Genomic DNA, 206,561 nt, shown 5'->3' on the forward strand with positions numbered 1-206,561 from the left:
GAACGAATTACTTTTTTTTTTTTTTTTTTTTTTTTTTTACTTTTTTGGCGCAGACGCGGCAGCGCCGTAGGCGATCTGCGGAATACGTACTCCCGTGCACAACACGGCTGAAAGCGGGCAGCCAGACGTGAGAAAGAGAAAGCTGCTGGTGCGTTCCCTTCCAATTCCATGCTCCATGCAAGTCTCTGCTCTCTCTCGAAGGGGAGGGGAAGACGGGATGGGAAGAAGGCCGGGGAGGTAGGTACTTGCCTGGGGCATACATACATACATATCTGAGCTATGTAGGTGCGGTTCCCACTCGAAGAACGGCTTGCTGTGTGAGCTACTGCAAGTATGTATGGAGTCTAGCGGCACTCTTGGCTGCCCAAGGGTTACCTCCTCACCTAACGTAGCCCTCGTCTCCCCTCCTGCCCCTCAGCCAGGCTCCTTCTTCGATGAGACCATCCTCATGTCTGTCATGTCATCGACTACACAGATCAAGTTGTAGTCTTCTGTGGAGCGGCCAGCTGCCCGGGTGCTGATCGTGGACGCATGCACACACACACATACATACACAGTCTCCCGGTTTTCGGTCCAGAACATGCCCTTGTCGTGGCGCAGCCACGAGATCGTTCTGTCCACGTGAATGCACCAAAAAGATCCAAGACAACGATCGTCGAGCTGGTGGCTTGGGGTCACACTACTTGTGTAGTTACCGGCTGCTCAATTCTCCGAAACGCCACAGATGGAGGTGAGAGGACGAAGATGACGGCGATTGCTCGGTTGCGAGGACAGGCACTTCAACGCTTCGCATGATCCCGCTTCTGTTCCCTGGCGCCCCCATCAGCATCTGCATCAGAGGGGTGCAGTAATGGCTTCCTAACTACACACAGAGGAGCGGGTGGTGGATGTATGTATGTATGTACTGTATATACATAGTACATGCGGGAAGTAGCCAAGCTTCGCCTCTGCAAAACATGCCCTTTTGTCTCAGACAGCTCGCGAAATTGAGTCTGCCATTCCCCCCCTCCCCACCATCCTGTGGACCCAGTAGATGCAGGTCCGGTCGGATGGGGTAAGGCGCGGCTCGTTGCGGATGGGAAGTAAAAACTAAGTCGGTGCCTCATGTGTGTAATCCGGTAAAAGTAAATAGTGGTGTACTATAGTGAGTTTGTGGCAGTCGATGCTACGGGGAGGGGGGCCGTGAGTGTGCGGGGGAAGCCGTTTCGGCGGTGGTACATACTGTCTAGAATCACGCCCCGGGGTTCGCGAAGGGCTCGGGAAATCCTCACAGGGATCGGCCGGCTCATCGTACTAACTACTCCGTATTGGGCGTGGTCTTTCAAGTGTCCACCGAAGTGTCTGCGCCTCGACGCAGTACACTAGTGCACTAGGGTAGTGTACGCTAGTGTACGGAGTAGATCGATGCAGCTTGACGATTTGGTCGATGGCGCTTGCCTATTATGGATCTAGTGCATCGCACGCCACGTCGAGGTGGATGTCTTCGGCGAGACTGTATGTACATACATGCTCGTGTTGGGGAACTCAAGTGCGGACGGGGATCGGGACCACCTGGCCTCGGGCGACGGCTAGTTGGAGACCACAAGAGCCTCTAGTTGCACGGCACGTCCACTGTGCTAACGCGGTCGATTATCTGCATGATCATCTTTGGCAAGATCGCGTGCCGCCCGTGAATACCATGTGTCGGCGAGGGAGGCTTCCGTGGTCGAGGTGTGAAATAGAGTAGTTCTTCCAACCCGCAAAAGTGTCGTCACGAGGTCACTAACAAGATGCTGAGGGCGACGTCGAGTTGCCGAGATTAGCCGGCAGCTAAGTGAACAGCTCTTCCATCTGCTTCCATCTGGTGAACACCGATAGATGGTTCGCGTCCTCTGCTGTCGTATCGTGCTCGAGGGATGGATGTCGATTCATGTGTGCTGTTCGAAGTATCTTGCAGCTAGTGCCGAGTCCCTCCGCAACTTCGTGATTCCGTGTGCGACAACGGTGGCAACGGCGTTGATGGAGGGCCGACTAATGCAGGTTTCGTCTCTTCTGCGGCTGGGAAGCGTTCTCGAAAAGCAGACATTCGGTACAGCAAAGCCGGCGTACACAATGCGCTTCTGATTACTCTGTGTTGTTGCGTGTAGGGGTGACAACAGAAACTGCGCAAAGCGGGTTGAGTAGGAGGGGTCTCGGCCGCAAATGGAACTTGAAGCCTAGGCTGCCTTGGCTGCCTTGTGTGCTCGAGAAGGATACTGGAACCTGGAAGCAAATGCAGGGGAGCTGCGATTCGACCCAAGCGCCGCCACCCCACCCACGGCGATTCCAGTGACTGCCTCTTTCCAGTACTACTCGTAGTCCTAGTACCACGTAGTATAATAGCCTCAGGTACCTGGCTCGAGGACCTACGTGCTAGTGGAAGGTGCTAGTCAGGCAGAGAGTATGTAGATAGGCACTTTAGGTAAGGTACCTACATCATGTGCTCTTTTACCTGCACTTGGATTGCCTGGCCGTCCCTGATCGCTCTTCTGCGGGGGGTAGCCAATCGCGTTGGCAAGCTGCGAGATCGCTCATGCGAGGTGCCTGTCAGGTAAGTCCATGACCGGCGCATCTGCAAGTGATGAACACGGATGGAACGTGGGGGAAGGGTCCCGTATCCAGGTTCGTCATTCCCGATCAGGTACGCCTTGACCAGGCCACGGCTTGTTTCGAGCCCCCCCAGTAAAGTTCTGCCATAGGTTACGTCTCTCGTGGAGAGTTGCCGCCTCGTCTGTCAGGAAGACTGTAGGGATGCCTGAGCTACCATCAGGTCTGGATAGCTAAGGCACCTAGCCTCCTCCCTAGGTAGTTACCTGGTAAGTCAGGTACGCTTGAAGATTTGGTGATGTGTAATCCGTATACCACATTCCAAAGTACCTTCCAGCATCTACACACTGTATGTACCTAATATGTGGATCCTGAACTGAACTGACCTCCCGGTCACCTAACGGCAGGGATCCAACATCGGAACTCTCATCCGTCTGATGTTCATGGCACACGCGGTAGGAGTAGGTACCTTAGGTATGCTTAGCCTATCTCGCCACTCGCAGTTAGTTACCTTTACTTATACCGTATCCATCTCATCACACCCGGTCATGGTGAGATCCAAGCTCCCCACACTCGGGAACCGGATGGGAACGCCACTCTGCGGCAAAGGCGCCGTCGTGTCGGCGGACCCCGACCTGCACAGTACATTCACTACTACGGTGTACGACGCTAGCGTTGTGTACGTAGTGTCCCCGGGACGATGCTGTGCCACCTGGGCCCGCTCTGGTGGTCCTCACAAAGGCTGTCCCACGCCCAACGGCAAACGCACGATGGCGTGCATTGGTCTGATTCGCGCTACCTGGCCACAGCAAGGATCAGCTGATGATATCCTAATCGGGACGGCAACCCATTTCTGATTGGCCAAATGGTTCAGGAGTCTCTCTGTGAACCAGGAACCTTGTCGGCGGGATCCATGATCGTCCAGTTCGCAGCGTCCACGTCACGGGACACGAAGCATTCGCCGTTTCGGTAGCTTTACTCGCATTCTATATACTAGTATCTCTTACTTTCTCGAAACGGTGTAAATGTGTAGCGATTACTAGTAGTCGCGTCGGTCTAGTCTACTCTCTAGTGCGACACGTTTCCTGATCTCGTCTCGTCTTTTCTCCCCAGGACTGATTTCCCACGCCGGAATCACTTTGACTTCGCCGCGCCCTTTTTTTTTAATTACCATCCCAACCCAAGAGAGGAGGAAAATAGGACAGAAAAATAGATGGAACGAACAAGAAGAGACCAGGAGAGAAAGAGAAAGAATGGAAGAAAAGAAAAAAAGATATCCAGTGCGTTCTAGGCACCGTAGGGGCCGAATATCCCTGCTCCTCGTGTTCAATCCTCCCATTGCCCTTTACCAATATCATTATGATTTTGGGTCATCGGCTTCCCGTTCCGCATGGCAGCCGGTTCCCTTTTTTCGAGGAGGAAATGTGGAGGAAAGAGAAATTAGGAAATCCCAAAGGCGTAAACTTTTTGTGTTTCCACCCCCGACGAAGCCCCGATTCCTGTTTATATCACGGTGCCTTGAAAATGAAGATGCGCCCCGAAATGGGTGGCCTAGATGCCTAGAAACATTCCATGACCCAGTCGAGTCCTGTTCAACCTCGACCCTGTATCCGTGGTGCCAATGGGAGAACCAAACGAAATCCGGTGTTCATTCAGCCATGAGTCGTTATCATTCATCGAGCCAGGTGGGTGAGACGCGCCTCCCTGTTGGAGACAGTCTACGGCCCTTTAGTAAGTCAGCAGAAGCCGCTTCCGGTTGGTGGTGCTACCTCAGTGCACTGGAACTTTGGCGGTTTGCTGGTAGGGAGCTTCCGCCGGAGACATGCAACCAATAGGCTTCCGCTTTTCTGAGTACGCAGCCACGCGGCGGGGTTGCGACAATCTCGGGTATTTGATCGCCTTTGGCAAGTCTGGTCCATAAGGCGGCGTCGCCATGCTCTGACTGGGACGAGGCTTCTCCTGCAAGCGGAAAGTGTTGTGTTCATCACCATCCTCTCGGCTACCCCAGGATGTCTGTGTTTCCGTTAGAAGGGAGTTGTGTGGAAAAGAGGAGGAGGAGAGCACCCATTATTTACCTTCTTGAGCGTGAAGAGTGCCCACAACTTGATCAGGCCGTGGAAGTAGCCGAACACAATGGACACCGGAAGAAAGACGATGTCTCTCGGATTCTTTCGAAATAGACCAACCAGCTTCACTACCTTCGTAAAACCAAACATGAATGCGATTTCCGCCCAGAGCAGAATGTATCGGTTCTTAGGCTCCCAATTCTCTGTGCCCCACCAGCAAGAGAAGAGCAAGAGAGGGTCGACCACGAAAGCCAGAGAGGTGAAGGTCGTAAGATGTAGCGCGTAGGTGCACCACGGCTGCTGGCTATGGAAGAGGTCAGTTCAGCCGTCCAGGAGCCAAAAATGAAAATTATTATTATTATTATTTTTTTTAAAAAAAAAGGGTTTTTCCCAAAACAAAAAGGGGGGGGGGGCTCGGTGGGGCGGGGGATGACCTACGTCCACACGTATCTCTCGCGCACCAGACTGGTCCAGTTGCTCCTCCAGTTGCTCCTTGCCCAGCGGGAGCACTGGTAGAGGAACTTGGTGCTGTTTTCGAGCGTCGTCTCGATCTCACACTCAGAATTATACTGGATCCAAGTCTCCCACTGGTGAGCGACCAGCCACCGAGTCACAAAGTTGTCGTCGTCGGCGTTGAGGATGTACCTTCCCCACTTTTCATTCTTGAAGTTGTCCAAGAAACTGTAGCTTTTTAAGATCTCGGTCCGGTAAGCACCCGTGCGCCCGGACATGCACGACGTCCCGCCGTCGATGTTGTGCGTCGCTGAGATCTCGAAATTGCGTCGCTCGATGTAGGCCGCCCCCAGCCAGTTGAAGATGCGCGTCATGACATCTCCATCGACGACGCGCTTCACTCGTTGGCAAGTTCCCACCCCGCCCATCCGGTCGTCCTCGAACGGTGCGAGGAGCCAGGGCATCAGGGTCGACGGCCACTCCACGTCGTCATCGGCCATGACAGTGATTGACGTCCTGACGTGGTCATCTTCCAGCGCTTTGCAGACCTGTAGGCGCTTGTTCGCCTTATCGACATGTAGCACTTCGATCTCGACCGGAGAAGCAGGATCCGGCATGCGCAGGGTCGCCGCCACCCGGCTCAGCGCCTCGTGCTTGTTCCACGTCGTTACGAGAACCAATTTCGCCGGCTTACAGGCCAGGATGCTCTCGAGCGAGGGGCGCAGCTCTTCGGGGCGGTTATGGATGGTAGGGATGACCACCGTGACATCCTGAGATGTGTACCTCGGCTTTTCCCAGTTTGGCTCCTTCGACTTGTAAGTCCAATGGCTGATGCAGTGAACAATCAGTCGAACGTAGCGCCAAAGCCTGCAGCATCGTTTTAGCCTCTTGAACGAGTGGCGTGGAGGGAGGGCTTGTGCTAGGCTAGGGAAAGCCATCATACCAGAGTACCGTATGAAAAATGGCCCAAAATCTCGTAGACCAGAGAAAATCTAGGCGGGGAAACACGAGGTCCATTAATGTAGCCATGATGGCCGAACGAACAAGCGTAGAAAATAAAAAAAAAGGCGAGTCTGTGGTCGTTCTTGCAATGCAATATCGAGCTGTCCAGGGTTTATCTCCCTTTTCGCCTCGTGGGCATGAGCGAGCACCTCACGCCGGGCTGCGAGTCGGCAAGGAAAAACAGACGGTGTGATCCAGGTTCCGGAGACGGTCTCAAAGGTAGCAAGTTAGACCAAGCCGGGTCGGGCATGAGCGAGAGCAGCTGGTCTGACGAGGTAGAGACGGCACCGCCGTTTCATGGACAGAATCAAGGCCGAACCTGGGCCGTGGGTCGTTGGGATGGCGGGACTGCTATGAAGGCTCTCCCGCATCGGGTACCTCTCAGGGCAAGGCAGGAGCGTTCGTGTGGCGTTCACAAAAGCGGCCGCATCCGGGGCTCAAGCTACGGCAGGAGACAGACAAAACGACCGACGTAGGTTACTCCTGCCGAAACGGTGGCGGATGCCGAGAATGATGGACAAGCAAAAAAGGACGAGATGGCGGGGGCTTAAAGGAGCAAGGCCATTGCAGAGGCCGGGTGGTCGCTATTATGTCCGAGGACGAAAAGAACACAACGAGAGGAAAGAAAAAAGGGTGAGGTGTCCTTGAACTCCGGGAGGTCTAGACTCGGGAAGGAACGACGGGATATATAGGCAGGTGCAAGTGGAAGGCAAGCGAAAGCAGGAGGTAGGACAGGCATTGAGACTGTTACTTAACAGGTCCCGGAAACCAATGTATCTGTAGGTGGGAACAAGTATGAGGGAGGGGGGGTTTGAAGAGGCGAGAACTCTTGAAGAAGATGGTACCTTGAAAGTACACCACTGCGCCGCGGCTCGGCAGGCGTTCTCTGCATGTAACGATTGTGCTCCGAACACGCCCACCAGGGTGCGATGCAATCTCAAGGGTGCAGCACGTAACCCCCGTACCGTCACCCGTCGGCCTGCACTGGGTTTTTAACGAGGATGTACCTCTGCTGCGCGGCGTTCGGCACAGTGGAAATCGAGAGATAGTCCGACCTGGTGAGATGCAGGTAAAAAAAAAAAAAAAATCCGTGTGCAGGGCAGCCTGTCCGCAGCATGTACACTACATAGTACATACAGCCCCATGTCCCACGTCTGACCGTGCATTACCATACCCTACTCCTCCGTACATTGCGCGCAGATTGGCTGAGGAACCGCACATCCTTACGGAGTAGCAGGCGAAGCGAGTTCGAATCGGAATCAGGGAAAAGGGGGGGGGGGGGGGGGGTGTCCCTACACGAGCCCATGTTCCCTTCGGGGTGTTAGCATGCAGTTCAAGGAGGGGGCGTGCGACAAAGCCAGGGAGGGCACCCCACGTCCCTTTGAGTGAATGATTCCCCGATGTGTTGCAATTCTTCTTTCCTCTTCGATTTCACCCACCCTTACCATACGAGCGAACGAAGCATTCTAATGCTCCAATATCTGCTGCGTTGCTGACTGTTATCTGCATTCTTTTTCTGTCACCTTTTTTTGAGGGTATTGTGGCGTGCGTGATTCCCTAGCAGAGATGGCGTTGCACGCTGCAAACTGGGCTAGACCCCGAGATTTTTAGAGTGTTGGTGCGGAGTCAGCGGTCCTCGATCCACCAGCCAGTCCTGGAGGAGATAATCTTGAGAAAAAAAACCAAGTATTCGTCCCAATGTACGTCCGTACATACTGCTAAAGTATCCACGTGAGGGTCTGCCTTTACCACCACTTTGGAATAGCTAGTTCTCTTGTCCTTCAAAGCCAGGCGTTCGTCAGCCTCGGCGACTCCAAGACTGGTTGACTGATGGTCGCTGGAGGACAATGAGCTTCTCGGTTGTTTCCCTTACCAATACCAGGCTACGCTAGTGGCGGTTGCTGCTGAACAGTAGTTATCGCATGGCGGGGGATTTTTGGGGACCGTCATTAGCTAAGGAATGGTCAATCAGCGCCGGACTTCACGGTCCACAGAGGTCAAGGATGAATCGATAACAGCTTGCCAAATCGATCGATCTCCGTTCCACCCGACTTCTCCATGGTTGACGAACAGTGACGAGTCAACGGTATTTGCAAAAGGCGCGCGGCTCATTGTGCTGAGATGTTTTCCCGCCGCAAATCGACATGGGTTCGTAGTGTAAGGGGGACTGGAGTGCTTGGTGGAGTTGCGGGCTAGTCCCTCTTGGCGACGCTGAGGCCAACTCACAATCCAACTGGCTTCTCCCAGTTGCTTCTCGACTTCGCCTCGAAGTTCTCGCTGAGAGACTGTTCTCGTGCTTGAACTTGCTCAGCGTGCCGACTGGCTCCCGCTCTCAATCCTGATATGCACTGTGGACTTATTATTGTCGGCTCCTATTTTCTTGCCTCATTCCCGCGATTAACCTGCTGGACATCACAGTGGGTGGGAGATTACCCAGGGCTTGTTGGGGCTGGGCGGCATTAGGTGGGTTTGAAGGACAGAACCTCCAGGATGGACCCTGCGCTAAATGCAACTCCAGGTTTCTCCAAATTGCACCCGCACCGGCGCCCCCTCTCTCCTAGCCGTTAGTGGGTTGCCCAAAAATGGTAGGCCCCGCGATCCAAGGAAATCGCAATCGGGCAAGGACAACCGAATGTACTGCGCCAGCGCTGGGGCGGAATCAGGGTCGGCCGAAACAGGCCGTGTGAAGCTCCGCTAATGACGGCGCTGTGTGTTTCTGTCCCGGAGCCGACTGTGCCTGGTGTGTAGGGTAGATTCGTGACGGGCCGGTTAAGTGCGTCTGTCTCATTCCCTCCAACCGATCAACGACGGCGGGCCAAACGTCGCGCTGGCCACCGGCCGGTCGGAGCCGGCGCCGGTCGTCCTCACGTTCAGGTGCGGAACAGAAAACCCCCCAAGTCCCGTCTCAAACAGCTCGCTAAGTGTACGACTCTGTATGCATGTACTGTACGTACGTGCGAGTACATACATACATACATTACATACACAGTCCAGGTACGGATGGGTACGCAGTACGAGAGGACGGTTACATGATCCGTGCGCCCAAACATTCCACTGGACGGTCCGCAGGTGATTAGAGATGCGCACGACGCCGGTGCCGCCAGAGAGATATCGAATCATTCGGCCGTGTCGACTTGGATTTGATGAGTCGACGCTGTCAAAACTCCTGTCTGCCTCTGGTCCAATGGCAACCCCTGGAAACCCTGGAAAGAAGGAACCCAGTGCATGCCTCGGTGAGTGCCAAACACAACTCAGACCATGGACGTGCCAGGGTCCGGCGCGGGCTGGCCTTGCCCGCGGATCTGAAAGGGTCCAATGCCCCACTCGCCTGCCCGCAACGAAACCCTCAACCAACCGAAGAGATAGCGGCGAGTTCGGAAGGTTTGCCCTTCTGCCCCTGTTGAATATCTGCACGGACAGGGTTGCAAAACAATCGACTTCTGCCTGCTGGAGTGTATGGAATGGGCCGAGAGCCAAACACTGGCAAACCAGAACCTGTTGACCCCAGATGCTCTCGACGGCACGTCCAAGGGTCTTTCGTCGTGCCAACATAACACACTTGGTCTCTTATTAAGGCAAGCGGAATAGCACCTTAGCTTCGTCTCAGCAGCCGTTCCTGTCGTTGATCGACGCCATTCGGGATCCCGGGTCCCCAACCCTCGGTTGACAGTGACCCGTCCCACATGCTCTACGGTATTTGTGCAATAACTAGTGGACGTTGTAATCCGTACTCTGTGCTGCTGTTGACTGCATTGACCCGGGTGATGAGAAGATAGCTTAGGAAACGCTCGGGTGCTGAAACCGAAGATCCTCCCGCGGGAAGGAGCGAGAAAGAACCAGCGCGGCGATATGTTCCGCCAACCCTATCGTGCTCAGCAATTTGAGATACGCTAGCACTTACTAGCAACGGACATATCTGAAGCTGATAGAGAGAAAGCCGATTCTCCCGAAAAACTTCGGCTGGTGGCGCGCGAAGAGTGTGGGAGCAAGACAAAGATCGTTGTTGATGCCTTTTTGTTCGAGGTAAATTTAGAGCTCGATAGCGCGCAGACCCCTCCCGGTCGGCCTCGGGAGCGACCGCTTGCCAAGGCGAGATTCATCCCCACCTTACGGGCAGGATCGAACCCCATTCTACCTGGGGCCTCGAGTTTGTGACAGTCAAGCAAATCCATTGTTCCAAAGGCAAACGAGTAAGAAGACGTAGCACGAGAAATTAAGCCCGTCTCATTTCTCTTGTCTAGGCCTCAGCATGGGGACCTTATGTGCGCCTTAGACGTACCGCGCAGCGTATCTTCCACTGGCAGGTTGGGTGCAGTCAAGCTTTGAAAGTGTTACTCTTACCTGTAGTGGCCCCAGAAGGCATCACGGTCTTTCCACGCCAATTCCAAGTTGGGCTGTGACTACCAAACTAACCCGCGTCGTTCTTTCCGCCAGTGGCTACCTTACGTCGGGCGGGCCCGGAACACTCCCGCATCAATGGTATGTGCTCTCCTCAGACAATCATAGTATTCCAAAGCGTTGTTGCTCCTGCCCTGATTACCTGAGCCGACAGCCTTGCGGACGGTTTTTAGCGCGTTGAAATTGTTCGTTCGCGGTTCCATGGATCAGGTGTTTCCGGGTCTGTGTTTGTCTTTGATTCCAGCCCCGGTCATTGCGCAACCTGGTGGCTTACAGTACCTCTAACGGACCGGCGTTCCTGACACGTTCTCTGGATTTTCTGAGCGTCCTTTCGATCAACAATGGGACTGCAGCAGCGTTGCACCAGCATATCTAGATATTCACTCCTTTTGTCATATTCTGATTTACCTTCTTCTTTTCCTTTCCTCTCTTTTTTCCTTTTCCTTTTCTTTCACTTTTCTTTCTTTCACCTTCAATTTAACCGCCGCGCAAATGTCCCTGAGCTGGACTTTAGGCGCAACACTTGGCTTCCATACGACAAGGGAAGCAAGGTTGCCTCCGCCGAATACTACGCATGCATACCGTGCCGGTCACGCCTTATGCATCCCGCGAGGCACTCCACAACGGACGTTAGGGCTTCTTCTCACCCCCTTTCCGAGCCGAGTTGTCTCGGGGCCCACTGGCGTTGGAATGGATTGCCGGGCCCCAGCGCGGGTTGAGCGGGAGGACATAGCTCGCGGAAGCAGGAAGGCTGTTCCGCGAGATGTGGACGATGTGGGATAATGCCCACGCTACCTTTGCTATTCGTACCCGTGGCTCTCTTCATGCCACTAAACGTGGCATGTTCTGCGGATTAAGATCCCTTCGAGAGGCTTTGCAAGATTCGACTGAAATGACGACGGTAGAGGTATTGGTTTGCCAGCATGGTTGGCGAGCAAGGGTGATCAAATTTTTCCATTCACGTTCTCCATGGCGCCTCTTTGTCTTGCATATACCCCAGAGTCTCGGTTGCATACTGTTCCCACCCCATGCGTTGTCCGGCTTCGCTGACGCAGGTGAACAGGTTTAAACCAGCGAATCCCATCGAACTACGCGGCAGGATCGTAGCGTTTCGGCCCCAAGCAGCTTTCGAAACCCAGGGAATTATCTCCCCTGTTCTACAGAGGCCAATGTACCGCCAGCGTTCGGCCCGGCTGGTTGGCTGGCTTGGCGCGGATTGAATGGGCTACGTAGGCGGCACAAGCGACCCTGAAAGAGGTAGAATGAGGACCGGCACCGACCCGTAGGCCAAACCGATACCGCCCCGCTCGCGAGGTACGAGAAGCGGACCGCCTTGATTCGTCTGCAACAGCATCGTTGTAACTTTCCCCGGTGAAAGGGGAATGTTTTCAGCACTCTCGGACATGGCTGGTCTGTGCCGCATCATGGACGCAGTCGACCACCGACGACGAAATCGTGCTCTGGTGGTTCTGGCCCTGCGAAGGGCCTACTCCAAACAAGGGAGGAACGGCAGGAAGCGCTGACAAACTTCTCTTCGGTTTTCTGACGTCTTCTCCCGTGTTGTGGCAAGCAGGTGTCTGTGACGACCTGTCCGCCGCGTGGCTGTATCTTGTTGTCCTTCCACAACAACAGTTCGACCGCAATGACGGAAACGAGAGGACGGTCCCCGATTCTGTGGCAAAGCCCGTAACATTCGGGTGCATTGCATGCCCAGATGCCGCGGAGATTGATCTCTGCCTGAGTCGGGTCTGCATTCGTCCTGCTAAAGAGATCTTCGTGACACACAGTTCAGCCCACAAAGGGCCAGAAGCTTGACGAAGCTGAGGGGAACGATGCTATATGATTTCTGGTTTGCGGAGACACAGCTATTCTGAGATTGAAGCCAACTTTGTCGGCCCGTTGTCGACAGCGTCCGACACAGCCGGACCCGCATATCCTGCCACACCTGCGTACTACAGTAGGTCACTTGCCTTCAAAGCCCCGCGAAATAATAAGCGTCGCCACCTCAGCCCCCAAGTCAGCTCTACTTCGTCGAAACAAGGTACACCACCTCCTGTGAGTCCCAGGCCTGCCGCTGGTGGCCACGACACGAGAGAGTCGACGTCTCGTTATGCTTATCGATGTAATTCTAGAGGTGTACGGAGATACAAAGGCTACGTAATAACCACCAGGATGTTCGAGAATTCGAACTAAGATCCAAAGTTAAAGCGCCCCTCCAAACCTACAGGCCGTTTCCTTCTTGCTTTGGTACTCTTCGTACCGGGTAGTACTGCCGTGTTTGGGCTCGCCTCACGGAAATGGTCGTACAGATGTCACTCCTACTACCGTCGACGTACAAAAGATCTGTTGCCGACACTAGACAAACGAGGCGGGCTGCTGAGGAGAAGACTGCCTGGAGAGGAAGTGGTCTCTCACGATGATGTTGACCTCCTCTCGGACTTCCTATTGGCGATAACGGGTACTTCTACCAACGCCACTCAAAATTGATGATCTCGAAAACGAAGTCTGATGAGACTGATCAGCTGGGATGCCTTCCACCTGGGCAGAGGGGTGAGCATAGCTGACTTCTCCCGGGGAAGGGCGGTGGGGTTGGTGGCGTTGCCCTCAGCGTTCTCCGTTGTGACGAGGTAAAGAATGGAAGGACAAGGCAAAGCAAGCTGCCGCCTGTCCAAGCCAATTACTGTAGGCTCTTCTGGGCGCTCTCGTGGACGGGAGGGCATGTACCTCCATCACGGGACCGCTCCGGACGGCGAACCGGGTCCGCGCACCGAAGAGGGAAGATTTCTCGATTTCTGTCGCACGAGTTCTCCGCAGATCATGGCGTAGAATACGGATGATCAATCCGAAACGGAGCGGTTTTCCCCTCCCTTCCCCAATATAGGTGGTTGACTTGGGCGGTTAGCGGGCACGCCGAACATCTAGCCTGGACCACTCAACTTTTTGTCTGCAGACGCTTTTCCTTGCTGCGACACGACCCCGTGGCTCTTGGAGACCTCACAAATTCCGAGGACATTCCCATGCTAGGCCGCCGTTACTGAGCTGAATTGGGGCAACTGATTCCCTCTCCGGGCTTTGGCTTGAGACTGGTGGAATACATGGCCAACCCAGGGCCGTCAACGACGTAGTATACCAGTCGGCAGTGGCCATGACTGGCACATCGAGAACCGCCCGCTGTGGTGAGGAGGCAGGTGGGAGGGCTAGGCTCCCCTAAATGTAGCCTTCCTCAAATACGTTGCCCCCGAATTTAGATATCAAGACGGGATTAATCGAGCCTCATCCCCCCAAGCTATCCTGGGTCATGCTTTTTGGCCAAGGGGAAGGCTTGAGACGCATCCAGGGCCATCTCGCCGGCTAAGTGTGCTGTGTGCTTCGTCACGGCGGAAATATTACCAGGCCCTTATGTTGTTTCAAAGAGCTGGCCGGGAGGAAGCCGGACAGGGGGAAGGGTAACCTCGAAAGGCAATCTCGGTGTGACGGGAACCGGACATCGACGACGTCGCCCAGAAAGGCGCTAAATATCTGTCTAGGTCGAGTTATATCAAGAGCAGTCCGCTAAAGGTTGTATGCTCACCTCTGCAAATACACCAGTAGTATTCATGCCTAAAGTACCACCTCTACGGTAGTTGACTTGTTTACTTATGCTGTGTTTGACCGTAACACGACTGAAACCTTATCATTCCATCTGATCATACGTATATTATGCCCGAATTGCTTCTTTCCTTGTTTTTGCTCTGTCATGTACGCTCGTCGTTTCTCTCTCTTCTCTCCTTCCATTCGCTATTCTCTCACTTTATCTCATCCTTCTTTCCAGATACCCTTTTCCTTGCCCCCTGTCCTCTTATCTTATTCCTCTCATCCGTACACCCTCCCTTCTACCTGACCCTTCTACTCTCCTCTACGTACTCTACTCATTCTCTCCTCTCCCTTAACACGCTCTCTCTTTATATCGTGACCTCTGGTCTCCTCGATTATCTGTGCTTCCTGTCCTATTCTTCTCCATTTCATTCTCTAACCTAAAGGCGGACTATAGAGGACATGGACACACTGCCATGGGCAGTTTTCAGAACAATGTGATGATGCTAATTTCGAGATCCTGGTCGTCGGTGATGGTAAGTAAATAGGGATCACCCTGTGTAGGCGACCATCGAATGTCAAAGACGGATGAAACTAGACCTTTGATCATGTACTTGATTTTGATCGAGTTACAGAGGAACAGGAATACAGAATGTGGAAGAACAGTAACAAAGGAACAAAAGAACAAAGAAGAATAAGAAGAAGAAGAAAAAGAAGATAGAGCGAACTATGACAGGGTTCTTCGAAGTTGACGGACAGGTCTCGTCTCCACGTAGAGATCTCGAAGGCCTGTCGGTCGTCTTGCCGAGGTAAGAAAAGAGGGGGAAACTGCGGCCGCCGGATGGTCCACTTCACCCATCGACAAGACAAGCGGCTTCGTGTTTTATGATGGCCTGATCACCGTCGAGAAATGCTCAGAAATTCTTTTGAATTACTGCGTAGGGAAGGAGGGATTTGCGGCAGTTGCCGTGGTCACCGCGCAGCATCACGCCAACGGCGGGACGTCCTTGCCCACCGCCTCTCAACCCCACACTTCTCACCGCCCTCCCGAGGCTCCACCCGGGGAGCTCGGCAAGACCGTGCCGTTGTAAGCATGCCCGAGATCAACAGGGACTGAATTTTCCATGAGCATGGGGCGAACAGAAGCGTTCTGAAACAAACCCGATCTGGACTATAATGTGTCCGCCAATGTCTTGTCCGCGGAAAATTCTCTCGTGGGAGTTGCGAGACAGGCTAACGTGGTGGATTATCTTATCGTTTTACTATTATTACTATTGTTTTTTTTTTTTTTTTTTTCAATTTTTTATTGCCGCGTCAAAGGAGGGGCCAAGGACAAAGACGAGGGGTTGACAAAGGGGAGTCCACTGCCCCTGGGCAGACCCTGTAAAGCAGAACACAAACACCAGCAAATTGGGTAAGGAAAGCGCCTCGGGCGAGAAGAACCCGGATGAGCCAAAAAAGAGGCACTTGAGCCGGACATTGCAACGTTAACGGTGACGGCGAGACAAGTGTTGGACACAATTGTGTTGGCATTGTGGAGGGCCGCTCCGGCGGCGAGAACGGTCCAGGTCCTTCCCCTGCCACGGCAACGGGGCGGACTTGGGTTGCTCCAGCGTCCTCTTTCTTACCCTCCTCGTCTTCTACCCCCCACTCGCATTGGTATCGCGATAGGGTGCGATATTGCTTCGCACCCCGCATCCGCCGAGATTCGATGTTTATTCTTGCGTGTTGTGTGTGGTGAAGTCTACACTAGTGTATGGTGAGCTCGCTCGTGTGAAGCTCGCTAGTGAAGAGCGCGCAAGTCAAACAACAGACCAACAGTCGAGCACATCGCGCTCTTCCCCTGCTTTCAATGGGGTGGAACGGCTCGCGTCCGCGTTGGTGCTGATGAGGGGCGCTCCGGCGGGATGGGATCGAACGGCCGGGTGCGGTGGCCACCACCAGATCAGGATCGCCTGCATCCGGATTGCGCTATCAACCTTTGGTCTCATACACTATATGGGGCCCTCACGATCCAGGGTTGTCTTGACCGCCGTTAGCTAGACAAGCCGCGAGTTCCGTGTCGAGCCAGTCTCGTCACCACCATAACAACAACAAAAGCAAACTTCGTAGCAAAAAAAACCGCAATCGGCAGCCGACACATTCAGACGCATTCTTGTTGGATGTGTTGGTTGTGTCGAGAGCGTTGATGATGTCTCTGACTGGGCCGTGTTCGAACGGACACCTTCGCGGGCGAAAGGCCCGTTCTCTTGGCCGTGGCCAATCGAAGAGGAGCCAGCCATCCAGCTGCCCGGATTCAGGCCGTCCGGCCAATTGCTGCGACGCGCAACGGGAAGAGCGTGTGGCTGACGATGCGCGACGGCTGACCGCTCATTGGATCGGTTTCAGTGCCCCGCAACGCATCCCAGGCCCCGGGCGAGGCACCCTTGCAAACCCCTCCTCTTCCCCACATTCCACTCTGGCCTTCATGTGCGACTGAGGCTGAAATCGGTGTGCTCCGCCGATCAGGGCGCTGGTGATGGTTCTCCGTCGGTCTCGTCGCCAAAAACAAGAACAACCTCTTATTTTCCCCTCCCCTCCCCTAAACCCACGCCTTTAGCTTCGCTCTCTCTTCCCAGCGGTCGGGTCCCGATAACTCTCCACTGATGCTTTTGGTCCTTTTTTTATCTTAGTGACTGGGCCATAACTGTCTCAATCATCGCTCCCGCTGCTTCGGCTCGTCCGGAGAGCCTCAGGACTGCGACAGAATCGTCCGCGGATTGCCTGCCTTGCTACGACGGACCTCGGAACATTGGATTACGTGTCACCTTAGACGATTTGGCCCCGGCCGTCACCGGGCACTCCGAAGGAGATTGCCCGGTTCTTTTCTTCCTCCCCCCCTCCCCCAACAAGTGCTGTGTCATTTTAAATGCCTGTCGAAAGGACCCCGGTGGCCGTCTCGATCTCCCGCTCGTCGTGTCGTGCCTGACACGGCGGCAGTGCCGCAACGCGTTGCGGGCCCTTTTCTTCGACCGCCCTTGTCCACTCTGCATCTCTTTATATCCCCGTGGTGCTTCATATCTCTCGGACGATAACAGGATCCTTTCGGGCTTCGGTCGCGTCTTGCGCACGGCTGAATCGCCAAGATGACCTCGTTTAGCGCGGGCCAGTTGGGGGTGTCGGCCAACAAGATTACCAAGGCGAGGGGAAAGATGGTCAAGCCGATATTGAAGAAGCTGGCGCAGTCGGATAAGAAGAACTCGCTGGATCTGGACCGGGGGTGGGACGAGCAGCAGGTCGAGCAGCTTGATGCGGGCCCGTGGGATGGAGGGTCGGGCTATGCGGGGCAGGGGAGAGATGCGGTGGGCTTTGGTTTTGCAAGCGGCCCCGGGCTCGCGGCAGGAGCAGACGGGGTGGCAGGAATCGGCGGGGGAAGCGCCGCCATCAGGGCGAATTTCAAGTACCAGCACGGCCGCTCGGGATCGCAGACCTCGGCTGGAAGCGGCCCCCGCGCGACCTTTGTGCATCCCTTCGCGCAGACTCCGCGCACCTCGACGCCGCCGCTGTCGTATGCGAACTCGCTCGCGTCTTTCGACAATGGGAGGGATTGCTCCCCGACCATTACCGAGAACGAGGACGACGACGGGTTCGAAACGGGCATCGCCGCGCATCCGCTCGCCCACGCAGCACACGCGCATGCCTCGCAGCCCTCGCCGGCAGCTGCCAGCACCTCGCAATCCAACCTCGGGCGGCCGTCATTCGGCAGCCAGCGGACCGCTTCTTTCCCGGAAACTCCGGCCTCGAATCCGCCCTCGCTTCGCATCCACACCGGCGGCCGTTCATTTTCGGGCACCACCGCAACCTCTTCGCGCCTGGCGCACGGCAGTTTCCCATCGCCCAGCCACTCGGACGCGCAGATCGATTCGCACACTCTGAGCGTCAGCTTTAGCGGAACCCTCGATTCGCCCACGGGAAGTCTCGGCGCCGGGAGCGCCATCAATTCGCCCCAGCAGTCATCACAGTTATCGCCTCTTCGCACCTCCCTCGACATGGCCGGATTTCCCCGCCTCCGCAGCCACTCCGAGATCGACACGGCCACCCGAATCGAGAACATTCGGGCCGCCCGCCGCAAGTTCGAGGAGCGCGAGCGCGAGAAGGAGGAGAAGTACGACCGCGAGATGATCCGCAAGCGCGAGCGCCGCGACAACAAGGAGGCCAGCCGCATCGAAAAGGGCGAGGCGCCCAGCCGGCCGTCGATGCATCGCAGGAAGACGCCGACCGGTCTCTCGACCCTCTCGGAGCCGGCCGGAAGATCCTCGGGCGTGTTCGACCGCTCCCTCACCTTCTTGGGCCCCTCCGGCAGCAGCGGCGGCACCGTCCTCGGAATCGGCAGGCGGAGGCATACCGACATCCCCACGTCTTCCGCGGCAGAGAGCGAGAAGCAGATGGACTTCGCCGCCCGCCGGTACGAGAGCACCTCGCTCGTGCCGCAGACGCCGCCCTCGTTCGGCGTGACCGTCGACGACGTCCACTTCGAGCCGGCGCCCCCGCGGAGGAGCAGCGGCGCCAAGCGGAAGACCCAGGGATACTGGCAGGGCTTCCTCCTTTGGCTCAGGACGAAGCTGCTCCGCATGAGCACGCGGTAAGACGGGGTCGCCCGAGAACGAGCAGTCCGCCTGCTCTGTCGCTCACCACCCAAACCGCGCGGGGGACTTGCTTGGGTTTAACAACAGGACCAAGCAGGCGAGGAGGACAACAGAATCCTCAACATCTCTCAGAGATTTCAAGCAAAAAAAAGAAAAAAAAAAGGCCAGAACGACCACGCACCGACCATGCATACCTCTCTACCCCGCATATACCTGACAATTACTACCATAAACATCGCCGCCGCTAGACCGGGCTTGATCGACCCGGCTGGAACCCGTTACATCCTTGGAGCTGTTCGTCAGCTCCTTTACTCGATTCATCCCTCCTCGCCTCTCTCTCGACGACAAACAGTACGCGCGAAGGAAGCAACGGGGCAGTGCAGCCGTGGCATCTGGAATTGCTTTTTTACTGGATTTTTTTTTCCTTCCGGGCGTTTAAGGGCTGGGATTCCAACCTCCTCTCCCGGAGGTTGCGGAATCGGAGGCTGGTCTTGATTGTTCGTCTTGGTCCGCACATTTTTGCGAGGGCGTTTTATCGGGGCAGGGAGGGACTCCCTTGTTTGCTTCGCTCGCATCTTTGTCTTGCAGCGTCTTTTTTTTCCCCGCCTCGCTTCTTCATTACGGTCGTTTTGGTTTTGGCTCTGGCTTTGTCTCTCTCTCTCCCTCCCTCCCTCTCTCTCTCTTTCTCTCCCTCCGCGTCCCCTCCCGCACGACGGGGCGCACTAGATCTGGTCCGATCGGTACCTGGGTATCGATACATCTCTGGATCGGTCTACATTGGGAGAGAAAAGAAACAGGGGAAACTGGTTGGCATGACTTCTCCCATTGAGTGGGAGGAAGTCCCCGGAGCATATCTTGGCACGTTTCACGGCAGACCATGATTTCTGGGCTCGCGTTTGGGATTTTTACAAGGGGAAGCCTGGGAAACTCGGTGCCTTTTTTTCTGGTGGCTCTTGTTGTTGTACCCTCAAGTGCGTCTCGGGCAGGACTGGGCGAGGTCTTGAGGAACAACTTCGGGTTAAGCCTGGTCTTGTCTGTTTGCCTTCTATTTCTCGGGCGTTTTGCTTCCTTTTCTCTTCGCGCTCTCGTTGAATGATCGTCACGGTGGGCACGGCATGGCATGGCATGGTTCTTGGTCGTGGGTCGGCTGGACTGGAACAACTGGGCATGGATTGTTTTAGCTGGAGCTCCCGATTGTTGGTTGAGCCCTGTGTTTTTTGGCCAGAGAGGTCGCTTCGCATTAGGTAGCCGGGGACTACTCGCCCGGATTCAATCTATCTGATGTCTGTCGTCTCCTTGATCATTATTTGCTTTCTTGACTAGTTCGTGTTGTGAAATGTGTTCGTGACACTGGGTTGCCCTTGTTTGTAGCTCACAGGCTCTAGCGGCGGATTACTTCGCCTCTCTTCCCTCTACTCAATAGGAGAACAGGCGCTAGGATTATATATCACAGTTGGCCCTCGATCTATTCTTTTGTTTTTTCATATATATTTATATTTTCTGAACTTCTCTATCCTTTCTCGTTTTCGTTTGTTTTCTGCCTCTCCTAGCTAGTATATACTTGCTCTTCTCTCTTATTTTCTTTCCTCCACTTCCTCTTTGTTATACATCTCCATCACCTCTCCTTCAACATTTTGTCCTTTTTTATTTATTATTGAAAAATCGACTAAAGGAACATGACACGCCTCATAAAGATCGGTTTAATGGAGTGACTGGGTGCTCTGCTGTGGTCGAGGCTCTTGGAGTGGGGCAGGATCGCAGCGTGGGCGGTGGTGGCACTGTGGTAAGCCATTTGAGCCAACTGCGCAAAAACTTGGGGGTGCCACAAGGCAAATCCTCGCAACAACCATCGGCCCCCGCGCAACAACCATGGGGTACAGCTGGGAACAACACCGGCAGACATGCTATCGTCTGTACGTCGAGGAAAATCGGCCACTGGATGAAGTGGTGCAGTACATGCGCGAGCACCATGACTTCACTCCTAGGTATGTTTTGTGGTTTGCGAGGTTTTTTTTCGTCGGGTCACATTCTTGTGTAGAGAGACGTTAACTATCACTGCAACGGCATCGGGCATCATGGCCGCCACTCTATGTCCACGCCCTTCAGAAAGCAACTTGGAGCAGATCTCTTCATCGCTGTGCAGCATGCATATACATATTTATATATACACATCCCGTCACAGTTCCAAACTCCAACACCGGCAGACTAACATCGCGTTTTTTTCCCTTCGGCCCATGGCTAACCATGACTGTACCACAGCCGGCGCGCCTTCCAGGGCGCTTTCGCGCGCTGGGGATTCCCCAACAAGCTAAATCCCGCCTACAAGAACGAGCGGCTTGTCGCGCGGGTAAAGGAACTGTGGGAGCGGAACATGTCCCAGAAGGAAATGCTCTCACGGCTCGCCGAAGAGGGCTACAAGGTCGGCGAGCGCGAGGTGGCGAGGATCCGGGCCAGGAACGGGTGGCTGATGAGGGGTAGATCCGGGCTCACCGCTCTAGGCACCCTGGGACGGCAGCGGACCGAGAGTTCCGAGGGCGGCGCTGACGTGCAGGACGGCGGCGGCGGCGGCGGGGTTCCCGGCGGGGCGAGCACTGGGGGCAACCAAGACCAAACCAATTACTGGGATTACGGGGCGAGTGGGCTCGGGCCGGCAGACGCCCAGGTGCAGGAAGATACCCTCAATGCCATGCGCGAGGCCCGGAGGGAGTACCGGAAGCGGGTGCTCGAAGCCGAGGCCCACGAGAGGTGGGTGACCAAGAAGCGACGGCGACACACCAGGCCGTACGGCGGTCTGCCGGCCGACCCTCCCGGACCGCCCCGCTTCCCCTCCGAGACGACCCTGTCCGAAGCCAAGGAGATCCTGCAAATGGACCGGAGCGCCTACCTGGCGACGCGAGAGAAGTTCTACAACCTCTGCCAGACTGCAGGGGTCTACAAGAAGACGCTCGTCGGGCCCGAGCGGTGGGAGGCGCTCAAGGACCAGCTCGTGCGCGAGAGCATGCACCTCCGCGCCGTCATGTGGGACCGGGCAGACATGGAGAAGAAGAAGCTGGCCATCGAGATCATCTGCTGCGACGTGACCAAGAGGATCCGGACCGAGGCCAGCGCCGTAAAAGTGGCAGACGCAAAGGTCATGCTTGGGCTGAACCCGGAGGAGGGCAGGTCGGTCCGCAAACAGCTCTACAACATACTGGCTTCGGAGAAGTTCACGTCGATGCTTGAGGAGGGCCTGGAGTACTTTGAGGAGCTGAAGCAGCGGTGGATTGCCGAGTCGCCCGAGCTGAGCAGGTCGACCGCGGCAGGGACAGCCGATCCGGACTACCAGCGCAAAATCAAAGCCATCAACGTCCTCTGCCGGGACGCCGTGAGGAGATACCGGTCCGACGTGTGTCGCTTGGGCACGACGCCCTCGCCCCTTCCGCCACCCCCGGAGAAGCCGGCCGCGCCGGCCGCACCGGAGCCCACGAAGCAGGTGACACCGAAGCCGTCAGTGAAGGCTGCGGGCAAGAAGCCAGTCCATCACTCCACGACGCCTGTGTCTCCGGAATCCGCAGCCAACGGACCGCCGGCACCATCCCCTCAGCCCCGCCGCCGCAGTGGCCGTCTCCCCGAAGACCGGACTAAGGAGCAATCATCGCGACAGGTCCCGGCAGAACCCGCGGCCGGAGCGGACCGTCAGGTGGCGGATGGTCCACTCGGATCCAGCACCTCGGCGGCTGCGGAGACCCAGAACCCGCTCCTAGCTATGCAATCCCGTGGAAACGCCACGGCTCAGCGAGGACAGACATCGCAACAAGGGCCGCAGCCTCCGCCGCCGCCGCCGCAACAGCAGCAGCAGCAGCAGCAGGAGGCAGGGCAGCAACGACAGGGAACACCACCGCAGGCATCCTCCAGTGGAATCGCCGCCTTCTTCCGGCTAAGCCCGGCCGCCCAGCTAATGTTCCCGGGCGTGCATGCGCAGTGGATCGCCCCGCTCAGCGAGCGCACCATGGCGGAGCTGCGGCGCGCGGCGCTGCAGAAGACGCCCGGCGGGCTGTGCTACAAGATCGAGGGCGTGGTCAAGGACGGCAAGGGCGGCGAGCTGCCACTGCCGGTGAGCGACGAGGTCGAGCTGGAGACGTACCTGCAGCACGTGCAGAGCGAGGGCCACGGGGCGCCCACTTTTCACGTCCATGTCGTGCCGGGGGGATGGTGATGCGACGTGGCCCGTGAGGAGGCGTTGGGGGGTACGGAGTAGGCGAGAGAGGCTTGTTCGGGAACACATTACACAACCACCAACGACGAGGAGAAGTATACATACATGTGTAACGGACTCTTTGTATGGAGGGCCTCTAATGATGATACCATCCGAGTTAGTTATACCTCCGTACCCGTGTCGGGTCATGGCCGAACCGGCTGTTTCGGAGGTTCGACGATTTACGTTTGGCCCAGGGCGTTGTTGTTGCAAGTGGGGGGGTTGTTGTCCGGAATTATTACCACTTGGTAAAGTGCGGAGCGATGGGATGGAATATGCTTCACAGGTCGGGATGCGAAGAGAATTGGTTCTTTCTCGGCGCTGGCGTGCTTGACCTCCGAAATGCCGTCTTCGGGTCATCCGCCGGGGGGGGGGGGGGGTTTTGGGGGCCCCCCCCGGGTTCCCCGGCCCCCAATGGGGGGGGGGGGGGGGCCCCACCACGCCGTAACTAACGTTAAGCCTCGACCCTTTTTTTTTTACACCCTTTCACCCGCGCAGCCCGTTTGCAAGCTTCGGTTCTGGTCGTTGGATCGGCTGCGCTACGACAAGTCCACGACGCGGCATGCGCCCCACAGAACTCTCGAGCTCCCAAAGCTGAGGACCGATTGATCCCAGATAACACACACTATCCACCCACGGATCATGTCGCGGCTCGCGGGCAGAATGCCCAAAGGCCTGGGGCAGCCCCAGAGTTTGGCGGCTCGCAGCGCCGTTGCCGCTGCTGCTGCTGCCGCCGCCGCCGCCGGCCGCCCCGCATGCCTCGCCCTCCGCACCGTGCCCGTGCGGCTCTCCTCGACCGAGCACAGCAAGCAGCCCAGGCCGAGCGGGGCCTCGTTCCAGGGCCAGATCTCGAACAGCATCATGCAGCGTCTGCAGCGCGAGAGGGCCGAACTCGAGCGCGTTGCTAGGGCGCGGCCCGAGTCCAGCATGACGAGGAACTTCAGTCTCACCTTTGGTAGGGCCGCTGTGCATCATCATGCCCTCCTCCCCCGCGGACGTTGGCCCGGCTTCTTGTTGCTGACGCTTCTTGTTTCGTCTCTTGACAAAAAGTAATCTTCTTCGTCGGCTCCGTCTGCTGGGTGCTCGGCTACCAGTACCCGCGCGATGCCGATCCCAGCTCGACTCTTCCGCTCAACGCGACACGACCGCCGACCTACAACCTCAACCCGGCCCACCTGGAGGCCGCGTGGGCCGACTTTGTCGAGATCGTGGGACGGGAGAACGTCAGCACGCTCGAGGACGACATCAAGCAGCACGCCACGTCCGAGTGGTCGTCGCACCGGTCCGACCCCGCGCACAAGCCCTTCTGCGTCGTCTATCCGGCCACCACCGAGCAGGTGGCCGCCATCATGAAGGTCTGCCACACCCGCCGGATCCCCGTGGTCGGCTACAGCGGCGGCACCAGCCTCGAGGGCCACTACACGCCGACGCGCGGCGGCATCTGCGTCGACTTTAGCCGCATGGACAAGATCGTCGCCCTGCACAAGGACGACCTGGACGTGGTGGTGCAGCCCGGCATCGGCTGGGAGGACCTCAACGAGCAGCTGGCCGAGCACAACCTCTTCTTCCCGCCGGACCCGGGCCCGGGCGCCCGCATCGGCGGCATGATCGGCACCGGCTGCAGCGGCACCAACGCCTACCGCTACGGCACCATGCGCGACTGGGTCCTCTCCCTGACCGTCGTCCTGGCCGACGGCACCGTCATCAAGACGCGCCAGCGCCCCCGCAAGAGCAGCGCCGGCTACGACCTCACCCGCCTCTTCATCGGCTCCGAGGGCACCCTGGGCCTGGTGACCGAGGCGACGCTCAAGCTGTGCGTCAAGCCCGCCGCCGCCTCCGTCGCCGTCGCCAGCTTCCCCTCGATCCGCCACGCCGCCGACTGCGTCGCCCGCGTCGTCCGCGACGGCGTCGGCGTCGCCGCCGTCGAGATCCTCGACGACGACCAGATGCGCTTCATCAACGCGGCCGGCTCCACCACGCGCAAGTGGGCCGAGGCCCCGACCCTCTTCTTCAAGTTCGCCGGGACCCCGGCCGGCGTCAAGGAGCAGGTCGACCTGGTCCGCCTCATGGCCAAGCGCGCCGGCGGCCAGTCGTTCGACTTTGCCCGCGACGAGTCCGAGCAGGCCGAGCTGTGGTCCGCCCGCAAGGACGCCCTCTTCGGCACCATGGCCCAGCGCCGCCCCGGCGACCACGTCTGGACCGGCGACGTCGCCGTGCCCGTGAGCAGGCTGCCGGACATCATCGAGGAGACCAAGAGGGATCTCAAGGCGTCCGGGCTGACGAGCTCCATCGTCGGGCACGTCGGCGACGGCAACTTTCACAGTATGTCCTTTTTTTCCCCTCTTCCATCCAAGTCTGCTATGGGTGTTGTTGTTGGTGGTGGTGGTGATGATGATGATGATGCTCCGGGACAAAAATCTCTTTTTCGACTAACGGGTTCTTAAGTCATTCTCCTCTACAATGATGCCGAGCGGAAGCTGGCCGAGGATTGCGTCCACCGTATGGTGAAGCGGGCGGTGGAGATGGAGGGTACCGTGACGGTAAGCCCAGAGCCCGGTCCTTTCTAACTGTTCACCTTCAAAGCTTTGTTCTTTTTTTTTTTTTCCAACTGACCGTTCGCTTCAGGGTGAGCATGGGGTCGGCCTCGTCAAGCGCGATTACTTGCCTCATGAACTGGGTGAGACTACGGTGGATGCCATGAGAAAGGTGAACAGCACACTCTGCCCCAACCCCCCTCCCTTCCTTCCCTTCTTTTCCCCCTTTTCACCTCGCTCTATCCCTGGTTTGCGAAGCGCGCAAGTCTACTAACAACAATCTCCCCGTTACAGATCAAGGCAGCCTTCGATCCTCTCTGCCTCCTCAACTGCGACAAGGTTGTCCGTGTGCAGAAGCCGGCCCGTGGAGAGGTGGCCGAGTGGTGATGGACGCCCTTTATATTGTACCTACCTTATTTTCGACTCGCCAGACTCCGCGCGTCGAGATGTATACCCCAATTCCTGTTCCGTGCACCATACCACCGTGGTCGTAGTTGTTGTGCTGCTGCAGCGTTCATCGGCGAGACCAAAACCAGACTGTTCCGAGTGTCTTGAACATGGGCCCCCAATTGAACCCGGCTAGCGCTCATTCATGTGAGCGGCGCTGTCACGATGTCACCTCTTGCGCTTGCTGGACGGTTGCTTCGTCCCGGTACCCGATGATCTAACACTAGTTTATTCCGGCGCCCGGTTCCTTCAGATTTCGCCATCGAATAGATAGGAGGTGGCGAATGCACCCCTCTCGGCATGACGCATACTGATGGTAGCATTACAATCTATAGCTTGCTCGGCTGAAGGACTTTATACAGATTACCTGACGCAAGAGTCAAAGCCACCAGAGAATAAGGGAAGTCCCAGAGAAATTTCAGCGAAAAAAAAAAAAAAAAAAGGTCGGTCGTAGGAAGACGTAGAGCGGTAGCACGGGTCCTTTGAACCGAACGAGGCAATAGGGCCATACCTAGGTGATTTAGCTGCTAAAGAGCAGCGGGAGGGGTACCGCGTGCAAGACCCAAACTGCCCAAAAAGAGAGTGCGCTATCGATGGTAGGTAGGTGAATGGCTGCCTTTTTCTGGCATGTTACCAAGTCTCTCTCGAGATTCACGAAACACGGACCGAGCGACCATTGACTGTACAGTACCTAATCCGCAATCCGTACTTTGCAACTCCGTCCATACGCACCCCACGAATTCCGTCGACACGAAGCCCTCCAAGCAGCTGGCCTGGACGACGCTCAGCTTGCTTCTAATGAGCACGCAGCACCAAACCGAGCTTTGTGCGTCCTTACACCACCTCTCTATCTCCCGTACCGAAATCCCAACATTGCTCCCACAGGCGCTGGGCGCTGACCTCGCACCGGTTGACCACGACTAAATGAGGGAAAAGAAGATGGAAGGTTGCACAAGGATCTTAAAACGGCAGGGTCTGAGGGTCCTGATGCGAAGATCCTTTCGTCAGACCTCACTGTGTAATAGTAGTGAGCTACGGAGCACATATAGGTAGGTAGGAAGGTACAACCTGGAAGTCGCAGCAACATTTCTCACCACCTTTGAACATCGCCCCTTCCACTTCAAGCGCTTACCTTACGTACACAGTAGTAGCACCCGAGGTAAGGCGAAGGCAAAGAAACAAGCCCGCGGGTGACTCGCACAGCACAGTTTGCCAGCGAAAAGTGTACGGATTACAGTACATACCTCCTCCTCCACTTGCTCCGCCACGCGGAACGCTAGCAATGACTTACTGGTAGTTATTGTACGGACGAGGAAAAAACCAACGATAAACAAGAATATCCATTTTGCTTTCGGGTGGCCCGGTGTTACGACGCGGCAGCCAATCGCAGATGCGGCCCCGTTCTCCTGCGCCTCGCCCGGAGCAGGCTCTCCAGGCGGACACAACGTCGCGGCACGAGTAGACCTAATAGGACTCGGTAGGTAGGTACTTGTATAAGTATGTATGTACGCAGGGCGGTAATGCAACCCACCCCGCAAGGGCCCAGACCCTCCGCCTAGGGAATTGCCGAGTGACCAGCAGTGGCAGGGTCCCGGGAAGGAAAGGCCGGTTTTTGGACTTTCCCATGCTCAACGATCAAAAATCCCATCCCCCCCCCCCAGATTTCTGCAGCCCCGCCCCCACCACATCCTGCTATGATCGTCGTTCTTGGTCGATAACTTGCTGGACCAGCTGAGCGCGCCCCCTTCAGAGTGTACGCCTGACATCTCTTCTGTCTGCTTCGGAAGCCTTCCCCGTCTCTCCGTCGCACACTCTTGCTTTTCTCGGACATCTCTTTTGCTTTTTGCTTCCTCCCCCCTTCTCAAGCGCCCTTCAGGCCGGGGTTGAGTTTTGTTTCCAACACCTTCGCCACCAGCAATCCAATCATCTATCTTCCCTTCCATCATATCGCCAGTACGGCTCGACAGATAACCTCACATTCTTGTACCAATTCTTGCAATACATTGTTGTTATTAGTTCTTGGGTCTGGACCGCTTAGCTAGGTCCATTGGCATTAGCTACCATTGGCAATACCATCGGAATCACCATTAGCATCACTCTTGGCAATACCATTAGCACCACCGTTGGCGCCATTTAGCTGGCCCGTCCATTCCTTGCCTCGCCTCTCTCCCCCTCGCCTTCAGCCTTACACCCGGCGCCCCCCGGGCACGCCCGGCCCCGTCATGTCCCTCCGTCGCTCCCTGTCCTCCGGCCATATTGGCTACGGGATGCCCATGGGCATGGGATCCGAGACGTCCACGCTGCAGGTCCGCCTATTCGATTCTTTGCGGAGCATCTGACCCAACTGACGCGCTGGTCGCTTTGATCGTGTAGATGAACCCGGACCAATCCGATCCCCTCTTCCCCCTGGACACCTCGTTCCTCTATCCCTTTGATGGCACCACGTCCATGAGTCTGGATCCCGGCGGGCCGCTACCGGCCTCGTTCGACACGGGCCCGGATCCTGACTCGTCCGATGCCCTTGTGGCAGCCACCGGCCGGGCTCCCTACTCGCCCGACGACGCGGCGGCCGGTACCAACGCGCCCCGGGAGCCCCTGGGGCCCGGTAACCAGGGCAACCAGAGCAACCAGAACGTGCTGACCGAGTTCACCAAGCGGCGCAACTGGCCCGCCAGGGTCGTCGAGGAGCTCCAGGACCTGCTCCACATCCTCGACGCCAACGGCAGGATCAAGCACGTCTCCCCCAGCGCCGAGCGCCTGACCGGGTACAAGCCGTTCGAGCTCGGCGACTTGTTCATGCGGGACCTGCTGCACCCGGACGACGTGGGCGTCTTCACGTCGGAATTCAACACGTCCATCGCGTCGGGCGCCCCGCTGCGCGTCTTCTACAGGATGCGAAAGAAGGACGGGTCCTACGGCGTCTTCGAAGCCGTCGGCCATGCCCACATCGCCGCCGCCAAGTTTGCGCCCAACCCCAACAACCAGACCCCCTTTTGCCAGGCCGTCTTCATGATGTCCAGGCCGTACCCCACCAAGAACGCCGCCCTTCTCGACTCGTTCCTCGAACACAAGATGGAGAATGAGCGCCTTAAGCGCAAGATTGCCGAGCTGCAGAAGGAGGAGCAAGAGGAGGCGGAAGAGGCCGGGAGGCCATGGAAGCAGAGCCAGGAGACGGTGTCCCCCGAGGGCAGCTTGCGCTTCGGGCCGACGTCCTTCTCCCTAGGCGACGTATCTACGACGTCCCGCGAGCGGCGCACGTCCATGGATAGCGAGGCCGCAGAGAACCTCCCGGGCACGCGGCGGGCCTCGATAGGCACGACCCACGCCGACACCATCGAGATGCTCACCGGTCTCCGGTACCAGGAAGGCGAGAGGAGTCGGGGCATCACAACGGGCCACCCCAGCGCGGCCCTCATCGCGGGAGACGTCGGCATCGCCATACCGATGGACAGGGACCAGCGCTCAGGGGACAAGAAGAAGAAGTTGAAGATGGCGGAGGAATACGTGTGCACGGATTGCGGTAAATCTTCTCAGGCGTCTCAAAGCTCGATTGATTCCCGGCCCTAACCCCTCACAGGAACGCTCGAGTCTCCGGAATGGCGCAAAGGCCCTGGCGGGCCCAAGACACTCTGCAATGCCTGTGGTCTTCGATGGGCCAAACGGGAGAAGAAAAAGAGCGCCGGCCATGGCGGCGCGGGCGCCTCGGAACATCAGCCACATATGGCCGAGGCCTCTGCTTAAGAAGTCAATCCGTTCGTCATCTCTTCCAAGTGGGCACAGGCAATACACACATATGCGTACACGACTTTGCGGTAACCCGGCATCCTCTTCACTCGGAGGTTGACGGCGCTGACCGGAACTCCAGGGGACGCGAGAAGTCTCCAGGATCGCGGAAAGGACCTCGAGGCTCCAGATCGCTCTTCAACGCCTGCAGATTTTAGTGGGCGAGAAAGTAAGACGAGGAAAGGTGTGGGGGGCGCGCGTGCTCTGCCTTGGTCGTCTGGCGCGCATGGCCTCCTCCTAACTATCCGCCGGGGGCCACTGCCTGACTCGTAGATCACGGTCGAAGGACAATGCCCGGAGAGGTGCGGAGTCTCTCTACTGAGGGTAGTAGATAGGCGGGTTATGAGATGTTTACGGATTGCCAAAAAAGGACGATTTGTGGTTTGTGGGACGGGAGCGCATGAGCGGGTTTTGGTTGCCGTTTCAAAAAGCAAGACAAGGCAATCAATGCGAGAAAAAGTTCCCCGCCCTGTTCGGTTCGCAGACGGCGCGCGAAATGTGTGCCTCAACCGAAAGCAAGACGCCATTGGACTCCCTCAGCTCGAGGGTCGCCTGAATGAGGGGATGGAGCCCCTGTCTCTCAGCTGCCTTGGTCACTTTTACCCCGCTATTGCTGCACTTGCAGCTGAGATTGGTGTTGCCCCTCTCTCCCTTCCCCAACTTAGCGTGTATACATAACGAGGCAATAACCTGGAACCAAAAACAAAACCCCGTGCAACGGGCAGTTGAAAGTAAACTGTCGCTTGCCCCCCATAACGGTGCCCACGCATGTCTCATCACTAACCACCGTACTTCAAGTCCCCCTTCGGTCTTCCCAAATCCAACATGGACAAGCTTCTCGGGAAAGTTGTCGACAAGGTGGTCGGCGACGACGACGACGAGCGTCCCCACGGTGAGCAAACGCCCCATTGATGACCGTCCCAGCAAGCAGACATGACATGCCATGCCATAGCAGTCGCTGACATAGCTACCCTCGACCAGGCCTGCACCAGGGCGGTGGCAATCGTAGGGCGACCATTCCCCCCCTCCCGCCTCTCCCTTCGCGCTCTCGCACCCCCTTGATCTAACAAACCGCGCTCCCCATTTTTTCCTCTTGTAGTCACGCACGGCGGTTCCTACCCGGCGGGCGGTGGCTACGCCCATCCGGGCGACGACGACCTGCGCGGTGCGGCCTCGGTTGCCGCCAAGGAAGCGCCGGAGGACCATGACTTTTTCGCCAACGCCATCGCCAAGTTGCTGGACAACAAGAAGCACGAGTCTGACGACGATATCGATGAGCAGGGTACGCTTCTTTGCTGCTGCCGAAGTTGCCGCTGCTTTCATATTTCCCCCGCCCCCCCTCTTCCCCTCGTCCTCCTCCTCCTCCTTCCCCTTTCACCTCGTTCCGCCTTCTCCCAACCAATGACTATTCGCGTACATACATCCACGCACATCTTATCTCACACTCCCCTCTGCAAATTACGTTACAGGCGCCGTCGAATCCCACCGTCGGTTCTTCGGCTTTGGCGACTCCTCGTCGTCGTCGTCGTCCTCCTCCTCCCACAACCAGCCCGCCTCGACCTCGTCCCTCGGCAGCGCCGCCGCCGTGCAGGCCCTCAAGCTCTTCACCTCCTCCTCCTCCTCCTCGTCGGCGTCGGCGCCGCAGCATGGGCAGAGCCAGAACGCCTTCGTCGGCCTGGCCATGGCGCAGGCCGCCAAGCTGTTCGACGCCCAGGCGGCCCAGGGCAAGGTCGAGCCCGGCGCGGACAAGCAGAGCGTCGTCATGAAGGCCGGCGAGCTGGCGCTCAAGATGTACCTCAAGAGCCACGGGGGCGCTCAGCAGCAGGAGGGCGGCAGCGGTGCTGCTGCTTCAGGGCTGTTGAACCTGGCGGGCAAGTTCCTGAAATGATGGTGAGGAGCTAGGGTAGTATATTATTCAAGTCTGGTTACATGATTACCTTGATTGTGCCTGTTGATCCTTGGCGTTACCACACATACGCTCACAAGCGCACACACACACACACACACACACATTGCCGCTCCGTTGGCACTGGACGGTCAATATCTGGGGGCTGAGCTGGCATCACGTCCCGGGACGAGCAACAACTCCGTGATCTTGGAGTGACTGTAATGATGGTGGTGATCATGCCTGGTGCTTCTATTTCGTGGCGCTTCTCGAAGGTCGCTCTACGGGCTTCGTTAAAAAGCCCGATTGTATCAACTCTAAGTCGTTCGTTCGACACCAGTTGCAATCCTAATCCAGTCAAGCCGTGTGGCATCCTGGCTACTTTCGTTCTCTTTGAGAGACAGTTAGCCCAGCCAGCAGACGCGCGATCCAGCCACGGGGGGCAACTACCTACCGTCAAACTGTGCTGGCAAGATGCCGACGTGTCTTTCCATTCACCCCCGTCGAGGACACATCGGCTGATGCACGCACCACATTCATGCTGCTCCGTCACGGGCAAAGGCATTCCCAAAACTATCTTCCGGCCCGCCTGGATGGGGGCGACGGAATCCTCAGCCTAACTTTTCTTTTCTTTTTTTTTTTTTTTTTTTTTTTTTTTTTTTTTGCCCAGTGCCCCTCCAGCAGCGCTAGCCCGCCCCGGGTCCGCCCTCTTAATCTTTCCCTCGGCCCTTCACGGAGAGGAGAGCAGCATCAATCATCCCTCCCCGCGCCGGGACTGCGGCTCCGGCTCCTCCCGCTGCGCGCCCCGCGGTTCGATCCCCGCGCGGCACCGCCGCCGCCGCCGCCGCCGCCTGGCCGCGCATTGTTGGTCGCCTTGCCCGGCGGCGGCCGCACAAAGGCAAAGTCGACCTTGACCGTCTGGCCCAGCAGGTCCGTGTTGTTGGCGCCGTCGATGGCCGCGCGCGCCTCCTCCAGCGTGGTGTACTCGATCAACGCGTAGCCCTGGAGGCGAGGGAAAGAAAAAAAAAAAAAAAAAGAAGAAGGTCGTCAGCCAACAAAATCGAGACAAACAAACAACAAGCGTCTCCTCTCTCGGTACGAAGTGAAAACAACAACAAGAAGTGAAAGCTGGGAAACCTCCCTCCCTCCCCCTCCCCTTCTCTCCCTGCTCGCACATGGCAACTCACCTTCACGTAACCGGTCCTGCGGTCCAGGTTGAGGTGCACGTTGCGGATCTCGCCAAACTCGCCAAACTTGTCGTGGATGGCCTCCTCGTCGGCCTCCTCGTGCACGTTGGTCACCATGACGATCCAGCCCTCGATCGACCGCACCGCCGTCGCCTTGGTCGCCGTCTGCATGGCGGCCAGCTTGGCCGAGCTCACGTCGTTGCTGCTGCTATTGTTGTTGTTGTTGTTGTTGTTGTTGTTGTTGGACGCCGAGCCGTCGCCGCGTCCTTGCCGGACCGGCTCGTCGAGGTCCATGGCTTCAGAGGCCATTTTGGTATCGTATATAGGTATGTGAAATCGTACTTGTGTTTTTTCTTTCTTTCTTCCCTGGATACGCGGCGATTATCACGGGCGGCGGCACGACAAACAACCGAGTGTTTATATTCTCGGAAAGCGGGGGGAAATCGCGAGATGAATGGCGTAGTTTTCTTGTTTTGCGAAATCCAAGGCCGGTCGTCGGTGGGTTTGGTGGTTGGGTTCGCGATGTGCTTGTCCGTGGCGGGGTGTTGAGGAACCGTGCTGCATGCGACTAGGACCTGTGCTTGATTGAGCGTTTCACTCGAGCAATTCAAACCCCTAACCCTGGAAACCCACGGGCGAGATCGTCTCGCCCAGGATGAAGTGACCCCTGATATCGGCTAAAGTAGATCTATAACTAGCGTTTACAATTGCCGAAAATATCATAAACCCGTAACCGTGATGCTTGTGTATTGCACATGACCCCTGAATGCAATGCCATAGTTACTCCGACGCTCATACACCAGTTAACGTCCCGAGCATTCCCCCCCCAAATCAAAACGCCGCTATCCCTATCCCTCGAGTCTAGAAACCACCCACAAGGCCCTGAGGACGGCCAGTCCGCCGCCCTGCGTTTCCACCGTCCTCCCTCGCCCGCGAAGATTGGGATCATAAGCACCGCTCTCCTCCAAAGCCTCCGCCCTCCTCTCCGATCCGGCTCCCTTAACTTCCCCCGAACCCGAACCACCAACAGCAACACCACCCTGACCGAGCGGCGCCTGACCGGTCCTTTTCGCATCCGGCACCGGCACTGCCGGCGACCACCGATCCCCGGCCGCACGAGTCCACTTAGGATCCAGCGGCACTCCCGTGTTCCGGTAATCCACCACCTCCCCCCCGTCCCCCCCCGGCGGGAGCGGGTGCAGGTCCCCGGCCGCCTCGATGGCCTCGCCGCTCGTGAGCGTCAGCAGCCCGGCAGTCCACCACATGCCGAACAGGCCGTTTTCGTCCCTCGTGCCCGTCGCGGCGCGCACGTTGTGGCGCAGCCACGGGATATACCTCCTACATTCGCGCTCGTGCCGCGCCCGGATAGTCCCGGCCCCTGCCCCTGCCCCTGCCCCCGCGTGAGGCTGAGGCGGTTGAGAGCCGAGAGAGTCCGAGCCTGTGAACCGCAGCGCGGCCGGCGCGCAGAATGCGGCAAAGTGATGCATCCAGATGCCCTTGAAAGTCTGCGCGTCCTGGGAGCACGTCCCCGACGCGTCGCATGCCTCCTCTAGGACGCCCACGCGGCCGAGGCCGCGCCAGGGAGGGACACGATCCGGGTGGATCGGGTCGACGGGCTGGTCCTGCTCGAGATCGTACCCGGTGGCGGAGATGACGTTCCGAATCAGGGCGTGGCCCTCGCTGAGGTAGCGTTCTTGACCGGTGGCCCGGTACAGGCCCATCAGTCCCGACAGGAGGACGCCCTGGTTGTAAGTGTAGACCATCTCGTCGCGGTCGTCACAGCGCGTGTTGTTGCTGCCGGAGCTCTGGCCCGAGACGTGGAAGCCGTCCGCGTAGAGGCCTTGCGCGTTGGTCATGTTGGACGAAGCAAGCCAGTCGTGGGCATCCTGGGCCGCCTTGCCGTAGACGGGGTCGTGGGCCGGCCAGTCGGCGGTACTACCGACACCGCCGGCGAGGGCCGAACCGACGCCGGCGGCGAAAGGAGATGAGTTCGTGTCGCCGGGAAAGTGGAGATACATGCTGATGGAGGCCGATATGAAGAGTTGGTTCGTGATGGCGTTCTTGTACGGCATCAGGCGCGGATTCCAAATCATGCCGCCTCCGCAGAGCTTCGTGTCCCATCCCTTGGCCGCCAGCTCCCAGAATATCCTCGCGCGGTGGGCGAAGGCGGGTATCCAGCGACTGCCATACCACGTTTCGGCACCGGGCCGGGCTCCCGACTCTGTGGAGCACGACCCGGGGGCAGCAACAACCCTGCTGTGCTCGTCGATGAAGCGGATGGACTCCAGCCAAGCCAAAACGACCCAGAGCATGTCGTCGTAGGCCTGATTTCGGATGGCAAAGGTGTCCTCGGCAAAGTAGTAGGCGATCACGTCGGCGAAATACCCGCCGACAACGTCTTCCTTCCTGGTGACGCACCCGGCGTCCTGGTCGGGCTCGCCGAGCCGCAGCTCGTCCGAGATGGTCCGCAGTGTAGCGGCAACATGCGTGCCCATTACGGCGCGGGTCCAGTCGATTCCGTCAGGCCAGGTCCCGAGCCAGCGCTCAAAGTATGTCTCCTGCAAATCGCTGAGCGCCATCCACATGTCTCGGAAGACAATGTCATCAGGAATCGAAGGGCGCCCGGCTCTCTTGCTGAGCCCATCTCTTAGCAGCAATGGAGGGTATGACCGAGGCGACATAGCGCAGACGGCCGTGGCCAGAGCTACGACCACGGTCCAGGTGAGCAGCATATTGACTTGGCTTGCAAGCGGGCGAGTTTTGTCTTAGTCGAAGATGCTCTCTCAGCGTTTAGGCCGTGTTAGTAGCAGTGGCCTAGGAGTAATGGGGGATCGGTAAGTCCTGGAATATCCCAGTGGCCGCGGACGGCAAAAACCTACTATGACACCGGCTGTTAATATCTAAAGCCGGAGCCGGCTATCCGCCGTATTTTTTTTTTTTTTTTTTTTTTTTTTTTTTTTTTTTTTTTTTTTTTTTTTGGGGGGTGGGGGGGGGGGGGGGGGGGGGTTCTACGCAGGTTTACGCGTGACAAGATCGACAATGCGAATGAATGACCGACACGGGACCGCCAGTATATTGCGCGGATGGTCACGGCAAACATAGCCTGGGCCGGTCATGCGAAGAGACTCTCCAGGCTTCAAGCTGTTCAAGCAACGGCCAGTTCATGGTGCTATCATCGTGGGAGGGACCCGGGGGGGACGAGCATCTGAAACACGCCTTGACGGTTGGGAGTTGTAGTGACGGGCCGTTCAGAGCACTGGGACGCGAAAAGAAAGCGACCGAGACTAGAAAAGAGAGAAAAAAAAATAAGATTAAACTAAAACAAAAAGAGAGTCCAGATCAGGTACAGAAAGTCAGTGGTTCAAGACATTCTGCAACTGCGGCTTCCGAAGAGGGGAACTGGATGGGAAGTGGGTTACGTTGGAGGGAGATTGTGGTTGGTAGGTGTTACGGTGAGCTGATTGGCCTGACTCCTCCCGATCTCGAGGGCTCTTTGAGTCAGCCTACCCCACCAAAAGGAAGCGCTTGCAGTGCCATGTGCCTCAGGTTTCGGGAGGTCGAGAGGATTTGGCGACTTAGCTCATGTAGTGGCACCCCGCAGTACGGAGGATGCGGACACTGGGGTATTGGGCCTTTGGGCCCGCCTTTGCAGTTCCAAGATCTAGGTCCGATCTGCTAAGGGGCCAGTGCCCTCGCGAGCAACTCCTGTTTAAAACTTGTCCTATATGTAGGTACTCCGTACATACCGTAAGTAAGTACCTGATATACCAGGTACAGCCCTACCTTAGGTACGTAACGTACCTAATAAATACGGTACATGTGCATACGACTCGATTCTCGAGCTGGGACGAACGCGCAACCAACAATTCGACTCCGAGAAAGACAGGCGTACACAAAATATGGCAGGTAGTGCTCGGCACCTGGTGATAAGAAACAAGGCAAACGCGTCAAAACCGAAACATCCGACTTGTAATACAAGCTCTAAGCGAGTAGCAAGATGGCCGAGAGGACCTCTCCGACTGTATCCAAAACCCAGAGACGAGACCACGCTCTGTTTCCAAAACGCCAGACGCCCTTCCGTTGTAGCAGCATCCCAATTACCGAATCTTCGCCGTTGAGGGGAAGCACATACAACACGCCGCTCGAGAAAAAATAAAAAAAAAATAAAAAAAAATAAAGACAAGATTTTGCGACGTAGCACATGACGCTCGCCGCCGTCGGGGCCAATCAGACCTCGACGAACCGGCGCTCAAACTCGCGGAACAGCTTGGGCGTGATCTCATCGCTGCTCGTGCCTTCGACCTCCCACAGCACCCCCTTGCGGGCGTAATGCTCCAGCAGCGGCTCGCTCGTCTCCTGGAACTTCTTCCACCGCGCGCGGTAGACCTCCTCGCTGTCGTCGGCCCGGCGCACGAGCGGCTCGCCCGTGACGTCGTCGCGCCCGGGAACCTTGGGCGCGTTGAAGGTCGTGTTGTACACCCGCCCGGACGGCTCGTGCACCCACCGCCCGCTTATCCTCTCCATGATGACCTCGAACGGCGTCTTGATGGACACGGCCAGGTTGATGGGCACGATCTCGTCGAGTCGGTCGGCCTGCGCCGCCGTGCGCGGGAAGCCGTCGAGGAGGAACGAGGCGGACGGGTCTTCGTTGACGCGCGGCCGGCCGTAGCCGCGGGCGTGTGCCGGGGAGGAGACGAACGCGGCCATCTCGGCGTCGTCGCCGAACGGCTGGTTCGGCTCGGCGGCGGCGGCGGCGGCGGAGTCGACGGCCGACGAAGACAGCGTCATGACGTTGCCCGACGGGTGGCCCCAGTGGATCCACCCGCGCTGGTTGAGCTCGTTACTGATGAGTCGGAGGATGATGTCGTCCGGAACCAGGCCGCCGGCCTTCATTGTGCTCTCCACCTTGATTCCTGCAATCTGTTCGTTAGCCCTTTTTGCGCCCCGTTCATAATTATTGACATGGGGCAATGTTGGCGAACTCGTGCACACGCACCTAGCGGTGTCCGCTGCTTGACATTGTGTCTCAGGAGATCCCCGGAGCTGATGGACGAGAGTTGCGGGAACCTGCGCAGCAGCCGCTCGGATTGCGTTCCCTTCCCGACTCCCGGCGCCCCAAAAAGAATAACTCGGGCGGCTCTTCGAAGGCGCATGGTCAGGCGGCGATGGAGCACTTGCCTTGCGTTACGGGGGCTTGGAGGGAATGAAGGACAACAGACGAGGGCCCGACCAAAGATCGGCCGATGGACGTGCTAACCCCGAAGTCTTAAAAGAGTACTCCGTAGTCGTGGCACAATCAAATGGACTTTAGAGTAGTTAATCCGAGAGATTGGAGTGCGGGGCAACAACGCGATCGGACAAAACGCAACCGAGGACCGAAAAAAAAGGCTACTAACAAGATTCTTGTGCTTGTGAAAGCCAAGGAGTTAAACCAAGGCCGAAGGAAGTTGCATGATTTGGCTGGTACGATTTGGAATTATCTTATCCTTGAAGATGGCGTCGCGATCGAGCGCGGGTCTCTTTGGCATTGTTCCATCTTCAGACCGCGCTCGCCTTGGGGAAAAAGATTGGCGGTGCCGCCTCACCAAAATGAGGCTTGCGTTTTTGTTGAGACGCTGCGGTGTTCAGGGACACCGATGTCGCTCACTATCGATAACCAGAAATGATCCGGGGATCGATATGCTCTAGTGTACCGACGTATTCACTACCGTTCTGACTGTCCTTTTATCTTACCGCCCTGAAAATAGACCAGGGGATGGAACTGGAGAAAGCACGTTTCGGCGCTTGAAACCGGCTGCGAAGGAAGCTTATTTCTCCAGCGCGGCTCATCGGGTGTAATCCGTAAACGCGGGGGGGTGAGCTACTCCTTAAAGCGAGACCCAATTGGTTGGACGCATGTACTGGTAGTCGTTCTCGTCCGGAGGCCTCGGGTGCTGAGCTGACGAGAACATGGCAAACGGACTCGGCTGATGCAGTGATTCATCATTCCTCTTCGTAGACCTGCAACCCCCCGACAGAACCCAGGCCCTGCAGTGTCCGTTTTCGTTGACAGGATGGGGAAGTTCTGGGGTTGTGTCACGTGACCAGTCTGACTCGCCGGAACCCTCCCCCTGGTCGGGGAGTCCGCGGGGACTTGAGGATGGCAATCCATCCTGGAAACGCAGCGAAACGCCGAGTCGGACTTTGAAGGCCACTGCGCCCCCTTTGGTAACGCTGTTGGCCAACACTTTTAACTTTATCTTGAGCAACTGAATACCGAACTCTTCTTTTTGAGGTCTCAATATCTCCCGATTGGTTCCCCTTCGGCTCTGGTTTTTAACTGTGGGCGGCCTCGCGAGCCAAAGCATTTGTGCCACGCAACGTTCTTCCGTTTCCGAAATTGCCGGAGCATCCACTGGGCTGGGCTTGCGTCTGCGTTCTGGCTGCGTTGTAGCTACCGCTGGAGCGTATGTTTGATTCTCAACGCAGCATCATACTCTGTACCAGTGCCATCAACCACTCTAGCGCGGTCTTTCCGATAGCATATCGAACTCGATCGTCCGATAAGAGAACCGTCACTACCATTTGACGGCCTACTTCTAACACCTTTTTTTTACCCTTTTAATCCCCAGCAACCGTGATGAGCGCCTCTACAAGAGTTGCGCGCAGGGCGCTGGTCGTCAATCCGTTCTCAGGCGCCGGTGGGTCCCGTTGCGCTTTTTGAGGACACTGGGGAACGCTCGTCGCTAACGCTGGTTGCCAGGCCGCGCTCTACCGAGGTCTGCACTGCCTGCTGCATCAATCTACCTGGCCCGCAATGCTCAGAATCTGGGGCCGGCCTCTGCCCTGCTCATTCCGATTCGGACCTTGACGACCTCGAGTACAACGACTCATGGCCCTCCTGGTGTCCCGCCGCCGGGCTTCAATCCGGAGGAGGCTAAGAAGCCCCTTCCCAGGGACCCCGCCAGCGCCACGAAGCCGACGGCGAAGGTCCCTGAGAAGCCCAAGACGGAGGTGAAGACCGAGGAAGCCAAGCAAGCATCCGCGGATTCGGACGCCTCGCTCACACCGTTGGCGGCCGAGAAGGAGGACGCGGTGGACAAGTCGGAGAGCAAGAAAGAGGAGAAGAAGCTGACGCTCGGGCAAAAGATCAAGAAGGAGGCTCAGCATTACTGGGACGGCACCAAACTGCTGGCAGCCGAAGTCAAGATCAGCTCGCGCCTCGCGCTCAAGATGGCCGCGGGATACGAGCTTACCCGGAGGGAGAACCGTCAGCTCAAGCGCACCGTTCAAGACCTCGCCCGGCTGGTACCTTTCTCCGTCTTTGTCATCGTTCCGTTTGCCGAGCTCCTGCTTCCCGTTGCCCTCAAGATGTTCCCCAACATGCTTCCCAGCACCTACGAAGGCCAAAAGTCAAAGGACAAGAAGGCCTCGACGCTGCGGGCGACGCGCAAGGAGGTTAGCGACTTCCTCCGTCAGACCCTCAAGGAAACCGGCCTTCCCTTGACCCAGGCGACGGCGCAGAAGGAGGAGTTTACCAACTTCTTCCGCAAGGTCCGCTCCACGGGCGAGAAGCCCACGGCCGAGGACGTCATCAAGGTGTGCAAGGTCTTCAAGGACGACGTCACGCTCGACAACCTTTCGCGGCCACAGCTCGTGTCCATGTGCCGCTATCTCAACCTCAACACGTTCGGTACCGATATGATGCTCCGGTACCAGATCCGCCACCGCATGCGGCAGATCAAGCGGGACGACCGCGCCATCAGCTATGAAGGCGTCGACAGCCTCTCGGTTGCCGAGTTGCAGGTGGCCTGCGCCAGCCGCGGCATCAAGAGCTACGGGGTGTCGCCTGCCAGGCTCCGTGAGGACCTGCAGACTTGGCTCGACCTGCGGCTGCGCGACGGGGTCCCGTCGACCCTGCTGGTGCTGAGCAATGCCTACATGTACGGCCAGACGCAGACCGAGGAGGGCATGTCTAGCCAGATCGAAGCACTGACGGGTGTGCTGTCATCCATCCCCGAGGAGCTCTTCCACGAGATTGAGCTCGAGGTGCACAATGCCGAGGGGGCTGCGACCAACAAGCAACGCCTTGAAGTGCTCAAGGAGCAGCAGGAGCTCATCGACGAGGAGCTCGAGCAGAATCAGGAGAACCAGGCGACCGGCTTCGCCACGCCGCGGGACACCGAGAACATTGATGACAAAGAGGAGCGGCACGCACACGCCGAGGCCGACCCCACCATCGAGAAGGCGCAGGTCGGCGAGGCGGTGGGTGCCGAGAAGGACATGCTCGACGCTGCCAGGATAGAGCAGCAGCAGCAGCAGCGTGAGGCGGCCCAACCCAAGTCCGGCGACAAATGAAAAAGCCCCCCGTGTACCATAGATTCTTGCCCAAGGGCGCCTGCCGTCGTTGTTTTATTTTCCCTTTGTATGTCATGTTTTAAGTAGGCACATGGCAGCGGCGAGAGCATCTTGTACACGATAGACACACAGCAACCAAGCTGCCAAGGCTAGGGCTGGAGTTGGGGTCTTGTTTTTTTTCTTTTTCTTTTCTTCTTTGATGGGTTGTCTCATTTGTTAAAAGGGCGGGAGAATAGACCTCTTCTCATCTAGATACCGTGGATAACACCAACTCTATCTCAACATGTAAATGACCGAGTCCAACCCTCCGATGCTGACATCTGACATGCTGACATGGTGACGAATGTTTGCGGCATTATGAAAACCAATTCAGCTGGAATGATGCCCCAGCGGTTGATTTCAGATTTAGAGCTTGTTGCTGACGAGGACAGCAGATGGCAGGAGGGGACGATGGGTGAATTCCGTACATACCAAGTGAAATTGTCTGACAGTTTTGGGATCCAGGTCATTCATTCCCTAAAACCGATAACCCGAGGGCCCCTCTACATACAAACCCGGATTTGTACACAAGGAGGCGCTTTCTGGCGTCGTTAAGATGACGTGTTCCCCAATGCGATTTTTGCCTCTGCAGGTACTCTGGGCACTAACTGAGAGTGCTGTACCACAATCGCCAGTGCCTTATCGCCAACCAGCCAGCCAAGAGCTCCCCACCATCATACGTCAATCCGCCAAGCAACCCACCTAGGCTTGCCGCGCATCATCACGGCAACCTCCTCTCGTGTAACCAGTTAGATCCCGGATTCTCAAGGCATCCGGTCACCTGATAGAGAAGTTCTCCAATTTTCCGTTGATACCGTGCCGGCCGAACCCATCGGGACCATCGATTCCACAACGTATCCGACTACACACACGCGCGCGCGCACGCCCACACAAACACACACACATACACACACAAACCAATCGACCGGCGGGTACCATTGTCGGTAACCGCAAGTCGACAACAACATGGCGGTCCTCGAGCAGGACAACTTCTCCAACATATCATGGCATAGCGAGCAGAATCCCGACGCAGCAGGGCCGAGCACGTCCGCATCATCCCACGACCGATCTCATGAAGCCAGGACAGGCGACGGGAGGCATGTCGGCCACGGCCACGGCCACGGCCACGGCCACGGTCACTTGGGCCACGAGATTCTCGAGTGCGTCGTCTCTGACCCGCACAAGGAGAATGACGGGACCAAGGACGCTTATGTTTCGTACCTAATCACCACAAATGTAGGCTCTTGCCCTAGTTATAGGTGTTGGTTGTTTGAGGCCGTGAGGCTGACCCTATCCTCCAGACCACCTTCCCGACCTTCCAGCGACCGACTACCACCGTCCGCCGCCGATTCACCGACTTTGTTTTTCTCTACAAGGTCCTCACCCGCGAGTACCAGGGATGCGCGGTTCCTCCACTCCCGGACAAGCAGCGCATGGAATATGTCCGCGGCGACCGGTTCGGGCCCGACTTCACCGCACGACGTGCCTACTCCCTCCAACGTTTCCTCTCCCGTCTGGCCCTGCACCCAACCCTCCGCCGCGCAAGCATCCTACACACATTCCTCGAGAGCCCCGACTGGAACGCGACCATGCGCAGCAGAGCGGGACGCCGGGGGTCAGCCGGGGCGGGCGGAGACCCTGGCCAGGGCCAGTCCGGCAGCGGCAGCGGCAGCGGCAGCGGCAGCGGCGGGGTCTTCGACTCCTTCGCCGACAGCTTCATGAACGCCTTTACCAAGGTGCATAAACCGGACCGGCGATTCGTCGAAGTCAAGGAGAAGGCCGACAAGCTCGACGAGGACCTGATCCACGTGGAAAAGGTGGTCGCCCGGGTCGCCCGCCGGGAAGCAGATCTCGAGACGGACCTCAGAGACCTGGCCGAGCAGTTCCAGAAGCTCATCACCCTCGAACCCGGCGTCGAGGCCGCCGTCCACGCCTTTGCCGCGTCCGTCGAGGACACGTCGTCGGGCCTCAAGAAGCTCAAGGAGCACACCGACCAAGACTACCTCTCCTCGCTCCGCGACATGGTCGCCTACAGCGGCGCCCTCAAGAACCTCCTCAAGGCCCGCGAGCAGAAGCAGCTCGACTACGAGCAGCTCACCGAGTACCTCAACCGGTCGACCGCCGACCGCGACATGCTCGCCTCCGGACACGGCTACGCCTCGGGCCCCTTCGGGTCGGGCGCGCTCGGCGGCGCGGGCGGCTTCATCCGGTCCAAGATCGAGGACGTGCGCGGCGTGGACCACGAGCAGGCCCGCCGCGACCGCCAGCGCAAGCTGGAGCTGCGCATCGACGAGCTCACCCGCGAGGTGGAGAACGCGCGCCTGGAGGCGGACCAGTTCGCCGACCAGGTCGTGCGCGAGGTAGAGAGCTTCGAGTGGATCAAGAAGGTCGAGTTCAAGCGGCAGTTTGGCGGCCTCGTGGACGCCCACATCGAGTTCTACGACGGCGTCATCAACGTGTGGGAGCAGTACGTGCGGGAGATGGAGAGGGAGGGCGTCGTGCTGCCGGCTTAGCGGGCTGATCCTCGCGAGACGAGGGACGGGTGGATGGTGATTGGGGGCGGCGACGGTGCTTCTGACGAGATCGAGGCCGAGACCGAGACCGAGACCGAGACCGAGAGAGACGGCCAAGTTTCGGACGCGGGGAGCGCCAGTTCCGGCCCTTCTGGTGGTGTTGGTAGCGTGATGGGAACTTACCCCTGGTTAGCCGCCATTGACGATCCGTCCGAGGTCTGGAGGTCAGCGCAGTAGTCAAAGCGGGGGGAGGAAAGCCTCTCCGGGGATGGCTCAGGTCCAGGCAGCGAAGAAAAGCATTCATGTGATGTGGTAGCTTGCTCAGCGGAAGACAACCTCCCCTTCCCCCCAACCCGTCACCCTGCTGTATTCTTATCTATCCGGACGTTGGGGGCTTAGGCGTTTTTTTTTTTTTTGACATTAGTTACTGAACAATAGCTTGGACAGATTCTAAAGGCGGAGGAGGCAATGGTTGCCGTTTGAAATAACAAAACGGTTTACATCAGAGCTTAGCAAAGCTGGTTTCGCACGTGGATGATTATCAGAGGACCGTGCCTGTCTAAACAAACTCTAGGAGAATGGTTCAAGAGATATATATATATACATCTCGTAGTGCTGGTATCAACTCACCTAGCCATGAAGGGCATGATGGATATAAGGAAAGCACGTAGGTGAGGTGCAAAAAAAAAAGGAGAAAAGAGAAAAGATATTTATATGGAGATTCATACGCTGCTAAGGCTTCAACTGTAATATATATATATATACGATCCATACTTTATTTATAGAGCAATGATCATGAACTGCCGAACCGGACCCGACAAACATACTCACACTGCGAGGAAAAAAAATATCCCAGACTCAAAATGAGGAAAACGAGAAAAAAGAAAACAACACTACTACTGAGCCCTGCCCTGCAACGGCCGGGCCTGATCGTTCCCAGCCCCGTCGTCGTCGTCATCATCATCCCCGACGACATGATGCTCCTCCTCACCGTCCGAGCTATCCCTCCTCCCGGGCAGCTTCTCGCTTATCCCGATCGGGGACCCGCTCCCGTCCGACGACCGGGACCGGGAGTCGCTGCGATCGCGGTACCCGCCCCCGCCACCGCCACCGCCGCCCGCGAAATCGTTGTCGTCGCTGTCCTCGTCGCTCTCCCCAGCAAAGGCGTCGTACAGCTCGCCGCCCCTCGTCCTCCTGCCCCGCTTTCCGCCGCCCCCGCTGCCAACGACGCCCTTCTCCCCACCGCCGCCGCCGCCGCCGCCGCGTGTCAGCGCCGCCGCCTCTTCGTCGTCGTCGTCGTCGTCGTCGAGCAGCTCAAACTCGTAGTCGGTGCGCGTTTTGTTGCGCAGGCGCTTGCGGCGGGCCAGGTACAGGTAGATGCCCAGGCCGGCGCAGAAGAGCACGATGAGCACGAGCGAGCCGTAGATCCAGGCCTGGGTCGCCGCGGAGACGCCAAAGGTCGGTAGGAAGGAGGGCAGCCAGGTGTTGGTCTTGTCGGTCTCGGCCGAGGAGGAGGAGGAGGTCTCGGCGGGAGAGGCCCCGGCCGAAGACGTGCCCGTGGGCTTGGAGTTGACGGGGCGGTTGGGCTGGTCGGTCGCGTCGGCCGGGACGGAGCCGGTCGCCTCGGGCTTCGAAATGGTCGTCGTTGCCGCGGTGGCGGTGGTGGTCGCGATCACATCGTGGTCGTCGTCGTCTTCCTCGGTGGGCATGGGGAGAAGCTGGGCCTTGCTGGCGTCGCGAGTCTCGCCCCAGAGCTTGAGGTGCCAGTCGATGAACTTGCCCGTGTATTGGTTGATTTCGGTGTCTTTGACGACGATGGTCCAGGTGCCAACGCCGGATTCGCCCCTGTAAAGGTCAGTAAGGGAGTTGGGACGCGAAGAAGGGAGTAAGAAGAAAAAAAAAAAAAGAGAGAGAGAGAAGGGGGGGGGTTGGCTGCTTACCAGTGAGCCACGCTCATGAAGGTCCAGTCGTCGTAGCCCTTGTCGGAATCGTCGTTTTTCCGGGTGACGGACAGGTGGCTGACGATCTTGTTGGGACTGATGAGGTCGACGCTGAGATCACCACGGCGGCCATGCTCCACGTTCATGGTGACGGTGACATGCTCGAGACGCTCGAGGTTGGCTTCCTCGAGCATCTCCTTGGTTACCTCGAACTCGACAACGACGCCCTTGTCGCCCTGAGGGATGGGCTGGTTGACGTGGATCCAGGGCGAGTAGAACCAAGCCTGCGGCTTCACCTTCTTCCACTTCTTGGCGGCCTCGACAATAGCGTAGCTGTCCAGCTTGCCGTAGCCGTAGGTGTGGCTGAACTTCTTGCCAATCGTGGTGTCCTGGTAGTCGCCCGTGTCCACGTTGACGGGCACGGCGGTGTCCATGGCGAGGTACTGCATGTCTCTCCAGGAGAGGTCCGGGCGCACCTGGAGGACGAGGGCAAAGATGCCGGCGGCCAGCGGGGCGGCGGCAGAGGTTCCCCCATGGCTGTTGGTACAAGTGTTCTGGCCGACGTCGGTGGTGTGGATTGCGTCGCCGCTGCCGCTCGAGTAGGTGACGACGAGGCCGGCGGAGCAACTTTCCGAGTAGTAGGGATGCTGACCCTTCCGGTCGAGGGCGCCAACCGTGATGCTGTAGATGCTGTTGGTGTAACCGTCAAAGTTGCAGTTGTCCTCGTTGTGGGCACCGTTGCCGCTGGCGAAGACGTAGATGGAGCCCAGCCCCCCGCGGCCATTCTGCACGGCGTTCAACATGGCGCGGCGGATGAGGATGCCGGGGGCGTCCATGCTCTTTCCGTCATCGGGCGGGCCCCACGAGCAGGAATAGATCTGGTTATGCTGGAAGTCGTAGTTCAGAGCTACGGCCTCGTCGGCGTCCGAGATCAGCTTGGACAAGATGCGCAGGCCGGCGATGTTGGAGTCGTATGCCACGCCCACGCCGCAGGCATTGTTCCTGCCGGCCGCGACCTCGCCGGCGCAGCGGGTCCCGTGGTTGTCGTTTGCCAGGCGGGGCCGCGGCTCGTCGGCCTTGTCGTTGAAGTCGTACGAGCCCAAGGCGTAGTAGTTGTCCCGGAGATCGTCGCTGTACATGTCCAGGCCGTCGTCGACGATGGCAACGGTGGCGTTCTTGCCCGTGACGCCCTGCAGCCATACGTCCGTGACATTCACGTCGTGGCCGGCCTGGACCGTGTTGAAGAGATGCCATTGTTCGTGGAAGATGGGGTCCTTGATGTCGAGCTTCCGGGCGACTTCGGTCTGTCTTTGGACGAGCGATTCCACTGGCTCGTCCACCGACCTCCAGGGCAGAGGACCGAACAGTCTGGGAACGACGCGCTTCTCCCACGGCTTCCGCAGCCGCTGTTTCTGGGAGAAGAGGACGCCGTCCAGGACGTCTCTCCCACCCAGACCCAGTGACCGCTTTTTCCGTCGCCGGGCCAGCTCCCGCTTGACGACGTCGTGCTCGGCCCGCCTCGCGACAAAGACGTGATGGTCTCGGAGTTCGCCCAGAGGACCCTCATGCGACAGGCCCAGGCTCCTGGCTACCTCGTGAGGCGACGTGTCTGCATCGAGATGGAGGACGTAGTAGTCGTTTGCCTCCCAGTCCCGCGGGAGGATGTGTGAGGCCGTCGCGAGGGCGGCGAGGCCCAGCAACGCCGCACCTGACCAGATTTTCATTGTATTTGGCGGACTACGGGAGCCCCGTGGTCGAGCCCGGCACGGGTGTTGTTAAAGTCGGCGGTTCCGGATCGGATTGATGGGCATGAAGAGAGACGAATCGATGGGCGTCGAGTCGAATTCAAATTCGCACTCGTTGGATGTTGTTTGTCGAGTTGGCGGGCGCACACCCGAAGAGCGGCGTGGGGGGGGGGGGAGAGGAGGTTCGAGGTCGGATCTGAGGCCGCGTTGTCGCAGGTGGAAAGCGGGCGATTGAAGCAAAATCCCGGTGCAAAACACCCCGGGTACTAACGTTATGTTTCAGAATTTCTAGTTCGCCTTTTGACGTTCGCATTCGACGGCCCAGGCCGAGGAACGAAAAAGAAGCGGCGCTCTTTCCAAAAGGTGTGCTCTTTCCAAAAGGTGGCAGCCGGTTTAACTAGTTTGGCCAGTTTAACCAGTTTTTGTGACTACCCCGAGTGGTAGAATGGCTGCCAAGCGCTGAACGGGAGTGCGGCGTCGTACTAGGGAGTAACTAGGGGGGCGGCAGTTTCCCGAAGCGGGCCCCAAAAGATGTCTGTACGGAGTATGATCCGCAAATAACTAGCCACGAACACTGCACGACCTGCCCCATGCGCGAGCCAATAAAGAAATGTTCCGCTCGGAACGGCTGTGGCTTAGAAGTTGTGCCGATACCCATATCCACGCTGCACTGCAGACTCGATCTGGAGGACATACTCGCATCAACTACCATTTTGGAGTGGTGGTTCTAGTTTTGTTCAGAGCCCGAACAATACTTGGTACGCTCGGCGAACTCGTCTTTTAACAACAGAATGGCGCTTTATTAAGTTCAGGAGATCTAATTGGCAATTGTTTGTGCCCACCTTTATCTAGGTACAGATTATAGAGGCATTTAAGTGATATAAAAGGCCGCAGCACGCTGGCGTTACAATCGCAAAGTCTTAACAGCAAGCCAGCGTTTCCGGCACCTGTGTCCGCTCGACCCAACGGCGGCAATCCAATGGTCCGGAATGATCTGCTCAGTTTCTAAGGACGGAGCAGGCGTAGCTAAGGTTTCTACGGCACGCGACGAGATGGCGGGCTTGGGCAACAATGGGAAGCATTGGCTCCCATGTCGGCGACAGTCAAGTTGCTCGTCATGTCATGTTTCGACTGGCTGCCAGTTGGCATTGGGACAATAACGTCAACCCGGAAGCTGCGAAGTGCTTGGTCACAGGGCCAAAACATTCCACCTGCAGGTTGGGTATTGGAAGGATTGGCAAACAATTGCTGGGAAGGTATGTCAAAGTCGGGGTGTCCGGGCGCAGACAGAATACAGATTGTTATATCTACGAGCTTGCTTACTGTATCCCTGATGGACGTGCATCTGTATGTACTGTAACGTTAACATACAGACAGCGCGAAGTTATTTATACTTATTCCGTACACTCGTTATACATCCTTTGCAACTTTGTAGCATGTACTGCACCACCTTGCGAGCCATTCGCCGGGCGTTGTCCAATATTCCATGGGTCTGGCGGTTCATCCCGTCCCCATGTACAGTACCATGTGGGAGCCATGTGCGTTCAACAGAATGTATGGGGTACGGAGGCATGTATGTTATTATTATGTATTGTACAAGACGGGTTATGTGCGAATGGTGCAGCGCTTCCAACGGCTTGCCCAACAGCCAGCAATGGGCCACCTCCCCTCTCGAATGCAAATTCTTTCATCCCCCGTCGTTCTGTTCGTGATCCTCGGCCGCCACGCGCAATTCGACAGCCAGCCACCAGCATTTTGGCGAGGGGTATATAGATGGCTGAGCGGATTAGGTTGTCGCTGTGGACCGGCGGACGATTGTTTGGGGAAGATGCGAGCAGTGGGGTCCCGCTCTTTTGACGTAGCTCTGGGCTTCCCGCCCTCTGATTTTTCTTTTTGGGAGAACCCTTGCCCCGCCGGCGCCAGTAGGAATTAACTACCGAATCCCGCCAGGAACTGGCAGGCGCTACACTACGCTTACAACCCTCCAGCCCAACCACGCCAAGCCAGATCTTTCCGCCCAAGCTCCCCCACTAAGCCAGGTTCCAGAGGTGCGTGACGCCAGGCGACCCCGGCCACCTCAATTCGCGGTATAACTGGCAGCCAGCCCCGACATGCGTTGGTCAGGGCAGCTCGAGCCCGAAGGTGCATGTGTCTTGCGAATATTGGCTGCCACGGCCGCCCGCAGCGCGTGGACGAATGGCATCGTGCGACCAGCAAGCTTTTTGCGCACAGCGGCATTGAGTCCCCAGGCGGCGGTCCCGTCAATTCCACCAGGGCACCTGCTGCGGTGCACAGCAGCCCACAGCAGCCCACGGCAGCCCACGGCAGAGCACAGCAGAGCACACACCTCACCCTACGGATTCCAGGTCCAGCAACGGATTCCACTCCATCATCCCCCCGACCCCAAGTTCCCCCGGCCATCCGAGACATCTCTCGCCTCGCCTGGTGCCGACGGTCCGAGTCCAGTCCTCTCCTGCGCCCACGCTAGCTCGCACGTCCTCCACGCCTTCCACGACTCGCACGCCCCGCGCCAGCCCAACCGTTCGACATGTCGGCTCCCTACTGGGGCCAGCTCCCACCCCCCGCTGCGGGCCAAACCAGAGCCCGCCGCCTGTCCGACGACCAGGCCCAAGACCCGCTGCCAGGTCGCCGCCAGTCATTGGACGCCCCGGCCCAGGGTTCCTCGAGGTTGAACCGCATCTCAGTCCAGACTACAAAATCCGACGCGCCGACTGATTCAACCCGCAGTCCCCTTACGTCGCCAACTGCCTCGAGCTTCCACGGCCATGGTCTCACTCCCCGCCCGCCTTCCCTGCCCTACGGAGCCGACCAGTACCCCCCCGAACTGATCGAGAATCGTCGCCGACGCAGGAGCCGTGCCCAAGAACAGGACGCCGAGTATGCGTCCCTGACCGGCCCCCCGCCCCCCGCCGCCCCCGACGCACCGCGCGCTCCCCCTCCGAGCTCTCAGTACCCGTACGCCAGCGGCGCACAGCCCTCCTGCCCCCCGCAGGAACCACTCCTCGCCCGAGGAATTGGGCGCCAGGACAGCCAGAAGGAGAACGAGGGGCGCAGACACCAGAAGAACCAGCCCTCAGACCGCGCCCGCGACATGCACGAGGAATCCATCAAGTTGGCCCCCCAGAGGGTCGCCACCGATCCCGCGCCCGGCAGGATGTCTCCTCTGCCCAACGGCCGGCAGCGGAGGGTGTCTGCTGCCGAGCAGTCGCTGCAGAGGAGCGCCAGGAGGACTTCGACCACCAGCAGCTCCGCCGGCCGGCCCAAAACGTTCGCAGACGTCCGCTCACCGCTGCAGAGGCTAGAGCTGACGCTCGACAGCATCTCCAAGGGGGACAAGCGGGCGCGTGTCGAGGCGGCCGAGAGGGCTGCCCGAGAGCGGGCCGCCGCTAAGGAGGCCGCGGCCCAGCACCACCCCGACGGGAATCATCAGCAGCAGGTGCGGGCCCGCGACCGACTACCCTCGGTAGCAGCGGGAGATGCGCCCACCACACCGATCGCCCCAACGAGGCCCGCGCATCACCCCGCCGCGAAGGACGGGCCTCTCTCGCAGAACCCTCCCGACCCCACCACGGGCGGTAGCACGGCCGGGCCGGCCCCCAAGGCATCACCGCCCGACTCGCGGATTCCCGTCCCGGTCCAGTCGTCCGGCCTCCCCCAGCGCAATCTCAGCTTCCGCGACCGCGCGGCCAGAAATGACATGAAGTTACCGAACGGCCTCGAGTCCCTCCCATCGGAAGAGGCTGCTGCCCCTCCGGCGGGCCCCAACGGCCGCACCCCGCCGAGAAGTGGTAGCAACAAGTTGAAGAAGAACCCTCCGGCGGACGCATGGCCGAACCGCATCTCGGAATCGGACGAGATCTACAAGACGTGGGAGACGGCCGCCCGTAGCCCACAAGCGGCGGGCGGTCCTGCCAAAGCCGTCCCCCCTCGAGCCGCCAACCCCCCCGGGCATTACCCATCCGACCGTGCCCGAAACGCACCGACCGCGGATTCGAACTCTCTCGATGACGACTTCGCCGAGGAGTTCATGCTGTATTCGTCTGCCGGCAAATTGACCACGGCGCCGGGCCAGAGGAAGGCCGACCAGGTCCTCGGGCGTGCTCCGACGCAGACGGCCGCAACAAGCGGCGATGCGCCGACCGCCGTGTCCTTCAGGGCGATGTCCCCCCCGCCTGCTTCCTCCGACCCGGCGGCTTATCCTCGGGCAGCGCCCCCCGCAGACAACCTCGGCCCCGGGGCTCCCGCCGAATCGGGCGGCCAAGACGATGCCAATGGGACCAGGCACCACCACCACCATCACATGTCCGACATGGTTTACCACGCCCGCGATAAGTTCCAGCCCGGCCAGGGCGTGTTCAAGCCGACGACCTTCCTGGACGAATGGAAGAAGGGGACCGTCGGGGTCCTGTCGGGTAACCTCCTCGACCTCGACGAAGTGCAGCCGCCCGCAGTAGAGAAGAACACGGCATGGTGGGAGGCGCAGCAGACCCGACGGCGGAGCGACAGCCTGTCGTCGCGGCCAAAGAAGGCAGAGGCGTTCGAGGGAGAATATGACGAGAAGAGCAACGGTACGCGTACCCCTAACCAGCAGGCAGTCTACCCTAGTATCAGAGAGGTGCAGAGCGGTGACCATCTATTATTGTCCACCAGTGACTTTGGTGGTGGTCTCTCGTTCGAGCCCCAACACCTTGCTCCGCGCCGAGCAAAGGCCCGAGCCAAGCGCTGGGACGGGCTGCGTCCCTTCAGCCCGAGCCCTTCCGCGAACGACTCTCAAGACAGTCTGGGCTGCTTTTCGTTGTCAAGCAACGATGCTGCCTTTTCCCGAATCGCACTGCCATACTCTTGTACAAAGAACCCTGCTTTTTTTCAGTTTTCTCTCTTTTTTTTTTTTTTCCTCATCTTTGAAACAACTCCCCTCCAAAGACGGACGAGCTAACCTTGCTTCTTGCGTCTAGCCCCGACGAGGTTCAAGCCCCCTCTCTATCTCAAGTGCGGCCCGCTGTTGAGATTCTGTGGCATCCGGCACGAGCGGGTGCCCGCCCGGTCTGCCCGGGCCGGCGCTGTCATCGACCGTGAGATCTGGAGGGGCTCGATCATGATCGTGACGACGGATGCCGACTCGTCCTACGACATCGCCCCGATCCTGAGGTTGTTTGTCCAGCCGATCGAGCTGCTCCCGCCGCCGCCGAGGGAGGTCCAGGGCGACCTGGCGCCCGAGTACATCGACCCGATCGCCGGGCATCCCAAGCTAGGCCGTAAGGGCGAGACCCTGTACGTCCGGCCGGTCGACCACCTGGAGGAGGCCAAGGACCTCTCGAGGGACGAGACGGACGACGGGCTGTTCGAGAAGTCGAGGAGCCCGCCCGATGTCCCCCTGCCCGAAGGCGTGCTTGACCCCCCGGGCTCGTTCGCCGCCCGGAGGAAGCGGGCCGAGATAGACGGGGAGAAGGTTGGCAAGTACAAGGACATTCGCGGCTTCAGGCTGCACGCCGAGCGCGGCTACACCTTCTGGCGGTTCAACATCGAGATCGAGCTGCGCGAGAAGCAGCAGCGCATCGCCTACCGCATCAACCGGGGGCCCTCGACCGGCTTCTGGGTGCCCGCCAAGGGCCAGAGCATGAACATCATGTTCTACAGCTGCAACGGCTTCAGCCTGAGTGCGGACCCCAACCAGTTCAGCGGGCCGGACCCCATGTGGCGCGACGTGCTCAACGCGCACCAGAGTCAGCCCTTCCACCTCATGATCGGGGGCGGCGACCAGATCTACAACGACCGCTGCATGCAGGACACCACCGTCTTCAAGGAGTGGCTGATGATCAAGAACCCGCTGCACAAGCACAACGCCCCCTTCACGCCCGAGATGCAGGACGAGCTCGAGCGCTTCTACCTCGAGCGCTACGCCATGTGGTTCTCGCAGGGCCTATTCGGCATGGCCAACGCCCAGATCCCCATGGTCAACATGTGGGACGACCACGACATCATCGACGGCTACGGCTCGTACCCGCACCACTTCATGAACTCTCCCGTCTTCTCGGGTCTCGGCAACGTCGCCTTCAAGTACTACATGTTGTTCCAGCACCAGAGCGTCGTCACCGAGACGGAGAAGACGGAGCCCAGCTGGCTGCTCGGCGTGCGCCCGGGGCCTTACATCAACGAGCTCAGCCGCAACCTGTTCATGTTCCTGGGCGGCAAGGTCGCCCTGCTGGCCGTCGATGCCCGGACCGAGCGGACGCGCGAGGAGGTCGTGCGCCGGGACACGTGGAAGAAGATCATGGATCGTTGCTATGCCGAGATCGACAAGGGCGAAATCGACCACTTGCTGGTCCTGCTCGGCGTGCCCATCGCGTACCCGCGGTTGGTGTGGCTCGAGAACATGTGAGCAGGTCCTGTCGCGCTAAAGTTGTTGTGTGAAACATCTTGACTGACTTTGATGATTTTTTTTTTTTTTTCAAAAGTTTGACCTCGCGGGTGATGGACCCCGTCAAGGCGCTCGCTAAGCTCGGCATGTTCGGCGGTCTGCTGAACCGGTTCGACGGCGGCGTTGAAGTTCTCGACGATCTGGATGACCACTGGACCGCCAAGAGCCACAAGCAGGAGCGCAGCATCGTGATCGAGGACCTGCAGGATCTCGCGGCGGACAAGTCGGTCCGCGTTACCATTCTGAGGTACGCTTCCCCCGGGGGGTTCGATACTCTCTCTCTCTCTCTCTCTCTCTCTCGTGTGTGTGTGGCCCTGTGTGACCCTGGTGCTGACCCCTTTTTTTCCCTTATTAGTGGCGATGTCCATCTCGCGGCCGTCGGGCAGTTCTACTCGAATCCCAAGCTCGAGTTGGCCAAGCATAAGGACTTCCGTTACATCCCCAATGTCATCTCGTCGGCCATCGTCAACACGCCGCCTCCTGACCTCCTTGCCGATGTGCTGAACAAGCGCAACAAGGTGCATCACTTCGACAAGGAAACCGACGAGGACATGATCCCCCTCTTTGCCCACGGCGTCGACGGTAAGCCGCGCAACAACAAGCACCTCCTCCCGCATCGCAACTGGTGTGCCATCCGCGAGTACGTCCCCGGCCACACGCCACCATCCAGCCCTGGCCAGTCCACCTACGACGTTGCCTCGTTAGGCTCGGTCCCGGGCACGCCCGGCGGGGAGGTCCGCCGGAGTAGCAGCATCTTTCGGCGGCTGACCCGGTCCAAAACCGTCGGCCCGGACGGCAGACCGAAAGACCGGTCCCGGCCGCCCGTGTCTGGCGGCTTGCTGCGCTCCCTCTCGCGCCGTGCGGGAGCGGCCAGCGCGGATGAAGTCGGCAGGCCCGGACCGCCCAAGCAAGGCTTGCTCACCCGGACGTTGTCGTCCACCTCCGTTTCTGGCCGCTTCGGCGGGCTCTTCCGGCGCCGCAGCACCAGCGGGAGAGCGCGCGATGATGGCGGCATCAACGGTACCTGGGGTCCGGATACGGACGATGAGGACCCGCGGTTCCAGCGGCAGCAGGAGCAGCAGCAGCAGCATCAGTCTGAGCAGTACGGCCGCCCTGGCGGCAGTGCTGGTCCTGGTGCGGTTAATCTGCGGGGCGGCCTGGCGAGCCATCCCGGGGGCTACAACAACGAGTACGACCAGGCCGACGAGAGCCACTCCTCGGTCAGAGCCCCGTACCCGCACCCCGGCGATGACGACTACGACGACGACGACTACCGTCCGCCGGTGCCGCCCAAACCCATCATGACGGGCGGGGCGGGTGCGGGCCCAGCCGCGCAGCCTGCCTCACGGCAACCGCAGGCGCAAGAACAAGACGGCGACTTTGTCCCCAAACCCTTCCACCGCGCCCCGACGACGCTCTCGGTAAACCAGCGCAAGGCGCTCGGCGGCCGGCTGCCGGAAGACCACTTCGCCGTCAACCTGGAGGGCGCCCTGGAGGTGACGCTCAACGTGGAGATTAGCCCGCGCGACCCGGGCGGCAGCACGGTCCCGTACCGGCTGGTGGTGCCGCGGCTGTGGTACGAGTACGAGGCGGAAGAGGGCGAGGACGGACTCCACGCCGAGGGTGCAGAGCGGGAAGGAGGCGAGGCCGCGGGGGAGAAGAAGGCGGGGATCAAGAGGTTGTTAAGTCTGAAAAAGGGAGGCTGAAAAAAAAAAAAAAAAAAGAAAAGAAAAGAAAAAGAAAAGCAAGGGGAGAGGGGAGAGGTTAGGTGAGTGAGTGAGTGCGTGAGTGAGTGAGTGCGTGAGTGAGTGAGTGAGTGAGTGAGTGAGTGAGTGAGTGAGTGAGTGAGTAAGTGAGTGGGAGAGTCTGGACATGTTCAGGCTTCGGGGGAGGTCGTGTGGGTATATATCTCGATGAGTTATGAGTGATGACTTGTTGGATATGATGAGTTATGAGGCATGTATGTGCGGATGACGGATCATGACTCGGTTTCGTATGATGTTTGTCTTGTTTTGTTCAGCGTCTGTTGATCTTAATGGGGTTCAAATCTGTTCATATTGGTTTATTTGTTGTATTTTATAGAAGAAAAAAAAAGATCATTTCTGTGCAGAAACATCGAGGACGATGTGTGAGCTAAGAGCAAACAAACAAAACATTGCCTCTCTTTTCCTCTTGTGCTCTTTTACTATATAGCTTATCTCTTGCTCTTGTAACTATGGTGCACTAATTGTACAGTATATACTTGTATATAACTAGTAGTATATATCTCGAATCAGTGCTTCTTCCCAGGCAACATGGATTATGCTGACAACCTTGATACGTCAGTGTTTCTCGCTTGCTGTTTCGCTCTCTCTCCCCGCTTTGTTCTTGCCCGATTCCATGTGCATGTTCTACAACGTTACGAAAAATCCCTGACGCACTACATACACTACAGGGAGACGTCAGCCACTTCAGTGCTTGCTTCTCACTGCCGGCAGACACGGAAGCGTAAAGAGGGATCTATCCTAAGTACTCTAGTGTAGTGTAATTGATTAGAAGCCGTTGATGAGGCGCAGCCACTCTCCTTCCTTGGCTTTATCAGCTTTGTGGCTGTTCATGATTTGAGGCCACACATGACGTCATCTAATGCCCAAGCGCCCCACATCCAGCGCTCGCTTTCGCGATGCAGCCAGTTCCCTAGTGTGCCTCGAGACATATAACAGTACAGGTACCTTTCATCAGAGCAAAATATCTCGATTCAGGTGCTATTAAGAAACAAGCGAACCAAGTTGGAAGCCGTATCAGCATGTGCTCTACTTGTAAAGAATCAGCGTTGTAGATACGCGTTCGTTGTTCATAGTAGACAGAGAGCAGTAGTAGTAGGTGATAAACTGACGCCAGCCTCCACGTCAGCCCGAAACTTATCTCTGTCCCATCATAGGCACCCTAGTTCGGCCCCATGTGGAGGAGACATAATAACGAAATGATTTGCTGAAGAGCAAACATGGATTTCCCTGCTCTTGTCTTTGCTCGTCATTAGGTCAAGGTGCCTAAGGACATATTTGTATCTGAAACCGGAAAGCAAATCCGATGTTCCGTTCTTGTATCTAAATGAGTTTGATTTTTATCATCTACTCCGTACTTCCTTGAGTTGCGTTGTCCCGACTTGCAGTAAGGCGAAGCGCAGAGAACGCGTCACGCAAATTAGGTATGTACGCACGTGCCTAATACTGGACGAAGTAGAGCTGGCATTTGGCCTTCAGGTTGTTGTCATTTAGTTAGTTACGACTGCACTCTTAACTAATAACTAACCTAGGTACCTCCCTTGGTTGCGTAGACTCTAGTGCATGTTCGGTACATATGTACGGATATAATTTGTACAAATCCTCCGATGGCGATTTGCAAGTGTGGAAACCCGCCCCTGAAGGCGCCTAACACTTGCCCTTTCTGGCCGCTGCATGCTGTGGTGGAGATGTCATCCGGGGCAGCGCCCAATGCGGAATGAACGCTCTTGCCTTCGATTGCGACGCTGCAGGGATGGCACGTCTGGCGGCTTCCCTGTTGCCGCAGCGGCCCGTGTCACCCATAACTTATTTACCAGGCACTGAATCATCCGCCACAACTTGACAATTTCCAATTTCCTATTCCTCTTCTTCCCATCCAGGGATCCCGTCTGTCTGGCTGCCATCTGCTCACGACCACCGCGTCGACATCCGCCCCCAACAACACCCTATTCGATGAAGGAAGCTTCCAGTCCGCAGCCCAAATCGCATGGCCCCACTCATCGCTCGTCGAGACGACCGGATTCCAACCCGTTCCCCGTAAGCGGCCACTCGTCCGGCCCTCAACCTACCAAAACCAGCAATGGCAACCCAGCTGCTGCATCGCTCAACGGGGCGCCCGGCGACGTCGGCCTCGGGCTCGCCTCTGCCCAGTCGGCACCGGCCACGGGCACCGACGGTCGCAGCAGTGGCCGCCCCGTCAGTACACCGCCGGTTGCACGATCGGGGTCTGTCATAGGGGTGGACGCGGAAAAGCAGAGTAAAGATCAGAACGAAAAGAAACCCATCCTGGAGCGCTTCTGGGTCACGGTCAAGTCCGTCTTGGTCTCGTCCAAGATCAATGTCCTGCTTGTCTTCGTGCCCGTCGGCATCGCCGTCGCCCAGTTTCACAACTTGTCGCCCGCCATCATCTTCGCCATGAACGCGGTCGCCATTGTCCCGCTGGCCGGTTTGCTGAGCTTCGCCACCGAATCGGTGGCCCATCGTCTCGGAGACTCGCTCGGTGCGCTCCTCAACGTCACGTTTGGCAACGCCGTAGAGTTGATCATCTTGTAAGCTGGATGTCCGGCCGACGTATTGCATTCCGCGCGCTAACACTAGACAAGCATGTACGTCGTTGCTGCAACCAAACGCTTCAGCCCTCGACTCCCGCTCCCATGGTGCATCTGGCACTTAAGTCGTACAACCGCTAACTAGTCTGTAGCATTGCCCTTGTCAAGAACGAAATCCGCATCGTCCAGGCCTCGCTCCTCGGCTCCATCCTGGCCAACCTGTTGCTCATCCTGGGCATGTCCTTCTTCCTCGGTGGCTTGCGGTTCCGTGAACAGGTCAGTTGTTCGGTTCCTTTCTCTGGCCCAACTGCATGACTGACCCAGAAAAATCAGATCTACAACAGCACCGTGACCCAAATGAGCGCCTGTCTGCTGAGTTTGAGCGTCATCAGTCTTGTCCTGCCGGTACGCTTGAACATTCAGAAGGTCTTCATTTGCGCAGATTGTCCACTGACATCACGACTCAGACCGCGTTTCACGCATCGTTTCGCAACAACGACCTTGCCGATAAGGAGTCCCTCAAGGTCAGCCGTGGCACGAGCGTGGTGAGTAGATAGGGTCCCCTTCTGGGCTGTTGGCACACGAGGGCTAACGTTGTCAGATTCTTCTGCTGGTGTATATCCTCTACCTGCTTTTCCAGCTGATTTCACACTCGTACCTCTACGAGTCGACGCCCCAGCACATCATTGATGAGGAAGCAACGCCCGGCCCGGCGGCCAACTGGCTCGACTCGTCCAGCTCCAATAGCAGCTCATCGGGCGACTCGGACTCGTCAGACTCGGACCACTCCCGGAACACCATGTCGAAACGGATGCGGCGGGTAATGCATCGCCGACGCCGGTCGAGCGCCGTCTCGTCCGAGACTGGCGAGCTTAGCCACGCCTCTCCCACCACACCTTCAGTGGATGATCCCAACGCGGAGGATGCTTCCTCTCACCCTCGTGTACTTCACCAGCAGTCGAGCAGCGGCGCCAGCGAGGAGACTGAGGACCGGAGGGGCCATGGGAAGCGTCATCGCCGTCGGTTGCCGAGACGGAAGCATCGCAAGCACAGGCACAGGCACATATCCGAAAGCCCCGAGGCTGTGGTCGAGGAGAACAATAATGCTGCGGCCTCGGCTCATGAACCCCGCCGGGTCGACTTTGCGCCGGATACTACCATTCAGCAGCAGACCACACCCGGAGAGCCGCGGACCCGAAGCCCTTTCCAAGGCCTGCGCAGCATGTCTTTTCGGCCTGTCGTTAGCAGCCTCGCGCCGTCCGTCTTCACGCAGCCGCCGGAGACCAGCATGCCAGCCATCCCTGCCGGACCGGTCCCTCGCGTACGCTACGGCATCCGCAGGACCAATTCTCTCCCCGACCGGCTGAACCAGTATTATCGCCCTCCCGGCGCCATGATGCCCTCGCAGATCCCGCTGGCGCATCGTCCCATGGTGACCATCACGGAGGAGGAGCATGCGAACCACATGTCGCGTACGGCGGCCGTGATCTTGCTCCTCGCCTCCACCGCCCTGGTCGCCGTGTGCGCCGAGTTCATGGTCGACTCGATCAATGGGCTGGTCGAGACGAGCAACGTCAACGAGGTTTTTATCGGTCTCATTATCTTGCCCATTGTCGGCAACGCGGCCGAGCACGTCACAGCCATCACGGTGGCCATGAAGAACAAGATGGATCTCTCGATTGGCGTCGCCGTCGGCAGCTCGATTCAGATTGCCCTCTTTATCACGCCGTTGGTGGTCATCATCGGCTGGGCCATGAACCGCGATATGTCGCTCTACTTCACCCTGTTTGAGACGGTCTGCCTGTTTGTGTCGACGTTTATCACCAACTTTTTGGTGCTCGACGGCAGGAGTAACTACCTGGAGGGCGCTCTCCTGATGTCGACGTACGTCATCATAGCCGTGGCCTCCTTCTTCTATCCGGAGGTGAAAGATGCCAGCGCTTGGGGCGCTTAGTCACAGACCGATACGTTGCGATAGGGCTTCAGAGGGGCAGAGTCCGCCAGTGCTAGGTACCTTATTTAGCTATTTTCGTCCAGCTGGACGTGAATAATAGATATTCTTGTTTGCTGGCGTCGATCCAAATACAATTTCTCTCTGGAGCAAAGTGGCCCAGTCTCGCAGGATGTGATTACGTTAGACGTTGCACCCTGAGGGTTTCAAACAACCAAGCGCGGCTACCACGTCGCCTTCGAGAAGATGCAAGAGAAGCCTGCACTGCAGCGGTGGCGCCAACATTTGCGTATCATATCTAAACCAATGGTTTTTGCATAGTATACAAAATAGTGAGCCCATTTGGCGTAGTTGTTACTCGATGAGCAAGCAAACGGAAGCCTAGGAGTTCTGGACTAGTCGCACCTGGATCAAGTAGGTATAGTACAGTTTACGGATAGATGGACGTCAATTTGGGGAGGAGCGCCTCCGGGCAGTGCTTTGCGGGGTAAGAGGCCGCCAATCGCGGGGGCATCAGCACAGCGGATGGGGGAGCCCCATCTGGAAGGCAAGGTGCAGTGCAAGCAATCCGTAGTGGTTGTAGTTAGAAGTTATTGGGGTTGCTAGCACCTTCTTGGCGGAGTGACACAGCCTTCTTGGGCGGGTCACATCATTCATTGCAAAGATCCATCAGCATCATAACACCCATCAGAGGATCCCATAGTCCCGAGTCACCCCAATTCACCCCAATTCACCACGAGCACCACACACTCTGTGTTGCCTGGATGGAAGCGGTCTGGGAAGAGCTACCGAGATTTTCTTGGGACTAACTCAGGGTTTATGTGGCTTGCTTACGCCGCCCTAACCACAAACTCGCTCCATTCTTCTCATTCGGCATTTGAACTCGATTCTCAAAATAAACGACCATCAACGTTGATTACTACCACAACAAGAAGAACACTTATAATATAGTATTGTAACGAAAGGGGTTCTCGCTTTCCCTCGGCCACCGAATTCTCCATTAGTCCGACATAATACAACAGTCCAGTCGAAGGAGACATGTGTTTCGGCAGCAAGAAAGACGTCGGCGATGGCGAGGCGCCGCGGCCTGTACAGAACCAGCAGCAGCAGGATGCGCCAGAGCACAAGATAGCGAGTGTGCCGCCACAGTACCACCGGCAACAGCAGCAATCGCAGTTTCAGCAGCCCGCGGGCCCTCCGCCGTCGCACCGGCCACCGGCGAGCTCGGGCGGTGAGGATTATGCTCCCCCTCCTGGTCCTCCTCCGGGCCAACGACACGGCGATGACTATGCCCCTCCCCCCGGCCCGCCTCCCGGCCGGAGACCCGCGGAGGCTCCCCCGGTTCCCTCGAACGGGCCTGGCGACGATTTCGCGCCGCCTCCCGGCCCGCCCCCGTCCCACCGATCTCAGCACGGCAGCGATGACTTTGCTCCTCCCCCGGGGCCGCCTCCGGGACATGGCGCCTCCGGTGCGGAGGACTATGCCCCCCCGCCGGGCGCTCCCCCGTCTCATCAAAACAGCCTGAGCTACGTAGCACCACCACCCGGCCCGCCGCCCGCTGACAACAAACCCCAGCATGACTGGTGAGCCTCCCCTCTTCATCTGAGCCCACTTCGCTAACACGGCACAGGGAGGCTGTCGTGCCAGATACGTCCCTCTTCCCGCCTCCGCCCAGCTTCTTCTCCGGCTTTGACCGCTCGCCGGCCAACAATGCCACCGAGGCCGAGGCCGAGGCCGGCGAGCAGTGGTGCGCCCAACACCCGCTGATCGCTCCCATAACCCTGGACGGCCACGCCGTCGCCGCGCTCAACGCCCATAATCCGCGCCTCATGCAGCCCGACGTGTATCGCGGCACCCTCACCTGCACCGCCCCGGGAGTCTGGGAGGGACGCACCAACTCGCAGGCGACCGACTCCACGTAAGCGCCCTCCCCCCCAAAAAAAACCCAAACCCCTTTGCTGGAGTATTGTTCCAAATTTGCCGTTAGAGTCACTCATAACTGACCTCCCCTCCCCACCCCCCCGTTTCCAGCATAATCGCCTATCCGCCGCTCTACAGCGTCATGCTGCACTCTCCCCTGGCGCCGAGCAACCCGGCGCGCCGCAAGACGATCTACTACGAGGTCCAGCTGACGCAGGCGAACCCGCGGCGGGACATCTGCCTGGCGATGGGGTTCACGGCGCTCCCGTACCCGTCCTTCCGCATGCCGGGCTGGCACCGCGGCTCGCTGGCGGTGCACGGCGACGACGGGCACAAGTTCATCAACGACCGCTGGGGGGGCAAGTCCTTCACCACGCCCTTCGCGCGCGGCGAGCGCCTCGGCATCGGCATGACCTTCTGGGACGCCGGCGGCGGCCGCGTCGAGGCCGACGTCTTCTTCACCCGCCAAGGCCGCGAGGTCGGCCGCTGGAACCTGCACGAGGAGACGGACGCCGAGCAGGACCTGCCCGTCACGGGGCTCGAGGGCTACCACGACCTGAGCTGCGCCATCGGCACCTGCGGCGAGACCGGGTTCCAGGTCATCTTTGACCCGGCTAGGTGGCTGCACCGGCCGGCGGGTTACTGACGAGATTGTAGGATTAGGGGAGAGGATTTTTTTTTTTTTTTTTTTGGCCCCCCCCCCCCCCCCGGGGGGGGGGGGGGGGTGTTGTTGGGGTCGGGCAGCAAAACAAACCGGGTTCGGAACTTTGGAAGGTTTGGCAAGTTCGTCGATCGTAGCGTATTGGAATGGAATGGTAGCGGTGTGTAGTAATAGTGGTTCCGCAAAGTGCTCGTTGGTGTAATGATTCGACTATACCTCGTCTCTTTTTCCTCTCCTTCATCTCCTCCTCCTCCTTCTCTTTCTCTTTTCTTGTTCGTCTTCTTATACAATACGTGGGTATCTCAAGTTCAATCATCCAGCCCTCCCCACTCGTCCTCTTCCTCGTTCCGGTCGGAAGACTTATCTCCCTTCCCTCCATCTCCACCTCCACCTCCACCTCCGCCTCCGCCACCGCGTTTTCCCTCTTCTCTCCGTTGCCTCTTGCGCCGCTTGCTCGCCTCGATCGCCTGCGCCCGCTTATGCTCCCTCCGGCGCTCCCACGAGCTCTTGGTCGTGATGGAGGCCTTGCCGCCGGTCCGGCGCGACTCGACGCCGCGCACCTTGAGCTTGCGCCTATCCTCCTTGGCCACGTCGGGCAGGGCGTCCAGGAGCCACTTTTGCACGGCGGCGGCGTCGGTGGCGGCCTTGCCGGCCTGCTTCTCGCTCGCGGCGATCACGTTGGCGACGCTCTTGACGAAGGGGATGTCGTCCTTGGTGTAGAAGGTGACGGCGACGCCGCCCTCGCGGCCGGCGCGGCCGGTGCGGCCGGCGCGGTGGACGTAGGCGGCGGCCGAGGTGGGCACGTCGTAGTTGACGACGCCGTTGACGCCGGCAAAGTCGACGCCGCGGGCCAGCACGTCGGTCGTGATGAGCACCCAGACCTCGCCGGCGCGGAAGCGCGCCATGATGCGGGAGCGCGCCGCGTCCGTCATGGACGAGTGCAGCACCGCCACGCGCGCCGAGCCGCCCGCCTCGATCGGGATGTCGTACTTGAGCTCGTCGTGCAGCGCCTGGGCACGCTCGATGGTCTGCGTGAAGACGAGGAACGGCGGCCGCAAGGGCGGGCCCGAGTCGGCCGACGAGGCCGGGTGCAGCAGCTGGCGCAGGGCCAGCAGCTTGCCCTGCTCGGTGGCCGTGTAGGTGAGCTTGTGCGTGATGTTGGGCACCGCCGTGTCCTTGAGCCCGACGACGAGTCGGATCAGGGGCCGCGGGGCGCCGCTGCCGCCCTGCCGGGAGGCCCGCCTCGAGAGCTGCTTGATGACGAGGGCCTCGATGCTGGAGGCCATGGTGGCGGACCAGCAGGTCAGGCTGACGTCTCGGTGGGTGCAGGCGCGCCAGATGGCCATGGTCTGCTTGCGGAAGATGGGGTCGAGGAGGACGTCGGCCTCGTCGAGGATGAGGGACCTGACCGTCGGCAGGACCTTGCGGGCGCCGGACTTGTCCAACTTGCCGGTCAGGAAGTTGAGAAGGATCTTGGGCGTCGTCACGAGTATGTCGACCCTCGCGGGCGGCTTGACCCGGTCGTTCGCTCTTCTGTGCTCCCGATCCGACCCTTCGCTCTCCTCATCCTCGCTCTCGCTCTCGTTCTCACTCTCACTCTCACTCTCGCTCTCGCTCTCGCTATCCTCCTCTCTCTCGCTCTCTTTTTCCTCGTCCTTGTTGTTCTTTGGCCCCTCCGCCGCCGCCGCCGCATCCTCCGCCGCCAGCCGCAGGTTCCGCTTCATCAGCACCACCCTCACGCCCGTGCCGATCGCAAGCTTCCTCCCCTCGCTCACGATCTGGGTCGCCAGCTCCCTTGTCGGCGCGACCACTACTGCCTCGAGCACGTGCTCGTCGTTCGACCGCTGCTGCTCCGCGCGACGCCTCAGGACGCCGTCGATGGCCGGGATGAGGAAGGTGATGGTCTTGCCGCTACCGGTAGGGGCGACGGCGAGGAAGTCGACCCCGTCGGCCACATCGGGGAGGCCAGCACTCGTGGATTTCTTGAGCGCCGTGGCTGGCCGGAGCAGAAGCGGCAGGCTGCCCATCTGAACCTCGGTCGGCACGCGGAAGCCCTGGGCGGAGATGTTCGCTGCTACTTGCTGCGAGACATCGTAGACATGCCGCAGCTCGCCAAAGGAGGTCAGAGGTTGTGGGAAGATCTGCTTCTTGTGGTCCTCCTTCTTTTCCTCGCCCTTCTTGTCCTCGGCCTCCTTCTTTTGCTTCTTGCTCATCTTCTCCTCCTCCTTCTTCTTTTTCTTCTTCTTGTTATCCGTCGACTCACCCACCTCTGCCTCTACCTCCGCCCCAGTCTCCGCTTTTGCCTCGGCCTGCCTCCCTCCGGTGAGTACAGTAAACTTGAGACGGTGCGAGCGCAGGATCTGGCGGCACTCGTCCTCGTCCAGCAGCTTGACCTTGCGCTTCTTGGGCGCGTCTTGCTCGGCATCGGCCGGGGCGGCTTCCGTGGCGGGCTTCTTGGGGGCAAAGTAGTCGACATCGCTCAAATCCTCCTCTCCGTCGTCGTTCCCTGCCTGTTCATCCAGGGTGTCCCTTCTCCTCTTCCTCTTCTTGCCCCGGGCGCTGACCGGGTCGTGGAACAACTGCGGATGCGGGAGGGCGCCAGCCGAGGGGAGTTGTTGGACCGCAGCTCCAGGAACCTGAGCTTTGTTTTTCTGGCTGGGCTTGATGCCACGAGACAGGACCTTAAGAATGTCCATGGCGGAGCGTGTGAAAAAAAAAAAAAGAAAAAAAAAAAAAAGGATGCACGCTTTGCTGGAAAGCCTGCGTTTTCTCGATGGGCTCGGCCAATGTGAATTGTAATTCTCGGTAATTTTTTGGGAATCCTCAAGAGTTCGATAAGAAAACTTCTGCCCCACACAGATGGTGCTCTGGTCTGGCCCTTTCGATAGTTACTTAACTGATCGGTGGGGCTACCGCATGTAATAGTACAGTACTTGTAATTACCGTACGGAGAGGTACGTACTGTTGAATCAGCCCCTTCTTCTCCCCTTGACGACGACAACAAGACATACAAGTATATCGGTGCGGTGATACAGAAACAAGCTAACCGGTTCCTGATCCTATAATCCTATATTTTGGTAACTGGCACTTTGATCTTACATCTCTATAGTATACGTTACGGAACACACACACACAATACACACACGCGCGCCTACTGTATAGATTGGCCTACGACCTCCTCGCACCGCCCGCACAGCTCGTCCTCGCTGGGCGCCACGTACCTCCAGCAGCGGGGGCACTTGGCCTGCCGTGGCGGGAGCACCCAGGCCTTGCACTGCTGCCCGTCCAGCTCGAACCGCTGGCAGTACTTCCACCCCTCCTCCTCCTCCTCCTCCTCCTCTTCCCCCCCGACGGCGCCGTTGAGCTCCACCGAGGACACGACGAACATGGCGGGCAGCTCCGCCTCGTGGGCGCGCAGGATGCGCAGCGCCCGCCCCTCCTCGGGCACCTCCAGCACGACGTGGCACTGCAGGGACGAGCCGAGCACCTTGTCGGCACGGGCCGGCTCCGACGCCGCCTTGATGGCCGCGTGCGCGGCCATGAGCACCGGCACCGCCTCCCTCAGCTCGGCCGGGTCGCGGGTGAGCCGGGCCGGGTCGATCAGGGGCGCGCGGTAGAGCTGCCGCAGCGGGTGGAGCGCGTCCGGGTCGTCGTCCTTGAGCCACTGCGGCCGGTGCTCCCAGGCCTCCTCGACCAGCAGCGGGGCGACGGGGGCGAGCATGCGCAGGAAGCCGACGAAGATGGGCTCGAGCACGCCGCCGCCGTCGGCGCAGTAGAGGCGGTCCTTGAGCGCCTCGAGGTAGAAGGCCGACAGGTCGTTGGCGAGCCAGCGGTTGAGCGCGCCAAACGCCTTGTTGAACTCGTGCGCGTCGTAGTGCCGTCCCACCTCGTCCATGACGTCGCTCAGCTGTAGCAGCGCGATCTCGTCGACCGCCGTCAGGGGCGCCGTCCGGGCCGACCGGTGCATCGACCCCGTCAGCATCTTGATGGTCGTGCGGTACTTGAGCAGCGCCTGGTGGATCGTCTTGAGCACCGGCTCGCCCAGCACAATGTCGCGCGTGTAGTCGCTGCTGGCCACCCAGAGGCGGAGCGCGTCCGGGCCCAGCGCGTCCTTGACCGGGGCCGCGTTGCCCGACTTCTTCTTCTTGGGCTTGAGGGGCGGCAGGAGCGAGCCGTCCATGACCTGGTCGGCCGAGATGATGTTGCCCAGCGACTTGGACATCTTCTTGCCGTCCTTATCCAGCGTGAAGCCGTGTGTGACGAGTGTCTTGAAGGGCGATAGGCCGAGCGTGTCGGTCGTTGTCGACCCCGTGGTCCGCCCGCCGTCGTGGTCCGCGTCGGCGGCAGCAGCGGCTACTCTGGTGAGCAGGCTAGACTGGAACCAACCGCGGTGCTGGTCGGAGCCCTCCAGATACAGGTCGGCCTGCTTGTCGCCCATCATGGTCCAGCTGGTGCCGCTGTCGAACCAGACGTCCATCGTGTCTCGCCCGCGCGAGTACTGGCCCCTGCCGCGGAGCGCCTCGGGGATCCAGGCCGGGTCGTCGGGGGCGTCGGTCCACCACGCGTCCGTCCCCCGCTCCCGGATGACCGAGATGATGTGGTCGATGACCTTGTCGGTCATGACCGCGTTGCCGTCGGGCTCGTACAGGGCGGGTATCGGCACGCCCCAGGCCCGCTGCCTCGAGATGCACCACTCGCTGCGGCTCTTGACGAAGGCCTCGAGCCTGTTCTTCGCGTTCTCGGGAACGAAGCGCACCTTGCCGATGGCTGCCAGCGCGGCGTCCTTGATGGTACCCACGTCGGCGAACCACTGCGCCGTGGCCCGGATGATGATGGGCTGCTTGGTCCGCCAGTCGTAGGGGTACTTGTGACGATAGTCGTGGACGTCCAAGACGTCGTCCCCAAGGATCTCGAGCACGGCGCTGCTGCCACCGTCGAGAACCGAGATGCCCCGCAAGCGGTCCGGCCGGTCGGGGAACGCCTCGTCCGTGAACCGGCCGTCGCTGTCCACGGGGGCCGACACGGGGATGCCCCGAGGCAAGCAGGCCAGGTAGTCGTCGAAGCCATGCCCCGGCGCGCAGTGGACCAGCCCGCTTCCCGAGCCGTCCGTCACGAAATCGCCGTGCATGAACGGCTGCGGCTCTGCCGACCGGCCGCGGAGCACGTTGACGTACCGCAGCCGGGTGAGCTCACTGCCCTTAACCGTGGCGAGGACCTCGGGCGCCCCCGGCAGCACCCTGGCGACGCGCTCCAGGCAGGTCTCGGCGACCAGAAAAGCGTCCTGTCCGGCCCTCACGACGTGATAAGTCAGCTCGTCGTGTACCGCGATCGCGCGGTTCGCCGGCAGGGTCCAGGGCGTGGTGGTCCAGATGACGGCATACAGGCGCCCTTCCAACCGGTCCAGCCCCGGCAGCCCCTCGTGCCCGCCGACGACGGGGAAGCGCACGTAGGCGGCCTTGGACACGTGAGCCTCGTTGTACTCGAGCTCGGCCTCGGCCAGGGCGGTGCCGGACGAAGGCGACCAGTAGACGGGCTTGTAGCGGCGGTAGACGAGCCCGCGGCGGACCATCCTCTGGAACAGCCTCAGCTGGCGGACCTCGTAGGCCATGTCCATGGTGGTCCAGCGGGCATCCCAGTCGGCCATGACGCCGTACGTGCGAAAGGCCTTCATCTGTTCCGTCACCGTCTTAGCGGCGAGCTTGCGCGCGGCCTTGCGGATGGCGCCGGGGGACATGCTCTTTCCGGCGGCGACGTCGACGGCTTTGAGCTCGATGGGCAGTCCGTGGCAGTCCCAGCCGGGGACGTACGAGACGCGGCGGCCTAGAACACATATGGACACGGACGCGAATTAGCGAACGGAACGTCAATGGACTGGCCTATTCCCTTGTCGGTTTTCCTTCTCCATTTTCCCCTTCCTTCCTTTCTTTTCTCCTTTTCCCCCTTCCTAGGCTTCTGAGGCCGAGGGGCGGGGAGAGACGCACCCTGCTGGATCTTGACGCGCAGGATCATGTCCTTGAGGATCTTGTTCAGGGCATGCCCGGCGTGCAGACTGCCGTTGGCGTAGGGCGGGCCATCGTGCAGCACGAATTCGTCGTCGGCCGGGCGGTTTGCCGCCTGCCACTTGTACAATTCATCGGCGCATCGACGGATGTACTGGTCGCGGTTCTGCGGCAGCGGGCGCGGTCTGATTGGAACGGTGAGCAAGTCTGCGCGGTCCGAGTGGTCAAAGAATCGGGAGAGGTCCGGGAAACGGGGGAACGGGAAAACGGGGAAACATACGGGAACGTCGACTTGGGCAGTCGTAGCGTCGATGCCCAGCTCTTGGACATTGTCTCGGTCACGTCGCCGTCATAGCGGGCGCGTGTCGCGCAAAAAGTTCAAGGTCGGTTGCTCCGAGCACCGAGTCGCTGTCTGGGCAAAATCTGAAGCTCGGCGTTCGGTGGAGAGAGCTGCCGATGCAGTGATTTGACGGAGTGATGCCCGCAGCACAGCACTACCTTGCGGGCCCGCCTTGGCAGGGGCGGCTCCAATGAGCCCCGCGACCTTCAGTGCATTGTATGTATGTACGTATGTATGTACAGTACGGATACAGTACTCTCTACATAGTACACACTACCTATAGAGTTCGCTGCCAGGCAGAGCTGCAGAGAGCACGAACGCGGGCAAACTTGGTGACTTGTTGATATCTTTTCTTTGTTTTCTCATGCTTTCCGTACTCTTCAACCGGCTTATTATCTATTTAAACAGCACTTTCAGGATCAATGCTATAAACCCATGGTGCGGGTTGACCGTCGCGGTGCCGTACTATGTAAAAGTAAACAATAGCCTTGCGTCTACCCAGAACCCCGTCGTAGCCATACATGTATATAGTATATCCCGGAAGAGCCAAAAGTAGAAGCACTCTGGGTGGTCACGCCAAACGCCCATCAGTGATGCTCGGCTGCCTAGTCAAGACCGTACAATGCCCCCGAGAACATGGCACCGGCCGCCCCGAAGCTGCTCAGGCTCACCACCGGCTTCCGCCAGACCTGAACGGCTTCGCCAAACGGCGGCAGGCCGCGGTAGAAGAAGACGCCCGCGCCGACGGCGGTCAGACCCAGCCCGGCCCCGAGAAGCAGCAGCAGGTCGTTGCTCGGCGCCGGCTTCGCCCCCTTGCTCGCCAGGACCTCCCGCTTCTTCCTCGCCGTCCACCACCGGCTCCACCACTCCCCGACCAGCGGCACCTCCGCCATCACCGCCCTCACAAACCTCAGCGCAACAGCCGATGCCGATGCCGACGCCGACGCCGACGCCTGCGCCCCGCCATCCGCCCACGGCAGCAGCTTCCCCCCCTGCGGGGACACCCGAGCCCTGAAGTCCCGCACGAAGGTGCAGAGCCCCGGGTACCTCCCCTCCATGATCTCCCTCAACCACGGCCTCGGCACGTCCGGCAGCAGCATCAGCGCCAGATATCCAAAGGCAAGACACCGCACCTCGGCGGCCGCCTGGCGGCCGCCACCGCCGGCGGCCCAGTCCACCTCGGCCAAGACGTCCAGCACCTCGCGCGCCGCCTCCTCGAGGCGGATGCGCGACTTCTGCTCGGGCGTCAACACGGCCGCGACCCCCCCTCCTTTTCCACCACCACCTCCTCCTCCGGCCGCGCGGCCTGCCGTCGCGTGGGGGGGGACGACGACCCAGCCGTCGGCGGCGGCGCGGCGCTCCTCGGCGCGGGCGCGCTGGGCCGCCGCGTCGGCGTCCAGGCTCGACAGGCCGAGATGCGCCGCCCGCCGCGCCATGGCGGCCCGCACCGCCGGCGGCTCCGTCCAGGGCAGCGGCAGCGGCAGCACCGCGCTGTAGGCCGGCCGCGTCGCCGCCCCGTAGTTGGCCGACGACACGTACAGCGACAGGGCCAGCAGCGGCGCGGCGTGGGCGCTCAGGAAGGCCGCGTAGGCCGTGCCGTCGGCGGTCGCGCTAGCGGAGGTAGTAGTAGTGGTGGTGGTGGTGGTGGTGCTGCTGCTGCTGCTGTCTGTGGGCTGTGGTGCGGACTGGAAGGTCGGTGGGGGGTGTGCGTGAAGGTGTGCTGTTATGGACGAGAAGCCGCCGATCCAGGTAGAGGTTCGCAAGTCGTAGAGGGTGGGTAGGTGTTCTGTGGTCAAGCCAGGTCAGCTTTGCAAGGGTCCAAATCATGTATGTGCAGAACGGAGGGTTAGTTAATTTAAAAAAAGGGGGGGGGGTGGGGTGGTGGTGAAGGTGGTGGTACGCACGGGTTGGTACGGCCGACGGGCTGCTCTGGATAAGCTGGTAGTCGGCGGAGCCGAGGGACTGCGCAAGGTATGCGATGGCCGCGAGACATTCGGCATCGATGGACGGGAGCCCGAATGCCGGACCCCAGACGTGCAGTTGCACCGCCATAGCGCTCAATGGCCTGTCTGGTTCCTGCCCAGTGAGCCGTCGTCCGCTCGCAACGGGACGCAGAACAGGGCTTTGGCTCTTCTTCGTGGTTGCCTTCGTCGGAGCAGAGTGTCCCGGATTTGCACTTTGGCCGCGTCGATCGGTCGGTCGGACTCCGTGGACGTGTTTCCGGAAGACAGGCCTTAACACGTCTTCACGTGGCGATAAGATTGATGAGAGAAAGCAAATAACCAATGGAACTCCACTAACCGGGTCCCCTCGCTCAGGAAATTTTCCAGAAAGCTGCCGACAAAAACACTGCGCAGTGCCAAAATGAGATCGGTGGAGCCATCGCCAGAAGCTCTCCCGCTCGTCTTCCTTAGCCGCCATTGTGCACGCTCCCCCACTGCTGCTCCACTGACCCGTATTCCGTACTTAAAATTGTGTGTTATAGGCAGACATGCACCGTACAAAAAAAAACCATAATTCGAATTATATATTCTGACGAAAGAGACTTGGCCTCATCTCGGATCTTCGCATGATACTAGGAGTCTTGCTTCATTGATTAAATCCACCTGACACAGTTTTCCACAACCAGCAGAAGTGACATAGTAGGTAGTTAACCCTAGGGGTCCAAACCGGATGGAGATGCGGCCACTGAGCACCTTATTGCTCGTCCAAAAGGAGGCAGTCGTTCCTTGCAAGCCCCTGACGGGCCGCTTCGCATACACTTGTCGCTCCTAGACCTCCTCCGTACATTCCGAAGTGCGAACGGAGCGCGCGGTAAGGAACTGGACACTGCCAGGCCTGTATAGTGTGCCAAGGAAGGTAGGAATTTGGTGGGCCCTGTACATACATAGTTACTTACTCTGTAATCCGTACACTGGTGCAACTGCAAGCACCCACGCGGCTCGCTCTCTTCTCCCTCTCTCTCCCTCCCTCTCTCTCCCTCCCTCTCTCTCTCTCTCTTGCCGAGGGTTGAAGAGAAGGCGGCAAAGGCGGCAAACCGATCGCCTCTGCGCCGCGTTGGTCGATCGGACGGAGCGCCCGATTCTCCGTTTCACCTGGGTGGGACCACGTAGGCCAACCTTGCGCGGCCGCGGCCAGCGCTCAAATCACCTACACCTACACCTACACTACACTACCGCACCAGGTACCTCCATACCTAGGTGCTGTCGTATTAGCCACATCTAAGTAATCTACTATATTATTAGGGCTCCTAGGACATCACTAGCTATACCGTTTAACTAATAAACCCCCCTCCTCTCCCTTTCCCCGTTCGCTTGGGTAATGCGGCAAGCCAGGCATGTCCACCTCCGACACGAAATTCCTAACGACCGCCGATGATGTAACCGTGACGATGCCGAGGGCGCCTCGAGAGCGTTGCAGCGGGGCGGCCCCTCCTCGCTGCAACTTTCTCGCAATCCAAACCCGCCCCTCTAGTGCCCCCTCCCACGACATGACGTGCATGCCATCATCTGATGAGGGGAGGGGCCTCGAAAAAAGGCCAACCGAGGGTTTCAACCGCCGAGCAGCAATCTGATGAAACAACAGGTCACGCGGTCGCATTTTTTGGGGGGTCAAACGGCCAAAAAGGACAGCATTGAGATATCGCTGTTGCTATTATTATTGCGTATTGCCAACTAAATGTTACGGCGGGAAATGGTAATAATAAAGAGGAAAGAGCCCAAACCCCGTTCCGATCCGATCCCCGTTCCCAGTCTCCCAACCGTTCGCTCGTCATCCTTAGCCCCTCCTCCTTGCGGGGTATCGGCGACGTGGTATCATATGACGCCGGTAGCCAGAAAAAAAAATGCTCGTAGTTGTACAATTGAAACTGATCCCTTCTAATGATGCCCAGATGTGCCGAATCGTCGTAACACTTAATACCGATGTCGTTGCTCGAGGAGGAAAAAAAGGAAAGCCCGTTGATTAAAAGTTGGTATCCCCAGGTGGTAGTACAAGGGTTTGGAATGCGCTCGTATGCATCGCGCCGATAGGGTTGAAGACGAAAGTAGAAAGCCGAAACGCCCTGAGCCGGCTCTCGGGACGCATCCGCAACTGTCTTGGAGTGGGCTGGTCACCAGAAGATGGTTGCAGTCGCTGATGGTGGTGCCATGCTCAGCCAAGGCCTGTTTGCACGCGGTTGATCCCACCCCTTTGGGAGATCTTTTCTTGCTGGGCCGGCCAATCAAGGTGCGAAGCCAAGGTGCGCGGTGGTGGCAGATGAACGGCTAGGGTTCGAGGCTGAGAGGGGCAGCGCTGCTGCACCTAACAGTGGCAAGCCCGGATATGCGGCGCCGAGGCATGCAAAGGTACGATGGCGTGCAGCGACAAGACCGATGTTGCGTCCGAACCAATGCAGAAAGGCGCACACGAGCGGTAGCCTCGCGTGGTCATAGAGAGACAGGGTAGCGTGCGGCTCGCGGCGATCTCCCATGGAAAAGAGATGCACGAGGCCTGGTAGCCAAGCGATGGGTAACCATAACCATGCGACGACTAGGTACCCGAAAGGGGTCGCATCAGCTGGCGACACCCTTCCCCTTTAACTCCTCTTGGGGAGAGGAGGCAAGGGCCTGCTCGGCGGCGGGCCGGGGCAGGGCGGGAGTTGAGACGGTCTCTGAGCGGGAACCATGGTGAAGGTCGATTGGTCGGACGAAGAAGCCAGCTTGACGGTGTGAAGTGGTTTGGTGTGTGTGTGTGTGTGCGCGCAAGTTTGAGTGCAAAGGCTGAGCCCGATCGAGGGGTGGCGCTAGAGTTGTTGGTGCGAGGCGGGTTGTGGTGAGGTAAGTTTAGAGGCAGGTCAGTCGTAGGCGAGCCTTGTTCTCGTCCGTTTATGATACTAGTCTGAAGTGTTCCTTGGTGATCTCTTGGTCGATGATGGTCGAGAGAGGGTCAGACCGGGCAGGGTGAGAGGGCAGAGGCGGCCTTGTTATATAGGAAGCCGAGACTGTGAACATCCAATTTGGCTTCTTGGAAAGCCGAACTGAGAAATCGAGCGAGGACACAGACAGGGCTGCCCCATGGCCTGTGGGCCCACTCGATACCGTCCGTTCCTGGGGCCAGATGTTCTTGGTACGCAAAACGGAGCGGGGGTACTTTTTGCGGCCCAGAACCCCCACGTTTCGCTGCCTAAAAACTTGGCCAAGCAGAGGTCGTGCGGCCAGCCGTGCAAGTACCGTGACTCACTGTGGAGCCCCAAGTTGCGGTGACGCAAGGCCATGGCTTGGCTGCAGCCAAGTTCTCGATGACCACCAGAACGAAATGAAACGCTGCGCATCAGGGCCAGGTGGCTCCCTGACACCGTCAGCCCCTGGTCTGGGAGACACGACAGGTACCGTTGTACAAACATGCGCACATGTGCGCACCTCCAAGCCGATGACGCCTTCGAAATTTCGCTGAAAGAGCGGTCGACCCGACGGGGCTCCATCGCCCGCGGCGACCGACTGGATCTCCAGGCCCGCCCGACTAGCTGCGTCATGTTGACGACCTAGGAGCGACCGATTGACAAGCCCGTCCCGCGTACGTCGTCGGGCAGGGCATCTCTTCTACGAGGCATTTCGGGGCCCGGACGGGCAAGTCAAACGCTGGGGGGAGAGAAAAAAAAGACCGGGCGGCATTAGTTATTGGCACTGGCCTCGCGGCGCAAACGGATGCGCCCGTCGCGCCGAGCGCTGGACAGTTGACGGCGTCGTCCGCCGCGGGCAGACCCCAGGTTGCAGCGCCCAAAAGCGCCTTCCACCCCGTTTGCGCCGGCACAGCGCAGCTGAGGGCGATCGCAGACAATGCAAATTTAGCACTCCAGTGTGGAGCCTTCCGCCCGAGAGGGCTCGGGGACAGCAGCCTGTGAACCCCACAGGTAATTTCAACAAAAGCCGCGACTTTTCTCAGCGGTGGAAGATTGTGCGAGGAAAATTTTACGCCGGGGTTTCTAGGGGTGGATCATCAGTCGAACACAATGCATCAGGGACTAGGGATGCCCGAGATTTACCTCGGGGGTGCAGGGCAATCTTGAGTGATACTGGCGGTCTGCGCAAGTGTCTCGAGGATTCTCGAAGTCCCGGCAGCGCCCAGCGAAAACTGGTGTGTTGTCCTCATCTCTTGCTCGCTCGCTCAGCGGTGGCCTGTTTCGGGGAAACATTCGACCTCCCCGCCGAGACATGTCAGCCGGCCATTTCTGCGGCCGTTCACAGAAAAGACCACCTGAGACTCATTTACGCTACTTTCCCCCTTGTCCCGGGGGGCCCCCTCTCGTATCCCCCTTCTGGGCCCTCGCAACCTGCTACGTCCTCGAGCGTGGCTTGGATAGCGTGTCGTGCGGGAGCGTCGTCCGCATTCTTTCGGATTCTTTTGGCGTTTACGGAGTACCCCTGACGGGAAGATCAGCCCAAATTGTAATCGCATCAATTCCCCTTTTGCTCTCCCAGGGCCTTTCGCGGGGGAGGCCAATCACGGCAACCGGGGGGCTCCCGATCCACACGTAGTCCTGCTTTTTCGTGAATCGTCTCTTGCCAGGTCCGGGGTGCGCCAAGACCCGCGATTCCGGGGTGTCCTTCTGAACCAAAATGGATCTCTCTCTCCTTTTTCTCCCGGACTCGCCGACCGTTGCGATGCGCAACAGCGCGTCGCGTTAACGGAGACCCGGGCGTCTCGGAACGGCGAGTAAGGAGCATAATTACACTACGATAAGTGTAATTAAACTGTCAGACCGCGCATTTGTGTTCTTCCCCCCCTCCCCCCCGTCTTGTTTGACCTCCGAGAACCAGGCAACTTCAGCCAGAAGAAGCTGCAGCCGGCCTGCACAAGCGCAACCTCTCCGGCCTGGAAAGGGAGGTGGGAAGACTGGCTTGGCTCAGGAACAGGCGTGGGAAGCGTCTTCATGATTGGATATCCCAAGCCGCCCTCCTACCTAAAGCGGGTGAACATGCCTTGGGCACTGGGCTGAGCCCCACGCGTCAGGCACCGCAGGGCTATCCTCTTCCCCGCACTTCGGGGTCACCAGACGACAACCCGCGACAGACGCAATCATCAGCAGTGCCGCGAGTTGTCTTTGACCCTTTGGGTCGCAGAGCGCCGGCGTGGACTTTGATGTTGCCTTAACTATACTGCAGCTGCAGGCTCCATTCGCGGCGCATGACGCCCCCGGGACCGGAAACGCTTCCCTCATCTGGGAATCCCGCGCTGCGAACCCCGCTCGCCGCCCACGTTGTCGATCGGCTGCCCGACGCCTCCGAATGACTCACATATTGCGGTGCACTGCAGTGTTTCTGCGTTTCCTTGGACGCAGCCCGCACGCTGCGATGCGCTGGCAGGCCAACTTACCCAGCTGCCGGGGTGGAAGGACGGAGATCAGGGCAGGCTGATCGGATTGTAAGCAGGTATGCAACGAATGAACCCCCCCAACAAAGGTCCTTCCCGAGGGGCAGGGCAGGCTAAGAAAATGCGACGGGGAGCAAACCGTTTCTGAGATCACGAGTGCATGGGACTTGACAGTCATGGAAGCGGCGGCCGTGACGGTGACAACATCAACGACGGTGCCGGCAGCGCAAAACAAGACATCAACCTGAGAATCGAGCCTCGCGATTCTGTTCAAGCGCGCGTAACTGTACCGAATACCTCTCATGTATGGACGTGTAAGTGCATGCATGCATCGTAAGGTAATTAAGCGCCGCGGCCGCTGCAGCACGGTGTCGCCAAAAAAAAAAAAAAAAAAAAAAAAAAAAAAAAAAAAAAAAAAAAAAAAAAAAGCTCAGCAGCCGTACCATCAGCGCTTAACTAACAAGTAACCTGATAACTACTGCCGCGCGGCCACCCGCGAGCGCCGCGACGCTGCGGTGAGTGCAGCGGCTGAACAGCGACACCCCAATGTGTCGATCCCAAGCCGCGACACGCCGATATTTTTGGCACAAGCTGGTGTTTTATGTTACATAGACGACAGCGAGGCAACGCCGTCTCGCATGCCTGCGGCGAAGGGCGGGTGCTGGAGGTGGCACAGCGCACAGCCCAGGGACGGTTGTGTGTCAAGGTTGCATGCAGCAGACAGGGCCGACGACCGAACGTCGGACAAGGTGCCAACTGCGACTGACAAGGCAAAGCCTTTTGCCAGCATACATATCAGCGATGGTATACTACTATGTAAAGGCAAGGTACAACTTATGTACGCAAAGGTGTGGGCGGTGAGCTGCGTGGTCGGTATGACTCCGGAAGGACGGCCGGAACTCGCTGAAAACGGACAACCAAAAAACGGTCGGAGCGAACGGCCGTGCGGCGAGGACCAGACCCGGCAGCTTGGAACCATCGGACCCGCCCAGAAAGCCGCACCCGTTTGCCGTCTGCCGTCATCATGCTCCCTCGCCCGGAAGAAAGCCCTTGCATGAGGTGTGGATGTGGGTGTGTAAGCGGCCAAATGGGGCACAGGGTATCACCATCCCAGGGATATCCCTTGGTTGGTTGCTCAAAAATTCCGAAGCGGTGAGCCGTTAACTGATATTCTACTTTCAAATTTGCTCTGCAGCTCTGCCAGCACAGCATCATGGTCCTCCGCTGGCGTTTATGGTGGTGGTGCTGGTGCTGATGCTTGTGCTGAAGCTAGTGCTGGTGCTAGTGGTGGTGTACATACCACAGTAGTAGTCGCGTCAGGAAAAAGGGATCATATGACCTGAATCCGAGAATTGCCCACGGTTCACTTTAGGCTAGGGCTTGGCTTGGGGACCCCATCCCCAAACTCATCAGTGGTGCAATCGTACCACCGTTTATCCGGAGCGGCCACTGCACAATTTGGTTGGCTCGTCGCCCTGGCAGGCCAATCCTGGCTTATCGAGGCTTCTAGAAGCTCGAGAAGCCCATGGATGATGGACCCTCATTCATGTAGTTAAAAGAGTGGCTTTCCTCGTATAACTACTAGTTACTCCGTAGTGATTTTCTTTCAAACCTCTGACAGGCCCCGGGATGTCGCGAGTAGCCGCCCCATGCTGGTGAGAGTGACTGGCTGGGGGCGAGCACGACGCCATTGCTAAGGTTTGCGTGGGCCAAGCCAAAATATCTCCGAACTGCCGATGGAAGGCAGCATGTGTCACCCCCAACCAAACAGCCAACTGATAGCAGAAGACGTGACAGGTCGCATCCATCCCAACCGAGCCGGATACGTTGTTGGCCTTGTCCCGTTCCGGTCGAAGAGGTGATTCGATAACCACGCTGCCGGGCTCCGAAGCCAACCGATCTGCACACGATTGCCAGCCTGGCGGGCTCTCTCTGGGTCGCCTAAACTTCGTGACACCCAACACGTTCCAGGCCTGTTTGCGTGAAACTTGCTCCTGCAGTCAGCGGGCACAGCCTGGCGGTGCAACTCGAGGCTGAAGGTCACCACACCAATAGCTGATTGCCCGCTTCCGCTCTCCTGGTTTCTGGCCCTTGGTTTGTTCGCCCGGCGTGGGCGAAAACAGCCTAGGCTCGCCCCGGCAGTTCGGTTCTGAAACTCTGCCCAAGGTCGACCCATCGGGAACGCACACTTTCGAGCAGTTCCTACACACGCTACACTCCACAAGTTGTAACAATAGCTCCTTGAAAGTGCCCTGAGAAGGAAAGAAAAAAAGAAAGAAAAATCTGTACAGTACATAGTGCACTCCATACTTCATAGTGTAGTTCAACCCAACAAATGAGGGGTGGACCTCGGCCTACCATCGGGGCTATACGACAGCACAGAAAGTCATGGAAACGACAGAAAGAGAAACTTTGTGAATCGCAAATTCGCCAACACAACCGTGGCTGTCATGCGACGATCTTCCCGGTCCTTCAGCTCCAAGGGCTGTCGCACCTTCTCGGGATCTGCTGACGGGGCCTACGAGTACAATACCGCATCTTGGCCAATGGCAGACCCCGATCGCCCTGATGAGCAACCCTGAAACATCAGAGCAGAGAGTGCGAACAACCGAGGTCGCGGTCCCCACGCACAGCTGAGATGAGCGAGCGACCGCATCCCTGCACCACGTGGAATCGGCTGCACACTGACGCTGCATATGCACAACAGCGCCCCCGCCCCCCGATGACCCGTTTTCGGACGAACAGGCCCTGCCCATCGCGCTGCCGAGGAATGTCGAAAAAAAAAAATTCGGGTCTTCTTGGCTTTGGAAGAACAGGGAGACAGGGGGGAACAGCGGAGGTTCGGGACCATGCGGGAACTCGGCGCCACGCGGCGATGCCGCCCCGAGCAGGAGCGGCGAGACGAAAACCCCAAATTGACTAACGCCAGTACACTACGGAGTAACTTAGTGTACGGATTAGTTAGTCAACAAACCATTCTCTGCCAAGCATTTTTCCATTAAGTTCCCCCCGCCCGGTTGGGGAGAGAAGGAAGGCGGGCGGCAGCGGGGCGTGACGAGATGGCGTTCTGCAAGAGGCTTGTGCAGGAAAGAAATTGGGTTAGGGGGACCCATAAAAGCGCTTCTTTTTTTTTTCTTGTTTTCTTTTTCTTTTTTTTTCTTTTTTCCTTTTTTTTTTGCGTGGTACCGTAAAGAGTGTCTACTCAGTACATACTCGGTACATATTAACCCATACAATTCCGCTGGTCGTACCGTTGTCTACTACGTATGATGGGTAAGTTTGACCCCCTGTCTGGGTATCAACAGGGGGCCTGACAGGCAGGCGCAGGCAGGAAAAACTGGTGGTAGAGGCACAAGAGGTTTTTCCGAGAGAGCCCTGGTCGGTACCTGGGCAGGGGGTGAAACTTTGGCTCCCTACCACAGTAGTGTATTGCGTAGTGTATCCATGTCCGCTCCGCTGCCTTTTTCGGGTAGCCGCAGCGAGGCCATGTCGCATTTCATGCGACCCACCAATCTCTCGACATCAAAAGTCAGGCGATGCACGGGCTCAGCGATCCCCAGCGACACCGGACGTTTGGCTCCGTCTTTGTTGTGTAAACCTCGCCCCCGGGGAAGGGCTCGTGTCCGGTGGCCTGTCGATAAGCTTGCCGTGGTGACGATAAAGGGCCAAAAAGGAAGCTGGATCATGTTCCGGGGGGAAGGCACCGCCATTGAGGGGGGAGGGATGTCGTGGATTGCGTATGCGCCGTCGTAACCCTCCATCATTCAGCAGACGCCGATGTTTCGAGAGAATTGCGATTGACCATGCGTGGGGGCCAACTGGCCCCGAAGGGCGGGAAGTCCTGTGCCGTCTTTGTTCCGTAGTCCGTCCGCTAGTGTTGATAGCGGAGCTATCATTGCACACGTGAGGCGACTGGTTCGATCATGTTGGTTGACATGCGCATCAGCCACAGCTGGGCCCATCCGACGGTGCACGACCGGCCTCGACCACACCTCCCTAGTTGCGCGGCTGGCCGGTTCGGCCGCATTGGCATTGCTCAGCGGGAGTACCTGATGTATGTGCATACTGTGCCTGGCAGTAGCGCCCGCTTCGTTTCGCCGTTTTGGTGGTATCAGCACATCCCTCTGGGAACTATCGAAAACCGGCTCTTGCGCCGGCGCGTTTCTCCTTCGTCTGTACACACAGACGGCTGATGTGCTCGCGCCATGACGGCCTAGGCAAAGGTCCCGGGCGTGATCACCAAAACCAAGCATCGCCAGGGTGAGGCTCGAGCTGCGGATGGGCGATTCCCGGATTCAACCCTGAAAGACCGGTTCCTCAGCCGGGAAGCACCGGGGCATCCTTGGAAACTGTCCGTGTTGGGGGTACACAGCAGGTTGCAGATCTCTAGCCGCTCTCTCAATGTGGGCGGCGACTTGATTTCCGGTGTACGTACGGAACACTCGCAGTAGGATCGTCATTGGCCTGCCATCCTGTGCCTTGAGCTGCGGTTAGGCCAGAAGAACAGCAGCGTGACGCAGAGTGTATGTCTCGCTCTTTCACCACCACCGGCTAATGTGTCTCATCGGTTTCAGTGAACCCGAAGGGCACTTCTCGGCTCTCTCGCATCTCGCGCGCCTGGCTGGTTTTCGCGGGCAAACAACTGAAACAGGTTTGCGGGGTAGACCTGCGCTCTTCCCTGTTTTGACGACATCGAAGCTTTCGTCGATCAAGGCCATTTTCCTTTTGGGCGTAAACAAGAAGCCAAGGGACCGGATGGTGATGATCCCCGGCCGATACCATTGCATGTTCATGAACACAGCGGTTCAATGTGCGCTGTACTCGGCGACCCCCTAGCATAGCTGCACCTGATAGCCGCTCGCTCACAAAGTGTCCGTATCCTCCTCAGCGGCCGCATCGGGGGCCTGGGTCGACGCGATCCAGTTCTCCATCATGGCCTGGCCCCCAGGTCGGCTAGGTAGGGCCCTGTTGCCGGACGAGACGGCCGAGGTGCCGCCCTTGGCCGCGCCGTTGCCACGCCTCTTGACAACTAGGCACAGCACGCGGCCGTAGATGGCAAAGCCTTCGTACGAGATGTCCATGGCCAACTTCTTCTTATCGTCCCGTTCTGCCGTGTCGCCACCCAGGGCGGCCGCCTTCTCCTTGCGGCGCTTGGGTGGCCGTCGGTCAGCGGCCGAGTCATCGTCTTCGTCGTAGGCGCTCTCTTCGCTTTCCCTGTTGCCCTCAGGCAGCTCGTCGGCTGAGTAGTCCGAGTCGCCCACCACCACCATCTCCCCGTCGCTCGCATCGCTCCCTTCGCGGGTGCCTTCCCCGGCCCCGCCGCGGCGTCGTCGTCGCTTGGGTCTCCGGGTGGTGACCTCCACGTCCGCGGCTGCCTCATTTGCCAGCGGGATGTCCGCCAGGTCAATGGCGTCCTGATCGTCCTCCTCCTGGCGGAGGTTGGGGACAGCAGCAGCGCCCTGCGGGAGCTGGTCCTCCACGTCGATGGGCACATCGCGGGATGCGCTCATCAGCTTGGACGAGTTGGAGGTGAGCCTGGTCTGGATCTTATCACGGAACAGCTTCCTCTTGTACAGCAGCGAGTGCCGCGTGTCGGTCTCGGTGAGAAAGATGGATACCTCAAAGTCATCTGACATTTTTTTTCTTTGGTCAGCACGTTGACGTTGCGGGCGCGGAAAAATTATACTTGAAAGCACGATCGATGCCGTAACCTACCTTGGACGACCACGTCCTTGATACTCCGTTTCTTGTTCTTCTTCCTGCTCCGCTCGCGCTCCTGTTCCTCGCGCAGCTTGGGCAGAACTAGCGGCCGCACGCTCTCAATGACCTTGGGGAGGACAGGATCCCGCGGGTTGAGCAGCCAAGACTGAGCCAGTGCGGGATTGTCCAGGTAGATGCGGCATTCCAAGACTGAGTACTTGGTGATTCTGAGGTATCGTCTTATTGGGGCCATGCTGGCAGGCTGTATTTATATATATACCGAGCGCTGAATGAGGTCGCCCGTTCTTGCGGAAAGATGGAAGAACGGGCGTGTAAATTTGGTGGGGCTGCCGGGTGAGCGCCATCCGACTATAGGCAGGCAATCAGGCATCACACACCGACGTGACGTCGCGGGGGCGATCAATCCGCTTGGGAAATGAAAGAGGCAGGGACAAAACACCTGCGCTTGCAACGAGGACTCCCATGGAGTATAACCAAAAAATAAAAAAATAAAAATAAAAATAAAAATATTGGGACCCTACAAGGAGGTACACCTCTATGCCTTGGCTGTTACGGAGCCGGGACGGGGACTGACCGTGCAGCCCAAGACCCGAGAGCGGGATGGGATTGTGTTGGATGTAAACAAATCAACCATGGTTTGTTTTAACATGTTACAGTCCATTCACAACATTGAATCGTCTATATCTGCCGGACCTCTTTGCCCGCCATCTCAGGCCTCTCCACCTCCCACTCATCCCTCAGCACCGCAAACATCAAGTCGCACACCAGCAGGCTGAGACCCAGATTCCACACCAGGGTGACGGCGTAGAAGAAGTTGGCATTCCCGCTGCCGGCGTAGATCCACAGGTGATAAAAGGCCGGGCCGAGGCACGTCGCGTACAGGATGACGGCGACGCTGAGGAATGTGTACCGCATCAGCGGGAACACGTGCCGGTACAGCGGCACGAGGGCGAAGAACAGGGCCGTGTCGCTGATGCTCGGGTACGGCTTGAAGATGGACAGGATGCCGAGCAGGAGCGTGAGCACGACCAGCGGCTGGCGGCGGATGCGCACCGTCAGGCCGCCCACGTAGCTCGACAGGTGCAGCCAGAAGACGGCGAGGAAGAAGGAGCGGAACGAGTCGAACATCTCGATGAAGAAATACCACCACAGGCCGACGTTGGGCGTCAGGTCCGAGAGCGTCAGCTGCACGCCGTAGGTCGACCGCAGGAACTCCCAGGAGCCCGTGGCGAGGTACGACATCTGAAACAGGATCGCGAGGATTCCGGCAACGGTGGCGGCGCAGATGGCGGCGAAGGCGAGGGCGGATTTGGTGGCCCGCTCGGGGCGCTGTCGGTCGTAGCCGAGGAGGATCAGCGGCGGGAGCAGCAGCAGCGGGTACATGGAGAGGTAGCTGGCGAAGGCCAGGGCGGCCATGGCGCCGAGGGGGGCGCCGGACACGGCTCTGGCGATGGCGTGGAGGATGGCGCAGGTCGTGAAGACGCTGGTCGACCGTCCGAGGCAGGTTGCTACGGTGAACGGATTAAAGAGAAAGCTGGAAACCGGGAATCAGAAACGCCCATGAGGTATATAAAGGCCCGGGTTCGGTTGGATGCATCGAACGACTGATACCTACACGGCAGCGATCACGAAGCCGCTCCAGCGCTTTGCCCGGCGCGGTGAGGTGAACAGGGCAGAGGACCCCGCCTCACCCGAGTCGGCAATCCTCCATAGCGCGCGGGCGCTCAGCAAGTCCACCGCGGTGTAGAGCAGGTAGGTGAAGATGGGGAAGTTCGCGTAGCTCGGGAGTAGCGAGAAGAGCGGGAGGAGCAGGGGCGCCTGGTGGTAGACGCCGCCGTCATAAGGGGAGACGTTGTGGTTGTAGAGAAAGAGGCCCTCCTGCACTACAGGCCGTCAGCACGTGGATCGAGCAGCGTTTGTTTCAATTCCGGGAGGGCAGGGAGAGCAGGCAGCCTACGGCGCTTGAAGCTCGTGACGGGAGTCGAGATCTCGACGCGGCCCGTCAGCAGGTCCGGGAGCGCGGGCAGCAAGGTAAAAATGGCGAGCCGCAGGGCGGCAGCGCCCGCATACAGGGCTGCCGTTTGTCCCGGGGTTGCCTTGGCGCCGTCCATCGCTCCGTGCGCCATGGCCGGGACATGGGAAGGAGTGGAAGATGCGGGTGCCGGATGCGAGATGGGCCTGCGAACAGAGCAGCTGATGAGCCCCGTACCGCGTTATGTCTGGTTGGCGAATCAGTGGATCCGGCGTCTGTAATCCGTACTAGTTATTAGGCAACTTAACTTGCTAGGCGGTCTTGGCAGGGACGCCGCCTGTCTTATCGGGCGGGGGCGGTGAGGACCGGCATGAAAAAGTACAGGATCCAGAAAAAAAAAATATCCCCCCAAGTCGCCTCGCCCCGCTGGCCGCTCTGTCCCGGTCTCCGGTCTCGAACTCCTCCGCAGGTTCTGCAGAGGGTAGATCCAATCCCTCTACTCTACCTCGGCAATTTACTCGACGCACCAAATTGGTACACCATGGGCAAGCTCAAGAAGAAGGGCAAGGCCGGCCAGGCCAAAAACTACATGACGCGCACGCAGGCGGTCAAGAAGCTGCAGCTCAGCCTGCCCGACTTCCGCAAACTGTGCATCTGGAAGGGCATCTACCCGCGCGAGCCCTCGAACCGCAAGAAGGTGTCCAAGTCGGCCACCGCCTCCACCACTTTCTACTACACCAAGGACATCCAGTACCTGCTCCACGAGCCGCTGCTGCAAAAGTTCCGCGAGCAAAAAGTCCTCGAGAAGAAGATCTCGCGCGCCCTCGGCCGCGGCGACGTAAGTGACGCTGCCCGCCTGGAGCGCAATGCCGCCCGCCCCGAGAAGACGGGCAAGCCGCGCTACACGCTCAACCACATCATCCGTGAGCGCTACCCGACCTTCGTCGACGCCCTGCGCGACCTGGACGACTGCCTGTCGATGCTCTTCCTGTTCGCCAACCTGCCGTCGACCACCGCCGTGCCCGCCAAGATGATCTCGCGCTGCGAGCGGCTCTGCCTCGAGTTCGAGCACTACCTTATCGCCTCGCACAGCCTCCGCAAGTCATTCCTGTCCATCAAGGGGATATACTACCAGGCCACCATCCAGGGCGAGGACATCCTCTGGCTGGTACCCTACAAGTTCAACCAGCGGGTCGTGGGCGACATCGACTTCCGCATCATGGGCACCTTTGTCGAGTTCTACATGACCCTCCTCGGCTTCGTCAACTACCGGCTGTACACGTCGATCGGCCTGAAGTACCCGCCAAAGTTTGACCAGCTCAAGGACGACCAGGGCGCCGAGCTCGGCGCCTTCGCCCTCGAGGGCGCCAACATTGCGACCAAGGACGAGACCAAGGCCATCACGAACGGCGAATCGGAGCACGGGCCCGACCCCAAGGTCCAGGCGGAGGTGGATAAGATCGTGCGGCAGCTGCGGCACGAGTCGGACGAGATGGCGGCCGCTGAGGGCGCTGCCGAGGGCGCTGCCGAGGGTGAGGGCGAGGGCGAGGGCGAGGGCGACGACAAGCCCAGCGACGCCATCGACAAGTTCGAGCCCGTCGCGCCCGGCGGCGATGTGCTGCCGCAACCGTCGTACAGCAGCAGCGACCCGTCCCGGCTGTTCTCCAAGTTCACATTCTTCCTGTCGCGCGAGACGCCGCGGCAGCCGCTCGAGTTCATCCTGCGCGCGTTCGGCTGCAAGAGGATAGGCTGGGACGCCGTCCTCGGCGAGGGCGCCTTCACCCACGACGAGTCGGACCCGTCCATCACGCACCAGATCGTCGACCGGCCGGTGGTCCGGGCCGTCGCGAGCGAGGGAGGCGATGGCGAGGACAACCAGACGTCGCAAAAGGTCGGGCCAAACCAGCGGTACCCCGGCCGCGTGTACGTGCAGCCGCAGTGGGTGTGGGACAGCATCAACGACGAGGAGCTCAAGAGCCCCGAGCTGTACGCGCCCGGCGCATCGCTCCCGCCCCATCTCAGCCCCTTTGTCAAGCCGACCCAGGGGCAGTACGACCCCACCCGCCCGCTGGAGGAGCAGCAGACGGAAGGCGAGGCCATCGACGCCGAGCTGGAGGACGCCAACGAGGAGGGCGACGGGTCTGACGCCGAGAACGACATGGACGTTGCGTCGGATGGGGAGGAGGAGGAAGAAGACGAAGAAGAGGAGGAGGAGGATGAGGATCAGGAGAAAAAGCAAGACGGCGACTTTGGCGGTTTCTCCGAGGGCGAGGAGGAAGAGGCGTCCGAGGACGAGGAGGAGGAGGAGGCGACACTGCAGAGACAGCGCGAGCTCGAGGCCGAGATCTCGGGCAAGGCGGTGCAGGGCGGCAAGAAGGTGGACCCCAAGACCAAGGCGAAGCTGGAGGCCAAGAAGGCGCTGGAGCGGAAGAAGAAGCAGGAGGCCGAGGAGCTCGAGCGGGCCAAGGGCATGCTGAGCAAGAAGAAGCGCAAGCTGTTTGAGCAGATGCAGTACAGCAACAACAAGAAGAGCGCCAAGGACATGAAGCTGCGGCAAAAGCGGAGGAAACTGGAGAAGGAGAAGAAGGCGGCGGCCTCGGCGGCGGCCTAGTGTAGTTCCTGTTAGACCAGAAGGATAGTGATACCATTGAGTGCATCTGTTATTCGTTTATAGCGCTGTGCAATCTCCTCGGTAAAATGAGGTTGAACACTGCCCATTGATACTATGCCTGGTCTTGCACACACACTCCGTGTTGTTCTCTGTTAACCAAAAACATTCCGCTTAGAATCCGTACTTGTTGGTCAACATCATCATGGTGGTATCGTTCGGTTTGTTCAAGAGTTTGGGGGGCTGAATGCCAACAGGGGTTAGGGTTAAGCATGTTCTTTTATCCTCGAGTCCTCTTTCCCCAACATCCTAGTTCTTCAGCGACACCAACATGTAACTTTTTTTTTTTTTTGTTTCCAACATTTCGGCGATGTTGATCTGAGGGCCATCCCGTCCCACGGTTAATGAACGAGAGGAAAGAAGTCCCATTTCGAATTTTCCCCTTTGAAATTGATTGATAGATTATCCGGTTCCTCCTCAGACCATCATCGTATCTTCTGTTTCATGACGTTCTCTCAGAAATCATCGCCACAGCTTTAAAACATGTCACAACCCGTTCAGCCAAAACACCGCCACGGCTCTGCGGAACCAGAAATATCCCACCAGTACTGGGACCGGGACGGGGCCCCGGATGACGGCGACGGCGACGGCGATGCCTTGTCCCACACGTCGCTCGATTCCGACGAGCTGCACGAGACCCGCCCGAACCGCTGGCGGGGACACCCGTCGACCTGGAAGACCTGGACGGAAAGTGACCGGCGCACGTGGGCTGCGCTGGAGAACGCGCGGCGGGGGGACTTGAGTGCGCACCTCTTCAACGCGTTTGCGTTGCGGAGGGGGTTCAGAGTCGGGCCGGAGGTCGAGGTGCCAGAGGTACGTTTTGTCCCGCCTCTCCCCTCGGTGGCCCGCCAGAATTGGTGTGCCGACTTGTCTGCTCTGCTGGCCCTTGGTGTGTTGGGCCGAGCTAACTGCGGAATTTTTGTTTTCTTGTCCTCCCTCAGGACGGAGATGCGGCTGGTGACCGGGGCGCCGGGTGGGACATTGGAAAATACTGGACAGCATGGCCGATGAAGGCGAACGAGGTGCCTGACGGCGGGCTGCTGCCGAGGACGGCGGAGCTGAACGAGCCATTCACGTACAGGCGGGAACAGAGACGGCCGTTTGCGGGGTGCAACCTGGAAGACGAGATCTCGGCCACGATTCTGCGCCATGCCAAGGAGAGGTTCCGAGCGAGGGGGTTGCAGGCCCAACCAGCCAGCGCCGAACAGGTGGTGCAGTCCATCGAGAAGACCGATACTACCGCTACAGAGGGAGAGACGGACGCATCCGGGGTGGGGGATACGACGGGAAACGACGAGCGGACAGACAAGGCGGCGCGTAGGACGGCCCGGCGAGCACGGAGGGCAGCGTCACCTACCTTTACCCCCGTCATCTCGGCCGACGACGAGCGGTCCTACAGGCTGCTTCGCCCATTGACGAGGCAGATCATGTCGAAGCTCGATGACACCCTGATGATCCTACATAACCAGCGCATGGCGGGCCTCGGCAACATATCCGACTCCTCCGTCTGCGGCGGGGACGTGGACAATGATAAGGACGAGACGGACGCCGAGGCCGTGCCGGAGAGGCGGCCGCGGGCGCGCTCAAAGTCTCCCTCAGCGCCCGCGCCCAGGTCCCGCGGAGGGCGGCCTAGGAAAGTGCACGTCCCGCTGGAAGGGGAGACGGAGCAGGAGATGTTGATCAGGGTGGCAAGGCAAAGCAGGAGGAAGCTCCCCACCTTCTCTTCGGGGCCGGAGTCTGAAGGAGAAGGGATTCGCAAACGGGGCCGCAGCAGGAGCCTCGGCAGCGCCCGGCGCTCCACGTCGGCGAGCTCGAGGGCCAGCTCTCGCCGCTCCAGCGTCTCGTCGGAGGCAAACCGGGAGAAACTGCTCTCCAGATGGGGCCTGCGCGACTGGCGAGACGTGCTGGGCGCTGCCGCCCTTGCCGGTTTCTCGCCGACCGTCATCGCCCGCGCCGCCCAGCGGTGCTCGACGCTGTTTAGGGAGGAAATGGCGATGCACACGCTGCATGAACGGTCTGCTGCATCGGAAAATGCCGGGATGGAGACGGCGGTATACGTGCCCGGGCTTGCCCTCGTCTCTTCTGGGGACGAGGACGAGTCCGGGGAAGAGCTGGCCCAGCTTCGGACGGTCAGCCGCCAGTCGAGCGTCAGGGGCCCGTCGTCGTCGCCCGAGCCAGCCCGGCCCCGCAGCAGGTCGGGCACGCCGGCGTCCCTGGTGTGTCCGCACCCGCAGTGCCCCAGAGCCGTGGAGCCGTTCCCCAAGAAGTCCAACCTGCAACGGCACCTCAAGACGGTCCACGGTAATCGGGAGCCCGACCTCACCACCGAGCCTGAGCAAACCGAGGCAGAGGCGTCGCCGCCGCCGAGACATCGCCGCAGCCGGTCGGGCACGCCCGGGGCCTCCCACCTCTGCCCTTACCCCCACTGCCCCCGAGCGGTCGGAGGGTTCACCAAGCGGACGAACCTCACGCGGCACCTGCAGGCGGTGCACGGCAAGCGGGGGATCCCGCTCACGGAGGACGAGGAGGACAGCGCGGACGAGATGGACGGCGGCGTCCACGTGGACAGGTTCCTCCGGCCGATCAAGATAAGGAAGGGGTGGCGGGGAGACGACATACAGCAGCGGTCATCCAGGGCGGGGAAGAAGGCTAGGGCAGGGTCAGAGGAGCTGGACTCGTTTCTGTAAAGGTAACTAGCTAAGGTAGCCAGCTAGGTGCCGTGTGCTACTACGCGTCAGAAGCTGCAATCATTTTCCTTATCTTCGTCTATTTTTTTTTTTTTTTTTTTTTTTTTTTTTTTTTTTTTTTTTTTTTTTTTTTTTTTTTTTTTTTTTTTTTTCATCACTCGTTCATTCATTCGGCCATTTTTACATCAATCCTACTCGGCTAACGTCCAAAAGATGCCTTCGTTCATTCCTTCACACTGACACCTCAACATTTTTATGAGAGGAGAGAGCATCACAACAACAATAATAACAACAACAACCAAAAAAAAAAAAAAAAAAAAAAAAAAAAAAAAAAAAAAAGAGAGAGAGAGAGAGAGAAAGAGAGAGAGAGAGAGAGAGAGAGAGAATAACCAATTACTTGGCCGCCGCCTTCTCGGCAAACTGCCTGTCCACCTCGTCCGCAAAGTCTCCGAGCGTCTGGAACAGCCACTCGAAGCCGAGCTTCCCCTCGGCCTTGAGCTTCTCGTAGTCGCCGCCGGTGCCGTACCCCTCGGGCTTGTCCCCGCCGCGGGCGATCCACACGCTCCTCAGGCCGACCTGCTTGGCGGGGACGTGGTCGGCCGTCAGGCTCCGGGCGACGTGCAGCAGGCCGCCGCGGTCCTTGTCGACGCCGAGGTCGGGCCGGACGTGCTCGAGCAGGTAGCGGAAGTTGTCGAGGCTCGGCTTGTAGCTGCCGATAGCCTCGGCCGTGTAGACGGCGTCGAAGCGGGCGCCGGCCAGGGGCCCCGCCCGCGCGCGGGCAATGTTGGCCTCGTCGACGTTGCTCAGCACGACGAGCTTGTAGTGGCGCCCCAGCCGGCGGAGGGCGTCGACCGTGTCGCCAAAGGCCGGCCACCGGCCCGGCCCGTCGCCGATCCGCCGCGCCGCCGCCTCGTCTTCCAACCCGTCGATGGCCACCCCTTCCTCCCGGGCGAGCCGGCGGAACGACTCGGTCAGGTTGGCGTCGTAGGCCAGCTTGGGCTGCGTCGCCCAGAGGTGCTCCGAGTGGTCGTTGAACCGCTGCACCGCCAGCGAGGGGTCGCTGCGGAACGGATGGGAGGAGGGGAGGGCGTCGATGAGCGGCTGCAGGTCGGCCGCCAGACCGGACTCCCAGTCGATCAGGGTGCCGTAGCAGTCAAAGGAGAGGGCGCTGAACCCGGTGAGGTCCGGATGGGCCGACATGGTGGATGGGGATGGGTTGGGTGGTGGTGGTGGGGAAGGTTAAGTGAAATGGTGTGACGGCCGTAATGGTGCCGTTGGTGATGATGGCGATGATCAAGGATGGATGGGCTTGAGAGTAATGTTGATGAGAATAAAGACGAAATTGATGATAACCGTGATGGAGGATGATAATGATGATAATGATGCTGATGATGGTGGATGGGATGGAGGTTAGATACCTAATTAGAGCCCTAGGCTCTCTGCTTGAGAAATATATACACGAGGTTAAACGTGACGACGCCTTTGAGGATACAAGAGCAATAGTTCGAGGTACAACCTGTATCTCACAAACGACCCGGACATACCCCGCCAGTGCAGTTGCTCGTTCGGTGCTGCCTCTTACGGCATAGCATCGGGATCCATCGGCTGTCTTCCGGGCTCCGCTGCCCGCTGCCCGCTGTCCGCTCCTGCCTCACGCCGGGGACTAGCCTAATCCGCATCGGCGAGCCAGGCCGAACAAATCATCGGCGACGTGGACCGCCGAAGGAACAGAGCCAAGGCGATTTCCGCCGTTCGCAACAGTAACCAAACAAAAAAAAAAAAAAAAAAAAAAAAAAAAATTACTTGCATTCCATACTTTACGTCAAAGAGATCGAACCCACTTTTGCAAAGGGCGTGCAACCTAAAAAATCCATGCAATTGCTTCGACAGTAATTACCTAACGTTGACATGCGAACCCTCAAGCCAAAAACGATTTGTCTACGGATTATAAATTTGTCGTTGCGGGGAGCTCTCCGAGTCCTCCAGCGACGCCCTTCTCGAGACAGCGCACGGCACTAGCGAAAAGAAGCCCTCCACCGATTTGTGAAACTCCACAATCAGATCCAGGCAAGGTGGCCGAGCGGTCCAAGGCGCCACGTTAAGGTCCACCCTTAATCATCTTCTCTCTCTTGAGAATCCGTGGTCTCGAAAGGGGCGTGAGTTCGAATCTCACCCTTGTCAGCGCATCTGCCCTACCCTAGGGGCTTCTACTTTTGCTCTTTTTGCGTTCTTCTTAGAGTTGAGTTTTCGATATTGTATCATCTCATTATCTTTCTTTTTTTTCAATTGGTCCTTACTGCTGGTGGCATATGCACTTCTTTAAAAAGGGGTTCGGCTGTGCTTGGCCGTGCCGCAAGTGGCAATCTGTTTATCGCCCACTTCGCCTATGTTGATTCAGCGTCTTTATGTCCTGTAGAAACAGGACATGTTGAACTCTCCGACCTAACCTTCTTCTCTGGACCTACCGTCGGAAAGTAAACCCCTCAAACCCTGCACATCCACAGTGACCGAGGACGAAGTGTAACCTGAACTTGCCATTCCATTACAGCAGTGCTCTGTAATATAAAAAAGAAACAAAAGAAACCCCAAGTCGATCCGTACGGGTATCGGTGCTCAGTAACCCTACAACCTTAGACAGTGCCAACCAGCCAAAAAAGAAACACCCTATTTTCCAGCGCCTTGCCACGCTCCGCCTTGAAATATCATACGCCCCAAACTCCGATCCGCCAGTGAGACAAATGAGCCGTCCAAGTCTACAGGGGTAACGATCGACCAAATGATTCGCAAGACAGTGCACCTGAGCTTAATGCAACCGCGGACTCTTCCTCCTAGTCGAGCTTCTCAACGCCGGCGGCGGCGGCAGATTTTCGGCGCCGTCGCCAACCGCCAACCCTGCCGCCCTCTTCGACAGCCGCGACGACCTGGTCCTCGTGTTCGCGGCCGACTTGAGCAGCGGCAGCGGCATGGCCACATCGCTGCTCGGCGGCGGGGGCGACAGCATGCTCGCCGCCGAGTCAAATAGTATCGAGCTCGCCTTGGTCGCCGACCCCGACCCCAGGTTCGGGTCGACCTCGCGCAGGCCGCCCGAGCAGGGAGTCTCGGCGCCGACGGGCCGGGACGGAGACCGGACCGGCGTCGAGTCCTGGTCCGGCAGGACGGCGGGGCTGGCCTTGGGGGTGGGCGACTCGCGGAGGGCAGCGAGCAGGGCGTCGTGCGGCCCGGTGCGCGGCAGGTTGGTGGGATACGAGTACTCTGTCTTTTCCGGCGTTTGCCCTGTGGGTTCGTACTCGCGCAGCTCCGTGTTTCGCACCTCCTCCCGGAGCTCGGCCAGGGGCCGGCGTACCTCCTCCTCGAGCGGCTCGAGGGCCTCTCCCAGGCTTTGCGCCTCGGCATCCATCTCCTCGCCGAGGTGCTGCACCCTGTCGAACGTCTCCTTGAAGTGGCCCGATATGTTGCTGAACGACTGCTCCACCGCGGTATCCAGGTTTTGCACGGACTCGGCATGCCGCTCTTGGTGGCTGGCGTTTTGCGCCTTGGCCCGCGAGACAAACTCGTCGAGATCTCGCATCTGCGCGTCGAGGTCCTGCAGCTGCTCCTCCACCACCCGTACGGTTTCCGCGTGGACCGATTTGGTGGTCGACTGGATCGACGTGCTGTGCTTGCTTGCCGTCTGCAACATATTAGCGAAGCCCAGAGAGAGAGGGACTCTCTCGAAAGAGAAGAAGAAAAAAAAGAGAGAGCCAGGGAATTTGTTATGAAAGGAAAAAAGAAGCTTACCGTCCAGTCATCCTTGAGCCTAGTCTTGAGCGCATCCCTAGAGGTGCTCGCCTCCTCGAGCGCCTTGCTGTCCCTCTCGGCCCACGCGTTCATGCCTGCAGAGTACTCGCCAACGCTCTCCTTGAGGGTCTGGTTCGAGTCCAGGATGGCGTCCTGGATCTGGGCGGCCCTGTCAGCCAGGCGAGACTCCTGCTGCTCGGCTTGCGAGTTGACGAGCCGCGCGATCTGAGCGAGCAGGGCCTGCCGCTCTGCCGCCGCCTGCGCCCGCTCCTCGTCCAGCAACTCCTGTATCCTCCTCGCGACCGACTCGTTCGAGTCGACCATGGCGTGCGTGGCCTCCTCGAGCTCGTGCCTGAGCCTATCAGACTCCGCCTTCTGCGCCCGCATGTGGCGCAGCAGCTCCTCAAAGGCCGACTTGAAGTCCTTGCCCAGCGAGCTGTACGACGCGTGCAGCTGGTCGTGGAACGTGCTCAGCTCGCTCAGCACGTCCCCCGCGATCCGCTCGGCCGCCCCCGCGATGGCCTGGAGGCTCTCGCCCACGCGCTGCTTCACGTTGTCCCGAACAACCTTGATCTCTTCCAGCACCGTGTCCATCTCCTCCCTGGATCGCTCCTGCTGCCGCACCAGCTGCGCCCTCGACTCGGCGAACCGGGCCAGGTTCTCGTCGAGGAAGGTCTGGGTGGACGACAACTTTTCCAGCTCTTCCTTGACGAAGGCCTGCATGCGTTGCGAGACGCTCGAGATGTGGTGCTCCTGGCCCTGCCGGAACTCCTCGATGCGGCCCTCGACGAGCTCCGTGATGTCGGCTACGCGGGCCCGCGATGCCTCCCACGTGCTGCGGTTGAGTGCGTGCAAGTCCACCCTGCGTTCATCCTTGGCGCGGAGGCCGTCGATATCGCCGACCGTCCGCTCGAGTGTGCTGATCAGGTCGCCTCCCAGGAGGGCCAGTTGCTCCTCGGTGGTTTCGTGGGCCTTGCGGAGGTGGCTCTCCTCGGCGAGGGCCTGCCGGGTGCGCGCCAGGACCATCTCGGTCTGCTCGAGCACCTCCTTGGTCTCATCGAACCGGGCCAGCGTCCCCTCGTGTTCCTTCTTGAGACCCATAAAGTTGGACGTGACCGACAGGAGCTCCTGCAACTTGTTCTTGAGGTTCGTCTCGAGCGTCTCGATCTTGGCCCCCTGCTCCTCCGTCAGGATGCGGCGCGACTCGTTCTGCACCGTCAACTCCTCGTACATCTCGTTGGACAGGTACACGCCATTGCGCTGCCGGGTGGCAATTAGCTCCGCCTTGAGCCGCTCAATCTCGATTGCATAGTCCCGCAGCAGCGTCTTCTTGTTAGTCAGCGCGTTCAGCTGCGGCTTGTTGCGGATGTTCTTGGCGCGGAAGGCGTAGTCGAGCGTCGAGATGGTCTCTTCGAGGTTGCTCTTGGCCGGCGAGATGGTGGCGATGATGCACGTCTTGGTGCGGCCGCCGAGCGAGTCTTGCAGCAACCGCGTAAGTTTGGACTCTCGGTAGGGGATGTGAGGGCTGCGGTCGACCAGCGCGTTGATGACCCGCCCGAGGGTGAGCAAGCTCTTGTTGATCAGCCCTGCCTCGGCGGCGCGCTTGTTCTCGGCTCCCGACCGCTGGATGTTCTCGCTGCCGGCCAGGTCGACCAAATTTAGCTTGCCCAGCATCAGGTAGTCCTCTCCGCTCTCCGTCTTCCCGTTCTCCGTTTTCTGCTTTGCGTAAACCGTGATGGTAAAGACGGTGTGACTCCGGCTGCTCAGGTCGTTGCACTTGGTGGCCGCTACCTGGCGCTTGACGCTGCCCTCGCGGAGCCACTTGAGGCCCTCACCGGCGTTGAGAATGAATCTTTCCTCCATGCCCTGCACCATGGTAGTGGAGTGCCCTTTCCGCGACGTGTCGTCGTAGATCTTCAGCTTTGCGCTGTCGTCCGAAGACAGGAGGTCCCGCAGCTCCTCGTTGTACAGCTCGATGAAGGAGCACCGGACCGAGTGCTCCCGCTCCTCGAGCTCGAGCTTGTTGAACAGGGCCTGGAGCACCCGCGGGATGATGCCGGCGTTATCGGACAGCATCCCCATGCTCTCCGTCAGGTCTCCCGACATGGTGTATGTCTTACCGGTGCCCGTCTGGCCGTAGGCGAAAATGGTGCAGTTGTAACCGGAAAGCATCTGTTCAACCCCACCCCCACCCCCGCCGTCAGCTCGGCATGTCAAAGCTGGGATCAACAGGCGGGGCTTACCTCGTCCAGAACCGGTTTTACCACCTCCTCGAAGATCATGCTCTGGTCTGCCGCTTGCGAGAAGACGCGGTCAAAGCTGTACGTCTTGTCGCTGACCGCGTTGGGCCCCATCGAGAGCTGCACCAGCTTGCCCTTGGTCGCCTCCGTCCGCACCACCACCGCGCTATTTTCCTTGACCTCCCGCTCGTTCCTGCCGCGACACCTCACCACGACATTGATGTTAGTAGCCTCTCCGTCGTCGGGGTCGAAGTCGCGCTCTTTGCGCTTCGCGCCTGCCGTGGAAGTCGCGACCGACGCGATTGATTCCGCTGGTGACGCGGCCCGGACCATACGCGAAGCCACTGCCTGTCGCCCGGCTCCTGGTCGTGACGAGGGAGCTGGGTTCCGTCCGGCGGGTCGTATGCTTGAGCGACCGGCGCCTGGTCGAGATGGTGGCGCCATTGACGTGTTTCTGCGCTCCATGCGGAGCGACTCGCGCGTGGTTCGATGATTGCTGTCCGGACTGATTTCGGGGCGGCGGGGGCCAAGGTGCCTAGATAAATAAGTTGACCGTTCAAAAAAAAAAAAAACCGCAATAATCAAACGCCGAGCCTTGATCGCGTTTCTGTGGCTTCGCGTTGTTGAATACAGGCGGACAGGGGATGGTTGGCTGGTGTCATGGCAAAAATGGCACGATCCAATTCGGGTGGGGAATCCGGGCTGCAGGCGGGATACCCAAACATTGCAGGTTGCAACACACACACACACACACTCACACACAGAGCTGCAATTGCCGTGGCAACGGATTGCCCCACATGCCCGATTTGGAGTCTGGGGTTGGGAACCTCAGAAGCCACTGCAAGCTTGAAGCTTCCCAGCTGTCCAGGCGGCAGGCCCCACCTGCCCTTCCATTGGGGGGGCCTTGCTGCCGGATGACGTTCAGCGCCTGCTGCGATCACGCGGCGTTGGGGCTGGGGGGATCACCTCTCCCAAGGTTCTGTATTTGCCCTCGAAGCAGCTTTGCAGCTTATCTCCTTCACTCCACCAAATCAAAACTTATTAATAGCGTGCACTAATCCTTCCGGACACTGCAGAGGTAGCTCGACTGGTTCGAGTCTCGAAAGGCGAGAGATATCTATTTAACGACTGAACAGATTACTGTTGCCGTCGACCTTCGCTTCCACATCGCACTGCCCCTCCATAGATAGCAAGAGGGGAGAGGTTTTCCCCGTGGCATCATTCTGTCATTCCATCACCGGCACAAAACACAGGCTCGCCCGCCATGTCGTCGCTCTTTTCGGCACAGCTCCATCCCGGCCGGGCGCTGGGTTTCCTGGTTCTCGGAGCTTCGCTGCACGATGTCCTGACCCGTCTCAAAGCCGAGCCCCAGAGATTCCCAAAACTCGACCTCACGTACAACCCGGCCGACCCGGTGAGGGAGCCCGTCATCCTTGGTCTCCCAGCAAACGGGATACGGATGCGTTTCGACGGGCCCGAGCAGCGGCTACGGCTGGTTGAGGTGATTGACTTCACCAGGAACCATATCTTCCTCAAGCCCGCCAACGATAAGGAGCGCGATCTCGTCCGGCCGCCCACGCAAGACCCCCCCCCGGCCGACGCGGCCCCGGGCCCGACGTTCCGCCACATCTACCAGCGGTTCCTGGGGCCTACGTACGACGGAGAATACATCGCCGATGCCGAGACATATGTGCTGTCGTACCCGGGCGTGGCGTTTGCTTTTCCCATGAAGAAGAAGGACTACTCGGATGCCAAGGACGTTGTCTCGCTGTTGTCGTCGACGGCGGTCCCGAACTCGATGGCCGTCTTCAGCGGCGACTCGTGGGCACAGGCACGCGACACCATGTGGACCGAGGTCCTGCCCAGCCTCAAGACATTTGCGCCGCTTGCCAAGGGCAAGGACGTGTACCCGGACGAGATCTCGTTGGTCAAGATCCACGGGGGCGGAAAGCTGCAGCTCTTCCGGAAGTGGACCAACAACTCGTTCTGGATCCTGCTGGGCGAGACGACCCCGCAACAACTGGTGGCCGAGCTGGGGCCGCCCGACGCCATCTACCGCAAGAACGACCAGCGCATGTACATCCACAAGCTGCGCGCCGCAAGCAACAACGCGATGGCCCGGCCGGCCAACGGCAACGAGCTGAGGCGGCAGGACGAGCTGACAGACACGGACCAGTCCTCGCACCCCGCGTCGGACGACTACGACTCGCAGGACGAGGCAGTCGAGGACGATATCGTTGCCAATGTGTCGGGCGAGTGCTTCTACAACTACTTTTATCTCGGCTTCGACGTGCTCGTCTCGATGCCGACCGCGCCCTCGCGCCCGCCACCGTCGCAAGACGGCAGCGCCTACGCCGCCGATGCCGCCGCGCCCAAACCCGCCGCGACCGACCGCCTGGTCGCCACCAAGGTCGTCCTCCACGGAAATGTCCCGGGGTCGTACCCCTTCAACCGCCACCGCCGCTGCCGCTGGGAGATCAGCTACCTGTCGCCGTCGCCAGACTCGCCGGCCACGACGTCGGAGACGCCCTTTCCGGAGATCGAGGAGCGGCTGCGCAGGGCGTGGAGGTCAATCTACTCGTCCGAGGCCGAGGCCCAGCAGAAGCAGCGGGGGATGGTGCTCAACCGGGGATGGGGAGACAGCCCCGGGAGCAGCTGCGAGCTGCTGGGAGGGTGGGAGGAGAGCGGCGGGACGAACCCCGGCGTCGGCAAGGGGCGGGGGGAGGACTCGACCACGACCTTGTTTGGGTTCCCTGGCCTGGTGTTTGAAGTGCTGAAGAACGGCTGGGTAAGCGCGGTTACGGTCTTCTAAAGCGCAGAGCAATCGTCAGGCTGGGGATTGGCGCCTCGGCGTTTGGACGGACGGTCACGGGTATGCAGGTCCGGTGTTTCTCTCGTGCACAGGCGGCGGGGAAGGCGTTGCATCATAAATGAGTTGTCTGGTTAAGGATTCATCTTTTTTTTTTTTTTTTTTTTTTTTTTTTTTTTTTTTTTTTTTTTGGTGTGCATATCCACGAATCGGTGGCACCACCTTACCGTATCCCACCCAAAAAGACACCTAAGTGCAGTACACTATAGCACCAGACATCTGGCGGTTTCGAATGTTGCGACAGTTCTAGTGCGGAAACAGCGCCCGGATTTCCAAGATCGAAGCGTGAGGAGAACTGTTCTTGTTTTCCGATGACGGACGTGTCTTTGGCATTTTAAACGCAAAATAGAGGTTATCTACAGAAGAAAGAGACAGAGGAATTGCAAAGTTTAGCACTACTGTACGTATGTACCTAGTCCCAACCCTTCTTCCAAGTTCTGGGACGCCGAGGTTCGTGGTCCGCATATCCAGTGCACCTTACAACTACACAGTAGTTCAACATTTCGAGTTCTGATTTAGGTGCTTCCCCGCCTGTCGCTGCTTGTTGACCGGTAACGTTAACTAACAGTGAGTGGGTCATATGGGTCCAGTCAGTTGCTTCCGGGAGCGATTGCCAAAAAAGGGCAGTAGTAAATGTGCGTCTCTGCTTTCAGTGGGCCACTCTCAGTTAACGTTAACTACAACCCCACTAGGGGTCACTACTATAGTAGGGGTCACTAGTAGTAGGGATCGGTCTGGGCTCTCCCTTGCGAACCTCTGACGCTTGCATTCCATCCGAGCGAATCCCTGGGCCACCGGCAAATGGGACGACCCAGCGACCGCCTCCGCGACGCGCGCCGCCCTCGAATACGTACACTACACTAGGCAGTTACGCAGTACGGAATATTACCGTACAGAAATCCCGCGTTGTCGTCGACCAGAGACCGGCAGCGTACCTCGTGACGATGCATCGGTCCCTAGCGCGCATCTCGTAGTCCCAGTCCCGTCGACCAGAAGGTTCCCTGTTTTTTTTTTTTTTGCAGCACAACACGAGACGGGGGGCCGCCATGACGGACGGGAATGCCAGCCCTTCTTCAAATCTCCCACCCCAGCGCCCAACGCGACACTCGAGCTCCCCCTACCGCGTGGCCAACGCTCCAGATTCCTCCGTGCTGACCGCTACCACGTCCTCGGCTGCCGACGCCGAAACCCACGGCCAGCAACCCCCGACCTTGACCTCGACCTCGACCTCGACTTCGACCTCGACCTCGGCCAACCGCGCGCTTGCCGAAAACCGGCTCTCGGGCACCTATCACGCACACAAGCATCGCTCCAGCGGCGGCTTCCTCCTCGCCGATCCTCTCAACCGCCAGGGCTCTACGCGGCCCCGTGATACGGAAAAATACCCCGCGGAGAAGCGGCAGCGGATATCTGTCGAGCAGCATGCCTCCGCGGGCGCCCAGCACGGCCAGAGGGTACCCCAATCGAGGGTTGTCTCGAGCAGCAGGCAGGGGCCAGCATCCGAGGCACCAAGGCCCAGCGTCCCGCCAGACGAGGGCTCAGGGCTTCCGACCACCATGACGAAACGTAACGGCTCCTTGGCCGGCAACGCTACCCTCGAATCGTCCCCGCAGACGGGCATGGCGCAGCTCGACGTGGAGTCGGCCCAGATCGTCAGCATGGCCCTGAACCTGAGCGAGTCGAGACGGCTGGCCTCCCGGAGGAACATCTCGCAGCAGGCGCCGCCCAGGCTTGCGCCCTTCCCCGACAGTACTCCGGGAGGCGGCCTCCGATACCACCTCCAGCAGCAGAGGAAGATGTCGCGTACCGTCTCCCCCAAGCCCGACCGGTCCCCGAGAATCGGCGCCGGCGGGAGGTTCACGCCCCTGCAGCCGGCGGTCGATCCCGGAGCTGGCTTCCGCTACCACTTCTCGACGTCCACGCTCGCCAGGGCCCAGAAAGCCAAGGAATACCTCGAGCTCATGGCGCAGTACCGGCGCCTGCTCGAGCTCGTCCCGCCCCTCGAACCACGCCCGGCAGCGAGGCCTTGGAGCCCCACGCCCCCGGTCTCGCCAAATAATTCGGCCCCGGTGTCGCGGGCTTCGACCAACAACGACCCGGAGCCCAAGATTGGGCGGCCGTACAATCCGCTTCAGTACGTGCGGAACCGCAAGGTGCGAGCCCGCGAGCGGAGGGCCCTCGACGGCGCGGCCTTGGGTTTCAACGATGTCATGAAGGTGTCCGAGTGGGTAGACGAAGTGGCCAAGTGGGTGGCCACGGGCCGGGCCCGCCAGCCCGGCAACCCAGCCCTGCCTCCGTTTGCGGGTGCCCAGACGGCCGAGCTGCAAGCACCCCCCCCGGCAGCAAACGCGAGGGCGCCCACATCCAAGCCGAGGCGGCCGCGGGTGGACTGGGTGATCGACCCCGCCGACCTGCTCGCCGACCTGTACTGGCTCGAGCTCGACGACAACAAGAAGCTGGTCGAGGACCGCCACTGGAGGCCCGTGTTTCCGCAGGGCCCTGAACCTCCCAGGCCCGCTTCCCACGATGACGCGCTGCGCCTGACGACTCCGAACTCGGCAAAGGGCTCGCTCGACGCCCACGCCCTTGGCGAAAGGGCCACTCCAGACCCTCCGTCGTCGTCGACGACAACGAGACACGAGCATGAGCACGTCCTGGAGGCCGCGAGAGATCGGGCCCAGCAGAAGTTCCGGGCGCTCAGGGGCTCCCATCACCGGCACACCAGCTCCTTCACGAATCGCGACCTCCTCCGTCTCCACCGGACCTCGCTGTCCGAGTCGTCTGACACGGACAGCGACCGGCGACGGAGGGCCAAGGGGGCGCCGACCTACGCCGTCCGATCGGTTCTCGAGAAGCAGATGGAAGAGATGATTGCCCGCGAGCAGAGGGAAGCGGAATCGCATCCGCTCTACGACCACGAGGCGAGACGCCTGAGGCCTGCTGCACCAATGACCCCGGAGCGGGAGCCGCCTGCGTCTCGAGATGCCTCCCAACGACGCCGGGCCGACACGCACCCCGAGCTGAGCGAAACCGAAGTCAGCGGCTTCGGACTCAAACCGCTCCCGTTGCCGAGGTCCCCGCAGCAGGCGGCCGGGCGGACAAGCCTGGATGTCCCGCGGGCCAGGCGCGCCTCGGCAGACGACGATTACACGTCACAGCCCAACTCGCCGGGCCTGCGGCCATCCCCAGATATCGGCCGGGTGCCGGCGCTCGGCATGGATCTGTCGCCCATGTCCAGCCGGGCCGGCTCGCCGCACCGGAACCCGCTGACGAGGGTGAAGAGCTTCTTCCGGGACCGCAGCAAGGAACGCAGCACAGAGCCACCCGGGGAGGATGGCGCCGCGACTCTCACCACCCCGGCGGACAGCGGGATGGGCGGGACGCCGGAGTCGGCCAGTGCCGTCTCCGGCCACCACCAGCGACGGCCGTCGAGGAGCCCCAACGGCGAGCGCCCATTGGGCCACCGGCCGCACAAGAGCCTCGGCAATGTCAAGTTGCGCGGCGAGGATGGCGGCATCAGCCTGCGGTCGCTGCTCCGCGGGCCGCGCATCGACACCGTGCTGCGCAGCGGCGTGTCCAAGGTCAGCGAAATGCTCTGGCGCAAGGAGGGCGATGACTCGTCGAGCACGTCGTCTAGCGACTCCGAGGCCGAGTCTCGAGGCAGGTCCCGTGGACCCCGGCCCGTCCGCAGTTTCTCCTTGGAGCAGGACCCGAAGCGCCTGCTCGACGCGCCCCAGCAGCTTACGCCCGACTACAAGCTTCCTCAGCGCCAGCTCCAGCACCCGCCGGCGCGGCCCATCAGCCGGCGATCTTCACGCTTCGAGCTGCTCAAGCCGCCCAGGATCGATGTGCAGCAGGCCTCCCCGAGCACATCGCCGCCCCCGGTGCAGGTACGCACGACGCACGAAGCCTCCGTCGGATCGGACGCCGCCGCCGCCGCCGCCGCAGCAGCAGCAGCAGCAGACTCGCAGGGCGGGCGCGACGGCACCCGCACGGCCTCGGCGAACCTGAACGCCGCCCTCGCCATCCCTCACCGTCCCGCCTCGCCTTCCCGCCGGCAGTGGTCCATCACGGACCGCAGCAGCGCCTCCGGACCCGCGGCGGTCTCGAGGCGCGAGATCGCCCGCTTGCGCGCGCTGGTGCTCAGTTCCGGCGTCCACGCGGCCGAGATGGACCGGCGTGCCAAGGCCCGCAAACTGCTGCCCTCGCCCACCATTACTCGGACCGCCGCCGCCGCCCCCAATCACGCCAGCCTCCCCGGGTCATCATCATCCCTGACCTGGACCGAGATCGCCAACCTCGCCCCGGATGCCGCCACCAGGCAGCGTCTGCTCACGACGCCCCTCGCGCAGGCCGACATGTACCCCGTCGCCGCCCGCACGCTCGCCGGCTCCGTCCAGGCGTCCACCGCCCAGCTGCAGGCCGCCACCTCCCGCTTCGCCACCGAGACGCGCCCGGCCCTCATGCACCGCGCCGAGTCGCTCCGCAGCAAGGTCGCCGAGGAGCTGACGGACCTCGCCCAGCTGGCCATCGACGCGGCCGACGAGGCCAACCACGACCTGGTCACCAGCCAGCGACTCAAGGTCAAGATGGTGGGCGACGCGATGGACAAGATGCTCCGGCGCCGCCGCCGCCGGTTCCGCTGGGTCCGCCGCGCCGGCTGGCTCGTCGTCGAGTGGGTCCTGGTCGGCTGCATGTGGTACGTCTGGTTCGTCGTCATGATTGTCCGCGTCGCCTTGGCCGTCGGCAAGGGCGTCGTCAGGGGGGTGCGATGGTTGCTGTGGTTGTAATAAGCCCGCAAGGGACCTGCGCCTATCCCGTCCCTACTCGTTCTTGTCATTCGTCGCCTTTTTTTCGTTTCGCTCCTGATACAAACACGATGTGAAGCAGGCTTTGCTGTTGTGTTTGTACCAAGTACATACATGTCTGTGTTTGGGAACGGGGTCTGCTCTGCCCTGCTTGCTTGATGGAGGGGGAAAAGCATGCTACGGAACGATACCCAGGAATTGTACATATATATACATACCTTGTAATACTGTCTTGTTGAGATAGAATTGAGGATTCCATGCCCCTCACAGAGCAAGAAAAAAATGTCGTCCAACAACTACAGGCGAAAACAGACGGCGCTCGAATGGAGCAGGTTGTAATTCTCTCGAACTATAGAATTGCCTGTTTGTACCGGAAACACTACTCAGGATCTGTCCCCCCCCCCTGCCAGTAACCGGACGAGTACGGTACGCTCCAAACGACACCAGAATCTCTATTACAACAAAATTCAAATCTACAGACCGACCCTAGCTCTACTCTAGAAACGGCCGGCCTGTTACATACAAACGACACTGCAGAAGTACTCTCAAGATCTAGAAACAGAACCGAAAAAAAAAAAAAAGAGCATTGAAAAAAAAATATCCAAGGGCAAAAGGCTACTCGATCCGCTTCTTGCCCTCCTCCGCGTTGATATACCTCGCCGTGCTCAGACCACGCTCGTGGCGCGCCACCAGCGGGCCCAGGATCCGGTCCTTACGCACCCGGCTGATGGTCTCGTGGTAGCCTTCGGTCGCCCAAGGGCGAGGGTTCAGCTTGGGCCAGTTGACCTAACGTCTGTCAGTAAGTTCTGGCCTGGTGGAACCCCGGGGGGGGTTGGGGGGGGGGGGGGGGGGGGGGGGGGGGGGGGGGGGGGGGGGGGGGGGGGGGGGGGGGGGGGGGGGGGGAAGGAAGGTAAAGGGAAAGAAAAGAGAGAGCGCCACGGAGGGGTAGAAAACAAACAGGAATGAAAGAACTTACGTAGAGCATCCCGTTGGATAGGATGAAGTGGACGCCCCACAGGGCGACGGCGGCCCAGAAGATGGTAAACAGGCGCAGGGGCCAGACGGCGGCATCGGGCAGGCGCGGGGTGTAGAGGGCGACGAGGACGAAGAAGAAGCCGAAGGCGGCGATGTAGGGCACGCTCTGGATCCAGACGGGGCGGCGGTCGGCAAAGATGAAGCCGGAGCCGATGCCGCCGGCGGGGACCTGGTAGGCGCCCAGGAAGAGGTCGAAGGCGTCCTGGCGGGGCCCGTCGAGGAAGTTGTTCTTCCAGTAGCGCGTCAGGGCGACGTTGCCGTCCTGCAGCGCGCCGCCCTTGGTGCGCTTGCCCAGCCTGGTCAGGTCCGTCTTCATGGCGCCGGTGCCCGAGTAGGCCTTGGAGACGACGTCGGCGTTGTCGGCCCACATGTTGCGGAAGAGCAGCTCGAAGGCGTCGTCCTCGTCGGCGAAGCGCGAGCCGCGCGGCAGCAGGCCGAGGTCGATCAGCATGCGGTCGAGCGTCCAGCGGGCGAGCATGCTCTGGACGACGTTGGTGCGGTCGAGGCAGTCCATGCAGTTGGAGCGCACCACGCTCGTCTGCAGGCTGCGCACCTCGAGGCGGCCGTCGATGCGGCTGCCGGGGGCCTCGGCGGCGCGGAAGTACTGCTGGGCCACCAGGGCGTCGCGCATGCGGTCGATGAGCAGCTGCGCCCGGTGCATCTGCAGGCCCTTGGTCTCGGCGTGGAAGTCGAAGTAGATGTAGTGCAGGCGGTCGAACGGCGAGCGCGCCGGGCCCCCCCCGCCCTTCTCGATGGTGCGGAACTTCTCCTCGGTCCGCCGGTCCGCCTGCACGTGCTCCTGGGGGCTCGAGACGAGCATGTCGACGACCTGCTCGTACGCCTGCTTGATGCGCATCTCGCGGCCTTTCTGGTTGACCAGATTGACCAGGTAGTTGTCGCCGTAGATGCGGATCTGCTCCTCGAAGTGGGCGCGGGCGGCCGGGAGCGCGGCCTCGACGGCGCGGACCTGCAGCTTGGGGGTGTACTTGAGCATGTTGACCTCGGCCCAGTACGCGGGCACGCTGCCGCGCGTCTGGACGTACGACAGGACCTGCATCTCCTTGCCCGCGGCGCCGCCGCCGCGTTGCAAGCCCCCGGGCCCCGAGCTGCCCGCGAAGCCGCCGCCGAGCCCTGCCGCGCTGTCGTTGAGAACCAGGATCTGCTCCGTCTCGTTGTAGTTGGCCGCGTGCCCCTCGTCGTCGAGCCCGCGGGTGAAGTAGCGGGTGCCCGCCCGGTGGCGCGACCGGCGCGTGATGAGGGCGAGGGTCAGGGGCGTGCCCTTGAAGGTGGTCGGGTGGATCTCGAGCATGCCGAAGATGACGGGCAGGATGTAGGGATCGATGCCGGGCTGGGGCGCCGGCTGGCCGCGGCTTCCCTGGTTGCGGAAGTTGATCAGGTCGGACTGGATGAAACGGTTCCAGAAGAAGCGGTCGTCGGCTCGCTTCCACAGCGGGACGGAGTTGTCGTGCTCGGCCTGGCGCTGGAAGCTGTTGGTGAGGTCGACGGCGTACGAGAAGTACATTGGGCCGGACTTGATAAAGTTGCGCAGCAGCGCGAGGAAGCGGTCCTCATCGGGGTCGTGCACCTGGCGCTCGCGCAGGGGGAGAAGCTCGGTGGCCTCGATCTTGTACACCATCTGCCCGCGGAGGCGACCGACGGGCTTGGCCTTTGTGATGACGATGATGTACTTGTCTGGAGAGGGCGAGGGAGGGGGAAAGGGGGAAAGGGGGAGAGAGAGTTAGCGCCGCCTGTGTCTGCGTTCTCGTCTCGTCGGATCACGTACCCAGCCGCAACTGGATCATGCCCAGGATGCCGGCGATGCTCGTCACGCGGGTCACGCGCTTGCCGGCGAGAAGGGCGGCATCGTTGAGCCGGATGTCGCCCGTTGGGCGGTCAATCGACAGGGCGGGCGCATTAGGGCTGGAGGGCGAGGAGAAGATGTACGAGTCGGAGGCGGTTTGCACGTTGATGTCGCGGAAAGGGAGCGCCATGGCTGCGAGGCCGCTCGGGCGACAAGCGGCGGCGATGGGCGTAGTTTCAAGGGCTTCCGCTCGAACCGAATTCCATGCGGTGCGGGCGAGTTTGTGCGCCAAAAAAGAAAAAGAAGAAAAAAAATCAAGCCGTTGACAAGACGAGGGAGCGAGGAGAGGGCGGCCGTCAATTCTGTGCTTTCGGTGTTGGTTTTGCTAAAAATGGCAGTTTTGGTTTCATCCCTGAGCACCTTGAAAGCCGACGCTCTGGGAGCTTGCCAACAATAGTTAGCGAAGTTGGATCTGTTCTCTTTCCGGATTGAGCTCTCAAAAGCTGGCCTGGCCGGACTTGGCATGGCGCTTCTGGCTGCCGGCGCCGGCTGGCGTTGTTAACTAACGTTAGTGCAGCACCAACGGGTGGCCAACCGAAGGGGGGGTACGTAACCAGGTCGCCGTCGGCATCACGTGGAAGTGCACAGACCAGTTACGGCTGCCTTCGCTATCGGGCCAGGCCTGACGTGTGCACCCGCCCGCTGACCAGTGGCAGTGGCCAGGTCCCGGTTGCGCTCATCGACCTCGCCAACCAGCTCCGTTCAGCAATTGCAACCTTGGTCCCGTGGTTCTCAACACCCGACCGACTACGTCCTCTCGAAACGGCCGACCGTCCAGTCTCGGCTTTCATTCCCCCAGCCCACACACACCGCGCGCTCTAATCCCCGCGATATCTCATCTTCTTTTGCGAACCGAGCCTCCGCAGCCGACCCGTCAACACAACCGCTCGCACTTTTTCAAGCGTCGGGGCTCTTCCGCTCTTTCCTCTTATCTATCCCCGACACGGCCATGGCGACTCGAGGACCCCCCGGCGCTCGCGGCATGAGCAACCGCTTTGCCCAGTTCAAGCTGGTGTTGCTAGGTAAGACGGCGCTGCCAGCCGGCCGGCAAGGTACACGGGCTTACTCGGTACAGGTGAATCGGCCGTCGGGAAGAGCTCGATCGTGCTGCGGTTCGTCAAGGTGAGCAAACGTGCCATCCTATGCGGCCGAGCACGGAGACTTACGGCATCAGGATCAATTCGACTCGTACAGGGAATCCACTATCGGCGCCGCCTTCCTCACGCAAACCATCTCGCTGGATGAGAACACGACGGTCAAGTTCGAGATCTGGGATACGGCGGGCCAGGAACGGTACAAGTCGCTGGCCCCGATGTACTACAGGAATGCCAACTGCGCAGTCGTCGTTTACGACATCACCCAGGCGGTGCGTAGTAGTAGTAGTCTTTATTCCTCCGTTTCCCCCCGCCCTATCATACCTGTCTCTCTTGCTCCCTTGCTGACTGGACCAGACATCCCTCGACAAGGCCAAGTCGTGGGTTAAAGAGCTCCAGCGGCAGGCCAACGAGAACATCATCATCGCCCTCGCCGGGAACAAGCTGGACCTGGTGACGGAGCAGCCCGACAAGCGGGCGATCGAGACGGCTGACGCCGAGGCGTATGCAAAGGAGGCTGGCCTTCTGTTCTTTGAGACGTCGGCAAAGACGGCCGAGAATGTGCAGGAGTTGTTCACCGCCATCGCCAAGAAGTTGCCGCTCGACCAGGTCGGGCCCAGGCATGCCCGGCCAGGCCAGCGACCCGGTGTCAGCCTAGCGCCCGAGGGGGCAAACACGCAGGCTGGCGGGCCGTGCGCTTGCTGAAGGAATGAATGTGTGGAAGAGGGAAAGAGAGAGAGAGAGAACAGAAGAGAGCATGGCGGTCTTTTTTTTTTTTTTTTTTTTTTTTTTTTTTTTTTGATGCGGCTGCAGATGAGCCGTAGCTGTCGAGCAGGAAGAGCCGCATTAGACACGTTTATCCCGGGATGGTGGGACATTGTCGGCATCACACACATCTGGGGTGGAGTCTGTTGGGCGGGGTGACTGGGCCGTTTAATACCTTATTTCACGGGTTTATGGATGATTTTTCTCTCTCGTTTCTGCTGACACGGATGGATTGGCCTCGCAACGAGAAGAAGGCTAGGCTGGGCTGTGCTTTGGGTGTATAGTAGGCAGATAGAGGCAACAGCTTGGGACGCGGTAATCCTAATCACGCGAAGGGGCCGAGCCGTGTTGCCAATCAGTTTCCGCCCTCGATTTTTCTGATTTTTCTTGCATACTCTTACTGGCGTTCGAGGTTGCCCGGTAGTTCGGCGCTAAAATTGGTAGTGGTAGTTTGAACGGAACAAGGTGGGTGCCAAGACCCGACTGCCAGGGCGGGCGGCCCAGTTCCCGCAGCTCTCTCCCGGAACTTTGCCGAGCTCTTTTTTGCTTGCTCAATCCAAACCCACCACCTTCCGTACTCCCATTGCGCCTTGTCGGCCACCCCAATCCCCCCCTCCCCTCATGTTGCGGACATCACTGCGATCCGTGAGGGCGCTGGGCACCAGGCCCGCCGCGGCTGCTGCTGGCCGCCAATGGCAAGCTGCTGCGGCCCGGCGTGCGGTTGTGTCGGGGCAGGTTCAGGTATGAAATTGATGAGGTCATGCACGCGCTCTTTTGCACCGCAGTGACAGTGATGAGCTAACCAACCGCCGCCCGGCCCCCCGTTCTTTTCGTTTCCAGAACCGATTCTACGCCGACAATAGCAAGCGTCCCGATGAAGTCAAGATTCCCGCCTCCGAGACCCTGACGGGCCCGTCGACCCCGGCCCCGGCCCCGGCTCCTCCCGCCGTCGAGAAGGCCCCCCCCACGCCTTCCGCCCCGGGCCCGGCGGCCACGCCAGCGACAGCGACCAAGACTACTCCGCCGCCGCCGCCGCCGCCGCCGCCGGTGCCTCCCAGGAAGAAGGGCTTCTTCCGGCGGCTGCGCAACTTCGTCCTGACGCTGACCCTGCTGAGCGCCCTGGGATTCGCCGGCGGTGTGTGGTATGCGCGCATCAACGACAACTTCCACGACTTCTTTACCGAGTACATCCCCTACGGCGAGCAGGCCGTGCTCTATTTCGAGGAGATGGACTTCAAGAAGCGGTTTCCCAACGTCGCCGGCAGAGTGACGGGCCGACGGCCGGAGGGTGAGCAGGTCAAGATCCCCGCCCAGAGCGGCGCCTCGTGGCGTGTCGCCGACGGTAGGGAGACCGGCGGCCGCCAGTCGAGCGCGGTGCAAAAGGTCGAGGCCGCCAAGGAGCCCAGCCGAAATGCGGAGCCCGCCGTCGTCGCCCAGGCCAAGCAGGAGACGGCCAAGCTGCCCTCGGCCGAGACTACCACCAAGGCGGCGGAGAAGAAGCCCGTGCCCGCGCCCGCTCCGACACCGGCTCCGGCTCCTGAGCCTGCTGCCATCGATCCCGCTCCCGCGAAGCAGTCGTTCAAGGCTCCCGAGGTGGACGAGCCCTCGCGGTGGCCGCCCGCCTCGCCCATCGACCCGCTCGCCGTCCCCGACGCGGCCGAGCCGGTCGTCCAGGCCATGGTGCGCATGCTGAACGACATCATCACCGTCATCAACCACGACGGCGCCAGCGAGAAGTACGGGGCGACCATCGGCAAGGCCAAGGGCGAGATCAGCAAGCTCGGCCAGAAGGTCCGCGACCTCAAGGCGGCGGTGGAGAAGGAGGCCGCGCAGCAGGTCAAGGAGCGCGTCGACGGCTTCGACAAGGCCGCCAACGAGCTGGTCTCGCGCCTCGAGGCCGCCATGGCGGCGCAGGAGCAGCAGTTCCGCCGCGAGTTCGAGGCCGAGATGGAGCGGCTGAGGAAGAGCTACGACAGCAAGGTGCAGCTCATCCAGGAGCGCGAGCGCCAGCTGGCCGAGGAGAAGCTGAACAACCGCCTGCTCGAGCAGGCCATCCAGCTGCAGCGCCAGTTCGCCAGCGACATCAAGAGACACGTCGAGGAGGAGCGCGAGGGCCGCCTGGGCAAGCTCGAGGAGCTCAAGGCGGCCGTGGCCGACCTCGAGAGGCTCACGGCCGGCTGGAACGAGGTGGTCGACGCCAACCTGCGCACGCAGCAGCTGCACGTCGCCGTCGAGGCCGTGCGCGCCAGCCTCGAGGACGCCCGCCACCCGCGGCCCTTCGTCAAGGAGCTGATCGCCCTCAAGGAGATCGCCGCCCAGGACCCCGTCATCGACGCCGCCATCGCGTCCATCCACCCGTCGGCCTACCAGCACGGCGTCTCGACCCCGGCCGAGCTGATCGACCGGTTCCGCCGCGTGGCCGCCGAGGTGCGCAAGGCGTCCCTGCTGCCGGAGGACGCCGGCGTCGCCAGCCACGCCTCGAGCTACGTCCTGAGCAAGGTCCTCTTCAAGAAGCAGGGCCTGGCCGCGGGCGACGACGTCGAGAGCATCCTGACCCGCACGCAGACCTTCCTCGAGGAGGGCGACCTGGACAACGCGGCGCGCGAGATGAACGGCCTCACCGGCTGGTCCAAGACGCTCAGCCGCGACTGGCTAGCCGAGGTGAGGAAGGTGTTGGAAGTGCGCCAGGCTTTGGACGTATGTTATATATATATATTTTTTCCTTCCCTCCCCCCACCCCCTCCCCCTTTTGACAGGTTGCTCTACGAATATAACATGCTAATGGACTTTCTTCACAGGTCATCCAAACCGAGGCTAGGCTGCAGAGTTTGAAGGCGGAGTAGACGGGACTTTATTCTTTAACTCTTTCCTTTGTCGATGTATGTACATTCCTGCGTTACTGCGTAGATCTAAAGGTCAAGAAGGACGGTTTGGGCTGGGTGCGTGTAGTAAGTAGCCAATAGACGCGGTCAGCTGTTGTCAGCTCGTTTTCCATCGATTGTTTGCTTTTGGTAGTGTGGCAGCTCAGGTTCGGGGGTGTGGGCGGAATGCAGATTTTGAGGTTTTGGTTCGTTCGGGGGTTCATCTGCTGTGATATTTTATAACCTTGAGAATCTTCGGAGTTGATTGAACCAAAACCAAAAAACCAAGCGAAGCCGGAGACCGAGGGGCCCGCCCACGTCTCACTGCAGACAAAACCAACCAACAAACTCGACATCAATCACTCATTGACAAACCTTTTGGTTTCATCGATTCCGGATTGACAAAATCACCCCGGGGAACCCGAGGGAAATGTCGAAATAACTAAAACAGCGAGCTCTCTCATAGCGAGATGTTCGCAACCCGCCGCGCCATCTCCAGATCCGTCATCCAAACTCAAGCTCAAGCTCAAGCTCATCGTCGCCAACTGATCGTTGCCTCCAGACTAAAAGCCATCGATTCAGTCAGCTGCACCGGCCGCTCGTCGCATCTCTTACACACAATGGCTGCCCCCAGCGTGCCCGACGACGCTTACGCCACGGCGCTCTCCCGTCTGGCGCAGCTCCAGTCCAACCGTGCCGTCACCTCTCTCTTCGACCCTGCCCCGGCAACAGCCGCCGCTTCAGCAGGAGGAGTAGGAGGAGGAGTAGGAGGAGGAGGCGGAGGCGGCAAACCCGCCGACCTGAACGCCCTGGCCATTCCCGAGATGCTCGCCTGGCTCGGCCGGGCAGGGTACACGCCCGCGTCGCTGGCCGCCTCGCCGGTGCGGTTCGTGCACGTGGCGGGGACCAAGGGCAAGGGCAGCGTCAGCGCGCTGATCGCGTCCATCCTGTCGCAGTACCCCGGGACGGAAGCCGAGACAGAAGCCGGGGCCGGGGCCGGGGCCGGGCGGGTTGGCTTGTACGCGTCGCCGCACGTGCTGTCGGTGCGCGAGCGGATCGTGCTGGACGGCGCCCCGATCGCGCCCGACCGGTTCGCGCGCTACGTCGCAGAGGTCTGGGACCGGCTGACCGAGGCAGCGCGGCGGGAGGCCGCCGAGGCCAAGCTCAAGGCCAAGGCCGCGGCCGGGGTCGGGGGTGGTGGCGAGGGGGGTTCGCTGCCGCCCCCGCCGCCGCGCGTCAGCCTCACGCCGGCCGAGGAGGAGGAGCTTCTGAGCGGGCCGGCGACCAAGCCGTTCTATTTCCGCTTCCTGACCCTCGTCGCGTTGCACGCGTTCGTCTCCGAGGGCGGCCGTGGCCTGCGCAGCGCCGTGGTCGAGTGCGGTATCGGCGGCGAGTACGACTCGACCAACGTGCTGCCCAGGGAGGCCGTCACGGCCACGGTGGTGACGCAGCTGGGGATCGACCACGTCGGCATGCTGGGCGACACGGTCGACAAGATCGCGTGGCACAAGAGCGGCATCTTCAAGGAAGGCGTCAAGGCCTTCACCAGGCGGCTGCCCGAGGCGCAGCAGCAGCAGCAGCGCGGCGTCATGGAGGTGCTGCGCCGGCGGGCGCGCGAGAAGGGCGCCGTCCTGGTCGAGGTGCCGGACGAGGAGGTCGAGCGGTGGGGAGGGGTCGACGGCGCCCTCCTGCAGGGGCCGTTTCAGAAGTACAACATGGCCCTGGCCGTCCACGCGGCGAGGGAGCACCTGCTGCGCGTCGGGGTCAGGTTCGAGGGCAGGTTCGGGACGGACGAGTGGTCGCTCGGCGACATGCCGCCCGAGTTCGTCCGGGGGCTGCGCGAGGCCGCCCTGCGCGGGCGCTGCGAGGTGCTCCGGGACGCGCAGCAGGGCATCATCATCGAGTGGCACGTCGACGGCGCCCACACCGACGACAGCCTGGCCGGGGTGGGCCGGTGGTTCGCGGACAGGGCGGGTGGCGACAACGACGACGGCGGCGGCAGCAGCAGCAGCAGCAGCAGCGTGCGGGTATTGCTCTTCAACCAGCAGGAGAGGGATCCGGCGCCGCTGTTGAGGGCGCTTCTATCTGGAGCGCAGAGCGGCGGCCGGACCGCCTTCGACCATGCCATATTTACGAGGAACGAAGAGGAGGAACCGGCAGATGGCGAGGAACGCGACCTCTCTACGCAGATCAGGGCACAGGAGACCATGCAGGAGGCCGCCGACGGCACGACCACCACGACGGTGCACAACGCCGTCCGTCCCGCGGTGGAGCAGATCAGGCATATCGCGGCGCAGGCGAGGGAGCAAGGGAAGCCGTGCCGGGTGCTGGTTACGGGAAGTTTCCACCTGGCGGGCGCCGTGCTCAAGATCATTGACCATGCCGAATACTAATTAAGCCTGCCAAATCTATCCCGAAACTCCGAAAGCCCCAGATGGCCGTGAAGCATGCAACCTGTATAGTTGAATCACAAGGTGAAATCCGCGAACGCGTCGATGAAGACGAGTCTCCAGTCAATATCCATAATCGCCGGGACGGACGGGCTCCCAAACCCCGTCTTCGCCTCGGTATCATTCTTTTCGCCCCCTTCCGCCTCTCTTCCCCCCACCCATTTGCCTACCAGTTCGGAATTACAAGGCATCAGCGCTCTCCAAGATACCTAGCGCACCGCCGACTAGGTGCAGGCTGCCGGTGATGAGAGCCTGGACCTTGTGCTCTCCGCTCGCCAAGCCGCGGGCTGTGTTGATGGCCTCCTCGATGGTGGGAATGAGCATGACGTTGGCGGACGGGTCCAGCTGCTTCCATCTGTCGGCGAACACGCGCTGCTGGGTCATCTTCTCTATGTCGGCGGGGTTGTGCTGGTGGTTTACAAAGTCTGGGCTCGTTTGTCAGCGCGCAAGGGAGAAAAAAAAAAAGAAAAAAAAAAACACAAAACGACGAGAAGACGGTGCGCCCCGTTCGGTGGCGGATGATGGTGTAGAGCGGTGGAGCGGACCGGAACCGGTTCGGACCGGAAGCGGACAGACACATACCTCTCTTATAGCCGGTGGCGGCGTACGTGACGTTTGTGCAAAATATGACGTGTTCGAACCCCTGGCCCGTATTCTTGACCGTGTTGCAGAGCCCGTCGAGAAAGTCGACCGCCTCGGCGCGGCCCTGCTGGTTGAAGATGAGCACCTTGGGCCCGCCCCCGGCCCGGCCGGCGCACTCGCCGACGAACCAGCGGGCGGCCATCTTGAGACTGTCGACGGTGTGGGCACCGTCGACGTGCCAGATGACGTGGTCCTCGACCTTGACCTCGCAGCGGCCGCGCCAGACGACCTGCTCCAGGCCGTCGACAAACTCGCGCGGCAGGGCGTCCGGGTCGGGCGAGAAGGAAGGGTCCAGCCGTCTGAGGGCGGTCTCGGCAAGCGCGACGGCGAGGGTGGCGTTCTTCTTCTGGAAAGTAGCGTCCGGGCGGATCTTGACGGCGGCCAGCCGCGGGTCGATGTCGAGCACGCGGAGGCCGACTCCCTTTTCGGCGGCGCGCGCCTCGAGCACCTCGGCGGCGGGCGGGACCTGCTCGACCGTGAAGACGGGGCTTCCGGGCTTCATGATGCCGGCCTTGTGCCAGGCGATCTTGTCGACGGTGTCGCCGAGGACGAAGACGTGGTCGATGCCGAGGGTGCTGATGCCGCTGGCCACGGGGTGCTCGACCACGTTGGTGGCGTCGTACTCGCCGCCGATGCCCGTCTCGTAGACGGCCGCGTCGACGCCCTCGGACAGGAAGACGTGGAAGCTCATGAGGGTCAGGTAGCGGGCGTAGATGGGCTTGCTGCCCGGGGCGGCGTCGTCCGCGGCCACGTCGGCGTTGGCCTCCAGGCGGTCCCAGACGTCGAAGAAGTACTTTGCAAACAGCTCCTCCGAGATGGGCGCCGAGTTGATGCGGATGCGCTCGCGCACGGCGATCAGGTGCGGGGAGGTGAAGAGGCCGACCCGGCGCGGGGGCCCGCCGCGGCGTTGGTAGCGCGACAGGACCGAGTCGACGAAGGCGCAGGTGCTTCCCTTGCCCTTGGTGCCGGCGACGTGCACAATGTTGAGCCGGTCGAGGTCGCGCGGGGTGTAGCCGATGCGGGCGAGGTAGGCGCGCATCTCGCGCACCGAGGTGGCGTCGGGCCGGATGCCCGCGCGGCGGCGGGCCTCGATGACGGCGTAGGGCGTCTGGAGGGAATTGAGGGCGTCGATGGCGTCCTGGACGGTGAGCTAGTTGAGCGCGAGCGCCGGCAGTGCGTGGGGGAGAGAGCGGGGAGAAAGAGCTGGGGGAGAGCGCGGAGGGATTCGTCTGCCTACATTGTACGTCCTCGTCGTCGTCCTCGTCGCCGATCGCGTTGTTGACGGCGTCGTCATCGCCATGGTTCTCGAAAAAAATGGGCCGGGGCCGGGACCGGGAATCGCGCGGGTCAGTGACCAGGGAACAACGGCTGTCCACCAGGCATGACGCATTGGTCGTGTTGGCGGTGGCAGTCTTCCGTTCTCGGTGAATAACCGATTTTGCTTTACGGACTCCGAAGATGCAATTCGGAGTTCGGTGCCTTGGTGCACGGCGGGGCGGAATCCTCCGGGTTGCATCGGCATGGGCGCTGTTGCCGACACCGGCACGACGTCACAGTCAAATCCCGTGCTGCCCCTCGCTGGGTCGTGCACGAACCAAGCTCTTGTGCACAATTTCGTGCCCGCTACCACATCGACGGCAAGGTGGCCGAGCGGTCCAAGGCGCCAGGTTCAGGCCCACCTGAATTCGCTCATCGAGCATTCCTGGTCTCAGAAATGGGGCGTGAGTTCGAATCTCACCCTTGTCATCTTTTTCACGTTGTGACATTTGGTCTTTTAATTTTTTTTGTTCTTGGTTTCGGCTTTTGGATAAACTACTGAGACAGTTCTGAGTTTCCCAACCAGCTTCGATCTTAGTCACCGTTCAGAAGGCCCTTCGAGCTTTGTGAAGACGCCGCGACCGGCGGATGGCTTATAGCTATACGGAATACAAGGGAATTTTACCACGGTTTGGGGTAACCACCCTTCCCTATCTCGAGGTAGGAGTGTCGTGTACGGATCCGTATATGCATTGTGCAAATGCCCAAGGCGCAACAACCTACCTCTCGGTGCCTTCCAACAAGCACCCGAGCCAACCCACTGCCTCGGTGCCCGATCCCCAGCCTGCGGATTCTGCGGCAAAAGAATTGGCCGCAAGTTGCATCTTGACCCCCTTTTCCTCGACATTTCAACCCTCTCTAGATCGTGGATAAAAGAAGTTTCTGATACTCAGCTGACGAGTTCTGGCCTGGCAGCGCTCGTCGCGGCAAGCCACGGGGCGGGTCCCCATGCTGTTGCGCTCGACCGCTGATAGGCGCGGCTAAAATCGCTGGGTAAATCGACGGCCCAGGCCAGTGCGTCGTTCGTGGGGTTCTCGCGGGAGCTTGCAGCGTCGGTGGATTGGAAGCTGCAATAAGCATCCAGCGAACCAGGGGTTGCTAGTGGCGGCGCGTGGGTGCTGGATAATTGTACGGATTACTGTAATCCTACAGTACATCTAGACTTGGTACGGCGGACACGGCGGGTTCGTAATCGGCTTGCCAGGCTCGACCGCACGTTGCGGTGGAGAGGGCGTGGCTAGGCTATACTATGTATGTACTGTACATATGCACGTATGTATGTATGTATGTATGTATGCCATCCGGGCCCAAGTAGGTAGGTGGGGTGGTGGTGGTGCTATCAAGCTCTGGCCCTTCGCACCTCAGGCACTGACCCTCCCCGCACCACAGCCCTCCAAGCTTCCCCAATCGATGTTTGCCCGGTCGGGGCAAGGAGGGGCATTCTTGTGCCTGAGTTCTGGGCAAAGCGAAGACCGGGGACCACCAAGAGCACCACCGCTGGATATCTCCGAGAAACGGTGCTTCCCGGTTTCGCTGCGTATTTAAAACTGATTCTCTCCCTCGAGGATCTTGAACAAGTTCCCACTCCGCTCTGCTTCCCTCTCTGTCCTCAACCCTCGATCCCGTTCGTTTGTTCAAGTCGTCTTCTGTGCTATCATACCGACTCCCTCTCAAAGCTAATTCCTTCCCTTCCTTCTCCTTCCCTCCCTTCTCCTTCCCTCCTACCGGGCCAACGCGAGCAAACCACCATCAACAATGGCTTCTTCGGTAGGTGCAGCCAAGCTGAACCCCCCCCCCCCCCCCCCCGGGTTTCCCCCCTTCTCTGTTTGCCGCCAGCGCCCGGCTAACAGCAACCCCGCAGAACCTCTCGTTCGTCCTCAATAAGCCCAACGATGTCAGCTTCGAGGAGCGGCCCGTGCCCAAGCTGCAGAACCCGCACGATGTCCTGGTCGCCGTCAACTACACGGGCATCTGCGGCTCCGATGTGCACTACTGGCAGCACGGCGCCATCGGCCACTTCGTCGTTAAGGACCCCATGGTGCTGGGCCACGAGTCGGCCGGCACCGTCGTCGAGGTCGGCTCCGCCGTCAAGACGCTCAAGAAGGGCGACCGCATCGCCCTCGAGCCCGGCTACCCCTGCCGCCGCTGCCCCGCCTGCCTCTCGGGCCACTACAACCTCTGCCCGGACATGGTCTTCGCCGCCACCCCGCCCTACGACGGCACCCTGACCGGCTTCTGGGTCGCCCCCGCCGACTTCTGCTACAAGCTGCCCGACAACGTGTCCACCCAGGAGGGCGCCCTGATCGAGCCCCTCGCCGTCGCCGTACACATCGTCAAGCAGGCGCGCGTCCAGCCCGGCCAGAGCGTGGTCGTCATGGGCGCCGGGCCCGTCGGCCTGCTCTGCGCCGCCGTCGCCCGCTCCTTCGGCGCCACCAAGGTCGTCTCGGTCGACATTGTCCAGTCCAAGCTCGACTTTGCCCGCTCCTACGCCGCCACCCACACTTACGCCCCCCAGCGCGTCTCGCCCGAGGAGAACGCGCGCAAGCTGCTGGCCGTCGCCGACCTGCCCGACGGCGCCGACGCCGTCATCGACGCCTCGGGCGCCGAGCCCTCCATCCAGACCTCCCTGCACGTCGTCCGCATGGGCGGCACCTACGTCCAGGGCGGCATGGGCAAGTCCGACATCACCTTCCCCATCATGGCCCTCTGCCTCAAGGAGGTCACCGCCCGCGGCTCCTTCCGCTACGGCAGCGGCGACTACAAGCTCGCCATCGACCTCGTCGCCTCGGGCAAGGTCGACGTCAAGGCCCTCATCAACGGCGTCGTTCCCTTCCGCGAGGCCGAGCAGGCCTTCAAGAAGGTCAAGGAGGGCCAGGTCATCAAGATCCTCATCGCCGGCCCCAACGAGAAGGTCGACAAGGCCATCGACACCACCGTCGACGAGAACAAGCTCAAGGCCGTCCCGGCCACCGGGAGCACAGGCTGCTGCTGAGCATTTTTTTTTTTAAAAAAAAAATCTTCGTTAACTTTTTTATACTTTGGTTGCATCTCGTGGCGTTCAACGGTGTGCATGGTGATCGGTCGGTTTATATGGATGGTCCATTAGGCGTGTATGCGGGGGTTCTTGGTAGTGCAGTAGATAATTGAGATCAATAATCGAACTTTGTATATGTCTTCTACATCATTCGTAATGAGTTCCTCATCGTTCCTTGGGTTTCCCCGTTCTCGTCCCTTCTGCCGTTCTGGTCCATTCTTCTAAAGCCACCTGTCGCAATAAATTGGTCTAGATGCCTATTCTTCTCCTTCTATATAACACTTCCCCCCCTCCCCTTCCGGAAAAACCAAAAATTAGATCATGCCCAGATACCGCGTCTCGATCTTGGTGTCCTTGCCCGCCCCGCTCACGCCGATGGTGACCACCTCGCCCGGCACAATATCCACCAGGTTGTCGTCGAATCGGACCCCGTCATCCTCGCACTCCAGCGCGAGGCCCTTGACTGGCACCTCGGCGCTGACCTCGACCGCCGAGTAATCGGCCGTCAGCTGCGCCTGGAGCGCCCGAGGCTTCTGCAGGTGCACGTACTTGAGCGGCTCGGGCCAGTTGACGTAGCGGGCGATCTGCCTGCCCTTCTTGTCGACCAGGTAGGCCGCCACCACGAGCCGGCCCTCCTCCCCGACGTTCTTCTGCCGGACGGGAACGTCCAGCGCGGCGATCTCGGTCGACCGGTTCTCCCGCAGGAGCAGCGCCGCCGCCACCGTCTCGGAGAAGGTCTCCTCGCCGCTCTCGACGTCCCAGGCCTTGAGTACGCAGTCGACCGTCAAGTCCTCGAGGGTCAGATTGCTGGCCCACACCTCGATCTGCGTCTTGACGTCGATGTTGACCCGGGTGTGCCGGTCGCGCGGGTGCAGGTGCGTCCTGCGCGTGACGCCGATGCTCACGGGCGCCATCTCGCGCTTGACCGTGAAGTAGGCCAGCTTGGGGCGCAGGTAGTAGTCGACGATGCTCCAGCTCGTGACGGGCCAGCAGTCGTTGGTCTGCCAGACCAGCGCGCCGCCGCAGTACTCGCGCCCGGGTCCGCGCCACTCGCGCTTCCAGAGGCGGTAGGCCGAGGCCAGGCACTCGCCCTGCATCAGCTGCGTGCAGTAAACAAAGTGCTCGAGCGGGTCGGGCGCGTAGCGCAGGTTCTCGACCAGGTACAGCGCGATGCGCCGCTCGTGGCCCTCGGCCTTGTTGTGGAAGTCGACCGTCGACGACTGCGGGTACCGGTCCGGGTCGTCCCGGCCCAGGGGCAGGTAGGCGTCGATGGTCTTGACGGCCGGGAAGGCCTGCATGCCGAACTCGGACACGAACCGGCCGACCAGCCGGTCAAAGTTCTGCCACTTCTCCTGCGTGCCGTGCCACACGTTCCACTGATGGATGTCGCCGACGGTGGCGTCGTGCGTATTGAGCCCGGCGCCCCAGGGCGAGCCCGGGTGGTAGGGGGTGCTGGGGACCAGGTCGGCGCACACGTCGGCCAGGATCTTCTCGTAGATGTAGCGGGCCGGGAAGTCGGTCTCGAGCCAGCTCTCGGCATCCTTGTTGGCGTAGTCGTACGTGAGGCCCTCCGACTCCTGGTACTGGTAGTCCTCGTTGTTGCCGGCCCAGATGACGATGGAGGGGTGGTGGCGCAGCCGCTTGACGTTCTCGGTGGCCTCGCGCCTGATGGACTCGAGCAGGGCCGGCCAGGCCGGGTAGTTGCCGCAGCCAAACATGAAGTCCTGCCAGACCAGGATGCCGAGCTCGTCGCAAGCGTCGTAGAAGGCCTGCTCTTCGTAGATGCCGCCGCCCCAGACGCGGATCATGAACTGGTTGCCCTCGGCCACCAGCCTGACCCAGTCATAGTAGCGCTGACGGCTGATACGGGGGATGAAGTTGTCGGCAGGGATCCAGTCGCTGCCGCCGCAGTAGATGGGGATGTTGTTGACCTCGAAGAAGAAGCTCGTACCTGGCTGGCCTTCCAGTGGCCGTTGGATCAGCTCGGCGCGGCGCAGGCCGATCCGCTTGGAGAGCGTGTCGACCTCATCGTCGCCGGCGAGCAGGGTTGCCCGGATGTCGTAGAGCGGCTGCTTGCCATAGCGGACCGGGTACCACAGAGCGGGGCTGTCGATGAGGAACGACACGGTAGCCTCGCCCGACGTGGCGTCCAGGTCGGCTGTCTCGGTGGCCACCTGCTGGCCGTCGAGGGCGATGTCGAACCGCACCCTGTCCGCCCTGCGCTCTGCGACTGCTGTCACCTTGACGGTGGCCCGCTTCAGCGACTTGTCGACGACCGTCTCGGCGTAGAGATCGGACAGGCGCGACTCGTATATCTCGAGGTGGACCGGCCGCCAGGGACCGCAGGTCAGGAGAGTCGGGCCCCAATCCCAGCCCTGCGTAATAGGACAGTTCAGTCAGCATCGGTGAGAAGAACGGCGGATGGTCATCTGCGGGAGGGAGGAGGTGGGAGGCTCACCCAGTGGTACTGCGCCTTCCGCACGGCCAGCCGCGAGACGTCGCCGTTCCAGCAACCCCACTTGTGGTTCGGGTGCTGCTCGACCAGCTTGCAGCCCCGCAGGTAGGCGCTGTCAAACGTGATGACGAGCTCGTTACCTTCGGCCTTCAGGATCGAGGTCACTTCGACGCGATGCGGGAGGAACATGTTGTCCGACTCGAGGATGGTGGTGCCATTGAGCACGACGGTCGCGAAAGTGTCGAGGCCGTCGAACGCGACTACTGCCCTGGCGCCCTCGGGCACCGGCGGCGCCGTGAAGACGGTCCTATAGGTCCATTGCGCCTCGCCCACCCACTGGACGAGGAGCTCATTCTTGCCGATGAACGGGTCCGGGATCAGGCCGTGGTGTTGCAGGTCGAGGTGGACGTTGGTCGGGAACTGGCTGACGGGCAGGAACTTGGAGTCTGGCTTGTCCGCCTGCCGGAACTCCCAGTTCTGGTCGAGCGGGATCACAACGCGGGGTGCCATGATGACTACGGGCGGCTGCCTGAGGAACGCCCGGGGAGGGGGAAGGGGCAGATGGCGGGGTTGCCTGGGAACTTTGGCGAGCTGCGGGAAAGAACGAATGCTGAACGAGTGCTGTATCGCAGCGCTCGACTGGGAGGCAGCACGAGGCGTCGTTGGCTGAGGGGGAAAAAAAGACACAGGCAGCAGCGGCCGGCCGTCGCAGGCGCTGCCTTATATCTCCTGTCGTTATTCACATCCTGGCCAGCTCCGTGGGATTGGATGCAAGTGCAAGTACAAGTACATGTGGTGCTGGAGCTTGGGCTGCCGATGCACACCTTCACGCCTGCGGGGCCTCGAGCCCCGATTCGTCGCCTTCTCCAATTGGGGATCCCGGGAACCCCACAGGTACCACACCGGAACCCTGTCAGGATTAGATGTCTTATCAACCTACTTGTCACGAAAGCAGTTACGTCCGTACATCATTGTCTTTCAAAGTCTCAAGCTACGGTCTCGGTCAAACTATCTCCTGCTGTCTGTCGATTGACTCGGCGGGGTTAGATGCTTCAAGTCCTCTTCTATCTGTTTTTTTGTCTTGTTTGCCGTCGACCGAGTTGTACAACCATCTGTCGCGATCTGAGATCACGTTTTCCCTCTCAATCGCCGGCCGTGACGATGTAAGTCGCGGGCGACGATATTTTACCCTGCCGCGGTCGCGTGGAGACGGTACCTCGGAGGGAGGCTCTCCGCGACCGATTTGGGAAATGCCAAGCTCTCAAGCGCGGCGATGCAACCCTGACATACGCAATTCGTAGCCGCGCAGGTCGCCAACGGTTTGCTAGTAGGAGACAAAGGGACGTTGAGACTCGACCAAGGAAAGTAAGAAATCAACAAAAAGGAGGAAGAGCCAGAAGATAGAGCAGAGGAGATACTGGACACACACGGGATACAGAACGGAGAGAGCTCGCGACCCACTTGTTTGGCGGATCCGGGTCGTTCTCGCTCCGGCCATACCTTGCCCGGCGCTAACTAAACCCAGGGGGGTCGCTGCGTTCGGTACTCGATACGCAAGTCAATGTTGGTAGCAATCCGCCCTACTGAAGAGGTCCGGCGAGCCTCCCACCGTGCCGATATGTTTCCGAACTTCAGCCGGTCGTTGGGTCTGATGCCGCGCGATCGTCTTCGGGCCTGTTATGGGCTTGAGAGAAATAACTCATTATACGGTGTCTAGAAGCAGCTCTATCGCCTCAGTCGACGCGCGGAGGCCGGCCCGATGCCCAAGCCTCCTTGCCATTATTATATCTAGGGCCAGCTGGCCAACATTAGGTAAAGACGTGGTATCATCAAACCCCCCTCCCCCTCCCCCTCCCTCTCCCCCTTTTCCCCCCTCTCTTCCCGAGCCTGCCGTACCTGGCTGGTCAACAACATCCCCTATTCCGTCTTCTCCCCGTCAGCGTAAACACCTCTTCCCACTCCCTCAGCCCCTGCCCGGTCCGCCTCCCTCGCCTCCTCCTTCGCCCACCCACGCCGACCTCGTCCGCCGTGATGGTGCTCTTGATGCTGCCCCCGTCGCTCGCGCCGGCGTTCCACAGGGCGCCCGCGTCCCCGTACTGGATGCCGCTCATCGGGTCGTCCGGGTCGATCTCGCCGAGCTCGATCTTGGTCAGGATCATGCGCGCCAGGCGGCCAAACACCTCGTCGACGCCCTCCCCGCTGAACGCGCTGACCTCCATGGCGACGGGGATCTGCACCGTGCTGGCCCACCGGCTCGCCTCGACTGCCGACACCTCGCGGCCGTCGGGCGCCACCGTCGCCTTCAGCTGCGTGCCCAGGCCCGGGTGGATCGTCGACGTGGACGAGTACGACGACGGTACCGGCGTGCTGGCGTAGGAGGCCGAGCTGACGCTGCCGCCGGGGGTCGGCGGCGGCACGCCCGTGTCTACGAGCGGGTCCCCCGCCAGGTCCAGCTTGTTGCCGACCAGCAGGAGGGAGAGGTTGGGCGACGCGAGCGCCCGCGCGTCGTTGAGGAAGGGCTGCAGCCCTTGGAACGAGGTGCGCGAGGTAATGTCGTAGACGAGGATAGCCCCCGCCGCGCCGCGATAGTAGGACCGCGATACGGAGCGGAAGCGCTCGGTTCCTGCCGTGTCCCAGAGCTGGGGAAGGGCGTCAGCGCGTGCCAGCTAAGGATGAGAGGTTGGGGGCGGGCGTGCGCAAGGATGTGCGCGTGGGAATACGCACCTGTAGCTTTATCCGTTTCCTTCGGGCCCCAGTGCCGATCTTGATGATCTTGCTCGCGAACTCGACGCCGATCGTCTGGGAGGAGAGAACGCGCCACTCGTTCTTTACGAAGCGATGTAAAAGACAGGACCTGGCTCTCGGTCAGCACATGCAGGCAGTCCCGATTCCGTCGTACTCACTTGCCCGTCCCGCTCGGCCCCAGCAGTATGACCTTTGCCAGGTAGTCGTACATGCTCCCCAGCTCCTGCTCGCGCACCGTGCCCGTGCTATCCTCGCTGGCGGCCGACGACCCCCGCGGGCGCGTCATGCCGGGCAACTCGTAGCCGCTCATCCGGAGACCAACGAGCAATCGGATTCGCCGTCGTCTTTCGTCGGTCGGCGATTGCTCGTTCCGCGCTGTGCTGTGCGAATGCAGCGTCGATTCCGTAAACGACTCTCGATCTTGCGCCTTGCACGAGTTACGAGTTTCACCTGCGTATCCTGCTGCGTGGCTGGAAACGGTGTAACGTTATGCTGATTGCTCTTCTTCGGTTGTTGCAATGTTGCTCGTGTGCGGAATAGTCGAAAGTGGGATGCCTGCCGGGGGTGGCCTGCGTCACGAGAAGCACGGGTCTGACATGCGCGATAGTGAACACGCAGCCAACCAACAATGCGGCGCGGTAATCACCATGCGACTGATAAGGGGCCTGTGCTACGGATTCCGGAAAAGTTACTATGTAAGGTATCTGTACGGAACCGTAATATATCCTCCGTATGGAGTACTGAATAACTACACTAGTTAACTACTCCGTATCGCTTGTTTGTAATTTACACAACCTGGGGTGACCAGAGTCGGACTTGGAACCGAGGCATCCCATGCACTCACTGCTGGCACTTCCCGCCCTCGGCAGTGGGGGCCCCCATCATTCCGGAACACCAGACATTCGACGTCCCATCCCACCATGTCTCAAACCGGGCGCATCGCTTGACTTGCAGCTCCCACTGGATTGATGTTAATCACCATCACCCGCCCAAGATGAAGATTCAAGGGCGAACATTTGTCGTCTCGGGCGGGTAAGAGAGTCCCCGCCGCGACGAGGCCCTTCATTCCTGCCACGCTAACTTGTTTCCGCGCAGCGCCTCGGGCCTTGGCCGTGCCTGCGTCCGCGACATCTGCGCGGCCGGAGGCAATGCCGTGATTCTGGATATGAACGAGGAACTCGGCGCCTCCTTGGTCAGCGAGCTGGGCCCCTCATCCGCTAAGTTTCTGCCCTGCGACGTGTCCGACACCTCCAGCATCGCCTCGGCCGTGGACTCGGCCGTCGCCTGGATCAAGGAGACGGGCAAGCCCCTCGGCGGCATCATCCCCGCCGCCGGCGTCGGCAACCCGGGCCTCATCCTCGACAAGAAGCTGCGCCCGGTGTCCCTCGAGTCGGTCGACTTTGTGCTGTCCATCAATCTGCGCGGCATCATCGACCTGGTCCGGCAGTTCCTCCCGCACCTGGCCGCCGCTCCTCCCGAAGGCTCCGACGGCGAGCGGGGTGTGGTCATCATGGTGGCCAGCGCCGCCGCCTTCGAGGGGCAGATGGGCCAGGTGGCCTATGCCGCCAGCAAAGGAGCCGTGGCGGCCATGACGTTGCCCATGGCCCGGGACCTGTCCCGGTTCGGCATCCGCGTCGTCACCATTGCGCCCAGCATGTTCGAGTCCAACATGACGGCGCAGCTGTCTGACACTGTGCGGAAAGGGCTCTATAGGGCCATGGAGTTCCCCCTACGACCTGGACAGCCCGAAGAGTTTTCGTCGCTCGTCCGCCACTCAATCGAGAACATCATGCTGAACGGTGTGGTCATTCGGTTGGACGGAGCTACCCGGATGCCGAGTAAGCTGTGATAGAGGGGATGCGAAACATGTTTGAGTCACCAGGAGCCTCAGCTTTGTGTTCTAGATGACGATGTATGCTTCACACGAGTAAAGCCCACATGATGCTACCCCAGGGGCAGGACGGATGTCTATGTACATACATAAATACCATATTCACAGATAACAACGTCAGTGCTCTTCTGACAGGTTTCCATGTCTCCCGATGCTCAAGTTTGATCATCCACCTTTGGACTGCCTTCTCAAGCTTACTCGAAATCTCCGGGGTAGTATCGATCATGAACCCACCTGTCCCCGCGTCCCACAGGTGGCCGCGGGGGCCGGGGCTCAGAGCGGTTCCTGGGGCTGCCATCACTTACCCTCCAGCGGTGTCCTGGAGGCGGACTCAACCGCCCGCTTCTGCCCAGGGGTGAGCGGGCGCGGTACGTCTCTGGCGAGGAGCGGAGGGGCGATCTGGAGCGGCTTTTCAGGGAGAACCCGGAAACACGGGCGCCGGCAAGGCGGGCGCCGACGGCCAGGCCCTCCAGGAAGGCACGAGCCGCTTCCGGATTGTCCCTCGTTGTGTCGGGCATTGAGATGCCCATGACCCGGCGTACATGCTCCAGCAGCTCAACCTGCTCCCGCCCTCGATCACCCCTGGCGGCCGTCATCGTGTTCTCACGTCTTCCTCGATCCAGCTCCGTGGCCCTGGCCGCGGATCTTCCCAGCCCAGGCGCCATTGTCTGAAAGCCTCCCTCTTGGTTCAAGGCAAGGAGGCTCCGGCCGCGTCCGTGCGCCGCCCGCGAGGCCCCGGTGTCCACTGTTCGAGGCGGCGGCGCGTTCGCGGACCTCGGTGGCTCCGAGATCTGCTGGCTAGGCGGCGGGGGAAAACAACCAACAGGCCACGACTGCACGACGCTGAGAGCCTTTTTGGCAACCGCTATTTTTGCCGCTTGCGTGCAGTCAAAGTCTGAGTCCGCTTCAATGACATGGTTGTGCAGCTTGACGTCGCATATGACTCGGCCGTTCGCCGAACTCCGTATCAGCCACACCGGGTTGAAGCGCCGCATCTGGCATTCCCCAGACAGTCGCTGCAGCACAGTGGGGTAGAAGCGGCCGCTGGGGACAGAGCTGCCCTTCGAAATAGATCTGCCGGCCGGGCGTTGCTGAGTCTGTACTGCGGAAAGGACTGTGCTCGTAGAATCTCCAGGCTGGAGTGGTTGAGCGGTAGCAGGACCGCGTGGCTCGGCATGAGTTGTGACGCGACGGGCTGTCCTTCTCAGCGTCTCCAAGCGGTGCAATACCTGACTCAAACGGTCATTATTCTGGTTGGGCGAACTGGCTGCATGGGCGTGATAACAGCGCATTGTCGAGGATCGACTGCTGGTCGAGCGTTGGGTTGGGGAATGAAGTGTGCGGGGTCGGTGTAGCAATGGTGTCGACTGGATCTCGCCCACTTCAACTAGATAGGTTAGTGGAGAGGAAACTGGATAGCGTTATTGAACATACGGGAGGATTGCCCGGGCCGGTCCCCGGCTATATCGACGCGTGGGCTCGCGATCTCTGCTAGGCGGTCAGTGAAGCTCGGCGTCCAGTCGGGCGCCGAGAGGGTACCTTCAGGCTCCGGTTTGACTCTTTGGGACGGGAGCGGTGTCAGTACGTGGCCGGGTTCCCGCCTTGCCATCGGAACCAAGGCAAGTGAGACACGGTCATCAGGTTCCTGCTTGGGTTACGGACGATCCATGGGCAGAAGTGTCGGCTCTGGTTTAGGCCAGAGCAACGGTAAGTTTCCTGGCGTTTTTGAGTGGTGAGGGAAGCAACGTTGGGTTTGTAGATGAGTTACTGAAAAAGGGTCTGGTTCGGTTGGAGTAGTGACTACCGGGTTGTTTGTTTGGCAACCGCGATTCACAGCTCAGTTTACTACTGGTTGTCAGCGGGCAACGCGATTCATAGATGGGAGAAAAGTGAATAGGGCGGGGCGGTAAGGCAGCACCGCGCATATAAGGAAGGAACGAAGTCACAAACGCGAACAAGCAACCTTCGACCTCTTTCCTTTCTTCACATTCTCGAGCAACTAGATAGTGCTTATGTCCCGCGACAAAGCCTATCAAAATCTCATATTTCGTTTAGTTCCTGCAGGCGTCTGTTATGCCGGTACCTTGCCGGTACCTTGTCCACTCTTCATGCCAGATGGCCGAGTTGGTGAGAAAGACGGTTTCCTCCCCTTGGCCCCGCTAACAAAGCCGGAGGAGCAGTTCCTCGCCCTTCTCCCACCGTAGCAGGTTTTCTACCTGCATGTCGTACCATCCATTCAGAGTCGCCTCCTCAACATAGCCCATATGCGGCGTCAGCAGCACCCGGCTCCTGCCGTCCTCTCCCCACTTGGTCGTCCTCCACCGGCTATCCAGCGGCAGCGGCTCCAAGTCGAACACGTCGAGCGCGGCCGCCCGGATCTTGCCCTGCTCCAACACCTCCAGCAGGTCCTTCTCAACCACCAAGGGCCCCCTCGAGGTGTTGACGAAGATGGCCGTCGGCTTCATCAACTCCAGGTCCTTCGCTGTGATACAACCCCTGGACCGGTCTGACAGCACCAGCTGCAGGCTCACCACGTCGGCCGTCCGGAACAGCTCCTCCTTGCTCACCACCTTAAACGTCTTCTCGCCCCGTGCGTCCTCCACCGGCAGCCCGGCCTCCCGCGCCTTCTCGTCCGCCCGCTCCTGCGTCAAGTTCTCGCTCCACGCCACCACGCGCATCCCGAACGCAAGGTTCATGATGCGCGCGACCGCCGTACCCAGTCGGCCAAGCCCCACCGTCCCAAACACCTTCCCCCCGAGCGCAACCGTCGGCACAGTCTGCCACCCTCCCGTCTTGACTGAGAGGTCATCCTGGGCAATGTTGCGGGCTGCCGCGAGGATCATGGCGACGCAGTGCTCGGTCGTCGACTCGGAGCCGACCGAACTGTTGCGGTCCACCGCACCAGCAACGGGGATGCCCCGCGCTTGAAAGGCGTCGAGGTCCAGCCCGCGGTTGCGGTTGCCCGTGGTGAGGAGTAATTTGAGGTTGGGCAAGCGGGCGATCAGCTCGGCCGTGAAGGGGGTGCGCTCGCGCATCGTGGCTGGGTTGGTCAGTCGGAGCGCCCGAGAGAAGGTATTGGGGAGAGCAACGTACAGATCACGGCGAACGGCTCCAGGCGGGCAACCAGCTCATCCTTGACCTCCTGCGGGGTGTCGGGGTGATTGTAAGGCCGGAGCGTGTCCTTAAAGAAGGACACCTCGAACTTGGCCGGGTCCAGGGCCCTGAATTTGGGCTCCGAGATGCCCTGGTAGTCATCAAGAACTGCGACCTTGATCGGGCTAGACATGGTGGGCTCTAGTAATCTGTGAAAGAAATACGTCGCTCACGGTGAAAATACACATGGCCGGGATGATGATGGTTTTGAGCTCGGAATCCCGTCCGCCGACGCCGCGGCTCTTGGATTTCGTCATTTCAGGCCCCACTCGTTCTAACTACCCCGCAGCCCCCCGAGGGGTTGCCCGCAACGTTCGGGATTGGAAGCGGGTGCGGGAAAGCGAATCCCGCCACTCTCGACGCCAATCATGTTGCAGCTGTTGTTCATTTTCGGTAATTCGCGGCATCCCCAACCTTGGCAGCCTCCTGTGAGAAACAGGGCTGACTGCCTAAACCTAGGGTTTAGACACTGCGCGGCGGACCGCAGGGAACTGCCGGCGCGTGCAGGCTGCCGTAGCCGGGCGTGCTTCCCGGGCCTTGCAGAATCTTGGCGGCGCATTATTTTTTTTTTTTTCCGCGCGATAATCAACGTAAGAAGAGAAGTTGACTAAGCACTTCTCTATATAATATCGATACGACAATATTGTGACTTTGTTCTTCTTTGCTGTTTATCTCCTTATTTTTCTCATGACTTAATATGTCCTATAGGAAAAGCAATTCGTTCTCGTAAGTTTCCTTCCTTCGGTCATCAAGGAACTCTCAGGCCTGTCATTGTGGGAACTTTTTCCACACTTGAGATGAAATTTGAACTATAGCAACACTTGCGAGCTTGGCTCAGTGTACAAGGTTGGGATACCTATCTACTTAAGACCTGGAGACTACCTGTTTCTTGTTTCCGCATGCCGTACCTCCTTCAGATTCAACGACGACTTCTGTGCGGCGATTCAAAAATAGAAGCATGGAGAAAGACAAGATAAGAAGGGAAGGAATTGACCATATTGATTTCAAGGAACGCTGATATATGTCTGATTCATCATCTTGCCCACCTCCGCTAATGCCGAAACAGGGGTAGAAATAGATTCGAACCAGCTAGGGTAGACAAGCTCCGAAACCGCAGTGTATATACCAGCGAGAACGTGTTTGACTACGATTAATTGGCGACGAATACACATAATGACCGATCTACTGACAAGATAGTCTGCAGATTCAGGCGCTCAGTCGGACCAGTCGGGGGGCGACTTGGGCCACGTCTCGTAGTCGATAACGTCCTCCCAGCGAAGCATCTCGCCATCGCCATCGCCATCGTCATCGTCGTCCTCGTCCCACTCGAAATCATCTTCAACAGACTCGGGCCGGTGCTTTGTTGTAAGGTCCCTGTCTCCTTTCCTCCCCTTTGCGCCTCCTTTATTGCCCTTGGCTCCATCCTGGGCCTCCCAATTCTTCGCAGCCCAGGCTCGCAACTCGACCGGGTGCGTCAGACACCAGATGACGACCTCTCTCGTCGCCAGCACGTCCTCCAAGCTGTCGTGGGACCGCCCCCCGGGCCCGGCGGCCACGCCGCCCCCTCCGCGGATGCGCACTCCGGTCAGCTCCCGACACAGCCTCTCGAGCCCAATCCCTTGCTTGATGGCCTTTTGACCCCCGCTGTTGCCGTCCTCCCCGCTTCCATACCTCCCTGAGGCCTCGGCGGCGAGAATGGCCGAGTCGACGATTCGGTCGTGCGCCAGCCCCAGCACCTTCAGGTCGTACTTGACCGAGTGGCCGACCACGACGGTGTCGGCGTCGACGAAGTCGAGCAGCCGGGCCGTCGCCGCGTCCCGGCCGCGGAGGGCCTCGCCCCGCGCCACGGCGACGGCCATGGCGCCCGGGGTGACGCCTGTGATGTCGGTGCGCCAGTTGGTGATCTTGATGCCGCGGGCGGGCTTGACGAGGGAATGCACGAGGGTGGCGCCCGTGAAGAAGTCGACGAGGGAGAGGGTGATGGCGTGATCACCCTCCGTGGTGCCGGCCATCTCGCAATCGAGCACCACGGCCGCTCGCTTGGGGCATGACGGGTCCCGGAGCGGAGTGGTGGTCCGGCACGTGGCCGAGGGACCGAGCGGGTATCCCTCGAGGGCGAGGCGGGCTGGTGAGTGGCAGGAGCGGAGGAGGAGGGAGTGTAGGTCCATCTGCTCCGGGATAGTCAGGGTCGTGTAGGTGATGCCGCGGTGGACGAGCGGGGTCGGCCGGGGGGGTTCCTGCGCAGCGACGAGGGCGGACTGTTCCGCCAAGCTCTGAGCCGCCCGACGGAGCGACACTTGCTGCTCCGTCGTGAGAGGCAACAGGACGGCGGCGGTCGGGCCAATAGCGCCGGCATGGGGGCCAGCCTGGGCGGGGACAGCCACGAGAACAGCCGTGGGAGGAGTCCAGTCTGGCGCGGCTCGGTGTTGTCCATGTCCCTTGGAGTCCCTCCTGTGTTGTTCGAGGGCTTCCCGAGTGCCGAAGGTTCGGTCGCATTGCTGGCAAGGCCAGCGCTGCTGCTCGACGCGTGACTGGTCCGAAGCCACTTCACACGCCCCCGGTCGGTTCCCACCACCGTGACCCTTGGAGTCCGTCCGATGTTGCTCGAGGGATTCCCGAGTGGCGAACGATCTATCGCATTGGTGGCAGGGCCAGGATTGCTCGGCGCGGGGCTGGTCGTTGTGCTTCCTATGCCCGTTTGGTGGTTGCTTGTGTTGTCTAGAGTCCTTGTTGTGTTGCTGGAGGGCCTCTGATGTGCCAAAGTATCGGCTGCACTGCTGACAATGCCAATGCTGCTTCATGAGGGAGTGGTCATGGAGGGCCTTAGCCGTAAGAAACGATTTACCGGGGCAGGCGGGACATTGAAAAGCCTTCTCTTTGTTCTGGGCCATGGTCATGTTTCTTAGTTGTATGTGTGTTTCTTTTTTTTGGTGGGGGGGGGGTTGAAGGGGTTTTGGCCGAGGGTCGTAGTACTTAATAGGTACTATCGTAATTAGTTAAAACCAAAAACTCCTCGTCCGCTATGTGAGAGTAATACATCCAGAAAGCCGGCTATGTTAGGAGTTGGAGAGGTTAAGAATGATTGCGTCAGCGTTAAGAAACCAACGATTTGCTTTGTCTGGGTGGCTCAGTCAACCAAACGCGCGGCCCGGAGGGTGGCCAGGAGCGCGGCCACCGTGCTATCTACGACTTGGGCCTCATTGGTCCGTTGGCGGTGATTGAAACCAAGGCGGCAGCAGGCTGCCTCATCGCAGGGGACGACGAGACTGAATCGTGCCCGCATGATAACGCCCACAGAAGGCTGACACGCCCCAGCCACGCCCCAGCCACGCCCTATGCGCTTCTGTCGTTTCGTCATTCGTCCTTGCGATCGAGGGTTGAGAGGTAGTGGTAGTCGGGCCAACTCGAACATCTGCAAGGTTTGAATTCAGTTGGCTGTAATTAACCGAGTGTGACTTCTCTCAAGCTGCGCGGGACTCGGGGTTAGGGTTCTATGAGAGGCACGTCGGCCTTCGACAGGGTATGATTAGTTAGTTATTGAATTTGACAATCATCGGCCATCCGAACCCACTTCCACTCGATCGGTGTCGATGCTCCAGGGGTTGACCCCTTTAGGCTCCAGCCACGGTTCATCCGTTTCCCTCGTCAACGAGCGGCGCCTGCGCCTACGAAAGGGACCACGCGTCTGCCAGGAACGCACTTGTGTTTATCGGAGGCTTGACTACCGGACCGCACGTCCCGGGAGCACCTAATTAACCGGTCGTCAGCATCGTCGAGATTAACGTCGGCATTGCCTGCGCGTGTGCGCCCTGTCTGCGGGCGCTCGTGGGCTGGTACTTTCCGTCCTTGCTGCAGCTTGGGCGGAGGGATGACCCGGACCTATATACCATCCCCCTGTCTGAGCTTGGCCAGCGGCTGCCGAGGATGCCAGACCGCCGCCGCCAGGACGCCACAAGCCGTACCGCCTCCGGCGGGGCCGCGGCCCCGAACTGGCGAAGCAGATTATTTGGGTCGGCCAGCTGCGGGAGCGAGCAAGGGGTCATGATACGGCATCCCGCAGGCCTGCGGCATCGCGCACATCCCGGATCGGGGGAGGCATCCGAGGACGGTTAACGGCCGTATCTCTCTCGTCATGGGTAGTTTGAGGAGATTTACGGTCAGAACAGAGGGATGATCTGAGGATGGATTTGTATAAGACAAGCTGGACGGAAGCAAGTGGTGAGTATTAATAATTATTTCGAAGAACAAATGTGAAGACCCTCTATAACTAGCTATCCAAAGAACTGACGGTCGTCCTCTTCTTCACATCTACTCCGGAAATGCCAGACAGCTCACTCGTCGTAGAACACCAGACACCGGACCTCGATGCTCTCGCGGCCTTTGGTCCCCGGGGGGGTCGCGGGATCGATAAAGGCGGTGTGAGGCGTCAGGGCGGCGACGCCGTTTTTGCCGCCGGGCAACCCCTCGCCCCAGCTGTCGAAGCACTTGATGAACAAGGCCTCGTCCGGGGTCATGTCCTTGACGTAGTAGAACTTGTGGGAGTCGCTGGGCAGGACCCCGTACGTCTCCCCCCTGACCTCGTAGCCGTCGGTGCCGGCGGCGGTGGCCGGGTCCGGCAGGACCTCCTTGCCGCGGTCGTCGTTGGCGTCCCCGATGGTGCGGTTGCGCAGCGGGTACAGCAGGTCGACGGGCACCAGGTCGTCCCGCTTGGTCGTCCGCCAGTCGACGACGGCCAGGGGGAAGTCGGCGGCCGGGTGCGAGATGGGCCGCCACACGTTGATGATCTGGAACCGCCTCGCCAGCAGGCCGTCCACCTCGGCCGCGGGGAGATGGCGCCGCACGCGCGCCTCGGCCGCCGCCGGCGTCTGGTCCACGTGCACCTGCTGGACCGGCTGGCGCGGCGACGCCGGGTCGTGCCTGCGGATCGTGTGGTCAAAGATCTCGACCCGCGCGACCTTGCCCGGCAGCTTCGCCCGCAGCAGCGCCTCGACCTCGGCGTAGTAGCCGCCGCGCACCGCTGCGTCGTCGGTGAAGGTCTTCTCCCGGGCCGGCGCGTGGTAGACGGCAAAGCCCGACACGTCAATGTCGGTTCCGAAGTTGCCCCGCAGCGGCTGGTCGGGCCGGAGGCTGTCGCGGATGTTGGCCACGCTGCGCCGGCGGGAGGTTAACCGGAAGGAAGTGGCGGCGCTGTCGACCTTGGACCACGGCTTGGTGCCGGGCGAGATGGACTCCGGGTCGAGGTAGCGGAACTCGCCCGTGGTGGTCATATTATTTGCTGGTAGAGAGAGCCCTTGGAAAGATGATAAGATGATGGTTGGGATTACTTAGGCAGGCTGCTGATAGCGAGGTGGTTAGGTGACGTGATGAGGCGACGGTTTACTACCTGTGCACCACGATCGGGGGTCGATGGTGGTAAGAGTCCGTAACAGAGGAGAGACTAACATAGTAGGGGTGGTTTATAAGGGCGGGACAAGCCGTGATTAGTAATTGGCGAACTCGGCGTCGAAGTGGTGGAAGTTGAATGGAAGGGTGGAGTTGATTGGAAATCGTTAATTATGCAGCCAAGAGGGACTACTACGGAGTAGAAGTCTAAGGAACAACCTTGTTCAGCGCCACCCACCGGGACAATCTAATATCCTATCCACTAGTCCCACCAGCCATGCTCGAACAACAGCGGTCGCGCGAAAGAGCAGCGACCGAGACAACGAAAACACGATGCTAGCCAAACCCAGAACCCCCCCCCGCCCTTTTTTTTTTTACCCGTATAATTACTCCGTAACTAAGGTATATACGTTAGATAACTATTCATTTAGACTTTCACCTCCTTCAACCGTAGAAATTCAGGAAGAGACCCGTGAAAAAAAAAAAAAAAAGAAAAAAAATCAGTAACTCCAGCAACCCAAGCGGGTATCCTTGACGTCATTATGCGTACCCGAACAATGTGATATCCCGGAAACCCGAAATCGAAATGATCTAGTGTCACCGCCTAATTATTTAGCTGTCAAAGATGGGCCCGTAGGCGGCGATCCCCCTCGTCTCGAGGCCGTAGACGAGACTGCGGGTCATGGCGGGGTTGCTGATGACGCAGACGGCCTGGGCGTCAAAGTCCTTGTACAGCTTGAGGACGATGGGGAGCATGTCGACGCGGCCGGAGATGGAGGTGTCGATGACGACGGGGTCCGGGTCCATCTTGGCGACCAGGTCGAGGGTGCGCTGGCCGTACGTCTTGAGCGGGCTCTTGGTCTGCCAGACGACGCGCATGGCGGGGCGGTGGGCGTCCTCGATGAAGGACAGGCAGGGCCCGATGCCGGAGCCGGTGGTGACGACGATGATGCGGTCGAACATGCGGAAAACGTAGCCGAAGCCGTAGGTGGGCACGCCGCGCTTCCAGAGGTAGGTGGGCGGGTCGGCGATGGCCTGGCGGGTCCAGTCGCCCGCCTTGGAGACGAGGCAGGAGAACTTGGTGTCGGGCGTGTCGAACTGGTCGGTGAAGCTGGCGAAGCTGTGCCAGTCGGCCAGCGGGTGGCGGGCGACGCTGATGCCCTGGCCGAAGCGGACCGCGGCGTGGGAGAAGTGCAGGCGGACGGCGTGGGCCGAGAGCGGTTCGGCCCGGACGGGCACGCGGCGGAGGAGCAGCCAGGGGTGGATGGTGGCTGCGGTCAGCAGGATGAGGATCCAGAAGGAGGGCAGGTGGACGAGGAAGGCCGAGACCGAGGGCTCCTGGTCTGCGAGCAGGAAGATGAGGACCCAGAAGAGGGCCAGGACGGCCCAGTTGGAGAAGCGGTGGGTGAGCTCGAACCAGTCGTGGTGCCGGACGCGGAAGGCCGGGTGGGCGACGGCGATGATGGCCAGCAGCAGCAGCAGGACGAGCCAGATGAGCACCAGGACGGCGACGGAGGCGGGCGAGGCCTCGAAGTGGTACGTGTAGGTGGCGGCGAAGCCGACGTACCAGACGCACGAGGCCACGCCGGTGCCACTGTGGACGCCGCCGAGGTGGAAGATCTTGCAGGCCAGCCGGCGCAGGCGCATGGGCGCCGAGCGCGGGACGGCGCCGAAGGTGAGGAACAGGGCGTTGATGACGAGCGGGTGCCGGCAGAGGCCACACACGGCCAGGTTGACGGCCGAGGCGTTGACAAGGTCCAACGGGGCGGCGCCCTTGATCATGAGGACGACGAAGGCGATGGCGTTGCCGATGAAGGCCAGGCTGAACAGGCGGCGGTAGACGGTGAGGATGGTGTAGCGGAGGAAGCCGAACCGCTTGCGCGAGAAGTCGTCGATCTCGCCCCGCTGGGCCTCGAGGTCGGTCCAGACGGACGAGTAGCTCTCGCGCTTCTCCTTGTCCCGAACCAGGGGCGTCACTGATGTGTCGGACGCGGTGGATGGCGAGTGCGAGTGAGAGGGCTTCTTCTCTTTTACGTGCGAGATGTCAGATGCCGACGAGTCCGATCGTGTATGCGGCGTCTTGCTGGACCCCGGCGAGTCGTCCGTCGTGTAGGCCGTTTCCGAGGACGACGTGGACGACGTCCTGACGTGAGCAGGGCTAACCTGCTGGATTTCTGCCATGGGGGGCAATGATGATGGCTCCATGACTGGTGAGCTAACTAGGTCGACGATGGTGTGTGGTTGCACTTGGCAAGGATAGACGCCGGGACGCCGGGACGCGATGGAGACCCTGTGCCCGCCATCATATAATATAAGGATGCGAGAGCCCACGAGTAGAGAGACTCTGGATCCCATTGATGGTCGATAGATGCCGGAGTTTCTCGTCTTCAGCCGTTCCAGGTTCGACCCCAGCTGCATCACATCACATCTTTGCGTGCGAGACGACCTTGCTTCCTGGCTCCCAAGACCACCGATCTCCAATGGCGGCCCTCATCATTCGGCCCAGGCTGCATTGCCGGCAATTCGCCCAGAAACACCACATCCCGGCATCACCATGGTGTTTCCAGCGGTCTCCGGAGTTTCTCTCGCCCCATCTCTCGGCTGCGACCCAACCCTCCCCCGCCTCGACCACTCAAGCATCGCTTTCCCTATCGACTGGAGCTGGAATCTGCGTCCACTATCCTGCTCGGAGTTGCATCCCATGACGTTTGGGGACACACTTTGAGGGCTCCGAGATCCACCAGTGGTCGGAAAGGCCAATCGGAGTTGGCGTCCAAAACTCCAAGCGGTAGGTGTTGGGGACCACGTCGCGATGCAGAAAACGAGGGCCCCCAGAAGATTCAATGCGGGGCTTCTTGAATCGCAGCTAGCAAAGGCCATCTGCGTTCCTTTTTTTTTTTTTTTTTTTTTTTTTTTTTTTTTTGCGACAAGTCTCACCCCGGAGCTGGCCTTTTTTTTTTTTGCTCCCCCCGGGCCTTTTTTTTCCCGACCCGTATTAACTAGTTGTGATAAGAGACCTGGACCCTGGAACGCCATCTGCCAGGTCCCGCGGCCTGCTCCGCCGGCGGGGCTGCGAGAGCCCAGAAGCGCCTCGTGGGTCTCGCTGAGGCTGACCAGGTCGCCGAACTGGCCGCGCCAAGATAGCATAGCGTTCATACTGTGCAGACTGCCTGTGTCTCCCAAGAACTGGGGCCCTTTTTCTTATGGATCTCTCCGACGCCTATAGTGTGTGGTTGACGTCAGCTTGAGAATCCGGAAAAAATCAATGCTTGTCATGCTCGGAGTACGGACTTACTCTGCGGGAAGTGCCCCACCTACCTGTGCTGAAATCGCTCGCTGCGTTGCTTCCCCCTGCTGTTCCCCGCCCGCGAAGAGCTCCTGCTTGCTGTGACTGTGATCCCGGCTCGCAGGAACCTTCCTGGTCCCGATGGCTAATCGCTGGGCTTGATAACAAAAATACCTTGTGTTAGAACATATAACATCGCGATACTCCGTACAGCAACCGCTTAAAAAGCTCCGAACAAAATACTAGCAAAGCACGACGGTGGTATGGCAGTGTTAATTACGAATGACCTATTATACTGAAAACTGGCAAGTAACCCAAAATAACCGTATGTTTTAACCTCATTTCTAGTCCGTCCTCGATAATGCAGCTCGGTTCCCTTTGCGCATATTAGATGTACATTCTTTTAAAGTACTATGTGCAAAGTATCCACATTCTGGCGGCTATTATAGCCGTTGTATGGAACTTGGCTAACACTTGGGCGAGCAAGACGCATCCGGATTCGCCCAGCTCTACTGGAAAAGCACGCCGGGGCCGCCGTAGCGATGCTTCGAGTCACCTCCTCCCCTCCGACCAGGCTTCTTCTTGATCAAAGTCAGCTCGTCCCCGATGCCGCCGTCGCCGCGGACAAACGTCCAGGTGAGCGCCGTGGCATTGTGAACCGTCAGCTTGTTGAAGCCGTAGTTCTCCTGGTCTACGACGGCGGTGATGTCGAGGGTCTCGTCCTCGGATAGTGTGCTGTGGCTCTCGATGTTGCCCGCCATGCCGTTGATGAGGTGCGTCATCGACTTGCCCGGGTTGGTCATGTAGGTGTGGTCATCCACGATCGCCTTGCGGTCGATGGTGCCGTTTCTCCCCATTGGCCACAGCCGCTCGTACCCTACCGCCAGTCAGAACCCCGCTTCAGTGCGCAAAGAAGAGGGGAAAGGGAGACGGAGGGAGGGAGGGAGGGAGGGGGACGGTCTCTTTGTTGCGCCGCTGACTTACAATGGATGTGGCCCGCCAGATAGACATCTACGCCGTGCTGCAACAGCAGGTCCTCGAAGGCGGCGCGGATCCGAGGCTGGTACGACGATACCTCGGAGCTGTACATGGGCCGATGGCTCATGGCAATGATCCAGGGCGTCTTTCTGCGGTCCACCTTTGCCAGGTCCGCGGCTAGCCACTTGTACTGCTGGTACGCCTTGTTGTCGTCGTAGCTGCCCTTCACGGTGCCGAATGGCCCGCTATCCGTCACGGACGTCTCTCCCGGGGTCGGATGCGTCTCGCCAGGCTTCAGATCCCGTGCGAACGGCTTTTGCGGACTGTTCGCGTAGTCCGTCTCGCCGTCCAGGGCGATAAAGTGCACGAGGCCGTAGTCGAACGAGTACCAGAAGTTGCCAACGCCCCCCGTCTCGGCGCCTGGCATGTGGAAGCGGTGCTGGAACGCCGTGAAGTTGCTAAGGCTCCCCGTCAGTGCCATGTTCCTTCTTTCCCAAGATGAATCCATCCCAAAAGACTAAACTCACCGCTGTGACTCGGGACAGCTGTAGTATGTCAGGTTCGTCCGGGGCGCTGTCGCGTTCGCCTTGTTGTGGTTGAGATAGGCCGTCAGGACGTTGCCGGGCCCGTCAAACTCGGCGCACGAGGCCTCGTGATTACCCGGCATGACCATGTACGGCACCCGCTTGGTGATCTTGTTCATCCACTGCTGCCACAGGTCCCAGTTGGACTCGTACAGCACACTCATGTCGCCCCCCAGCGGCCCGCCCTGGTTAGGGATCTCGCCGGCCGGCAGGGGCGTCTTGTACTCGTCCGGCACCGGACCCGCGCCGGGAAGATGGGTCGACGTGCCGTTGTAGCAGACGGGCCAGTCGTCGGCGCACGGCAGGATGCCCGAGAACCAGTCGTCCGCGTACGAGAGGTCGCCGCCGTGCCACACGAAGGCGACATCGTCGTCATCGACCGTACGAAGCACCTGCTTATACGTGCCACCCGCGTTGGTGTAGCCCATGTCGGCCAGCACGGCCATGCTGTAGGGAGTCGGGTCGCCGGCGGCCCGTGCCGTATCGAAGCTCAGCACCCCGGACTCCGTGGTGCCGTTGGCCGCCTGGATCTGATAGTAGTACCTGGTGCCGGGCCTCAGGTGGCGCAGCTGCACTTCGTGGAAGAACTGGCTGCACTGGGTGACCGCCGCGGCCGAGCAGGGCGGTGTTCGGTCGTATCTAAATATGGGCGAATGGAGCGCGTCAGCTCGCCTCTCGAGAGCTCACCCCTGGGCCGGCTCTCGTCACACACCGACTTACGTATGGCTCGTCCCCGTGGCTCTTCTATACAACCTATCCGGCCGGGTCCCCCAGAGCACGCTCGGGGCCTCGCCAAGCCCAAACGGGGTCTGGAAGTGGATGTTGATGCCACCGGGCAGGTACGAGAGTGAGATGACATTGATGTTGTTGCTGGGATTCGCGCTCGCCGGCTTGACGGCAGGTGGCTCGATCAGGCGCGGGAACCCCTTCCCATTGCCCTTGGCCGTTGGATTCACCCAGTCACCCACCGGCACGTCGGGGCCCGTGTAAGGGTACGCCGTGTCGACGACCGGTTTGGCGCCGCCCGGGCTACCTGACAGGGCCAAGAGCAGCGCCGTGGCCGAGGCGACGGTGGACTTCATGGCTGCCGGTTGTGGTCAGGCGAATTGGCGTAACGACAATACAAGTTAATACTGAGAAACGCTAGGGAATCTGTCCGGAGCTGTTGCCTTTATACTATATAGTATTATTAGACAGCCCCTGTTAGTGTGCGTGCTCGCCCGTGCAATAGCCGGCCTAGCTCCGGCCCAGCATCCGCCGTCTGGGAAGCTTAGAGGGAAAGGCTTAGTTATGATCTGTAAATACTACTGCTAGTACGGAGTATGTAGGTACCAATGCTGAAGTCGCCGGAATCCGACATAGGATGCCGCAAGCGAACGCCGATCATCCAGGATGCCAAGGACTTTCCCGAGAAAGCTTGGCCAACCCCACCAGGTAATCTCCGCACGTGCGTTACCTGCCAAAGAAGGATGGCTCGGGTGGCGAATAAGGCAGGTTCTTGCAACGGAAGTATAAGAAGCAAAGAGATAAGAACGAGACAAAGGAAAACGAGAATGCTGTAGTATAATAACTCAATTCTACAATCTAGCCAACTATGGTGGTATAGACAGGGAACTATTATACATTGTAACTATTTTGTAAACTCTTAGTATAAGGCGTGGTAATTAATTAGTAAATGTAGACTGACCTCTTAGATACTAGCGACATTAAACGAGGTAGTAACAATCAGAGTTGGCATGCACACACTTAAAGCGACTAAACACTCCTCTAGGCAGACAGAGAGGAGTGTAAGTTCAAAGTGTCTAGGGTACACTAGCTGGCAGGTCAGAGGCAGGCATGAAAACTGTTATGTAACCGCAGTACTTACGACATGTGAGGACAATGATGTCAATGCCCCTGTGGCTAAGCGGAAGGGAGCATAGCTAGGTATAAAAAGAGAGCAACTTCTCAAAGATAGAACAGTACTTGGTTACGAATTACTTCTTGCTTAGTACGCCTGCCTCCCTCTACCCTAACGTCCAATAATTATCTCATACGCTTCTGACAGCATGAGAAGAAGTCTTTTTTAGGAAAGCATCCCCAGGGGGGCGACTGCGGTTGGTACAGGGGACCTCCCGCGTTTGTCGTCGGAGATTCTGCTCAAAATCTCCCAACAGTAGCTCCATTTCGTGGACCTGGTCGATGGTGATCGCGCCTCGAAGAACCGGCGAATGGACCTTTTTGGATGCGAGCATTCAATCTTCCCGGAGCAACTCGAGAACCTCCGTAAGACTACCTGCCAGGAAAGCACCAAAACCAGTTGTGACATAATACGCGGGATCCAGACATGCGCGGTAAGTGGTAGGACTATGGAACGAGGTTGGCAGTGGCACCATCGCTCGCATCCCAACACCTCACCGGCTGCCGATCCTGCTGCTCCAAGTGCTTCTACACAACCTATTGCTTCCGGGGGAGCCCACCAGGCCATCCCCCGGCGCTGGCGAAACACAGATTTCCATACCCGCTTAGGGATAGGAAGACTAACGTCGAGATGGCAGTGGGCGCGCAAACCAAGACACTTATGCGGCATGGGTACGTCCATGACGCCGGCCCAGCGCAGGAAAGGTCGGAGGCAACAGACAGAACAAAACTTGCCCGGTTGGCAAAGCATCTGCTTACCTGCCCGAGTGTAAGGAAATGTTATCGAGCAAGGGAACCAGGTGGTGGATCTGCCATCATTGCCTCGACGAATGCGCCAGGTACGTGCCTAGGTACCATTGCTCTCTTCACTATCCAATCTACCGTGTACTCCAAAAGTACCTAAGAACACTGACATATATTTTCTTGGATAAGCAAGTCATCAAAGCAGCAGCAACCGATGGCCCTTGGGCACTTATTAGACCGGGAAAAGATGCTTTATTTTTTGAGCTCGAAAAGCTGTACTGGGAAGGCGTGGGGGGAGAATTAGAGAACGTTATCTGGACCCTCAAGGTTTGGCAGAAGCCCGAATTCGCCAAAGTGTCCGTGGAAGACGAGGATGACGATTTCATTCACGGTTTCGGCACATTCATCGAGCAGGAATCTAGAGCGTTTGCTACCCGATACGGTACGAAGAACCAACCAAAGTGCCATCTGCCTATCACGTTCTCGAGAGACGCTAATTCCCGGGCAGGGAAGCGCAAGGATGAGCGAATCGAACAAAACCGCTGATTGGCTATAGTGGCCTGCGTACTGGGTAGCTGGTCGGCGGCTTTGGTTTGCTACACGGTTTGGCGGTGGCCTTGTCCGGCCGCGGACATTCTCTTCCATGTTTTAAGCCGACTGGTGTTGTCAACTAGTCACATGTCCGAGCATAACTATGGTAGCACAAGGAGGTTGCTAAGGGGACATGGTCAAAGCCACCCCGTTGGCTTTGCCATCCAATCACGTGCCTCACTAGCGCGGCCCGATCGACCCCGACATCTGCCATCAGCTGTCGCTACCGATCTCTCCCCTCATTCCATCATTCCACGAAGTGCTTACACGCTACACGCGTCTGCGGGCCTGAAATTTGTGCCTCTGCCGCTAGCCTCCCCCTTGGGTCACTCGGACCCCAATGAGTCGCCTATGTCGGCACGGCGCTGACTTCACTCAAGTGGAAAGCCTCTTGACCTTCTCCAGGTGGGTGCATCCGAAGTTGAACTTTGGTATTGCCCCGAATTGGATTCTCAGGCGCGTCCGGGCTGCAGAGACGAGCCAAACGCAGCACCATACAGAGAAGGCGACACTCTACGTCTGCGTTTCGAGCAGCCGTTGTCGAGTTCGACAAGACCCGCGGACCATACCATGACAGCGGGCAAACAAGTACAAACGCGATCTAGCGCCCCATCGTCCAGATCGTCACCTACCAACGACGCCTACTGAGATTCGCGCCGATCTTTCACTCAAGCGGACTAACAAACGCCGGCAATGGCTGCCCTTCTGCCTCGTGGATATCGCTCCGTCACCGAATACCGCTTCCGCGAGGACCAGGCCGACGCCATTGTTCGAACCGCTGCCTACCATCGCAAAGACTACTGTCGCTCCGTAATATGGTTCTCGCCTCGCGAGCACGTCGGCATTCGTCCGTCGATAGCAACACCCTTCCCACGGACTCCTGACACGGGACTCGGCTCCCTCGGTCGGTTACCCCTCGAGCTCTTGCATGACGTATTGTTACGTCTGGACATACGTTCTCTCTTCGACTTTCGGCAAGTAAATCTTAGTTCGAGACAGACTGTAGACTCTCTCCATCAATATCAGATGGTGGTCTCGCATGGACTTAACCTTCTCTGCGCCTTGTTACGAACACGACTCGCCATCGACATTTCTCTGCTCGACTTTTACCACGCACTGTGTACCAAGGCTTGCACTCTTTGCGGCGAATTTGGCGGGTTCATATCCCTCCTGACCTGGAATCGATGCTGTTTTGCATGCCTCCAAGGCGCTCTGGAAACCCAAGTGCAAACCCTTGCCGGTATCCGGAAGCAATTCCACTTGACCAAGGCCGAATTGGGACAATTGAGGTCGTTCAAAACTTTACCTGGCATCTATTCGATGGAGGAGTCCGTACACAAATCCCGCATTAAGGTTGTCTCTGTTCATCAGGCCAAATTGGTTTCCGGACGGCGACCACATGCAGCGGCGGCGCAGGCACAGCCGGCGAACTGGGGACGAAATCGAAAGTTCAACTTTATGGGGGCATGTGCACTTCCTTATTATGATAGACGAACCGGCAGAGTCGAGTACGGAATGTCGTGTGCTGGGTGTCAACTCGCTCTCGAAAAAGACATCATCGGCTCCAGGGGTGAGAAATGGGCATTCGAGGCTCGCGACAAGGTATATGCGCAAGATTCCTTTTTGGAACATTTCCGATGGTGTGAACAGGCTCAGATCCTGTGGAGATCGAGTGGTGAAGGTAAGAGCCAGCCAGCCGAGCTACCGGAGGCTGCTCGGAGAGGAGGGTTCTTTAACAATCGAGAATGATAAGGATATTTACTTGGCGCCTATACTTCCCTCCTGGATCAAATGTACAACCGCCCTCCTACATTGCATACCTTGTGATTCGCGGTCATTCCATCATGGCCTGGGTGTGCCTTGTCTGTTGGCGCGTTCAACACGATCTCCACACCCACACACATTTACCTACGCCTCTGGCCACTGGAGGCTTGTCGGCACTGGCAGGGTTAATCCAGGCTTCCGATGTGAAATCCGGTCGCTAACGCATTGCGGCCAGGCTGTCTGCCAAAAGGTGTCTAAGCAGAAAGCCCCCAGAAAGCGAACAAATCCCCAGACTTTCCCCATGTTGTCAGAAGCGCTAGAGCTTCTAGAGCGCTAGCCACACGCTAGCCACAGCGTATAGCACGCTCACGAACGCTTTGGCCATTTCCTTTATCTATAAATATATATTCGTTTTTTTTTTTTTTTTTTGTAGATAGCTTAACAAGGCACCTTTCAGACCTTTAATCCACCTGCTACAAAACACTCTCGAATACTCACTCGAGCTTACCGCTACGTTCGACACATGTCCAATTTACCACCTCGGCACAGTGTAGCTCCCCAAACACACAAGGCGTGCCTTACTCTTCCACAATCGCTCCATTGGCGTCCATGTATTTCACTGGCGCGTCTGGCTTGACTAAGTGCCTCGAACAGTAGTTGGCCGAATCCCTGGCCCATTCCTTTCTAACCGGATCGCATTTGACATTGGTTCCCTGGCGCTCTGCACATTGGACGAACTCCATCTCCTTCTTACAGCCGCAAGTGTATTTGATGAATTTGGAGGTACACATTGTTTTGACTTGAATCACAAATTAGACCGGGCTGATAGATGGTGGGGGAAGTAGGGGATGACTGCCTCCTTAGGCACTTACAGTGCTGGAGAACTCAGACGAGACCAATAAAGCAAAGCTACGCTTGCGCTATCCAGAAACTTGGGTGGTGTTGGTGGTTAGGCCGGTCCTGAGTGCTTGATTGTTGCAATGAAAGATGGTGCTGTTTGCAGCGCGGATGTTGCTCCGAGGAGTGTACAATTTATGGCTGTCAAGCCATGGGGGTTGCCCCCCCGAAGCTTGGTTAAGGTCTCTGATGTTGGCCCAACCTTGAGCCGCGGGGTAACGTTAAGTGGCACTATTTCTTGGCTGATCCCCGGCGACCGACAATAGCAAACCAAGCGGCATAACTAAGCGCTAGGCCAGCGCCAATGGCAGTACCGCCGCGCGCTTCGTGGAGTTGGTGGTGTTTGAAGCTGGAGGGACAGTGCAGTGGCTGGATTGTTTAATTGGTCAAATCCGTCTTCTAGCCACTCGGGCAAGCGATAGGGCCCCGGTTTTGAGCGAGCTATATTCTACTCGCAGGCACGGCGCTTCGGGATAAATTGATTGGGTTAAACAGGGTAGATTGGCTCGCATCTGTCGCGATCGCCTCACTCCTGTGTGCCCTCGTTCTAGTCATGTCTCGCTGGTCGGGGGAGGCCCGAGGACCCCCCGAAGGCTAAGGGTTCCACACCCGAATTTGGGTGTGGTGGCCCTGGCGCCTAAGGCAGTGGGGCTACTAATCCATCACTTCCAATCTCAGCCTGCGCAATCCCTCCGACTACTCCGATCGTCCGATGTGTTTGTTGGCACATCAAGTGTTAGAAACAGCTTAACACCAGTTCTGGTATGTTCTTACATAGCAATTTCAGTACTCCGCCGCAGCTGGAGAGCTGCCCGACCTTTGAATCCCGACGCTCTCAGCAGAAAATAGGAAAAAAGGGAAAAAAAAGAAGGCACGGCGACGGAAACGGTAATCTTAAGCGTATAAATTCACTAAGCGCTCCATCTCTTTAGACACATCGGCTGATAAGTCTTTGCAGTGAGTGATCTAATGGACATGACAAATCCGCCTATGCAGCCGATCATCCTGTCCATGGAAGTGGACGATGACAATTCTTTTGAAAGCGAATACCGACTGCGAGTCGGGAACCAAGTCAAGTATCTCGTCATCGCTCCCGGAACCTTTGACAGAGACACACTTTCATTCCCCATACAGTCCCTGCCCCATCTTCCTTACCACGAGGAATGGACCGTGGCCAACATCTCACGAGATAAAGCCAGCGGCGACTTGAGGACCTCCTTCTTGAACCGAACCCTTGCTGGCGTCAAGTGTCAATGGCATCATACCAAAGTTGATTGCCTCGAACTGGAGAAGACAAAGCAGCTCACGGCACTGGCTTTCGAAGCCTTCTCGCATTCGATCCCCCTAACCACTCTCCCGCCACCAACCACCGTGATCGCCAAAATCGCCCGTTTCGAATGGGAACTGCCTCGCATCGAACAAGAAACGAGGGCATATCAGTTGCTTGAGGGTTCCGGACTGGCCCCGCGCTTCCTGGCCCATGTTCACGAGAATGGACGCATCATAGGGATTCTACTAGAGAAAACCGAGGGACGCCCAGCTTCCTTCCAGGATCTAAGCGCCTGCGAGACTGCTCTAGGGAACCTCCACAAGTTGGGACTGGTACATGGGGATGTGAACCGGTATAACTTTCTCATTACCAAAGAAGGGGTAAAGCTGCTCGACTTTGAATGCTTTCGGGAGAACGCTAGCCCGGAGTTGATGAGCAAGGAATTGGAGAATTTGCGTGCCGAATTAGTCGACGAGTCGGGACGCGGCGGAGGTTTCATTTTTCATGGTAATAGCAACTGATATAAAAGCTCGAGGCCTAAGACATAGCTACAATCATAAGAATAAGGTACTTAGAGGTCAGACTTGGCAGACCTACTACTAGGGATAATAGACTAGGGTTTAATATATAATTAGAGAGCTTTTAATAGTATATAATAAGCCTATCTTAGACTTCTACTAAAAGGGTCTAGATAAAGATAATAAAGCAAACTAGGAACAAAAGGGTAATCTAAGAGATTTAATAAAGCTAAAGGATTTATAATAATGATAATATATTAATATTATTATTAATCCTATAATACTATACCTAAGTATACTAGAGTACTAAGGTAGCCTACTACTAGGCTAACTATTAAGGATAATAATACTATTATAAGGACTATCTAAATAGATTTAAACTAGCTATATAATAGGGAGAGTTAATTATCTTAGGACTAATAGGTTACCCTTTTATATTCCTTTAGAATTATGAAAGTAGACTAATCCTTAGAGAGGGAAAATCTCCCTTTCTATTATAGGACTAGGCTCTACCTAGGCCAAATAATACTAGGCTTTACTAAATAACTATTATAGCCCTAGGCTCTACCTAGGCTAATTAATACTAGGCTCTACCTAGTAATAGACTAGACCTATATATATTTATAAGGCGTTTATAGGGTATAGGTTTAGGACCTAATTAGACCCTAATCTAGAACCTAACTAGGCTATAACTAAAATATATATATACCTACTATATAAGAAGTAATTATTATTATTATTATTAGTCCTACACCACTATGCTAATAAGCATACTAGAGCCTCTCTAGTTATATACAAAGGAAACCATGCCTAATAGGCCGGATAAAAACCTCTGTCCCTCCTTTAATGCCCAATCTAGAAAACTAATACACTATAGAGAAAAGGAGAAGTGGCTAGAATAGCCCTATAGAGGCCTTACCTCCCGGTCTAGCCTCCTTACAAGGTAGTATTCTAGAAGCCTCCCTAGGTCCATTAGCCACTATAGAACCCTCCTTGCCAAATGATGGTTACAGGCCCCTATACCCTATAAAACGAGGTCTAGGTCCCTTTGTGACCGTATTTCCCAGGATTCCCATATTTGGCTTCTTGGTGGGTTCGGGCACCAAATAACAAGGTGCTCGACAGTCTCCCTCCCTTAGCCACAGGTATAGTAGGGGGTACTGACCCCTAGGACTTGAACCCTAAATAGGAAGTCACGGAGGCTAATAGCCCCTATACGGGCCTATACTAGTAGGGAGCTCTAGGCCTTCGTTAGGCCCTGGTACCTTTATAGGCCTTCCCCCGTAAAAATTAGGCGCAGGGGGTCCTTGTCTGATATACGCCATATCCTCCTACTAGCTTGGTCAGCCCTCTAGTGGTTGCTCTAGCTAGCTACTATAGCCAGTTCCGTAGCCTATAGCCTCCTCTATAGGGTCTGTAGGGGGGGTTAACCCCCTCTGTAGCCCTCCTAAACCTACTACCGGACTATCGACCTTGCTACCTCTAGGGCCATAGGCTTCGGCTCCTAGCCCCTTGCCCCGGCCCTTCTCTTCTGAAACCTCTGGCTGAGCCTATTATAGGCCTGTTAGATAAGAGCCCTCGCGGGGACCCGGGGGGCCCCTAGACCTGCCCTAGCCTGTAAGAGCGGCTGGTCGAGTTTAGCTTCGAAGTCGGCTAGCCTCTTGTTAAGATAGAGGTTAAGGGGTGGTACCTAGGCTTCCGTTTCGAGGCACTAGATAGGGGTGGCCTTATAGGCCCCGGTAACTACTCGAAGGGCCCTGTATTAGGCCTTTGATAGTTCCCTAGTAGGGCCTTCCGGCTTGCCCCCTAGCTTGGTAGGCTTGTAGAAGTTTAAGGCCCCGTAAGCTAGGGCGCTATGGATACACTTGGTATAGACCTTGTAGGCCTATAGCAGGCTAGGGCCCTAGGTCTTTGTGGCAAGCCTGGTTAGGGCAAACTCCTAGGTTTCTAGCTTCTTGGCTACCTTTGCGTAGTAGGGGCCCTACTATAGCCTCTAGTCTAGCCAGACCCCTAGGAATCTAGCCGACTTCAATAGGGCTATAGTGGTAGTACCCCCTCTAGGCTATAGGAGTTCTAGCGGTCGTGACCACTATTTCCGGCCCCTATTAAAGTGGATGAGTTTGTACTTTTCCGGGGCAAAGGCCATGCCCTAGGTCTTTGCCTACTATAGGCAGGTCTTCTAGGCCTTCTATAGCTGATCGTTATAGGCCTCCTTGGCCCTCCCGAAGGCTAGAAGGTTAGTATCGTTAGCAAAGCCTACCAAACTAACCGTAGGGCTAGCCTAGTAAATGGCCTGGTAAAGGGAGGCTATATAAAGGATAAATGTAACGAACCTAACTTAGACTTCTTCTAAAAGGGTTTAGACGAAGGTAGGTTAAGCGGGACAAGCGTATAGGTCGTCTAAGGGATTTGGTAAAGCCAAAGGGTTTATAACAACACTAGAGTTGTCTCTCTTATAATGATCGTAGTAAGTATTATAATTATAAGATTAGGTTACTATTACTAGTAAACTCCTAGAGTCTACTATAACGAGTGACTATCTATATATATATATAACCCTAGTGATTACTCCTAATTATGGTGATCGTAAGTAAGCGTATAGTAGTAATCACCCTAATTACTAGTAAACGTAGTAATCATAATGCTTCCTATGTTATAATTAGTCCTTCTATTCCCTTAGTTAATTAGCCTATCTATGCCGGTAGCATCTATATAACAAACCCAACTCAGACTTCTTCTAAAAGGGTTCAGACGAAGGTAGGTTAAGCAGGGCAAGTATACTAGTCATCTAAGGGATTCGGTAAAGCCAAAGGGTTCACAATAACAGAGTTATCTCTCACAGTAGTACAATACTATTAGGAGTACTATAATTATAATTGCTATCACTAGTAAACTCCTAGAGTCCACTATAACAAGTGACTAGCTAGCTATATATACACAATTATCTGTCCCTCTTCAATAGTTATCACTAGTACCATTTCTCCTTTCACTCCGTAATTCCGCGTTATCGACAGTAACATGTTATTATCACCAGTGAAGACCTTAGTCTTGGCGGTAATAATCTTCTGATTAGTCTATTAAGTGATTAGCTGTCGGAATGTCCCGTGTCCTGGCTATAGCCTGCTAGGCCGTCTATATACTTATCTATGACACGATGCCCCTCCTTCAAGGCTTTCGACCTAAAAGCCCTCTTAGGCCATTTCAAATAGCGCTAATAACCCTTTGCTTATAAGTACTATATTCTTCCTATTTCTACGTTATAGTCGCTATATTAATAAAATGCTAATAGAGAAATGGAAGTCGTATTCTATACGTTACCGTACTTCCCTTACTTAGAATATTACTAAGAATGGTTTTATTATTATACCTTGCTCTTAGTATATATTATAAGGCCTTGTCTGTAAAATGATTATATATATAAAGCGTTATAAAGCTTACGTTTGTTAAGGTTATTCTTATAATAGCTCTGGTATACCGCTTTCTTCCTATAAGTATATCTCCTTTCTTTTTTTTTTTTTTTAAGTATGATTCCTAATGTTCGTTCTAGTAGATTGTATTCTCCAGGAGTAGCATTATATTAAGGATACTAAACGTTATATCGAACTTGAGCTAGATAAATCCTAATACCGTTTAGAAGAAGCCTAGTATAAGTTATCTAAAAAGCTTATACGGCTCCGGTGTCTTTATTAGTAGAAGGAGTTTTTAGTAGAGAAAGGTACTAATATAGTAGCATATAGTCTGTCGACCTTAGACAAGTTAGAGGAGGTTAAGCGGTAAGAGCGGTAAGAGACGTCTACTATACCCTCGTTATAGATTAATAATACTATCGATACTATCGACTAGGGCGCCGTCTTTGGTTCTGTCCTAGGTTTTCCTTTAGTCGATCCGGGTTCTGCCGGTAGAACTATTCTAGTTTCTTAGGGTAGTTCAAATTCTTGACTAGTTCCTATAAGTTATCTTCTAATCTAAAATTAAGCCATTTAACCAGGTACTATAGTTCCCTATTAATAATATATAAATCTAGAATTTCTTTAACGTCCTATTCTTCCTCTTTGTCCTTTACTTCGATGTTTATAGCGGTCTTGGCATTCTTTAGTACTGGTTCGAGAAGTAAAATATGAAAAATATCCGTCTATAATCGTATAGATGACGATAACGATAGTCGATAGTTAGATGTCGAAATTCGTTCTTTGATAACGAAGGGTCTGACCTTCTTAAAGTCTAGCTTCGTATTTAGTCGTTTGGTTTATAGGTTTCGTGCGATCAAATAGACTTTGTCTCCCTTCTCTAGGCGAGGTCCCTTAAGCCTATGTTTGTTATAATAGTTCTTTATTCTAGTTTTGACAAACTTAAGTTCCTTTTTAAGCTTCTTATATAGTATATATATCTATTCTACTTTGACTATTACTCTTAGTACTATAACCTCTAGTCCTTACCTTAGGTCTGCTTTATATCTATAGTTTATAAAGAACGGTATAACTTTGGTCGTTTCTATTGGTATTATATTATAAGCGAGTTATACTATTAGTAATAGTATAACCTAGTCGTCTTACTAGTAGTTAATATAAGAATGGAGGTACTACTTAATAACTTGGTTTAGTCGTTTCGTTTGTCCGTTAGTCTATAGGTAATATACCGTTAATAGCTTGCTATTAACGCCTAATTATTATATTAACGCTTGTTAGAACTTTGATACAAACTTGGTATCTCTATTGGTAATCTATTCTTATAGCCAAGTATATACTAATATAACTTACCGATAGATTATATCTACTAGCTATTTAGCTATCTAGGACTCCTTATAGGGAAAGAAGTATACCTACTTAGTTAGGCGATCTACTATAGTAAGAATACTATCGTAGATTACTCTTATAGCCGTATCCTTAGATTCTAGTAGCTTTATAATAAAGTCTATTATAACCAAACTCTATAGTTTATTAGCTATTAGTAATAGCTAAAGTAGCCTATACGGCTTATATTATACCATTTTGCTTCGATTATAAATATCGTAGCTCTATACGACTTCCTTAACTTATACTATTAACTATAGAAAGTCGTAGTGTTTCTTAACTTATACGATAGTCTTCGTAACTCCTTTGTATCCTCCGAGTTTTGACTTATAGAGTTCTCGAATCATTCGTAGCTATTAGTCTTTATTATAGATATATACTTTGCCTCGGTACTAGAGTTTCCTATCTTTTTCTTCTACTCTGTTAGGTACTATTAGTCCAGGTGCTACTTGATACTATACCTCGTTAATCCTTTCTTCTCGAAAGATTACGTAACATTCTAGGAACAAGTCAAGTAGATCATCTTCTATAGGTATCTATATTTCGTAATATAGCGTTCCGTCTATTCGTTCCTTGAACAATAGTAGCGTTATTTCCGTTTATCCTTCCGTATAATCCGTTCGTCGGCTTAAGGCATCCGCTTATACGTTCTCTTTGCCTTTCTTATAGCGGATCTCAAAATTAAATTCTATAAGGAATTTTACCTACTGTATTTGTCATCTATTAAGTTCTTTCGTCGTCGTAAAGTACTTTAAGTTCTTGTGATCTGTATATACTTATATTAGTTTGATTATACTACTAAGGTATGGTCGCTACTCCTTAAAAGCTTCGACAATCGTAAGTAGTTCCTTATTATAGATTGGATAATTAAGACGTAGTCTATCGAGTTTCTTTAAAAAGAAGGCTATAGGATATAGCTTCCCTTGTTTATCTTGTTATCCTAATTATCCTCTAATGGTATAGTCTAAAGTATCCGTTTCTACCTTAAATAGCTTCTTAGGGTCTAGTAATACTAGTACTAGATCCTTGGTAATAGCGTTACGAATCTATATAAATGCTTACTTATATCGCTCTTCCTATCAGAATTCGACGTTCTTCTTAGTAAGTTCGTATAATAATCGTATAATCGCTCCGAAATTTCTAATAAACATCCGGTAGAAGTTTATAAATCCGATAAAACTTCGTACTTCCATAACTAACGTCGGTCGTAGCTAATCCTTAATAGCTTTAACCTTTAAGGGTTCTATCTAGATTTATCCTAGGGATATTTTATATCCTAAAAATACCGTTTTTCTAACATAGAATTTGCTCTTTTCCTTATTAACTAATAGTTTATATATATATAACGTGTCTAATACCACTTTTACGTATTTCCGGTATTCGTCTATTATCTTAGAGAAGATAAGTATATCGTTAAGATAATATACTACAAATTTATTAAGAAAGGGTCGGATTACTTGATCAATCAGGGCTTAGAACGTTACTAGCGCGTTTATAAGTCCGAATAGTATAATAAGGTACTTGTAATAGCTATAGGGTATCCTAAAAGCCGTTTTCCACTTGTTGCCTTCTTTAATCTATATATAGTTATAGGCCGATAGTAAGTCAAGATATATAAAATATTAGGCTCCTACTAACTAATCTTAAAGCTATAAGATTAGTAGTAATAGGTATCGGTTTTTTATAGTCTATTTGTTAAGTTACTGATAATCGATATATAACTATAGCTTTCCGTCTTTCTTAGGCATAAACAGGATTAGATAGCCTGCTAGTGATGTCGACGGGCGGATATATCCTCTTCGAAGGTTCTCCTCTAAATATCGCTTAAGTTCTTCGTTCTAAGTCTAGCTTATATAATAGATCTTAAAGAACTTTAGTCGTGCTCCTTCCTTAAGCTTGATCTCGTGATCCTATAGGCCATGTTCTAGTAAACCTTCTAGGTACTTTAGTTCGAATGCTAGATATCCTTTATACTCCTTTAGTACTTCCCTAGTCTTGTCTCGCTTCTCGGTTTTCTGATAGTATACGAACTTGGTTCTATCTATAGCGATGCTAGCTATTTCTCCTAGTTTAACCTACCACTCTAGTTATAATATTCTATATTTGTTAACGGAGAGAACAGCTATTAGCGGTTTGGCTCGTTCCTCCTATCGTAGTGTCGATATTGTTATACCGCTTCCTCTAGAGTCTGTAGTGGTCTATCTACCATTACCCGTCTCTTATAGTAGATCTGTAGGATATGCCTTCCCCTAAGTATTGTCTGCTTACGATCCTTATATGCTCCCTATCTTACTAGTCGAATATAACTCTATTTAGGGTTATAGGTAGCTATTATTCTTCTAGCTAATATCCGGGTTATAATCTTTATACTATAGTAACCCTAATATTATATCTTTATTATTACCTATATCTATAATACTAAATACGACTACTATGGTCTTCTCTACTATAGTAATATCGATTGGTTTAGTCTCCCTATATATTTATTATATCGGAAATGGCCCCTTGACTATACTATGTTTCCGCTTTATTCTCTAGGGTATCTATAGCTAATTTATAAGTATCGGTAAAATCAGGTTTATCTCTGCTCTACTATCTACTAGTATAAGCATTTCGTACTATTTCTATTATACTATTATCTATAGTCGCTTGTCTTACTGCCGTTATCTAAAGATTATAGCGATTTCCTATATTTCTGCTAGGAGGTCTCGATATAGTGGTCTCTTATACTAGTTCCTCCTATACTATACTACTACTCGCCGCTATATAGGCGTTAATAGTTTTCAGGCCCCTTGAAGGGCCCTGACCTGTTTCCTAGGTCGGTGCTAACCTCTTCGATTATTCGGCTACTAGCGGCTTCGTCAATTATACTTATTTCTATAAGCTATTGAGTGCTTATAGCTTCCTACTATTAGGTCTATTCTGCTTTCTATCGGGTATACTATAGCTTTATCCGAAGCTCCCGAATTCGCGATTTCTTTTCGTCTGTATAATAAAGATAATCGTTACTCTAGCACGAGTCCTATATATCTCGTCCTATTCTATAGTGCCTAGGCCAGGCTCATTTTAGAACTACCGTAATACCTTCTAGACTCCGGGCTTCGATCTTCTAGAGTAATTTAGCCGCTCTGTTTCCTATATTATAGACCTATTCTATAGGGTATAAGCTTCTGTCCTTATTTTCCTATCAGGTTAGCTAGTAATTGTTTTCGAATTTATTGCGGAAGTAATATCGGCATTCGTATATTATATATTAGAACTAGGGCACTTATATATATACCTTATATCAAGGGTATAATCGTATAGCGTCGCCTAGAAGGTGTTAGAATTCTTTTCTAAATCCTTCCCACTATATATAGACTATAGGTACCCTAACGCTAAGGTAGAAATGTTTCTTCTAATAGCTTTCCTATATATACTCATTTATTCTATAGTTTATATATATAAACTAGTACTTGGGGTTCTATATATTATAGCTAAGTTACTAATTATCAAAGTATCTAGTATAACTATTAGGTCTATTATATATTATAGGCTATTCCCCTTTAATAGTTTCTAGAATACGTCAGAGTTCCCTTATCTCATTCCTAAGCTCTTTGCTCTACTAAGTAAGTCGAGTCAGGCGTCTATCTTGTTTACGTAACTCCATATTAAGTCAAAAGACTTCGTCACGATACCATTTGATCCGTTCCTAAAGGAACAAGATATTCGGTCTAGGTCTTTTAACTCCTTAGGTGTCGGTTGTCTACGATCTATCCTATCTCTATATAACTATAAAGCCCTATTACCTTAGGGCTAGGATGATCGAGATCGGTAATATATACTCTCCTACCGTGTCCTATTCGGTAATACCTATCTCTAGGTCTATGGTGACTAGCTTAAAGTACGGTGTTTGTTTGTCTTTACCATCGTTATCGTGTCTAGGACTATCTATATTACTATCCCTATCTTTGTAGCTTATAGCCGCTACTTCGATAATATCCTTAGTAGTTTTATTAATAACCGTAATTTCTTTTCTAGGGATTAGTTTCTAGTCTTTCTTTAGGCTTTAATATTCTTGCTTATAGTGTCCTTTCTTTTTATAATTATAATAGGTAATATAAGACTTGTCTTTAGTTATCTTCTTCTTATCCTACTTCTATATTATATCTATATCTATAGCTTTAGGGTACGTCCTATATAAGGTACTAACGTATACTCGCTTTTTCTTATTATTAGCCTTAACTATAGTTCTATTTATTTGACCTTATTTCTACTACTCTTATATGTAAAGCCGATCGTTAATTCTAATAGCCTATATAATATATTTATATAGAGTCTTAGGCCGATCGTACTTATATAGTTTGTCTTTAACCTTTTCCTTTAAGCCGTTATAGAATAGTTATATTAACGCCTTATCATTAAGCTAAGACTTAAATATATCCTATCTAAACTATATAGTATAAGAGGCTATTAACTTGGTCTATTAGAGATTAGCAAGTCTTTCTTATATATAAATCTTCTTATCTTTGTCGCTAAAAACCTTCTAAAGCTCTTCTTTAAAATGGTCATAGGATCGAAAGACTACCTATATAAACGCGTCTTAGTCATCTTTGTCTTCCTTAATAAGGTAGTCATTCTATATAGGTTCGAACTATCTAAGTACCTTGCCCTCTAGTCTTATAGCTATATAGAGGACTTTAGCTTTGTCGTCTAGAAACTTGTCATTATTAAGCCGGAAGTAGGATCAGAGGTTTATTAGGAATCTTATAAGATCTTCCTTAGTTCCTCCGTATTTGCTAGGTGGTTCGATCTTGATATAGCTTACTTTAATAGTCTTAAGCGCCTTGATTTTAGTATAGGCCTCGTTAACTAGTTTCTATAAGTGCTTTTCGCCATTCTCGAGTTCCTTAATTCGAGCTTAAATAGCCTTATCTCTCTAGTCTAACTCCTAGATTTGCTATTAGAGTTACCTAAGCTAGGCAAGTAGCTATTTAGCCATAACGTTAGTAGCTATATCGATATCGAGGTCGAAATCACCTTCGTCCTAAACTATAATAGAACAAAGGGAGTGATAGTAATATATAACAAACCTAACTTAGACTTCTTCTAAAAGGGTTTAGACAAAGGTAGGTTAAGTAAGGCAAATATACTAGTTATCTAAGGGATTTGGTAAAGCTAAAGGGTTTATATTACAATATAGCTATATAAGGCGACCTAACAAGGTATACGGAACTAATTAGGAACTATAAGAACTAAGGACTAATTAGAAAGTGATCGTAGTGATCGCACTTCGATCAAGGCGAGCACCCGAACAATGATTGTCACGGAAATATGCATGCAGATGCCGCCTAGACCACCGGCACAGACAGGCCAATCAAGCCAAAGGAACGGAAGGGCCAATCACAATATAAGAAGCGCTATGATCACTACGCTCACCAGTGATCAGGGTGATCACCACTATACGATCACTCACGATTACCGTAATCAGGAGTAATCACCAGGGTTATATATATATATAGATAGTCACTTAGTAGACTCTAGAGTTCACTAATAATAGCAACCTATAATCATAATACTCCTACTAAGCATCGCTAACTACTATAAGAGACAACTATAGTGTTGTTATAAACCCTTTAGCTTCACCAAATCCCTTAGACAACCTATACGTTTGTTCTACTTAACCTACCTTCATCTAAACCCTTTCAGAAGAAGTCTAAGTTAGGTTCGTTACACGTTGTTATTACTCCCTTTATTCTATCATGGTTCAGAACGGAGGTAACTTCGACCTCGATATCGATATAGCTACTAGCGTCACGGCCAAATAGCTACTCGCCTAGCTTAGTCAACTCTAGTAGCAAATCTAGGAGTTGGACTAGAGAGATAAGGCTACTTAAGCTCGAATCAAGGAACTCGAGAACGGCGAAAAGCACTCGTAGAAATTGGTTAACGAGGCCTACATTAAAATTAAGGCGCTTGAGACTGCCAAAGCAAGCCGTATCAAGATCGAACCACCTGGCAAGTACGGAGGAACTAAGGAGGACCTTGTAGGGTTTTTGACAAACCTCCGATCCTACTTCCGGCTTAATAACGACAAGTTTCCGGATAATAAAGCCAAAGTCCTCTACGCGGCTATAAGACTAGAGGGCAAGGTACTTAGATAGTTCGAACCTACGTGGAACGACTATCTTACTAAGGAAGACGAGGACGACTGAGACGCCTTTATATAGGTAGTCTTTTGATCCTATAACCGTTTCGAAGAAGAGCTTTAGAAGGTCTTCGGCGACAAAGACAAGAAGATTCACGCCTAAGAAAGGCTTACTAATCTTCGACAGACCAAGTTAGTAGCCTCCTACGCTATATAGTTTAGATAGGACATACTCAAGTCTTAGCTTAATGACAAGGCGTTAATGTAACTATTCTATAACGGCTTGAAGGAAAAGGTTAAAGACGAGCTATATAAGTATAACCGGCCTAAAACTCTAGACAAATATATTATATAGGCTATTAGAATTAACGATTAGCTCTATATATGGGAATAGCAGAAACGAGGTCGAATAAATGGAACTACGGTTAAGGCTAATAACAAGAAAAAGCGAGTATACGTTAGTACCTCGTATAGGATATATCCTAGAGCTATAGATATAGACATAGTATAGAAGCAAGATAAGAAGAAGATGGCCAAAGACAAGTCTAATGCTACCTGCTATAACTATAGAAAGAAAGGACACTATAAGCGAGAATATCGAAGCCCGAAGAAAGACTAGAAACCAGTCCCAGGAAAGGAAACTATAGTCATCGACGAAACTAAGGATATTGTCAAAGTAGTAGCTACAAGCTACAAAGACAGGGATAGTAATATAGATAGTCTTAAACACGATAATAATAACAAAGATAAATAGACACCGTACTCCGAACTAGTTACTATAGACCTAGAAATAGGTATTGCCGAATAGGATACGGTAGGAAAGTATACGCTACTAATTTCGATTCTCCTAGCCTTAAGGTAATAGGGTTTTATAGTCATATAGAGATGGGATAGATTATAGATAACCGACACCTAAGGAATTGAAAGACCTAGACCGAATATCTTGTTCCTTTAGGAACGGATCGAATAGTACTATAACGAAGTTTTCCAGCTTAATATAGAGTTATACGAACGAGATAGACGCCTAACTCGACTCGCCTAGTAGAGCAATAAGATAAGGGACAAAATAAAGGAACTCCGACATATTATAGAAACTATCAAAGGGGAACAGCCTATAATATACGATAGACCTAATAGTTATACTAAGCACTTTAATAATTAGCAACTTAGCTACGATATATAGAACCTAGAGTATCAGTTTATACGTACAAACCGTAGAAAAGACAAATATATATAGGAAAGCTACTAGAAGAAACATTCCTATCTTAGTATTAGGATACCTATAGTCTATATATAGTAGGAAGGATTTAGAAGAGAATTCTAATATCTCCTAGGCAACGCTATATAACTATACCCTTAACACAAGGCATATATATAAGTGCCCTGGTTCTAGTATATAGTATATAAATGCCGATACCACTTCCGTAACAAATTCGAAAACAATCACTAGCCGACCCGATAGGAAAACGGGGATGGAAGTTTACGCCCTGTGGAATAGGTCTACGACATAGGAAATAGAGCGGCCAAATTGCTCTAGAAGATTAAAGCCTAAAGCCTAGAAGGCATTACGGTAGTTCTAAGACAAGCCTGGCCTAGGTACTACGGAACAGGACGAGATATATAGGACTTATACTAGAGTAACGATTGTCTCTATTACGCGGACGAAAAGAAATCGCGAATTTGGGAGCTTTAGATAAAGCTATAGACTATATAACGAAAAGTAGAACAGACCTAATGGTAGGAAGCTATAAGCACTTAATAGCTTACGGAAATGAGAACGATTAACGAAGCCGCCATTAGCTGAATAATCGAAGAGGTTAACACTAACCTAGGAAACGGGTCAGGGCCCTTCGAGGGGCCCGAAAACAATTAATGCCTATATAGCGGCAAGTGGTAGCGTAATATAGGAGGAACTAGTATAAAAGACCACTATATCAAGACCTCCTAACAGAAATATAGGAAATCGCTATAATCTTTAGACGATAATGGCAAGATAAGCAACTATAGATAATGGCGTAATGAAAGTAGTATAAAATGCTCGTACTAGTAGATAATAGAGTAGAGATAAACCTAATTTCGCCGACACTTATAAATTAGCTATAGATACCCTAGAGAATAAAACGGAAATATAGCGTAGTTAAAGGGCTATTCTTAATATAATAGGTATATAGGGAGACCGAACCGATCGATATCACTATAGCAGGGAAAACCATAGTAGTCGTATTTAGCATTATAGATATAGGCGACGACAAAGACATAATACTAGGACTACTATAGTACGAAGACTACGACCTAGACATTAGCTAGAAGAATGGTAGCCACCTACGACCCCAAATAGAGTCGTATTCGACTAGCGTAATAGGAATCGCACAAGGATTACGAGTAGACGATGCTCAAGGGAAGATATATCCTACGGATCTACTACAAGAGACGGGCAGTAGTAGACAGACCATTACAGACTCTAGAAGAAGCGGTATAACGATATCGACATTACGACAGGAGGAACAAGCTAAACCGCCGATAGCTATTCTCTCCGTTAACGAATGTAGAGTACTATAATTAGAGTAGTAGGTTAAGCTAGGAGAAATAGCTAGTATCGCTATAGATAGAACCAAATTCGTATACTATCAGAAAACCGAGAAACGAGACAAGACTAGGGAAGTACCGAAGGAATACGAAGGACACCTAGCATTCGAACCGAAACACCTAGAAGGATTACCAGAATACGGCCTATAGGATCATAAGATCAAGCTTAAGGAAGGAGTACGACTAAAGTTCTTTAAGATCTACTATACGAGCTAGGTATAGAATAAAGAACTTAAGCGATATCTAGAAAAGAACCTTCGAAGAGGATATATCTGCCTGTCGACATCGCTAGCAGGCTACCTAATCCTGTTTATGCCTAAGAAAGACGGAAAGCTATAGTTATACGTTAACTATCGGCAACTTAACGAACAGACTATAAAAAATCGATACCTATTACCACTAATCTCACGGCTCCAAGATCAGTTAGTAGGAGCCTAATACTTTACGCGTCTTGACTTGCTATCGGCCTATAACTATATAATTAAGCTATCCGCCCCTTTCTCGACAAATTTATAGTATATTATCTTGACAATATACTTATCTTCTCTAAGACGATAGACAAACACTAGAAGTATATAAGAGTAGTACTAGACGTATTATATATATATAAGCTATTAGTTAACAAGGAAAAGAGCGAATTCCATATTAAGAAGATAGTGTTTTTAGGATATAAGATATCTTTAGGACAAATCTAGATAGAACCCTCAAAGGTTAAAGCTATCAAGAATTAGCTATAACTAACGTTAGTTACAGAAGTACAAAGTTTTATCGGATTTGCGAACTTCTACCAGATATTCATCAGGAACTTTGGAGCAATCGTACGACCATTATATAAGCTTACCAAGAAGAACGCTAAGTTCTAATAGGAAGAGCGGCATAAGCAAGCATTTATACAGATTCGCGACGCCATTACCAAGGATCTAGTATTAGTATTACCAGACCCCAGGAAGCCATTTAAGGTAGAAACGGACGCTTCAAACTACACTATCAGAAGACAGTTAGGACAATAAGACGAACAAGGGAAGCTATATCCTATAGCCTTCTTTTCAAGGAAGCTCGACGGACTACGTCTTAATTACCCAATCTATAATAAGGAACTACTTACGATTATTAAAGCTTTTAAGGAATAGCGACTATACCTTAGCGGTATAATTAAACCAGTATAAGTATATATAGATTATAAGAATTTACGGTATTTTACAACGACAAAAGAGCTTAATAGACGATAAATATAGTAGATAGAATTCCTCACGGAATTTAACTTTGAGATCCGCTACAAGAAAGGCAAAGAGAACGTACGAGCGGACGCCTTAAGCCGACGAACGGACTATACGGAAGGACGAACGGAAACAACGCCACCGTTATTCAAGGAACAAATAGACAGAACGCTACATTACAAAACACAGACACCTATAGAAGATAATCCACTCGACTTGTTCCTAGAATATTACGTAATCTTTCGAGAAGAAAGGACCAATAAGGTATAGTATCAAGCAGTACCTAGACCAGTAGTACCTAGCAGAGTAGAAGAAAAGGACGGAAAACTCTGGTACCGAGGCAAAGCATATATCTACGGCAAGGATCAGCAGCTACGAATGATTCGAGAGCTTTACAAGTCGAAACTTGAAGGACACAAAGGAGTTACAAAGACTATCGCACAAGTCAAGAAACACTATGACTTTCTATAGTTAACGGCACGAGTCAAGGAAGTCATATAGAGCTGTGACATCTGTAATCGAAGCAAGACGGCATGATATAAGCTATATAGGCTACTTTAGCTACTGCTAATAGCTGACAAACTATAGAGTTTAGTTACGATGGACTTTATTACGAAACTACCAGAATCTAAGAACATGGCTATAGGAGTAATCTACGATAGTATTCTTATTATAGTAGATCGCTTAACTAAGTAGGTATACTTCTTTCCCTATAAGGAGTCCTAGATAGCTAAACAGCTAGTAGACGTAATCTATTGGCAAGTTACGTTAGTACACGCTTAGCTATAAGAATAGATCACCGATAGAGATACTAAGTTCACATTGAAGTTCTGGCAAGCGTTAATGCAACAATTAAGCATTAATAGTAAGCTATTAACGGCATATTACCTATAAACCGACAGATAAACAGAGCGACTAAACCAGGTTATCAAGTAATACCTCTATTCTTACATTAATTATTAGCAAGACGACTAGGTTATACTATTACTAATAGTATAACTCGCTTATAATATAACGCCGATAGAAACAACCAAAGTTATACTATTCTTTACGAACTATAGATATAAAGTAGACCTTAGGCAAGGACTAGAGGTTATAGTACCAAGAGCAGCAGTCAAAGTAGAACAGATATATATACTATATAAGAAGCTTAAAAAGGAACTCGAGTTTATTAGAATTAGAATAAAGAACTACTATAACAAATACAGGCTCGAGGGACCTTGCCTAGAGAGGGGAGACAAAGTCTATCTAATTATACGAAATCTACGAACCAAACGACCAAGCACGAAGCTAGACTTTAAGAAGGTCAGACCCTTCGTTATTAAAGAATAAATCTCAACATCTAACTATTAACTATCGTTACCATTATCTATACAACTACAGACAGATATTTTTCATATTTCACTTTTAAAACCAGCGCCAAAGAACGCTAAAATCGCTACAAACATCGAAGCAGAAGACGAAGAGGAAGAATAGGACGTCGAAGAAATTCTAGATTTATATATCATTAACAGGGAACTATAGTATCTAGTCAAATGGCTTGATTTTAGACTAGAAGACAACTTATAGGAACTAGTCAAGAACTTGAACTGCCCTAAGAAACTCGAATAGTTCTATTGGCAGAACCCGGATCGGCCAAAGGCAAACCGGGGACAGAATCGAAGATAGCGCCCTAGTTAACAGCGTCGACGCTACCGTTAAGCTATACGTTCAGGACGGCCCCCGATTCCTACTACTCTACTGCCTCTAATTTGTCTAGATTTGACAAACCCCATGTAATCATGTCTGCCCCCTTCTCTACCAAAAACTCTCGCTACTTATAAACCCAAGTTAAACAGGCTAACGCCTTAGCAGCTTTATATTAATATTCTCGTAGCAAGGCTTTAGCCTCTTTCTCTTTAACCTTTAAACGACGCTACTTACGTATGATACGATCTACTACGCTATGATTAGCGACGTACCTCTGTAAGGGAACGAGAACCTATAAGAAGAAACTAGAACGCTAGAACCATCGTAAGCACAACCCTAACGTACGTAAGCCTTGTAGCGACGAGATTTTTCAATCATTTTATACGCTTGGTTATACTCTATATAATGAGAATACGCTATCACTACGAACCTGTAATCGGAAATAAACTAAGCTAGGCGCTTACGACGAATAGACACTTGGGACCTATACGTGTTAGACGGTATAGTTAATAGTACAAAGGATAACAAGGAGCTAAGGAGAAAAACACGTATAAGGATTACGAGGGATGTTAACGCTATTTGAAACGGCCTAAAGAGGGCTTTCGGGTCGAAAGCCTTAAAGGAGGGGCATCGTGTCACGGAAATATATATGTAGATGCTGCCTAGACCACCGGCACAGACAGGCCAATCAAGCCGAAGGAACGGAAGGGCCAATCACAACATGAGAAGCGCTATAATCACTACGCTCACTAGTGATCAGGGTGATCACTACTATACGATCACTTACGATCACCATGATCAGGAGTAATCACTAGGGTTATATATATATGTAGATAGTCACTCGGTAGACTCTGGAGTTTACTAGTAATAGCAACCTACAATTATAGTACTCCTACCAAGCATCGCTAACTACTGTGAGAGACAACTATAGTGTTGTTATAAACCCTTTGGCTTTACCGAATCCCTTAGATGACCTATACGTTCGTTCTGCTTAACCTACCTTTGTCTGAACCCTTTTAGAAGAAGTCTAAGTTGGGTTCGTCATAATGATCGAAGGATTATAGTAGTAATCATACGATCGGAACCTAAGGGGGGGACACCTAGGAACAAGGGAACTAGACAAATATATTAGATAGCTAGTCACTTATTCTAGTAGACTCTAGAGTTTACTAGTAATAGTAACTTACAATCATAGTACTCCTAACAAGCATCGCACTACTATAAGAGATAACTCTGTTGTTATAAACCCTTTGGCTTCACCGAATCCCTTAGACAACCTATACACTTATCCTACATCACTTACCTTCATCTAAACCCTTTTAGAAGAAGTCTAAGTTAGGTTCGTCACACGTTACTATTACTCCCTTTGTTCTATTATAGTTTAGAACGGAGGTGACTTCGACCTCGATATCGATATAGCTACTAACGTCACAGCCGAATAGCTGCTCGCCTAGCTTGGTCAACTCTAGTAGCAAATCTAGGAGTTAGACTAGAGAGACAAGGCTGCTTAAGCTCGAATTAAGGAACTCGAGAACGGCGAAAAGCACTCGTAGAAACTGGTTAACGAGGCCTATACTAAAATCAAGGCGCTTGAGAACGCCAAAGCAAGCTATATCAAGATCGAACCGCCTAGCAAGTACGGAGGAACTAAGGAGGACCTTGTAGGGTTTTTAACTAACCTCCGATCCTACTTCCGGCTTAATGATGATAAGTTTCCGGACGATAAAGCCAAAGTCCTCTATATAGCTATAAGACTAGAGGGCAAGGCACTTAGATAGTTTAAACCTATATAGAATGACTATCTTACTAAGGAAGACAAAGATAACCGAGACGTATTTATATAGGTAGTCTTTTAATCCTATAACCGTTTTAAAGAAGAGCTTTGGAAGGTCTTTAGTAATGAAGATAAGAAGATTTATATATAAGAAAGACTTACTAGTCTCTAATAGACTAAGTTAATAGCCTCCTATACTATATGGTTTAGATAGGATATACTTAAGTCTTAGCTTAACGATAAGGCGTTAATATAACTATTTTATAACGGCTTAAAGGAAAAGGTTAAAGACAAGCTATATAAGTATAACCGGCCCGAAACTCTAGATAAATATATTATATAGGCTATTAGAATCGACGATCAGCTCTATATATAGGAGTAATAGAAATAAGGTCAAATAAATAGAACTATAGTTAAGGCTAATAACAAGAGAAAGCAAGTATATATTAGTACCTTATATAGGACATATCCTAGAGCTATAGATATAGACGTAGTATAAAAGTAGGATAAGAAGAAGATGGCTAAAGATAAGTCTAACGCTACCTACTATAACTATAGAAAGAAAGGACATTATAAGCAAGAATGTCAAAGCCTAAAGAAAGACTAAAAACCAGTCTTAGGAAAGGAAACTACGGTTATTGACAAGACTAAGGACGTCGTCGAAGTAGTAGCTACGAGCTACGAAGATAGGGATAGCGACACGGACAGTCTCGAATACGATAATAACGGCAAAGACAAATAGACGCCGTACTCTGAACTAGTCACTATAGACCTAGAAATAGGTATTGCTAAATAGGATACGGTAGGGGAGTACACGCCACCGATTTCGATTCTCCTAGTCTTGAGGTAGTAGGGTTTTATAGTTACGTAGAGGCGAGATAGATCGTAGACAACCGACACCTAAGGAGTTGACCGACCTGGACCGAACATCCTATTCCTTTAGGAACAGATTAAATAGTACCGTAACGAAGTTTTCCGGCTTAATATAGAGTTATACGAATAAGATAGATACCTAACTTGACTTGCCTAGTAGAGTGATAAGATAAGGGACGAAATAAGGGAACTCTAATATATCGTAGAAACTATTAAAGGGGAATAGCCTGTGACGTATAATAGACCTAATAGTTATATTAAGTATTTTGACGATTAGTAACTTAGCTATGACGTATAGAACCCTAAGTACTAGTTTATATATACGAACTATAGAAAAGACGAATATATATAGGAAAGCTACTAGAAGAAACATTCCTACCTTAGCGTTAGGGTACCTATAGTCTATATATAGTAAGAAGGATTTAGAAAAGAATTCTAATATCTTCTAAGTAACGCTATATAACTATACCCTTAATATAAGATATATATATAAATGCCCTAGTTCTAGTATATAGTATATAAATGCCGATACTACTTCCGTAACAAATTTAAAAACAATTACTAGCTGACCCGATAGGAAAACGGGGACGGAAGCTTACGCCCTATAGAATAGGTCTACGACGCGGGAAATAAAGCGGCCGAATTACTCTAGAAGATCGAAACCCGGAGTCTAGAAGGCATTATAGTAGTTCTAAGACGAGCCTAGCCTAGGGACTATAGAATAGGACGAGATATATAGGACTTATACTAGAGCAATGATTATCTTTATTATAAGGACGAAAAGAAATCGCGAATTTAGGAGCTTCAGATAAAGCTATAGTACGTACGATAGAAAGTAGAACGAACCTAATAGTAGGAAGCTATAAGCACTTAATGGCTCGCAAAAATGAGTATAATTAACGAAGCCGCCATTAGCCAAATAATCGAAGAGGTTAATACTAACCTGGGAAACAGGTTAGGGCCCTTCAAGGGGCCCGAAAACCGTTAACGCCTATATAGCGGCAAGTGGTAGCATAATATAGGAGGAACTAGTATAAGAGACTACTATATTAAGACCTCCTGGTAGAAATATAGGAAATCGCTACAATCTTTAGACGACGATGGCAAGACAAGCGACTATAGATAACGGCGTAATGGAAGTAGTATGAAATACTTGTACTAGTAGATAGTAGAGCAGAGATGAACCTAATTTCGCCGACACTTGTAAATCAGCTACAAATACCCTAGAGAATAAAACGAAAGTATAGTATAGTTAAAGGGCCATTCCCGACGTAATAGGTATATAGAGAAACCGAACCGATCGATATCATTATAGTAGGGAAGACTATAATAGTCGTATTTAGCATTATAGATATAGGTAATGACAAAGATATAATACTAGGACTATTATAGGATAAAGACTATAACCTAGACATTAGTTAGAAGAATAGTAGCTACCTATAACCCTAAATAGAGTTATATTTAACTAGTAAGATAGGGAGCGTATAAGGATCGCAAATAGACAATACTTAAGGGAAGGCATATCCTATAGATCCACTATAAGAGATAGGCAGTAATGTGACGAACCCAACTCAGACTTCTTCTAAAAGGGTTCAGACAAAGGTAAGTAGCGCAAGACAAGCGTACAGGTCGTCTAAGGGATTCGGTGAAGCTAAAGGGTTTACAACAACAGAGTTGTCTCTTACAGTAGTATAATACTATTAGGAGTACTATAATTGTAAGAAGAGAGAGAGTTGCTATCACTAGTAAACTCCAGAGTCCACTAGAACGAGTGACTATCTACATATATATATAACCTTCCCAGATCACCTTAATCAGTCCTTGGTCAGTGATCCTGGTGAGCCGCTTATCGCGATTAGTGACTTTACACTGATCTTGGTGATCGTAAGCCAGCATACGGTAGGGCTCTTAGTACTCCCTACGTTATGATTGGTTCTTCCCGTCCTTTCGGCTTGATTGGCCTATCCGTGCCGGTGGCCTAGGCAGCTTCTATATGTATATTTCCGTGATACGATGCCCTCCCTCCGAGGCTTTCGACCCGAAAGCCCTCTTAGGCCGTTTCAAATAGCGTTAACTCCCTCTCGTAACTTGCTCCTGTGAGTTCCTGCCCCCTTGCTCCCTTTCGCCGTTTACTATGGCTGACCGTGTAAAGAAACGCCGTCGCGATATAACGCGTGAATATCGTGTCTTAGTCGCTGCGATTGAGCGAGACGGTTCCGAAACCATGCCGTGTTCTAACTATTGGCGCGTAACGCCTAAGAAGCGTTGTATTATGTCGGGAAATTCTAAGAGGTGCTTGAATTATATACGTGAGGGAAAGTCTTACGACAGGCCGAACGTAGCGGATTCCTATAAGTGGCTTCTGTTTATCCTCTTATTTCCGTTCTAACTTGTCGTAATGTTATATAACTAGCGTGAGCAAGATAGGCTAGAGGAGGAAATTTTAGCGATAGAAGATCTACTTTAGCAAACTTTAAGCTGCCTTACGCGTTTACGTCATCAAAAACGAATGTTACGTGACCAGAGTAATAAATTCGTTTATCGAGGTATACGGGGTTTGGATAAGGAGGATAGGGTGGTGGCTCCGATGTCAGACGAATAGGATTTGATAGGTTAGGTGTAGGCGTTAGGTGCCTTTGGCGTGATTGACTAGGAAGTAGTTGGCTTATCCCTAGGGTCGGTTCCTACTGGTATTTCTTCCTTCTTAGACACCGGTTAGGTTCCTAAGTTGGCCCCTATAGTCGGTTAGGATTTCTCTAGTAGAACTATTCTAGTTTCTTAGGGTAGTTTAGGTTCTTGATTAGCTCCTATAAGTTATCTTCTGTTCTAAAATCAAGCCATTTAACTAGATACTATAGTTCCCCGTTAATGATATATAAGTCTAGGATTTCCTTGATGTCCTATTCTTCTTCTTTGTCTTCTGCTTCAATGTTTATAGCGATCTTGGCGTTTTTCGGTGCTAGTTCGAGAAGTGAAATATGAAAAACGTCCGTCCGTAGTCGTATAGATGACGGTAACGATAGTCGATAGTTAGATGTCGAGATTCGTTCTTTGATAACAAAGGGTCTGACCTTCTTAAAGTCTAGCTTTATATTTAGTCGTTTGGTTTATAGGTTTCGTACGATTAGATAGACTTTGTCTCCCCTCTCTAGGCGAGGTCCCTCGAGCCTGTGTTTATCGTAGTGGTTCTTTATTCTAGTTCTAACAAACTCGAGCTCCTTTTTAAGCTTCTCGTACAATATATATATCTGTTCTACTTTGACTACTGCTCTTGGTATTGTAACCTCTGGTCCTTGCTTAAGGTCTACTTTGTATCTATAGTTTGTAAAGAACGGTGTGACTTTAGTCGTTTTTGTCGGTGTCGTATTGTAAGCGAGTTATACTATTAGTAATAATATAACCTAGTTATCCTGCTAGTAGTTGACGTAGGAACGGAGGTATTACTTAATAACTTGGTCTAGTCGTTCTGTTTGTCTGTTAGTCCGTAGGTAATATGCTGTTGATAGTTTACTATTAACGCCTAATCGTTGTATTAACGCTTACCAAAACTTCGATACGAACTTGGTATCTCTGTCGGTGATCTATTCTTATAGCTAAGCGTATACTGATGTAACTTGCTAATAGATCACGTCTATTAGCTGCTTAGCTATCTAGGACTCCTTATAGGGAAAGAAGTATGCCTATTTAGTCAGGCGATCTATTATAATAAGAATACTATCGTAGATCACTCTTATAGCCGTATCTTTAGATTCTGGCAGTTTCGTGATAAAGTCTATCGTAACTAAACTCTATAGTTTGTCAGCTATTAGCAGTGGCTAAAGTAGCCTATACGGCTTGTGTCGTGCCGTCTTGCTTCGATTATAGATATCGTAGCTCTATACGACTTCCTTGACTCGTGCCATTAATTATAGAAAGTCGTAGTGTTTCTTGACTTATACGACAGTCTTCGTGACTCCTTTGTATCCTCTAAGTTTCGACTCGTGGAGTTCTCAAATCATTCGTAGCTATTGGTCTTTGTCGTAGATGTACGCTTTGCCTCGGTACTAGAGTTTCCTATCTTTTTCTTCTACTTCGCTAGGTACCACTGGTCTAGGTGCTGCTTAATATTGTGCCTCGTTGATCCTTTCTTCTCGAAAGATTACGTAACATTCTAGGAACGAGTTAAGTAGATTATCTTCTACGGGTGTCTGCGTTTCGTGATATAGCGTTCCGTCTATTCGTTCCTTGAACAACGGTAGCGTTATTTCTGTTCGTCCTTCTATATAATCCATTCGTCGACTTAAAGCGTCTGTTCGTACGTTTTCTTTGCCTTTCTTATAGCAGATCTCAAAGTTAAATTCCGCGAGGAATTCTACCTATCGTATTTGTCGTCCGTTAAGCTCCTTCGTCGTCGTAAAGTACCGTAGATTCTTATGATCCGTATATACTTATACTGGTTCGATCGTACTACTAAGATATAGTCGCCATTCCTTAAAAGCTCTGATAATCGCAAGTAGTTCTTTGTCATAGATTAGATAGTTAAGACATAGTCTGTCGAGCTTCTTTGAAAAGAAGGCTATAGGATATAGCTTCCCTTGCTCGTCTCGTTATCCTAACTATCCTCCGATGGTATAGTCTAAAGCGTCCGTTTCCACCTTAAATAGCTTCTTAGGGTCTAGTAATATTAGCACTAGATCCTTGGTAATGGTATCGCGAATCTGCTCGAATACTTACTCGTGTCGTTCTTCCTATTAGAACTTAGCGTTCTTCTTGGTAAGCTCGTATAATGGTCGTACGATCGCTCTAAAATTCCTAATAAACATCCGATAGAAGTTTGTAAACCCGATGAAACTTCGTACTTCCGTGACTGACGTCGGTTGTGGCCAATCTTTGATAGCTTTAACCTTTGAGGGTTCTATCTGAATTTGTCCTAGGGATATCTTATATCCTAAAAACACTGTCTTCCTAACGTGGAATTCGCTCTTTTCCTTGTTAACTGATAGCTTGTACGCGTATAATACGTCTAGCACTACTCTTATATACTTCCGGTGTTCGTCTATCGTCTTAGAGAAGATAAGTATATCGTCGAGATAATATACCGTAAATTTGTCGAGAAAGGGTCGGATAGCTTGATTAATTAGGGCTTGGAACGTTACTAGCGCGTTCGTGAGTCTGAATAGCATAACAAGGTACTTATAGTGGCTATAGGGTATCCTAAAGGCCGTTTTCTACTCGTCGCCTTCTTTAATCCGTATATAGTTATAGGCCAATAGCAAGTCAAGACGTATAAAATATTAGGTTCCTATTAACTGATCTCGGAGCTATAAGATTAGTAGTAATAGGTATCGATTCTTCACGGTCTGTTCGTTAAGTTATCGATAGTTGACGTATAACTGTAGCTTTCCGTCTTTCTTAGGTATAAATAGGATTAGGTAGCCTGCTAATGATATTAATAGGCGGATATGTCCTCTTCGAAGGTTCTCCTCTAGATATCGCTTGAGTTCTTCGTTCTACGTCTAGCTTGTATAATAGATCTTAAAGAACTTTAGTTGTACTCCTTCCTTAAGCTTGATCTTATAGTCCTATAGGCCGTATTCTGGTAATCCTTCTAGATACTTTGGTTCAAATGCTAGGTGTCCTTCGTACTCCCTCGGTACTTCCCTAGTCTTATCTCGTTTCTCGGTTTTCTAATAGTATACGAATTTGGTTCTATCTATAGCGATGCTAGTAATTTCTCCTGTCTTAACCTATTGCTCTAATTACAGTGCTCTACATTCGTCAATAGAGAGAATAGCTATCGGCGGTTTAGCTTGTTCCTCCTATCGTAATGTCGGTGTCGTTATGCCGCTTCTTCTAGAGTCTATAGTAGTCTATCTACCACTACCTGTCTCTTACGGTGGATCCGTAGGATATGCCTTCCCTTGAGTATCGTCTATTTGCGATCCTTATACGCTCCCTATCTCGCTAGTCGAATACGACTCCGTTCGGGGTTATAGGTGGCTACCATTTTTCTAGCTAATGTCTGGGTCGTAGTCTTTATATTATGGTAGTCCTAGTATTATATCCTTGTCGTCGCCTATATTTATAATGCTAAATACGACTATTATGGTCTTCCCTACTATAGTGATGTCGATCGGTTTGGTCTCCCTATGTACCTATTACGTCAGGAATGGCCCTTTGACTATGCTATACTTCCGTTTTATCCTCTAGGGTATCTGTAGCTGATTTATAAGTGTCGGCGAAATTAGGTTTATCTCTGCTCTACTATCCACTAGTACGAGCATTTCGTACTGCTTCTATTATACTATTATCTATAGTCGCTTGTCTTGCCGTCGTCGTCTAAAGATTATAGCGATTTCCTATATTTCTGCTAGGAGGTCTCGATATAATGGTCTCTTGCGCTAGTTCTTCCTATACTACGCTACCACTTGCCGTTATGTAGGCGTTAATGGTTTTCGGGCCCCTTGAAGGGCCTTAACCCGTTTCCTAGGTTAGTACTAACCTCTTCGATTGTTTGGCTGATAGCGGCTTCGTCAATCGTTCTTATTTCCATGAGCCATTGAGTGCTTATAGCTTCCCACCATTAGGTCCGTTCTGCTTTTCGTTATACAGTCTATAGCTTTATCTAAAGCTCCCGAATTCGCGATTTCTTTTCGTCCGCGTGATAGAGACAATCGTTACTCTAGTATAAGTCCTATATATCTCGTCCTATTCCGTAGTGCCTAGGCTAGGCTCGTCTTAGAACTACCGTAATGCCTTCTAGACTCCGGATTTCGATCTTCTAGAGTAATTCGGCCGCTCTGTTTCCTACGTTATAGACCTATTCCATAGGGCGTAAACTTCCGTCCCCGTTTTCCTATTAGGTCGGCTAGTAATTGTTTTTGAATTTGTCGTGGAAGTAGTATTAGTATTCGTATACTATATACTAGAACTAGGGCATTTATATATATGCCTTATATCGAGGGTATAGTTATATAGCATCGTCTAGAAGATATTAGAATTCTTTTCCGAATCCTTCCTACTATACGTAGACTATAGGTACCCTAATGCTAAGGTAGGAATGTTTCTTCTAATAGCTTTCCTATATACGTTTGTCTTTTCTACGGTTCGTACGTATAAACTAGTACTCCGGGTTCTATACGTCATAGCTAAGTTGCTAATCGTCAAAGTATATGGTATAACTATCGGGTCTATCGTACGTCACAGGCTGTTCCCCTTTAATAGTTTCTACAATACGTCGGAGTTCCCTTATTTCGTCCCTTATCTTGTCGCTCTATTAGGCGAGTCGAGTCAGGCGTCCATCTCGTTCGCGTAACTCCGTATTAAGCCGGAAAACTTCGTTACGGTACCATTTGATCCGTTCCTGAAGGAATAAGATGTTCGGTCCGGGTCGGTCGACTCCTTGGGTGTCGGTTGTCTATAATCTATCCTGTCTCTATATGATCGTAAAACCCTATTGCCTTAAGGTTGGGAGAATCGAAATCGGTAGCATATACTCCCCTGCTATATCCTATTTGGCAATGCCTATCTCGGGGTCTATAGTAACTAGTTCGGAGTACGGCGTCTGTTTGTCTTTACCGTTATTATCGTATTCGAGACTATCCGTGTCGCTATCCCTATCTTTGTAGCTTGTAGCTACTACTTCGACGACGTCCTTGGTTTCGTTAATAACCGTAGTTTCCTTTCCTAGGACTGGTTTCTAATCTTTCTTTAGGCTTTGACATTCTTGCTTATAGTATCCTTTCTTTCTATAGTTATAGTAGGTAGCATTAGACTTATCTTTGGCCGTCTTCTTCTTATCCTACTTCTATGCTATATCTATATCTATAGCTCTAGGATATGTCCTATACGAGGTACTAACGTATGCTCGCTTTTTCTTGTCGTTAGCCTTAACCGTGGTTCTGTTTATTTGACCTTGTTTCTGCTATTCCTATATATAGAGCCAATCGTCAATTCTAATAGCCTATATGATATATTCGTCTAGTGTTTTAGGCCGGTCGTACTTATATAGCTCGTCTTTGACCTTTTCCTTTAAGCCGTTGTAAAATAGTTATATTAATGCCTCGTCGTTAAGCTAAGACTTAAGTATGTCCTATCTGAACTATATAGCGTAGGAGGCTACTGACTTGGTCTATCGGAGATTAGCGAGCCTTTCTTACGCGTAAATCTTCTTGTCTTTGTCGCCAAAGACCTTCTGAAGCTCTTCTTCAAAACGGTCGTAGGATCGGAAGACTACCTATATAAAGGCGTCTCGGTCGTCCTCGTCTTCCTTAGTAAGGTAGTCGTTCTACGTAGGTTCGAACTATCTAAGTGCCTTGCCCTCCAGTCTCGTAGCTATATAGAGGACTTTGGCTTTGTCGTCTAGAAACTTGTCGTCATTAAGCCGGAAGTAGGATCGGAGGTTTGTCAAAAACCCTACGAGATCCTCCTTGGTTCCTCCATATTTGCCAGGTAGTTCGATCTTGATACGGCTTGCTTTAGTAGTCTCGAGCGCCTTGATTTTGGTGTAGGCCTCGTTAACTAGTTTCTATAAGTGCTTTTCGCCGTTCTCGAGTTCCTTGATTCGAGCTTAAGTAGCCTTGTCTCTCTGGTCTAACTCCTGGATTCGCTGCTAGAGTTGACTAAGCTAGGCGAGCAGCTGTTCGGCCGTAACGTTAGTAGCTATATCGATGTCGAGGTCGAAGTCACCTCCGTTCTGAACTATAATAGAACAAAGGGAGTGATAGCAACGTGTAACGAACTTAACTTAGACTTCTTCTGAAAGGGTTTAGACGAAGGTAAGTGGCGCGGGACAAGCGTACAGGTCGTCTGAGGGATTCGGTGAAGCCAAAGGGTTTATAACAATAGAGTTGTCTCTTATAGTAGTACGATACTATTAGGAGTACTATGATTGTAAGAAGAGAGAGAGTTGCTATCACTAGTGAACTCTAGAGTCCACCAGAACGAGTGACTATCTATATGTATATATAACCTTCCCGGATTACCTTGATCAGTCCTTGGTTAGTGATCCTAGTGAGCCGCTTATCGCGATTAGTGACTTTACGCTGATCTTGGTGATCGTAAGCCAGCGTACGGTGGGGCTCTTAGTGCTCCCTACGTTATGATTGGTTCTTCCCGTCCTTTCGGCTTGATTGGCCTATCCGTGCCGGTGGCCTAGGCGGCTTCTACATATATATTTCCGTGACAAGTAGTAGATAGACTACTATAGACTCTAGAAGAAGCGGTATAACGATATTAACGTTATAATAGGAGGAACAAGCTAAACCGCCGATAGCTATTCTCTCTATTGATAAATACAGAACACTATAACTAGAGTAGTAGGTTAAACTAGGAGAAATTGCTAATATCGCTATAGATAGAACCAAGTTTATATACTATTAGAAAACCGAGAGATGAGATAAGACCAGGGAAGTACTAAGGGAGTACAAGGGATACCTAACATTCGAACCGAAGTATCTAGAAGGATTACTAGAATACGGCCTATAGGATCACGAGATCAAGCTCAAGGAAGGAGCACGACTAAAGTTCTTCAAAATTTACTATACGAGCTAGACGTAGAACGAAGAACTTAAGCGATATTTGGAGGAGAACCTTTGAAGAGGATATATCTACCCGTCGATATCGCTAGCAGGTTACCTAATCCTATTTGTGCCTAAGAAAGACAGAAAGCTATAGTTATATGTTAACTATTGGTAACTTAATAAATAGACTATAAAGAATTGATACCCGTTACCGCTAATCTTATAGCTCTAAGATCAGTTAGTAAGAGCCTAATATTTTATATATCTTGACTTGCCATCGGCCTATAACTATATATAGATCAAAGAAGGCGACAAGTAGAAAATAGCCTTTAGGATACCCTATAGCTACTATAAGTACCTTGTCATGCTATTTAGACTTACGAACGCGCTAGTAACGTTCTAAGCCCTGATTAATCAAGCTATCCGCCCCTTTCTTGACAAATTTACAGTATATTATCTCGATAATATACTTATCTTCTCTAAGACGATAGACAAACACCGGAAGTATATAAAAGCAATGCTAGATATATTATATGTATACAAGCTATTAGTTAATAAGGAAAAGAGCGAATTCTACGTTAGGAAGATAGTGTTTTTAGGATACGAGATATCCCTAGGACAAATTCGGATAGAACCCTTAAAGGTTAAAGCTATCAAGAATTAGCTACGACCAACGTCAGTCACGGAAGTACGAAGTTTCATCGGGTTTACAAACTTCTACCAGATGTTCATTAGGAACTTTAGAGCGATCGCACGACCATTACACGAGCTTACTAAGAAGAACGCTAAGTTCCAATAGGAAGAGCGACACAAGCAAGCATTCATGTAGATTCGCGACACTATCACCAAGGATCTAGTACTAGTATTATATAACGAACCTAACTTAGACTTCTTCTAAAAGGGTTTAGACAAAGGTAAGTAATATAGGACAAGTGTATAGGTCGTCTAAGGGATTTGGTAAAGCTAAAGGGTTCATAACAACAGAGTTGTCTCTTACAGTAGTACAATGCTATTATAGGTACTATGATTGTAAGTTACTATCACTAGTAAACTCTAGAGTCTACTAGAACGAGTGACTATCTATATATATATATAACCTTCCCAGATCACCTTGATTAGTCCTTGGTCAGTGATCCTAGTAAGCCGCTCATCGCGATCAGTGACTTTACACTGATCTTGGTAATCGCAAGCCAGCGTACGGTAGGGCTTACAGTGCTTCCCACGTTATAATTAGTTCCTTCCGTCTTTTCGGCTTGATTAGCCTATCTATACTAGTAGCCTAGGCGGCATCTATATATATATTTCCGTGATACAATGCCCCCCCTCCGAGGCTTTCGACCTGAAAGCCCTCTTAGGCCGTTTTAAATAGCGCCAATACCCTCTTCTAACTTGCTCCTATAAGTTCCCTCCCCCTTGCTCCCTTCCGCCGTTTACTATAGCTAATTATATAAAGAAACGCCGTCGTAATATAACGTGTAAATGTCGTATCTTAGTCATTACGATTAAGTAAGATAGTTCTAAAACTATGCCGTGTTCTAACTATTGGCGTATAATACCTAAGAAGCGTTATATTATATTAGGGAATTCTAGGAGGTGTTTGAATTATACGCGTAAGGGAAAGTCTTACGATAGGCTAAACGTAGCGGATTCCTATAAGTGGCTTCTATTTGTCCTCTTGTTTCCGTTCTAACTTGTTATAGTGTTATATAACTAGTATAAGCAAGACAGGCTAGAGGAGGAAATTTTGGCGGCAGAGGATCTGCTTTAGCAAACTTTAAGTCGCCTTACGCGTTTACGTCATTAAAAACAAATGTTACGTGACCAGAGTGATAAGTTCGTTCGTCGAGGTATATAGGGTTTAGATAAGGAGGACAGGGTAGTAGCCCTAATGTCAGAAGAATAGGATTTAACAGGTCAGGTGTAGGCATCAGGCGCCTTCGGCATGATTAACTAGGAAGTAGTTAGCTTGTCCCTAGGATCGGCTTCTACCGGTACTTCTTCCTTCTTAGACGCTGGTTAGGTTCCTAAGTCGGCCCCTATGGTCGGTTAGGGTTCCTCCGGTGGAACTATTCTAGCTTCTTAGGGCAGTTTAGGTTCTTGATTAGCTCCTATAAGTTGTCTTCTATTCTAAAATCAAGCTATTTAACTAGATACTATAGTTCCCCATTAATAATACGTAAATCTAGGATTTCTTCGATATCCTATTCTTCCTCTTTATCCTCTACTTCGATATTTATAGTAATCTTAGCGTTTTTCGGTGCTAGTTCGAAAAGTAAAATATAAAAAACATCCGTCTGTAGTTATATAGATGATAGTAACGATAGTCAGTAGTTAGATGTCGAAATTTGTTCTTTAATAACAAAAGGTCCGACCTTCTTAAAGTCTAGCTTTGTACTTAGTCGCTTAGTTTACAGGTTTCGTACGATTAGATAGACTTTGTCTCCCCTCTCTAGGCAAGGTCCCTCGAGCCTATATTTGTTATAGTGATTCTTTATTCTGGTTCTGATAAACTCGAGTTCCTTTTTAAGTTTCTTATATAGTGTATATATCTACTCTGCTTTGACTACTGCTCTTAGCACTATAACCTCTAGTCCTTGCCTAAGGTCTGCTTTATATCTATAGTTCGTAAAGAACGGTATAACTTTGGTTGTTTCTATCGGTGTCGTATTATAGGCGAGTTATACTATTAGTAGTAATATAACCTAGTCATCCTACTAGTAGTTAACATAGGAACGGAGGTACTGCTTAATAACTTGGTTTAGTCGTTCTATTTATCCGTCAGTCTATAGGTAATATACCGTTAATAGCTTGCTATTAACGCCTAATCGTTATATTAACGCTTACTAGAACTTCGATACAAACTTGGTATCTCTATTGGTAATCTATTCTTGTAGCCAAGCATATACTAATATAACTTGCCAATAGATCACGTCTACTAGCTATTTAGCTATCTAGGACTCCTTATAGGGAAAGAAGTATACCTATTTAGTCAGGCGATCTACTATAGTAAGAATACTATTATAGATTACTCCTATAGCTATATCCTTAGATTCTAGCAGCTTTATAATAAAGTCTATTGTAATTAAACTCTATAGTTTGTCAGCTATTAGTAGTAGCTAAAGTAGCCTATACAGCTTATATCGTACCGTCTTACTTCGATTATAGATGTCATAGCTCTATACGACTTCCTTAACTCGTACTGTTAACTATAGAAAGTCGTAGTGTCTCTTGACTTGTACGATAGTCTTCGTGACTCCTTTATATCCTCCGAGTTTCGACTCGTAGAGTTCTCGAATCATTCGTAGCTATTGGTCTTTATCGTAGATATACGCTTTGCCTTAGTACCAGAGTTTCCTATCTTTTTCTTCTACTCTGTTAGGTGCTACTAGTCTAGGTGCTACTTGATATTGTACTTCGTTAATCCTTTCTTCCTGAAAGATTACGTAACATTCTAGGAACGAGTCGAGTAGATCATCTTCCACGGGTGTCTATATTTCGTGATATAGCGTTCCGTCTATTCGTTCCTTGAACAACGGTAGCATTATTTCCGTTTGTCCTTCCGTATAATCCGTTCGTCGGCTTAGAGCGTCCGCTTATACGTTCTCTTTACCTTTCTTATAGCGGATCTCGAAGTTAAATTCCGTAAGGAATTCTACCTACCGTATTTATCGTCCGTTAAGCTCCTTTATCATCATAAAGTACCGTAAATTCTTGTAATCTATATACACTTATACTAGTTCGATTATACCACTAAGGTATAATCGCTACTCCTTAAAAGCTTTAACAATCGTAAGTAGTTCCTTATTGTAGATTAGATAGTTAAGACGTGGTCTGTCAAGCTTCTTTGAAAAGAAGGCTATAGGATGTATCTTCCCTTGTTCGTCTCGTTATCCTAACTGTCCTCTGATGGCGTAGTCTGAAGCGTCCGTTTCTACCTCGAATGGCTTCTTAGGGTCTGGTAGTACTAGTATTAGATCCTTAGTAATAGCGTTACAAATCTACGTAAATGCTTACTTGTATCGTTCTTCCCATTAGAACTTAGCGTTCTTCTTAGTAAGCTTATATAATAGTCGCATAATTATTCTAAAGTTCCTAATAAATATCCGGTAGAAGTTCGTAAATCCGATGAAACTTTGTACTTCCGTAACTAACATTAGTCGTAGCCAATACTTAATAGCTTTAACCTTTAAGGGTTCTATCCGAATTTGTCCTAGAGATATCTTGTATCCTAAAAACACTATCTTCCTAATGTAGAATTCGCTCTTTTCCTTGTTAACTGATAGCTTATATACGTATAATACATCTAGCATTACTCTTATATACTTCCGGTATTTGTCTATTGTCTTAGAGAAGATAAGTATATCGTTAAGATAATATACCGTAAATTTGTCAAGAAAGGGTCGGATAGCTTGATCAATCAAGGCTTGGAACGTTACTAGCGTGTTTGTAAGTCCGAATGGTATAATAAGGTACTTATAATAGCTATAGGGTATCCTAAAGGCCGTTTTCTACTCGTCGCCTTCTTTGATCTGTATATAGTTATAGGCCAATAGCAAGTCAAGATATATAAAATATTAGGCTCCTACTAACTAATCTCGGAGCCGTAAGATTAATAGTAACGGGTATCGATTCTTTATAGTCTATTTATTAAGTTGCCGATAGTCGACGTATAACTATAGCTTTCTATCTTTCTTAGGTATAAACAGGATTAGGTAGCCTATTAGTAATGTCGACAGGTAGATATGTCCTCTTCGAAGGTTCTCCTCTAAATATCGCTTGAGTTCTTCGTTCTATATCTAGCTCATATAGTAAATTTTAAAGAACTTTAGTTATACTCCTTCCTTAAGCTTGATCTCGTGATCCTATAGGCCGTATTCTGGTAATCCTTCTAGATGCTTCGGTTCGAATGCTAGGTGTCCCTTATACTCCTTCGGTACTTCCCTAGTCTTGTCTCGTTTCTCGGTTTTCTGATAGTATACGAATTTAGTTCTATCTATAGCGATACTAGCGATTTCTCCTGTCTTAACCTACTACTCTAATTATAGTACTCCGTATTTATTAACGGAGAGAACAGCTATCGGCGGTTTAGCTTATTCCTCCTATTGTAATGTCGGTATCGTTATACCGCTTCTTCTAGAGTCTGTAATAATCTGCCTACTACTGCCTGTCTCTTGCGGTAGATCTATAAGATATGCCTTCCCTTAAGCATCGTCTATTCGTGATCCTTATATACTCCCTATCTTACTAGTCAAATATAACTCCGTTTAGGGTTATAGGTAGCTACTATTTTTCTAGCTAATATCTAGGTTATAGTCTTTATATTATAGTAGTCCTAGTATTATATCTTTATTATTACCTATATCTATAATACTAAATATAACTACTATAGTCTTCCTTGCTATAGTGATATCGATTGGTTCGGTCTCCCTATATACCTATTATATCAGGAATAGCCCTTTGACTATACTATACTTCCGTTTCATTCTCTAGGGTATCTATAGCTAATTTACAAGTATTAGCGAAATCAGGTTCATCTCTGCTCCACTATCTATTAGTACAAGCATTTTATATTACTTCCATTATGCCATTATCTATAGTCGCTTGTCTTGCTATTATCGTCTAAAGATTACAGCGATTTCCTATATTTCTGCCAGGAGGTCTCGATATAGTGGTCTCTTATGCTAGTTCCTCCTATACTACGCTACTACTCGCCACTATATAGGCGTTAATGGTTTTCGGGCCCCTCGAAGGGCCCTAACCCGTTTCCTAGGTTAGTATTAACCTCTTCGATTATTCGGCTAATAGCGGCTTCGTCGATCGTGCTCATTTCTACGAGCCATTAAGTGTTTATAGCTTCCTACCATTAGGTCTATTCTACTTTCTATCGTACACGCTATAGCTTTATCTAAAGCTCCCGAATTCGCGATTTCTTTTCGTCCTCGTGATAAAGACAATCGTTACTCTAGCATAAGTCCTACGTGTCTCGTCCTATTCTGTAATGCCTAGGCTAGGCTTGTCTTAGAACTATTGTAATGCCTTCTAGACTCTAGGTTTCGATCTTCTAGAGTAATTCGGCCGCTCTATTTCCCACGTCATAGACCTATTCTATAGGGCGTAAACTTCTGTCCTTATTTTCCTATCAGGTTAGCTAGTGATTATTTTCGAATTTGTTATAGAAATGGTATCGGCATTTATATACTATATACTAGAACTAGGGCACTTATATATATACCTTATATTAAGGGTATAGTTATATAGCATTACCTAGAAGATATTAGAATTCTTTTCCGAATCCTTCCTACTATATATAGACTATAGGTACCTTAATACTAAGGTAGGAATGTTTCTTCTAGTAGCTTTCCTATATATATTTGTCTTTTCTATAGTTCATATATATAAATTGGTACTCTAGGTTCTATATATTATAACTAAGTTACTAATCGTCAAAGTACTTAGTATAACTATTAGGTCTATCGTATATCATAGGCTGTTCTCCTTTAATAGTTTCCATGATACGTTAGAGTTCCCTCATTTTGTCCCTTATCTTATCGCTCTACTAGGCAAGTCGAGTTAGGCGTCTATCTCGTTCGCGTAACTCTATATTAAGCCAGAAAACTTCGTTACGGTACCATTCGATCCGTTCCTAAAGGAATAAGATATTCGGTCTAGGTGAGTCGACTCCTTAGGTATCGGTTGTCTACGATCTATCCTACCTCTACATGACTATAAAACCCTACTACCTTAAGACTAGGAGAATCGAAATCGGTGGCGTATACTCCCCTGCCATATCCCATTCGGCAATGCCTATCTTGGGGTCTATAGTGACTAGTTCGGAGTATAGCGTCTATTTGTCTTTGCTATTATTGTCGTATTCGAGACTATCTATATCGCTATCCCTGTCTTCGTAGCTTGTAGCTACTACTTTGACGATATCTTTGGTTTTATCGATAACTATAGTTTCCTTTCCTAGGACTGGTTTCTAATCTTTCTTCAGGCTTTGACATTCTCGCTTATAGTGTCCTTTCTTTCTATAGTTATAGTAGGTAGGATTAGACTTATCTTTAGCTATCTTCTTCTTATCCTACTTCTATACTATATCTATATCTATAGCTCTAGGATATATCTTATATAAGGTACTAATGTATACTCGCTTTTTCTTGTCGTTAGCCTTAACCATAGTTCTATTCATTTAACCTCGTTTCTATTACTCCTATATATAGAGCCGATCGTCGATTCTGATAGCCTATACGATATATTCGTCTAGAGTTTCAGGCCGGTCGTACTTATATAGCTTGTCTTTAACCTTTTCCTTTAAGCCATTATAGAACAGTTATATTAATACCTTATCGTTAAGCTAAGACTTGAGTATATCTTATCTAAACTATATAGCGTAGGAGGCTACTAACTTGGTTTATTAGAGATTAGCGAGCCTTTCTTATATATAAATCTTCTCGTCTTTGTCGCTAAAGACCTTCCGAAGCTCTTCTTCGAAACGGTCATAGGATCGAAAGACTACCTATATAAACACGTCTTAGTCATCTTTATCCTCTTTAGTAAGATAGTTATTCTATATAGGCTCGAACCATCTAAATGCCTTACCCTCTAGTCTTATAGCTATATAGAGGACTTTAGCTTTGTTATCCGGAAACTTGTCGTCATTAAGCCGGAAGTAGGATCGGAGGTTAGTCAAAAACCCTATAAGGTCCTCCTTAGTTCCTCTATACTTACTAGGCGGTTTGATCTTGATATAGCTTGCTTTGGCGTTCTTAAGCGCCTTGATTTTAGCGTAGGCCTCGTTAACCAATTTCTACAAGTACTTTTCGCTGTTCTTAAGTTCCTTAATTTAAGCTTAAGTAGCCTTGTCTCTCTAGTCTAACTCCTAGATTCATTACTAGAGTTAACCAAGCTAGGCAAGCAGCTGTTCGGCTGTGACACTAGTAGCTATATCGATGTCGAGGTCGAAGTTACCTCTGTTCTGAACCATGACAGAACAAAGGGAGTGATAGCAACGTATGACGAACCTAACTTAGACTTCTTCTAAAAGGGTTTAGACGAAGGTAAGTGGTGTGGGATAGGTGTATAGGTCGTCTAAGGGATTTGGTAAAGCCAAAGGGTTTATAATAACAGAGTTGTCTCTTATAGTAATGCTATTAGGAGTACTATAATTGTGAGTTGCTATTACTAGTAAACTCCTAGAGTCTACCGAAACAAGTAACTATCTATATGTATATATAACCTTCCCAGATTACCCTAATTAGTCCTTAGTTAGTAATCTTGGTAAGCCGCTTATCGCGATTAGTGACTTTATACTGATCTTGGTGATCGTAAGCCAGTATACGGTGGGGCTCGTAGTGCTTCCTACGTTATAGTTGGTTCCTTCCGTCCTTTTGGCTTGATTGGCCTATCTATACCGGTGGCCTAGGCGGCATCTATATATATATTTCTGTGATAATACGTGAATCTAGGATTTCTTTAACGTCCTACTCTTCCTCTTCGTCCTCTGCTTCGATATTTATAGTAATCTTGGCGTTTTTCGGTGCTGGTTCGAGAAGTAAAATATAAAAAATATCCGTCTATAGTCGTATAGATAATAGTAACGATAGTCGGTAGTTAGATATCGAAATTCGTTCTTTGATAACAAAGGGTCTAACCTTTTTAAAGTCTAGCTTCGTACTTAGTCGTTTGGTTTATAAGTTTCGTACGATCAGGTAGACTTTATCTCCCCTCTCTAGGTAAGGTCCCTCGAGCCTATGTTTGTCGTAATAGTTCTTTATTCTAGTTCTAATAAACTCGAGTTCCTTTTTAAGTTTCTTATATAGTACGTATATCTACTTTGCTTTGACTATTACTCTTGTATGACGAACCCAACTCAGACTTCTTCTAAAAGGGTTTAGACGAAGGTAAGTGACGTAGGGCAAGTGTACAGGTCGTCTAAGGGATTCAGTAAAGCCAAAGGGTTTATAACAACATTATAGTTATCTCTCACAGTAGTTAGCGATGCTTGGTATAAGTACTATGATTATAGGTTACTATTACTAGTAAACTCCTAGAGTCTACTAAAACGAGTGACTATCTATATATATATATAACCTTCCCGGATCACCCTAATTAGTCCTTGGTTAGTGATCCTAGTAAGCCGCTTATCGCGATTAGTGACTTTACACTGATCTTGGTAATCGTAAGCTAGTGTATAGTAGGGCTCGTAGTGCTTCCTACGTTATAATTAGTTCCTTCCATCCTTCCGGCTTGATTAGCCTATCTATGCCGGTAGCCTAGGCGGTATCTATATATATATTTCCGTGACACGATGCCCTCCCTCTGAGGCTTTCGACCCGAAAGCCCTCTTAGGTCGTTTCAAATAGCACTAACACCCTCTTGTAACTTACTCTTGTAAGTTCCCCCCCTTGCTCCCTTCTGCCATTCACTATAGCTAACCGTGTGAAGAAACGCCGTTATAATATAACGCGTGAACGTCGTGTCTTAGTCGCTACAATTAAGTAAGACGGTTCCGAAACTATGCTGTGTTCTAACTATTAGCGTGTAATGCCTAAGAAGCGTTATATTATATCGGGAAATTCTAAGAGGTATTTGAATTATACGTATAAGGGAAAGTCTTGTAACGGGCCGAATGTAGCGGATTCCTATAAGTAGCTTCTATTTGTCCTCTTGTTTCCGTTCTAACTTGTCGTAGTGTTATATAATTAGCGTAAGCAAGATAGGCTAGAGGAGGAAATTTTGGCGGTAGAGGATCTGCTTTAGTAAACTTTAAGCTGCCTTACATGTTTACGTCGTTAAAAACAAATATTATATAACTAGAATAATAAGTTCGTTCGTCAAGGTATACAGGGTTTAGATAAGGAGGATAGGGTGGTGGCCCTGATGTCGGAAGAATAGGATTTGACAGGTTAGGTGTAGGTATCGGGCGCCTTTAGCATGATTGACTAGGAAGTAGTTAGCTTGTCCCTAGGGTCAGCTCCTACCAGTACTTCTTCCTTCTTAGACGCTGGTTAGGTTCCTAAGTCGGCCCCTATGGTTAGTTAGGGTTCCTCTAGTGGAACTATTCTAGTTTCTTAGGGCAGTTTAGGTTCTTAATCGGCTCCTATAAGTTGTCTTCTATTCCAAAATCAAGCTATTTAACTAGATACTATAGTTCCTTGTTAATAATGTGTAAATCTAGGATTTCTTTGATGTCCTATTCTTCCTCTTTGTCCTTTACTTCGATGTTTATAGCAATCTTGGCGTTTTTTGGTGCTAGTTCGAGAAGTGAAATATGAAAAACATCTATCTGTAGTCGTATAGATGATGGTAATGATAGTTAATAGTTAGATGTTAAGATTCGTTCCTTGATAACGAAGGGTTTGACCTTCTTAAAGTCTAGCTTTGTGTTTAGTCGTTTGGTTTATAAGTTTTGTACGATTAGGTAGACTTTATCTCCCCTCTCTAGGTAAGGTCCCTTAAGCCTGTGTTTATTATAGTGGTTTTTTATTCTGGTTCTAATAAACTCGAGTTCCTTTTTAAGCTTCTTATATAGTACATATATCTACTCTACTTTAAGTACTACTCTTAGTACTATAACCTCTAATCCTTACCTAAGGTCTACTTTGTATCTATAGTTTGTAAAGAACGGTATAACTTTGGTCATTTCTATCGGTATCGTATTATAGGCGAGTTATACTATTAGCAATAGTATAACCTAGTCGTCTTGCTAGTAATTAATATAAGAACAGAGGTACTACTTAATAACTTGGTTTAGTCGCTCCGTTTATCTATCGGTCTATGGGTAATATACTATCGATAGTTTACTATTAACCCCTAATCGTTATATTAACGCTTACCAGAACTTTAATACGAACTTGGTGTCTCTATCGGTGATCCATTCTTGTGGCTAAGTGTATACTAATATAACTTGCTAATAGATTACGTCTACCAGCTGTTTAGCTGTCTAGGACTCCTTATAGGGAAAGAAGTATACCCATTTAGTCAGGCGATCTACTATAGTAAGAATACTATTATAGATTACTCCTATAGCCGTATCCTTAGATTCTAGTAATTTCGTAATAAAGTCCATTATAACTAAACTCTATAGTTTATTAGCTATTAGTAGTAGCTAAAGTAGCCTATACGGCTTATATCATACCATCTTACTTCGATTACAGATGTCGTAGCTCCGTACGACTTCCTTAATATGACGAACCCAACTCAGACTTCTTTTGAAAGGGTTTAGACGAAGGTAAGTGACGCGGGGCAAGTGTACAGGTCGTCTAAGGGATTCGGTAAAGCCAAAGGGTTCATAACAACAGAGTTATCTCTCACAATAGTACGATGCTATTAGGAGTACTGTAATTGTAAGGGCGGTTGCTATCACTAGTAAACTCTCAGAGTCTACCGAAACGAGTAACTATCTACATATATATATAACCTTCCCGGATCACCCTGATCAGTCCTTAGTCAGTGATCCTAATGAGCCGCTCATTACGATCAGTGACTTTATACTAATCTTGGTAATCGTGTAGTAGGGCTCGTAGTGCTTCCTTCGTTATAATTAGTTCCTTCCGTCCTTTCGGCTTGATTAGCCTATTTATACCAGTAGCCTAGGCGGCATCTGCATATATATTTCCGTGACACGATACCCTCCCTCCGAGGCTTTCGACCCGAAAGCCCTCTTAGGCCGTTTCAAATAGCGCTAACATCCTCTTGTAACTTGCTCCTGTGAGTTCCCTCCTTTGCTCCCTTCCGCCGTTTACTATAGCTAACCGTGTAAAGAAACGCCGTCGTGATATAACGCGTAAACGTCGTGTTTTAGTTGCTACAATTGAGCGAGATGGTTCCGAAACTATGCTATGTTCTAATTGTTAGTATATAACGCCTAAGAAGCGTTATATTATATTAGGAAACTCTAAGAGGTATTTGAATTATATATATGAGGGAAAGTCTTATGACGGGCCGAACGTAGCGGATTCCTATAAGTGACTCCTATTTGTCTTCTTATTTCTATCCTGACTTGTCGTAGTATTATGTAACTAGTATAAATAAGATAGGCTAGAGGAGGAAATTTTGGCGGTAGAGGATCTGCTTTAGCAAACTCTAAGCTACCTTATACGTTTGTATCGTCAAAAACGAATATTATATGACCAGAGTGATAAGTTTGTTTGTCAAGGTATACGGGGTTTAGATAAGGAGGACGAGGTAGTGGCTCCGATGTTAGAAGAATAGGGTTTAATAGGTCAGGTATAGGCGTCGGGTGCCTTTGGCATAATTGACTAGGAAGTAGTTAGCTTGTCCCTAGGGTCGGCTCCTACCGGTACTTCTTCCTTCTTAGACGCCGGTTAGGTTCCTAAGTTAGCCCCCGTAATCGGTCAGGGTTCCTCCGGTAGAACTGTTCTAATTTCTTAGGGCAGTTTAGATTCTTAACTAGTTCCTATAAGTTATCTTCTAGTCTAAAATCAAGCTATTTAACTAGATACTATAGTTCCCTATTAATAATACGTAAATCTAGGATTTCTTCGACGTCCTATTCTTCCTCTTTGTCCTCTGCTTCGGTGTTTATAGCGATCTTGGCGTTTTTTAGTGCTAGTTCGGGAAGTAAAATATAAAAAACGTCTGTCCGTAGTCGTATAGATAATAGTAACGATAGTCGGTAGTTAGATGTCGAAATTCGTTCTTTGATAATAAAGGGTCTGACCTTCCTAAAGTCTAGCTTTATACTTAGTCGCTTAGTTCGTAGATTTCGTATAATTAGATAGACTTTATCTCCCCTTTCTAGGCAAGGTCCCTTAAGCCTATGTTTGTCGTAGTGGTTCTTTATTCTAGTTCTAACAAACTCGAGTTCCTTTTTAAGCTTCTTATATAGTGCGTACATCTGTTCTGCTTTGACTATTGCTCTTGGCACTATAACCTCTGGTCCTTGCCTAAGGTCTGCTTCGTATCTATAGTTCGCGAAGAACGGTATAACTTTGGTCGTTTCTGTCGGTATTGTATTATAAGCGAGTTATACTGTTAGCAATAGCATGACCTAGTCGTCTTATTAGTAGTTAATATAGGAACGGAGGTACTACTTAATAACTTGGTTTAGTCGCTCTATTTGTCTATCAATCTATAGGTAATATGCTGTTGATAGCTTGCTATTAACGCCTAATTGTTATATTAACGCTTGCCAAAACTTCGATATGAACTTAGTGTCTCTATTAGTGATCCATTCTTATAACTAAGCGTATACTAATGCAACTTGCCGATAGATCACGTCTGCCAGCTGTTTAGCTATCTAGGACTCCTTATAGGGAAAGAAGTATGCCTATTTAGTTAAGCGATCTACTATAGTAAGAATACTATTATAGATTACCCCTATAGCCGTGTCCTTGGATTCTGGCAATTTCGTGATAAAGTCTATCGTAATTAAACTCTATAGTTTGTTAGCTATTGGTAGTGGCTAAAGCAGCCCGTACGGCTTATATTATACCGTCTTGCTTCGATTGCAGATATCGTAGCTCCGTACAACTTTCTTAACTTATACCGTTAACTATAGAAAGTCGTAATGTTTCTTGACTTGTACGATAGTCTTCGTAACTCCTTTGTGTCCTCCGAGTTTCGACTTATAGAGTTCTCGAATCATTTATAGCTACTAATCCTTATTATAGATATATACTTTGCCTTAGTACCAGAGTTTCCTATCTTTTTCTTCTACTCCGTTAGGTACCACTAGTCCAGGTGCTACTTAATACTGTGCCTTATCGTTCCTTTCTTCTCGAAAGATTACGTAGCATTCTAGGAACGAGTCGAGTAGATTATCTTCTATAGGTGTCTGCGTTTCGTGATATAGTGTTCCGTCTTTTCATTCCTTGAATAACGGTGGCGTTATTTCCGTTCGTCCTTCCGTGTGATCCGTTCGTCGGCTTAAAGCGTCCGTTCGTACATTTTCTTTACCTTTCTTGTAGTAGATCTCAAAGTTAAATTCTATGAGGAATTCTGCCTACCGTATTTGTCGTCTGTTAAGCTCCTTTGTCGTCGTAAAGTACCGTAAATTCTTGTAATCTATATATACTTATACTGGTTTAATCGTACTACTAAGGTATAGTTACTATTCCTTAAAAGCTTTAACAATTGTAAGCAATTCCTTATTATAGATTAGGTAATTAAGACGTAGTCCGTCGAGCTTCCTTAAAAAGAAGGCTATAGGATGTAGCTTCCCTTGTTCGTCTCGTTATCCTAACTGTCCTCCGATGGCGTAGTCTAAAGCGTCCGTTTCTACCTCGAATGGCTTCTTAGGGTCTGGCAATACTAGTACTAGATCCTTGGTAATAGCGTCGCAAATCTATATAAATGCTTACTTATACCGTTCTTCCCATTAGAACTTAGCATTCTTCTTAGTAAGCTTATATAATAGTCACGCGATTGCTCTAAAGTTCCTGATAAACATCCGGTAGAAGTTTATAAATCCGATAAAACTTCGTACTTCCGTAACTAACGTTAGTTATAGCCAATTCTTAATGGCTTTAACCTTTGAGGGTTCTATCTATATTTATCCTAGGGATATCTCGTATCCCAAAAACACCGTTTTCCTGACGTGGAATTCGCTCTTTTCCTTGTTAACTAATAGCTTATACGCGTATAATGTATCTAGCACTACTCTTACGTACTTCTGGTATTCGTCTATCGTCCTAGAGAAGATAAGTATATCGTCGAGATAATATACCGCAAATTTGTTAAGAAAGGGTCGGATAGCTTGGTTAATCAGGGCTTGGAACGTTACCGGCGCGTTTATAAGTCCGAATAGCATAACAAGGTACTCGTAGTAGCTATAGGGTATCCTAAAGGCCGTTTTCTACTCGTCGCCTTCTTTGATCTATATATAGTTATAGGCCGATAGCAAGTCAAGACACGTAAAATATTAGGCTCCTACTAACTAATCTCGGAGCCGTAAGATTAGCGGTAATAGGTATTAATTCTTTACGGTCTGTTCGTTAAGTTGCTAATAGTCGACGTATAACTATAGCTTTCCGTCTTTCTTAGGCACAAACAGGATTAGGTAGCCTGCTAGCGATGTCAACGGGCGGATATATCCTCTTCAAAGGTTCTCCTCCAGATATCGCTTGAGTTCTTCGTTCTATATCTAGCTTATATAGTAGATCTTAAAGAACTTTAGTCATACTCCTTCTTTGAGCTTGATCTTATAATCCTATAGGCCGTATTCTAGTAGTCCTTTTAGATGCTTTGGTTCGAATGCTAGGTGTCCTTCGTACTCCTTCGGTACTTCCCTAGTCTTATCTCGTTTCTCGATTTTCTAATAGTATACAAATTTAGTTCCGTCTATAGCGATACTAGCGATTTCTCCTGTCTTAACCTATTGCTCTAATTATAGTGCTCCGCATTCGTTAATAGAGAGAACAGCTATCGGCGGTTTAGCTTGTTCCTCCTATCGCAACGTCGATATCATTATACCACTTCTTCTAGAGTCTATAGTGGTTTGTCTACTACTGCCTGTCTCTTACGGTGGATCTATAGAATATACCTCTCCCTAGGCACCTATCTATCGTGATCCTTATATACTTTCTACCACGCTAGTCAAATATAACTCTATTTGGGGTTATAGGTAGCTACTATTCTTCTAGCTAATGTCCGGGTCGTAGTCTTCGTACTATAGTAGTCCTAGTATTATATCTTTGTCGTCGCCTATATCTACAATGCTAAATACGACTATTGTAGTCTTTCTTACCATAGTAATGTCGATCGGTTTGGTCTCCCTATATACCTATTACGTTAGGAATAGCCCTTTAACTATACTATGCTTTCGTTTCGTTCTCTAGGGTATCCGTAGCTAATTTATAAGTGTTAGCAAAATCAGGTTTATCTCTACTCTACTATCCACTAGTATAAGCATTTCGTGCTACTTCTATTATACTATTATCTATAGTCGCTTGTCTTGCCGTCGTCATCCAAAGATTATAGCGATTTTATATATTTCTGCCAGGAGGTCTCGATATAGTAGTCTCTTACGCTAGTTCCTCTTATACTATACTATTACTCGCCGCTATATAGGTATTAATAGTTTTCGGGCCCCTTGAAGGGCCCTAACCCGTTTCCCAGGTTAGTATTAACCTCTTCGATTGTTCGGCTAATAGCAGCTTTGTCAATCGTTCTTATTTTTATAAGCCATTAAGTGCTTATAACTTCTTACCATTAGGTCCGTTCTACTTTTCGCCGTATAGTCTATAGCTTTATCTAAAGCTCCCGAATTCGCGATTTCTTTTCGTCCGCGTAATAGAGACAATCGTTACTCTAGCATAAGTCCTATATATCTCGTCCTATTCCGTAGTGCCTAGGCCAGGCTTGTCTTAGAACTACCATGATACCTTCTAGACTCCGGGTTTCGATCTTCTAGAGTAATTTGGCCGCTCTATTTCCCGCGTTATAGACCTATTCTATAGGGTGTAAACTTCCGTCCCCGTTTTCCTGTCAGGTCGGCTAGTAATTATTTTCGAATTTGTTGTAGAAGTAGTATCGGCATTCGTATACTATATACTAGAACTAGGGCACTTATATATATACCTTATATCGAGGGTATAGTTACGTAACGTCGCCTAGAAGATATTAGAATTCTCTTCTAAATCCTTCTTACTATATATAGACCATAGGTACCCTAATGCTAAGGTAGGAATGTTTCTTCTAATAGCTTTCCTATATACGTTTATCTTTTCCACGGTTCGTACGTATAAACTAGTACTTTAGGTTCCGTATGTTATAGCTAAGTTGCTAATCGTCAAAATGCTTGGTATAACTGTCGGGTCTATCATACGTCACAGGCTATTCCCCTTTAATAGTTTCTACGATATGTTAGAGTTCCCTTATTTCGTCCCTTATCTCGTCGCTCTATTAGGTAAGTCAAGTCAGGCGTCTATCTCGTTTACGTAACTCCGTATTAAGCTAGAAAACTTTGTTATAGTACCATTCGATCCGTTCCTAAAGGAATAAGATATTCGGTCCGGGTTAGTTAACTCCTTAGGTATCGGTTATCTACGATCTATCCTATCTCTATATAACTATAAAACCCCACTATCTTAAGGCTAGGAGAATCGAAATTGGTAGCGTATACTTCTCTACCGTATCCTATTCGGCAATATCTATTTCTAGGTCTATAGTAACTAGTTCGGAGTACGGCGTCTGTTTGTCTTTACCGTTATTATCGTATTTAGGACTATCTATATCATTATCCCTATCTTCGTAGCTTGTAGCTATTACTTTGACGACATCCTTGGTTTCGTTAATGACTATAGTTTCCTTTCCTGGGACTGGTTTCTAGTCTTTCTTCGGGCTTCGACATTCTCGTTTGTAGTGTCCTTTCTTTCTATAGTTATAGCAGGTGGCGTTAGACTTGTCTCTAGCCGTCTTCTTCTTGTCCTGCTTCTATACTGTGTCTATATCTATAGCTCCGGGATATGTCCTATACAAGGTACTAACGTATGCTTGCTTTTTCTTGTCGTTAGCCTTAACCGTAGTTCTATTTATTCGACCTTGTTTCTGCTATTCCCTTATATAGAGCTGATCGTCGATTCTAATGGCTTATATAATATATTTGTCTAGAGTTTTAGGCTGGTTGTACTTATATAGCTCGTCTTTAACCTTTTCCTTTAAGCTATTATAAAATAGTTATATTAACGCCTCGTCATTAAGCTAAGACTTGAGTATATCCTATCTGAACTATACGGCGTAGGAGGCTACTGACTTGGTCTGTCAAAGGTTAGCAAGCCTTTCTTAGGCATAAATCTTCTTGTCTTTATTACCAAAGACCTTCCGAAGCTCTTCTTCGAAATAGTTATAGGACCGAAAGACTACCTATATAAACACGTCTCGGTCGTCCTCGTCTTCCTTAGTGAGATAGTCATTCTATATAGGCTCGAACTATCTAAGTACCTTGCCCTCTAGTCTTATAGCTATATAGAGGACTTTAGCTTTGTCGTCTGGAAACTTGTTATTATTAAGCCGGAAGTAGGATCGGAGGTTAGTTAAAAACCCTACAAGGTCCTCCTTAGTTCCTCTATATTTGCTAGGTAGTTTGATCTTAATATAGCTTGCTTTAGCAGTCTTAAGCGCCTTGATTTTGGTATAGGCCTTGTTAACTAGTTTCTACAAGTGCTTTTCGCCGTTCTCGAGTTCCTTGATTCGAGCTTAAGCAGCCTTGTCTCTCTGGTCCAACTCCTGGATTCGCTGCTAGAGTTGACCAAGCTAGGTAAGCAGCTGTTCGGCCGTGACACTAGTAGCCATATCGATGTCGAGGTCGAAGTCACCTCCGTTCTGAACCATGATAGAACAAAGGGAGTGATAGTAACGTGTGACGAACCTAACTTAGACTTCTTCTAAAAGGGTTTAGATGAAGGTAAGTGACGTAGGGCAAGTATATAGGTTGTCTGAGGGATTTGGTAAAGCTAAAGGGTTTATAATAACTCTATAGTTGTCTCTTATAATAGTTAGTGATGCTTGGTATAAGTACTATGATTATAGGTTGCTATTACTGGTAAACTCCTAGAGTCTACTGAAACGAGTGACTATCTATATATATATATAATCTTCCTGGATCACCTCGATTAGTCCTTGGTTAGTGATCCTGGTGAGCCGCTTATCGCGATTAGTGACTTTACACTGATCTTGGTAATCGTAAGCTAGTGTACGGTAGGGCTCGCAGTGCTTCCTACGTTATAATTGGTTCCTTCCGTCCTTCTAGCTTGATTGGCCTATCTATGCCGGTAGCCTAGGCGGCATCTGTATGTATATTTCCGTAACACTCTTAGCACTATAACTTCTAGTCCTTGCCTTAGGTCTACTTTATATCTATAGTTTGTAAAGAATAGTATAACTTTGGTTATTTCTATTAGCGTTATATTATAAGCGAGTTATACTATTGGTAACAGTATAACCTAGTCGTCTTATTGGTAGTTGACATAAGAATAGAGGTACTACTTAATAACTTGGTTTAGTCGCTCCGTTTGTCCGTCGGTTTATAGGTGATATGCCGTTAATAGCTTGCTATTAACGCTTAATCGTTATATTAACGCTTACTAGAACTTCGATACGAACTTGGTATCTCTATTAGTGATCCATTCTTATAGCCAAGCGTACACTAATACAACTTGCCAGTAGATCACGTCCGCTAGTTATTTAGCTATCTAGGACTCCTTATAGGGAAAGAAGTATACCCATTTAGTTAGATAATCTACTATAGTGAGAATACTATTGTAGATTACTCCTATAGCCATGTCCTTAGATTCTAGCAGTTTCGTGATAAAGTCTATTGTAACTAAACTCTATGGTTTGTCAGCTGTTGGCAGTGGCTAAAGTAGCCTATACAGCTTGTATCGTGCCGTCTTACTTTGATTGTAGATGTTGTAGCTCTATATAACTTCTTTAACTCATACCGTTAACTATAGAAAGTTATAATGTTTCTTAACTTGTACAATAGTCTTCGTAACTCCTTTATATCCTCTAAGTTTCGACTCGTAGAGTTCTCGAATCATTCGTAGCTGCTGATCCTCGTCATAGATATATACTTTGCCTCGGTACTAGAGCTTTCTATCTTTTTCTTCCACTCCGCTAGGTACCACTGGTCTAAGTACTGCTTGATATTATACCTTGTTAATCCTTTCTTCTTAAAAGATTATATAACATTCTAGGAATAAGTCGAGTGGATCGTCTTCTATAGGTATCTACATTTCGTAATATAGCGTTCCGTCTAGTCGTTCCTTGAACAATGGTAGCATTATTTCCGTTCGTCCTTCTGTATGATTCGTTTATCGGCTTAAAGCGTTCGCTTATACGTTCTCTTTGCCTTTCTTATAGTAGATCTTGAAGTTAAATTCCGCGAGGAATTCTACCTATCGTATTTGTCATCTATTAAGCTCTTTTGTCGTTATAAAGTACTATAAATTCTTATAATCTGTATATACTTATACTAGTTCGATTATACCGCTAAGGTATAGTTACCATTCCTTAAAAGCTTCGATAATTGTAAGCAGTTCCTCATTGTAGATTAGATAGTTAAGACATAGTCTATCGAGCTTCTTTAAAAAGAAGGCTATAGGATATAGCTTCCTTTATCTATCTCGTTATCCTAACTATCCTCTAATAGCGTAGTCTGAAGCGTCCGTTTCCACCTCGAATAGCTTCTTAGGGTCTAGTAGTACTAATACTAGATCCTTAGTAATAGCGTCGCGAATCTACGTAAATGCTTACTTATATCGCTCTTCCTATTGGAACTTAGCGCCCTTCTTAGTAAGTTTATACAATAGTTACACGATTACTCCAAAGTTCCTAATAAATATCTAGTAGAAGTTTATAAACCCGATAAAACTTTATACTTCTATAACTAATGTTAGTCGTAGCCAATTCTTAATAGCTTCAACTTTTAAGGGTTCTATCCGAATTTGTCCTAGGGATATCTCGTATCCTAAAAACACTATCTTCCTAACGTGGAATTCACTCTTTTCCTTGTTAACTAATAGCTTATACGCGTATAACGCGTCTAGTACTGCTCTTATATACTTCCGGTGTTTGTCTATCGTCTTAGAGAAGATAAGTATATCGTCGAGATAATATACTATAAATTTATTAAGAAAGGCTCGGATAGCTTGATTAATCAGGGCTTAGAACGTTACTAGCGCGTTTGTAAGTCCAAATGGCATAACAAGGTACTTATAATAGCTATAGGGTGTCCTAAAGGCCATTTTCTACTTGTTACTTTCTTTAATCTATATATAGTTATAGGCTAATAGCAAGTTAAGACGTGTAAAATATTAGGCTCCTACTAATTAATCTTAGAGCCGTAAGGTTAGCGGTAACAGGTATTGATTCTTTATAGTCTGTTTATTAAGTTACTAATAGTTAACGTATAACCGTACCTTTCCGTCTTTCTTAGGCACAAATAGGATTAGGTAGCCTACTAGTGATGTCGACAGGCAGATATATCCTCTTCGAAGGTTCTCCTCTAGGTATCGCTTGAGTTCTTTGTTCTATATCTAGCTTATATAGTAGATCTTAAAGAACTTTAGTCATACTCCTTCCTTAAGCTTGATCTCGTGATCCTATAGGCTATATTCTAGTAACCCTTCTAGATATTTTGGTTCGAATGCTAGGTGTCCTTTGTACTCCTTTGGTACTTCCCTAGTCTTGTCTCGTTTCTCGGTTTTCTAATAGTATACGAACTTGGTTCTATCTATAGCGATACTAGCGATTTCTCCTGTCTTAACCTACTGCTCTAATTGTAATGCTCCGTATTCGTCAATGGAAAGAATAGCTATTAGCGGTTTAGCTCGTTCCTCCTGTCGTAACGTCGGTGTCATTATGCCGCTTCTTCTAGAGTCTATAGTGGTCTGTCTGCCACTGCCTGTCTCTTGTGGTAGATCTATAGGATATGCCTTTTCTTAAGTATTGTCTGCTCGTGATCCTTATACACTCCCTATTATACTAGTCAAATACGACTCCGTCTAGGGTTATAGGTAGCTACTATTCTTCTAGCTAATGTCCGGGTCGTAGTCTTTATACTATAATAGTCCTAGTATTATATCTTTATCGTCGCCTATATCTATAATGCTAAATATAACTACTATAGTCTTCCCTACTATAGTAATATCGATTAGTTTAGTCTCCCTATATACCTATTATATTAGGAATGGCCCTTTGACTATATTATGCTTCCATTTTATTCTCTAGGGTATCTATAGCTAATTTATAAGTGTCAGCGAAATCAGGTTCATCTCTGCTCTACTATCTACTAGTACAAGCATTTCGTATTACTTCTATTACGCTATTATCTATAGTTGCTTGTCTTACTATCATCGTCTAAAGATTATAGCGATTTCCTATGTTTCTACCAGGAGGTCTCGATATAGTAGTCTCTTATACTAGTTCCTCCTATATTACGCTACCACTTACCGCTATATAGGCGTTAATAGTTTTTTATAACGAACCTAACTCAGACTTCTTCTAAAAGGGTTCAGACAAAGGTAAGTGATACAGGACAAGTGTACAAGTCATCTAAGGGATTTAGTAAAGCCAAAGGGTTTACAACAATAGAGTTGTCTCTTCATAGTAGTACGATACTATGTCACGGAAATATGCATGCAGATGCCGCCTGGGCCACCGGCACAGACAGACCAATCAAGCCGAAGGAACGGAAGGGCCAATCACAACATAAGAAGCGCTGTGATCACTGCGCTCACCAGTGATCAGGGTGATCACTACTATACGATCACTCACGATCACCGTGATCGGGAGTGATCACCAAGGTTATATATACATGTAGATAGTCACTCGTTCTAGTAGACTCTGGAGTTCACCAGTGATAGCAACACAACATACATTCCTCATATCACAGTACTCCTAACAGCATCGCACTACTATAAAGAGACAACTCTATTGTTGTAAACCTTTTGGCTTCACCAAATCCCTTAGACAACTTGCACACTTGTCCCACATTGTTCACCTTCGTCTGAACCCTTTCAGAAGAAGTCTGAGTCGGGTTCGTCACACGTTGCTATCACTCCCTTTGTTCTGTCATGGTTCAGAACGGAGGTGACTTCGACCTCGACATCGATATGGCTACCAACGTTACGGCCGAACAGCTGCTCGCCTAGCTTGGTCAACTCTAGTAGCGAATCCAGGAGTTGGACCAGAGAGACAAGGCTGCTTAAGCTCGAATCAAGGAACTCGAGAACGGCGAAAAGCACTCGTAGAAACTGGTTAACGAGGCCTATGCCAAAATCAAGGCGCTCAAGACTGCTAAAGTAAGCCGTATCAAGATCGAACCACCTGGCAAATACGGAGGAACCAAGGAGGATCTCGCAGGGTTTTTAATAAACCTCCGATCCTACTTCCGGCTCAATGACGATAAGTTTCCGGACGACAAAGCCAAAGTCCTCTACGTAGCTACGAGACTAGAGGGCAAGGCGCTCAGATGGTTCGAACCTATGTAGAACGACTACCTCACTGAGGAAGACGAGGACGACCGAGACGCCTTTATATAGGCAGTCTTTCGATCCTACGACCGTTTCGAAGAAGAGCTTCGGAAGGTCTTTGGCGACAAAGATGAGAAGATTCACGCGCAAGAAAGGCTTGCCAATCTCCGACAGACCAAGTCAGCAGCCTCCTACGCTGTATAGTTCAGACAGGACATGCTCAAGTCTCAGCTTAACGACAAGGCGTTAATGTAACTGTTTTACAACGGCTTAAAGGAAAAGGTCAAAGACGAGCTATACAAGTACGACCGGCCTAAAACGCTAGACGAATATATCGTATAGGCCATCAGAATCGACGATCGGCTCTATGCACGAGAATAGTAGAAACGAGGTCGAATGAACGGAACCACGGTTAAGGCTAACGACAAGAAAAAGCGAGCGTATGTCAGTACCTCGTACAGGACGCATCCCGGAGCTATAGATGTAGACGTAGTATAAAAGCAGGACAAGAAGAAGACGGCCAAAGACAAGTCCAATGTCACCTGCTATAACTACGGAAAGAAAGGACACTATAAGCAGGAATGTCGAAGCCCGAAGAAAGATTGGAAACTAGTCCCGGGAAAGGAGACTACGGTCATCGACGAAACCAAGGACATTGTCGAAGTAGTAGCCACGAGCTATAAAGACAGGGATAGCGACACGGACAGTCTCGAACACGATAATAACGGCAAAGACGAACAGACGCCATACTCCGAACTGGTCACTATAGACCCCGAGATAGGCATTGCCGAATGGGATACGGCAGGGGAGTATGCGCCACCGATTTCGATTCTCCTAGCCTTGAGGCAGTAGGGTTTTATAGTCACGTAGAGACGGGATGGATCGTGGACGACCGACACCCAAGGAGTCGACCGACCCGGACCGAACATCTTGTTCCTTTAGGAACGGATCGAATGGTACCGTAACGAAGTCTTCCGGCTCAATACGGAGTTGCGCGAACGAGATGGACGCCTGACTTGACTTGCCTAGCAGAGCGACGAGATGAGGGACGAAATGAGGGAACTCTGACGTATCGTGGAAACCATTAAAGGGGAACAGCCCGTGACGTACGATAGACCCGACAGTTATACCGTGCACTTTGACGATTAGCAACTTAGCTACGATATACGGAACCCGGAGTACCAGTTTATACGCGTGAACCGCGGAAAAGACGAACGTACGTAGGAAAACTACTGGAAGAAACATTCCTACCTTAGTATTAGGGTACCTACAATCTATATATAGTGGGAAGGATTCGGAAAAGAATTCTAATATCTTCCAGGCGACGCTACGCGACTGTACCCTCGACATGAGGCATATATACAAGTGCCCTGGTTCTAGTGTATGGTATACGAATGCCGATACCACTTCCGTGATAAATTCGAAAACAATCACTGGCCGACCCGACAGGAAAACGGGGACGGAAGTTTACGCCCTGTGGAATGGGTCTACGACGCGGGAAATAGAGCGGCCGAATTACTCTGGAAGATCGAAACCCGGAGTCTAGAAGGCATTATAGTAGTTCCAAGACGAGCCTGGCCTAGGTACTACAGAACAGGACGAGACATATGGGACTTATACTGGAGCAACGATTGTCTCTATCACGCGGACGAAAAGAAATCGCGAATTCGGGAGCTTTAGATGAAGCTATAGACTGCACGACGAAAAGCAGAACGGACCTAATGGTAGGAAGCTACAAGCACTCAATGGCTTACGGAAATGAGAACGATCGACAAAGCCGCTATTAGCCGAACAATCGAAGAGGTTAGCACTGACCTGGGAAACGGGTCAGGGCCCTTCGAGGGGCCCGAAAACCATTAACGCCCATACAACGGCGAGTAGTAGCGTAGTATAGGAGGAACTGGTGCAAGAGACTACTATATCGAGACCTCCCGGCAGAAACGTGGGAAATCGCCGCAATCTTTGGACGACGACGGCAAGACAAGCGACTATAGATAACGGCACAATGGAAGCAGCACGAAATGCTCGTACTAGTAGACAGTAGAGCAGAGATGAACCTGATTTCGCCGACACTTGTGAATCAGCTGCGGATACCCTGGAGGATGAAACGGAAGCATGGCATAGTCAAAGGGCCATTCCCGACGCAATGGGTACGCAGGGAGACCGAACCGATCGACATCACTATAGCAGGAAAGACTACAGCAGTCGTATTCAGCATTATAGATATAGGCGACGACAAGGACATGATACTAGGACTACCATAGCATAAAGACTACGACCCGGACATCAGCTAGAAGAATGGTGGCCACCTGCGACCCCGAATGGAGTCGTATTCGACTAGCGAGATAGGGAGCGCGCAAGGATCGCGAACGGACGATGCTTAAGGGAAGGCATATCCCACGGATCCACCGCAAGAGACGGGCAGTGGCAGACAGACCACTACGGACTCTGGAAGAAGCGGCATAACGACACCGACGTTGTGACAGGAGGAACGAGCTGAACCGCCGATAGCTGTTCTCTCCGTTGACGAATGCGGAGCACTGTAATTGGAACAATAGGTTGAGACAGGAGAAATCGCCAGTATCGCTATGGACAGAACCAAATTCGTATACTATCAGAAAACCGAGAAACGAGACAAGACTGGGGAAGTACCGAGGGAGTACGAAGGACACCTAGCATTCGAACCGAAGCATCTAGAAGGATTACCGGAATACGGCCCATGGGATTACGAGATCAAGCTCAAGGAAGGAGCACGACTAAAGTTCTTCAAGATTTACCATATAAGCCAGACGTAGAACGAAGAACTTAAGTGATATCTGGAGGAGAACCTTCGAAGAGGACATATCCGCCCGTTGACATCGCTAGTAGGCTACCTAATCCTGTTTATGCCCAAGAAAGACGGAAAGCTACGGTTATACGTCGACTATTGGTAACTCAGACTTGCTATCGGCCTATAACCATATACGGATCAAAGAAGGTAACGAGTAGAAAACGGCCTTTAGGACACCCTATAGCTACTACGAGTACCTTGTCATGCCATTCGGACTTACGAACACGCTAGTAACGTTCCAAGCCCTGATTGATCAAGCTATCCGACCCTTTCTCGACAAATTTACGGTATATTATCTCGACGACATACTTATCTTCTCCAAGACGATAGACAAACACCGGAAGCACGTGAGAGCAGTGCTAGACGCATTACACGCGTACAAGCTATCAGTCAACAAGGAAAAGAGCGAATTCTACGTCAGGAAGACGGTGTTTTTAGGATACGAGATATCCCTAGGACAAATTCGGATAGAACCCTCGAAGGTTAAAGCTATCAAAGATTAGCTACGACCGACGTCAGTCACGGAAGTACGAAGTTTCATCGGGTTTGCAAACTTCTACCGGATGTTTATTAGGAATTTTAGAGCGATCGCACGACCATTGTACAAGCTTACCAAGAAGAACGCTAAGTTTCAATAGGAAGAGCGATACAAGCAAGCATTCACGCAGATTCGCGACGCCATTACCGAGGATCCAGTGCTAGTACTGCCAGACCCTAAGAAGCCATTCGAGGTGGAAACGGACGCTTCAGACTACGCTATCGGAGGATAGTTAGGACAACGAGACGAGCAAGGGAAGCTACACCCTGTAGCCTTCTTTTCAAAGAAGCTCGACGGACCACGTCTTAACTATCCAATCCACGACAAGGAACTACTTGCGATTATCGAAGCTTTCAAGGAATGGCGACTATATCTCAGCGGTACGATCGAACCAGTACAAGTGTACACGGATCACAAGAATCTGCGGTACTTCACGACGACGAAGGAGCTCAACAGACGACAAATACGATAGGTAGAATTCCTCGTGGAATTTAACTTCGAGATCTGCTACAAGAAAGGCAAAGAAAACGTACGAGCGGACGCTTTAAGTCGACGAACGGATCACACGGAAGGACGAACGGAAACAACGCCACCATTGTTTAAGGAACGAATAGACGGAACGCTATATCACGAAATGCAGACACCCGTAGAAGATGATCTACTCGACTTGTTCCTAGAATGTTACGTAATCTTGCGAGAAGAAAGGATTAACGAGGCACAATATCAAGCAGTACCTAGACTAGTGGTACCTAGCGAAGTGGAAGAAAAAGATGGGAAACTCTGGTACCAAGGCAAAGCGTATATCCATGACAAAGACCAATAGCTACGAATGATTCGAGAACTCTACAAGTTGAAACTCGGAGGACACAAAGGAGTCACGAAGACTGTCGTACAAGTCAAGAAACATTACGGCTTTCTACAGTTAACGGCACGAGTTAAGGAAGTCGTATAGAGCTACGACATCTGCAATCGAAGCAAGACGGCACGACATAAGCCGTACAAGCTACTTTAGCCACTGCCAACAGCTGACAAACCATGGAGTTTAGTTACAATAGACTTTATCACGAAACTACCGGAATCTAAGGACACGGCTATAGGAGTAATCTATAATAGTATCCTCATTATAGTAGATCGCCTGACTAAATGGGTATACTTCTTTCCTTACAAGGAGTCCTAGATAGCTAAATAGCTGGCAGACGTGATCTATCGGCAAGTTATATCAGTACACGCTTGGCTATAAGAATGGATCACCGACAGAGACACCAAGTTCGCATCGAAGTTCTGGCAAGCGTTAATGCAACGATTAGGCGTTAACAGCAAACTGTCAACGGTATATCACCTACAGACTGACGGACAAACGGAACGACTGAACCAAGTTGTCGAGCAATACCTCCATTCCTACGTCAACTACCAACAAGACGACTAGGTCATGCTGTTGCCAACAGCATAACTCGCTTACAACATAACGCCGACAGAAACGACCAAAGTCACACCGTTCTTTGCGAACTACAGATACGAAGTAGACCTTAGGCAAGGACCAGAGGTCACAGTGCCAAGAGCGGCAGTCAAAGTAGAGCAGATGCACGTACTATACGAGAAACTTAAAAAGGAACTCGAGTTTGTCAGAACCAGAATGAAGAACCACTACGACAAGCATAGGCTCGAGGGACCTTGCCTAGAGAGGGGAGACAAAGTCTATCTGATCGTACGAAACCTGTGAACCAAACGACCAAGCACGAAGCTAGACTTCAAGAAGGTCAGACCCTTCGTTATCAAAGAACGAATCTCGACATCCAACTACCGACTATCGTTACCGTCATCTATGCGACTACGGACGGATGTTTTTCATATTTCACTTCTCAAACCAGTGCCGAAGAACGCCAAAATCGCCACGAACATCGAAGCGGAAGACGAAGAGGAAGAATGGGACGTCGAAGAAATTCTGGATTCACGCATCATCAACGGGGAACTGCAGTACCTGGTCAAATGGCTTGATTTTGGACCAGAAGACAACTCATGGGAACCAGTCAAGAACCTGAACTGCCCTGAGAAACTCGAGCGGTTCTATCGGCAGAACCCGGATCGGCCAAAGACGAACCTAGGGCAAAATCGAAGACGGCACCCTAGTTAACAACGTCGACGCCACCGTTAAGCTGCACGTCCAGAACGGCCTCCGATTCCTGTTGCTCTACCGCCTCTAATTCGTCTAGATTTGACAAACCCCGCGTAACCATATCTGCCCCCTTCTCCACCAAAAACTCTCGTTGCTCACGAACCCGAGTCAAACGGGCCAACGCCTTAGAAGCTTTGCGTTGGTATTCTCATAGCAAGGCTTTGGCCTCTTTTTCTTCAGCCTTCAAACGACGTTGCTCACGTATAATACGATCCACTGCGCTGCGATCAGCGACGTACCTCCGTGAGGGAACGAGAACCTACAAGAAGAAACTGGAACGCCGGAACCATCGCAAGCACGACCCCGACGTACGCAAGCCTCGCAGCGACGAGATTTTTTAATCATTTTGCACACTCGGTTATGCTCTGCGCAATAGGAACACGCCATCACTACGAACCTATGATCGGAAATAAACTGAGCTAGACGCTTACGACGAATAGATGCTTGGGACCTGCGCACGTTAGACGGCATGGTTAATAGCGCAAAGGACAACAAGGAACTAAGGAGAAAAACACGTACAAGGACCGCGAGGGATATTGGCGCTATTTGAAACGGCCAAAAGAGGGCTTTCGGGTCGAAAGCCTTGAAGGAGGGGCATCGTGTCACGGAAATATATATATAGATGCCGCCTGGGCTACCGGCATAGATAGACCAATCAAGCCAAAGGAACGGAAGGGCCAATCACAATATGAGAAGCGCTGTGATCACTACGCTCACCAGTGATCAGGGTGATCACCACTATACGATCACTCACGATCACCGTGATCGGGAGTGATCACCAAGGTTATATATACATGTAGATAGTTACTTGTTCTGGTGGACTCTGGAGTTCACTAGTGATAGTAACGTAATACGCATTCCTTACATCACAGTACTCCTAACAGCATCGCACTACTGTGAAGAGATAACTCTATTGTTATGAACCTTTTGGCTTTACCGAATCCCTCAGACGACTTGTACACTTGTCCCGTATCGTTTACCTTTGTCTGAACCCTTTCAGAAGAAGTCTGAGTCGGGTTCGTCACATACTATCAGGAGTACTATAATATAAGGAGTACGTTACTATTACTAGTAAACTCTAGAGTCCACTAGGATAAGTAACTATCTATATATATATATAACCTTCCCAGATCACCTTAATCAGTCCTTGGTTAGTGATCCTAGTGAGCCGCTTATCGCGATTAGTAACTTTACGCTAATCTTGGTGATCGTAAGCTAGCATACGGTAGGGCTCTTAGTGCTCCCTACGTTATAATTGGTTCTTCCTGTCCTTTCGGCTTGATTAGCCTATCTGTGCCGGTGGCCTAGGCGGCTTCTATATACATATTTCCGTGACACGATGCCCTCCCTCCGAGGCTTTCGACCCGAAAGCCCTCTTAGGCCGTTTCAAATAGCGCTAACTCCCTCTCGCAACTTGCTCCTGTAAGTTCCTGCCCCCTTGCTTCCTTTTGCCGTTTACTATGGCTAACCGTGTGAAGAAACGCTGTCGCGATATAACGCGTGAATGTCGTGTCTTAGTTGCTACGATTGAGCGAGACGGTTCCGAAACCATGCTATGTTCCAACTATTGGCGTGTAACGCCTAAGAAGCGTTGTATTATATTAGGAAATTCCAAGAGGTGCTTAAATTATACACGTAAGGGAAAGTCTTACGATAGGCCGAATGTAGCGGATTCCCGTAAGTGGCTTCTGTTTGTCCTCTTATTTCCGTTCTAACTTATTGTAATGTTACGTAACTAGTGTAAGCAAGATAGGCTAGAGGAGGAAATTTTGGCGATAGAAGATCTACTTTAGTAAACTTTAAGCTACCTTACGCGTTTATATCGTCAAAAACGAATATTATATAACTAGAGTAATAAATTCGTTTGTCGAGGTATATAGGGTTTAGATGAGGAGGACGGGGTAATAGCTCTGATATCAGACGATCAGGATTTGACAGGTTAGGCACAGGCGTTAGGCGCCTTCGGCGTAATTAACTAGGAAGTAGTTAGCTTGTCTCCCTAACTATATATAAGCTTAGGGTTAGGCTAATATTATATAAAATGCTATATGTAAATTCATATTCTAATAGACTAGACCTCGGCCTATCTAGAACAGCTTTCCGTTTCTTTATATCTATTTTCGTTAATTAGTTATATATTTTTAAAATATATTCAATGTTTTTTTTCCAAAGTCGATCTCTTATCATCTTGCCCCACCAACCTACCCTGCACCCAATCAGAACACTTTTTACAACAAAAACCCGATTTGGCTTAGACTAGCCCCACCTGCCCTGCACCCAATCAGAACACTTTTTACAACAAAAACCCGATTTGGCTTAGACTAGCCCCACCTACCCTGCACCCAATCAGAACACTTTCAACAACAGAAACCGCATTTGGCCAGCACCTGCCCCACCTACCCTACACCCAATCATAACACTTTCAACAACAGAAACCGCATTTGGCCAGCACCTGCCCCACCTACCCTGCACCCAATCATAACACTTTCAACAACAGAAACCGCATTTGGCCAGCACCTGCCCTACCTACCCTATACCCAATTATAATACCTGCTCTAAATAACAGAAACCACATTTGCTTCGCACGTTGATACCTGACGATGCCTAACTAGGCCAGTTCTTCTATCTAACAACTTAATAAATCAAGCAATTCTGCTTAGCCATTTTAAATTGCTCTTTGAACTCCATTACGTAGCTATAGTTAACTTCTATCTCCGTGATCTTCCATACCGTGGTTCCAACCGAAGTATCTCGAAACAACCAAACATTGCAATAAATCAGCATCAAGATGGGTCGCCCCCCTAAATATGCAACTACAGAGGAACGTCAAGCGGCCCGTCGTACGCAGTTCGAGGCTGCTAATCAGCGTCGTCATCAAAGACCTCCCCCAGCCCCTACGGATGGGCTTCAGATCGTCTACTACCAACCTGCCCCACCCCAAACACAGGTCAACCAGACCAACCCAGCTATCGGGCTCGCCATCAACGAGATCCAGCTTCCGATACCACAGAGACCTGACCTTGCACCAACCCCTCCCGAACCACTATTTACACCCTTTGGCTTCCGTAATACAACCTCAGGACAACAAGAAGATGAAGGCGAAGAAATTCAGGCCCCTATAACATCCTCTGTAAGTTAACCAATCTATCTAACAATATCAACTTGACCCTAACTAACTTAAATATATTAGGCACCAATCCACCCACAATTCCTCGCACAGTTTAGGGCCCAGGCCCAACAACCTCAACCTTCCCAACTACAACCCAGACCC

The 206,561-nt window shown here is 53.8% G+C and overlaps 49 protein-coding genes and 2 non-coding genes across 51 annotated transcripts; 28 read left to right on the forward strand and 23 right to left on the reverse strand.

Moving 5' to 3' along the window:
- Window positions 1–2,443: 2,443 nt before the first annotated feature.
- P884DRAFT_317904 (uncharacterized protein) lies at window positions 2,444–3,388 on the forward strand (the record flags this gene model as incomplete). Its single annotated transcript, XM_069445325.1, has 7 exons — window positions 2,444–2,569; window positions 2,641–2,659; window positions 2,824–2,834; window positions 2,893–2,914; window positions 2,973–3,026; window positions 3,069–3,244; window positions 3,307–3,388. Exons 1-7 carry the CDS (start codon window positions 2,457–2,459, stop codon window positions 3,386–3,388), a joined length of 477 nt encoding a protein of 158 aa, XP_069293684.1. The 5' UTR covers window positions 2,444–2,456.
- A 731-nt stretch (window positions 3,389–4,119) lies between these two features.
- On the reverse strand, window positions 4,120–6,393 carry P884DRAFT_90452 (glycosyltransferase family 2 protein). The gene is made up of 4 exons (XM_069446156.1): window positions 6,028–6,393; window positions 5,070–5,951; window positions 4,641–4,935; window positions 4,120–4,578 (listed from the first exon to the last, which is right to left on the reverse strand). Exons 1-4 carry the CDS (start codon window positions 6,111–6,113, stop codon window positions 4,336–4,338), a joined length of 1,506 nt encoding a protein of 501 aa, XP_069293685.1. The 5' UTR covers window positions 6,114–6,393; the 3' UTR covers window positions 4,120–4,335.
- Window positions 6,394–14,136: 7,743 nt separating this feature from the next.
- On the forward strand, window positions 14,137–14,960 carry P884DRAFT_264832 (uncharacterized protein). Its single transcript, XM_069441888.1, has one exon. It carries the CDS (start codon window positions 14,184–14,186, stop codon window positions 14,499–14,501), a length of 318 nt encoding a protein of 105 aa, XP_069293686.1. The 5' UTR covers window positions 14,137–14,183; the 3' UTR covers window positions 14,502–14,960.
- A 2,222-nt stretch (window positions 14,961–17,182) lies between these two features.
- Window positions 17,183–18,682, forward strand: P884DRAFT_211558 (uncharacterized protein; the record flags this gene model as incomplete). The annotated part of the gene is made up of 1 exon (XM_069439098.1): window positions 17,183–18,682. The coding sequence occupies one exon, from the start codon at window positions 17,183–17,185 to the stop codon at window positions 18,680–18,682; it is 1,500 nt and encodes a 499-aa protein (XP_069293687.1).
- Window positions 18,683–20,543: 1,861 nt separating this feature from the next.
- P884DRAFT_264836 (uncharacterized protein) lies at window positions 20,544–23,270 on the forward strand. Its single transcript, XM_069441889.1, has 2 exons — window positions 20,544–20,667; window positions 20,942–23,270. Exons 1-2 carry the CDS (start codon window positions 20,552–20,554, stop codon window positions 22,875–22,877), a joined length of 2,052 nt encoding a protein of 683 aa, XP_069293688.1. The 5' UTR covers window positions 20,544–20,551; the 3' UTR covers window positions 22,878–23,270.
- Window positions 23,271–23,558: 288 nt separating this feature from the next.
- P884DRAFT_303370 (uncharacterized protein) lies at window positions 23,559–25,837 on the forward strand (the record flags this gene model as incomplete). The annotated part of the gene is made up of 5 exons (XM_069445022.1): window positions 23,559–23,871; window positions 23,967–25,238; window positions 25,362–25,456; window positions 25,542–25,622; window positions 25,745–25,837. 5 exons carry the CDS (start codon window positions 23,559–23,561, stop codon window positions 25,835–25,837), a joined length of 1,854 nt encoding a protein of 617 aa, XP_069293689.1.
- Window positions 25,838–27,981: 2,144 nt separating this feature from the next.
- P884DRAFT_90561 (uncharacterized protein) lies at window positions 27,982–29,821 on the forward strand. The gene is made up of 3 exons (XM_069446158.1): window positions 27,982–28,203; window positions 28,271–29,709; window positions 29,763–29,821. The coding sequence occupies exons 1-2, from the start codon at window positions 28,120–28,122 to the stop codon at window positions 29,462–29,464; spliced, it is 1,278 nt and encodes a 425-aa protein (XP_069293690.1). The 5' UTR covers window positions 27,982–28,119; the 3' UTR covers window positions 29,465–29,709; window positions 29,763–29,821.
- A 516-nt stretch (window positions 29,822–30,337) lies between these two features.
- Window positions 30,338–31,614, forward strand: P884DRAFT_90572 (uncharacterized protein). The gene is made up of 5 exons (XM_069446159.1): window positions 30,338–30,411; window positions 30,479–30,572; window positions 30,662–30,685; window positions 30,780–30,962; window positions 31,150–31,614. Exons 2-5 carry the CDS (start codon window positions 30,506–30,508, stop codon window positions 31,566–31,568), a joined length of 693 nt encoding a protein of 230 aa, XP_069293691.1. The 5' UTR covers window positions 30,338–30,411; window positions 30,479–30,505; the 3' UTR covers window positions 31,569–31,614.
- A 701-nt stretch (window positions 31,615–32,315) lies between these two features.
- Window positions 32,316–33,287, reverse strand: P884DRAFT_251696 (uncharacterized protein; the record flags this gene model as incomplete). The annotated part of the gene is made up of 2 exons (XM_069440702.1): window positions 32,753–33,287; window positions 32,316–32,567 (listed from the first exon to the last, which is right to left on the reverse strand). Exons 1-2 carry the CDS (start codon window positions 33,059–33,061, stop codon window positions 32,316–32,318), a joined length of 561 nt encoding a protein of 186 aa, XP_069293692.1. The 5' UTR covers window positions 33,062–33,287.
- A 130-nt stretch (window positions 33,288–33,417) lies between these two features.
- On the reverse strand, window positions 33,418–36,119 carry P884DRAFT_90646 (glycoside hydrolase family 76 protein). The gene is made up of 2 exons (XM_069446160.1): window positions 35,765–36,119; window positions 33,418–35,516 (listed from the first exon to the last, which is right to left on the reverse strand). The coding sequence occupies exons 1-2, from the start codon at window positions 35,850–35,852 to the stop codon at window positions 33,601–33,603; spliced, it is 2,004 nt and encodes a 667-aa protein (XP_069293693.1). The 5' UTR covers window positions 35,853–36,119; the 3' UTR covers window positions 33,418–33,600.
- Window positions 36,120–36,924: 805 nt separating this feature from the next.
- P884DRAFT_90659 (P-loop containing nucleoside triphosphate hydrolase protein) lies at window positions 36,925–38,054 on the reverse strand. The gene is made up of 2 exons (XM_069446162.1): window positions 37,749–38,054; window positions 36,925–37,665 (listed from the first exon to the last, which is right to left on the reverse strand). The coding sequence occupies exons 1-2, from the start codon at window positions 37,903–37,905 to the stop codon at window positions 36,980–36,982; spliced, it is 843 nt and encodes a 280-aa protein (XP_069293694.1). The 5' UTR covers window positions 37,906–38,054; the 3' UTR covers window positions 36,925–36,979.
- On the forward strand, window positions 38,055–38,526 carry P884DRAFT_90658 (uncharacterized protein). Its single transcript, XM_069446161.1, has one exon. It carries the CDS (start codon window positions 38,204–38,206, stop codon window positions 38,438–38,440), a length of 237 nt encoding a protein of 78 aa, XP_069293695.1. The 5' UTR covers window positions 38,055–38,203; the 3' UTR covers window positions 38,441–38,526.
- Window positions 38,527–38,943: 417 nt separating this feature from the next.
- P884DRAFT_251707 (LETM1-like protein-domain-containing protein) lies at window positions 38,944–41,407 on the forward strand. The gene is made up of 2 exons (XM_069440703.1): window positions 38,944–39,432; window positions 39,495–41,407. Exons 1-2 carry the CDS (start codon window positions 39,372–39,374, stop codon window positions 41,087–41,089), a joined length of 1,656 nt encoding a protein of 551 aa, XP_069293696.1. The 5' UTR covers window positions 38,944–39,371; the 3' UTR covers window positions 41,090–41,407.
- Window positions 41,408–42,094: 687 nt separating this feature from the next.
- P884DRAFT_211662 (uncharacterized protein) lies at window positions 42,095–43,641 on the forward strand (the record flags this gene model as incomplete). Its single annotated transcript, XM_069439106.1, has 2 exons — window positions 42,095–42,364; window positions 42,430–43,641. The coding sequence occupies 2 exons, from the start codon at window positions 42,095–42,097 to the stop codon at window positions 43,639–43,641; spliced, it is 1,482 nt and encodes a 493-aa protein (XP_069293697.1).
- An 896-nt stretch (window positions 43,642–44,537) lies between these two features.
- Window positions 44,538–47,305, reverse strand: P884DRAFT_211575 (peptidase S8/S53 domain-containing protein; the record flags this gene model as incomplete). Its single annotated transcript, XM_069439102.1, has 2 exons — window positions 44,538–45,486; window positions 45,582–47,305. 2 exons carry the CDS (start codon window positions 47,303–47,305, stop codon window positions 44,538–44,540), a joined length of 2,673 nt encoding a protein of 890 aa, XP_069293698.1.
- Window positions 47,306–48,039: 734 nt separating this feature from the next.
- On the forward strand, window positions 48,040–48,847 carry P884DRAFT_264852 (uncharacterized protein). The gene has a single exon (XM_069441890.1). It carries the CDS (start codon window positions 48,417–48,419, stop codon window positions 48,684–48,686), a length of 270 nt encoding a protein of 89 aa, XP_069293699.1. The 5' UTR covers window positions 48,040–48,416; the 3' UTR covers window positions 48,687–48,847.
- Window positions 48,848–49,874: 1,027 nt separating this feature from the next.
- Window positions 49,875–55,471, forward strand: P884DRAFT_211579 (uncharacterized protein; the record flags this gene model as incomplete). The annotated part of the gene is made up of 4 exons (XM_069439103.1): window positions 49,875–52,191; window positions 52,303–53,722; window positions 53,803–54,012; window positions 54,121–55,471. The coding sequence occupies 4 exons, from the start codon at window positions 49,875–49,877 to the stop codon at window positions 55,469–55,471; spliced, it is 5,298 nt and encodes a 1,765-aa protein (XP_069293700.1).
- A 2,001-nt stretch (window positions 55,472–57,472) lies between these two features.
- On the forward strand, window positions 57,473–60,163 carry P884DRAFT_287984 (Sodium/calcium exchanger protein-domain-containing protein). The gene is made up of 5 exons (XM_069443910.1): window positions 57,473–58,077; window positions 58,227–58,353; window positions 58,411–58,482; window positions 58,545–58,622; window positions 58,679–60,163. The coding sequence occupies exons 1-5, from the start codon at window positions 57,482–57,484 to the stop codon at window positions 60,029–60,031; spliced, it is 2,226 nt and encodes a 741-aa protein (XP_069293701.1). The 5' UTR covers window positions 57,473–57,481; the 3' UTR covers window positions 60,032–60,163.
- Window positions 60,164–60,732: 569 nt separating this feature from the next.
- On the forward strand, window positions 60,733–62,638 carry P884DRAFT_232198 (uncharacterized protein). Its single transcript, XM_069439845.1, has 3 exons — window positions 60,733–61,611; window positions 61,659–61,946; window positions 62,060–62,638. The coding sequence occupies exons 1-3, from the start codon at window positions 61,067–61,069 to the stop codon at window positions 62,592–62,594; spliced, it is 1,368 nt and encodes a 455-aa protein (XP_069293702.1). The 5' UTR covers window positions 60,733–61,066; the 3' UTR covers window positions 62,595–62,638.
- Window positions 62,639–62,891: 253 nt separating this feature from the next.
- Window positions 62,892–65,331, reverse strand: P884DRAFT_287986 (P-loop containing nucleoside triphosphate hydrolase protein; the record flags this gene model as incomplete). Its single annotated transcript, XM_069443911.1, has 4 exons — window positions 64,877–65,331; window positions 63,800–64,831; window positions 62,970–63,619; window positions 62,892–62,910 (listed from the first exon to the last, which is right to left on the reverse strand). The coding sequence occupies exons 1-4, from the start codon at window positions 65,303–65,305 to the stop codon at window positions 62,892–62,894; spliced, it is 2,130 nt and encodes a 709-aa protein (XP_069293703.1). The 5' UTR covers window positions 65,306–65,331.
- Window positions 65,332–65,760: 429 nt separating this feature from the next.
- Window positions 65,761–68,988, reverse strand: P884DRAFT_332739 (tRNA synthetases class I-domain-containing protein; the record flags this gene model as incomplete). The annotated part of the gene is made up of 3 exons (XM_069445807.1): window positions 68,889–68,988; window positions 68,591–68,793; window positions 65,761–68,429 (listed from the first exon to the last, which is right to left on the reverse strand). Exons 1-3 carry the CDS (start codon window positions 68,936–68,938, stop codon window positions 65,761–65,763), a joined length of 2,922 nt encoding a protein of 973 aa, XP_069293704.1. The 5' UTR covers window positions 68,939–68,988.
- A 321-nt stretch (window positions 68,989–69,309) lies between these two features.
- Window positions 69,310–71,229, reverse strand: P884DRAFT_232207 (Tom37 C-terminal domain-containing protein). Its single transcript, XM_069439846.1, has 2 exons — window positions 70,853–71,229; window positions 69,310–70,734 (listed from the first exon to the last, which is right to left on the reverse strand). Exons 1-2 carry the CDS (start codon window positions 70,998–71,000, stop codon window positions 69,554–69,556), a joined length of 1,329 nt encoding a protein of 442 aa, XP_069293705.1. The 5' UTR covers window positions 71,001–71,229; the 3' UTR covers window positions 69,310–69,553.
- A 9,931-nt stretch (window positions 71,230–81,160) lies between these two features.
- On the reverse strand, window positions 81,161–82,251 carry P884DRAFT_211568 (uncharacterized protein; the record flags this gene model as incomplete). The annotated part of the gene is made up of 2 exons (XM_069439099.1): window positions 81,161–81,927; window positions 82,014–82,251. The coding sequence occupies 2 exons, from the start codon at window positions 82,249–82,251 to the stop codon at window positions 81,161–81,163; spliced, it is 1,005 nt and encodes a 334-aa protein (XP_069293706.1).
- A 446-nt stretch (window positions 82,252–82,697) lies between these two features.
- P884DRAFT_211700 (GPI transamidase subunit PIG-U) lies at window positions 82,698–84,130 on the reverse strand (the record flags this gene model as incomplete). Its single annotated transcript, XM_069439108.1, has 3 exons — window positions 82,698–83,553; window positions 83,635–83,902; window positions 83,977–84,130. The coding sequence occupies 3 exons, from the start codon at window positions 84,128–84,130 to the stop codon at window positions 82,698–82,700; spliced, it is 1,278 nt and encodes a 425-aa protein (XP_069293707.1).
- A 620-nt stretch (window positions 84,131–84,750) lies between these two features.
- Window positions 84,751–86,670, forward strand: P884DRAFT_264872 (Pescadillo N-terminus-domain-containing protein). Its single transcript, XM_069441891.1, has one exon. The coding sequence runs from the start codon at window positions 84,971–84,973 to the stop codon at window positions 86,600–86,602; it is 1,632 nt and encodes a 543-aa protein (XP_069293708.1). The 5' UTR covers window positions 84,751–84,970; the 3' UTR covers window positions 86,603–86,670.
- A 335-nt stretch (window positions 86,671–87,005) lies between these two features.
- On the forward strand, window positions 87,006–89,415 carry P884DRAFT_90839 (RNA polymerase I-specific transcription initiation factor-domain-containing protein). Its single transcript, XM_069446164.1, has 2 exons — window positions 87,006–87,472; window positions 87,601–89,415. The coding sequence occupies exons 1-2, from the start codon at window positions 87,143–87,145 to the stop codon at window positions 89,344–89,346; spliced, it is 2,076 nt and encodes a 691-aa protein (XP_069293709.1). The 5' UTR covers window positions 87,006–87,142; the 3' UTR covers window positions 89,347–89,415.
- Window positions 89,416–89,739: 324 nt separating this feature from the next.
- Window positions 89,740–90,841, reverse strand: P884DRAFT_251744 (HAD-like domain-containing protein; the record flags this gene model as incomplete). The annotated part of the gene is made up of 1 exon (XM_069440704.1): window positions 89,740–90,841. The coding sequence occupies exon 1, from the start codon at window positions 90,544–90,546 to the stop codon at window positions 89,740–89,742; it is 807 nt and encodes a 268-aa protein (XP_069293710.1). The 5' UTR covers window positions 90,547–90,841.
- A 571-nt stretch (window positions 90,842–91,412) lies between these two features.
- Window positions 91,413–91,527, forward strand: P884DRAFT_t174. The gene has a single exon. It is a non-coding gene; the product is annotated as a tRNA-Leu (tRNA).
- A 622-nt stretch (window positions 91,528–92,149) lies between these two features.
- Window positions 92,150–95,696, reverse strand: P884DRAFT_303390 (P-loop containing nucleoside triphosphate hydrolase protein; the record flags this gene model as incomplete). Its single annotated transcript, XM_069445023.1, has 3 exons — window positions 92,150–93,016; window positions 93,124–95,295; window positions 95,367–95,696. The coding sequence occupies 3 exons, from the start codon at window positions 95,694–95,696 to the stop codon at window positions 92,150–92,152; spliced, it is 3,369 nt and encodes a 1,122-aa protein (XP_069293711.1).
- A 678-nt stretch (window positions 95,697–96,374) lies between these two features.
- P884DRAFT_332747 (uncharacterized protein) lies at window positions 96,375–98,312 on the forward strand. Its single transcript, XM_069445808.1, has one exon. It carries the CDS (start codon window positions 96,628–96,630, stop codon window positions 98,173–98,175), a length of 1,548 nt encoding a protein of 515 aa, XP_069293712.1. The 5' UTR covers window positions 96,375–96,627; the 3' UTR covers window positions 98,176–98,312.
- A 924-nt stretch (window positions 98,313–99,236) lies between these two features.
- P884DRAFT_264878 (uncharacterized protein) lies at window positions 99,237–103,311 on the forward strand. Its single transcript, XM_069441892.1, has one exon. It carries the CDS (start codon window positions 99,279–99,281, stop codon window positions 103,020–103,022), a length of 3,744 nt encoding a protein of 1,247 aa, XP_069293713.1. The 5' UTR covers window positions 99,237–99,278; the 3' UTR covers window positions 103,023–103,311.
- Window positions 103,312–103,655: 344 nt separating this feature from the next.
- P884DRAFT_211681 (SacI homology domain-containing protein) lies at window positions 103,656–106,066 on the reverse strand (the record flags this gene model as incomplete). The annotated part of the gene is made up of 3 exons (XM_069439107.1): window positions 103,656–103,826; window positions 104,017–105,767; window positions 105,859–106,066. The coding sequence occupies 3 exons, from the start codon at window positions 106,064–106,066 to the stop codon at window positions 103,656–103,658; spliced, it is 2,130 nt and encodes a 709-aa protein (XP_069293714.1).
- Window positions 106,067–106,885: 819 nt separating this feature from the next.
- Window positions 106,886–107,735, forward strand: P884DRAFT_211574 (ras family-domain-containing protein; the record flags this gene model as incomplete). The annotated part of the gene is made up of 4 exons (XM_069439101.1): window positions 106,886–106,958; window positions 107,012–107,058; window positions 107,111–107,302; window positions 107,388–107,735. 4 exons carry the CDS (start codon window positions 106,886–106,888, stop codon window positions 107,733–107,735), a joined length of 660 nt encoding a protein of 219 aa, XP_069293715.1.
- Window positions 107,736–108,416: 681 nt separating this feature from the next.
- Window positions 108,417–110,638, forward strand: P884DRAFT_211757 (mitochondrial inner membrane protein Mitofilin; the record flags this gene model as incomplete). Its single annotated transcript, XM_069439110.1, has 3 exons — window positions 108,417–108,530; window positions 108,636–110,492; window positions 110,594–110,638. 3 exons carry the CDS (start codon window positions 108,417–108,419, stop codon window positions 110,636–110,638), a joined length of 2,016 nt encoding a protein of 671 aa, XP_069293716.1.
- Window positions 110,639–111,276: 638 nt separating this feature from the next.
- P884DRAFT_211726 (Mur ligase) lies at window positions 111,277–113,049 on the forward strand (the record flags this gene model as incomplete). The annotated part of the gene is made up of 2 exons (XM_069439109.1): window positions 111,277–111,759; window positions 112,081–113,049. 2 exons carry the CDS (start codon window positions 111,277–111,279, stop codon window positions 113,047–113,049), a joined length of 1,452 nt encoding a protein of 483 aa, XP_069293717.1.
- Window positions 113,050–113,286: 237 nt separating this feature from the next.
- Window positions 113,287–115,048, reverse strand: P884DRAFT_211611 (Mur ligase; the record flags this gene model as incomplete). The annotated part of the gene is made up of 3 exons (XM_069439104.1): window positions 113,287–113,531; window positions 113,689–114,886; window positions 114,986–115,048. 3 exons carry the CDS (start codon window positions 115,046–115,048, stop codon window positions 113,287–113,289), a joined length of 1,506 nt encoding a protein of 501 aa, XP_069293718.1.
- Window positions 115,049–115,384: 336 nt separating this feature from the next.
- P884DRAFT_t175 lies at window positions 115,385–115,494 on the forward strand. Its single transcript has one exon. It is a non-coding gene; the product is annotated as a tRNA-Leu (tRNA).
- A 1,326-nt stretch (window positions 115,495–116,820) lies between these two features.
- Window positions 116,821–118,057, forward strand: P884DRAFT_303398 (chaperonin 10-like protein; the record flags this gene model as incomplete). The annotated part of the gene is made up of 2 exons (XM_069445024.1): window positions 116,821–116,832; window positions 116,927–118,057. The coding sequence occupies 2 exons, from the start codon at window positions 116,821–116,823 to the stop codon at window positions 118,055–118,057; spliced, it is 1,143 nt and encodes a 380-aa protein (XP_069293719.1).
- Window positions 118,058–118,236: 179 nt separating this feature from the next.
- On the reverse strand, window positions 118,237–121,294 carry P884DRAFT_251771 (glycoside hydrolase superfamily). Its single transcript, XM_069440705.1, has 2 exons — window positions 120,558–121,294; window positions 118,237–120,474 (listed from the first exon to the last, which is right to left on the reverse strand). Exons 1-2 carry the CDS (start codon window positions 121,062–121,064, stop codon window positions 118,414–118,416), a joined length of 2,568 nt encoding a protein of 855 aa, XP_069293720.1. The 5' UTR covers window positions 121,065–121,294; the 3' UTR covers window positions 118,237–118,413.
- Window positions 121,295–122,471: 1,177 nt separating this feature from the next.
- Window positions 122,472–123,945, reverse strand: P884DRAFT_332756 (P-loop containing nucleoside triphosphate hydrolase protein; the record flags this gene model as incomplete). Its single annotated transcript, XM_069445809.1, has 4 exons — window positions 123,458–123,945; window positions 123,279–123,408; window positions 122,567–123,193; window positions 122,472–122,480 (listed from the first exon to the last, which is right to left on the reverse strand). The coding sequence occupies exons 1-4, from the start codon at window positions 123,607–123,609 to the stop codon at window positions 122,472–122,474; spliced, it is 918 nt and encodes a 305-aa protein (XP_069293721.1). The 5' UTR covers window positions 123,610–123,945.
- A 348-nt stretch (window positions 123,946–124,293) lies between these two features.
- P884DRAFT_273179 (uncharacterized protein) lies at window positions 124,294–125,148 on the forward strand (the record flags this gene model as incomplete). The annotated part of the gene is made up of 2 exons (XM_069442567.1): window positions 124,294–124,331; window positions 124,395–125,148. 2 exons carry the CDS (start codon window positions 124,294–124,296, stop codon window positions 125,146–125,148), a joined length of 792 nt encoding a protein of 263 aa, XP_069293722.1.
- Window positions 125,149–125,183: 35 nt separating this feature from the next.
- Window positions 125,184–126,482, reverse strand: P884DRAFT_317963 (uncharacterized protein; the record flags this gene model as incomplete). The annotated part of the gene is made up of 2 exons (XM_069445326.1): window positions 125,184–126,185; window positions 126,420–126,482. The coding sequence occupies 2 exons, from the start codon at window positions 126,480–126,482 to the stop codon at window positions 125,385–125,387; spliced, it is 864 nt and encodes a 287-aa protein (XP_069293723.1). The 3' UTR covers window positions 125,184–125,384.
- A 670-nt stretch (window positions 126,483–127,152) lies between these two features.
- P884DRAFT_295079 (D-isomer-specific 2-hydroxyacid dehydrogenase-like protein) lies at window positions 127,153–128,538 on the reverse strand. Its single transcript, XM_069444312.1, has 2 exons — window positions 128,284–128,538; window positions 127,153–128,230 (listed from the first exon to the last, which is right to left on the reverse strand). The coding sequence occupies exons 1-2, from the start codon at window positions 128,474–128,476 to the stop codon at window positions 127,350–127,352; spliced, it is 1,074 nt and encodes a 357-aa protein (XP_069293724.1). The 5' UTR covers window positions 128,477–128,538; the 3' UTR covers window positions 127,153–127,349.
- Window positions 128,539–129,214: 676 nt separating this feature from the next.
- P884DRAFT_232260 (ribonuclease H-like domain-containing protein) lies at window positions 129,215–130,663 on the reverse strand. Its single transcript, XM_069439847.1, has one exon. It carries the CDS (start codon window positions 130,509–130,511, stop codon window positions 129,558–129,560), a length of 954 nt encoding a protein of 317 aa, XP_069293725.1. The 5' UTR covers window positions 130,512–130,663; the 3' UTR covers window positions 129,215–129,557.
- Window positions 130,664–132,674: 2,011 nt separating this feature from the next.
- Window positions 132,675–133,610, reverse strand: P884DRAFT_211767 (uncharacterized protein; the record flags this gene model as incomplete). The annotated part of the gene is made up of 1 exon (XM_069439111.1): window positions 132,675–133,610. The coding sequence occupies one exon, from the start codon at window positions 133,608–133,610 to the stop codon at window positions 132,675–132,677; it is 936 nt and encodes a 311-aa protein (XP_069293726.1).
- Window positions 133,611–134,337: 727 nt separating this feature from the next.
- Window positions 134,338–136,881, reverse strand: P884DRAFT_273184 (uncharacterized protein; the record flags this gene model as incomplete). Its single annotated transcript, XM_069442568.1, has 3 exons — window positions 134,338–136,015; window positions 136,446–136,591; window positions 136,726–136,881. 3 exons carry the CDS (start codon window positions 136,879–136,881, stop codon window positions 134,338–134,340), a joined length of 1,980 nt encoding a protein of 659 aa, XP_069293727.1.
- Window positions 136,882–137,360: 479 nt separating this feature from the next.
- Window positions 137,361–139,809, reverse strand: P884DRAFT_251794 (Metallo-dependent phosphatase-like protein). Its single transcript, XM_069440706.1, has 4 exons — window positions 139,294–139,809; window positions 138,517–139,212; window positions 137,996–138,447; window positions 137,361–137,888 (listed from the first exon to the last, which is right to left on the reverse strand). The coding sequence occupies exons 1-4, from the start codon at window positions 139,653–139,655 to the stop codon at window positions 137,521–137,523; spliced, it is 1,878 nt and encodes a 625-aa protein (XP_069293728.1). The 5' UTR covers window positions 139,656–139,809; the 3' UTR covers window positions 137,361–137,520.
- Window positions 139,810–140,899: 1,090 nt separating this feature from the next.
- On the forward strand, window positions 140,900–141,762 carry P884DRAFT_273186 (uncharacterized protein; the record flags this gene model as incomplete). The annotated part of the gene is made up of 5 exons (XM_069442569.1): window positions 140,900–140,906; window positions 140,940–141,144; window positions 141,241–141,311; window positions 141,464–141,658; window positions 141,725–141,762. 5 exons carry the CDS (start codon window positions 140,900–140,902, stop codon window positions 141,760–141,762), a joined length of 516 nt encoding a protein of 171 aa, XP_069293729.1.
- A 379-nt stretch (window positions 141,763–142,141) lies between these two features.
- P884DRAFT_264900 (uncharacterized protein) lies at window positions 142,142–143,625 on the forward strand. Its single transcript, XM_069441893.1, has one exon. It carries the CDS (start codon window positions 142,501–142,503, stop codon window positions 143,554–143,556), a length of 1,056 nt encoding a protein of 351 aa, XP_069293730.1. The 5' UTR covers window positions 142,142–142,500; the 3' UTR covers window positions 143,557–143,625.
- Window positions 143,626–143,966: 341 nt separating this feature from the next.
- Window positions 143,967–144,475, reverse strand: P884DRAFT_264901 (uncharacterized protein). The gene has a single exon (XM_069441894.1). The coding sequence runs from the start codon at window positions 144,360–144,362 to the stop codon at window positions 144,150–144,152; it is 213 nt and encodes a 70-aa protein (XP_069293731.1). The 5' UTR covers window positions 144,363–144,475; the 3' UTR covers window positions 143,967–144,149.
- Window positions 144,476–145,108: 633 nt separating this feature from the next.
- Window positions 145,109–146,357, forward strand: P884DRAFT_251800 (uncharacterized protein). The gene is made up of 2 exons (XM_069440707.1): window positions 145,109–145,368; window positions 145,427–146,357. The coding sequence occupies exons 1-2, from the start codon at window positions 145,233–145,235 to the stop codon at window positions 146,257–146,259; spliced, it is 969 nt and encodes a 322-aa protein (XP_069293732.1). The 5' UTR covers window positions 145,109–145,232; the 3' UTR covers window positions 146,260–146,357.
- Window positions 146,358–206,561: the final 60,204 nt, after the last annotated feature.

Source organism: Thermothelomyces heterothallicus, assembly GCF_042370625.1.
Source record: "Thermothelomyces heterothallicus CBS 202.75 unplaced genomic scaffold P884_scaffold_37, whole genome shotgun sequence".
In the NCBI taxonomy this organism is placed as follows: Eukaryota; Fungi; Ascomycota; class Sordariomycetes; order Sordariales; family Chaetomiaceae; genus Thermothelomyces; species Thermothelomyces heterothallicus.

Excerpts from the sequence above, each read along its gene's own strand:
- P884DRAFT_295079 (XM_069444312.1), bottom strand. The coding sequence starts at position 128,476 with ATGTCTAGCCCGATCAAGGTCGCAGTTCTTGATGACTACCAGGGCATC. Across the intron at positions 128,231-128,283 it reads GGAGCCGTTCGCCGTGATCT|CCACGATGCGCGAGCGCACC; the intron begins GTACGTTGCTCT and ends TGACCAACCCAG.
- P884DRAFT_90561 (XM_069446158.1), top strand. The coding sequence starts at position 28,120 with ATGTCCCTCCGTCGCTCCCTGTCCTCCGGCCATATTGGCTACGGGATG. Across the intron at positions 28,204-28,270 it reads CCGAGACGTCCACGCTGCAG|ATGAACCCGGACCAATCCGA; the intron begins GTCCGCCTATTC and ends TTGATCGTGTAG.
- P884DRAFT_332747 (XM_069445808.1), top strand. The coding sequence starts at position 96,628 with ATGTCGTCGCTCTTTTCGGCACAGCTCCATCCCGGCCGGGCGCTGGGT.
- P884DRAFT_264872 (XM_069441891.1), top strand. The coding sequence starts at position 84,971 with ATGCTCTTCCTGTTCGCCAACCTGCCGTCGACCACCGCCGTGCCCGCC.
- P884DRAFT_90452 (XM_069446156.1), bottom strand. The coding sequence starts at position 6,113 with ATGGCTACATTAATGGACCTCGTGTTTCCCCGCCTAGATTTTCTCTGG. Across the intron at positions 5,952-6,027 it reads ATTTTTCATACGGTACTCTG|GCTTTGGCGCTACGTTCGAC; the intron begins GTATGATGGCTT and ends ACGATGCTGCAG. Across the intron at positions 4,579-4,640 it reads CACTCTTCACGCTCAAGAAG|ACATCCTGGGGTAGCCGAGA; the intron begins GTAAATAATGGG and ends ACGGAAACACAG.
- P884DRAFT_90839 (XM_069446164.1), top strand. The coding sequence starts at position 87,143 with ATGTCACAACCCGTTCAGCCAAAACACCGCCACGGCTCTGCGGAACCA. Across the intron at positions 87,473-87,600 it reads CGGAGGTCGAGGTGCCAGAG|GACGGAGATGCGGCTGGTGA; the intron begins GTACGTTTTGTC and ends GTCCTCCCTCAG.
- P884DRAFT_251771 (XM_069440705.1), bottom strand. The coding sequence starts at position 121,064 with ATGGCACCCCGCGTTGTGATCCCGCTCGACCAGAACTGGGAGTTCCGG. Across the intron at positions 120,475-120,557 it reads GGAAGGCGCAGTACCACTGG|GGCTGGGATTGGGGCCCGAC; the intron begins GTGAGCCTCCCA and ends CCTATTACGCAG.
- P884DRAFT_264832 (XM_069441888.1), top strand. The coding sequence starts at position 14,184 with ATGCCCGAATTGCTTCTTTCCTTGTTTTTGCTCTGTCATGTACGCTCG.
- P884DRAFT_264900 (XM_069441893.1), top strand. The coding sequence starts at position 142,501 with ATGGCTGCCCTTCTGCCTCGTGGATATCGCTCCGTCACCGAATACCGC.
- P884DRAFT_90659 (XM_069446162.1), bottom strand. The coding sequence starts at position 37,905 with ATGCGCCTTCGAAGAGCCGCCCGAGTTATTCTTTTTGGGGCGCCGGGA. Across the intron at positions 37,666-37,748 it reads CAAGCAGCGGACACCGCTAG|GAATCAAGGTGGAGAGCACA; the intron begins GTGCGTGTGCAC and ends AACAGATTGCAG.
- P884DRAFT_232198 (XM_069439845.1), top strand. The coding sequence starts at position 61,067 with ATGTGTTTCGGCAGCAAGAAAGACGTCGGCGATGGCGAGGCGCCGCGG. Across the intron at positions 61,612-61,658 it reads AACAAACCCCAGCATGACTG|GGAGGCTGTCGTGCCAGATA; the intron begins GTGAGCCTCCCC and ends AACACGGCACAG. Across the intron at positions 61,947-62,059 it reads TCGCAGGCGACCGACTCCAC|CATAATCGCCTATCCGCCGC; the intron begins GTAAGCGCCCTC and ends CCCCGTTTCCAG.
- P884DRAFT_264836 (XM_069441889.1), top strand. The coding sequence starts at position 20,552 with ATGGGGTACAGCTGGGAACAACACCGGCAGACATGCTATCGTCTGTAC. Across the intron at positions 20,668-20,941 it reads CACCATGACTTCACTCCTAG|CCGGCGCGCCTTCCAGGGCG; the intron begins GTATGTTTTGTG and ends ACTGTACCACAG.
- P884DRAFT_251707 (XM_069440703.1), top strand. The coding sequence starts at position 39,372 with ATGAGCGCCTCTACAAGAGTTGCGCGCAGGGCGCTGGTCGTCAATCCG. Across the intron at positions 39,433-39,494 it reads CAATCCGTTCTCAGGCGCCG|GCCGCGCTCTACCGAGGTCT; the intron begins GTGGGTCCCGTT and ends GCTGGTTGCCAG.
- P884DRAFT_264878 (XM_069441892.1), top strand. The coding sequence starts at position 99,279 with ATGACGGACGGGAATGCCAGCCCTTCTTCAAATCTCCCACCCCAGCGC.
- P884DRAFT_251800 (XM_069440707.1), top strand. The coding sequence starts at position 145,233 with ATGTTCTTACATAGCAATTTCAGTACTCCGCCGCAGCTGGAGAGCTGC. Across the intron at positions 145,369-145,426 it reads CGGAAACGGTAATCTTAAGC|TGAGTGATCTAATGGACATG; the intron begins GTATAAATTCAC and ends AAGTCTTTGCAG.
- P884DRAFT_90658 (XM_069446161.1), top strand. The coding sequence starts at position 38,204 with ATGATTTGGCTGGTACGATTTGGAATTATCTTATCCTTGAAGATGGCG.
- P884DRAFT_90646 (XM_069446160.1), bottom strand. The coding sequence starts at position 35,852 with ATGTTTGCCGTGACCATCCGCGCAATATACTGGCGGTCCCGTGTCGGT. Across the intron at positions 35,517-35,764 it reads CTTGTCACGCGTAAACCTGC|ACAAAACTCGCCCGCTTGCA; the intron begins GTAGAACCCCCC and ends TCTTCGACTAAG.
- P884DRAFT_264852 (XM_069441890.1), top strand. The coding sequence starts at position 48,417 with ATGTCGGCGACAGTCAAGTTGCTCGTCATGTCATGTTTCGACTGGCTG.
- P884DRAFT_251794 (XM_069440706.1), bottom strand. The coding sequence starts at position 139,655 with ATGAAGTCCACCGTCGCCTCGGCCACGGCGCTGCTCTTGGCCCTGTCA. Across the intron at positions 138,448-138,516 it reads AGCTGTCCCGAGTCACAGCG|CAACTTCACGGCGTTCCAGC; the intron begins GTGAGTTTAGTC and ends GGGGAGCCTTAG. Across the intron at positions 137,889-137,995 it reads TCTGGCGGGCCACATCCATT|GGTACGAGCGGCTGTGGCCA; the intron begins GTAAGTCAGCGG and ends GACTGGCGGTAG.
- P884DRAFT_264901 (XM_069441894.1), bottom strand. The coding sequence starts at position 144,362 with ATGTGTACCTCCAAATTCATCAAATACACTTGCGGCTGTAAGAAGGAG.
- P884DRAFT_232260 (XM_069439847.1), bottom strand. The coding sequence starts at position 130,511 with ATGGACCTACACTCCCTCCTCCTCCGCTCCTGCCACTCACCAGCCCGC.
- P884DRAFT_287984 (XM_069443910.1), top strand. The coding sequence starts at position 57,482 with ATGAAGGAAGCTTCCAGTCCGCAGCCCAAATCGCATGGCCCCACTCAT. Across the intron at positions 58,078-58,226 it reads GCCGTAGAGTTGATCATCTT|TAGCATTGCCCTTGTCAAGA; the intron begins GTAAGCTGGATG and ends CTAACTAGTCTG. Across the intron at positions 58,623-58,678 it reads TCAGCCGTGGCACGAGCGTG|ATTCTTCTGCTGGTGTATAT; the intron begins GTGAGTAGATAG and ends TAACGTTGTCAG.
- P884DRAFT_90572 (XM_069446159.1), top strand. The coding sequence starts at position 30,506 with ATGGACAAGCTTCTCGGGAAAGTTGTCGACAAGGTGGTCGGCGACGAC. Across the intron at positions 30,573-30,661 it reads CGACGACGAGCGTCCCCACG|GCCTGCACCAGGGCGGTGGC; the intron begins GTGAGCAAACGC and ends ACCCTCGACCAG. Across the intron at positions 30,963-31,149 it reads CGACGATATCGATGAGCAGG|GCGCCGTCGAATCCCACCGT; the intron begins GTACGCTTCTTT and ends ATTACGTTACAG.
- P884DRAFT_232207 (XM_069439846.1), bottom strand. The coding sequence starts at position 71,000 with ATGGCGGTGCAACTGCACGTCTGGGGTCCGGCATTCGGGCTCCCGTCC. Across the intron at positions 70,735-70,852 it reads CCCGTCGGCCGTACCAACCC|AACACCTACCCACCCTCTAC; the intron begins GTGCGTACCACC and ends GCTTGACCACAG.